A 278,416-nucleotide genomic window follows, 5' to 3' on the forward strand; every position below is an offset into this window, starting at 1 on the left:
CAGGCTGACTCACCTACCTGTCCCAGGACACTCAGGTTCAGAGCCAGAAATGGAGTCCTGCCATTCAGAATGGCACATGGGTCTTAGAGGAGATTCAAGATTGGAATGCAGGGAGCCTCACTAGTAAAGTATGCAAATGTATCAACAGGTCCTTTACTCTGTCTCAAGTCCCCCGGAAAGCAGAAGACCATAGCTCACTGCATTAGGGCTGGGGGCATCTTTCCCAGTGGCAGGCTCCCTTCCCACGTCTGCAAACATAGGTTGATCTGGGGAATTCTGCCTACCTTGAATGACCCATTTCTTATTCTCAGATTTGCTTCTGGGAGTGGGGTGTGTATTTATAAAGCAAAATAGAGAATCTTTTGGAAAAGTAAATCTTTCCCCATTTTGGCTACTTTGAGAATGCAGATATTCCTGGCACGTGGAGCTTTCATACTTACCACATCATGCTATTTTCAATATAATAATGGCTATGAGTTTATTATTAGAGCCAAATTTCAAAACAAAGACTTCAAAACCACTTGCCACTTCACAAATGGGACCTGGGACAAGTGGCTTAGCTCTGGGAGCTTCAACTCAACAGCTGGTAAAACAGAAATAATCAAAATACCTATAGCATAAAGGTTGTTTGGGGGTTAGATGGGGTAATGCATATAGTGCTTAACCCAGGGTCTGGCACATAGATACTGATTAATACATAATATTTGTGTTAATATTATTTTTAGTATTTTATTAATGTTATGCACAACACTGCCATGAGGAGATATCTAGCACATTATAAGCCCTCCTCACTGTGGAAAGGCAGGATAGAAGTAAGGAGCAGGTAAAGAGAGGAGATGTTTGGGTCACATTTCCCAGAAGCAGATCCTGATTTATGTGGCAGTGATATATTAGGGAAGTGTACTTGGGGAGAGTGGTAAGGGAATAAGGGGGAGCAGACAGAGAAAGAAAGAAGCCAGATGAGGCTGTGAGCCCAGCAGAGACCTACCAAGAGGAGTTTCAGGCACCCATACCCACCCCTCACCCTCATCGCCTCCCACCCTCCACCCCATGGGGGACTGAGCCACATCCCAAGTTTCCCAGCCTGGGCTAAGATGCTGGGCTTTCATGCAACCCCACCTGTCAGCCACCAGTTAAGGGCCATCCTGGGGGGAAGGTGACTCTCCAGTTCTCTGCAAGGAGGAACCATATCTCCAGTAGTCTGAAAGCAGCCCTCTAGGGAAGAAATCTCAGGTGCAGAAAGTTGGAAGTCAAAGCACACTCAGGCCGGGGCAGGGTGGAAACACCCTGGGATCAGACTTGGACAAAGCAAGAAGGGGAGTCACAACAGAACAAAGGTGTGTTTCCTGAATTAACAGACAGGAAACTGAGACTTTAACAAATGTGCATGTGTACATTATACTCTGTCCTTGAACATTGCTCTTTTCACTTAATAATTTATCTAGGTGATCATTCCAGATTGAGATGTAAGATGCCTCATTCTTTTTTAATAGCCACAGTGTTCATTGATTGGATATATCATTATGGTGTTTATCATCTTCTATTGATGGGTATTTGTTTCCAAACTTTTGCTATTACAAAAAAAATAAATACTGCAGTAAGTACCCTGTACTAGTGTCATTTATACACATGCAAATGTTCCTGTAGCACAAATTCCTAGGAGTGAGCATTTAGGTCAAAAAGCATGTGCATTTAAACATTTTGATGGCGGCTGTCCCACCAGTAATGTATGTGAGTACTTGTCTCCTAACTCCATACCAACACAGTGTTATCGAAGTTTCGGATCATTGCCAATCTGATAGGTGAAAAATGGCATTGGACTGTAGTTTCCATTTGCATTTCTATTTTGAATAAGATTAAACATTATCTTTCATAAAATTTAGAATCATTTTTATTTCCTTTTCTGTGGACTGTCTGTATTCTTGCTTATTTTTCGATTGCAATTTTATTTCTCTTATTGACTTACAGGTCTTTACATATTAAGGGAATTTGAGACTTGAGCAGAATGTTTCAACTATAGAAGCAGAAGAAGTACATTCATCCCAACGGATGCTTGTGTGTTTTGTTACCTAAATCTCATGGCCAGACCAGTCCTTTCCAACACCTGGTTCTTCACACTGTTTTGCTTCTGTGAGCTAATTTATATTTCCCCAATGTAATCTTGCTTGTTTTGTTTAGGCTTGACATACGAGAGTGGATTTCAGTGGTTTCAGAAAACGATGTGTATGCTCTCCCACCTCAGGTCAAGGTTAGAGGGAGAAGAGTCTGAGTTAGGGTCTTCTCCCCTTTAGCTGGGAGTCTGCTTTCTCCACAGCATCTTCCAGTTCCCTATTCAATGTGACTAGGGACCAAATCGACCCTGCCAAGCATTTGCAGCCTCCTCTGTCCTGTCCTCACATCTAGGCCAGGAGTCCCACTCTTCATTCAGAAGGTAATGACATTAATTGGTCTAAGAGCTTTTTGTGCTTCTAGCTCTGGGACTGTGGACAGCGGGTCTCCCTTGATAATTATGTCCTAGAACCTCAAAGATCAGAGCCAGCAGGACCCTCAGAGAGTGTGGGAACCAGTCACCTCCATGGATGGAGGAGACGCAGTGCAGAAGAAATGCTCACCCAGGTTGTACATCTCACTGGGGGTACCTGTGGGCCTAGAACTCTAGTTCTAGATTGCTGTTGAGTGTTCATTCATTCATTCAGTAAACATTCCTGAATGGCTGGATACCACATGCAGGCAGGGCCACTTGACAAGTGAACATCTGAAATACAACCCTGATAACTTCTGTGCAGAGACAAGGAGGCCACAAGGAGAGTGTCCCAGTGCAGAGGGGTATAGGTCAGGAGACCATTCCTTGACTAAGGCCAGGTAAGAATGGAAACAGGTCAAAGTGTATGGTAGGCAATGGGAATGGCATGAGAAAGACCTTGGAGCTGGAAAGAGCTGCCAAGATTCAGGGAACGGTTGGAAACCAGTCTTGCTGGTACAATGCACAGCATAGAGTCAGACAGGATGAGGCCGAATGCAGATGGGATTCAAGACACACAGGGCTCAGGCCATTGCAGACCATGTTGACTAGAGAGACTGGTTTTATTCTGAATATTCTCGGGAATAACTAGGTGTCCCTCAAAAGTTTTACATGTTCATGTTGTGGTGGTGGTGGTGGTGGTTGGGGAAAGAGGTGTGAACTTACTATGGAAACCATCATTCCTTAGATGGTCTTGGAAAGGTCCTTAAAGGTTGTAGCAGAAGCTGACATAGAACTACTCTAGGCCTTCCCCCAAAAGGGCTTTCTCTGTGATACATTGCACACCAGGGGTAGCTGCCAAATTATCCCCTTTACCCCTAGCCCTGAAACAGCCTGCAGCCAAAGCCTGGTGGGAGTGGGTGGCGTCAGCTGGCTGGTGGCAGGACTGGCTGACTCTGGGGGCAGTTCTGCAGGGAAGGGAGCCCCAGATGCCCACTAATGCACCCCATCTGGGCTCTTTCCCTTTCCTGTCTCACTTCCCCACTCCCTACAGGTGCTTTCGGATGACCTCTACATTAGCCACCTGCACTCAAATCCTTGTCTCAGGCTGAGGGACCCTAATGAAGCTGGAGCTCTTCCAAGACCCTCGTGCTTCCCCACTCCCATGCCCCAGCCATAAAAGGCTGGGATCCCATCCTTCCCACTTAGCTCACTGTGGATCCTCCAGCCCAGACAGAGCTCCTGCATGGGAGGTACCCGGTAGATGTTGTTGGTGTTTGGTTCCTGCAGAGAAGGCCAGGGAGCCTAGGGGATGTCTCTAAGGCTAGGGAGAGGTTCAGCTAGGTCTCCTGAGCCCAGAACTCTCAGGCCTTTCACCAGGTAACCTGGCTACAGGTGTGTACTGTGGGGCTGTACTGCAGGGCTAAGGGCAGTCTGCAGCAATCCTGCCAAACCAGCTGGAAAACCTGTCTGGCTGGCTGCAAGGCCTCTAGGACCCTATCCACCCACTCAGGAGTAGGTAGTGGCAAAATGCCATGGCAGCATTCTCACTCCCAGGCCCTCCCTGGACAGGGCCCACTCCAGGTCCGCCCTGGTGCCACACCCAAGAACAGTCCTCAGCTTTACTAAAAACCCAAGGTGGACTCCAAAATTCATTTGTCATCTCTTAACATTTCCAGTGTGCTCTGTGCTGGTCTAGGGTCAAGAGCACAGAAGAGGGCAGTGGAGATCTCCCACCTGACTTGGTAGAACTTCCAGCACAGTAGGGGAGCCAGGCCTGGAGCAAGTGTTTGAGTCTCTGAGGCCTTGAGTGGGGACCAAAGACGGAGGCACCTGTTTAGAGGGCACGTAGGGAAGATAGCTCAGAGGGTAGCCTGCAAAGATTCATTTGGGTAGTAGGACAGCAGGAGGGAGAGTTGAGGCAGGAAAGAACAGGCATTTTGAGACCCCAAAAGGGAGATCAGCAGAGGAGAGATGAGGCAGAAGAGGGAAGCAGCGTCAGGCCAAGGAACCAGGACGCTTTGGGGGCCAACCAAGTGTAGTTCTGAGTATGTTGAGAAGCCACTGGCAGGAGGTTGAGCAGAAAGGTAACCAGAACCGAACCTGTGTTTTTAATAGATTCCTGTGCAGTTGAGACTTGGAAGCTGAACCAGAGGAAGGTAAACTATTAGCTGGGCTGTGACCATTCTTACCACACAGGACATGGGGAGGGGCATGGGTGTAAATCGAGCCCTCACACAGCTTTCCACTTGTTCACTGCCCACTGCTGCCCTCTATCAACTTTGCATCTGAGGAAACTAAGGCTCAGAGAGGGGAGGGGAATTGCCCAGGTTCCTCCAATAGTACCTGGATGAGTTCAGCTGATGCCATGACTGCTCTTCCCACCATCCCACATACCTCGGGGCAGTTGCTGGGGCACCGTTCATTTGAGTGAGAGCATTTAAGTCTGGTGGGAAGACATATTGAGAGAAAAGAGAGAGGGGAAAATGGGAGGGAAAGGGGATTTACCCAAGTCCTGCCTAGCGGTTGTGCGTTTCTGTCACACATGTGGGCACAGCAGGTGCACCAGGCTAGTAGCCCTGCCTTGCCTGTGCTCTCACAGCTTGGGTTTGTTTGGCATTCACCTTTCTGGCCAGGAAGCAAGAACATGCAAGGACAGCAAACCAATGACTGGGCTGATATAGAATTAACGGGCAAATGGAGAAACGAAGTCCACTGTGCCCTCCTCTGCCTATCATCTCTTCACGTCCCTGACTCCACCCCAAGCCCAGTATGATCTGACCTCAAATCTGACACCACTGCGCTGACCTGACCTCCTCCTGCTTTTTGTCACATGTCTCATTCCATGGCTGCCAGGAAGCCTGTTTAACCCCTCTGGCCTCCAGGCTCCTAAACTAGAACAAGATGATCCTTAGAGATCCTTTCTGCAAGTCTGGGCGAGCAGGGGCTAAAGCCCAGCCTGCTGGCTGCTTGCCCAGCACTCTGCCAATTCCATCTGGTGCCTCAACTGAAACCCTATCACCACGAGCCTCTGCTGTGGTGACTAGTCTTCCAAGGGGCTGGCCCCAAGTGGTCTTTTCTAAGGAGAGGTTGAGAGCAAGGGTCCCTTGCACTGGTAAAACTATCATGCCTTCGGGCAAGTCCCTGTTTCCTCTGGGCCACAGTTTCCCTTCAGTGAGGAGGTAAAAAAAGGTCCCTTTCAGCTCTGAGAGCCAGCAATATGTGTGTGGGCGGGGGGTAGGGGGGTGTGGAAGGAGGGTGGTTGGCAAAGACTCATTCCCAGAATCCCTAGGAGTCCTAAAATTGCCCACACCCTTTGTCCAGCAATCCTGAGAAAGACTGAGCTGATAAGGCTGTGGGTGGCCAAATGACAACATTCCTGGGACTCAAATTAAGTGGGAGGGGCCCACCTGCTAAGCTGCACATGGTGCAGGGCAATGAGGGCTGAGACCATTTGGGCCACAGACAGCCAAGTGCCTGGCCTTCCCAGCATTTCAGCAATGCCATGGAATGCCAGGCCATAGGAGGCCACACAGTTTTAGTTTGCAAGGTTTCAAGGAAAGAGTGCCAGTCTTGTAGGAGGCAGACTAGGTCTGCCCTTTCTCCCATCCCTGTCTTGGATCCCTCTGAAGCTCATTCCAGAAAAACACTATTTCACCTTCTGCCTGAAGGATGGGACCACTGACATCCTTTCTGGGCTTAGTCAGTCTTGGGGTGTGGTGGAACGTGGCATTTCATTAGAGTGGGGTGAGCACAACCACCCCGTTCTCCACCTCCAATCTGCAGGAGGGTCTGAGCTCCTCTCTGCTAGGCCTAGGGCTGTATTTCAGCCACTATGACAAAAATTCCACCATCACAGTACAATTCTTGACAGTTAAGTCATCACCTTGGGTGAAAAATGTAGATTTCCCTCCTGTGAAATACAAGCAGGATGAAATTCAAACAGGCTCAGGGAAACATAGACAGCTTTGTTTCAGTGCTTGGCCACAAATGCCAAGAAAAAGCATCTGTGAAGCAGCAGGGCCTGGGAGACTCAGGTGGCACAGACCTGGGAGGCCCAGAGCTGCACTGCCCAAGATGTACCCTGAAAGCTGCGCCCATGAATTAGGGGAGCTGGGACTCCATGATCAGCTAAGTTGGGGAGTTCCAGGAACTTTGATCTGCTGCTGGTGAGTTAACAAGGAGGGTGTGGGATGTAGAATAAACTTGAGTCCTGACCGTGTCCCTCCCCAGCAATGGGACCTCTGGTCAGTATTTTGCCCCCCTCAGCCTCATCTTTCAAATAAGAGTAATTATGGTTTTCCTCTCAGGGCTGCCAAGAGGATAAAATGCAACATAAAGCCCAGAGCTGGTGCCTGGCACACATTCAGTGTTCAGTGAATGGCAGCAATACGTTAGTTCATGCCATTGCCTCCAAACATGTTTGACTTCTGAGCCCTTCTATGCTGGGCCATGCCACTGGACCACTTCTCCAATGGGAGGAGATCCTGGGGGCACTCATTCCTGCTGGTTGGCAGAGAGATGACCACCCCATAAGAGAGGGAGTTCCCCAGCAGTGCATGAGGCAGGTTTCCAAAGTCTGGCTAGAATGAGCCTTCTGATAGGAAGAAGAGAAATCTGTAGTAGCTGGGGACCTTAGCCCAGGCAAGGCCAAGAGAGCCTGGCTGGCCCCTTCCCACAGTGGCCAAGCCCACTACTCTCAGGAAATAGTCCACATTTTCTCTGAGCACTGACCCTGGGCTGGGCCTCATTAGGAAGGCAGCTGAGAATACAGTAGATGTGGTTCCTGTCCTTGCAATACTTACATCCAAGGCTGTGAAGTAGCATCCCTGTCCCTGAGACATTAGGGTCACAGGGAAATAAGAAGTTGAAAAAGAATGTTCTGGAATCCCTTTTCTTTTTCATTAGTATTAGACCTATTTTTCCTTTTATCATAGGAAAAGATAGTCAGCAACTATTATCTTCCTTCAACGGCTGGAGACTCATTCTGCAATATGTATTTTAAAAATATATTTATTAGCATGTTGAAACCAGGGGTGGCACCATAGTGTAGTGGTTAGCATGTCTGGTTTGCACGTACAAGGTCCTAGGTTCATGCTCCAAGTGGAGCCACGGACCATACCCCGGGTGCACCAGGCCCCTGAGTGTGTGGGGGGTGCCTGGCCCCAGGTGTACACCACATGCATGTGGGAGTGGACACCCCGCCTTTAGAGATCCAGTTCTTAAGGGGAAATGGCAATATCCATAGATCAGGGTTGGAATGGGGGGAGGCAGAATTAAAGAAGGGGGAAAAAATGATAAAACCTTTCAAATATCCAAAAATATAAAGAAACATAACAAATAGCTATCTTTCTCACCTCTGATTTAATAAATGTGAACATTTTGCCATACTTTAGATCCTCTTGCTAAAACAAAATTAAATTACACATCAACAAATAAATGGATAAATAAAATATGGTATATCCATGCAATGGAATATTATTCAGCCTTAAAAAGGAATGAAGTACCAAAACATGTTTCAACATGGATGAACTTTGAACACATTATATTCAATAAAATAGTCAGTCACAGAAGACCACAGTTGTATGAAATGAAATGTATATATATGAAATGTCCAGAATAGGCAAAGTAGTAGAGACAGAAAATAGATTGAGTAGTTGTCACAGGCTGGGGTTAGAGAGGGTAAGGTTTCACTGTTTAATGGGTACAGGGTTTCCTTTTGGAGCAAAGAAAATGCTCTAAATTTAGATCATGATGTGAGTTGCACAACTCCGTGAACAGAATAAAAAGCACTGAATTGTACGCTTTAAATGAGTGAATTTTGTGATACATGAATTACAGTTGATCCTTGAACAGCATAGGGTTTAAGGGCCCTGATATGCAACCCCCATATAGTCGAAAATCCAGTATAACTTTTGACTCCCCAGAAACTTACTTACTAATAGCCTACAATTGACTGGAAGACTTACCAATAACATAAACAGTCTATTAATATGTATTTTATATGTTATATGCATTAGATACTGTAGCCTTACAATAAAGTAAGATAGAGAAAGAAAATGTTATTAAGAAAATCATAAGGAAGAGAAAATGAGTTTATAGTACCGTATGTATTTATCGATACCGTAAGTTCACATCATCTGTTAACAAAATAAATTGTATCTGTCAGTACTTACATCGCCATTGTCTTATATAATACAAAATGCTGTAAATGTTATACATATTACTAACACTAGACATCAAAAATGAAAAGATAATGTGAAAAAGAAATTCATATTTATTTACAGGCATTAACGATTCATACTTTGATAATAAAGAAGTAGCAAATATGATTGGTTTATGGTAGCCTAGTGTAATTGATACAATTGTTTCACAATAGCCTAGCCTACACACTAATGAATAAATTGATATGAAATTTTATGGCATAAAGTATTAGTCATATTCATAAAACCTTGCTATATTTAAAAAAAAAACACCTGTGATGATAGGCTGTTATACAGTTTCTACAATTACTAGAGAGAAAGGCATACTACATAGTAATGTAATTCTTTGAAAGCAAAGTTATAAAACAGTAAGAAAATTCACACATTATTATTTCTATATTAACTATCACTCACCCTATGCATATGTAAGAATAGGCTCTCCACTTCATGCAAGTCTTCTACACATAATGAATCCTTAGGCAATGATGATAGTGATGACACAAAAAGGTCTCATATGGTTCTTGCCATACAGCTATTAGATTTTTCACACATAAACACACGTGCACAACATACAAGTTCACTAATTGTATGGCATGATGATTATTTACTATTCATTAAGTGTAAGTAGATGATCATAAAGGTCTTCATCTTTGTCATCTTCATGTGTAGTAGGCTGAGGAGGAGGAGGTGGAGGAGGAATTGGTCTTGCTGTCTCAGAGGCGGCACGGGAGGTGGAAGGGGAGGCAGGGGAGGCAGGCACTCTCAGTGTAACTTTACAGGAATACATCATAATTTCTGTCTGACTTCTTTGCTTTTTCATTTCTCTAAAAATGTTTCCATACAGTACCAATCCTCTTCCACCATTTGCTTTAGTTTTAGTAGCCATATCAAAGAAGGGTCCATGTCATAAAAGAAGTCAAAAGCAGCCTTGAATAACCAGAACCCTTCTGCCATTAGATTGGCTAATGTGTCAGTTTGTTTTCTGGCACTGCTTCTTCTATATCCTCATTCTCATCATCTGGCACTGGTTCGGAAGCACTTATGTCCGCCAAACCATCTTCTATTAATTCCTCTGATGTAGTATCTATTAGCACTTGTATTTTTCCAAGATCCATATCTTGAAGCCTTTCACTCCCCACCTTTTTGCCATATCCACAGTCTCTTTCATAATTTCCTTGACTGTTGTAAATCCTGTGAAGTCATGCACAACATCTGGGCACAGCTCTCTCCAACAGAAATTTATTGTTTTGGGCTTGATGGATTTCACAGTTTTGTTTTTTTTTTCTATGACAATGACGGCATCTTCAATGGTGCAGTCCTTCCAGACTTTCATGTTATTCTCTCTATCTGGATTCTCTTCCACAGCACTGACAATCCTTTCCATAGAGCGCTATGTGTAATGAGCCTTAAAGGTTCTATGCATTCCTGATCTAGTTGCTGAATTAGAGATGTTGTGTTTGGGGCCAAGCGGACCACTTCCATGCCTTCAGTGTTGAACTCATGGGGTTCTGGGTGGCCAAAGGCATTGTCCAATATCAAAAGAACTTTACTGGCAAAATAATTTCTGACTTCAGGGACAAAGCATCGATGGAACAAATCCAGAAAAAGGATTCTCATTGTTCTGGCCTTCTTGTTGTACAACCAAAAAACTGGCAGCTGGTGTTTGTCATTTCCCTGAGGGTTCGAGGGTTAGCAGCTTTATGGATAAGGGCAGTCCTGATCATAAACCTGACTGCATTTGCACAGGACAGTAGACTTAGCCTATCCCTTCCTGCCTTAGGTGCTCACTTCTAGAAAGGTGTTCACTTCTCTGCCTTAGTAATAAATGTGACTTTTTTTTTTTCTAGAATAGGGCACTTCCATTAAAAACCTGTTCAGGCAGTTACTTTTTCTCCTTAATGATTTTCTTAATGGTGTCTGGGAACTTGTTTCGGTCAGCAGATGCTGCTTCTCCTATTATCTTGACATTCTTTAAACCAAACCTCTTTCCAAGATTATCAAACCATCCTTTGCTGACATTAAATTCTCCAGCATTAGCTCCTTCCCCTTCCTTTTGCTTTAAGTTGTAAGTTGTCATACCTATCATGATTTCACTTTTTCTCAAATTATATTAGTCTGTAAGTATGCCTTCCTTATAGCAATCTTGCACCAACATAAATGTTGCATTTTCAATATGAGATAAAAATGTATTTCATGAAAAGTACAAGGTTTTCATGGCTGCTGGTGTAGCTACTGCCACAGCTTCATGAATTTCCTTTTCTTTTTTTTATAATGGTCCTTACACCTAACTCATTTATCTTGAAATGGTGGGCAACCACAGCTACAGACCTCAATCTGTGATACATTTCAAGCAATACAATTTCTTCTTGTAATGTTATGAATTTTCTCTGCTTCTTGGGAGAATTTCCTGCATAACTTGGGAGTACTCCCGTCACTTCAAATGGGTCCCATGATGTTAGTCAAGGTTTACCGTACTGCACCAAACGTGATGAAAAATACACAAGAACCATGAGAGATCACTTTGTACTGTGATATGCAGTTTACTGGAGATTAGGGGCATCTGGCATTTTAAGGGGATACTCTTAATACAAACCCACTGCAATAGCAACAGGAGGTGGCTACAAAATTATTACTGTAGTACAGTGTGTACTATAGTTAATTTTATGCAGTCATGATTTAATACTGCATCTTTATGTTTGTTTACATTTATCTTGATTGTAAATGGTTCCATGTATGGTCTGTGTTTTTGTATGTAAATTTTGATAAATTTTAACTTTTTATAATAGATTCGTATGTATTTTATGGTAGCAAATGATAAAATAGACTAGTATCTACATATATTTTATGCATTGATGACATACCTAACTTTTTCTTAATTGTTTTGAATTTTTTTCAGTTCATCTGTGAGTTTTTCAAATTGCCACAAATTTCCAAAAACTTTTCCAATATATTTACTGGAAAAAAAATCTGTGTATACATAGACCTATGCAATTCAAACCCATGTTGCTTGACAGTCAACTGTGTATCTCAGTAAAGATGTGTATTAGTTTGCTAGGGCTGCTGTTACAAAGCACCATAGACTGGGGAGCTTAAAAGACACAGTCCTACCGTCTCACACAGTTCTGGAGACTAGAAGTCCAAGATCAAGGTGTCAGCAAGGCTAGTTACTTCTGAGGGCCCTGAGGGAAGTATTCGTTCCAGGCTTCTCTCCTTTACTGGCCATCTTCTCCCTGTATCTCTTTGAATAATCTTCTCTCTTTGTGTGTCTGTCTGTCTCCAAATTTCCCCTTCTTATATGGGACATCAGTCATACCAAATTAAGCCCACCCTAAGGACCTCATTATGACTTGATCACTTCTGTAAAGACCCACCCCCAAATAAGGAGATGTTATCTTGCCCGTTGCTCTGGTTATTGAAGTAGAGTCTGGGAGGATTCACAACAAGAATGGACTTGAAGTATTCATGGTCATTGGAATCCAATTTGGCAGCATTTCTTGACTCTATGATGGAGCTCTGCCACCTGCACCCCAGTCATCTCCTCTGACACTGCCCTGGGCCCTATGGTCCCAGCACCAAATTCCAGAGCAGCCTAACCAGCCCTGAAAAGGTCACAAAGCCTCAGAGTACAGGCATGCAGTGTGGGGGAAGAGGAAGAAAATAAAAGCCCAGCCTCAGAGACCTTCAGGGAAGGCCACCAGCCTCAGGACTTGTTGGCTGGCCAGGAGCAGGGTCCAGAGCCTTGTGTGTCCAGACCTGGGTTTTTGGGGTGCCCAGGACAAAGAGGGGCAGCAGGGGCACATAAGGGGTGCTCTTGATGAGCCCTGATCTGGGGGTTACCTGACTCCATCCCCCAAGTGGGTAGGTCCCCTCTCCTTGGGGCCAGGACCAATATTTGGTCCTACCAAAATTTAGCCCTCCTTCTCTAGGTGGCTATGGCCACCTGAGGGACTTAAGACTGGGAGGGCAGCCAGATCATGGCTGTGGCCACAGCAAGGCTCCCTGATCCCTGCAGAAGCTTTCTAAATGGGAGTAGGCTTCCTGGCTAGCTGGGCCCATACCCCTAGAAGCCATCTTTACTCCCTCTGGCTCCCCGTCATGCGGCCAACGGCCAGCTCACTCAGGTGAGTTTCCTTAAAAGCAGACTCTGAGACAGGATTTGGGGACAAGTGATTTTGTGGGGAGATGGTCCCAGGAAGCACCAGTAGGAGAGTAAGGAAGTAGATCGGGGAAGGAGGGAGGCCAATGCAAGCATTAGTGAGTAGGTTGGGAAACAAGGGGTGACCCACTCCACCTGGGGGCCCTAAAAAGATAGTGGACATGCCTCAGTTCTACCACTGTGAGGCAAGAAAGCTTAGGATTCACTCACTAAGTCACTTCCCTTTTGGAACTAACTCCCAGCACTTCCCTCTGCCCCTCTCGTGGCACTGTGCAGGGACATCTGGAATAGCCAGAAGAGCCACCGTGGGTCCCAGCCAAAGCATTTATCAGCTGTGCAACCTGGAGCAAAGGAACCAGAATGTCAACTCATGGAGAGAAAGAGCTAGGTCTGCATTGTTCTCTACTCTCCACAGAGCCCAGCCCAGCCCAGTGTCTGGCACACAGAGAGCTTAGTAAATATTTGTGGAATAAATGTCTCATGGCTTATGGTATAAATCTTTTATTATTGATAATAGCTACTAACTATCGAATACTTCCTCTGGGCCAGGCACTGTGCTAAGTATCCCATTTCACTGTGCTCATATCCCATTTCATCCCTGGAGAGTCCCTTTCTTACTGTAGTGGCATTATCCCCTTGCTGAGAGATGATGGCCCTAAGAGGCAGCAAAGGTGCCTTACCAAAGTTGTCTAGCATGGAAGTAACAGCAAGATCTAAGTCAGGCTCTTGTGTTTCTTTTTTCAGGCATAGTCATTTAAAAAACAGAAACAAACAAAACCCCCACCAACTATGTATAACTTTCATACCACAGAATGTACAAATCTGAAGGATATAACTTGATGGACACATGCACACATGTGTGTGACCATTTTCTGGGTCAAGACCCTGAGCATGTCCAGCAGCTCGGCAGGCTGCCTTGTGCCCCTTCCCATGCAACACCTTCCTCCACCAGTGGCAGCTGTTAGTCTGACTTTTAGCACCATAGATTCATTTGTCTCTTCTTGAATTCTCGTTATGGGATTCAGATAGCATGTTCTCTTTTGTGTTCAGCTTCTTGAACTCAACATTCTGTCTCCGAGCTTCACCCCTGTGACTGCATTTATCATCAGTTTATTTTCCAATGTTGAGAGTTAATGTGTGTAAATATACTATGGTGTGAATATACAACATTCCCCTGTTTCCAGTTCTTGGTTATTGCAAATAAAGCCACTACGAACACTTTAGTATGTCTCTCTTGGTGGATACAAGTAGCCATGTCTATTGGGCTGATGCCCAGGAATGGAATGACTCAGTTATTGGGTCGAGTGCACATCTGTTTAGTGTTAGTGGGTTCTATCAAATGGTTTTCTAAAGTGCATCAGTCAGAGCCTGCACTTTTAGCCATTATGGTACATTGCATCATGTGATTGATAAAGATTTTTTTTGAGCAAATGCTGGACCAGGCCCTGTAGAATGACAGGTGACTTTGATGTGATCTCTTTTGTGCAAGGAACATAGTCAAGAAGGAAAGATGAAGATCATACACTAATGAACACCATGCAAATTAGACTCTAAGGGTCAAAGGTGCTCTTCACATGTACACAGTACTTTGCAGTTTGCATTCAGGACTTTATTTCACTCTCACAACAAATAGCCCATGGGGATGTTGTTGGGGGTGGCATCACCCCCCTCCCCTCCCCAAAGATGGAGAAACTGAGACCTAGTAAGGAGAGGTGATTTACCCAAGGTCATGAGCAAGAATGGAACAGAGCTAGGATTCAGCCTTCAAATCCCATATTCTCTGGGCCCTACCATACGGTTCCAGAGTGCTGTCTAGTGTCCACCATGGCTGTAATTGCTGTTTGATATACTGTTTAAAAGCAATAAGGATCTGGGGCAATGCTGGGTGTGAGTCTTGGCTCCCCTGCTCACTACCTCTGTGAACTTGGGCAAGTCACCCAGCCTTCAGACTTCCCATCTGCAAAATAGAGGTCATGATCACACTGCCTCTTCAGAGAGTTGTGAGGATTAAATGAGCTAGCATCTAGAATTGTCCTGCCATTGGGTAAGTGCTATAGATGATATTTTTATAACATGTATTATTCTTTCGCTCTTTCATTTTAAAAGTCATATGTGTACGTGCTTGAAAGGTTATAGTAATGGGGACTCTGGTCTTTATTCCTGAAGCTACTCAGCCCATCTCAGGGAGGAGGGGATCAACTTTCCTCCAACACCTCCCCCAGCCACCCTCTCAACCTGGATAGACACGCCTCCAGGTGGGGTTGTTCTGGAATGAATCCTGGCTAATTGCTAACAATAAACTGCATTCTTCAAAGAGGCCGCCCAAGTCCACCCAACCATGTAAACCCAGGGCATGACCAAGTGCACCCAGGAGGACAGGTCTGCCTGCCCCGTGACCAGTGGAGTTACCAAGTACCCAAGGCAGAGCCAGGCTGAGGCCACGATGAGCATGACTTTCAGCTGTGACTCTTTCATTTGCTCTGTAATTCTGGGCTGCAGGGCCCACCAGTGTGCACTCCAGGCAAGTGTCCTTAAGCAGCAATCATACTTAAGCATGCTTGGTGGGTGAGAGTGTTCATGTGGAGCTTGGTAGGAAGTAGAGAGCTGTCATGTAGAAAAGCAGTGTGCTGTCAGCCTCGCCCAACCTCTGTCCCTCCCGCATCCTCACCAGGCCTCAGAGGCCAGGCCCACCACTTACTGCCCATGCAACCTTGGATGAATTACTTCACTTCTCCCAGCCTCGGTTTCAGGATCCAACCAACAGGAATGTGGGCCCCTTCCTCAGGAGCATGCAATAAGATGTGCAGCCCCCCAACAAGCTCACCTGAAATTCACATTCATTCCAGAAAACTCATGGAGCCTTCCCCACATGTCAAAGCACAGTTTTAGACATAGGGGTGCAGAAGGAAACAAGATAAACAGTTCCGTCCTCAGGCAGCTGACGTTCTTGTATGGGAGGCAAATAGATAAGACTCAGAGTAAGAAGTGCCAATTGGAATGGAGAAGGAGCCATCCTCAGGGTCCTGGGAGAAGAACATTCCAGGCAGAAAGAAGGACAAGTGCAAAGGTCCTGAGAAAGAATGAGCTTTGAGCATTTGAGGAACAAACATCAGGTCTCTGCAGTGCTACTCCAGGGATTAGGTTACTTGTCCCATTCTTAGGGCTTTTGAGGGTTCTCTCCACTGACAATGCATGGCTATGCTATCAGCTTTTTTTTAGAGAGGAAGTTCCTCTCAAGATCAAACCAAAGTCTCTGTGGTTGTTGCAACTAAAGCCTGAGCCTTTTCTTCTAGTGCCCCCTGGACCCAGTTTAAACTGGTTCCTCCTGCCTCCTCATCATTAGCTCTGAGATAATTATTGTGGTGGGGAGAGTTAATGAAACACCAAATGACTTAAAGCACCTTCCCATAAACCCAAGGCAACCAGATGGGCCTATCTTAGCAGTCTGTGGGTGTGGTGAGAGAGGCAAAGCCCTGGAAAAGTAACTGGACCCGGAGAACTTAGAGAAGCCTGGGGAACTGGTCTGAGTGCTCCTTACAGGGACTGGAGGATTTTCAGGCAGCCTGTGGGAAAAAGAGAAAACAGGGGGGTGGTACTAATGAGGGAGTAACCAAGAGGAGGGAAGGAGGGAGCTTGGGGATCAAGAGAAACTTAGCTTCAGGTCCTTGATCCAGGACCCTGAGGTTTGGGACATTCTGGTGGCTCTTCCTCATTCCCACAGCTCACCTGAATCACAGTCACCTTCTTCTCTGTGACACAATGGCATTCTCACTAGGTCTCCCTACTTCCACTCTTGTCTCCCATGAATCCATTCTCCATATATTTTAAAAACTTTGTCACTCTCCTTGCTTAAACCCCCCACAGCTTGCTGATGGCCTTAAAATAAAGCAGAAACTCCTTATCAAGGCCCCAGAGGCCGCTGTTGACCTCCCCAACACCATCTCACTCTCCTCTCCCCTCACTCTGTCCCTTCTGTGCCTTGAACGCAGCATGTTCATTCCCGCTCACAGACTTTGCACCTGCTATTCCCTCCTGATACATCATTGTGTGAATAGCTCCCTTTCATCAGTACAGCTCAGATGTCATCAGCGTCGGTCATCTAACACCCCAGGCCCTCTCCGGGCCAGCGGTATCCAGTAGGGCTTTCTGTGATAATGGAAATATTGCCTCTCTGTGCTGCCCAGCACAGTACTCACCAGCCCCATATGCACCTAATTAGCACCTTATATGTGGCTACTGAATTGAAATTTAAATGTGACTAGAGCCTCTGTATTGGACAGAACAACTCTAATTGACCACAGGGTGTACTTTTATTTTCAAGCCCTTAGCACGACTTGACATTATCTTATTTCTTTGTTTATTGTCTATCTGTCTAAATAGAGTATAAGCTCCATGAGGGCAAGGACTGTGTCTGTCTTGTCCATTGCTGTATCCTCGGGGTTTAGAACTAGGCCTGTCATGTAGTAGATACTCAATACCTATTTGCTGAATGAATGAAGAATGAATAACTCCTATAGACAATGAACTCTGGAGCTACCCAACTCTCTGAAGAGAATGTTTCTTTTCCAGGGACTTACTGTGTGACCAGGTCAGGATCTTGCCGTCTCTGGGATCAGTGTCTTCCTCTTAAAACAAGGGACTGGACCAGAGGTTGTCCAAGTGTGTGAGCCTTCCTGAATCTCTTACTCTGCCCAAGATGCTCCCTATTTACCCATCTCCTTGATTCTCTGCACATCCCCCCAGCCTTCTCAGCTACATCATAGAAATGTCACTAGACAGGCTTCCTATACCCAAAGCCTGTTTGGAGAGTGATCAGATCAGGCTGGGCTATGTTCACCCCCTATAAACAAATGCTCCATGCAGTATTGTGGGAGATGATGAAGGGCAGCATGCCCTGGAGGGTGTGTCCTGGATCAAAGACTCTTTGGCTAGCCAAGGGTAAGAGGCCTCCCAGGAGTTAGGACAAGAAAGGCTGGCAGATGTAATGTGCATGTATACCATGCACTCCAAGCCCAAACCCTGTAGCCAGCCCACTCTTGCCTTTCTTACCTTGTGGTTAGTTAGGGCTCAAAGGCTAGCAGGGGGAGATTGGACCCCATGTGCTCCTTATGAGGACTTGCAGGAACCAGGCATAAAGAATCAAGAAGCTGGTACTAAGTATGAGTGATTTGAACCCTGAACTCCTGACCCCTGGTATCCAACATTCACACACACTCACAGACACATGCACACATATATACACTCAGCCAGACATGACACACAACTACAGACACTAACAGATAATCACAGAGAGGCATGAATGCCACTAAAATGCCCATACATACAACAGGCATGCAAGCAAACACAATACAACAGATACACAGATGGATGTATATGTACAACTCACACAGTCACAGACCCATAGATAAATACTCCAATACACATGTAAGACTCATAATGTGATCATGCCTACATATACCCCTGAAGACAGCCAGACCCCATGTAGACATGCATGGATATAGATGCCCAAATAGATGCTATATCTATAAAATACACACACACACCCCATACACAGTTACAGCTCCTGAAGTGATCTGGTGAAACAGAGGGACAGAACCCTGGCATTAAGTCTCCAAGCAAACCCTGTCCCTCAGCCTGGTGGCATGCGGGGCTGCAGGCCAGGAGAGAAGCAGCTTCAGCTGGCCCTGTGGCAGATGATAAGGCCAAGGCAGGGGTGGTCCAGCTAGCTGGTGTCGCCTACCTCTTGCAGTCCCAGCCCATTTCTCTTTGGCCATGTGACCCTGAAGGCCCTCCTCTTCCAGCTGCGTGGGCCCTGGAAATTTGTATAATAACATGGATTTTTGGTTTCTTTTGAAAAAAGAGATCTGTCAGGACTGGTTCCAAGTCCTACAGGATAACAACTGACTAGGGCCACAGAGCTGCTGCCCATTTTAGAAGAATCATAAACACTCCAGCTCACCAAAGTCACTGAGGTCCTCACTTGCCTGGCCCCTGAAGGTTTCTGAGTCTGCAGCCCTGGAAGTATAATGCTTCCAGACTTTTGTTATATGTGCATGTATATCTATTCACATATGTACGTAGAAATGTCACCAGACAGGTTTCCCATACCCAAAGCCTGTGTTTGGGGAGTGATCAAATCAAGCTGGGCTATGTTCATCTCCTATAAATCGTTTGTAATGTTTTTACAAAGATGGGCTTGTTCAGCAAAAACCATATGAGACCATACACAGATTTTCCCTTAATATATCATGAGTGTATTTTTATACTAATAAATATATTTTTTTGATAATACTAAATTCTTAAATGATTTTAGATTTTGACAAGAGCACAGCATCCCCATAATACTCTTCATCCAGCTTATGTCTTATCTGACATAATCATGATACTTTTGCCAAAACTAAAAAATTAACATTAGTAAAATACTATTAACTAAATTATGAACTGTATTAAGTTTTTGCCAGTTCTTCCTCAAATGTTCTTTTCCTGTTCCAGGACTGCATCCAGGATCCCACATGCATTCAGTCTAACCAGTTTTCTTTGGCTCCTGCGGTCTGTGAAGTTTCTGAGTATTTCCTTGTTTTTCATGACCTTGACAGTTTTCAAGAGCAGTGCTTGGGTATTTTGTAGAATGCCCCTCAATTTGAGTTTGTCTGGTGTTTTTCTTATGATGAGACTAGTGTTATAGTTTAGAGGGAAGACCACAGTGGTGAGGTGCCCTTCTCACTGCATTATATTGGGGGGCACCTGATCTCTAATGATTTACCACTGCTGATGTTAAAGTAAGGATATGCTTGCTGGGTTTCACCAATGTAAAAGTACTATTCACCCCTTTTTGTTCTACATTCTTTGGGCACCAATCATGAAGTCCATGCTGCACTAAGACTAAGCTCCATCTCTTGGAGGGGGAGTATCTACATGCGATATTGCAACCTGATTTTAAATGACAGAACAACATTCTATTTTATGGATCTGCTCTCATTTATTTCACCGATACCCTAATGTCATACAGTTATGTTGCTTTAGTGTTTTCTTTTACAAAGCTGCAAAGAATCTCAACTTCAGATTCGACAAATATTTTTCAAGCAACTTCTCTGGAATAGGCACTGAACACTGGTGAACTGTGTCTGTGTACCTCTTTCATTTTGTTTTCTTAAAATAAATTCATGGGTTGGCATTGCTGGGTCAAAAGATAAGCACATTTTTAAGGCTTTCGATAAGCATAACTAAACAAACCTCCAGGAAAGCTGTACCAACCTACCCTATGGATTGACATTTTTTCTTTTTCAACTTTTTTTTCTTATTACAAAAATAATTCCTGCTTTTATGAGATAACTGGAAGTTACCAGACATTTGATAATATTAAAGAATTATTGTTGCTTTTTAAGGTGTGATCATTGTATTGTGGCTACTTTTTTAAAATAGTCCTTATCTTTTAGAGACACACAGTGAAATATTTACGGAAGAAATGATATGAGTTGGAGATTTAATATGCTTCAATATAATTTGGGAGGAGATAGGTGATCAGGAGTATGCCTGAAACAAGGCTTGTCGTAAGTTGATGACTATGGAAGCCAGGTAATGGGTACACCAACCTTCATCATATGACTCTCCCTATGTTAGTAAAAAAAAAAAAAGTCTATTTAAAATTTTTAAACACAATATAAATCTATAGCTGAGGTGAGAGTCCCCATTCTTTTACTTCCCAGGGTTAATTACAACAGTTATGTACCTCCAGACCTTTTCTATGCAAATGCTAATTGTGTATATTGCAGACACATATATACTTACAACAGGAATAAGCTACCACCATATACACCATTTTCTCACTAGCTTTTAAACCTCACCATGTTTTGCAGATGGTTGGCCACTTCAACACTCTCTCCTCTTTAATAGCTTTTGTGGCACTCCCCTGTATCAAAGAATGATAATTAATTTATCTTCTCTTCTAATGGTAGACAGCTGGCATGTCTCCAATTTTCTGCTCTTAAGAACAATGATGCAGTGAACATCCTTGTACATAATATACTTTTGTGTACCTATGTGAGCAATTTTACAACTTATTTTTCTAGAAGTAAAATCACTAGTTCAAAGGGTGTGCATATTTAAAATTTTAATAAAATGGCTAAATTGTCCTTTTGGTGGACTTTATACATCCAATGCACGATATTTTCTTCTGGTACAAATCTGAGAACTATCGTCTTCACAGAGTCAGAGCTGGGAGGGTCCTCTGAGATCTTCTGATGTTGCTTCCAGCTTCTAAGGCAGCCACCTGAGCCTCAGGAAAAGGCAGGGCTCAGGCTTCCCATACTCCCAGCAGGACAAGCGGCATCCTTGACTGGAGGTTGTATAGAACGGTGGTTATAACATGCTGCCCACATCTGAATTCAGGCTTACCATTTACTGGTTGTATGACCTTGAATAAGGTACTTGACCTTTCTGTGCCTCAGTTTCCCCATCTGTACACTGAGAGTAATACTAATGCCAAGTGGCAATCAGGGAGGGCTTTTCTGGAAGCTGTACTTGTATGCTTTTAATTAAAGTATATGTTCATTTAGGGTGGCTTTTGGGAGACTGAAAGAACATTGGGGTAGGACCACTATCAGGCACTACTTGGTACTGTCAGAGCTGACTTCAAATGGTGATAGTTGGGTTTAGCTGGATTATATATGACAGATACCCAGCACCCAGTACAGAGCCTGGCACACTGTCAATGCTCAGGGCTATGGAATTCCCTGAGAGCTAATACAACAGCTGGCAGAGGATAGACCATGACCAAGAAGACTGACTTTTCTGAGACTGGCCAGGACAGGAAGGCCCAAACAACAAGAAAAGAGGGGATCCGAGAAAAATGGCCAAGTCTGGCCCACTACTTATTGTTGTAAGCAAAGTCTTATCAGAACATAGCCACTTTTATTCATTTATGTATTGTCTATGAATGTTTCCATGTGACGATGGAAGAGTTGAGTAGTTCCAACAGATACCACATGGCCTGCAAAGTCTAAAATATTTACTGCCTGGCTCTTTACAAAAAAAAATTGCCAACCCCAGCATAAGGATTATAGGCATAATAATAAATGGTTTTTGAGCACTACTATGTTGAAGGTACCATTACAAAAATGTCAGATATGTTAATTTATTTAGTCCTCACAATAACTCTATGAAGTAGACATGATTTGTGGTAGGTAGCTAGTCTCAAAGACGGCCCCAGTGAACACTGTCTCCTGGGATTCACATCCCGTGTAGTCTCCCCCCACCTAAAGGTGCTGACAAATAGAATGTAGAAGAAGTGATGCTGCACCAGTGCCAGATCTAGCCTCTAAGACAACAGGTAGGTTCTGCTTCCTCTCTCTTGGAACACTTTGGGGACCCTAATGTGCCACTTAAGAGACTCAGGGAGAGGCCATGGGGAAAGAAGAGACCCTGAGACTGTAAGGAGAAGGAAGCAGCCAGCCTGGTCACCATCTGATTACATTTGTATGAAAGAACCTCAAGCAAGACAGAAGTGCTCAGTTGAGCCCAGTCAATTCACAGAAACATGAGAGGCAATACAACAATGGTTTAATGGGTAAGGTTGGGGTGGTTTTATGTGGCAATAGCTACCTGAGACATGACCTCCACTGAGACTATCCCAGGTCTGTTTGACCTCAAAGCCTTTTCTTCTCCACTCTCCCTCAATTACTGGACATCAAAATCCTTGAAGGAGCTTTTCCAGATGCCAATTAAATCAGAATATCTGGGAATGGGGGCAGGAGTAGGTATTTTTTAAATCCCCCAGGATTTGAGAATCTTGGCTCCATCCACTGTTTCTAAAACTTACCTAAAGATAAGAGCTCCTGACTGGCACATTTATTTAGAAAACAGATTTCTGAGCTCCAGCAGATATACTGATTCAGAATTTCCATGGGAGGGCCCTGGTAATCTGTAGAGTTTGCACGTCTCTCCGGTAGATCTTATTAATTATTAGAAGAGAAACGGTGAGAGGAAAGCCAGTTCTCAGGTTGGAAGAACTGTTTGGCAGTTTCCAATTAAGTTAAACATATGCTTATATTGACCTCAAGAATGAATATACCTGTTAAGAAGGGCTCCTGGTGGCTGGCTGGGCTCAAATTTAAAAACAGATCTTAGCAGCCATTGCTAAACAGGAGCCTCTCACTTAAGCTGCATTTATGGAAGAAGCCTTTACTGAACTGCCTGCCTGCACTGTGTTCTTACTGTCTGAGCTCTTATAAAGGAGTTCCTAGAATTGTCTTTTAACCAATAGGACTGAGACTTTCCCTGTCCAATGGAAGCTGCACTGCTATATACTCATTAGCAACTTCACTGACTAATCAGAGCAACTCTATTCTGACCAATCAGGACAGTACTTTTTTTATCCATCAAACTGTCCTCATTTGCATGAGAACAGACCAATTAGAGACCAGGAATGGGGACTTCTCACTATATAAGTCAGCTCCCCCTCTAACTCAGGGAATACAGTTTCAGTTCATATTGTGGACTGCTTTTTCCCAGTGGAAGCTGCAACACCAGGGCCTCTTTGCCTTTGCCGTTTTACTGTTGGGCTATATCAGGGCCATGCTGTCCCATAACCAAGCTGCATCACAACTAAGCTGTCTGCACTGAATAAAGTCTCTCCTCACTTCGCTGCACCCAAAATTGGGACTCCTATTAGTATTGAATTGGCAACTGTGACCTTCTAGACACCAAACAACCCAGCAAGTCTCCCTTGGGTTTTCCCAACAGAAATAGGTACTTACGTCCACCAAAAGACATGCACAAAGATGGATGTCCCTAAGACCTTTATTCACAATGGCCCAAACTGGAAACACCCCAAATGGCCATTCATGGGAGCTTAGCCAGATAAACTGTAGAACAGTACATCCACACAATGACTACCAGACAGCAATGAAAAAGCATGAAGTGCTGATATACACAATACAGATGAATCTCACAGACCTACTGTTGAGTGAGAAAAGCCAGACATGAAGAATACAGATTCTATTTACATAAAATTCGAGGACAGATCAATCTGTGGTGACAGAATTCAAATAGTGGCTACCTCTGTGGGTGTGTGCATATTTGTGTTTGTGTGTGCATAGGGGGGCAGGGGTTCTATAGCTTAATGTCAGGGGATACGCGTGTGTGCATGTGTGTGCATGTGCATGTGTGTGTGCAGGTTTTGCTCCTTTACAGGATGCCAGGACAATTCCCAGGGCAGCCGTCAGGTGCACAGAGCAGAACTTACTTGCATTTTAGGCCCACTTGAGAGGACTTTGAATGCTTGCTTCGTTTATTGTTTCTTTGAGGTGTATGTTATACATTGAGATATATACAATAAAGTGAGCACACCTTGGGTGTACAGTCCAGTGAATGCTTATGTGTTACCCTGAGTATTTGCCCTTGTGCATAGTGCTGTCCTAGGGTACTGGAAATGGACCCCACGGTTATTAGACACAGACCCTGTAATACACAGACCCTGTTTGCATGGATTTTATAATCTAGAGTGGGAAATATAACAATAAAAGACAGGCAGTAGTCAGTTTTCATTCATTCAGTTATCATGTGCTTTTTGAACACTTAGCCTGGGCCAGACATTTGACTAGGCACTAGAACTGTAGCAGGGACCCAGATATAGTGTTGCCCTTAAGGTGCTTGTAGTTTTGGAGAGCAGCACAGTGAAAAGTTAAATATATTTATTCCACCTCCGATATTTCCCAAATTCATTCCCTTCTCCTCCCGCTGACCCTGACCTCATTTTAGGTCCCCACCTTCTCTACTCTCTGGGCTGTTGTAGTAGTTTCCCATTCAATCATAGTTCCAGTCTTCTTTTCTAATTTATTCTCCAGACCAACAGACCTTATTTTTGTCTAAAAAATTCAGTTAATGTTTCTCCATTGCCCAGGCAACTCGGTGTCACCCTGTGCAGGTTAGAATCCTCACTTAGAGGGTCTATTTTCTGACCACAGGGAAGTTTTTTAAATGCCCTGAGCCTCATGTGTGTTTTCTGTAAAATTGAGATAAAATAATAATGATAATGATAACAAAATAAACAACAACACCTGTATCCCTGAAGAGGCTGAGCTCTAATCTATCCTAATAGGTATTCATTCTTATAGCATATGCTAACCCTCCACATGCACCATCTATTTAATTCTCCTAATCACTCTCATTGCTTGTCACTCCCATCTCTCTGCACTACCTAGTAATATCGAGGTCCTTGTATTCATGGACACACCCTTTGCTTTCCAGGCTCTCAGCCTCTACCCTGAGCTCTTTCTGTCTGGAATGCCTTTCCTCTACCTTCCCCTGGCTGGGTCTTACTCAGCTCAGCACTCAGCCCAAGCATGGCCTCTTCCAGGGAGCCATCCATGAAGCTATACATGCAGCTGGTGCTCTTGTTGGATCCCCACAATGCTAAGACTGAATTTATCTGTCTGCTTCCTATTTGTCTCTACTTGCTTGAGTGTGAGCTTCCAGGCAGGCTTAGATCAACTACTTTTGTACACCCCCAGCTGTAGACCCCTCCTGTTCAGGGTAGGTGCTGAACGTGTCCACTTACTTGAGCAGGATATGCCGAGCAATTTCTTAAGAGAGTAGCCATTGAGTTTGCCTTGAGTCATGGTTAGGACTTTAAAAAAATTATTTTAAAACAAGTTGTGCATGCATATAATGTCAAATCCAAAGCAAACAAAAGAGCTTATAGTGAACATTAAAAGTAGGTCACCTCCCAACCACCCAGCTCTCCACCCCCAGAGGCCGCCATTGGTATTAGATTCTGTATATTTTATGCAGGCAAAAATTGTCTTTCTTTCCTGCTACACACACACACACACACACACACACACACACACACACACGCTTTTATTTTGCATAAATTTAAACCAACAGAAAAGTTGCAATAATAGTACAATAAACACCCTTTGCCTAGATTCACAAATGAACATTTTGTCACATTATACTAAATATTTTACAAGCATTATATCATGTAATGCTCACAACAACCAAACAATCATGCCAATAATATAGATGAGGTACCCAAGATAGCAGACAGGTAGAGGGACTTACCCAAGGCCATAGAGCTAGAGAGGAGTAGAGCTGGGCATTCTCCCTCAGGTTGCCCAGGACTTTGATTCACCTCCCTTCAGCTCCCTTTGGAAGAAAGTATTTTCGTACACTAAGTTGAAATCTACCTCCCTGGGATATTCACCAGATGATCAGTTGAAAAGTACACAGCTCTGGAAGTATTTGCTATTTCTCCTAGAACCTTACCATTCTCTCAGCAACAGCTGCTGTCCCCACCTCTAACTCACGCTTCAATGTCACCTTCTCTTTGTGGGCTGAGTTAGCTTAGCCCCCTGTTTAAATACTCCTGTGATCGACTTCTGACTGCCATCAGGATGATATTTGCATCCCTAAGCTTGGACTCCAAGGCCCTCAGTTATCTGGCCCTCATGAATCCTTTTAGCCTTATCTGTTCTGCTCCTTCCTCTACCTCTATCTGCAGCCACACTCAACCTCTCACCAACTACTCAAATTTCCCCACCTCCTTAAAGCCGACTATCTTTTCCCAAAGAGCACATTTCCCCCTTTCTGGGCTCCTGAATATTCTACATTTTTCTTCAGGTGGTCTTTTGTCCAGGAGACTGGACAGCGGAGGATTTGAGTGACAGCCCTGGTCCTCCTAGCCAAGCACCCTGCTCAAATTAAATCAGGTGTCTGAACCTTAATTTCCTCAAGCACATAATGAGAGAAAGAATGCCTAGCTTAGTGTCTAGAATAGAATCAGCCCTCACTAATTTCCCATAACAGAAATGACAGCTCTTAGAGCTATCTTCTCATAGTCGTCCCTTGAAACTCTACCTCTTATTTCTTAACTTCTCTGCACCTCAGTTTCCTCATATGTGAAATGAGGACTATAATGGCGAGGCTGCGAAACTTTAATGAGCTTATTTATATCAAGTACTTGAAACACCACGTGTCCCTTAATAATGCTGACTTTTACGATGGTGGGGGACGGGGCTGGCACATAGTAGATGTTAAATTAATCCACTCCACAGTGTCCAGATGCGAGCGGGAATACGAGGTTGCAAGTGAGAGGTTTACAGACAGCCCGCGCAGAGGTCGACTCCGCCCCTTCCTTTGCAGGCCTCCGCCCCAGCCCCAGCCCCTGCAGCTGTCAGGAGGACCAGGCTGGCCTCTGCGCCAGTCCACCAAACCTGAATGTCCCATCCCCACCTTCCTTAGCCTAGACAACTTACCTTACGCCCGGCCGCTCTTTGTCCCCGCCCCCAGTTTCCATTGGCCAAGTGGTTTCTTTGTTAGCTGGGGTGCGCCTCTGCCATTGGTCGACAGAGCCGCCGATCGCGTCGTGGGCGCGGCCCCACCCCGCGCGCGGCCCTTCTCCCACCCTCCTCCCGCGCGCCGCTGGGGCACTCGCCCTCCCGCCCCGCCCCGGGAGTGTATGAGGCGTTCTGCTACCATTTGCTGCGGCCGCGGGGCGCAGAGGGCACCGGCGGCAGGGACCAACTGCGGGGACCGGCAGTGACTCGGCGCCTAAGAGGCGGGCCCGAACGCGGGGAGCTAGCGGGCCCGGGAGGCCGCGTCCATGGGCCCGCGGCGGCCGTGCGGCGGCTGTGCGGGTGGGCGGCAGGAACCGTGCGTGTTCTGAGGGCCGGGGACGCGGGGCCCGGCGCTGAGGTGCCTGGGCGCGTCGTGCAGCGCCGTCGTACGAGGAAAGGCCCGGGCCGCATCCCAGCGCCTGCGAGGCCGCCCTCACCGCCGGGGACGCGCTCCGGCCTGTGTCTACGGCCCGGCTGTGAGGCGGCGGCCGGCCGGGGCATGCCGCGGCGCCCGCGCTGAGCCCGGCCTGAACCTCTCGAGCCCACCGTGCATGGTGCTGTCGCCCCGCCAGCCACTGTCCGTCGCGGAGCGCGCGCCGGGCCGGGGCTCTGGGCCTCGCCGCCGCCCTGCTGATCATGTCGGCAGCCAAGGAGAATCCGTGCAGGAAATTCCAGGCCAATATTTTCAACAAGAGTAAGTGTCAGAACTGTTTCAAGCCCCGCGAGTCGCATCTGCTCAACGACGAGGACTTGACGCAGGTGAGCGGGTTGGGTCAGGGGTCCCAGAGCTTCCTCGAATACAGAGACCCGGGCCCCGCTCAGCGCTGCTGCAGACCCTGGCGTCCTCATCGGGCTGGAAGTTCCCGTGCGCGCGGATGCCCCATTAGGTGTTGCAAGGAGTCGACCAAGATGGGCGAGCGTGCCTCACTTGGGGGCTCCGGCTTCCTCCCCCTAGTTCTGACGTCCGTGAGACCACAGTCTTGCTATGGGAAAGAGAGCGGACGTTGCTTGGTTCCCAAGGCAGGAGGGGGTGGAGGCATATCTGCAGATTGCTGGGAAAAATAAAAATGGAGCAGAAAAAAATGTGCGTGAGACCTGGGGGGTGAGGATAGAGGAGGGGGTGGAATTGTATTGATCGACTCGGGACAAAGGGAAAATTGTCAAGTATGCCGAAAAATAACATCCTTTCCCGTTCCCATAGCCCTGCCGTGTGATTCATGCTTTTGGGGTGACTCAATGCCTAGATTTTCTTAGTAGGAACAAAGCACTTGGGGATTGCTTGCCGCTTCACAGCAACCCCCTGTGGTCTGTCTTAGGACCGGACTTGGACTTGTCCATCCAGAGTGGTCAAGGAAGTAGGTAGGACTGGCTGGGTGGACTGTGGGCTTTCCTCTTGTCAGACTCAGCCTGCCCTTTATCGAAATAATTGTCACTGGAGAGAGGTGAGGGGTCCTGAAATCTGGGTAGGAAGGTCTTGTTCTTAAACCTAAACTGGAGGAGGACCTTTTGTTGATGAGAGAACTGGGGGCTCCTCTCCGCACCCTTCCCACATAGCATTGCAGTCCGTTGGTAATGAATGAGGAGACCTGTGGGTCCTGGGGAAAGTTGGTTCACTTCTCCCTGCCTTATCTGTCAAATGAAGGCTTTAGAATAGTTGAGTATCTCCCAAAAACCTGCATCAGAGTCACAGTCTTTAAAAACACAGAGTTCTGGGGCCCCATCCCTGGAGTGATTTAGGAGATGAGGGAATTTGTGTTGGTAACAGCTCCCTAAAAAATTGGACTACAGTCCCACTGGTACTTTGGGAACCTTGCAGTGGTTGCTCTCTGAGCTCCCAGTGTTCTTGGATTTTCTGGAACACTGGGAGGGCTTTGGGACATGCAGATTCCTTGGACTTCCTGACCAAGCCTTGTCTACATCCCCTTGGGACATGTCTGTGGCCCCTCCTTGCCCTCTTCCCCAGTCTCAGCCTTCTTCAGAGTTTTCTCTCAACCCTCTGAATGAGGCCAGGGGAGCTCCCTTCACATTCCGGTCCAGGGTGACATAGTTGTGGCCACTCCTTTTTCAGAAGAACCCCTTAGATGGAAAACATTACTTTGAAGCCTATCAGCTTGGCTGTTTTTAATGCTATTTAAGTGCTGACAGAGTTTGACTTGTTTACATGGCAGACAGGACAGTGGAGTGGCAGGACAGAGGTTATGGCCTGGGATATGGTACCTTCTTCTGAGATCAGGTTCCCCACAGCCAGGAAAGTCTCCTTCGAAATAAAACCAAAAGCTTAACCAAACACTCAAGGCTGCAAAGTCATAGATTGTTAGGTCAGAAGAGCCAGGTCAACTTGGGAAGGGTAGAATTCAGTTTCCTGGTAAGGTGTTCTAAGGTGTGGAGTGGGCTTTTTCGGGAAGATTCTCTTTTCTCTACTGGATGCCTTTTTCTGAGCAATTTATATGTTGATGAGGGTCTTAGACCAGTAGTCAGGAGACCCTGTTTCTAGTCTTGGCTGTCACTTTCAGCTATGTGATCTTGAATAAATATCTTTCTATATCATTTCATTTCCTTTTCTATAAATTGGGAGTAGGGATCCCTGGCTTGCTTCCCTCACTAGGATGTTGCAAAAAGCAAGAAATGATATCTTATTAAACCGTTCTTAAACCAGTGACTTCTATTTCTTTTAGGACATAATATACTTATTAGACTCATGGTCAATACTGAGCTAAATATCCATAGGGTATTTTATCTTTGCAAAGATAGGTTCTAAAAATCATAAAACCAGATATATTAATACACATATCAAAATTAGATTAAAAATGTAGGTCACGGCTCTCATTCAGTCTGTCTGGCATTAAGGACGTTACAAAGATACATAGAATACCAACAAGTATCCCAGCATTTACAGACGTATTGTCAGAAAGGTCTTTCTCTGATTTTAGCAAAGAGAAAGCATTCAAAATTTATTCTTTATACTACTGACATGATTTAACTTTGGTACATTATTACTGTTTCTCCTACTATATAGTAAGTTCTAGTTTTCTCAAGGCCTTTTTCCAACTTTTATGGAAGTCAAATATATTTCCAACCTTCAAATAAAAATGCTATCTTCATATGTACCAGGTTGGTATATTCACATATATATATTTTACAATTTTGGGCTAAGCAAAGATGTGCATTTAGAGCTATATTAACATTATTAACGCAAAAAGACAATCCAACGTAATATCAAGAGAAATTGTGACCTTCCATGCAGTGTTTGATATAGAAAACTGATTTTGACATATTTTATTCAATATGGCCACACATAGTCCAAGAACATTCAAATAATAAACCAAAATGAAACATGTTAAAAGACTGATCTTCAGACATTATAGCCAGTGATGCCACGCTTGTCTGTGATCTGTCAACATAAAACCACATCCATTTCTCAGTGTCCACCAAATCATTTAGCAAAGCTTCTTTAACTGTGAGCTGTTTGAAACTACCAGTTCGATCACTATGGTATATTTTTTTCAAGCTCTGAATAGCAACTGTAGGGATCTCAGCAGGCATTGGAGGAACCAGCTCAACCTTGGCATAGTGCCAAAATGTGGCCACTGGGCTTGGAGTAAGTCTCGACAGTGTTTACTACCAAGTCTGGGGGCTTCTCTGCAAGGTTATGGACAAATTGGGCTGTGTTTCTAAGATGGATAGTCTATGGCCTCGAACCTAAACTTTTTTCTTACAACTTAAAAAAAACAAACAGAAACCATCTCTCTAGAATAGTAAACTTGGATTTAGGAAGTTCCTGAACTTGGCAAGGGTTGTTCTGAGAGTATCCTGGTTATTCCAGGCAACTGCCAAAATTGGTAGATTGGGTACTTACACTTCATAGGGCTTGTTTTCTGGTTCTTAAGCTTAGATAAACTAGAATGGGATGTGCATATTTGAGCTGAATCTGTTAAAATTTTTATTTAAAATCCTGTTGATTATTAATTTGATTCAAAGGGGTGGGGTCACAAGTTTAAAGCACTTTTCTCTTTCACTGTATTGATATTTGAATTGTGGGTTTTGAAACAGGCCTGAGTCCTCTAGGGCACAACTGGAATGGTAGTTTCTGAAATAATGAGCGGGGCTATTTGTGCTGGGAGAGATTAGGCCAGTTTTCTACCTCCTGGGATCTTTCAGGAAGAAACTGCTCTTGAAATGAGGAGGGAAGGTCAGGGCTGTTGCCAACAGCCTTAGCTGCTGCTCTCTGCATCCGGCCCTCCCCCAGGCTCTTACTCTCATCCTCCCGGCTCCTTTAGAAAACCTCAGCTGATCGTTCCCATCAGTCTACCCCAAGTCCCTGTTTCCTGCTGCCCTTCCCCCACCCTGAGTTTATTTTAGATTATCAAGGCTGGAAGATAGATCAGAGATTATTGAGGCAACCACCTCTTTAAGAGGTGAGGACACTGAGACCGGGGAAGCAGTGAGACTGGCTTTTGCTCTGGGATGTTATAGTTCTGGGAGCAGGCAATAATTTCTCTGAGCTTCCTGATTTGAGCTGCTTTCCTCAGCTGTGGACTTTGTTTTTGCCCCTAGAGAGATACAGAAACCTCTTGAAGGGACTGCATTGTAGCATCAGACCTGGAAGGGACCGAAGATCCCTTCTCAAGGGTAAACTACTTTTACTCATGAGAAGACTGAACCCCAGAGAAGGGAGAGCTTGCCCATTGCAGGGACACAGAATTCTTCATCCACTATTCTTTCCCCTACTCATATTAAGAGTCTACAGTGGCCATTCCATAAACACACAGTGAGGAGAATAATGTCAAGAATGATTATGTTGCAGAAGGTGCCTTGGAGGGCAGGCTTTGGGTATCCCATCAGGGACCTTGAGTTTGTTGGCTCAAAGCAGAGGAGTTCTTTACTCTCTCCTCACCACTGGAATTCAGAGTGATTCAGTATAAGAAAAAGCAACAGTCCTTTATCATGACCACCCTCCAGTGCCAGCCCCTGTTCACAGGGTGGCGTTCAATTCTACCATGCATTTCTCTACATAATATGAACTTAAATACACAGTTAAAACCTTTTTTAACCTAAACTGTATGTATATATTTGCTCTGCAACATGGTTTTTTTTTCTGGTTAGTAGCACATCTTACAGCTCTTTTCATGGAATTACACAATATGTACCAAAATCGTTGTGTATACTGTACCATCAGGGACGAACCATAGTTTAACCATTCCCTTATTGATGGACAGCAAGGTTACTTTTGGGTTTTACCGTTATAAACAGTGAATGCTTCAGTGTACAGCTTTCTTAATGCTTTAAGATGTATGTGTGCCTACATGAATGCAAGTATTGCTTTGGGGCAAATACCTAAAAAGAACGACTAGGTTGGCATCAAGCACGCACATTTTTTTACTGGTATCACCAAATTGTCTTCCTAAAATGACTATCATATTATTTTCAGGATTGGATATTGTCAAATGATTTAATTCTTTAATAATTTCCATAATTACCTGTGAGGTTAAGCCTCTATTTATAATATTTATTGAATGTTCTATTTCTTTTGTGAATTGTCTGTTTGCTCACTTTTTTATCCACACACCCCCGCCTTATTTATTTGTAGGGACTTTCTCTGTACACTCTAGGTCAGGGGGGTTCCACAAACCTTTTTTTTATAAAAGGCCAGGTAGTAAATATTTTGGCCTCGTACACCCCTATGATATTTGTGGCAACTATGCAACTTTGCTGTTATAGTGCAAAAGCTGCTGTGCAAAGCTGCTGTAGACAGTACATAAACTAATGGAAAATGACTATTTCCAATAAAACTTTATAAAGGCAGGTAGCTGGCAGTATTTGGCCTGTGGCCATAGTTTGCCAACTCCTGCTCTAGATATTAATCTGACACCTGTCATTATTGCAGGTGTTTTCTCTCAAGGTGTCACTTGTTTTTTAATTTAATGTAAGGACATTTATGATAAGGTGGTTTTAAATATGAACAATTAAATCTTCATGTTTTCCTTTATACTTTGTAGTTTTAATATCATGCTTACGAAGGTCTTCTTTCCAAGATTATAAAATAGTCTCTAATATTTTCTTAGTTCTTTTATACTTATTTTTATGCTTAGCTTCTTAATCCATCAGATCGTATTTTAGGAATATAATCTGGCTGAAGGTAGAAGCTCTAATAGAGGCACTTGAAGTACTCCAGATAAATTATAGTAAAGGTCTTCTCCAGGTCAGTGCTGGCCAGGAGGGAAGGTGTTGTCAGGCATTAGGGACAGCATATTGGCATTTGGTCAGAGATGGGGGTTTGGTAAGAGGTGAGGAAACCTGGGTGGATAAAACTAATACATTAAGAATAACAGATTTGGAGTCGATATAGGGGGTGAGGAAGAGTCAAAAATAATATGGTAAGATTGACATTGTGGAGCTGGAGGTCCATTTTGGCCCATAGGTGAATCACCTACTGAGGGAGTTGGTGGTCAGAGCTGGAGAACAGGTGGGGGCCAGGGTAGGATTTCTGAAGTTGCAGGAGTGAATGCAGTTACTCAGGAGGCTGTATAGAGTAAAATGAGAACAGGGGGAGTAGAAGCAGGTGGGAGGTGAATTGAAGTGGTTGGTGGTTAGTGGGAGCAGCAGGTCTGGAACCCAGGATTCTTGGCTTCTAGGCCCTCTTCCCAGCTTCAGTGTGGGTTTCCAGGAATCCGGATGGGTATTGACCTAATGTTGTGTCTCGTTCTCCTGCTGACTTGTGTAACTTTAGGCATTGCCTTTTGTTACTGCATCTGGACTTGAGTTCTAGTCCCTGGTCTACTGCTGTTTTGCTGTGGGAGTTTAGCTGGTTGTTTTCCTTCTCAGGCCTCAATTTTCCCAGGTGGGGGATGAGGAGTTTGGTCTCGATCTCTCCAGGGTTCTTCTAGTCCTCCCCATCTCCTCTCAGACCTCCTGGTATAATTCTGTACCCCACTGTCCACATACCCCACTGCCAGGGCTGCTGGGGTCTTGGTAGGAATCCCAGACATAAAGTTGGATAGGCCAGGACTTGGTCTCTACGAATTATTACATTGACTTTCCTTTTATGCATATGACAGTCTTAGATTCCAAGATATAGAACTTCTTTATTTGGTTTAACATTTATCTCAAAGCAATGGGGAGATTTCATGCGCACCCTCTTTAGAAGATTTATAATTTATGCTTAGATTGGTAGATTATTTGGCAGGGAGTATGTCAAAAATCCCAGACCTTGCAAGTGGCCAAGAAGCATGTGAAAAGATGTTCGACATCATTAGTCATTAGGGAAATGAATCTCATTTCTCATCACCAGGATGATTATAATTTAAAAAAGAGAAAATAATAAGTGTTGGTGAGGATGTGGCAAAATTAGAACCCTCTTGCATTGCTCATGGGAATATAAAATAGTGCAGGTATTATGAAAAATAGTTTGTCAGGTCCTCAAAAGAATTACTGTATGACCCACTAATTCCACTTCTAGCATATACCCAAAAGAATTGAAAGCAGGTATTCAAACAAATACTTTTATGCATATGATCATAATAACATTACTAATAGCCAAAAGATAACAATAATCCAAGTGTCTATCAATGGATGAATGCATAAACAAATTGTGGTACATCCATACACTGGAATATTATTCAGTTATAAAAAGGAATGAAATATTGAGACATGCTGCAATACGATAGAACCTCAAAAACATGTTAAGTGAAAGAATTGTACACAAGGTCACATATTGTTTGGTTCTGTTTATATGAAATGTCCAGTATAAGTAAATTCATGGAAACAGAAAGCAATCAGTGGATGTCAGGATTCTGGAGGAGAGTGGAACTAGGAGTGCCTTTTAATGGAATCAGGTTTCTATTTCAGAGGTGATGAAATGTTCTAGAACTAGCGATCCTGATTGCATAACATTGCGAATGTACTAAATGCCGCTGAATTGTTTATTTGAAAATGGTTGATTTTGTTATGTGAATTTTACCTCAATTAAAAAAAAAATGTGCAAGAATCATTCATTCTCTCTACCTCTCTCTCTCCCCCCCCCCCACACACACAAATAAATCCCAAACTTGCCCTCTGTTCCTTGTGGCATTTGGACTGAATATCTGATTGTTTCTAGAGCCTATATCAGGGATTGGCTTTTTTTCTTTTTTTAAAGTGCTAAATAGTAAATACTCTAGGCTTTGGAGGCCAACAGGCTAAATCAGGGAGTTTATATAGGTTCTTATATAACCATTTAGAAATGTAAAAGCCATTCTTGGTTTTGGGCCTTAAAAAATAGCCAGTGGGCTAGATTTGGCCTACCAGGCATAGTTTGCCAGCCCCTGGGTTAGACCAGCCCTGTTTAACAGAACTGTAATGTAAGCCACATATGTTGTTTAAAAATTTCTAGTTGCCACATTTAAAGATTAAAAAGAAACAGGTAAAGTTAATTTTAACTGTATTTTACTTAACCTAACATATCCAAAATATTTTCATTTCAATATGTAAAGAAGTTATGTGCAGTTTTACCTTTGCAGCACCTATTAGTTCAGACTAGCTACTTTCCAGGGGCTCCATATCCATGTGTGGCTAATGCCTACTATGTTAGCTGGAGGAGGGTAGGGTGCAGCTCTGGCTGCAGCAGCCCAGGCCACAGCTGGGCCCTTGAGACCCTAGTACAGGGTAGGAAGGATGTACTTCCAGGTTTTTCTCTATGGGGGTATCACGTAGACAGCCTGCATTAGGAAGATTCCTGGAACGCTGGCGCTCTCGGTACCCCTGTTTGTGTGGTGTTTTTTTTTGCCAACTTTTAGGTGAATGTTACATCTTCGTTGGTGATACTTTTTAGTGTGGTTGAGAGCTTTTGGGCTCTGATGCTTATACCCTGTCCAGGGGCAGAAGGGAGAAGAGTGCTGGCCAGGGCTAGGCTGTCCTGTCCTGTGAGGAATAAGAGCTTAAGGGATAGGCTGGCATACCCCTTTAGGCTCATTGCTGGACATGGTGACTGCATTTTGACACTGCCCTTTGTCTTTGCCGAGTGTTTTGCAGCTGTATCCTAGCTGCTTTTTTCCTTGTGTTCTAGCCTGCTACTTGACCTTTCTCTCTAAATTCTTTTTCCCTGCTACACAGAAGGACTACAATGGAAGACCTGTGTTCTATTCTTGGCACAAACTGTGCAGGGTGACCCAGGAAGGTCACTTACGTTCTATGCGCCTTGGTTTCCCGCCCATAAAGCGGGTGACCATATTCTATTTACAGGGAGTGGTGTGCTAATGGAATGGGGGGAGGGTGCAGGCCAGGCCTGAGTAGGTTACTGAACCCCCTTTATGGTAATATTCCAGGAAGCATGCTGAGGACCTCTCCTGTGGGAAATAGCCTTTGTTTAGGCTATTCCCAGATTACTAGGACCCTGATGCTATTTAGCTACAATAAAGAAATTTGACTTAGAATGTTTATCTTTAAATTGTTCCCAAGCTGTCATTTAGTTTTGAAAGAGAGAGGAGAATATTGCAATCAGGAAAAAGAGACATAGGGAAGTAAATTCTACTGTGACATCTTTGTGCTGTGAGGGAGAAAGGGTGGGGAACAGTGTGAAGATCACTGGATGCTAATTTGGAAGCATTCAACCTGAGAAAACAGGCTTTTATTTTATCCTCGGAAACTCACTATCCAATTCTTACTTTCCCATCTGAAATGATATAGTTGGACCAGGTCAGTGATTTTCAAACTTTCATAAAATCTTGGAGCCTTTTACTGACAGGAATATCATATGAAAATGCCATGTATGAAACAGAAAAAGCGACACAGTTCTTGGTGACGTGGGATTGGAGCCTGGATCTTGGCCTCTTGGTCACTTCTCTTTCCCACCCCTGGGGCCTCTGGTCACCTCCCTAGATTTTGTGGTTGTTCCAGTTTTAGCAGTTGTGGTTTGTGTGAAATCATCCAAGGTGGTTTCACAGCTGCCCTGGGGTGGAACCCCGGAATGCCCAGCCTCACTGCTCCTATCATATTATCACTTCTTTGGGGGACAAGAGAAGCAGTGAGTTGATTGCTGGCATTTTGTCTCTGTAGACGGGAACTGGAATCTTCCAAACCACTAACTGGTTTTCTCAGTCACGGTCACCCTAGTTCTCATGAAACCACAGCCTGGTTTTTGCCTCGAGTTTGCAACCTTTTACCTTCTTCCTCCCCTTAAGCGCAGATTGGCATTTGCATGTTGTGCTGGATGGTGGCCTACCCTCATCTTTGGGGCAGCTTGCAGTGAGAGTGAGTAGATGGGCCTATCAAACTCTCCTCAGCCTCCACTGCACTGAATCAAATGTTATATATCATGGTCTCATTACTTCCTGGGCAGCTGGGGAGGAGAACAGGGCTGGTAGCAGCATGGCCACTGTTGGAGGAGGGAATGTGGAGTTTTAGAGAGGTTTGGTGGCTTGCCCAAGGTCACCGAGCTCTCTAGCAATGCACTGTGATACTGAACTCTGTTCAACAAGGCTTCCATGCAAGTCTTCCTGAGGCCAGGAGGCCACTTTGGCTTATAAACTTAGTACTGTTTCTGTAGGAGGCTGGGGTTTTGCAAAATAAATCAAAGCTGTTTAATGAACTTCTAATTCCTAGCCATGGGAGGAAGGGCCTGCAGGGCCTGGGTGATCCCTCTCCGTTAAGCAGATGGAGAGATTGCCTCCAATTTGCAAATGGAGCCGGTGAGGCCCAGAGAGATTCAATAACCTGCCTAGGTCACAGGAAGGCCAGCGTGGGTTTTTCCGAAGTCCTGTTTGGCCTCCCTGTCTGATAACAGGTATTAACCTTGGATATCAAAAACAGGGCCTTACTCTGACTTGGATTCCTTAGTGTGTAGGAGTACATGTGGGGAGGGCAGCAGTGCAGGACATTTTGCAGGTCCTTGTGCAGGTCCTAAAATCTTTTCAGCCTCAGGATATCCCGCATCTTCCAGACAGGCTGCTGGCCTATGGTGATGACCAAATCTTTGACATAGCCCTGAATAGGAAGCATTGTTTCCCCCTGAAGAGGAATTCAGAATCAGGAAATATTTATGTCCTTGATCTCTGTAGGGGCACAGGTTTTAACAAGCAGACCAGCAAGGTTCCACAGTGCACCTTCCGACCTGGCCTTTTACCTCCTAGTCTAGCCCGTAGCTAAAGGAGCCAGGAGCAGGAGGAAGTGGTTGCTGGGAATCGCAGTTGAACTAGAGAAAAAACATGTAACTCCTGGGTCTCTGGGTGCCACACCTAGGGCCTTGCTGCTTAGGCTGGTGAGCAGCCTAGGTGCAGGGAGCCTCAGGCTCAGTGGGGTTGTAGTATTCATTTGTCTTCCACTTGGGGACCTGCTCTGACCTAGAAATGTGACACAGTCCATTTTTTTTTTTTCATCTAAATATGCTCAGTTAAGAGATTGAAATAATGGCGGGTGGGGGGGGGAAGGGGGGAACTTTCAGCTCAGATTTGAGTTTACATCCTGGCTCAATTTTAATGCTGATTGAGCAGTTTATTCAGAATTTAAGTGTCCTTGTCCCTCTTCTGAAAACTGCCTTTGGGTGCCTATGAGGATAGTGGAAGGTGTAAGAAATAGCAAGTGTCAATTTCGTAAATAAATGTTTGGTATATATTAGGTGCTCAGTAAATGGGGTTCATTTTGTAAGCACTGACTCAAAGAGGGCACCTGCCTCTGTGATTCTGTGGGACTAGTGACCCTCAGACTCTGTTCCTTTCTACCCCCACGGCCACAGAACAAAGCCCAGGCTGCCTCCTTTCCACTGAACAGCTTCGCACCACCCAGCAACTTCCTTCAGTTAGCCCTAGGGATTGGAAGGGCCATAGTCATTTTGCTTGTTTGGGTTTGATTTTCAGCCATGTTTAAATATAAAGATTGAACTGATTTCAAGAATTTTTAATGGGCAGAAAGTGAAGAGGCCAAGTACCGGACAATATTAGAGAGCATGGGCAGTTCCAGGGTACTGTGGCCAGCAGCCAATGCAGCAGCTTGAGCCCCTGCCAAGCCCAGGGAAGTACACAGTGCAGGTTTCATGAGTGGCAGCAGCAGATCCCAATTTCAGAAGTCATTGCAAGAAAGTGTCTGAGTCATCGCCATCAGTGAGGTGGGGGCACTAAGAGGAACTTAATTCCACTGGTGTCCCTCAGAGCAGTTGTCTGGGAATCAAAGTCCTTGTACCCTGTGGCCGGAGTGAAGTAGCCAGAGGAGGGTAGAAAGCAGCCAGGTCTAGTCCCAAATTGATGAGCAAAAAATCTGGTGAGAGCATGTCCTGGTCCTTTGGTTACCAGCATTGATTCAGCCGGCAGATGGATCCTTCCGGCCTTCTTCCTTTCTGCATTCATAGCCTTTGCAAGTCACACATTCTTCCAGGGAGTAGAGCCTTCTGCCTACGGGACCCTTCTGTAGGGTCTTAACAAGTAGAAGTGGCTCCTTGCAAAAGCTGCATAGAACTAGCTCTTCTGACAGGCAAAGAACCCTGACTCTCAGTCCCTACATCCCCCTTCCCACCTATAAACCCTGTGAGCTTAGGGATTCTCTTCTTTGGGGGAGCTGGGCCAGCTAGCATGGCCATGCAGCCTTCTATGGTGCAGAGGTTTTCTTATACTAAATCAAAGAAGCAATTGATATGCTTTGGGATTATTTATTGTGGTGGCGGTGGTGGCATTCATAACAAACAGTAATTGCAGTGTGCCGGGCCACTATTAACTCATTTTTATTCACAGCAGCCTTATGAAATAGATAAGAACCGAGAGAGAAAGAGATTGTATAACTTGCCCAAGGGTGATGCAGTAAATGGTAGAGCTGGACACAAACCCAGATGGTCAGACTCACAGGCTCCTCGTTGCACTGTTTCTCACACTAACCAGAGTGGGGTCAGGTGGCCCTTCTGGATGCTAGATCTCTGGCTGTGTGTGGCCCTTGGTCCCTCATGTCTAGGGCCATGGTCAATCCTGCTGGAAGCGCGTGTATGTGCTGGGAAGGGTGTGGTTGGAGGATGAGGCTCTGGCTGAATTTATTTAGATTTTCTGTCTTTTTTTCCCCCTCTTTCCATTGCACTCTCCTGTCCTACCTGTTTTATTGTTTTTGTTTTTGTTTTAATGGGAAGCACTGCCTTTTGAGGGAGAGGACGTGACTCTTTCCGTCAGAGCTGTTGCCTCAGAAATTTGTCCCCATGCATTCTTTAGCATTCCTCTCTTTGCCACAAATAGCATCATATTCCAAAAATCCCACAACCATGGGCCACTTGTCCAGACCAAACAGGGAAAAGTCTTTTTAAAATGTCACTTTCCCCCTTTCCCTCCAGCTGTTGCAGTCCGGTAAGGAGCCCTGAGCATGGGCTGGGCTTGCAGGGCATGTGTGCAGGCAGAGGGTTGAGCAGGCAGATGAGTTGGGGAGCAGGAGAGGAGAATGAAGAGAGGGCCATCAGCCTCATGCCTTTGCCCTATCTGTGCTTGGGATCTAGGAACCTCTGTGTGTGGATTTGTTTGTTTGTTTGTTTTTTTGTTTAGGTGAAATTCACGTAACATAAAATTAACCATTTTAAAGTATGCAATTCAGTTGCATTTAGCACATTTCCAGTGTTGTGCAAATACTACCACTCTGTAGTTTAAAACATTTTCATCACTCAAAAAAACACCCAGTAACTATTAAGTGGTTATTACCCACTCCCCACTCCCAGTCTTCAGCAACCACCAGTCTGCTTTCTATTCCTATGGATTTACTTATTCCAAAACGGAACATAGAATATGTAACCTTTTGTCTGGCGTCTTGCACAGAATGTTTTCAGAGTGTAGTCATGTGGTAGCATGCATGAATCAGTATTTCATTGCTTTTTTTATAGCCGAATAATATTGATGGCTATTTGGGCTATTTTTCTACCTTTTGGGTATTGTGAATAGTGGTGCTAAGAACATGTTTTTTTTTTTTTTGAGCACCTACTGTCAGTTCTGGGTAAGAGACCAAAGGTAGAATTGTTGGGTCCTGTGGTAATTCTGTTAATGTGCTGTGTTTTGAATCAGTGATTCAAGCCAGATGTGAGCACTGCAGACTGTTGGGTGAGAGGACAGTAGAGGTAAAACCGCAAGAGGTGGCAGAACCGGTACGATGCTGGGCAAAGCCCAGTACTCCTCATATGGAGGAATCCAAAATGGAGAACTGGGGGCTCAGGGTAGCCCTCATGCTGCAAGCACTTGTGTACAGCTCTGAGGTGATGGCAGAGGGGGGCAGTAGCTGTTTGCAGGGGTAGCAGAGCCACTTTGAGCTTTATTCCTTCCTTCTTTTTGTCTAACTCGAAGATCAGCTGAGCTGCCAAGAAGGAGCTGAGTTGGGGCTTTAATATTTTGGGGAGGAGCATGGGACTTGGAGGCCAGACAATGTAGGGAAACACTGGTACGCTCCAGAGTTGTGAGGTGCATAGAGAGCTGCTGGTGAGAGGGCCATGGTGCTTGATATTGGGCCTCCAAAGGATCCTGGGGTTGGGTAGTGGGAAAAGACCTTATCTTGACCATTTGCCACTCTATTATTAGTTTTCAAACTTTATTTCTTTAGCTGTAAAACAAGGAGCCCCTTGAAACAGAATGTGGAGCTCACATATGTGAATGCTGGGAGGAGGAATGGTGCCATCTTGAGACCATCTCATCCCAGACCCCTGCTCTAACACAGACTCTACAGTGCCCTGTGAAGCATAACCTTTGGTGTCTACACTGTTTGAAAACCACTGATTTACTCTAACCCTTACATTAATATTTTTTGATATAATGAAATTTTATGCATACGAAAGAGCATAAGTAGCATGTACAATATATGTACAGTATTCCTGAGGAACACTGAAGATACTTGATGTTTCCAGTGTTTCAGCCTCTCTTGGTGACTGGGATCCAGGAAGCAGGTGTTGCCTTTGTAGAGTTCAGGCCCCTCTGGCCCTCCTTTTCATGGCAGAGGTTTGCCTCGCTGAAGGGAAGGTTTCTCTGACCAGCTGTGTGGAGGAATCTCTTCATTTCTAGATTGACAGTAATGCAGCTGCTGGGAGCAACTCTGGTGTGAGAGCAGCTTTTTAAGGTAATGCTGTTGAGAAGAAAAGACTCTGAGTAGAAACCTGGAGATGGACCTGAAGTCTTATTTGTGTTTGGACTGACAGCCAGAGAAGTGTAATCAGTAATCAGGTTGGGGTAACACTGCAAGCAGAGCACTGGGAGAAGCAGGGGTGTTGTGGGGGCAGGACAGGCCAGCTATAATCTGAGGACATGCTACTGTGGGGGTGCTGCGGTGGTTGGCGAGGTCAGTAGGTCTCAAGCGTTTTCTTCTGAAGACCCTTTTATGCTCTTGATTATTGAGGCCCTCAAAGGGCTTTGTTTATGTGCATTACATTCATGATATTTACTGTATTAAAAATTAAAACTGAGAAATTAAAAATATTTCTTAATTTATTGAAAAATAAACCTGTTACATGTTCACATAAATATTCTGAAAAATAACTTTTCAAAAACAAACAAACAAAATTGCTGAGAAGAGCCATATTATTTTACCTTGTTTTACAAATCTCTGTAACATCTGTCATAATGAAAGACAGCTGGATTCTCATATCTTCTGCATTTGATCTGTTGTGTTACCATGTCATGTAGCCTCTGGAAAACACTACTATACATTAGTGAAAGAGTGAGAGTAAAAATGGCAAATGATGATTTAGTATTTTTATAAAAATTGTTTTGGTTCATGGACCCCCAAAAGAGTCTCAGGGACTGCCACACTTTGAGAATCATGAGTCTCCGTCAAGTTGGGCCATTTACATGAAGGCCCCAGAATGCCATCATGGAAGCAGCAGTGAGGACACCTATCATTATGGAGCTGATTTGGGTGCAGAATCTGTGCAGACACCCGAGGCAGCCTGAGGAGTAAGGCATCAGATATGGGATGAACAGAATGACGAAGAAGCCACCAGTAGACACCGGTGGATGACTCCCTGCTTTCTTTGGCAGCCAGCACCCCAGGGACTGACTGGCTCACCCTTACTTCCTGCTGCCAAGGGCTCTCTGAGGAATAGTAAAGTGCTTGTAAGGTATACAGCATGTGGTAGGGACTCCATGTGAAAACAATGGAGTAACTTTTATTCTCCTTACAGCACAGATAAGAGTGAGACTTGGGAAAGGAAGTCGCTTTGCTTTTATGCTTCACCACTGTACTCTGTAGCTCTTGGAGGGGTCAGAGATGACAGTAATTTTTTAGGATGGAGACTGGAGCAGTGACAGGGCCAGCTGGGTCACCCATGTGGGAAGTAAGAGGCAGCTGAGGATTAACAGACTGGGGCAAGCAGTTCTCATTTTAGCTCTGCTGTTGATTTACTATGTGGCCAGAAGGCAAGAGGACCTCGTTCTTTTCATCTATTCAATGAGCAGTGCTTAGACACCAAGCCCCATCCCAATTCCTAACCTGGAGCTTCCTGTTTAGACACATGGGTAAGAGGCATAGAGGTGGCTGGGTGGAGTGCCCCCTCTCCTTGGAGATATGGGACTGAGACTAGGGTCAGAAGTCAAGATGGAGAGGGAGATTCAGAATCCTTGGTCTAGTAGTGATGGTTGAGTCCTTCCTCTAAATATGGACAGGAAAGGTATTCAAGGGAATCTTGGAGAAGTCTTAAGTGACACAATTGGGATTTTTAATTTTGTTTTTTAAGAACTATGGATCAACCCTCAAATTCAGCCTCAGAAAATTGTCTCTTCTCTTTGGGATTAAAACACTTCTCAGGTCCTGGCCCTTAGATTTGGTTACTGGACAGGAATTTTGATATCTTCAATGTTAATGAGAGTTATCCCCATAGACTTGGATTTTTTAGTTATACCACTATTTTTGTTATGACTATATGTTTTATGGCATCTGTTAAAGAAAAAATTTCCCCTGCCCCTTTCTTCTCCTTTCTTCTTTCCCTGCTCACTGCTTCTGCCTTTCCAGCCCTTCCATGTCCTCATTGGTGGGAGGTCTTTGTGGAAAAGCCTGTATAGGTTTCCTTTGACAGGTATTCAGCTTGAGCCTGGTCTATATAGCTGGAGTTGCCTGACTCCCAGTCTGCTTATAAGGAACCCCTCAGGACCCATGCCCCCACCCCCTTTCCAACACCCGCTTCAGCTCTTTTTTCTATTTTGGCTTTTGAGGAACTAATTGTCTAAACTTCACATTGATAGTGGTGTTCACTTCTTTGGTCTCTCTTAAAGGAAGTTTAAAAAGTCACTAAACATGTGCACGAATGTTAACAGTTGCCAAAAAGTGTAAATAAACAAACCCAGTGTCCAGCAAGTGGAGAATGGATAAACAAATTGGTGGCACATTTGTGCAATGGAATATTACTTGACCATAAAAAGGAATGAAATATTGACACATGCTATAACACGGATGAACCTTGAAACCATTCTAAGTGAAAGAAGCCAGTTGTTGCAAAAGACCACAATAGTGTCTGGTTCCATTCATATGAGATGTCTAGAAGAGGCTACTCTAGAGATACAGAAAATAGAGTAGTGGTTGCCAGGGGTTGGGTTGTGGATTGGGACAGAAGGTTTGGGGAAGCGATAGCTAAACAGTACAGATTTCTTTTTGAGGTGGTGAAATGTTCTAAAATTGCTTGTTGTGATGGATATACTTTAAATGGGTGAGTTGTATGATGTGTGAATTGTACCACAAAAAAGTTATTACAAAAATACCCCCAAACAGTTACTACCCTCACCTCGATTTTATTTTTGCTCATAATTCACATTTTGCTAAACCTTTATAGGTATACCTTATTTCATTGTGCTTTGCAGATACTGTATTTTTTACAAATTGAAGATTTGTGGCAAGCCTGCCTTGAGCAAGTCTGTCGGTGCCAATTTTTCCAACAGCATTCGCTCAATGTCTATCACATTTTGGTGATTCTCACATTATTTAAAACTTTATTATTATTATTATTTTATTATTATATTATGGTGATTTGTAATTAGCGATGTTAATTTTGTAATTGCTTTGGGTTGCCACAAAATATGTCTGTATAAGATGGCAAACTTAATTGATATTTTGTTTGTTCTGACTGTCCCACCAACTGGCCATTTTCCCCTCTCCAGGCCTTCCTGTTCTCTGAAACACAACAATATTGAAATTAGGCCGATTAAAAACCCTACAGTGGCCTCTAAGTGTTAAGTGAAAGGAAGAGTCACATATCTCTCACTTTAAATGAAAAGCTAGAAATGATTGAGCTTGGTGAGGAAGGCATGTCGAAGCCAAGGTAGGCCAAACGCTTGGCCTCTTGCCCCATGCAGTTAGCCAGGTTGTAAAAGCAAAGGAAAAGTTCTTGATGGAAATTGAAAGTGCTACTCCAGTGAACACATGAATGATAACATAAGAAAGTGAAACAGCCTCATTGCTGATGTGGAGAAAGTTTTAGTGTCCTGGATATAAGGTCAAACCAGCCACAACATTCCCTTAACCCAAAGCCTAATCCGGAGCAAGGCCCTAGCTCTTTAATTCTTTGAAGGCTGAGAAAGGTGAAGAAGCTGCAGAAGAAAGGCTGGAAGCTAATAGAGGTTGGTTCATGAGGTTTAAGGAAAGAGCTGTGTCCATAACATAAAATTGCAAGTGAAGCAGCAAGTGCTGATGCAGAAGTTGCAGCAAGTTATCCAGAAGATCTAGCTAAGATAATTAATGAAAGTGGCTACACTAAACAACATATTTTCAATGTAGACAAAACAGCCTTATGTTGGAAGAAGATGCCATCTAGCACTTTCATAGCCAGAGAAAAGTCACTGCCTGGTTTCAAAGCTTCAAAGGACAGGCTGACTCTCTTGTTAAGGTCTAATGCAGCTGCTCACTTTTAGTTGAAGCCAGTGCGCATTTACCATTCTGAATATCCTCAAGCCCCTAACAATTATGCTAAATCTACTCTGCTTGTGCTCTGTAGATGGAAAAACAAAGCCTGGATGACAGCACATCTGTTTACAACATAGTTTTCTGAATATTTTAAACTTATTGTTGAGACCTACTACTCAGAAAAAAAAAAAATCCTTTCAAAATATTACTGCTCACTGACAATGCACCTGGTCACCCAAAAGCTCTGATGGAGAAGTACAAGATTAATGTTGTTTTCATGCTTGCCAACAGAACATTCAGCCCATAGATAAGGAGTAATTTTGACTTTCAAGTCTTATTAGTTAAGGAATACATTTTGTAAGGCTATAGACTTACAAGTCATCTCATGAATGACTTCAAGGAGTTCAAGACTTTTGTGGAGGAAGTAACTGCAGATGTGGTGGAAATAGCAAGAGAACTAAAATTAGAAGTGGAGCCTGTAGATGTGACTGGGTTGCTGCAATCTCATGATAAAACTTGAACAGGTGAATTGTTTTTATGTATAAGCAAAGAAAGTGGTTTCTTGAGATGGAATTTACTCCTGGTGAGGATGCAGTGAAGATTGTTGAAATGACAACAAAGGATTTAGAACATTGCATAAACTTAGTTGATACAGCAGCAAAGTTTGAGAGGAATTAACTCCAATTTTGAAAGAAGTTCTGCTATGATTAAAATGCTGTCAAATAGCATCAGATGCTACAGAGAAATCATTCATGAAAGAAGTCAACCAATGCAGCAAACTTCCTTGTTGTCTTATTTTAAGAAATTGCCACAGCTACCTCAAACTTCAGCAACCACCATCCTGAGCAGTCAGCAGCCATCATCATGGAGGGAAGACCCTCCAGCAACAAAAATATTATAACTCACTGAAGGCTCAAATGATGGTCAGCATTTTTTTTTTTTAGCAGTAAAGTATTTTTAAATTAATATAGGTACCATGTTTTTTTTTTTTTAAAGGCATAATGCTATTGCACACTTAGTAGACTACAGTATAGAGTAAGCATAACTTCTTTATTCACTGGGAAACCAGAATATTCTTATGACTGACTTTATTGCAGTGGTCCTGAACCAAACCCACACTATCCCTGAGATGCACCTGTATTTGACATCTTCATTTCTCATCCTGTCCTTTTCTGTTTGACATTTGGTACCCACGCGTAGCTCACACCACAGATGCTACCACCATTCTACTCTCCATTTTGGTTGTCCCAGGTCCCCAGGAGCATGCTATATGGAGGTGGTCTTGGCCTCACCCTCTAATACACATTCATGTGTGCATGCATGTATGCGCATGCACACACAGCTTGAGATTCGAGAGTGGTCAGATGTGTGGCAGCATTGCAGAACATGTTCTGTGCCGAAACCAACAGGCCATCAGATAATATTATTTAAAGCTCCAGTCATTATTTCACCGAATATTTATTGAGTGTTTACCTTTGCCCTGTGTTGCATCTGCTTTGGTCAAGGGGGTAGGACTGTCAACAGATTGTCATGAGGTTTGGGCCTCCAGTAAATCTGGAGGAATGGGCCCCAAGGATACCAGGCCTTGTCTTGGGATGTGCCCATCCATCTTGAACCCTGGCCTCTATAACACACTGCCAGGTTGGGCGGCACCATGTGTAAAACTCTGCTGCCACCTCTGGAGGGAGCTTCATCTGCACACACTGGCCGATGTTACACTGGCTCAGCTGTGTTGCTTTTCCCAGGCTGATGTCCCCTGACTTCCATTTCTGAAGTTGGTCCTTTGCTCATTTTCAGGAAAGTCTCTCCCAGACCTCCTTTGTGTTCCACCCTGTGGAATTCCTTTCCCTTTGCTCCACTTTTTTTGCCTTTGTCTCATTATGAGTATTCTCAATAACTGTCATCTTTGCATTAATAGTTTTGTGTCCTGGCCTTTGGCAGCAAAGGTTGGTAAACTGTGAGTTTCTCCAGAGTTCTGTGGCTGTATGTCCTCGATAATTACTAGGGTCCCTGTTTGTTCCCCAGAGTGTCCCAGTTTAGATGATAATTTACAGGATTACTCTACTTATAAGGCTCTGCTTACTCTGTGGTGGAGTGGAGATGGGAGCCTTTGCTCACACTTACATCTTTACACAGGAAAGACTTCCTTCTGGATGAGTTCCATGATCTCTGTCACTCCTTAACAACCCATGGGGCCTGACCAAGCAGGGTAGGTGGCTCCGTGGGAGGTTTGTTCATTCTGTAGTGATGAATTCCATACAAGTGCTGTGCTTTGGGACCACATGTAGGCCCTAGGTCTTAGCTGCAAGGGTGTCTGGGGAAGCCTCTGAGTAATGTGCTGGTCAGGACTAGACTGCCCAAGAGAATACTCTACTTGGGAATATACTTCCTGCTCGGATAGCACCAGCCTTCACCTTTGGAAGTGGCTCAGTGATGTGGAGAAGCCCTGTTGAGTGGTTAAAGGCCAAATATGGGGCCAAGTGACCTTGGCTCATGCTGCCCTAGCTCTGTGGTCTTAGTCTTAGTCTTTCTGTGCACCTCCATTTCCTCATATATATACAGTGGAGGTAGTAATACTACATACCTTACAGCAGTGGTCTCCAACCTTTTTAGCACCAGAGACCAGTGCTTTGATGAGAAGCTAATGCTTGATGATCTGGGGTAGCACTGAGGTGGTGATGCTAGCGCTGGGAAGAGGCTGCAAATAGAGATGAAGCCTCACTTGCTCGCAAGCTGCTTACCTCCTGCTCTGTAACCTGGTTCCTAACAGGCCATAGACTGGTACTGGTCAATGGCCCAGGAGTTGAGGACCCCTGCCTTACAGGTTTGTTGTGAAGATTGAAGAGTAAGCGATGCAGAGTATCAGGAGCCTCATACGCCATGGATGTTAGTTCTGATAACAGTGGGGAGCAGGACAGATATGACTAAGAGAAAACTGAAGGGCATTTTAAATAGATTCCCCAGCATGCTCACGTAGAGTGAGTGTGTGTCTTCTAGGCCAGCGGTCCCCAACCTTTTTGGCACCAAGGACCAGTGCTCCTATGAGAATCTAATGACTGATGATCTGAGGTAGAGCTGAGTTAGTGATGCTAGTTAGTGCTGGAGAGTGGCTGCAAATACAGAGGAAGCTTCACTCACTCACCTGCTACTCACCTCCTGCTCTGCAGCCCAGTTTCTAAACAGGCCATGAACTGGTACCAGTCAGCAGCCTGGGGTTTTGCAGACCCCTGTTCTAAGCCATATACTTGATGCTTTCTGATAGCTGGTGAGAGGCAGCCTTTCTCACTTGTGAGGCTGGACTTTATGCCCTAGTCACATGGCCCTTGGTCCTTATCATGTTTAGTTACTTGCAGAGGCTGTGGCACAATTATGAATATCTTCTTATTGGCTGTTTGTTCTTTTGCTGACTTTTGGAGGTGGATGTCAGGTCCTGGAAGCTCGTGCTAGCAAATGATACACACTTTGAGGAATGTAGTCTGGATCCAGAATGGAATGGCCAGCAGGATGATATTCTCTGGGACTTGAGAACACGAGATGTGTCTTAGAGAGGAATTTCAGCACAGTTTCATCCATGTGGCATTGTAAGGACAAGTTTGTGTGTGGTCTCTTGAGGGGTCTGTGGTGATGGCCAATGCTGATTGGCCCTGGCAGGTTAATTCTAAAAGAGAAGTCCCAGTTTCTTGGAGCCCATGGGCTTACTGGGCTCAGTCAAGATGTGTGCTCACCCGTGGTGTGGGTCAGGCAGATGGGAATATGGCTCCACTGACAAGTTTCCCTCCATAGTGTGCTTGGACTTAGAGCTGTCTGGTCCTCTTGCTGTCTGTCTGGGTGGCCACAGGACACAGTGAGGTCTTGGCAGGGGTATGACCTTAGACTGGACTTTGACATGTGCTCACATCTCCTTTTGCTGACTTATATTTAAACATCCTAGAAAAGACAGGTGACCTTGAAATCTGTGTTTTATAAGATTATAAAGATGGCCAGATGGCTGCTACTCAGGCATCGTTTCTTCTTTTGTAATTGAAATGTAGAAAAACATTAAACAGCCTGTTTTGCTATGAGTTTGGAAGAGTTTCCACAGAAACTCTTTTGGAAAAAAAAGAAAATGGCAAAGAACCAACTTCGAAACCATAGAAGATATATCAGCTGTGATTTACACACATTCTGCCCATATAGATCTTTCAGTGAACGCTCTACCAAAGGATTTGGTACCCTACTATTTGTCTCCTCCTTAGTGCTTGAGTGCAACTTCCCAACCGCCATCTTTAACCCAGAGAATCTTTACCCCAGGAATCTCCCCAGAGCTGGGATACTGGTCCCTATAGGTATGGATTTTTCTTCAGGACTGTGTGTTACTTTTATGTTTGAAGAACTTTCATGGGGTCAGCAGCCATGCTGCCTGGAATTCAGGCATTCAGCCTCGTTGGAGGTAGCCTGTGTGAGATTTGCATGCTCTGCCCCTACCCTCAGAGTTGGGAGCCCTGGGATCCCTCTGGATTGGCCTCTGCAGTCCCGCTCATCACACTGTTCTAGAAACCGTACTCGCCACCTTCACTATTGGGCTCAATTGCTTGAACACTATCAGTCCCCAATCACTGTCCCCAGTTTGGTTTGAACATGGTCTGTGTGCTTGGCCCTATATAGGTGCTGAGATGTATGTCCCTGACTCTGAGGCATTGTGACCCAGTATGTACTTGTGTATGATGTAATTTAAAAAATGACATGGAAAGGACATGTTGTTTTCTCTATTATTATACATGATTAAACTGAGATTCACAGAGGTAATGTCTCTCTGCACTGGGCAACACAATGACTAAGTCATGGAACCAGGACTTGACCTTGGGCCTCCTGGTTCCCAGACCAGGTCTTAACGCTAATTACTCAGAGCTCATACCACTGGTGGAGAATAGAGTATAGAGTGCTGTATAGCAGCATTACTTTAGAAAAATAGCAGTAAGCATAAACAGTCCTAAGACTTGTTCATGATCCCAACAGTCAACTGTTTTTTTGTCGACTCCTAATCTTCATCATTATGCATTTTATAAGCAGAGATCATGTTTTCACATCCTACCCTGGTTGCTTGTTCTCTCGACTGGTCTTCACTAGACTGAGGGACTGTGTGCACTTCATATTTTTATCTGATACCTTGAGTGATTTCAGCTTCAGAGCAGCTCCTGGGGAGATTCTGCTGAACACCTCCAGAGCGTGCTGGTCACTCAGGAGAATGAAGTCACCCAGCTTTATGCAGGAAGCACTAGCTTGATGGAATCCTGTGGGTTGTACTCTGGAGGATTTCTTGAGTTATTTATAATTAATGGCTGTGTAATATTTTAGTGAGTTGATAAATTAATATTTATTTAGCCATTTTCTTGTTGGACATTTAGTTCCTCCCAAATTATGAATGGAACTTTTTGCTTCTTTCTGTTTTATTTCTTTAGGCTCAATTTCTGGCCATAGGGTTGCTTAGGCAGGAAGACGGAAATATCATTGTTTTTGCTACATGTGGCCACATTGCTGCTCTCTGGGAGTGCCAGTTTTCCTGCAGTACTTCTGCTTTTTGTCTTTGCCAGTGTGGCGCACACAGTGGTGTGATTGGGGATTGCATTAAGAGAAGGAAGAAGTATAGTTGAAGTTCAGCCTGTCTGCTTGCTCCTTAGTGTGTTTCTTGTCTCTCAGTGTTCGATGCTGGCCATCATTGCCTAGGGACCTATGAACTCCATGTGTGGAATTCAGAGGTGTGGTCTGGGCTCACCCAGGTCTTGGCTGGAAAGGCCTTACCAATAGTACTTGGACTAGCTTGAGAGCAGTTCGGTTCTCAGCTATGTCGTGGTGATTAATAAGTGTGTCCATTGACACATTCATGTATTTCCTTTTTCATTCATTTACTGGAGCCTTGCTTTGTACTAGGCACTTCACTAGACAAAGATGAGATTCTTGTCTACAGTGATCTGAGGTGTTGTAAGAGAGAAGGAACATAGATGGCTTGGGGTTGGGAGACAGGACCTGGGAAGGGTGAGCAGGGAGTTGCCAGCAGACTGGGGTAAAGAATCCTCTCTACAGATAACTGCTTATACAGCTCAGAGGCCTGAAACATATTTTTCATTCTCCTGGTAAGTATAAGTGTAATAGGGCCATTCAGAGAAGGGGGAGTCGGGAGTGTCCTAGATGAATGGCAGCAGCAGCCACAGTAAGCTCTCAGTAAACAATTGGCTTTGGGTTAGTTACTATATTTTAAGGGGATGTTGGATTTTGAGGGGATCTGCATAGGGGACAATGAATCACCGTATTCCTTGGAGCAGATGTTTTGTTAGTGGAGGTGAACTTTGGAAAGTGAAGGGGGTACCAGATGGTAAAGGGACTTTAGGGTGATAGGATCTTACCAGCGTGGTGGGAAGGGTGGGACCCTTTCTGCATTGATAGTTTTGAGTTTCTGCTCTTTAGTACCATATTGTATGACATGTTTGCCTGCCTGTCTCAATACCACATGCTCTCTGAGGGCGAGTGAACGCAGGGGACAGGAAAAGTGAGGTTAACCACCTGTTAGAAGTCCATCACTGACTTTCTCCTCCTGCTCTTTGAGCCTCACTCAGACAGGCCACATGAAGCTGAGACCCAAGTGTGTGATGTTCTAGACACCTTGGAGCTGGTTGTGATTAGGTGGCTGAGTCCAAAGGTCTGTATGTTTCTGGGAAGCATCAGTGTGGCAGCTTAACAATGCTGTAAGAAGCAGACCAGGACATCTGCTCCTTCCCTTGCCTGTGGCCTGCCCACTTGGCCTGAGTTGAGATAGTTGAACTCTCCTTGATACAACCCAGATCTGCCCATGAAGGATGCTGAGGGTGGCAAGAGGCAGGAGAACTTCCCTGTGCATGAGCATGCATGTGGTCTCCAAGAGAAGCTGCTGGAAAGGCCAGGGGAGCTCATGTAGCACAGCTGAGGGCCATGGCCAGTAGCCTTGCCTGGGGAAGACCCCTGTGGACTGCAGTGGACAGCTGAGGACTTCGTGGCTTGAGCCTCTGGCTCTGGGGCTGTGGCAGGTCCCCCATTCCAGTTTTCCCTATGTGTGTGAATGGAGTATTCAGGAAGTAACAAAGTTTGATTTTTTTTTTAAGTAAACTTTTTATTTTGAGATAATTGTAGCCAACCATGTGAGTAGTAAGAAATAATACATAGAGATCCCCATGTATTCTTTACCTAGTTTCCCCCAGGAGTAATATCTTGCAAAATTATAGTACAGTGTCACAACCAGGACATTGAAATCAAAGCAGACAAGATACAAGGCACTTTCATCCCTGTAGGAGCCCTCATAGCCACACCACCTTGCCCTCCCACGACTACTGTCTCCTTAACCCCTGGAAGCTGCAAATCTGTTCTTTATTTCTGCAAATTCTACATTTTAAGAATGTTCTGTAGATAGACTCATACAACATGTAACCTTTGGGGATTGGCTTTTTTCAGTCATCATAATTTGCTGGTGATTCATCCAGGTTGCGTGTATCAAGTTTGTTCCTTTTTATTACTGACTAGTATTCCATGGTGTCATGTACCACAGTTTGTTTAACCATTCACCCATTGAAGGACATCTGCTTTGCTTCCAGGTTTTGTTCATTATGATAAAGGTGCTATAACCATTTGTGTACAGTTTTAGTGTGAACATAAGCTTTCATTATTCCTGGAATAAATACCCAGGATTGCAAGTCGCTGGGTTATATAGTAGTTGTATGTTTAGTTTTTTAAGAAACCACGAAACTTTTCCAGGCAGGCTGTTCTGTTTTACATCCCCTCCAGCAATGTATGAATGATATATAGTTGACCCTTGAACAATTCAGGAGTTAGGGGTGCTGACCCCCTGTGCAGTCAAAAATCTGCTTATAACGTTTGACTCCCCCAAAACTCAGCTGTTTCTTAGTATCTGAGGGGAATTGGTTCTAGGAGCCGCCCCCCCCCCCGACACACACGCGCGCGCACGCACACACACACACACACACACACACAGCAAAATCCAGGGATGCTTTGGTAACCTATATAACATGCATATAGTCGACGCTTTGCATACTCAACTACAGATTGAAAATAGCACATGTATTTATTGAAGAAAAATTTTGTAAAAGTGGACCCATGTGGTTGAAACGTGGTATTCAAAGGTCAGCTGTACTTTCTTCACATCCTTGCTAGCTTTTGGTGGTGTTACCGTTTTGTTTTGTTTTTAATTTAAGCATGTTAATGTAGTAACATGTTAATGTAGTAACATGTCCTATGATTTTAATTTGCATTTCCCTAATGGCTAATGACGTTTCATGTGTTTGCCATGTATCTATTTATGTCTTTCACTGGGGTTCTAACTGGATTGTTTGTTTTTGTACTATTGAGTTTTGAGAGGTCTTTATATAGTCTAGATACTAGTCCTCTGTTAGATATTTGGTTTGTAAATATTTTATCCTACTCTGTGGCTTATCTTTTCACCCTCCTAAGAGGGTCTTTTGTAGAGCCAAAGTTTGTGATTTTAACAAAGTCTAATTTGCTAATTCAAATTTGTGTTCCATTTTGAGTTAGTTTTTGTGTAAGATTGAGGCTTATTTATTTATTATTTACTTGTGGATCTTCAGTTGCTCCAGCACCATTTGTTGAATTGCTTTAGCAGTGTTGTCAAAACTTAAGTTGGGCGTGTTCATGTGGGTCTATTTCTGAGTTCTCTATTCTGTTCCGTTGATCTAATATGTCTAGCCTTCCACTAATACTATACGGTCTTGATTACTGTGGATATATAATAAATCTTGTAATTGGGTAGATGGATTCCTCCCTCTTCTTTTTTTTTTAATTTAAAAAAACTTCTAGTTATTTTGCCTTTCCATAGGCATTTTAGAATAATCTTGTCTATAGCTACAAAATGTCTTGCCGAACCTTTGGTAATAATTACCTTAAAGCTGTATACCAATTTGGAGAGGATCAATATCTTAGATCTTTTCATCAGCATTGTATAGTTTTCAGCACGCAAATCCTATACATGCTTTGTTAGATTTACACCTAAGTATATAATTTTCAAAAAGCAATTGTAAATGGTATTACATTTTTAATTTTGGTGTCTACATGTTCATTGCTAGTATATAGAAATATAATAGTTTTTTATATACCAATCTTATATCCGGTGGGCTTGTTGAACTCACTAGTTCTAGGTGTTTTTTTCTATGGATTTCTTGGGGTTTCTACATAGACAGTTTTATCATCTGTAAATATTTTATTTCTTGTTTTGGAGCTGTATGCCTTTTATTTCCTTGCCTCACCTTATTGCACTGACTAGAAATTCTAGTACCATGTTAAATAAGAGTTCAGAGTGGACATCATTGCCTAACTCCTGGCCTGAGAGGAAAAGCATTTAATATTACACTATTCACCATTGTGTACAGTGTTAGTTTAGGTTTTTTGTAGGTGCTCATTATCAGTTGAGGGAGCTCCCTTCTATTTCTACTCTTTGAGGTTTTCTTTTGTTTATTTTTTTAGATCATGAATGGGTGTTGAATTTTGTCAAATGCTTTTGCTGCATTAATTCATATGATCACAGAGTTTTTCTTCTGTAGCCTATTAATATGGTGGATTACACTGATTGATTTAAAAAATATATGTTAAACCAGCCTTGTGTTCCTGAAGTAAACCCCACTTGGTCATGGTATATAATTTCTTAAATATTTTACTGTATTCTATTTTGCTAATATTTTGTTAGTTTTTGCATTTATGTTTGTTGGAAATATTGGTCTATAGTTCTTTTTCTCCTCCCTTTTTTGGTATTGTGTCTGATTTTGGTATCAGAATAATAGTAGCTTGAATTGGAAAGTGTTTTTTCTTTTGTTTTTTTTTGAAAAGACTGTAGAATTGGTGTTAATTCTTTTTTAAACATTTGGTAGAATTTTCCAATACAATCACCTGAGCCTGGAGATTTATTTTGGGGGAATTTTAAAATTACATATTCAATATCCTTAATAATGATGAAGTCATTCAAATTTTCTGGTTTTTTTTTTTTTTTGAGAAATTGGTTCATTTTACCTCAGTTGTCAAATTGTTCATAGAATCGTTCATAATATTTCCTTATTATCCTTTTGATGTCTGCGGGATCTATAGTGATAGCTTCTGTTTCATTCCTGGTTTTAATTTGTCTTCTCTCTTTTTCTTTGTCAGTTTGCTAGAAGTTTGTTGATTTTATTGGTCTTTTCAAAGAATCATCTCTGTTTTATTGATTTTACTTTTTTGTTGCTCTTTTTTCCTTGTTTTGGATATATTTTGTACTTTTTAAATCATGTATTTAGACCATTTACATTTAATATAATTATTGGTATGTTAGGCCATGATCATTTTTATTTTCTGTTTGTTCTCTTATTTTTCTTCCTGCTTGAAAATTTTTTTAAAATTTCATTTTTTATGATAAATTTGATGACTTACAGTGATTTTTTTCAGTATAAGTTTTTTAGTACTTGCTCTATACATTACATTACATCCTTTTATCCTTTCCTATGCAAGTGTCTTAGTATTTTCTCTACATAATTTAGAACTGCAGTAAACAATGTTATAATTTTTGCTTCAGTCGTCAGACATAATCTAGAAAACTCAAGAGAGGGAAAGCCTGATTATATGTATTTTTGTTTACTGTATTCTTGCTTCCCTCATGACGATCCCCGGTTCCTCCTTTATTGTTTCTTTTCTGTTTATAGAACTGCTTTAGCCTTTTTTAGAGGAGGTCTGCTAACAGTCTCTTAGTTTTCCTTTACCTGAAATGTCTTGATTTCCCTTTTATTCCTGAAGGATATTTTCACTGGATATAGGATTTTGGGTTGACAGTCAATTTCTTTCAGCACCTGAATAGTGTTGTGCTGCTTTCTGCAGGCCTTCATGGTTCCTGATGAGAAATTCACTGTTATTATATTTGGTTTTCTGCTATCCATGGCCATTGTTTTTCTCTGGCTGCTCTCAAGATTTCTTTATCTTTAGTTTTCTGACATTTAATTTTGATATGTCTTGGTGTGGATTTCTTCAGATTTATCCTTTGGAGTCACTTAGCTTCTTGAATTTATAGGTTGCCACTCTTGCCAAATTTGGGAAGTTTTCAACATTCTTTCTTGAGTGCTTTTTCTGTTGTACCCTCCTTCCCTTCTTCTGGGACTCTGATGACACAAATGTTAGAGGTGTTGTTATAGTCCCACAGGTCTTTAAGACTCTGTTCTTCCCTTATTTATTTCTTCGGTCTGTTTTCTCTCTGTTGTCTGGGTTGTTTCTAGTGTTTTCTCTTACAGTTCATCATTTGGTTCCATCATTCTGCTGTTTAGTTTTTTACTTCAATGATTATATTTTTTAGCTTCAAAATCCCCATTTGGTTGTTATATCTCCTGTTTCTTTGCTGATGCTCTCTGTTTTAATTTATTCCAAGCATGTTCATAATTTCTTGTTGAAGCATTTTAGCCTGGCTGCTTTAAAATCGTTGCCAGATAATTCCGACATGTCTATCTCGGTGTTGGCATCTATTGAGTGTCTTTGTTCATTCGGTTTGCAACCTTCCTGGTTCTTGATGTGACAGTGATTTTTTTTTATTGAAACCTGTACATTTTGATGTTATGTTAGGTGACTCTGGGTTGTGTTTGACCCTTTTCTTTCAGTTGGCTTTCTTCGGACACTGCTCCAGCAGGGGAAGGGGAGCCACTGGCTTTTACTTTAAGTGGAAGTAGAAGTCCAGGCTCCCTACTTGGCCTCCTGAAACCTCAGGCAGGAGATTCCTTGTTATTGTGTGGGTAGAGGGGGCATTTAGCTCCCTACATGTCCTCCTCTGACACTGCCCTGGCAGGGAGAGGGAGGGGGCCTTGTTACTGCTGGGTGGGAATGAAAGCCCCAGTTCCCTACCCGGCCTCCTGACATGTCCCTGGCAGGGATGCTGGGGCATCTCTTAGCCAGCAAGGTGGAAGTTTGGCCTTTGCTGGTATGATTGGGATGGGGCTGCATTATTTCTATGGTGTCTAGGTGGAGTAGGGTGGTTATTGTCTAGGGATTTTATGTCTTACCAGGTTGTCCATTCCCTGGCTCTTTGGCTAGAGTGAGGCTTTTATTAGGGTATTTTTTTTTTTCTGTGCCCTTTGGCACTTCTAGATTGCCTGCTCCTCCAGTCTCCAGTCTGGGACAGTGAGGCAAAGAGAAAACCCAGGGCATGTATCTCTGTGTCATCTCTTGGTTCTCAAGGTGCCTAGCCTGTCTGCCTCATTCTTTTCACCTTTCAGAGTCTTCTTTGGTTAGTTTTATATATAATGTCCAGGGTTTTATTTGTACTGAGGTGGAATAGGGAAAATTATCTCTACATCATCTTCCAGGGAGCAGAAGTTTCAGAAAACCATTTTTGGAAATTTTGAGTTGAGGAGTCTGCCCAGACCACCAGTAGCCTCTCCTTTATTGGATCTATGAGGGAGGGCTGAGTTTAATTGTAAGGAAAGCAGGTCAGGGGATGCTTTCATGTGGTAGCTTTTACATGGGTTTAGATCAGTGTTTTCTCCAGGGTAGCCAGCTTGAAACAGCACTCAGTCTCATCCTTTGGGTCATTATAGCCCAGCTCAAATCCTCAGTATGGACAACAGCTACCTGCTTCTCCTGCACTGTCCATCCCCTCCCCCCCCCCAAAAAAAAAAAAACAAAAACAAGGAAACAAACAAAAACCCAGCCACCCAGTCAGAACACAACAACAAAAGTAGCATACCACTAACAGTTTCTAGAGTGCACTCCCCAGTGCCAGCTTCCTTGGGTTGTCTGTTTCAAAGTCTCCCTTTCAGGTTGTTATGGGTTCTCAGGAAGAGAATGCTTTGGGGACTCTTGGAGGCCTTGCCCCAGGAAATAACGTAAGGATTGAGAGGAAGGACTGCTGCTTTACAAAAACAATTGTGAGCCTCTGGTATCATGGGGGCAGTGGCTCTGGTGAGTACTCTTGGACTTACCAACACAGCTGGGTCTGATGTTGGCATTTTTAGACAGTCTAAGAAATAATGGGAGAAGCTGCAGCACTTTCAGGGCAGGTTTGCCAGGTCAGGACCACAGGTTATCTAAGGAAGAGGAAGCTCCGAGGGTCAGGTATCTCAGCTTGTGGACTGGGTTACAGAAACTGGATGTTCTCAGTAAGAGATGCTGAAGAATTTTAGGGAGGGAAGCAGCTTGAGCCGCTTTACACTGTTAGAACAGCTCCTTCCTCACTGGTCCCACAAATGCAGTAATTCCAGCTTCTGCACATTGTGACTTTGCTTTAGCTGTGCCAAGAGAGTCCTCTCCGTCCCAGGCCGCCATCGCGTGCGCGCGCATGTGTGTGTGTGTGTGTGTGTGTGCGCGCGCGCGCGGGGGGCTGTCTCTCACCTTCACAATTGTTTCTTTTCTCCCATTTGCTCACTTGGATGGCAATGCAGGGTTCCAGGTACCTTGCTGTCTCCTAGTGACCCTGAAATTACACAGTGGATACCTGGAGGTTCTTATTGACATCCAGCTGTAAGCACCAGGTCAACCCTTTAGGTGCTTACTCTATTCCCTACTCTGTCATACCTTTGCCTGCCACCTCTTGCTTCCCTCTGGCATCTGTCTGGCACATTCCATCTCCCTTCCTATAAACCAATGGACTGGGTTATTGCCCTTTGAAACCTTTGTTCATGTCTCTTTGAATGAAGTTTCCCAAATCTGACTGGGGGAGCAGAGTCACTTGACATAAACTTATATAGTGACCCCCCCCATCCCTCCCCAGATATGGCTTCCTTAGGTATGGGAGAAGGATTCATTAGTTTACATTTCCTTTGGACTGTGAACTCATGAAGATAGGAGCAGTTTCTTATTTATCTCTGCTTCCTCATTGTCTGACACAAGCCTTGGTAAATGATTTTTTTAACAGCTTTATTTATATAACATTCACATACTGTACAGTTGACCCATTTAAAGTATACAATTTGATGATTTTCAGTATATTTCCAGAGGTGTGCAACCATTACCACAATCAATTTTAGAACATTTTCATCATCTCTAAAAGAAATCTTATACCTCTTAGCTGTTACCCCTCTCCCCCATTTCTTCCATTCTCCCAGCCCTAGGCAACCATTAATCTGCCTTCTGTCACTATGGATTTGCTTTGGTAAATGCTCTTGATGGAACATTACCTGCTTCCCAGCCTGTTCCTCCTCCCAGAGCACTAGTTTCTTGTCTTGTGCCCTCCATTGGCCAGTCTTTCCCACCTTTCAGGACAACCTGCACACCTGGAAGGATCCCCTTTGGGGTGATCTGTAGAAGGAAGCTATGACCAAGTGAGGTGGTTTCTGGCAGGCTCCCTGGTGTATAGTACATAGGACCATGCACACAATATGCCTGAACAGACGTTTGTTGAGTGAACAGTGACACCAGTGGTGGGCTGGGGTGAAACTATAGCTGAGTTCTGAGGGAACTTGTGACAGTCCCTCAGGTCTCCCACTGCCTCTTTTAGGGAAAGATCAGGTAGATACAGGTCAGGCTGATAATGTGAAGGTGCCCTAAAACCCTGCAGCTAGAGACTAGGAAGGTGGTGTACAATCAAAGCTAGACAGAAATGGAGATGTGGCCATCGTCTAACCTGATTTCACCGGTCAGGGAACTGTAGGCTGAGAGGTAAGTGAGGATTCACCTGGTCCAGTACACCTGCTCCAATGCTGACCTCTCTGTCCTCTGTACGGGCTTTCACAGGGTATGTCAGGTGTGCTCACCTGCTTGGGGGATGGCTGGGTGCCACTGGTGTTTGCTAAGAAAACAGACAACTCCTCTCTTTGCTTCTGCTTTCCCCGACAGAATTTCATTATGCATACCCAGGACATGGCCCTCCTGAGTCATGTCCCTCTTACCCCTGGTTTCTTGCCAGCACCCACTTCGTGTTTGATCAAAGCCAGCTTCTCACTTCCTTCAGCCTACTCCTTACCCTTTGCCCAAGCCCCTCTTACCTGCTCTGTTTTCATTCATATGGAAAAGCCAGCACTTCCCCTGGGTGCCTTAAGGACCCTGCAGAAGCCAATAAAAAGAGAGTGTTCTTGGCTTACCCAGATGCTGTGTGACCTCTGGCAAGTGAACATATCTCTCTGAGTCACAGATTCCACAGCTGTCAAATAGGGGTGCGGGGATGGGGAGGGTGGGGTGAGTCTCCCAGGTTGGAGAGTGTTACAGAAAAAGCATGTTGGAAAAACCTCTAAGACTTACCCAGAGATTAATCTCTGTGTGTAAACATCAGGCGGAAGGTTGAGTTTTAATTTGTGTTACTGCCCTCCAAAGGGAGTGAAGAAATTGACCTGGTTGTACCTTTTCCAACCCCTTCTAACCAGCCAGGTGTGGCTAAAAAGGGAGGCAGAGCTGAAGTGTCTGTCTAGATCTTTTAGCTCATGTTGAGTTCCTACTCCCAGGGTCTTGGGTGAGGGGGGCTCTTTAAATATAAAAATGTGATAATAGCTAACATCTATTAAGTACTTATAGGCCAAACACTGCTCATTTTTTTCTCATAGTTTTTTTTGAGATATAATTTTTATACCATAGAATCCACCCTTTTAAAGTGTCAGTTCCATAGTTTTTAGCTTTTTCACAAGGTCATGCAACTATTTCCACTAATTCCTGAACATTTTTATCAACCCATAAAGGAACTTTATACCTGTTGGAAGCCACTCCCCATCTCCTACCTCCATCCTCCATGTTCTGGCAATCCCTGATCTGCTTTCCATTTCTATGGATTTATCTATTCTGTACTTTTCATATAAGTGGAATCATACAATATGTGGTCTTTTATGTCTTCTCTTAACATAATGTCTTCAAAGTCCATGCATGTTGTAGTGTGTCAGTAGTTCATGCTTTTTTATTGGCATATAATATTTCATTGTATAGCTGCACCACACTTTGTTTATCCATTCATCTGTTGATGGACATCGAGGCTGTTTCTCCCTTTTGGTGACTGTGAATGGTGCTGTTGTGAACATTCATGTCCAAATTTTTATTTGAGCACCTGCTTTCGGTTTTCTTCGGTATGTAAACCTAGGAGTGAAAGTCTGGGTTGTATGGAATTCTACGTTTAACATTTTGAGGAACTCCTAGACTGATTTCCATAATGGCTGTACTGTTTTACACTACTGTGCTGTGTTTTACTTGCATCCTCTCATCAGTCCTCACATAAGTTTCATGAGAAGTAGTAGATATAATTATTTTCCACCCCCACATTTCAAGTGGGAGAATTGAAACCCAAAAGGTTTTCAGCCCAAGGTCATGGAGCTAGTAATTTGATGATTCTTTGGCAAGCGCTAGCAGTGTCTCTTCTCCTAGACCCTGTTTTGTACTGTCAGATTGAGGGCTTTTGACTGTATTGTTCATGTGGTATACCTAATGCATGGCACACATTGACACTCACATGGTTATTGAAGAAAATGCCGTTTTTTTCCTCATCTTGGTGACTTGATCAGGAACTTAAGGGAGGGATCTGTTTTTTAGGAGTTTCTGTACTCTACAGTTCCTCAGATCTCCACTGGGTTTTGTATTCTACTTTCCATACCAGTTACCACAGAGCTCCCATGAGCTTCTTGCTCTCAAACCTCTTTCCTGGAGATTCGACCCATGGCTAGGAAATGAGATGTGTGGTGTGTGCCAAACAGAGGTGTCTTCTCTTTCCAGCAAGTGCTTGTTTTTAACTTGACTGTTGAACATGTTCTGTCTTTTTGGTCCAAGACCAGTGACGACTTGCCCTTTTCTCCTCCAGGCAAAACCTATTTATGGTGGCTGGCTGCTCCTGGCTCCAGATGGGACCGACTTTGACAACCCAGTGCATCGATCTCGGGTAAGGGAATCAGAGCAAACTCCTGGGGTGGGAGGGACCGGAGAGGGGCCAGTCTAAGGGGAAAATGACAGAGTGGAAGAGGGAGATGAGTTGACAGTGGATCCAGGGATGGCAGTGGATCCAGAGAATGCCTGTTTGGCAAACTTGTAGGTCCCACAAGAGAAGTCTCAATTACACATAGTTAAACCTGGTGCTCCCTTCAAAATTAGAAACTCTCACATGGTGCCGCTTGTTTCATGAGTCAGCTTTAGAAATAGTTAAATGGAAAAGGCAAAAGGGCAGTTCAGCAAATGTTTGCATTATGCTAATTAGCCTTCCAGTTCCTTCAGTGCCAATGTCCTGCCTCCTGCAGCACCCTTTTTCCTTCTTTTCTTCATTTTCCCTCTTCTCTCTAGGTAGGGGCTCAGCAAATAAGTACTAATGAAGGGATGAGGGCTTTGATAGCCATCTTTGCTTTTGCTCCTTCTCTCCTGGGCACCCCAGCCCAGGGCAGGTCCCTGCTGTGCACAGGCTGCTAGAGCAACAAGATGGTCCAACCAGTTGTATCCCTAATGAGTGGTTTATTCCTCTGCCAAGGAGCCCATTTGGATTTGACTCTAATTAAAACACTTTTTTTTCCTTTTCCACATGCTCTTCCAGGTGCTGCTGCCTGCACCCTATGTATTGCTCCAACTCTGCTCCCTCATGTTTCCTGCTTCCCTGGAGAGGCTCTGACATGCCTCTTGGTCTCTGCTGCCCCTGGCCTGAATACTACACTCTGGGATGGGGGTGGTTATGCTCCACAGAGCTCACATTGTATTTCGGTTCTTTGGGATTCTTTCTACAATGGGTTATGTCTTTAAAGACTACAAATTGTAGCCTCGGAAGTGTATTTTGGGGGAGAGTTTCCCCCTGAACACCAAGGGTGGAACCAGTCTTCTACAGGTCCTCTTCGTAAGGCCATTTGAGTGTCTTGTTCCCACCACCCAGGCAGGGGGCATGTGTTCTAGTGCCTGCAGTAACCAGAGAGCAGCTCCCTTTCTCATTTATATTAAGGGCATACAGAATTGCCATTCTAGCTTCTAATGGAAAAATCATTATTATAAATGATGTAATTCTGGCCCAAAGCAAAGAGACATGAAATTTTTGTTCTTGTGCTCTCATCTCCACCAAAACATATGAATTTTGTTGGAGTTTTTGAAATGTTGAAAATAGGTCATGAATCCTCATGAGGAAGGCACATACCCTTGTACATTTTATTCTACTGTCAGTGCTGTTGGGCAACTATTGTCCCCCGTTGCCTGGCCTTTGGGTGGAGAGTAGAAAGAGGACGCTCTGCCAGTCAGACACTCTCTGGAATCAGAGTTGTTCCCACTGATTTTGCTCCTGGTTTTTGTTTTGTTTTGTTTTTAAATTTGTTTGTTTGTTTGTTTTTAGCTCAGTTCTCCTTAATGAATACTAGAGCCTAGCTGTCTTTCCCTGTCCCCTTTTTCCTGTGGATCAAGGTTGTGGAACAACCTTGTATAGCAGTTTCCTAGATTTTTCCTGAAATGAGGAATCAATACTTGGCATGCTCAGGTTATCCCATATCATGTCAGATAATTCATAAGATAGATATTGACACATATTATGTGATAAGCTCTGTGTTGGGTACATAAAGAATACAAAAAGGTGACTAAAGCATCTCTGCTCCTGAGGAGCTTGGAGATTAAAATAAACCAGGCATCTTGTTAAATCTCAGTAACTCATGTGGAAACACACTGGATAGTTTGGGCTTTTCCCCTGACCCAAATGTGGCCATTCTTCTGCCTTGGGTCCCTCTTTTCCTGCCATCTGCCCCAGAAATAGAAGCTGTGGAGCCCTCGTTCTTTAGATACAGGATTGTCAGACACAGGGACTCAGCAAGTGGAGATTGGGGCCAGAACCCTTCTAAACACCCACTCTGTGCTCCTTTGCAGAAATGGCAGCGGCGGTTCTTTATCCTCTACGAGCACGGCCTCCTGCGCTACGCACTGGATGAGATGGTGAGTGTCCTTCTCTGCTTACTCCCTGTCTCCAGCCTTTACCAGGCTCATTCATTGTGACTGCATTTGCGTTGTCTGTGAGCACAGCAGCTGTGTGCTCTTACTTGGGCTTCTATTTTGGAGCCTGGAATTTTTAAGAACTTGGGGTAACTGGTAGAGATTACCCTTAAAACCCAAACCTTCAGTTTGAGGCATCTTCAGTAGTCACGGGTGAGAGTAAGTGGTTGGGGAGGAAGTCACTTCTTTTCAAGGCTGATAGGAGTTTGACTCGTCCAGAGCACTCCCAGTTAGAAGTGGAACAGGCTGTGGACCTACAGGGATAGATTTGGGACTGGTCCTGGGTCTGTGTGAAAGTTGAACACATGCACAGCCACATGCTGTAGTGCCAGGACTGCCCCTAAGTTCCATTGCTGTAATTGGTCTTACTCGTCCAATCAATCTTCAGAAGCTTTCTGGTAATGGGGTCATTGTTCCTCTAGTCACAAAATCAAGGCATACAGGCTCCTTACTGCTGGTTTGCTTTTCCTGGTTTGCTTTCTACTTCTGGACTGGATGAGTGTTAATTGCTCTTAGTCCAGAAGAAACCCAAAAACCAACCAGGTAGAATGTTTTGGCATTTCTTTTTTCACCTATTTCATTTCCTTTTTCTCTAAAGAAAATTGGTCTCTCCTAACTAATCTAAAATATGACTGAATTCCAAGCTTTATAAGGGTTGAAGACGGAGGTTTTGAGCACCTTTTCCTGTTCCATTTGAGAGAGAGAGAGAGCGAGCGCGAGCGCGCGTGTGTGTGTGTGTGTACATACATGCATTCATTTGGGCAGCATTTTTAAATTGGGACTGTCCTAGAAAATCTAATCACATCATGTAACATAGATTGACCCCATCCTAACCAGAGTTCACTCCTTTGCTGCAGCGGTGAGATCAGGTTATGGAAATGTGAGCAGAGATGACTGTCCTCTCCAGGAACCTCATTGACAATGTGGACATTGGATTTTAGAGTGGTTATTACAGCTTATAGGTAAATAGGCCATGGGTCCTAATCTTTGTGATGCTTTCTCTATTTTGTTTCTGGGATGAATGAATGGGTATGATATTTAGATATGGAGTTAATAGGTATGATAGCTAGTTCTATATTGACTGTTGCCTCATTGGTTCCTCCTTAAAAAGCATTTTCTTTTTCCTCCTTAATGAGTATATTTGTACAATGTAGATGGGCCACAGAGAGTTTTTCCCATGAAAACATCGTGGTACAGAGTAGTTTGACATGACCGGATTGTAGGTGAGTGCCAGTGGGGTGGTGGAATTCACTAGAGGTGGGAGCAAGGGAACTGATTCACTTAGATCTTCATTTCCTTTGAGGAAAGGAAGTAGGCCTGGAGGCAGGCCCAGTGCTGCCCCTGTGTGTTCTAATTTGGCTGTCATGCGAGCAATAGCGCTGAGGTGGGAGCTGGGCTGCTATGAACCTTGGGGTTTACTTTGACCTTCCTGCACCTAGCTGACCTATTCTGAAGTCTCGCAAAGACTAACAGTAGAGAAGAGCATCAGAGGTCATGGGATTACACTCAGGCTAGGTTGGGCAGTAAACCATTCTGAAAAACCAAATTCTCTGGACTTTCCTTGGAGACAGATTATTCTGGTTAGGAAATCTTTATTTAGGTCTAACTGGCGTCCAGCACAATTCATTATTCTCTTCAGCTCAGTTGCACAAGCACAAAGAGAGTGGCTACTAGGGATGCCTTTGTGTCGACACAAACACAGAGCACATGCTGTATCCCAAGAGCCACTCCTAAATAATTGAGACTGTTGAGCCATGAAGACTGACACCTTGCAGTACATTTTGGTCTCCCAGCAACCTGGATACTGGTTGGATATTATTTCATGTGCTGCTAGGACGGAGGTGGGACTGTGCCAGCAACATGGGAAAAGAAAGAAGCCCCAGGAAAAACTTGGACTGCAGAGAGAACATTGGGGGGATGCCTAATTTCTCTAAGGTGACCTTGGCGCTGAAGAGACTAACCCTGTGAGCCAGTTAGTACTGATCTGCCAAAACTGGGCAGTGCAGTTACACTGTACCTCCCGGGAATAGAGTTGCATTATTTTTATTTGTGAAAAAAAAAAAGTGGCAATTGTTTTGAAATACTTTTAAAGCAACATTTTGTGCATGTAAGGGTTTTCTCTTATGTATTAGGAAGGTCCTATGGGAAAAGTTGCAAGGAAGCGTCTGGGTTGTATTTGAGAAGAGGCTGGATGAAGAGGGCAATCAGATGTCAGCTGCCTGGTGTTCAACATCAGCAGCCATTTCTATGGTGCTTACAGGTGGACTCTTGCTCCCTAGTGGTTTGCATCAGGCCTTGTTCTTCATGACCACTCACTGGATGAGCACAGTCCAGAACCCTGAAGCGCCAACCAGAGGTCAACTTTCCTTAAACCTAGACTCCTGCCTTGATCTGGCCAGCGGGGCCTTGTGACCTGGAGCTGGAAAACTTTTCAAGCAGGCTTGTGTGTGAACTGAATTCTAGCCATGCTAGAAGTTATCTCCTTCACTGCCTAGAGCTGCGGTCCGCAATTGGGGACCATTGTGCTTCCAAGGCAATATCTGAAGTCATCTTTAATTCTCACAACTGTGTGGGATGGAGGGGGCTGCTACCAGCATCTAGTGAGTGGAGGCCAGGAATGCTGCTAAACATGCTGTGATGCACAGATCAGCCACCCACAAGACTGAGAAACCCTGTGAGATTGGGTCAATAACTTATTTAAGTTTTTTAATTTTTTAAAATGATAAATTTGAGTTGCTTTCAACCCTATTCTTAAACGGTATGGAAGGACTCAGCTATCAGATTTCCTGGGAGTGAGGGGGGTGATAGGGTAGAGTTAGCTTGCTGGCTGGTGTGGTAAGTACCAGGCAGGGAATAAGAGTGGGTCTGTTTCTGGTGTGGAGGGGTTTCTGTGGAGTATCCCTGCATATCAGGTGACCACAGGGCTAGCAGAACTGCTTATGGGTGGCTTTTACCCAGGGAACATATAGGTACCACTTCCTGTGTTATGCTCAGACCACCATGCCTGTATACTGGCCCCATCTTGGTGCTGATCTCCAGGAACAGCATCTCTGAGCAGCTGGTAGCCACCACTGATCCTACCACTCCTGCCAAACTTAACTCTAGCCCTCCATAGCTAATCTACTGCATATAGTAAGTTGTAACATTTTATGGCTAGGCTATTCCTTTAACACTTAGTCACACCTCTTTCAAATTGTTACTTGGCTTTTACACAACATTATTATTTGTATTCATTTGTTTAAATGGTATCTTACTAACTACATTGTGACTTTTTTTCCCTGATGGTTGGGCCCTTCATAATTCTTGCTATCCTTCTGTATTATGTGGCAGGCAGCTTAGATGGCACAGACCTAGTAAACTTCTATTGAGTTGAACTAACCAAGCTTGTACATGCATTATTGCAGAATTTCTGCTTTCAGCTTGAGAAGGTAGGAGCTAGGAGAAGAATTAGGTCTTTTGTGGAGTGTACCTTATAATGGTTCCTCCCCAAAAGGAGTGCCCTCCAGAGGTCTCCAGAGAACCAGTTGGGGGACGAAGTTGTCTGGGCCCCCTTTGCTGGGCCTGAGAAGGGCTTGGCAGCTGCCATGGTTGTCCGGAGTCCCAGGAAGAGGGAAGAAGGGAGGAGCTTCAGTCCCTGGGTCAGTGCCTGCCTCAAGGGCTGCTTCAAAAAGTGTTTCTGCTTGTCTTCCTCGGGGACTGACTGTTGCCTTTTTCTTCTGGGCGGCTCTGTAATTGGACTAACCTTTGGGAATCATTTTTCCTTTTTTGGGAATTTTTTTTCTCCATACACCCACATAACCCTGTAACTGGTGGTGTGGAGGACAGGCAAATTTCCCAAAAAAGGAAAAGAAATTTCCCAAATGCAAACTGAGGTGAGTTGAGCTCAGGGCAGCCTCACAGACAAGTGGGAGCCTGAGCAATTTGGCTGAGCCTCTGGTTTTTCAGGAGTGGATGGAGCGAAGAATCTATAACCCCAGACTGCTGCCTCTCTCCTCTACTTTTGTTTTTACCCGGGTAATCTGCCCATTATTGTATCATATTTTGCCACTTTCCCTCGAACTTTTTGGGACTGATGTAAGGCTAAGGTGCAGGGATCATTAGAGCCCAAAGGTCACTTTAGAAGGCTTTCCCAGAACACCAAATCCAGAAGGGAAGCAGGGCCTGAGTTTTAGCTGGAGTACACTAGATGGTAAAGCTTCAGAGCTCTTGCTTTTGTTTTTAATTATGGTGAAATATAAGTAACAAAATTTACCATTTTAACTATTTTTAATAGGACAAGTCTGTGACATTAAGCATACTCATTATTGTGCAACCATCACCCCCATCCATCTGCAGAACTCTTTTCATCTTGAAAAACTGAAACACTGTCCTCATTAAATACTAACTCCCTAGCCCCTCTCCCCCCAACCCCTGGCAACTCCATTCTTCTTTTTATCACTATAATTTTGACTTTTTTAAAAAAATTGTGTGCGTCTAATGCTCTTGAACCCTGTCTGCTGAAACAAACTGACCCTAGGTTTTACTCATGTAGAAACCATGGTGAGATGGTACCCATGCTTCCATGGCAGGTGTGTGGTATTGAGCACTACCTTTTGCTATGTGAGGCTTCTCTCCCTTCTCTGTCTTAAGAGTCCTCGAGAGTCAGGAGAGACCAGGGCAGCATGATTTTGTAGAGGTCGTGCTGCCAAAGACTTTAGCACAGTTCACATCCCTAAACATATTAAGGAAAACACTTTTAGCTCTGAGTATGTGCTTTTGGGGGGCGGGCAGCTTTAGATTTGTTCATTCCGTGGGGTGTGAAATTACTCTGTGCTCCTGTGTAAAGCTGTAAGCTTGGTCTGAATACTCTTCAGAGGACATGAGCGCTCACAGGTTTGGTTACTGGCTCCTTTATGGTTTGCTTTACAGTTTCTGATAGGATAGAGTCCCTAAGGTTGCTTCGACCTCAGGGGCCTTGCTCACTTTATTCTTGATAAATTTTGGCAACTTCTGGTGGTTAGTCAAATATCTAGGTGCCTAGGGCAATAAGAGAGTAGGGAGGAGGAAGCTCGCCTCTACTGCTTTTGGGACCTGTCTTTTAGATTCCCTTGCAGCCAAGCCCTCTGTTCCCCATCACATCATTTTGCAGACATTCCCCTGAATGAGAATCTTCTGAGGGCAAGGCCCAGGTATCCACAGTTTAACTACTCTCTATGATTTTTAGGAAGTGCTAACTTTTGAGAACCCCTGCTTTAAGCTCTGGTTTTGTTTCCCTCCACTTGAAGCTACCTGGACAGACTGATATGTCTGATTCATTGGTGACGATGGTGGCTGTTGAATCCATAGCAAAGAGCTACAGGGGAAGGTCACATGGCCAAAAGAAGATCTCACTCATGGTGAAACTTGCAGCCTGTTGGGACCCACATGAACACACGTAGATTAAATACTAAGGTAAAACTATGATGCACATGCTATTCAAGGTAGTGTGTGATCTGAAAAGTCAGAGATATCTTCTGGGAGGAAGGAGGAGTGTTGCCACTTTCCTGTTTGTCATGGAGCTTAGGAAGGAGCCGCATGCTCAGCCCAGTGCTCTGTATTGGCTCTTCAGGCACAATCTTTAACATGGTCCTCACAATGACATGGTTTGGTAGTTATGTACATTTCACAGATGAAGAAACTGAGGCCCAGAGAGATCATGGGGTCATTCAACTTATGAGCAACAGAATTGTGGTTTGTAAACAGGTGAGATGCCTTCTGGGAGAATGACAGTGTCTTTTCCCCAGTAGTCCTGTGCTTCGCTATGTCTAGTGATGGCCAGTTCAGCCAGCATCTGCTGCCTGCGTATGGGAGGGGAATGGCTGAGGGCCAAGCTGGGCTCTCAGTATCCTGCCTACCCATCGGGTTTGTCTGTGGCCATAAACTGGCAGCTACAGTAATTTCCCTTGTATCTTCAAGCTTGTTGAGCTTAACTAACTCAGACGTGCAATCCAGATATAGAAACGTAAATCAGAGATGTGTAGAAATCAGAACAATAAAGAATTAGTCCCTGTGCTTGTCTGAGAGACAAAGAAGTTTCCTCAGATGCAGGGAACCTTCATGTTCAAGGAGTAAGGGTGAGATGGAGAACCAGAGAAGATATTTTACAGATTAATCTCATGTTTTGAGATTTATTTTTAATTCTGTCATGTGTTGGGACTTCCTTTGGCCGTCATACTTTTTTCTACATTGTTTTGGCCTCCAGTGGACAGAAGCAAGACTGCTGTGTTAGGTGTTGGGAGCCCAAGGAGTGTAGGAAGAATGTATTCCTCTGTTTCTGGCTGAGCAGCCTTGAGCAGGGTCCTCCTCCCTGCCTGTTTTCTTTCAATAGGAGCTTTGTGGTGTTACTGGGCCTGCAGTGAACCTGAGTTTCCTTCCTTATGTCCTCTACTCAGCTGCTCTTCCTCAGTCCTATGCTTGTTATGATAGTAATAATAGCTTTAAAAAATAACTTGGAACTCAGAAGTGCTTTTTTATCCTTAAGCTAGCCCAGTGAGCAAGATGGGTCTGCCAAAGAGGGAAAGTGACGCCTGAGGCCCTGTGGATGCACCACGTTCCTTTGGAGTCTCTAGGTGCTGCCATACACAGTTTGAGAAACTTCTGTCATTAAGTGGAATTCTGCACAGCAGGGGTCCCCAATCCCCAGGCTGAGGACCAGTTCAAGTCTGTGCCATGTTGGGGGGCGGGGAGTTGGAGCGAAGCTTCATCTGTATATGCAGCCGCTCCCCAGTGTTAGCATCACCACGTCAGCTCCACCTCAGATCATCAGGCATTAGATTCTTGTAGGAGCACCAGTCCCTGGTGCCAAAAAGTTTGGGGAACACTGCTGCACAGAATCTAATACAAGTTTTAAAACCTATCTAATCTATTGCTACTTTAGTTGAAGTTGTATCCCAGCCCTACCTTCACCATTCCTTCCTCAGCCAAAGTGAAGAGTATCCCTTACTTGGACAGATGTCCAGAGTTATTCACATGCCTGCACAGGCAAGACACCTCTTCTTATCTTGACCATTTAATTAACTTCCATTTCCTAAATAATTAACTTGTTCCTTGAACATTTGCAAAAGTAATACTTTGCCAGTGCTGACCGATGTATGAATAACCAATCATCGTTGGGTAAATGCTGAGGCCAATGCAGGAGCTCATGTTTGTAAGGAAAAGTGGAGAGTAGCTGGGAGTTTGGCAGGGGGCCACTGGCAACTCAGTGGGCCAGGGCCCAGAGTGCTAGCCGGAAGTGTGTTCAGGAGTTGTGGACCAGCCAGGGGTTCTTAGGTGAGTCCAGTGTGTTGGTGTGTTTGGACATAGGGGCCTTAGATCGGAGTCCCTTATCCCATCTTTCTTTAATCATAACAACTAAAAATAGTTTTCACCTCTTTAGGAGGGATGTTGTAACAATTAATTGCTAATGACTCTTAAGAATGTTGAAGATAAAATTTAATCTGTAAGTATATATTATGTATGCAAGGGCTTCATTGGCTGGAAGGTACTAGTGCAGTTCTTGAGGTGTTTGTGTGGTAATCTCCTGGTATAGCAGGGAGTGAATAACAGGATGAGGGATGGCTGCTGGGAGGGGCCCCCTGTGCTCTGCCTCTGGGCTTCCTGCAGCCACTTTGCCTTAGAACATCTTTAGGCCAACTTGAAATTTTAAAGTGAGTGGGCAAGCTATAGCATAGATGAACCCAGATGCAATTAGGAACTCTTCCTTGTTGTCAAAAGGTCAAAGGTCAACAGTGATGCTTACAAGTTCCACATACCTTTTTCCTTAAGTTTTTTTCACTACTATGCATGAGACTTCACCCACTAGAATAAACCTCACAGATACAGGACATTTTCTGTGTCTCTTTGGGACTTTCAGTGCAGATGTTCTCTGGAAACTGGGAGCTGAACTTTAAGTCCCTCTCTTTCCTTCTTTTTAATATGAATTGGGGAGGAGCTTGGAGACATAGGCTTGTTATGACATTTGAGCCTGGTATCTTTTGGAAGGTGCACCCTTCGGTCTCTGGTAGCTTTTTCTTGTCATTTACAACTCTTTGTGCTGGCCTGGGTGACATTTTCCACATATGCAACAACTGGGGTTGGAAGCCACCAGCGGTTAATCATGGGGCTCTTTGGATGAAGAACAGAGCAGACTTCTTCTAGGGGTTAGAGTAGAGGGGTGCTAGAGATGACCCTAGTCTGGACCTTCATTTTATGGGTAAGGAGACCCAGTGCAAAGGGTCACAGACTGTCCAATGGGGGCTCAGCCAATAGTGTGGGGTGAGTAGCCATGTTCCTGATTGCCTGGTCCTGGTCAGAGGCCTGTGGATTGCCCTTTGGGGAGTGGAGTAGGTGGAGAGGGAAGAGGTGACTGTTTTACATATAGGGGCTTGAGTCTGGGGTGGTGCAGACATCTGTACTTCCTATTTTTGGGTCTTTTATATGGATGGCCTGAGAAGAAAAAGTTAGAGAAGGAATGAGTGGGTAAAGGGGGTCAGGTGGAAGGGAACAAATAAATATCTGCCAGGTGTGATAGGAAGGCTGTACAGTAATCCTGAATCATTCTCAAGAACCAAGAGACAACCTAGATAAGACATGATCCTCCTTCCCCTGTCCCTTATCCCCAGGACACTTATTTCCATGTGGGCCTCCCTCTACAGCAGGGGTTTCCAAACCCCAGGGCATGGCCTGTTAGGAACCAGGCCACTCAGGTGGCCTGTTAGGAACCCAGCTGTGCAGCACAAGGTTAGCTGTAGATGAGCAAGCAAAGCTCCATCTATATTTGTAGCCACTCCCAGTGCTAGCATCACCACCTCAGCACACTCTTAGCTCTCCCTCAGATCTTCAGGCATTAGATTCTCATAGGAGCACCAGTCCTTGGTGCCAAAAAGGTTGGAGACCGCTTCTCTACAGGACAGTGAACACCTCAAGACATAGTCTGGTATTTGCATAGATAGGATATTGAATAATATGCCCATGTGTGGGAGAAACTTAGTACATGTTGGCTGGCTAAGTGGTGAGTCAATCGATCAACCATTGCCCTTGAGTCTATGTTGTAAACATTTTAAGAAGGCCGCCACCTGAGAATCCACTTTTCTTTGATTTCAGACCACCTTGAGAAGCCTTGGTGACTTCGTGTTGCCCAATGAGTGCCTTTTGTCTCACTGGTACAGTCCAGTGTGCCAGTGTGCTTACTTTTTTTCCCAGTTATATAAGTGGTGAATCAAGGACAGCAAAATAGTAATTAGCTGCCTGCCTGTGTTCAGTGCCCATGAGCCATAATGAGATACTCACGTTCTTTTCGCTATCTCCCCCAGCTGCTGAGTGGGAAGACTTCTGGACACCCATGATTAATTAACAGGGAGGCTGATGATGATTTTATGTCCTGTTGTCCACTTGGGTGCCATCTGTTCAGCCCGTTGAGTGTGCATAGCTTTTTTTAGTGATAGGAAAAGGTGATGGTGCTGTTGGAGCAGTAGTTCTTTTGAGTCGGTGGAGGGATTTCTGTGGCCCTTCCTCTGCCCTGTGATAGCAGCCAAGGGTGGGCTGTGATTGGCACACCTGTTGAAGGTCTTCAGCGCTGTGGGTGGACTTCTCTCTGGCAGCTGTGACTGTGGCCTACGGGGTAAGCATTTGTGATAATGGGCTCCCTCCCTGCAGAGAGAGAAATGACTTCAGGTATTAGGAAACTGCTTAGAATAATTAGTTAGGAAACTAATTAAGTAGCAGCAGGGAAAGAACTGTTGAAAAGAGTCATTTTATGGGAGTTAGCAACAGAAAACATTTGGTTTGAAAAAGAAAGCCAAGTGATTAGTATAGTGTGTCCATGTGTGTGCATGCAATGGTCACATAGTCTCACACATACATGTGTGGGAAACATGAAGCCAGGCTGCAAAATCCCTGCACCCTTCTCAGGCCCCTCACACTCCACCCCCTATATAGGATCCCACTCTTAGTTCAATTCACTCAGCTCTTCCTGCCTGACCATGTCTTTTGCTTTGGAATTTACTGGGAAATGGGCAATACTAATAGTCTTATAAGCCAATCCACTTAGGTATTAATTATGTGTAGGCAGCTTAATGTGTTAGTGTCTTAATCTCTCCTGCCTTCCCTCCACTTCACAAAATACTTTTTCAGAAGAATCTTCCTTGGTAGGGAAAGGATATGGATGTTCTTTATGGTGGGAAAGCTCTCTGAACCCAGGGAATGATTCCACTGGTGGAATCTCAGAAACAGTGGTAAGCAAGTAGGGGTATGTTAATGAAGAGGGTGTCTTGTACATTATATCATGTATTGACCTATCCTGAAGGTCTGGTCTAGCCCACATGCATATGAACATTCATTAATCATTTATTAATAAACATCGATTGAGTGCCTGAAGTGTGTCAGAAGTGGACTTCAAGGTGGCTTCATTTTGAGGAGTAGGGTACTGATAATATACAACATAGTGGGTATATAAGTTTCCTGTGGCTGCTATAACAGAGTGCTATAAACTTTGTCTTAAAACAACACAGATTTGTTCTCTTACAGTTGTGAAGATCAGGAGTTCAAAATCAGTTTCATTGGGCTAAAGTAAAGATGCTGGCAGGGCTGGTTCCTTCTGGAGGCTTCAGCGGGGAGTCTGTGTCCTTGCCTTTTTCAGATTCCAGGGGCTGCCTACATCCTTCAGCTCATGGCCCCTTCTTCACATCACTACAACTTCTTGCTTCTATCATTGCATCTCATTGTATTCTGTGTCAGATCTCCCCCTACCTCTATCTTGTAAGGACACTAGCGATTACATTTAGGGCCCATCCAGATAAGCTGGGATAATCTCCTCATCTCAAGATCCTTACCTTAATCACATCTGCAAAGTCCCTTTTGCCAACTAAGGTCACATTCACAGGTCTCAGGGATGGGGACATGAGGTCTTTGGGGCTGCTATTCAGCTGGCACAGAGGATGTGATCAGAGGGAAGTAATGCAAAGTGCTCTGGGAACAGAGTAGGCCTAGCAGACTCTGCCTGGAAGGTTCCACAGAAGAAATGTGCTGGGCCATATCCTAAGGACTGGAGTAACATTGCCTTAGACCAGGCCGGGAGGTCAGTGAGAAGGGCTGGCCACCTTTGGGAGAACTGTGACTTTGGTGTTAACCAGAGGGCTTGGCTGCCTCCTCTTCACATTATTATCCTCCCTAGTTCTTTCCTCAGCTCTCTTTCCAGCAGAGTTAAATAGTGCTCCTGGATGCCACTACCAGGCAGGAGATAGGCACCATAAACAGGAAAGGCAGTACATAGGAGAGGGAAAGGAAAAAGATGGGGCCACCAAAGGTCCCTCATCACACAGTTCCACCAGATGTCCCATGGCTCTTTCTGTGACTATATTTTCAGAGTGTCAATCACAGAATGTCAGTGTAGGAAAGAACCTGAAAGGACTAGCTCCCTTTGCAGATTCTGGTGGTGAAGAAGTGCTTTAACCCCAATCATGCAGCGTGGATGCTGGCATTATGGAGCTCTGACAGCTACTCTGACTCATATCAGCTCATTGAGACAAGTGCTTCAAAGTGGCAGGTACTGCAAATAGCACAGCCTATTTCTCTTTTCATTGAATGGCGCACAGGGAGGTAATGGAAGGAGTCGCTACACTGTCCTTGAGTCTGTTCTCCTGTTGTCAAGACTGATTTTTTGTTTACTTCTAACAAGTGTGGTGTTGCTTATCAAACCCATGGGGCACTAAGGTACATGAATGGGCAAGTGCAGGTGGAGGCAGACAGAAATTTCCAAAAGCCATGGAGGTTTTGAAGGATTTTGTACAGTCCTGGATGTGACCCACTTCCAGCCACATGGGAGCATCGTCATCCTGGAGCAGAGGAAAAGGGTCTATTCCAAGGCCAAATTCTAGCCCAGTTTCTGCCGCACCTGCTCTCTTTCCCTCCTCAAGTAACCTTCCTTTTGGGCTTCCGTTTGTACTTCTACCTGGATGCTCTTCAAAGTCTAATATGAATGATTTGTTTTTCTTCCTGAACTCACTGGTGGGAGTTGTACCTGTCTCCCCATCAACCAATGAGAATATGGTGGCCCAACAGTGCTTTGAGGTACCCAAGCCCCAGCTGAAAAGTAATGTATGAAGATTCTTATTAGTTGGCAACAGGCTGTCTGTCTAAGGGTGTGGTGGCTATAACAGGCAGGAACCTGAGACTCACTTCCTCCAAGTAGCCATGTACATTGATTGGAACCAGGCTGCCTCTGTGATAAATGTATAGGTAAAAAATGATGCACCAATCACAGTGCTAACTGCTCTCACTGGGTTCACATCTAATCCTTAAAATGGCCTTGTGAGGAGAGCAGTAACATGCCCAAGAGTAAGGTTTTTTCCCTGCAGAGCTGGGGTTCTTGCACTGAGCCATGGGTCGAAGGCCTGGAGGGCAGAGCTGCTCTAGCTCAGTTCCCACACTGTTAGCTGGGGCTCATACACCCTTACTGGCTTAAGGGTTCTGGAGCCAGGTTAATGTTTAAAAGCCCTGGTGTGGCAGGATAAATCATAGTAGGGGTCTATACCTTTGAGGTGTGATTAGTGCTAAATCTGTTAGATTGCCGACACCTGTTGAGTGCAGGAGGCAGCCACAGCATACCTGGCTGTCACAGAGAAATGACAAGGGATAATTAAAGGGCTAGGTCACCTCTTTTTCTCATTCCCCTAAGGCAACTAATGTCTGAAGAATCCACTGGCATGGAGTGAGGTTTGACTTATGAATGGGTATGCAAGATGTGCCCGGCCCTAATTTCCAGTGCATTCTCAGGAGACCCAATCAGCACTGCCACATATTCCAGTCCCAGTGATGTAGGAGGCTGTCCTGGTGTATCTGAAAGGACCAGGGGAATGAAAGATATAGTATGGTGTTGGGAGGGTCCTTGGAGGCATCCTCTAGTCCAGCCCTCATCTTTGACAGATTAGGAAACTGAGACTTAGAGGGGAGAGGGTGTCTCCACAGTCACCTGCCAGTAGATTTAAGAGACACATCTCCACCTTCATGCAGTGGCTTTCACTGCCTGCAGTTGGGATTGTGTGAACAGGGAAGTGTCCTTAATGAGCTGTGAATTTCTCAGAAACAGACACAATTCTGTATCAGCAGATCTTCAGGTCTGTAGTAGGCACTCAGTAATTGTGGGCAGATTTGTAACTGCATTGTCCAGAGTCGTACAGCAGTTGTACCAGGGCTCTCTTCACTGTGCCACATTGCTCATAGCCTTCCTTCCTTTCCCACTTGGCTTAGGAGGGCAGAAGCTGCTGGGGTTCTCACCCTTGGAAAAGCCAAGAGTATAAAGATGGGGAGGAGGAATGCGAGAGGCTGTAGTGGTGGACCTGGACTTGGGATAGGAAAGTGGCAGCATATGTGTCCAGAGAATGTATCTGATTTCTTATCTTTTGGGGACTTCCATTCCAAAACGGAGTAGAGATCACAATTCATGCTCTATGTGAACAGGTTAGGAAAACTGTCAGCCCCGGCCCAAGTGTACCTGGGCATGTTTTCTACATAAACAATGACATTTGGGAGAGTGACGTCAGAGTATTATTATTAATGGAATTTAACAGTGATGCTATAGTGGTCCACACTGGAAGAGGCCAGGTGCTAAGGCTGAGCTTCAGATGAGTTCCCTTAGCAGGAGATAACCCAAATACTTCACCTGCCTTACTTGGTCACAGCTCACATGCTCATGCTTCCTCCTGCCCAACCCCCCCACCCCCCATTTTGAATTGCCCATATGATCTCATTACTTACTTCTAACATACTATCCAAGGCATTCTTTCTCCCTCCTCCAAACATAGGCAGTGTTACAATGCCAAGTGTGACAAACTTACAGTTATCATTTTTAACTAAACATATATCATCCATGTAGCCAGACTCAACTTCCTTCGCTTTATATCCTGAGACTTGTTGTAATAGTGTGGAAAGCTTGTATTAAATGGTCAGAAAAAGTCTAACTGTTGCGTGTCTGTGTCAGATGCACACTGGTTGTCATTTATTTGACACAAACAGTAGCACTGTCTTCAATGGGTTTAGAAAGGCACATATCTCTAATCCTTTCTTTGTCTCCTCTTTTTTCTTACTAGTGAGAGAATGGGAGATCGAGAAGCCAGAACATGGCTTCCTTTGGCCCACTGGACCAGGCCACTGCTGCTGCTGAAGTAAACACAAGTCCTGCCTTTCCAAAGCAGGAAAAGAGTGAAAGTTTTTTCTCTTAGAGTCACTCAGCATTTTTCTTTGTTTTCTACATAGGCCCCTCACATAGGTGACATTAATAGACATCGGGGTATTTTCTTAGATTGGACCCCTTGTCCTATTGCTGTGGACCCCTGTGGAGGCAAGGAGGGCAGTGTCTAGCCAGACAAGAGCATGGCTATTTCTACTGCCCAGAGGGAAAAGGAAGGCCTAGATATATGAAGAAAGGAATGGACGTGGAAACATGCATCTGTTCATTTCATTCATTCATCCATTCATTAACCATTTGAGAGGTCACAGGTGTTTTTAAAGGATACTATGAGGATGGCCTGTGCAGCGAAGAGGAAAGAGGTCTTCTGTGTAGAACTTTTTTAGGCTTTTGGTGTAGTAGCATATATGAACATCTGATAGCCTAGTAGCAATTTTGGTCATGCTGTTTCCTCTGTATATTGTTAGCCTTTTCCTGTCTGGGAGAAAAGCATCTGCCTAATTTTAGAACACATCCAGTAATTTTATATTAAATCCCAGATTCAAGTGTTCAAACTGTAACAACGTTAGAAACATTATTTCCATAACTTCTTCAGGCAACATGTAAACTTTCCTGCAGCGAATGCCCTATATGAGGTCTTTGACTTAGGGGAACAGTTCTTTATTTTTAACCTCACCCAATGAAAAAAAACTAATGCATAAACACACCCTAAAAAGAAGAAGCATCCAGAGCTAACTGCTTATCTCAGAGACCTGTGGAAGTTATTTTATGTTCTCACTGGCATGACAGTTGGGCAGTATTTTGGTGGGTTATATAATATATATCCATTTCTCTTCCTGTAGTTTATTTAGTATTTACCTTAGGATCTTACTGTGCTCCCTGACACAAATGAAAGCCGAACAAGGGCCATGTGGGAATTTAAAGGCATCGTGGGGGCTTTTTCTTTCCAAAATAATATTCGTACAGATGTCACAGTCAAATATGTAATTATGAGGCATATAATATAACAGTCCACTGTCCCATTCTTCCTTATTCCTGAACTTGTTCCCAGAGGAGGCCAGCTCTTGTAGCTAGAGAATTCTTTTACTTACTTCTGTGTTTATAAATCACGTTTACTGCTAATTTTTGAGCTTTTAAAGAGTATTGTACAATATAAGATAGAAATTAGTTCTTTCACTTTCTTGGTTTTGCTACACACAACACACGTATACATATGTGCAGACACATGCATACTCTCCCATCTTCTCTCACTCTTCCTCCATACTACTAATATAGTTAAATTAAATGTGTAGAAAGTGCACATTCAAGCCATGTAATACAGACTATGATTATATTTCTTTTTTCATTTGGTTTGTCTTACAGTTAATAATCGCCTCCTAGCCCTCTTCATTGTTTGTCTATGTAACTAACCTTACTTGAACTCTTAACTTTCTGACAGAACTGTAAATCTCCTCTTAGTGTGGGCAGGTACCTAGTGCAATGACTCCTTTTTCTCATGGTAGCATCCCTCATGGAGGCTTTTATTCTCTTGTTCGAAATGGACTGGCTCTTCTCCAGGCCTGCTGCATAGCTCTTGAACTGGGATTTGCGTTTCATTACCCTGGGAATTCCCTTCCTCCTTCTTCTATATGTCTTAGATTGATCTCTTTTTTTGTGGGGAGGAGGGGTTTATTCTCAGGGGTGAAGCCCCATGACAAAGGCACATGGGAAGAAAAAGTTTTGTCTGAAAACGCATTTCCTACCCACAGTCTTGATTGGTAGCTGGACTGGTTATAGAATGTTAGTTTGGAAATAATTTTCCCTTGGAATTTTGAAGGCATTTTTCTTTGTCTTAACTTCCAACCTGCTGTTGAGAAGTTCATTTAATTTTTAATCCTTTATAAACAAATGGAATTTTCTCTCTGAAAACTTTTAGGACCTTCTTGTTATCCCTTGAGTTCTAAAATTTCATGAAGCTAGCCTTGCCATTGGTCTACTTTCATTGTGCTAGAAGCCTGTGTACCTTTCAATGTGGCAAGTTCTATCTGTCTGGTCCAGAAAGTTTTCTTGTATTATTTTCTTCTGTTAATTTCCTTTGCTTAATTTTCCTAGAACTCCTATTATTTGGCTGTCAGTTCTTTTGGAGAGAGTCTCTAATTTTATTGTCTTGGCACACTGCTTTGTCATGCCTGAGATCTCATTAACCTTGTTTTAAACCCTCTGTTTCTTATTCCAGCTATCATATTTTCATATATTTATTCTAATTCTTATGTCAGTGATCCTATTTTTAGCTTCTTAGAGCTTGTTTTTTATTCTCTGTATGCCCCTTTTTATAACATCTTATACTTGTTTCATGGAGGTAATACTTTCTCTTTTAATTTCAGTAATTTTGAATATTTATTGAGCGGTGACCTTTGGCTGAGAGCTTGTATGTAAGAATGAGGCTACATGTGCTGTGTGTATGTGGGGGTATTGACTGGTTGGCTTCGCCTTAGGACAGTCAGACTGGTGACTTTGAGGGGACCCTCAGCCATCTCCAGAAACAAATCCTCTCCTGTCTTTTCTAGGGAGATCTATGGACTCAGATTTAGGGGAACCTCAACTTTCAGGAAGCAGACTTTCTTGGAACCTTCTACCCTCCCTCCCCATAGCAGTGCTTGCTGCCCCCTAGTCCTAAGCCTTTACAGAGACCCACTCCTCTGGTTGCTGTTGGTGGGAGCCAGGACCCTGGGGTCTGACTGCTCTTTGTACAGTTCTTCTGCTCAGCCTCACTTAATCAGAGATGCCTAGGGCCTCTAGATGCTGAGCTTTCTGGTGTTCCGGGACAGTGTCCGCCTGCTTTTCCTCTGGAAGCTTCCTCTGCTCTACCTAGTCACTTTCTATGTATGTAGCTACATCCTACGTTCCAAATTTTAATTAATATTTCCACATCTGCTGCTTTCTCCTCTCTAGTTTTTTCGATCTTGAGAATTCATACTTTTAAAAATTCCTTTTTATTAGAGTTTTAGCGGGAACTTGAACATGCTGCTGTGTATTTGGCGATGTTTAACTGGAGGTTCCCCTTATGCATTTTAGGAAGTAGTCTGCACATTGAGGACATGTGCCTGTTTTCAGTTGCTGGCAAGTCCTTCCTGCCTTCTGTTTCCTCACCCCTCTGTTTCTGTGCTGTTGTTCCCCTTCTATTCTCTGTCCTTGTTTTGTCCTGTGTGAGTGAGTCATGTTCCTCTGGGTCTGTATAGCAATTTGTGTATACTTTGCAGTGGTGGTAGATTATGCATGTGTGTTTGTGAGAGAATGCATGTGTACCTGCCAGGGGATGTTTATATTTTCACTTCCTGAATTAAATGTACTGTCTATAATTTGTTTCAATACCTTTTATGAGGAAGAGATTCTTTTATAAATAGTTGAAATTATAGATCCTTCCAGTTGGAATCCAAGGGTTAATAATGACTGCTCTTCCAAAAAAGTTAAAGAGAGAGTTTATCTAATCTGCTCTGGTGAATAAGGCCCTTTACTGATCAGGCCCATTCACCTACTTATACCAACAATAAGACCCTTGTTGTCATGGGACAGGCAGGTTCTGCAACTAATACTCTGGCTGTCTTGAGAAATACCATCAAGGAGATCTGTAGCTCAAGCTTATTTTATCCCAGGGCCACATAGCACTGTCATATTTTTCTTCTTCCCACACCAAATGTTTTCTCCGTGACTCTCTCTTGGGGACCTTTGAAAACCATGAGAGAGGTTGAATTCATTCTCTTGCTGCTTACTTACTATGTGCTGTGGACAGCCTGGGAGTTGGAAAAATAAAGATGAAAAAGGGTCCTTGCCCTCCAGGATTTAATAGTCTATAGTCAAGAAAATGTAGGGGTCAGCCATCACAGGACGCATAAGTGCTAAGAGAGAAAGGCAGAGACAGAGAGACACACATACTCTACCGGCCACAGGAGCCAGGCTGGTAAGAGCTCTGGACCTCCCTGAGGAGGAACAAATTAGAATAATCTAGAGATGGAGAGGGAGGAGTTTTTAGGTAGTGGGAGTGTTCGATGCTGAAGGTGGAATCCATTAAAAACACTGAGGTGGTAGTAGAAGATGGGGCTAAAGAAACAGTGATTTTACACCTCTACTGCCAGAAATAAAATATGTTCATGGTAAAAAAAAAAAAAAGAAAAAAAGAAAGAAAGAAAGAAAAAGGAACAAAAGAGCATGCAGAAAACAAAGTTGCTGGTTTATCACTCAGAGATAAAATGTGTTAATATTATTGTTTATATATCCCCTTAGGGTGTTGTATACATATATGAGTGCTGACATTAAGAATTTTAAAAATCTGTTATTTTTAATAGAAATGTTCTATCCAGCAGTTCCCATGTCACTCTTTGAAGCACAGTCTTTAAGAGCTAAACACTCTTCCATCAAGCGACTGCATTTGATTCATTTACTCACTCTATTCCATACGGTTAGACATTCAGGTGGTTTTCAAGTTTTTTCTTTTTCCACAAGTTATCGCCAGATCATGTTCCAGAAATGCTGCACTCCATCATCAGCAGTAGGAGGGTGTCCGGAGTAGCTTACTCTCTTCTCCATCTTTCTTTTCTCCAAGTCCTACAACCTGATTTGTGTAGCTGTTTTGGAGGTTGTGGAGAGATGCTTCTTGAGTGAGGTACCCCACAGAAATTTAAGACCATGTTTGTGGTCTTAAAGAACTGGAGTAGCCTGACTTATTGGAAGCCTGCAGATAATTGAAAAGTTTTATTTTAGGTCATGTTTGATTCTTTCACTGTCAACCAGAATCAGCAGCAAAGGGAGCTGGGGTGACTGACACCTCAGCCTGGCCCCTTGTTACATCCTGTACTTTTGTTGAGAGTTGGGAGGGCTGAGAGCAGGAAGCTTAGGACTGACCCTGCAAGGGGCTGCACCCATGGTCTTGGTCTTACTTGGTGCCACCCAACACTGCTGTGAAGTTGTGGTATTTCTCCAGCTTTTACAAATGTGGAAACTGACCAGACAGAAAAGACAGTGACGTGCCTGCAGTGATCTCAGCTCTTGGATTCTTTCTCCTTTTCCCTGTAGTCTTATCCTGCCCCTTCCACACTCCAGGCCCCTTAACACTCTGAACCACCCATTTGGCCTTTCAGAATTGGGATTGAAACAACGTCGTTTCAGGCCCCAGAAGGTCCCTACTCACTTAATTCCCATGTTGCTAAAAATATCTGTGAATCTCTTCCTTCCCAGTCTCCTCCCTACAGAATCTGCTTCTCTCCCCACCCCTTAACTTGGAGGAAGGAATAATATCTCCCTCTCATTGCTCTCTTCAGGCTCAGACCCTGATAAATAAGAAATGCTGAGTTTCTACAGTTAAGAAGGAGAAACTGCTTTTGTTCCATCTGGAAGGTTGCCATTGTGCTTGAGTCCAGGTCCACAATTGAGGGTTCTGCCTCCTGCTCTGGGAAGGGAATAAGGAGGAAGAAAGAGGTGGACAAGAGCAAGGACCACTCACTGCCTTCTGTGAGTCTTAGTGTGGGAATGAAGCCGGACTCCCAGGCCCTTGGTGGTGCCTGTTCAGCACAGACCGAAAAGGAGTCTGTGGGAAACCACTAATTTCTGAGCTGCTGCCTGAGGCTCCCTGAGCTTTCTCAGGCATTCCTGGATTGGGACAGAGCCTTAGACCCCTGCCCTGCCCCACCCCCAGTCCTTGGATGCCTGCCTAATTGAGGCCTTATTTATTTCCACGTTTTCCCAGCTCTGTATAAAGAGACAAGCAAGTGGATGAGGCCTACAGATACACTAAGAGTGTGGGGGTGAGGCGAAAGGGATGGTTGGGGGAAGAGGAATACTCTAGGATCTGCTTTCTTCATCTGGGAAGGGCTGTGGAGGGGAGAGCAGGGAGGGGGAGCTAAGGCACAGGGGCTGCCAAGCAGAGTGGCTGTGGGAAGAATTCTCCCCGCCCCCACATGCACATTCAGAAACCCAAAAATAGCCATGTCAAAGGCACAAACCTTGCAAATAGGGAGCCAGCTGAAAGCCATTTGCTTCTCAGTCTCTCCTCCCCAATTCCTCTCCAGGCTCCTCCTCTCCAAGCTCTTGCCCAGTCACAGAATGAGCCACCCTGTACTACTTCCTCACTGGTTCCAGCAGAGAACTTCCAGTGTAACTGAGCCACATCTGAGTGCATTGATGGTACCATATCCTAATGTGAAAACCTATCTTTTTATTTGCTTTTCTTATAACTGAATTTTCCTATTCAGATTTCTTAAATTGATACAAATCTGTACCTAAAATGTAGACAATTAAAAACACAAATATTGGGTCGGATCTTGAAACCAAATGGAGCACTAGTATGCAAGAGAGCAAATGCCATGAAAACTGCTGTTTACAATGTTTTTCCCAATTATAAAATTAAAACATTTATTGTAAATATTTTATGAAATCAGGAAAGCATAAAGATGAAAAGAAAAGCCTACTATCCAGAGAAATCCTCTGATGTGAACATTTTGGAGTTTAAATGATGACAGGTCCTTTTTCACTTGTTCAGAGTTACTCCCAAAGGAGAAATCCTTTCAAGCATCACATCTCTGATGTCAGCCTTTCACATAGGCAGTAAGCAGAGGGTGTGCCTGAGTGGCCTGTCCTTCTGGAGGGACATTGTCTGTTGTTTGGGTAGTGCTGGGGTCAGAGGCTGACTCTTGGAAGCTGTCCTAGTTCATTTGGGCTGCTATAATAAGTACCATAGACTGAGTGGCTTGTAAACAATAGCAGTTTATTTCTCACAGTTCTGGAGACTGGAAGTCCCGGATAAGGGTGTAGCATGGTCAAGTTCTGGTGAGGGCCCTCTTCCAGGTTGCAGACTGCCGACTAATGTCTTCACGTGGATAGCAGAGAGCAGAGAGAGGTTGCAAACTCTCTCATGACTCCTAGAAGGGCACTAACCTCATTCATATGGGCTCCACCCTCTTGACCTCATCGAACCTTAATCAGCTTCCCAAAGGTCCCTCTTCTAATACCATCCCATTTGGGGGTAGAGTTTCAACATGAATTTCGGGGAGATGCAAACATTCAGTTCATAACAAAGGCCTTTTGGTGACTCTGGCAAGGCTCTACCTCTGCACAGCAGCTGTTCTGGGCACAGGATTGCATAGATGGACACAGATGTGGGGTAGTGACAAGTTACCCTGAAAATTTACAGCTCACCATCCCAAAGGGATCCCACTTGAGTTCTAGATTTTCCAGGGTGCCTTGCTGCCACTTCTGAAGGTCCCAGGTTAGTCTGGCCAGAGTTGGAACCAGCATGCACAGACTAACAGTACAGATGCTCAGGCAGTCCAGGTGCACAGGTTGTTTCAAGCTGGGCTTTTCCCCTCTGTGGAGCCAGTCAAAATGAAACTAACTGAGATAAATCTGTCCTTAAGCACTCTATAGAAAATACACAGATTGATGTGTGTGAGTTTGATTCCAGCTCCACCATCTGCTAGCTGACCTTGAATACTTTTTGTAACCTTGCCAAACCTAAATTTTCTCATCTGTGGAATGGGGAGAGTAATAACAGCTTTTTAGGATAGTGGATATTAAATGAGAACTCAGGGGAGTTATATTTTCTGTCTTCTCTGCCACCCCCCTGTTCTGTTGGAGAATTCATCTGAAGCACTAGGGAGAGGGGAGGGAATCTTCCGGCCACCTCCTGCTCTGTTCATCTTGACCCTCCAAGCTACAAAGTCATCCTGAAGGTAGACCCTTCCTCTCAGGTCCAGGAATGCCTGCCTACTGGTTAACAAGTAGATGGTGAGATTTTGGTACTATTATATTCAGGTTATATATATATATATATATATATATATATATATATATATATATATATATATACACACATATATATATACATATATATATATGTTTAAAAAAAACATATGTTTAAAAAAAACATTTTTGACAGTAATGTAGATAATAGCAAGGACTCCAATTGTGCATATTTTTGGAATTATTTCTTCAGGGTAGAGTTCTATAAATAGAACTTAAAAGGCCAAAGGCTGTGGATACTTATGAATTTTGTTGCATGTTTGTAAATTGCTAAGGCAGCAGCAGTCCTCGTTCCTCTGGGAGGGCCCTTCCAGGCCATGAGATCCCTATAGCTGTGCCTGGACAGCCTATGGCTGTGTCTCCCCCTGCTTACCCTCAGCAGGTTGGAGGCCTGGCCTAAACAAGGCTTGGCTTACCTGTGATTCTAGTGGCAGTCCTAGAGAGATGAGGGCTGCAAAGGAGGGAACTTCAGGTTGGAGATAATCATCTGAGAGGTATTTCTAGGTTTCTCCTCCCTATTCTTTAGGGCTGTTGCTATTCAAGATGGCCCTTTAGTTGAGGCCAGACCTCAGGGTAGGATAGTGGATGTGCATTAGCTCTGCTGAGATCACCAGGGGCCCCTCTGTCCTTTGGCCTTCATGAGAACCTGCTTTGTGTTTCGTTCTGTGCCAGACATTACAGGGGACCCCAAAGAAAGAAATCTGATGCTTCTCACTGCCTGGCTGCCAAGATACCTGGGTCTCCAGAGGGAGCTATCTGGCCTTGCTTCATTTCTAAGTGTTTATGATGGAACCAGTGATAAGCCCAGGGTTGAGGCCTCACATATCAGTCCCGTGGTGAGAAGAGAAAGGGCTCGTGAGAGGTTGTGAGTGGTTTTCCGAGTCACTCACTCCTCATCTGTGCACTAATGACAGCCACCACCTCAGGGTCTTGAAGAGTCAATGAGACAACTGGGTCAAGTGTCCAACATGCTTTATGGCTGAGGTGGCATTTTCCCTGTCTTCTGCATTTGCATTGGGTGGGGGTGTACCGACCCAGCGGTACACCTAGGTCTTTGTGAGAAGTTTCTCTAGGGTGTAGGCCTGCTGGGCAGCACAGGAGGACATTCTGTGCCCTTTGTTCTAGGCTTACCTCTGTAAAAGCAGTTGGATGGGATTCGTCTTCCGGCCCTTACCCCACTAAACTCCATATCTTTCTGTGGCTTGACCTAATTTATTTATGCCTTTCATAACCATTCTATCTAGAATGGACCCCTAGAGTCGATAACATTTGTGGGATTCACACATTTTAAGCAGCATGTGTCTGTAACATGTGTTTGGATGTCCACAGGGCAATAGCAGCATTGTCTGTATCCAGTTGCCCTGGCTGTTTTGGAAGCAGTAGCATCTATTTTTAGTAAGCTACCTAATTGGAGGCCTTCATGGAGCTTAACCAACTCACCTTGTGCTTTGATCATCTGTCTGGCCTTCTCTTTTTACATGGAAAGAGTTGATGTTCATGCCCTGACCAAAACAAATCTGTTTTTGCTGGAGACAAAGGCTCTCACTGTTGAAACCCTGCCCCTTCTACAGCCCCTGCTGTGGAAGTAATTTCCAGTGGGCTGTCAACATTGATGCTAGTTCCTTCCTGATATGATCCCTGTTGGTGAAGGAACGCCTCCCTCTCTTATCTGCTGTATCAGGACGTCACGGGAGTGAAATGAGTATTGAAAAGGATGGAAGCATAATTCTCTTAAGGAAAACAGATTGATTTCAAATATGCTCTCCTTACATCCTGTCTCAGACAATGGCCCTTTGCACACCATTTCCCTGAGTTCTGATGCCCTCAATTCATTTTAAGCTGAAAGAATCAAATCTTTGAGTAAAGCTTCGTTTCTTTTTAGCAACAGGACATCTCATAGGACGTGAGACAGGGCGTTTTTTTGGAAACAGTCGTCATTTAGCTTTTCTTCCAAAGAAAGGAACTTTTTATGACTCTAGCAGCTATAGTAGCATGTAGCATATATTCACAACCTGAGTGAAGGGTCTCATTGACCCCTAACACCATCCAGAATTGTGGGCCAACATTTCAGAGATAATTGAGATCATTCAGTAAATTCTCTCAGTTTATTGGCTCAATTACAGAAGTCCTGAGACTAAATTTAAGTCAAGGCACTTAATTAGCTTCAGATTGGAGGTAGGTAACACATGTGTCCTGATGTGTAGGCCTAAGAGGGTTGTTAGAGGACAAGTAAGACTTTGGTGGCAGCAAGGTAGGCGAGGGTTCCCTCTGGATGCCTATGAAGATTCAGCCTATCCCAATTGCTTGTTGGACAGCCATTGCTGTATGGACCAGGGGTTTCGAGTAAGACCAGGGCTTTCTAACTTGCTCAACTCCCAGCTTTTTAGTAGGTCTGATGTAGGATTCATGCCTACTTTGGTTTTTGTGAGCAGTGAATTTGAAAAAGCATCTGGGTGTAGCGTCCTCTCACATTGGCAAGGACCTGCTACTTTTTGTGCCAAGGTGTTCTTGAAGATTGAAGCAAATGCCAGCTGAATCCTGTGAGGTGGTGGACCTAACACTCTGACCTGGGTGTCTTAGCTCTTAGCCTTTGTACTAAGGAGCATTTTCTGAAAAGTAATGCTCCTTGTTTATTCCACTAGGTGCCTTGTTTTTTGACAACTGCCTTGATCCACACTCCATAATAGACCCATGAGCTGAGCACTCAGGGCCTTAACTTTTCTGTTGGAAAGGAGCTACTCTGCTGTTTGCTCATTTGTTCTTTTATTCAGTGATCTCTAAGCATCTATTTTGTTTTCTGCTGTTGAGCTAAGAAATTGTAGGGGCCCTTCTTTCCAACCTCAGGGAGCTCAAGGCCTTGCCGGGGGGTGGGAGCAGGCACGTAGACACATTTAGAGGGAAATGCTGCAGCCAACTCACAGATGCCAGGTGGGGGTAGGGGGAGAGCTGGAAACAGCCACTGGGGCTCCTTGGAGTAGGCGAGGTCAGAGAGGCATGCATGGGAGAAGGAATGGCCGGCCATCAGAAGGAGAGGCAGGAGCTTTTACATCCACAGAGCAAATAGAGGACCCTTGAGATCACAGTCTATGTGACGGAGGGAGGAGGTGGAGACTCCTTCTGGTCCCTGCCATCCACATCCCAGGCATTCCTTGTTTAGCTCATTGGGGAGTGAGTAAGGGTGTGTGTTACATCTTCTCTTCTAAAGAGCCTGGTTGTACTTGTATGGAGAGGACGTGGTACAAGGCCTCAGGTGTGGAGAGTGGTTCTGCTGAAGCCTCCATGAGCTTTAAGCAATAAAGTTATAGACGGATTAGTTGAGGTCAGGATAGTAGGTTTAGTTGTTAATATAAAATCTCCCCATGGCAAACATAGCATTTTTTTACTTTCTCTTTGGCATTGGCTGCATGCATTCTTATAAATTCTGATACATGGAGATATCAGAGAAGTGAAGGCCTGTGAAAGTGTGGACAATGCACCCAGGAATGAGGCCTGTGAAAGGCCACAGAGGGGTGGCCAAGGGCCATGAGGTAAGCAGAGAATTTCACCTCTAAACCTGACTTAGCAACTTGCTAATTATATAACTTAAAGTAAAAAATTTCTTTTGGTAACAGTTTTTTTGAGATATAATTTATATACTATACAAGGCACCCATTTAAAGCAAACAAGTCAATGGTTTATAGTGTATTGGCAGTTATGCAACCATCACCACAGTCAATTTTAGAACATTTTCATCACTCCAAAGAGAAACCCCATACCCTTTAATATATATTTTTTTAATTTTTCAATTACAGTTGGCATACAATATTAGTTTCAGGTGCACAACACAGTGATTAGACATTTATATAACTTACAAAGTGATCACACTAATAAATCTAGTGCCCATTTGACATCATACATAGTTATTACATATTATTGATTATTTTCCTTATGCTATACTTTACATCCCCATAACTATTTTATAACTACCAATTATTCTTCTTAATTTCTTCCCCTTTTTCACCCACTCCTTAATCTGGCAACTATTAGTTTGTTCTCTGTATCTATGAGTTTGTTTATGTTTTATTTGTTTATTTTGGTCTTTATATTCCACATATATGTGAAATCATATGGCATTTGTCTTTCTCTGTCTGACTTACTTCACTTAGCACGATACCATCTTTGTTGTTGCAGATGGCAAGATTTCATTCTTTTCTTTATGACTGAGTAATATTCCATTGTATATATGTACCACTTCTATATCCATTCATCCATTGATGGACACCCATGTTGCCTCCATTTCTTGGCTATTGTACATAATGCTGCAATGAACGTATGGATTGACATGTGCCTTCGAAGTAGTGTTTTGGATTTTTTTAGATAAACACCCAGAAGTGGAATTACTGGGTCCTTCTTTGTCTTTTATTATAGGCTTTGTTTTAAAGTCGATTTTATCTGGTATAAGTATTGCTATCCCAGCTTTTTTGTTTGTTTGTTTCCATCTTCATGAAATATCTTTTTCCATCCCTTTACTTTCAGTCTGTGAGCATCTTTTGGTCTGAAGTAAGTCTCTTGTAGGCAGTATACATAAGGGTCTTGTGTTCTTATTCATTCAGCCACCCTATCTTTTGGTTGGAGCACGTAATCCATTTATATTCAGAGTAATTGTTGATAGATATATAGTTATTGCCATTTTATTATTCATATTTTTTATCTTTCTCCTTTTTCTTCTTTAAGACTTACGTCCCTTCAACATTTCCTGTAATACTGGCTTGTTGGTGATGAACTCATTTAGCTTGTTTTTGCCTGGGAAGCTCTTTATCTGTCCTTTGGTTCTAAATGATACCTTTGCTGGGTAGAGTGATCTTAGTTGTGGGTTGTTGCTTTTCATCACTTTGAATATTTCATGCCATTGCCTTCTGGCCTGCAAAGTTTCCATTGAGAAATCAGCTGACAGTCTTATAGAAGCTCCCTTGTAGGTAACTAACTTCTTTTCTCTTGTAGGTAGCTAACTTCTTTTCTCTTGATGCTTTTAAGAGTCTCTCTTTAACCTTTGGTATTTTAATTATTTGTGTCTTGGTGTGGACCTGTTTGGGTTCCTCTTGTTCGGGACTCTCTGTACTTCCTGGACTTGTGCATGTTTCCTTCACCAGGAAGTTTTCCATCATTATTTCTTCAAATTGGTTTTCAATTTCTTGCTCTCTTTCTACTCCTTCTGGTATCCCTATGATATAAGTATTGGTACACTTGATGTTGTCCCAGAAGCTCCTTAATCTGTCTTGGTTTTTTTGTTTTGTTTTTAATTTTTTTTTCTTGTTGCTGTTCTGATTGGGTGTTTTCTGCTCCATTTTCTTCTAAATCACAGATTCAGTCCTCTGTTTCATCTAATCTACTGTTGATTTCTCCTAAGGTACTCTTCATTTAAGTTATTGTAGGAATCTCCTCATCCCCTTTAATAACCACTCCCCATTTTCATTCAGTGCCCTCTAGCCTAAGGTAACTTTCTGCTCTGTAGTTTGCCTATTTTGGACATTTCATATAAATGAAATCTTGTATTATGTTGCCTTTTATGTCTGACTTCTTTCACTAAGCACAGCGTTTTCAAGGTTCACCCATGTTGTAGCATGTATCAGAATTCATTCCTTTTTAAGGCTGAATAGTATTCTGTCGAATGGATTTATCACATTTTGTTTATCCATTCTCCTGTCGATGGGCATCTGAGTTGTTTCCACTTTTGGGCCATTATGAATGGTGCTGCTATGAACTCTTTGTACATTTTATGAGAACATTTGTGTTTGCAGTTCTCTTGGATATGTATCTGAGAGTGGAATTGCTGAATCATATGGTAACTCTGTTTAACATTTTGAGGCACTGCCACACTGTCTTCCAAAGTGGCTACACCATTTTGCATTTCCTCCAGCAATGTATGGTTATAATTTCTCCACATCCTTCCCAAAACTTGTTACTGTCTGTTTTTTACATTATACTCATGTAAAAGTGGGTTTGAAGTGGTATCTTGTGATTTAGATTTGCATTTCCTTGATGGCCGGGCAGATTTTTTAACCTCTCTGAGTATGTTTTTCATGAGTAAAACTACTATGATAATAAAGAATGTTTATTTTATTTATTTGCCTTATAGTCTTATGGCACTTTTGTGTGCCAGATGCTATTACATGCTCTATAAATGTTAATTTTAATCCTTGTAACAGCCTTTATGATATAGGCACCTCCATTTTATAAATGAGAAAAACAGGTCCAGAGAGCTTAAGTAGGTTGCCCAAGGTTACACTGCTGGGCCACCTCCATTTGAAGAATGGGCAGACACAATACCTGACATTTCCTGGCATGTTAATGGTTTTTCTTGAATGTGCATAGTGAGATATTCCAGGTATGATCCTGTTTGGGCCACATCTTCATAGGTTTTGTTGTTGTTTATGTGCCTTTGGCTATATGAACTAGTTGGTAATGAACTGTCAGACTTTATTTTTCCTTATCTAATAGAGAATTACTTCTGTGTCCTGGTAGGGGAGATATACCATGAAGGTTGTTCCCTGCCTGCTGTTGGCTGTGTCTTTCATCCTCCCTTCCTGTTTAAACAGATAGTCCAAGGCTGTAGTCAGGTCTGGCTGGGAAGTCACTATAAGGCAGAACTGTTTCTCCATTCTTCCTTTGTCCCCATCATCTTCCTCTCTGCTGCTGGCATATTATCTGTTCTGCATCACAGAAACAGAGACAGAGACCTGATTGTTTTCTTTCAGCTTTGTCTTCTCTGAGCCTCTCCCCCATGGTCACCCACGGGGTCTCAGTGATGCTGGGCCAGTGAGCTTGCTTCAAGGAGCTGCCCCCTCCATTATGAATGTGGGCTTATCCAGTCTCGCCTTCAATCTTTCTCTCAAAAAAAGAACTTGAGGCCCAGCATCATGGGCCATCAGCTCTGTTCTTAAGCCCCCATTCTCTGTCCTGAGAAACACTCTGGGGCCCTGCTGTGGGGCACTTAGTAAAGTCTTATGTCTCTAGAGAAGCTTGCTCTATTGAGTTTCTGGCTGGTTTGGGGAATATGCAGTTGAGAGGGGACTTGTTACTTTCAAGTACATCTGTGGAATAGCCCCAGATTTCCACTGTGTGTGCTGGTATTTTCTCCTGTATTTCCTCTCATATCATGGTTTCCCCACTTTAGAGTTATATAAGCCTTACACAAAAGCCTAGAAATAGATTTTAGCTGTTTTTCTTCAGTTAGACAGTAATCTTATTCTATGTAACCTGAGATGAGCATAGTTTTCTTCCCAGTGACAGAGTACTGCCTTCTGTCCAGCAGTATGGATTTAACTGCCCTCATGTCAGGAGATGGCTGAGATGGGGGTAGGGTGATATTTTCAAGATATTTCAGCTGCAGACTCCAGGCCAGCTCCCCAGTGGCCTCTGCTCCATTTCCTAGCCAGCCATCTTCTGAGCTCAGGGTTACCCGTTGCTGTCTGTGGCAGATATAGATAGGCGGGGTTACTTTTGAAATTGCATGGGAGCTCCCTGCCCCAGTACTGCTTTTACTGGGGCAGGACTGCCCTCTAAGAACCAGGGCAGAAGGTGGAGGTCCTTATTGAAACAAGAAAGCCTCTACCTCCTGGACTGGCTGGCATATTGTCTCCAAGTCACATCCATTGTGGAAGAGAGGGGTGGGTTGCTTACTTGGTGGTTCTATTGGAGATTCTGGCATGAGAGAGGCTGTTTCTGACTATTTGAAGTCCTATAAGGAGGAGACAGATGCCTTAAAGCCATGTCTTTTCCTCTGGAAACCATGCAACTCCACAGAGGGGGAAATGCTCTGTGACCTGGGCAGGGCCTTTTTAAACACTTTAGTTTTTTGATCTTTAAAACGATGATTCCTGCGCCATACAGGACATCTCCCACTCAAAAGGAAGCTTTTAAAAAACCTTTTAATAAAGTAAACCATGCATGCAGAAACATGTACATCTCACAAAGTACAGCTTGGTGAATTTTCACATACTGAGCGAACCTGTGTAGCTAGTACCTAGATCAGGAAGCACAGCATCTCCTGGTGGGTTTGGAGCGGCTCACCTGAGGTAAATGTCTGTGGAATGCTGTAGTAAGGCAGGGTGCTGTTTGGGGCCACCATGTCTCCTTTAGCCCGACCAGTAGTGCCCAACACAACAGAGTTGCTCAGTATAGTCATCCCTTGGTATCTGTGGGGGATTGGTTTCAGGACCCCTCAGATAACAAAATCTGCAGATGCTCAGGTCCTTTATATAAAATGGTATAGTGGTTGCGTATAATCTGTGCATGTCCTATATACTTTAAATCATCTCTAGGTTACTTATAGTACCTAATACAATGTAAATGCTGTATAAATAGTTGATATACTATATTGTTTTAGGAGAAACCGAACAGAAAAAAGTCTGTACATCTTCAATACAGATGCAACTAACTACATAGTACATGTTAGCAGCAACACAACTTATTTTTCAAATGCTTTCAATGGTGATTGAACCCATGGATAAGAAGGGCCAACTATACATATTAGTCCATAAACTGGCTGGATGAGTGAAAGGAAAGTTGACTCTCAACCTCTGGATCTTTCCCAGTGAGGCTGTGGTTGCTTCTGGGTGGTTCTGTTTCTTGGCCCTTTGTGATTGATTTGCAGAAGTGCCTCTGTTCAGAGGACTTGATAATGGCTAGCAGCATTGGGAACACCGGTGTGAGCAAAGCCTGTGGTCTCAAGAGTTAAGATGTGACCGTTTCTGAGAGAGTATGCCAAGGACACTTTTAGAGACCACTCTCCCAAATATCCCCACAGCCTGGGCCTGTTAGAATGCTCCCCCACCCCCACCTTCTATGTAGTGCATGGTGCTCTGGAGCTGGACATGGCCTACCACAGGATTGATGCTGGTCTAGAGCTGGGTCTTTTTGAGTGCTTCAGCACCTCTGACCCAGTTGAAGGCTCTGGCCAGTCGAGTTGGAGAGATTAGAGGTGGAGAGCTGTTTCAAGGGAGACAGGTCAGCTTCTGCTATGAACAAGACCTCGTTTTATTTCAGAGGCTGGGTTTTTGTTAAGGTGGAGGAGCATCATGAAGAAAGGACCTGTGCACAAAAATTGCTGCTAAGCCTCCGTAACTAACTAATCTGTAGGTTTTTTCATCTGTAGAAGGACACATTGGGAGTGGTAAATTATAAAGATGGATCTCAAAACATCTTTGTGTCAATGCAGAGCCTCAGGAAGTATAAATTTCTGAAGAATTGGGAATTTCCAGTAGGAAAGAGACTTGTGAGATTATCCAAGAAAAGGAGTTCTTTTTAAAATACAGGCCTTCCTGTAATGCTTGCAGAGAACCCTGGATCTGAATAAATCCTTTTATTGGGGTGGTGAAGTCTTTAGAAGCAGTGAAACTCAACATCAAGTTCCCTTCTCTCTGAAGGTTTTATATCTTCCACACATTTTGGTTATTTCTTTGCTCCTGCTCCTGACATTTGGAAGTTTAATGGAGAGGGCATCAAGCTTTGATGTACTCCAGACTCCCTGCCCTGAGAAGGAGGGTGTCAGTGTTTAAGAGTTTTTCTGTGAATTGAGGAGAAGCACTTGGGTCTGGGAAGATTGAGGTGCTTCTTTCGGTTCTGGACTTAAACCAGCCGACGTCAGCTCTTCCCAGTGACAAACCCCGAGGTTTCTCAGGAAGGAATTTAGGAGCCTGTGTAGGACCGGGACTTCGGTCCCGCTGCCAGGTTTGGATAGCATAGTGAGTGGAATCCAGACAATCTGGGCACTGTTTGGGTTGCTCCTGTCTCCCTGGCATTTGGGCACAGAGCCTGTCATTAGAGGAGTTTAAGGGCTCTCAGTCCCAGGCTAGTTTCCTTCTCTAGGCATGCAGCAGGAGTGAGGGCCTAGCAAGTACACCCTTAGCCTGGCACTGCTGGTGAAGACAGATGCCTGAGTCCCTCAGGGCAAGCTTCCTCTCTCTGCCCTTTGTCCAGGTGCTCTAGTTTCTCTGAAGTCAAGTGTCACCAGGGGCAAAGGGAAGGGGTTGAGGGCTACAGCACTAGCCTGGCCTGACTCAATACACAGGCCCTAGGCCCAGGTTATCTGTAGGGTCCCCTGCTGGAGGACTCTCCCTCTCCCCTCTGCCCCACTCAAAGTTCCTAAACCTGAATAGCTGGGAAGCCCAGTGGTTCCTGATACTCGCAAGCTCAGTCTCAAGTTTCTCTCTATCTAGCTTGTTTGGATTCTTAGAATAAATCTGAGTTTCTCTCCAAAGAGCTATTTGAGGTCCTTTGGGAATCCAGCTTGTGTGGGACCATCTAAGCCAAGCCCTGCGTTAGCCCCAGTGAGGCTCATCATGCTTCTCTCTGGGTCTGTACGTGGTTGACAGGAAGGGGGTTTGTGTGTGAGAACCACCGCTATGCCTTGCGGTTCAGCACCGCCCCTATGTTGGCGAGGAGCTCCCCACACAAGCTGTGCTCCATCCACATGCTTGCTTGTACCAAACAGAAGCCAAAGGAGCTGGACCCAGAGTTCAGGGCAAGGGCCGCGAAGGTGGGAGTCTGCTTCCTGTATTTCTAGGGCTTTACCCCTTCTCATCACATAGCAATGCAGCAGCCCTAGCCACAATCCCTCACCTGTCACATATCTCTTATATAAGTGGTACACTTGCCTGACATGGTCTCTATCTTCCTACTTTCCCAAGGTTCTCACAGTGTCACTGGAGGAGAGATGACTGCCTTCCTCTCAGGCTGCCCAAGGGTTTAATTTTCTTCACTTATTGTGGCTGGCAGGACCTTTTGGGGTGCTAGGCCAAGCACTGGGTACCAAGGCACCTTATGAAATCACATCTCTAGTTATATCCACACTCCCTACACCTCCCTTGGCTCCCTCCTCCCTACCCCCATCCCCCTCTAGCAGCAGGCTCTTTACAGATGTGTTTTGTCTCTACTCTCCCTCTTTGTCATTGCTTCCATTGGGTCCTTTTTGGCCCAGCCAAAAGCTGTTAGTGACTTAATACGGCTGGATGGCCAGCCAGGGGTGGACAGTCAGCTATCAGAGATGCCTGTCATGGCATCAAAGATTAGGGTCTCCCTTTGAGGCATTTGTTCCCAACCTTGGCTGGACATTAGAAACACTAGGTGACCTTTTAATAATTCCAGTGTCCAAGCCCCATCCCAGAAAATTTAATCAGAGTCTCTGGGAATGGAACCTCTAGTTAAAAATCTTCCCAAGTGATTCCATTTTTGGCTGAAAATTGAAAATCACTGTTTTAAGCTCTAAAATCTTCTAGTTTAAGACTGCTCACCCTTCAGCTTCTCTGGTGAGGCTCTTATCTCCCTAGAGCCTCTTCTTCCTGCTTCAGACCCCAGTACTGGAGGGTGAGCAGAAGGGTACTGCAGATGGGGCTTGATGAATGTTATGGCTCCCCAGCAACTACATTGCTTTTAGTCTCATTGTGGCAAACAGCAGCTTGTTTTCTCTACATCTACCGACTGGCCTTTGGGCCAAAAAGCAGGAGAACCTTGTGGAACAGCAACACTCCTTACCTCCCAGACTAAGGCAGATTCAGAGGGGTGGCAGCAGCTGAAGGCCTGGTGAGCTGGCTTATGGAAATCTCCATATAAGGCTGAGACTGCTTCAGTCTGCCTGCGTGCCAGCTGCTGCCTCCTCTCCAAAACAGTCCTCCTCCCACCTGCCCTAGTCTCCAAAGAGATAGCTCTGACAAGGCTGGGAGGGCAGCTTCTGCCAAGAAATAGGAGGGCAACTTTTGCCAAGAAATGCCTTGAGCTCCCATCTCTTTCCTTTCCCTGTATTCTCTCCATACTGTCTCTTGTTTTCTCACTTCCCTCCTAACCCAATGTGCCCTGGAAAAGAGGACTAAAAAATTCATGCTGAAAGTATAAAATATTCAGTTAATATCTGCTCCACCTACTTGTGAGCTCTTGGGTATATGGAGAACTGTGACAGCTCCTTCTTCTCTAGAACTTCACTGGAACAGATTCCAGGCAATGGTATGAAAAGGAAGTACGTACCTTTGGAAATGAGTGGAGTCTGCAAGACTAAGGACAAAAGAGACTGTACATAAGCACTGCGTTCTAGTTGATAAAATTCTTTCCCACAGGGCGCTAGTTAACAATTCTGAAACCATTATGCATGTGTATGGCATTGGACAATTAAATAAATGGATGGCACTGGAGTGGGAGTTAATAGGCAAGCAAGAGAGAGGCTAGAATTATCCATGTGGTACTAGATTAGAGTTGGAGACATCAGAATGTTAAGCTTAATAGAGACACATAAAAAGATATAGGTCAAGGGAGATATGTGTATATGTAGGTATATGTGCACCTGTATTTCCTTGTTCTATCAGCTGAGGCATTCTAGAGGCAGCAAACCCCAACTGCAATGAGCCTACTTAGCATCCAGATCTTGGTTTCTAATTCCATTCTCCAATAAAAAGAATGAGGGCACCTTGGAGAAATTGCCTGTTCTAGAACTGGAAAATGAGGTGTTATAGGGTTGCCCTTGAAAGATGGGAAGGACCCAGGAAGCCTGGGCCAGTATCTAGCCACAGGACAAGGGGAACTGGAATCATGGAAGTGAACATAGAAAGTGGATAGACTCAGATCATGATCAGAACATTACCAAGGGATTTCCCTTCATCTCCCCACAATACTGGGCACTCTACTGTTATGACCTGTTATCTTGGAGACGCCGTCTTAAACCTCTACAGTGGGAAGCCTGGTGACAGGCAGCAAGTGAGTGATCGAGCAGGTGAATGACTGTTGAGGCTTAAAACTAGCATTCTTATTAGGACTAGTTGTACTTTAGTTATAAGACTCTCTTTCAGACTTTTCTGTTTTATTAAACCAAGGCAGCAGAACCAAAATGAAAATTGAGAAATAACTCATCCATTGGCAGTTCCATTGGCAGCTCAAGGACTGGCAGCCTTCCCACTCTCTTGATTTCCTATCATGTCCCGAGCAAGCTTGGACAGAGGGTTAGATCTTTGTTCCAGTTTCCCTCTGTCAGGGTTGCCCTTTCCCCTTACCTGTGCCTCACTCCCTTACCTCTGGCTTACCTGGCCTTGGGGCAACCTTTCCCACCTAGCCTAGTCAAAATGATCTCCCACCCCAAACTCTTCCTTTCCCACTCCTGCTTCATTTCTCACTGTGGCCCATAACCACCACCTGACACACTGTATACTTTATTTATTTAACTTGTCTGACCATAGACGGAAAGGTCAGCTTCTCGAAGTCAGAGATTTTTGTCAGTTTTGTTTATTACTATATTCCTATTACCCAGAATAGTGCCTGACACATAGTAGGTGTTCGATAAAGATCTGCTAAATAGATGAATGTCGTTGATAGCAGCTGCTTTGCTTTCCTGAGTGTTTTTCATATATCTACAATGGAAATGATGCCAGCCTGAGATTTATGGAGACAAAATGTTTGTTTATTGAGAAACCCTCAGTAAATGCTCTGCCTTATCTCTCTTGGAATTCAGTCTTCCCATCCAGACCTCACCAGATGAATCTGATCTTTGCGCCACAAGGAACCTTTAAATTACTTGACTTCTCTGTTCCTGGCCTCTGTGCACAATGCTGTTCACAGGCTGTGTTCATACGTGCATTTCAGTGCTGTTCTCATTGAGGCAGGTGCCATGTCTTATTCATCATTGTGTCCCTGGGGCCTGCCATCCAGTGTGTATTTGTTGAATTAATGATTTTTGGATACAGTGGCCCGGTCTTGTGTCCCCAGCCCCTCTTCAGTTAACCTTCATCCTCTAGATTAAACAGCCCCAGCTCTTTTAGTCTACTCCAGCAGGACTCAGTTTGGGACCCTTGTTACCATAGCCCATTGTTCCTCTGAACCAAGTTCTGTTTATTTCTGGCCTGTTGAGTTCCGACTTGTGTGAGTTCTCAAGCCGTGTTCTCTGTGCTCTGATATGGGAAGCCCACCTCTGCTGAAGGAAGGCAGCCTCCTTGGACTGGGGTTGAGGCTGCCTGTAGAGGCATTTCAGAGCAGCAGATAGGGACTGGGAAGAAACAAGGGAGGACAGAGGCAGCCCCTAGGCTGTGTGTAAGCTGCCAATACTCTGCCCCATCCCCACCCAGAGGGACACAGGCACCCCCTAAAAAGCTGGGATTTTCTATCAGCACTAACCTTTTTGCTCCCAACTCACCGTATCCTTACTCCACTGACTCTAGGAAGCTACCTGGTGGCCCTGGACCCATGGATGCTGAAGTCAGCTTTGACTGGTTGCCTATGTACTGGCTGACCCTTCTGGATTCTGTTTCCTTGCTTGCTGGGTCCCTGATAGTATTTCAGGCTCTCCAGCTGTGATGGATATGATTATCTGCCAAAAGGAAGCTGTTTCTGTTGAAAAAGTGATGTAAGACTGTTGATACAAATACACAATTCCATGCTCCTTTGCATCTGAGAAGAAAGCTGAGTTCAAGTCCTTTTTTTGATTTCCATCTTTTTCATCCTACCTCATTCCTCATACCTTATCCTGTGGAACTGCTCCTGTACTGTCCTCTCCTGGACTCTTCCTTTTCCCTTGCCTGCCACAACATTCCCGCAGTGAGTCTGTCCTCCCAGCCCTTAGCCACCTCCAGGAAGCCTTTTTAGCTCCATCAGTCAGGGGGACTTGTCTCTTTAGTTCCTGTGATCCTGGGGATTTCCCAGAGTTGCTGCTGGAACTGTTTTGTGCCCTAGGGGTGGTCGCAGCAAAGACTTGAGGGTGGTGGCTTGCTTTCTTCATAGAGCCAGCTTATGATCTTGCCTACCAGCTGTCCATTGGCTTTTGTCTCTCTGTCCCCTTTCTGCCTTCTCTCTGCCTCTACTTACCTTCTTGTCCTGTCTGAGTCCCATCACTTGTGGCGTCAGCCTAAAAGGGTCTGTTTTCTGTGAAGCCAAGGCATAGAAATGCCAGAGAAAGGTAGCTGGAATATAGCCCGAGTACAGACAAAAAGAAAGGAAGCTTAGTTCTTTAGTTGAACACCTGTTCTGAGTCACTGAGACCCAAATCCTAGGAGTCATCCCTGGCTGCTCTTTTTTCTCACCCACCACCCACCTCAAGTCCATTTAGCTCTACCTTCAATATTTCCCAAATCCAACTACCCTTTACCCCACGTGCTATTAGTATTTCATCCCAACCCAAGTTGCTCTGCCTGCCTCATCTGTCAGGGTCAGAGTACTCTTGTGAGCTACAAATAGGCTGCCTCCCTTTTTCACCTCCACCACAGATCACATCCTCCAGCCCGGCAGGCCTCGGCCACCGAGGACTCCTTTTGTTCCATTTCTACCAGCAGGCCTACAGGTCAGCTTCCTTAGGCCAGACCCAGCTCATCCCTGCCCCAGTGGCCTCAGAGCTTTCTCTTCCACTCAGCCTCTGCTTGGACTCTACATGTTTGTTCCTCCTCAGGCATTTTCTAGTCCTGTGCCTGTTTTCCTTTCATTCCTATCACTTATCGCTACCTGAAATCAGATGGTTCTTTGTTTTCCTCTTATTTCCCTCGTAACCACAAGAATAAAATTATCTTTTCTAAGGGCAGCCCTTTGTTCTGTTTTCGCTTCTATTCCCAGCACCAACCAAGAATAGTGCCTGGCACCAGGTAGATACTCAGTAAATGGCTGTCAATTAACATGAGCCCATGAATGAGTGTATCAGTCTGTACCTAAACATGTGTCTAGTGAGTCTTAAGATGATTACATAATTTTCTGGGCTGCAAAAACTTCTTTTGCTATCAGTGGATGTGATTACAAATGTGAACTGGAACTTGAGTCAGAGCTGAGAACTTAGGTAGGCTCACAGGTTCAGACACGAGTCAGCCAGATACAATATACTTCCTCCACAAGTCTTCTTGGTTGGCTCCCGAACTGTGTGACTCACCAGAAGCAGAGGCTGAGACAAGGGAAATTTGTGCAGGCAGAAGAGCCAGGGAGGAAGAAAGGGCCCTGGTGCCAGGTAGAAACCAGGACAGGGTTTAGTGGTTTGGCTGATAGGGAAAGAGATCTATTTACTTCAGGGACTGAAGCTCAGGAAATAAGCTTCCTGGTTCTGGGGTAAACCAGGCCAGTGTGCTAAACTGGCAGTCCCCAACATTTTTGGTACCAGTGACCAGTTTCATGGAGGACAATTTTTCCATTGACTAGGGGTAAGGAGGGAAGGTTTCAAGATGATTCAAGTACATTACATTTATTGTGCACATTATTATTATTACATTGTAATATATAATGAAATAATTATACAACTTACCATAATGCAGAATCAGTGGGAGCCCTGAGCTAGTTCTCCTGCAACTAGATGGTCCCATCTGGGGATAATGGGAGACAGTGATACCTGAAGTGTGTTGCTTATGTCCAGTTTACTCCATAATCTCGTTTTGGCTGCTGTCACTGAAGAAAACTCTGCTTCACAAAGGTCGGATGTTAGAAATGGAAGCAGGCTTTTCAGTACTTTGGTGGCAATCTCAGGATATTCCGCCTTGACTTTAATACAGAATGTTTGGAGATTTGAAGTTGTCTCAAACATACTTTTAAGGTTCGCATCATTTGTAATCTCAAGCAGTGGATCCTCTTCTAGCATGGACAAAGTCGATTCACCTGACTTATTCACAAACAGGTTACGGATCCATTCCTTCACAGTTTTGGGGCCTTTTGTGGTTGGGAAGTAATGCTCAAACTCTTTTGAAAGCTGAGATAAGTGATCGTGCACCAGCTGGGAGAAAGAAGGCCTGGCTCAGTCTCTTTCAAAATCTCTGCTAATGTTTGAAACATGTCAAAAATAACAATGTTCACTCGTCGCCCCATAATTCCAGTTTAGCTTTGAATGCAGCCACTTTATCTCCGACTTGAACACAGTTGTCGTGCTCCCCTGAAGTAATAGATTGAGTTGGTTAAGCAGGTTGAATATGTCACAATTAAGCAAGTTTTGTAACCCATTCCGCGTCACTGAAATGTGCTGCCACTGGTGACTGTTCATCTAAAAGAAATCTCTGGAGTGGCTCTCATAACACAAAAAGTCTGGCCAGTGATCTTCCTTTAGGAAGCCATCTCACATCTGTGTATAAGAGAAGATGTGTGTGCTCTGTGTCCATCTCCGCATAGAGCTGCACAAACAGATGTGAATTAAGGGCATGTTCTTTAATGTGGTTGATAATACTAATCACACCCTGAAAAATGTGAAGTTCAGGTGACATTTTTCAGCTAGCCAGCATTTATCTATGGATGACATAGGGTATAGACTCACATTCAGAAATGACCTCTTCGACCCGAGTAGTGAAACCAGAAAGTCATCCATCCAGTCATGGCAGCTGCTCCATCCATGCATATACTGACACAAAGTGACCAGTTCAGTTTCCTGATACATAATCATTCAAAGACTTGAATAGTTCTGCAGCTGTGGTGTTGATTGGCAACAAGAGTGTATATAACATATCCTCATGCACATCCTCCTGAAAAATATATCACACAAAAACAAGCCTTGTTGTCAGCATCGGTAGACTTGTCAACCTGGATTGCAACCATTAATGGTAACTCATTAATCCTAACAATTGTGCCTCAGTATCCTGTGCTATTTCATCAGTTCTTCTAATTATGGTGCTAGTTAAAAGAGGAACATGTGCCACCTTTTGAACTGCAGCCTCTCCTAAAAGTTCATGACAAATGTCCTTAGCAGCAGGCAGGATCATCTCTTCACTAATAGTAAAGGGCTTCTTAGCTTTAGCAATGTGGTTAGCCACTGGGAATCATGCTCTCAGTGCATACACATTTAATGAAGTGGTGGCCTTCAATAATTTCTTCTGTTCTTCACGTTCACATTTTTTTTTTCCTTTTGAAAAACTCCAAAGGCTTGCCCTTTAATGCAGGGTGTTTGGTCTCTGTGTGGCAATTTTGACGGTTTCATGGCTTCATTGGCTAGCTAGTCAGCACATATTGTACAAAGCAGGCTTGGAGAATGTGAATCACCTGTTGCAATGAACCCATAATTTAAGTCAAACTCTTGGTATTTTCTTTTAAATGCAGCTTTCTTTTTATTGACAGTCTTAGAGTCTTCTGTCTCATCATGGGTCTTTCCCCTTTTTCAAAGATGCTCTCTAGTGACATTTGTTTTTTACTCCTTTTGGCTAGGGTTAGCTTGTGGGCTTACTAAAACTGTGACTACAACACGTGTGCAGTGTGGGAAAGAGGCACGCAGATAGAAGTGGTAAATAAAATAATGGGTGAGCCACACGTGGATTAAATAAGTGTGGGATTCTGACCTAAAGCCTGCCACCAAATGCAGCTTAATTGTCACTTGCCACACCCACTGATAGGGTTTTGATATTTGTGCAAGCAGTTGATTTATTATGGTCTCTGTGTAGTCAAACCTCTCTGCTAATGTTAATCTGTATTTGCAGCCACTCCCCAGCGCTAGCATAACCACCTCAGCTCCACCTCAGATCATCAGGCATTAGATTCTCATAAAGAGTGTGCAACTTAGATTCCCCGCATCATGGTTCAGAATAGGGTTCACACTTCTATGAGAATCTAATGCCTGATCATCTGAGGTGAAGCTGAGGCAGTGATGCTAGCACTAAGGCACAGCTGCAAATATAGGTAAAGCTTCACTTGCTTGCCTGCTACTCACATCCTGCTGTGTAGCCCATTTCCTAACAGGCCATCGTCTGGTATTGGTCTGTGGCCCGGGACTATACCAGTCCTGTTTAAGGCAAAAGGCTCATTCCTATAATGGATGCCTGTTTATATGCAGCATGTATCTGAGATCATCATACCTTCTAGGAAAATAGTTCATCATCCAGGTATGATTCTGGTGTGAGGTATTGATAGCCGTAGCAGAGGAGAACAGCAGGATTTCAGGGGCCCATACTCTGGGGTCCCATGCATTTAGGGGGTTGTTGCTACCACCTTTGAGCTGAGGATTGGAGATGGGGAGAGGTCAGAGGCTTGGTATGAGAGGTCAAAGTCTACCCACTGAAGCCTCTGTTCTATACCTGCTGCGGAGGACCTCATATGACTCCATGGTCAGTTGGGCCATAGTTGGCCAGGCTCCATCTAGACAGTGACCACTTCCACACAAGGAGCATGTTGGCTTAAATGAAGCACTTCTTTCTGCCTAGATTTCCACCTTGGCCTGGATACTTGTGTGTGTGTGTGTGTGTGTGTGTGTGTGTGTGTGTGTGTTCATGTTCGTTTAAATATACATATCGTAAAATTTACCATCCTGACTAACCATGTAGTTCAGTGGCATTAAGTACATTCACATTGTTTTGTTGCCGTCACAACCATCTATCTTCAGAAATTTTTCATGTTCTCAAACTGAAACTCCATGCCAATTAAACACATATTTGACTTTTTGTCTCTGAAGTATTTTACGTAACACAATGTTTTCAAGGTTCACTCATGTTATAGCATGTGTCAGAATTTCATTACTTTTTATGGCTAATAGTCCATTGTGTATACATGCCACATTTTATTTATCCGTTCATCCATCTATGGACACTTGTGTTGCTTCTGCCTTTTAGCTATTGTGAATAATGCTGTTATGAACATGGTGTACAAATATCTGATTGAGACCCTGATTTCAGTTCTTCTGGATATATACCTAGAAGTAAAATTGCTAAATAATATAGTAATTCTATGTTTAATGTTTTGAGGAATTGCGAAACTGGTTTCCACAGCAGCTATACATTTTGTCTTCCCACCAGCAACACACAAAGGTTCTAATTTCTCCACATCCTCATCAGTACTAATAGCATTTTTATTACAAGCAACCTAGTAGATATCAAGTGGTATCTCCTTGTGGTTTTAGTTTGTATTTCCCTAATAATTAATGACGTTGAGCATCTTTTCATGTATTTATTGGCCATTTGTATGTATATCGTCTTTGGAAAAATGTTTATTGCCATCTTTTGCCCTTTTTTAAATTGCTTGCTTTTTTTTTTTTTTTTTTGGCCGTTGAGTTGTAGGAGTTCTTTATATATTCTGGATATTAATTCTTTATTAGATACATAATTTGCACATGGTTTCTTCCCTTCTGTGGATTCCCTTTCCACTCTCTTGATAATATCCTTGGATGCACAAAAGTTTTTAATTTTTTAAATTAATTTATTTTTTACGGCGACATTGGTTAAAAAGTTTTTAATTTTGATGAAGTCCACTTTACCTATTTTTTCTTTTGTTGCTTGTGCTTTCGGTGTCATAGCCATTGTTAAATACAGTGTTATGAAGCAGTTACCCTTGGTCTTCTAAGAGTTTCATAGTTTTTCTCTTACATGTAGGTCTTTCATCTAGATTGAGTTCATTGTTGTGTATGGTATATTGGGCACTTCCGCTCCTGTGGAGTTCTGCTATGGGGTGGGGTGAGGAGGATGAAAGCTATTCTTCTCTGTGTTCTCTGCCCCCAGGCTTAGGAGCAAGGTGATCCTTGGCTGGGTGGTGATGGCTTCCTAAGGAACGCTCCATCGGCAGAGGGCCCTTGGCTGCTTGGCAGGAGTTTGGACATCTTGCTGCCCAGCTAGCAACCACAGCCAGCAGGTCATTCTCGCACAGCAGGTGCTAGAAGGAACTTCCTGGCCTTGGCTGCAAGTGAAAAGGATTTTTGTTGTGTTCTTTTCCCCTTTAAAAAACTAAGTTTAGCCAACCCTAACAATGCCCCAGGAATTCAGTGAGTTTGGCTGGTCACCAAAGCCCTCAATGGGTCATTTCTGTAACACCCCAACTCCCCCAGAGCACTAAAGTATGTACAACATTGGGTTGACTCATCTCCCTTCTCTTCCCACTACTCTGAGGTTGCACACCGAGTGTGGGCACTGCACTGTTGCTGCTTGGGATTGGCAAATGATCCCCTGTCTTGTAGGCCCCATTCTACACCCATGGAAACCCTGAATGCCTCAGAAAGCTCCCATTGCCCCTGGATGAAGCCAGAGCCAATTTTTGGAAGAGGCACCTCCTAGGAATGGGTGCACATGCTCAGCTTGTATCATCTCCAGCAGGTCTAACTCCCAGTAGGGTGCTCAGCTTTGCCCTCTGTGGAGACACATGTCAGAGCCCAGTAGAGTTAGCTCCTTGGGGATGGTTGGCCTTGCTCCTGTGGTCCCTGCCTTTTGCTGTGGTAGAGGTGGTGTGCTCACATGGGTTAGGAGTTGTCCAGTCCTCATGCTTCTCTGGGCCTCTGTTTCTGTGTCTGGAACATGGGGCAGGAGGAGGGGCACTAAGCACCTTCCAGGCCTGGGTTGGAGGCAGCGGCAGTGAGTGTTCTTATGGCAGGAGCCTGAGTGGAGCTATACAAGCTTCTTAATGAGTCTGGTCTACTGGCTGCCCCACCCACCTGTTTATTTTCTATATCTGTGCAAATTTTGTTTTATTTTTAAGTGTACAAGTCATTGTTTTTTAGTGTATTCGCAGAGTTGTATAGTCATCACCACAATCCATTTTAGACCATTTTCATCCCCTCTCCCCCAAAGAAATCCTGTACTCCTTAGTTATCACCCTCTAATCATTCCTCAGCCTCTGGCAACCACTAATCTACTTTCTGTTTCTATCAGTTTACCCATTCTGAATTTATGCAGTATCACCACACCCACCTCTTGCCTTTCAGCTTTATCATTTACTAGTTGCTGTAGTCCTGGCCCCAAGAGTGGTGGCCGCATCACAGTATCATGGGCCCCTGAAGTGGGATTTCCTTTCTGAGTCCTGAATCTCCTTCAAACCAGCTCCTCCATCTCATGCCCCTGAATTAGTGGAGGACTTGTTAACTACTCTCAGGCTTTTGTACATATATCATCTGCTATTTGCTTAACAAACGTGGGGTTTAATAAGGTTGGATAGTCTTATTTTATAAATAAAACATTTATAAATAAAATACTTATATGTCATATATTATAAAATGTTTACTTAGAAATAAAGCATAAATATGTATTATAAATGAATCTGCATTATAAACTTAGAGGGTCTGGTTGTTCCATTTATCATTCAGAAATATACACCGAAGCTCATTTTGGGTAGTGCCAGCATAGGTATATAGATCTCTCAAGTTGGGGGCTGGCAAGGCATAGAGAATGTATGAAAGCTGCTTGGCTTGCCCTTGGATAAACCCCTCAGTTTGGCCGGTCATTTTTAAGAGGCCACTGCTAGCCATCTTAGGACCAGCAGCTGGCCTCCAGTGTCAACCCAAAGACCTGGCTTTCCCTCCCCTCTCAGGGACAGGGTGGTCAGTTATGTCTAGAGCATCTTCCAGTCCATCTAGGTAAGTTCTTTTCACCCTGCCAGCCTCTTCACTGTCCTGGGGTAAAGGAAAAATATGCCCAAAACTTTCCTCTGATCTTCCTGTGGCAAGCATTCAGCGAAAGTATGTTGAATAAATTGTCTTCTTATCACTACCTGCTTGCCGTGGTGGGAAGTGTGTGTTTGTGCTAAGAAACAGAAGAAGCAGCCTGGGTTGTGTGCCAGCCCTGAGCCCTCATTTCATGTGAGCAGTATCATCTCTGGTCTCGGGACAACTCTATGGAGTAAAGGATTTCTTTTATTGTGGTAAAATACACGTACATAAAAATCGAGTGTCAGAGTAACGAAGGGGCAAATGGGGTGACAATTTTGCCAGCCTCAGAAGGTTGTGGGAGTAGTCAGTGGGAGGAAACATGGGACCAGGTCTTAGCATTCAGTTAGCACACGGCACAGTGTGCTGCTGGTAGACTCAGAAGGTGCTATTTTCATAGTAGTTGTTAGTGTGTACCTGGACTAGTTTTCCCTTCTTTTGTGATCACTGCTTACCCTCTGATCCCTTTTCTGCATATTTAATAGAATTAGATAATGCTTACCTCAATATAATATTTAAGGAGGAATGACAGACATCGTAATTATGAGGTCCTAACACATAGGTAGTAAATAAATGTTCATTTCCTTCAGCTCTTGCTTGTTATGTCTTTGCCTTTTATTGACACTTCTGGAAGGAGGTAGAGGCTTCATTTTGTACACAAAGAAACTTAGACCTGGAGAAGTCTTACAGTGCAGTTGGTGATAGAGTCTTGTGGCCATGTTCAGCTGCAGAGCTGGCTAGGAAATCTTGTTTGTAGCTGGTGACTGTGTGCCCAATGAAAGCAATTACTGTGTAAGAGGAGACAGTGAACAGTTTGGTGACTTTAAGCCCTGGAACACTAGTATCCAAAGAGGAGTATATGCCTCAAGGGGGCCCACTAAGTGGTCCAGGAAGAAAAAAATATTAGAATTTCTGTCGATGTGTTTTAGCGTCCCTACTTAACCTACCTGTATGTGTGTGTGTGTGTTATATACATGTTATAGTTTGTAAGGTGTCAGTGCCATGACACAGATTGATAACTTATCTAGCCTGTGCATCTGTATGTCACAGGCGGCATATGCTGGCAGCATTGTGAGACCATAGACCCAGGGATTGGGGTGGGCATCGAGGCTGAGCAAGGAAAAGTAAACTTGGAAAAGCCCCTCTGCCCATCCCCCCTCTCTCCGCTCTGTGATCCTAGTCCAGGCTCACTCTGGAAACAGGTTGGTTAGGCATGCCCACACTTAACAGCTCATGGCCTTAATCCTCACAGAAGTCCACCTCATTAGTTTTCTCTTTTCACACACAAGAGGACCTGCCTCAAAGAAGCCATGTATTTTGTCAGTGCCAGCAGGGAGTGTGTGCTTCTGCGTGTGTGTGTTGGGGGGGGGGGGGTGCTGAGCTCCCAGAGGGCAGAGATTACCACCTTTAGTTTGCTCAAAGAGGGTTCAGATGGGGCACTGGCATGATGCTAGAAGAAGGCCTGAGATCAAACTTGTGAAGAGTGAAGTGGCTGGGGCTGGAGCTGGAGCAAAGAGGCTGGGAAGGTTGAAAGGACCAGATAGGCCCTGCCTTGAGCTGGAGGGTGTGTTCTTACGGCTGTGGAACAGCTCTTGCCTGGGGAGGGGTACCTAGGCCCTAGGTGCATATGGGTCCTTTCTAGCCAAAAGGCAGGCAGGTGGATCCCAGGCCACCTCCTTTGCCCACTGCTCCTAAGGAACCCCCTCTGTTTGGTTTCAGAACAACCCGCCATGCTCCTTTTCCCAGCTCAAGGATCCTCCAGAAGTGCCTGGGAGAGATACTACAAGGCTGCTTCACTAATGGAGAGCACTAGGCTTATTGTGGTTGTGGCCCACCTTCAGAAAAGACACTCTCACCCCTCCTTGTTTCCCCACGTCGGGGTCAGTTTTGAGGCAGGCCATAATTTGAACACATAGCTGAGGGTGCAGGCTCTTAGCCCACCTAAAGTTGGAGGTCCCGCCATGAGCTCATGGCCAGCCCTCCAGCCCTGCCCCCTCCATTCTGACTTGGGCCCAAGGATGATGGGCTGAGTCCACGGGCCCTATAAGGAAAGGCTTCCTAAAACTGGGAAACTAACTCCTTCTACCTTCTATGGACCAGAGAGCCTGTGGTCATGTTGGAGTAAAGGCTCTGGGAAACCAGCACCCCTCAGGTCTGGCTTCTGTAGTTGGGCCCTCGGGATGAGGAAGAAGGTGGCAGTGGGTCAGAAGAGCTCATAGTTCAGCCTGAAAAGTTACCAGGAAGGGCACATGAGCTCACACTGGAGGGCCTGGGAGCTTCCACCTTCCTTTCATTGGAGACATAAAGAAGATTTTCCAATAGTGGAAAGTAGTTGCTCTGAGCTTGGCACCCACACCAGACCCAGCATTCTGATTACAGCCCAGATCCCTTCCTTCTTCCCCTGGCAGCAGGCAGCTCACGGCCAGGTGGGTATAGGACCTACTCAGAGCTCTAGGAGGGAGGTACCTTATGAGGCAATCCCCAGATGGCTGCTATTGCCTTTTCTCCCACTGCTGCCTCTCCAGGAACAGGACTAAGAATATGCTGGACTCTCAGGGGCAACTCATTGGAGAAGCTGGAGCTGCCCTGGAGCTCCCTACTCCAATAGCTGCCCCTGTTTTAGAGCCATGGCAACCTTTTGCCTTTCCAAAAGCATCCTCATGTTGAGGGGAAGTGAGAAGTCAGAGGGTACAGGGCTAACAAATCATTTTAGGAAGGTCCTCTCAGCTAACCCTTCACCTCAAGTAGGAATTTCTTAAACCTGCCTTTCTTAGTTTCAGTTTTTTATCCCTAATTTCAGTGTCTTTAACAGCTTTGCTGTCAGAATTTGTTGTTCCAGCATGGGCCAGGCAGTCTTGTAGCACTCCTCACAGACAGTACTAGAAGGTGGCAGTAGGTCAATCGCCTCAGGCGGGCTTGGCCTCCCAACCCTACAACCTACCTTCAAGGATATGGCTTCTCGCTAGCCCCATCCTTGCCTCTAAAAATAACCTTGCTATTTTGAAACCACCTCCTCTGGAGCTTTTTCTCACTGATCTCTTGGATCAGTGACCCCTCGAAGACCAGGCTTTTAGCTGCCTCTGTCATCCCAGCTGTTCTCATGGAGCGGTCTCCTTCCTGTCTCTCCCCCTTCCCCCAGTACTAGCTGGGATATTATTTTCCAACGAGAAATGAATATCCAGCTGGGTGTCCTCTGAGAAGAACAGGCCTGTCACCTTCCTCTCTGGGAGGGGGAGGAGGAGGTAGGAGGTGGTAGGAAGCAGGGATGTGAAGGCCAGGGTGAGGCAGAGCAACCCTGTGCCTCTGTTGTAATTGGGGATCCACATAGCTGTGAGAGGTTCAGGTGTCTGTCGAGAAACCACTAGGGTTGGAAAGGGCCTGGGAATGTGGGGATGGTCCATGCTGCCTTACTGTGCCCCTTTAGAGTTGGTCTCTGAGTGACTCCTTGCCTTGTCTTCTTCTTGCAGCCCACAACCCTCCCTCAAGGCACCATTAACATGAACCAGTGTACAGATGTGGTGGATGGGGAGGGCCGGACAGGCCAGAAGTTCTCCCTGTGCATTCTGACCCCTGAGAAGGAGCATTTCATCCGGGCTGAGACCAAGGAGATCATCAGTGGGTGAGTCTGCTCCATGCGTTTTGGGAGTTGGTGCTCCCTGCCCACCAGTAAGGTCCTTGGACAAGGTCCCTTTGGCACAAATTGAGCAGCATTGCCATTGCTTTCTTCCCGAAGTGCATCTGCTCTTTTGAGTCCCCTCTCTCCATTCACAGCACAACTGTGTATTCAGTCTCCACACCAGAAACTAGCCTCATCCTTCAATGCTTTTGCTTTATCCCTGGGTCCACACATTCACCAAGGCTACCCCCACCTCGCATCCTGCTTACTTGGATGCCTTCCTCTTCTGGCACTGCCCTGGTTCTGGGGCTGCTACATGTTCCTTGGGCCTCTCACTGGTCTCCCTACTCTGTTCACACCCAACCACAAGGGGCTCAGTCCCCAAAACACTATGACCTTGCCACCCTTCTACCTAACCCCATTACCTGTGGGTCAAGTCCAAGTTCTCCCTTGCGGGGCCCCTTCCCAGCCCACCAGCCTCACTCCCACCACCCCAAGCACTGAGCTGCTTATCGCCACACATCCCCCAGCTGCCTTTACCTCTCTACCTTCTCTCCCACCCTTCTCTCAGTTTGGAATAAACCCTGGACTTCCGGGCTGTTAGAGTCAGCCTAAGTGTTTACTGTTGCATTAAGCCCTCCCTCATGAGGTGCTTGGCTCCATCTGCTGGCTCTTATAAAAGATTATCTGTGTTCACGTCTGGTTTCCTCAGCCTGTGGAAGGCCCTTGACGGTGGAGGCCATGTCTCATTCATTGTGCCCGCACACAGGAGTCATTCCAGTGCTGCTGCACGCACTGGCTTCATTAGCACACCCTATGCAGAGGCTTAGGAGAAGCCCTGGAAAGTGGAATGCGGGCCCAGGTTTTCAGGTAGCTGGCAGCCCATGCAGCATCTGCCTTCCAGGAGTCCCTGCTCGTGGGGCTTCATCAAGAAAGCTACAGGCCCAGGATGTGACTACCTGCTATGACCTGCTTCGGTTAGAAATTTTTATGTTCAGACCATCCTATGTTGTTTCTTTCGGTCTCTGAATTTGTAGGGCTCCACCATGCCGGCCTCCCCTGAGCTTGTCAGGTTAGTATGTAGCCTTTTTTTTTTTTTTTTTTTTTGGTCCACAAAATCAACAACCAGATATAGAGATGCATAGGACGAGGTCCCAAAGGAGCTTCTGTCCTCTTAGAACTTGGGGCCCAGCATGGTGATATATGGAAATATTCTAGTTTCCCAACCTAGAAGCTTTCTGAACCCTGTCCTTCTGGGTTTTTATAAAGGCTTCATTACATAGGTCTGTTCTAGTTATTGATTCAACCTCGAGACCATCTCCTTTCCCTGGAGGTCAGTGGGTGGGACTGAAACTTCCAACCCTCTAACCACTTGGTTGGTTCTAACAACCAGCCCCCATCCTTAAATGCTTCTAAAAACTACCTCATTAACATAAAGAAAGACCTTTTTTTAGCTCTTAACACTTAGGAAATTCCAAGGGTTTTGGGATCTGTGAGCCAGGAATTACCCAAATATAAGAAATATATTTTGGTCATCCAAATGACTAAATCTCTGTTTCTTACAAATCACAATATTGCACAGTCATTAGGGGGCCTAGGCACCAGGTGCATATGCTCTCAGGGTCCCACATGTAGACTGGACAGTACTGAAAGTGGGAGGCTTGTTAGGCTCAGTGGCATACCCAGAGCCAGAATAAGTCACCTGACTGTTATTCCTGTCCTGGGTCTGGACCTTTCTCCTTCCTGTCCAACAAGCAGGGCTCTCTCAAAGGCAGCCCGCTCCCAGGCCTCTGCAGTTCCTCAGAGACCCTGCAGTTCCTCTTGTGACCAGCAGCTTCCTCATTTTTCCCCACTTGCTTGGACACTCAGGTCTCTTTTAGGGAGTCAGATGGCACAGTATGCCTAAGGACTGACTTCTTACTCTACTCTCCCTCTGCCTCTCTCCTCAGACAGATCCCCTTCCCTTGGCTTCCTCCCTGGCCTCTTCGTTCTCACTTCCTGTCATGGCTTCTTTGCTGGGGAACCTCTTCTGTGGGCTCAGGGGCCCTGCGATTGGTCTCAGCGCTCGGGTCCCCAAGAGGTACAGATACTTTCTCTTTGCTGACTTAAAGCTGGATGGCCCATTCAGTCTTCCCTCCTGGCTCTTCTCTGAAATGGACACCTGAATGACTTTCCCAGGATTGGATAGAAAGAGCTGGCAGTTCTTTCCCAGTTCTCTTCTGCTGGGAGGGGACCTCCAGGATGTTTGGGGTACAGGTCCATGCAGCTGTTTTAGAGGAGGTGGGAGTTGGCAAGGTGAGGAGGCCTCTTCTGTGCCTTCCAGCTGGGCTTGGTCAGGACTTTCTCCAAGTCTCTTATCTTGGCTCTGCCTTGAAAGTTGGGGAGCCTGTTTGACTACATCCCTGGCTCCCACATTCACTACCAATCCCATGTCCACATTCACACCTCACCTCTCTTCCATGAGGGTATTTTAACATTTGTAACACATCTGGATAATGTTAGACACTTCTGAGCTTGCATGAGAAATCTAAGTGTAGAGGACATATTCTATCACTTGTTCCTGAGCTAGGCATCTCTCAATCTCCAACCAGAGCACCACTGAAACAGGTAGGAACCCTGGCTGCCCTTGTTCCATGCTCTGCCCTTGAGTCTCCAGCCTTGTTTAAATTGGCAGGAGCTTCAGAAGCTCCATTTAGTCAGCAGTGCAACTGCAGTGCAGATCTCATCTCTTCCCCCAGGGCCCTGTCCTACAAGGCTCACAGAATTGGCCAGCTCCATAGTGTTGCCAATTGATAACAACTGGGCCAGTGTGCAGGGGCTCAGGGTACCCCAAAGGGTCTGCACCTCCCTGCCACGTTCTCTGTACTCCAGGTGACTTTGCTGAGCAGTCTATTCCCCTCTTCTAGGTATAGCTTTAAGAGGGGCCTTCTTTGGTCATGGTTCCTTAGAGTGCCCAAAAGAAATTTCAGGTCCTATGGCAGGGTAGAAAGCAAGTCTTTCAACCCCACAAGTGTATGAACTTCTCAGATTACAGGAGTAAGGCCCTTGTAGAGTCTGCTCATCTGCTGGCTTTAAAGATACAGTTGTGGCCTCCTTTTTTGCTTTGGGGCCCACAGAGAAGTAACCTATAGGACCTGTGCCTCAGTTCTCTGTGGCACAGGTGACTGTTGATTCTCTCAGCAAGTTGAGTATTACATGCTCTGGGCTGGGCTGAGGGTAGCCCCTCTGCTCAAATGCTGTAATTCCCCATACACAAGCCTACTTCCCTGGCCACCAGCTGTCAAAACTCTACAACCAGCACACCCTCTTGAAGCTGTCCCAGAAGGCCATTGACTGTGACCAGCTTCCCACTCTCACTCTCTCCCCACCCCAAATTAAAGAATCACCTTTGAGTGCTGAAGATACCATTCCTTCTCCTTGTTCCAGTTTTGGGTTGCTGGTGGTCACTGCAGCCTCTAGCCAGGGTGCTGCCAGTGTTGACTCTGCCTCTCATTACAGCTTAGCCACTGCCATCCAGCCCTTGGCACAGGCTGGCAGCAGGCCCAACACAGACCCCAGTGTTCTGGAAAGAAGTAGACCAATGTTTCATGTGGTACCCTCCCCTCCGGAGAGAGCACTGGGGCTACCCTTCACCACCAGGCTCACTCCTAACCTCTGCTCCTCCTAATCCCCTTCCTCCAACCCTCCCAGATGTTTCAAAGTTCCAGTGAGGCAAGCTGTGTCATGTCCTGGCCTAATCTAGCCTCTGGTTTCAGAGATGATAAGACTGAAGTCTAGAGGGGCTGGGACCCATGCAAGGTTTTGGTTAGAGGGTAACAGATCCAGATCTGGATCTGAGTCCTCCGTTCTTCATTATGCTCCCCTGCTGCCTTTCCTGATGCTGATCCGAAGTGGACTTTTCAGCATCCAGGCTGGTGTAGATTCTTGGGCAATGTCCCTGGGCAGCTCTGCCAGACTTCCCCAGAGCCAAGGTACCCAGTGCCTTCACTGTACAGGTGGGGCCCATTGTTGAATGCACGGGTCTGGGAGATCACTCAGCCCCTAAAGTGACCTGCTGGGGGAACTTTGGTAGCATGATTTCTGGTTCTCTGCCTTGAGTGCACTGAATAACCCCCAGTTGCAGCTCATCTGTGTGCTTGTGAGATCCACTCTGGAAGGCAGTTTTAGAGCTGACGGCAGGGACAGTGATAGAAACAGTGATGTGCCTTTCACTCCAGTCTAGTGGTCAGAGTGGAGCCCATGTTATTATCCCTAAGCTGGAGGGCCTCCCCACTTGCACCGTGGTCATTGCGGGGTCAGCATCCAAGCCTGGTCCCAGCAGTCTGTGCTTGTCCTGGACTGCATTGCTGGCACTTCTGCCCTGTCAGTGACAGGCTCTAATCTAGACTGGTGCTAGGCTGCTGGTTGAGTGCCTCCAGGAAGGAAGCATAAGGTTTGGTGCTTGGAGTATTCAACAAGGTGGTGTCCTAATCCTTGAGAGCAAGGGTCTGACCTGCTGTCTCTTCTCTTCCCAGTTGGCTAGAGATGCTCATGGTCTATCCCAGGACTAACAAGCAGAACCAGAAAAAGAAGCGGAAAGTAGAGCCTCCCACGCCACAGGTAGGTAATGGGTTTGGCAAGTGGTCACCCCTCGGTGGAGCTGGGGAGAAGTGAGAGAATTGAGAGTACCCTGGGAGGTTAGAGGGCTTCAGGACCCAGCCTAAAACTGAGAATGGGGTAAGATATCAGTTCAGGGCTCAGACGGTCATCAGCCCTGTGTGTTCCCCCTCCTTCCTTCCAATGGTTCATAAGCTGCAATCTATACACTACTCTCTGAGCTACAGGGGAAGCCCTATTACAGGTACAGGGTGGCCTGCTCATATGCCCTTCAGTGGCCTGCTTGTGTGTTCTGAGGCTTTCTCAGGTGGTTTCCTGCCAGCAGGCAGGTGCTGAGCAGCAATAGCACAGCATGTATCCTTTCTCCTGACTGTCCCGCCTGCTGCTGGGGAGCAGAGAGCATGCTGGGAGGAGCTTCTTGCTACACACACATTCCTCATGTGCCTCAGCTCAGCTCCATTTTCCACACAGATTGAGCTGAGAAAGGGGGCTGGGCAGGGAAGTCCTAGAGTGAGGGGCTCTCAAGGGACCCTACTCCTGCTCTGGGCTTTGACCATAAATGGAAAAAACTGTCACTGGCCTTGAATTTTGTGCCCCTGCCATGACTTCCATGTGACTAGAGTGGGAAGTGGCTGGGGTCATCTCTCCAGGTCCAGTCCTTCTCCAAAGGCCACTTTCCTCCTCTTTCTCTCCCCTACCATTGTGCAGGGGCTCAAGGCACCCAAAGAGGTTCTACAACTCCTCGCTATGCTCCTCACACTCCTGGGGCCCTGGTGCAGCTAGTTAATTTTTCTGAGCTTCAGGGAACTTATTTGCAAAGTGGATCTGTTGAAATCTAGTTAGACAATTTTTGTAAGCATGAAAGGAAGTACTGAACTCAATATAGGTGCTCAGTAAATGTTATTTTTCCTCCCTCTGCTCCAGACTTGATTGTTAGCAGGTATTCTTGCCTTGTCTAGTCAGGTCTTACAGTGACCCTGAGAGTGAGAAGGATGGAAATTGGGTCCCTGAGGCATCTTGCAAGGCCCAGAGCCTGACAGAGAGCCAGCCTATGGCAGAACCTGGTTACCCTGGAGGCTCAGCAGTCCTCACTAGCTGTTCTCTGCTTCACCAAGTGGCAGAAGTCATCCTGGGCAGGCCTGGGTCCCATATGTGTGCTGGTCTGGGACACTTTCTTCTTCACGTACCCCCATCCCCTATGGCTCCCCTGAGCATGTATACCCTGACTGGCCTCCTGCCGGTGGAGTACAGCTCTGGGCCTGCCCTCTATCCACCCTCCCCAAAAGTCTCAGGCTAGCATCCCCTGGAAGGTAGTGTCCCTGGAAAGAAATTGGCAAAAGACAATCAGAGTCCTTCCTGGAGACTAAAAGTGGAGCTTCCTGTCAGGAGATAGCAGACGGACATTTAAATCCCCCAAAGTTGCTTGATCGGAGAGAAAATATCCCAGGCAGAATAACAGTATTTAGGGTTCTGAGGCATTTCCAAGTTATACTTTGGAAATAATACCAGAGCAGAGCTCCTGCCTCCAAATAAGGCAATTACATATGCAGAAGACATACTCAGCCCAGCCCAGGGAATTTGGTTATGTCCCTACTTCCTGGCTGTCCGCTCCCCTATGATGTCTCTTCCTCCTAAATACTTCCAAGCTTCACCTTCTCATTTGGTAGCAGGAGCCACATGATTGCAGAGTGGGGAGATCAACCACTTTTCTGATAGTCTCTTAGAGCCTGGGTCTCCTGGGATCCCAGCCACCTCCACTCAGCCTCTCCCAAGCACTGGCAGAAGCCAACCTGGACAGGTTTTTCCCTTCCTCCTCTTGCTTTCCAGAGCATCACATTTGAGGCCACTGGTCTCTGGAAGTTGTGAACTTTCACCAGGGACCATGCCCCTGTGAGTCAGTCTCATGTGGTGATGTAGCGCACCTCCAGAGGAGAGTTGAAGGCTCTCTGGGCAGGCTTCCCCTCTGCAGCCTGATGCTGAAGGTGTTCTAGGGTCCCCTGTAGAGACAAGAACCCAAGACCCCGTACCTGACCTCCTTCTCAGTGGCCCAGGAGAGTTTCAGATCAATGAGGAGCGGGAAGCATTATTCTGCTGCACTCTGTCCTCTGGGAACTTAGGTAGGAAAGCCAAGAGTTCCCCTTCAAAAAAGGTGTCTAAAGCAGTTGATAGATGGGGTCATGGAGAATACAGAACACAGTGGTTTGCTGAGGGCATCAGAGAGAAGCCTAAGCCAGGCTCTGAGGGTGGATAAGGATAAGGATTCAGGGAGAGCAGATAGCCTTCTCAGGCAGGACAGGGGGTCCCAGCAAAGACCAAGGCAAGAGGAGGAGACAAGCTTGCCTTGATCAGAGCCTCTGAAGCCTGGAGCCTTAGAGGCATGGGCTCCTGGAAATTGCTTCTTACTTGGCCACTATTTACTCCAAGAGAAAAGATTTTTCCTACTTTTCCTGGTGCTGAGATACCTAGAAAAGGAACAAGTAATTCACTCTGGGTATGATCAGGGCAGAAAGGATGGAGCTCTTACTTCCCTTCCTCCAAATCCCAGAGCTGGGAGGCCAGGGTCTGTGTGTCTTCCCCAGCCAGGTATACAGGCCCAGGGGCCCAGTTCTTCAGGTGGAGCTCTGGGAAGCCAGCTCCTCCAGCCCTCCAGACTCATGGTCTTTGCTTTTGCCTTTCTTCAGCAGGCTTCCATTAGGACATCCCTGCTGGTCCAGTGCTCTGGTCCATCTCAGCCACACATGTGTTGTGAGTGGCCACTTCTGCTTCTTAGGCATCTCATTTTCTATTTTGGTGCCTGCTGCTACGCCCCACCCAGGTCAGAACGCTTCCTCCCATTGGGTCACTGCTTGGTTTCTGTGCCCGGGAAGTAAAAGGAAGGCTTTCTATGAAACCTCCTCCAGAAGGGGAACCTGCTTATTAGCACATGGAAGCTACAGAGGCCCATTGACCAGGGCTAGCCTTCCTCCCCTTTTTCATCTTTCCTCCCTACTATGAAAACTTTCTGAGCAGCTAGATAAACAGCACAGACTGTTATGGTATTGACAGCCCTGAGCAATGAAGCTGTCCCAGCCACACAGGGACTAGCACATAGAAAACCTAATGCTTCCACTCCTTCCTTGTACACAGGCAGCCAGGGCCTGGGTTAGCATGGGTGTCAGCACCCTCTTCACAACAGCAGCTGTGTAGAGCAGAGGTGGTGCCACGTGGTCCTGAACTGGCTCGTACAGAGGTTTATTCTCCATATATCTGCTTTGGAGAAGAGAAGCAACTTTACCCTGAGACCAGGCTTCCCAGCATCACCAATCTAGCCCCCTATTCCAGAAGCTAGTATGGCTTTGTTCCTGCTGTCTCAATGTAAAGGCAGGAGAAAGCAGAGCTACCAAAGGAGAGAAAAAGAACTCCCTGTGGACCTTGACCACTATCCATGCTCTGGGATAGTCCTCTGGAAGTGGGGAACATGGGTAGGGATCTATGATTTCAACCAGCCCTGGGAGGCCCAGGGCCAGGAGGTGGATCTGGAGTTGCTTGGTGCTGGGAAATGTGTATATTCCCCAAGCTCCGAGTCATGACTCCTTGAATCTGGGACCTGAAATTTTTTCTGCCTCTTGGACATCCCTGCCACCCCACCCTCTTCTCAGTGCTAGGGTCCCCCTAGCATCAGAGATCTGTGCATGTGCCATGGGCTTTTCACCCACAGGGTCGGGCTGAGGGCACTGGCAGCCAAAGCCACTCCACTCATGGGCACAATCAGCCATTCCTTCCTCTTTGGCCCTTTTTGGCAATCTCTGCCTACCCTGGTCCAATCTTCTCCACAGAGGGGACCAATTCACCAAGGATGGTCTTTATGTCACCCCCACCTAGCTCTGCAAGAGGATTCCAACTCCTCCCTGAGCCCACCAGAGGAGATGTGCACGGCCTCTGGCCTTTGAGCAAAAGGCCCTGAGTTGTTGGGACGGGGCATAGCAGGGGGACTTAGAGTGGCTTCTACTTTAGAGAAGCATTGCTGCTGGGACACAGAGTGAGGGTACTATGCTGACTGGAAGGATAGGTTGCCCTGGTGCTGGATCTCCTTGGGTCAGTTATTCTGTTGGAGCCCTCAGGAAACTGTCAGAAACCATCATTGTTTTCTTCTGAGAAGTCCACTTCATCCGAGGGGGTCAAAGTTCTTGGGACTCTCCACCCTTGGAATTGGGTCAGCTGAAGGTTCTAACACAGTAGTAGGCTATATGTGTCTTGAGTCTGTGGGAAGAACCATACTGGTTTTACCCTTTGCATGAGGCCTAGAATCCTTAGAAAGCTAAGGAAACCTTTGGACGCAGACAAATGCCCATTTTCTCACGTTAGTATCTGGGCTTATCTTGGAGGCTCATCTAAGACAAAGCCTACTCCCACCCTATCCTGGGCCTTTCTCCTGCTCATAGGGGTGCCTAGGGGTGGAGAATACTTGGAGCCCTACTTTTTTCCTTTCTGGCTATGCAAGTGTGACGCCTCTCTCTTCCCTGCAAAGGGGGTTGATGAGGACTAGATGGTATGGTGCCCAGCCAGAGCCCAGCATATAGCTGACACCAGTGGCTGTAATAAATAACCCACTGGTGGTTATACTGGGTCTGCATTGTGCACACATACACATAACCTGTGTCGTCTGTAACCCTTGCAAGGGCCCAAGTCACAGATGGATTAAGGTAGGTTTCTAAAAATAAAGCTTGGCCACCGGGATGGGAGTGGGAGGGTGAGCATTTGTACATTATTACTCATGTTTTAGAGAAAACAGATGAGATGTACCTCACTTTCGAAAAGACCTAAAGCCATGTAGCACCCTCAGCAACTGGCATCTAAGACCTTGGGCTGGACAGGAGACTGACTTGTGCCCAGGGTGTAAGCTGGTGCTGCAGAGCAGCCGGGTTTCCCAGCCCCACCCTTGTCTGGGCTCTAGTTTGTAGTTTTGAGTGAAGGTTCGCTACATACCCTGGAATTGGACTCCCCATGTCTGACTAAGCACTTCTTGCATGACTGTTTCTCCCACAGAGAAGCCCCAGTTCTGACCTGATGGGGAGTTGGAATTGAGACTGTTCCCTTCTTAGCTACAGACAGGCAGGAGGGTAGGTGCAGATTTGAGTGGTGTTTGCTTTGTATCTGATGACTCTTTACATAGTATCCCAGGTATCCTCTTTTAGCATTCTAGGATAAAAACGGGAGAGTAGATGAGGCCAACAGCTGGCCCTGGCATGGATGCTGAGTGAACACATGCGTATCATTCATCCCAGTGGGCCCATCTTGATGTGTTCTTTTCTCACCATGTACTCATGTCCTAAACACCCAGAAGTCTAGGAATGACAAACTGAGCCAACCACTTTTGGTCTCACCTGTAATACCAATTCACTGCTCTGGACTCTGTCTGGTTTTGTGGGCAGGGAGAACTTGCATGTATTTGGTGTTGGGACTCCATGCATTTGCCAAACATGGCCTGAGGCCCATTGAACCAGGTACTCTGGGGGTGCTGGCTGGAGCTATAAAAGAGAGAAGGCCACAGTGCCATCCAGAAGGAGCTTCTACTCTGACCAAGATGTCTCTATTCTGAGTCTTATCTCCTGGGAATTCTGGGCCCCTAATACTGCATAGTTGATCTTGCTGGTCTCCAATAGCCAAACATCCAGGCACCCAAAACCAGTACACCAGCTTGGGCTATGTCCTCTTGTGCCTACATCTCAGACACCACTCTCTTCCCCAGGAGCCCGGGCCAGCAAAAATGGCCGTCACCACCACCAGCAGCAGCAGCATCCCCAGTGCTGAGAAAGTCCCCACCACCAAATCTACACTCTGGCAGGAAGAAATGAGGGCCAAGGACCAGCCAGATGGCAGCAGCCTGAGTCCAGCTCAAAGCCCCAGCCAGAGCCAGCCTCCTACTGCCAGCACCCTGAGGGAACCTGGGCTCGAGAGCAAAGATGGTAAGTGGTGGCCAGATTGGCTCAAGTGCCCACCTATCCTGATGCCCCTCCTCATAATGCTAGAACAGGCCTCTATCCCTCCAGAGCTTGCATTGGGGGTTCACTCGGGACCCAGTACAGTCCAGTTGTGAGCTCCAGGCCTCAGGTCTCCTCACCTTCTGTGTTCATCAGCCCTAGGTAGAGCATGGCCTGGTGTGGGACTGGGATCCCTGGGCTCCAGCCTTTGCCTTGCCCTTCCTGCTCTTGAGTCTTATCTATAAAGAAGGATAGCACCTGGTCTGTTAGCCCCAGGCAAGTGTTGTGAGAGCCAAAGTGCTCTGTAAAGAGGTCTGTGTTTAAGGAAGCCTCTGCTTCCTATCCTTGTGGCCACTTTGTGTTTGTGGCTTAGTTAACCCTGGAAGTCCACTGAGGACAGCAGTAGTTAGAGTGGTCTTGTCTTTCTCCTCACAGTCCCATCCTGCAGGTCCCTGGGTGAAGTAAGGAAAGAGGGTGCCAGAGGAAACAGCTAGCATCACCATGCTTTCTCCACTTAGCACTTGGGAGTTATTTGAGCAGAAAAAGGGCAATCGTCTCTGCCTCCCTCATCCAAGCCCTTGAAGGCTCTGCAAAACACAGGCTGGTTTTTCCCATTTATACTTTGTCTAGATTGTTAACGATGAGTGGACCATTGAGACTGACCCAGCTCATTCAGGCCAAAGTGCATTTGGCATTAGCTCTGGGCATAAGTTGCCTTAATCCTCATTTGGTAGCACATACCCATCCATATCTAAAGTCTGTTCACTCCTGGTTTCTATACAAGTCCTCTGCCCTTTTCTCCTCAAAAATGTACTGAAAGACTGAATGGCTAGTTGACTGTTGGTTCCTCCTCGATGTATGGTAAGAAGTAGTTGTTGGGATATCTTTTGTTGTGGTATATGGGTAGATCCTGTTCTCCCAACTGAGCCTCCAGACTAGAAGTGTAGGCCCCTCTGACAGTCTGACCAAGAGGCAGCCAGGGTAAAGGAGAGATAGATGAGGCACAGTGGAAAGGAAATTTTTTTCCCCATCCTGTGTCTGCCCTTGGGGAAGCACATTGGCCTTTAAAGATGAAGGTAGAGAGAAAGCCCCCCATTTGCATCTGCATGAGCTTTTAAAAGCATCCTCAGAAAGCAAAGATGGCTAATTGTGTCTCTTGCCTCCCACTCTCTCTTCCAGAGGAGAGCACCATGAGCGGCGACCGCATGGACTGTGGCAGAAAAGTCCGGGTGGAGAGCGGCTACTTCTCCCTGGAGAAGACCAAACAGGACTTGAAGGCTGAGGAGCAGCAGCTGCCCCCGCCAGCCTCCCCTCCCAGTCCCAGCACCCCCAACAACAGGTATAGTGGTCCCGGACCGCCCTCCCAGGAGCTTGGTCATCCCCTTCCTTCCCCAGGTCCTCGACCCCCCAGCCGAATGGTCTGCAGCAGCTACCTCGGCTCCCTGGATGTCGCCAGCCAGCCCCCCACCCATATGGACTCCAGCAGCGATGGGGGGCGGGAAGCAGAGAGACTGGGGCGCACCTTTGCCTTTAAAGCCAGCAGGCAGTATGCCACCCTGGCCGACATCCCTAAGGCCATCAGGATCAGCCACCGAGAAGCCTTCCAGGTGGAGAAAAGGCGGCTGGAGCATAGGACTCGGGCCCGGAGTCCTGGCAGGGAAGAGGTGGCCCGTCTGTTTGGCAACGAGCGGAGGTAAGGAAGAAATTAGAGGGCTGAACACATGTGCACACACGTGTACACAGGCTCTCTCCCCACACCCTTAACACAGTCTCTTCTGCTTATACTCTCAGTTTCTCTCTTACACGTGTACTCACACATAGTCTCACACACTCATACATTCTGTTACATACCCCTACATGCTCTTCTCATATATTTTCTTATGCACATATTCCCTCTCCCCACCCCTCCACACACACACACGTGTCCTCTAAGCCTTCCTTGGGGAGCATGTTCATTCTCCCTGTCTGTTAAGAGCATGTGGGGAACCTTTCTCTCTTGACCCTGGACTCTGGTTCCAGAACTCAGCTCCTGGTGGTTAGAATATAGGATCTCTGGGTACTCAGAAGCCTAGGCAAGGAGCCAGCTGCTCCCTATGAGTGCCTCCTAATACCAGGACCCTGGGTGGGTTCTCAGCTGCCTGGGCCATGTGTGACTGGATCTTTTCCTTCCTGGCTCAGTTCCGTTCTCCAAGGAGACAGCAGAGGCAGTAAGACCCCCAGAGATGCAAGTGGTGGCAGAAGCTCTGTTTGCCCTTACCAGTCTCATGTATGGGTGAAGGACATGGAAGGAGATATAGGGAAGGTGGCCATGCCTGGGAAGGCAAGGTGGCAACATAGTTCCTCCCTTGAGCACTCTCTCCCACAGAAAGCCACAGGGTAGCCATAGCAGCCAGTGAAGCTGCCAGGTACCCGGCAGAATCACTCTTTGTCCAGGCTTTGCTGAAATGTGAAATGGGGAGGTTTCCTGGGGAGAGATGGGGTTTGGACAATGGGCAAAGGCCTAGGACAAAGGTCAGGGGCAGAGGTGTAGAACTTGACTATGGTCTGAGGAGAGGAGGGCTCTGCCCTTCCCTTCTCTTGTTCCACTATCCCTGTGCTTCTCAGAGAGCTGAGGAAAGATCTCGGTTCCATCTCAGGCCTCTAAGCCCAGGTCTGGACCAGAGAACCTGAGCACCTCCTCTATTAGAAGCTTGCGCCCTGAGTCTGTAAACAGAGCCTTTGTCTTTCTTTATTTATATGCCTGACAACAGGGTTCTTACCCAGATGACCTCTAGGCTGCTGGAGGCTCACAGACCCCTCTGAACCACTTGAGAGTCTATGTGTACATTTTGCTGGGGGAAGAATATTCATAGTTTAATTAAGTTCCCAATGAAAAAGAAGTTCAGGCCTAAGTTCCAGAAGTATTTGCAGAGTGTTCTTGTCGCTCCACCAAAGCCTAAGTAAAGCTCATAGTTGGGACATGTTGTGAAGACAGGCCAGGGTGGCAATGGATTCCTCTAAAGGTGCTCCCTTCTCTTATTAATACTCACCCACTCTCCCACATGTCCCAGATAGAAAGGACCTGTGGACCTGTGGGTTAACCACCAGGATAAAGAAAAGACACGTAGAGTGTTTGGTCTTAAAAAGAGAAGACAACAGAATATACCTAATTCTGAGGAAGAGGAAAGCTAGCCTCTTGCCAAGCAGTTAGCAGGTGCCCTGCCAAGCAGTTAGCTGGCTTCTTGTTTCATTAGTACTCTCATGAGATGCCTGCATCATCATCCCTCGTGTGTAGATACAGACATAGGGGCCCAGAATCAAGGTAGCTCGTCGCAGAAACAGCCTAGAGCAGTGGAACCAGAACACACATCTAGCTGGGCCCTTAACTGAGAAGGCCCTGCTCCCATGATGTGACCCAGGACTGGGCTAAGGCTGTCCTTTAAGCAATTAAGGAAATATATAAATAAAGGGACTTGCCAGAGATTTAGGAAGCCAGCAGCTGAGATTGGGGAGGCTTCGCACTGGCTTGTGGGCAGGCTGCATGTCGTGAAGGCTTCTGTGTAGGCAGCCATGCCCTGGTTTAGCAGCAGATCAGAGAATTAACATTTAGCACACCTGCTTGGCTTTGAACTTGTCCTTGTCTGGTGGTAGATGGCATTTCTGGGGCTTTGCTCTCTGCATGCATGCTCTTTGCCACCATGGGGATGGGTTTTCACCTGGTATTGGCACCCCTGGGACCCACTAGTTCTGCATCCTAACACTGTAATGTCACTTTCTTACTGCCCTTGATAACATCTGGCTGGCTGCTGTCACTTTGTGAGGTCTGCTTTCTGGTCCCGAGTAGCTGTGCTTGATTGGATTCCTGTCTCTGGGTTGAATAGAGCAGAACCCTGCATTGACATGTTTTTGGCCACAGCTACCCAGAACAAATCAGGCCTTCCCAGGAGCCAGGCTGGGGGATGACAGGGCTTAGTTTATTGAGAAGCCATTGCCCTGAAGCAGTCCTTTGTGGACCAATAAGCTCTGCTTTTAAGACTTGCTCCAGAGCCTTTAAAACATTTCTTAGATGGTGAGTTGCTGCTGAGCAAGCATGGGAAGGACATGGCCCTGGTTGAACTGTGGGTGACGATACCAGGGCCAGCTCCTGTGTGGGCCTACCTGCCCCTGGGCTAGGAACCTGGAAAGGTCAGCCAAGCAGAAGTACAGTGCCTCCTTTCTGTGCTGTCAGCCAGCCCAGGGAGACATTTGTGGCCATACCTATAGTACTGGAAGGGAACCAAGTTAAAAACTTCCCACTTTGCAAAGTAAATGTGGCTGACTTCACTGGAGCCCTCTCTGTGTGTAGAGGCTGCCGCAAGTGTCGCTTTCCTCTTGTCTGACTCCTCTCTTCACAGCCCTGGCAGTCCTGCAGCATGCAATTCGCATGTGACTTGGCCAGGAACTGTTCCTCACAGCTTTCCTGGGGCTTTCTAGGCCCTGGACTCAGTTGGAGGGGCTCTCATTCAGCAAGTCGTGACACCGAGACTTGTGAGTAGGCCTGGAATTTTATCCAGACCTCACCAGGACAGTTGGGCATGGGGGATGCCTCCTTGCCCAACCAGGCTGAGCACTTGCAAGAGCTTCCTGTGCTTCCAGGAACTCCTGCCTCTGCCTTAGCTTCCTGCACTCAGACACATGCCCTCTCTCCTGCTGCCCTCCCTCAGTCACCCTGCACTGCTGGTTCTGGCAGGCTGGCCTGGGAACAAGTTCTGTTCCTGGGGAGAAGGCTCCATAGAAGCTTAGTGCAGTGGGATGCCCACATTTCTTGTGGAAGCACAGGGAGAAGCAGAGAGCTCAGGTGCCCCGAGAGTTCTGCCCCTGGTATTAAGCCTTCCTTGAAGAAGAATCCCTAGATCAATTTTTATTGGTAATCCTCCTAAAAAAAAAACTAGCCTCTGAGGGAGAGGTGTTTCAGGTTTCGAGCTCATTTCCTCTTTTTTTTTTAGAGTTAGATTTTAGTTAGTTTTCTAGGCTCAGAGGCCCTTCAGTCGCTTCCCCTCAATTATCCACCACTTGTCCAAAATGCAAGTAAACCCCTCCCTGAGAGGTGACTTTAGGACACTTGCCTGGGTGTCCCTGTGGGAGGACAGGCCTCTGGTCCTGCAACGTGTCATTGTTCAAGACCCAAGCACCCAGTGTGCCCCAGCTGGCCTCCCATGCTCACGCCCACCTCATCGACTCCTCGTGACTCAGACAAGGATGGTCTTTCCACCTCAGTGATCACCTCGGGGTTTTTTTTTTTCTTTAATTCTTTGGATAATTTTGATGTACCATTATTTGATTTTAAAAAGCCATCTTTTTCTGTTTATTCATTTTCCAGCCTTATTTTCTTTCAGGTCTTGCCCCTCTCCACCTTCTCCTGCTGTGTCGCTGTGTGACGTTACTCGCCCTTCCTCCGCCTGCTTCGCTCCCATCTCAGCTCCGTCTCCAGCCATAGATGGCCTGATGATACCACCAGCCCTTTCACACGAAATCAACTTGCTTTGTTTTTGTTTTAATTTATTTTTTGATTCTTTTTACTATTGGCAGAAACAATGTTAATTCATGGCCCTTTTTCTTGCTAAATTTTGACTGCCTTGGGATGGGGGCTGCATCATTATCTGCTAGGAATTCAATGAGGATGGGGTCATCCCCCTCCAAGGTGGCGGTTGCCTTATGATCATGTCTGTGGCTCAGGAGAGGATGCTTGGTGATGACCTATGTGATTTCAAGTGTGTCAACACAACAGACCATGCAGGGACCGCCAGTATTAGGTTTGGAAGGGCAGAAGGCAAGGACAGGCTCGGCAGAATGGAAGGCCCTTGCACATGAGCTGCTGCTCACCCCTGCACAGCTCTGCCTTCCACGGTAGGGGGAAAGAGAGATCCGGGAGGGGTGTCAAAGGTGAACTAGTCAAGTGCTGTATGCACAGCCTATACGCCCTGTGGAAGGGAGGTCCAGGGATGGCTGGGATGGGCCAGGTGTGGGGGTTTGGCTGAATGAATCCCTCTGCAATGGGAGCAAGCCCGTCTCGGGCTGTGGGGGAACCCTGTCTCTCCCAGCAGGGTTCATGTCCTCTCTTGTAGGAGGTCTCAAGTAATTGAGAAATTTGAGTCCTTGGACATTGAGAAGGCAACAGAACACATGGAGACCAACTTGTCAGCTGGACCTTCACCGTCAAGCGACACTCGCCAGGGCCGCAGTGAGAAGAGGGCATTCCCCAGGAAGCGGGTGAGCACTGAGGCCTGAACAGTGCCTCGTGGGCCCTACGTGGCCCCACACTTCCCTTAGAGGCCCCCAGCACACACTTGGTTGTACTTTTGCTAGGCTTTCCACTCTCCTTTCATGGTCGTTTGCTTGGGTCTCTCATCTCCTTCTCCAATTAGTGAACTTCTTAAGGACAAGTCTTGTCCTCTGCATCTTTCTTTCAGAATTTCATCTCTGCTAAAGGCTGTTCTGACAAGCCTTAGATCCTAGGTACTAACTAGAGGCTCTCTCTTCCTCTCTGAGGTAGCCCAGCCACAAGCCTGAACAACTTCCTTCCTCTTTCTTCCAAGTGGTGACCACAGCCCTCATTTCTCTACTTAGTCCACAAAGTAGACACCGCTTCCCATCCTCCTCCTCCCAGGCAGCCTGCCCACCTCTTGTGGCCCTGCTGTGTCCAATCTTCATCTTCCTCCCCTGTTTCTCTGTGAGCTTCTGAGGTGCCCTCCTGCTCTGCTCACAGCCACAGAACTAAGGGCTCTTCCTTCTGTGACCCCAAGAAGCAAGGGGCAGGATTAGGAGAGTAACAGTGACTGTGCAGGTACATCTGAAAGATAGGGCTGCTCTTTCAGCCAGAGTAGCTCAGAACCCACATTGTGAAGCAAAGCGGAAGGCACTAGTTGGGGAATCAGGGATGCAGGCCCCTGTCCCCGCCCCAGCAAAGACAGAGCACTCCTGTCACTTAAGAACAAGGTTCCTACAGTCCCGATCCTCCCACAGCTCTGGCTGCTGGACTCCCTATTCCCTGCCTGAGATGACGCTTGTACTGACTGGCGGCTACTCTCTGCCACAGGACCTCCCCAGCGAAGCCCCCACAGCTCCTCTCCCGGATGCCTCAGCTTCCCCCCTGTCTCCACACCGAAGAGCCAAGTCACTGGACAGGAGGTCCACGGAGTCCTCCCTGACGGTGAGCCCAGGCGCCCGTGCACCAAGGCCTGGAGATACTGCTCCTGCTGCTTGTATCACTTGAGGTTGATGTCTGCTTCTGTCCGTGCATCTGCACTGGCTGTCCCTTCTGTGCACAGGCCCTCATGTCTGTGCATGGGAAGCAGCTGCTCTCTTTCTTACCCTTTTCTGGGATACATGAGCATCCTGAGCTCTGAGGTCCCCAGTGGAAGAGGCCACCTGGCCAGACTTCAGAAGATCAGGGCCATAGCAGAGAACCTCATCTTATTTTGGGTATTTGTTTCTGTGACATTTTGTTGACAGGAGGGCCCTCCTTTACTGGGAGCACTTGCCTTGTTCATAGGGTTTTCACTGCAGAGGGAAAACAGGCAGTTTCTCCAAATCACTTGAACTGCAGCAGGGAGGATACAGGTAGGGAGTGGTTGGAGAGAGTTCAGGCAGCACCATCACCCCTGCCAGCAGCGACACACCAGAGGCCCTGGGATTGAAAGACAGCTGCTCACATGGTGACCTGGGGCTCCTTTATACTTTTGTTCTTAGATTCCTAAGGAGCCCAGGGCTGATGCCACCTCTTCCCCAAAGGGGCAGTGAGCCACCAACCAAATTGACACAAAACTGGAGCAAGGACAGGAGGTTTCTGACCTAGAGGAAGTTTAATTTTTCCTTGAGTTCTGGGTTTTGCTCAAGGGTTTGGAGCAGAAGCTGGTAATTGTCTTGCCACTTCACACCTATTTTAACTCCCTCCCAGTCTCTGGAATACAAAAAGATGTCACAGCCCATTTCTGGTCAAGATGGCTGTAGGAAAGTAGAGGGCAGATGGGGTAAGGAGAAGAATTATCCATGTCTCTTTGAGGCACCAGCCTTACAGGTATCCAGATGTAAAATGCAAGCAGGATCCAGGTGGGCTGCAGGTGGTCTTAACAAGTCGGAATGGCACAGGTACAGGAGGGACCAGCAGGGAAAGCACCTTGTTCAAGCCCTGCTGGCAGGCCTGCACCCCTGCTTTTCTGTCTGTTGGCCTGGTTTTTCTCATTGTAGAGATACAGAGACTGAGATTCATCCTGGTACAGATAAGTGGCCTGAGGGTTTTGGCAAAGTTGCTCCCACGTCTGACTCAATACCAGACATGGTCTCTGCTTCTTGGTCTTTTGCTCTATCTTTCTCTCTTAGACTTCCTGTAGCTTCTGCAAGAATTTCTGAATTCTCTCTTTAGCCATCACTGCAGACCTTCCCCTACACATAAAACATTCAGTGACTCTCCATCTGGATCCTTCTTCCCTGCCTCCCAGGCAGATGGAACAAGAGCTTGTCTCAGAGCACCAGGCAGCCCAGCTGCTGCTGCTCACAGTGCAATGAATCTAAGCCCTCCCCTTCCCAATGCCTACGTAGCCCAGCATCTCCTTCCTCAAAGATGTGCATGCCTGTGTAGAGGCTGTGTGCAGCACTCACTAGGACAAAGAGGGCCCATACGGGCTTTTCTGGCAGGTGAAGAAACCCCTTTTCCTGGTGCCCACTTCATCTGGACAAAAATGTCTGCTCCATCAGTCACCCTTTGCCCACTACTGGAATACCATAGCACTTTCCTCTGAACTGTTCCTTTTTTTCCCTTTCTCAGCCTGACCTGCTGAATTTCAAGAAAGGCTGGCTGACCAAGCAGTACGAGGATGGCCAGGTTAGTGTACAGAGCTGTTGTGGCTTCTGAGAGGCTGGGGAACAGATGTGAGGCTGAGCTGGCCTTATCCCCTGCAGGTCTGTGAGCACTGGCTCCATCCCCCACCTCTGGCACACCCCCTGATCTCATGGACAAGAACTGTGGCCAAGACCCCCATCTCCTTAAAGAAATGGAGTTCACAGCCCCACCCTCATTTCTGCATTGGGTGCAGGGGCTTCTGGAAAGGCACCAGCTAAGCCTGGCTACTGCCAATACTATAGATTACTCTCCTACATCTAGAGCAGTCTTGGCCTCAGGCTGTAGGGATATTCTCCAATATCAGCCCCCTACCTGCTGATCTTTCCTAAAAGTTTCCTGAGCGCCCAGGCTTCCCAGGGACAAGAAAAGCCTCTGATTTGTAGAGCTGGCTTGTGTTTGCATACAAGGCAGCCAAGTAGATAGCAGCTGAGGGCAGCAAGACTGTCCAGACACCAACTCAGCTGCAGTCCTGGGAGGGCCAGAGTGATACATTCTTGCCATCAGATTCAAGCAGGAAGAGTCATTTGCAGGAGGACCTGCCAGCCCCACCTTGATCCTGGTTGGGGCTGGAAGTCCAGACCTCCAAAGAGGTATGAAGAGGAGCCTGCTAGATCATATGTAGAGACCCCCTAAACCCAACCCCCCCCCCCATGCTCCCCCGCCAGCTTCCTGAGCAGCTGTACTGAAACACCCTCTTTTTCTCTCTCCTCTGTATCAATCTTCTTGGCCTTGCCTGAAGACTCAAGTCTCCCTCCTTGCTATTCACAGTGAAGACTTGGGAATCTGGCTGGTTGGTTTGTTCCTGCTAGCTGCAGGTGGGCGTGCCCCTCTGGTTAACCAGCCAGTGGCTACAGTTCACAGGTGGCCTCCTTAGGATTGAGATGCTGTTTTTATAGCCACCTTTCAGCTCTGAGGGCCCAGCCCCCTGTCTGCAACCTTTGGAGTTGAGATTGAGGACTTCAGAGTGCTATTCACCAGCCACACCACTGTGGGTTACAGAATGCCCACAGCCCATGGCCCACCCCAGCTCTCCCTGCTGCCTTGTCACTGGGGAGCCAAGGCTTAGCAAGCACCCTGAGATCATGTATGCATGGCTGCCTACAGCCTGAGCAGAAATCCTCTGTGTTTGTCTGCCACTTGTGGGAGGGACTGCCTGCCCTCTGCTTTACCTGTGCTCTGGGAGGTGCCCACAGAAGTCTGGTTTGCTGCATGGTAGTTGAGTCTCTTTTCCCTTCCATTTTAGTGGAAGAAACACTGGTTTGTCCTTGCTGATCAAAGCCTGAGATACTACAGGGACTCAGTGGCTGAGGAGGTGAGTGTCTTGGCTTTGGTCCCATTGTGGAGACAGCTGAAGGTGTTCAAGTGTCATCTGGCAGCCTGAGGCTCCCTAACATTGCTGCTTCTCCTGAGCTGAAGTTCCCTCTATCTGTTGATAGGTATCCACATTGCCATCATGGGTGGTTACCCGTCCAAATCTCGAGGGAAGTCTGAGCGCATTGCGATCAGCTTTTGATGATCTCTTGACTGGTTCCTGCCTTGAATGTTGGGGTCTTTTGAGGCCCTGCTTTAGCCATCTAGGTTCAGTGGGTTCGAGTGACTTCTTTTTTTTTTCATCTGTTCTTTAAAAAACACTGAAAGATGTCTTATTTTAAAACTCAGGATGAGCAATTTTGTTTTTCTACAGAGATTTTGTGGTGAATTGAGTTTTTTGAACTAAATCTTGTCCCTTATCTCCTGGGTAAGGATGGGATGTGGCAGATGAACTTGATTGGCCCAGCTGACAGTTTTGATTCCATGATGAAAGACCAACCAGAAGGGGCTTTTTTTCCCTCATCAACAAAAAATCATCTCTTTTGAGCAATTTAACAAGTCTTTGTTCCTAACCTTTCCCTTGCAACTCCAGGAATCCTTCAGATATATCCATATATAGAAAAAGATGTATATATCCCAGGTTAATCATTCTGTACTTTTGTAATAGCAGGAGATGGAGAAGAACCTAAATATCTATCATTAAGGGGTCTTGTTAAATTTACATACCCCGAACCTAAAAAATACTAAGTTCTTTGTGGGCTGCAGTGGAAAGGTATTAGTGATACAGGTAAGTATAGACTAGTGTGGATGGCAGGCCTCTGGTGGTGCCTAATATCAGGGATTAGAGGAGCATGTGTAAGTGTTTGACTGTATATGCATAGACCAGCATTTCTTAGGGTTTGGGCTACAGACCCCTGAAGACACTTTCAGGGAGGCTGGGATACTCAAAACTGTTGTTATAAAACTAAGATGCTGTTTGCTTTTTTCAGTGTATTCACATTTGCACTAATGACAAAAGCAGTAGTAAGTGAAACTGTTGGTACTTTAGCCCAGTCACAGACTGCAACAGCAGGTGGCTAGCAGTGACATGTTCTTCACTACCACACACTCAAACAAATGTTAAAGAAAATGCCTCTCTATAACAGTAAAAGTTACCTAATTTTATTAAGTCTCAATCCTTGAATATCCATCTTTTTAATATTCTGTGATTCAAAATGGGAAGTAAGCTGTCTTGTGGGGAAACATTTGTGCCCTCTCTGCACTGCAGGTTAACTAGCAGTTTCTCCTTGTAGAACAGTCTTTACTTGAAAGAACAAGTGACAATTCTCATTTAGTTTGGGTATTTCTTGACATTTTCTTGAAAATGAATCAAGTGAGCCTATTTCTTTTAGGAAAACAACTGACAGGATATGTTGCCAATGATGATAGGATGAGCTTTTATGCAAAACTTAGAACTTTGTAAAACTTGTATTCACTATCATGAACGTAACAGCTTCCCTTTACTTACAGACTCTCCTGACAAAATAGGTGGTGATACTAACAGATAGGATAGTTGATCTTGTTTAATGAGATGTATCAACATTTGGAAGACATGTATAAGTCACTGTCTTCCAAATGATCAATACATAATGTTACACGATTGTGCATAGGTAAAAGACCCATTCAAACAGAAAGTTCCTTTTTGTAATTCAGGTTGCATTTTGCAGTTAACCTTTAAGAAACTACCACTTATCAGAGAAAAATCGCCACAATTATCTGAAAAGATTATTACAATACATCTGCCTTTTCTTTCCACTTCCATATTCTTATATGGCCAGACTATCTTCATGTGCTTCAACCAAAACAACATATTTATTGACCGAATGCAGAAACAGATATGAGAAACCAGACATTAAAGAGATTTGTATAAGTTTGAACAATACTCTTATTGCTAATTTTTTAAATAATATTTTTATTAAAAAATGAAATGGGCTTATTCGTTTAATGTTTTTCAACTTAATTTATAGTATAGTAAATAGATAAAGCTCACATGAAACTCTTTGGGGTCCTGAGTTTTTAAGTGTAATGAAGTTCCTGTATCAGCATATTCGAGAACTACCCGCACGAGGTTATATTTAGCAGGATATGCATTGGAAAATGGTGGCATCAGTGTTTCCAGGTAGTGTAGGCAGTGTACTCACTTGTGAGAGTATATGCCCATTAAAAATAAGGCCAACACACAAAGTAATGGTTATTTGTTCATCTGGTATTTTATTTCTAAATCTCTAAGGTCTTCTCATTTCTCTCTGCAGGCAGCCGACTTGGATGGGGAAATTGACTTGTCTACGTGTTGTAATGTCACGGAATATCCAGTCCAGAGAAATTATGGCTTTCAGATACATGTGAGCACAGGGGTGGAGTTTGGAGACAGGCTTGATACAGAGGTGGGGGACACAGGCTTAAATGGCTGGGATGTTTTTCTGAGAACCTGACGACGTAGTCCAGGGACACTTGTGGGCAGACCTGACTTCCTGTGCTTGGCTCTTTCTCATCAGTGTTGGTGCCTTGTCATTTCCCTTCCTGTCCTGTGGCACCAGACCCCTACCCCCAATGTGTGATCTGAGCAAAAATTTAGACATTAGCGTCTTTCAAGACTATTTAGAAGCTTTTTGTTACTGAAGATTCTTTTTCTGTTTTAAAAAATACTGAAGTTGAAAGGATGTGTGGGATATGAGGAATAAGATTGAAAGTGTTAATTATTTAAGTCTCATAGTACTAGGTTTTTATTTACTTAATTCTTTCATTTGTTCATTCAATTGTGAATTTGCAAATTCATGAAAGTCTTTTACCCCCCCCCCCATAATCTTAGGGGCTTACACAAGCCCTCCAAAAAAAAAATATGATTAGATAAATAAGCCAGTTTTCATTGGCCATTTAATTAAAGTTGGAGGCTTGAGGCTACCCAGAGTTAACCAGGCTCAAGGTTAGGGCACATCTGCCCTCTCACATCAACTGCAAATTCTGGGGTACCTAAAACCATCCTCAGGTTCAAGAATCAGAACAACTCACAGAGCACAGGAAAGCACTGTACTTACCCACTGCGGTTTATTATAGCAGAAAGATATAAATCAAAACCAGCCAAAGGAACAGATAGATGCCTGGAGAATTGACTGGGAGGACCTTAAACATAAGCTTCCATGTCCTCAGGGATATGTTACTGTCCGGTGTTGCTGTGTGGTGATACACAGAGCTTCCAACCCAGGAAGCTTCCCCAAGCCCAGTGTTCAGAATTTTTATTGAGATTTCATAACTGTCCTGATGGATTGAGTCATGTTCATACGGTCAGACTTAATCTCCAGCCCTCCCCTGAGAGGTCAGCTGATTTCACATGGCCCAAAGCCCCAGCCATTCCACATCATGGCTGGTCTTTTTGCGTGGCCAGCCCCTATCCAGAATAACAAGAGTTCAGAGGTTACTTCCCAGGAGTCAGGACAAAGACCAGAACTTGCTTTGAGCAAAGCTAATTATTTGCTCCCAAGAGCCTTATGAATGTGTGATAGGTAGAAAACCACCTGAAAGAGCTGCGTCTACAGAGGCTGGCCACTGGGGGCCAGAAACTCCAGTGGTGAGTTTGACAGGGTCTTACCCTCAGATCTTTGGACCCAAAAACTCAGTTGTGTCATAGGACTCAGAGTAGATCAGGCACATTGAGACTGACTCATATTAACCAAACTTAGAGGAGACTGAAGTTCATACCTAAAAGCCAGTATGTTCATTATAAAGAAAAATTCAGCCACCAGCCCACTAGGTTGCTAGTCATGGCATTTTCTCCATGTGGGGTACATGGCCCTGGCATCAGGGCCAGGGTACGAGTTTATGGATCTTAGGGCCCCACCTACCCTGCTGTCATGCTCTTCTGCCCCTGGTCCCTCCAGTAGGAACAAGCATTCAGTGAGCTAGGTCTGAGCCTCCTCTCTCTGGACAGCACTGGAGACAGAAGCGAGTTCTGGCTTTCTGGGCCCCACACTGAATCCCCCTCCCTTACCCTCACTTCCCCATCTTAAAGACCAGGTTTCCCTGGGCAGGGCATCCTAAAGTAAGAGGTGGCTTGTCACTTAAGTCAGCTCCCATCACTTAGCAAATTAAACTCGCACCCTGGCCCTGATGCCAGGGCCATGTACCCCACATGGAGAAAATGCCATGACTAGCAACCTAGTGGCCTGGTGGCTGAGTTTTTCTTTATAATGAACATACTGGCTTTTAGTATCTGAACCATGCAGTTTGTTCTCCTTGTCATCTCACCCATTAGTCTGCCCTTCTTCACTTTACCCTGGGGCAGGGAGCTTATCCCAACTTCTGATGCTTTTTCATGAGCCCCATGGACCAAGAAGTCTAGGGCAGGAGAGATTGCTCTCGGTGTGTGTGTGGGAGTGGGGTTTGAGCCCGGGTCACTAGGGAGCTTTAGTATCTTGAGAAGCAAGGCTGGAAGAATGAGTGTGCCATGTCCCCAGCCCAGCCACAAGACCTAGTGACACCTATGAGGGAGCTTAGTGCTGGGTCAGAAGTCAGTCTTGTCCTGAGGTTGTGGAAAGCACTGGAATGTGTTGGAAGACAGAAGGAGGTTGTATGTTAGTAAGATACATCCAGCAGCTCATTTGGGCTGTTAGAAAGGAGGTGAAAGCGGAGGCAGGAGGCCAAGCAGGCTGGCACAGTGGTGGTAGGCAGAACAAAAAAGGGACATCTGAGAGGCACTGTGGAGGAAGTACACACGGGCCATGGCTCTGGTCAGGTCAGAGCGGAGGCGGGTATGAGATCTTGTACCCCAGAGCATGGTGAGCCTTGTGCAGAATTTGGACAGCAGAGGTGACTTCACAGATGGGGTAGAGCTTCTGGAATTCTGGCTAGTGGTATGTTTCAGGCCATGGTAAGCTCTCTAGAACATGACAGACAGCAATGGAGTGTGGACCTACAGTTGGGAAAGAGCCTGCTAGAGGTGAGAGATGAGGTCATGGGAGAGAGATCAGACTGCAGTAACACCCACATCTGGGAGTGGGAGGAGGCAGAGGACTCCAAGATGAGTGCGAGCAGATCTTGGGGACACAGGGAGGGCTGGGGCATTACAAGCCAGCAGTTCAGAAAGCTCGAAGTCCATGCCCCCACCCTTGGTGTACAGCGAGGAAAAACAAAAGGAGAGATGAACCATGGGCTGTGGGCTGTCTCTCTGACTGGGGCATGCTGGTGGGGGCCCAAGGTGGGATGTGGGCTGTCTCTCTGACTGGGGCATGCTGGTGGGGGCCCAAGGTGGGAGATGAGGTCAAGTCCAAGTTGTGGTTTGCAGCATTCAAGTCTAATACGTGGTCTCTTGTGTTTTGGTCCCTGGCCATGCCGATACCTATCCCAAAACTTTCTTGGTAATTTCATTTCTCGAAAGCCAATTTCCTGACATGTCTCGGGTTCATTTCTGAGTAGCCTAAGCAGCTTAAAGCAAGGATTCCCAACCCCAAAGCCAGGGACCAGTACCAGGCCATGGCCTGTTAGAAACCGGGCCTCACAGCAGGAGGTGAGCAGCGGGCAAGCGAGCAAAGCTACATCTGTATTTGCAGCCCCTCCCTAGCCTCAACTCTACCTCAGACCATGAGGCCTTTGATTCTCATAGGAGCATCGATCCCTTGTGCCAAAAAGGTTGGGAACTGCTGGCTTAAAGAACTTGATTTACACCCTCACTTCTGTGAGATGGGATCCTATAGGTTCAGAAGCAAGGAGATGTACTCCATGCATACTGCCACCTGTGTTTTCCGCTCCTCCTCTTTTCAGATGGTATGGGGCAGGGGCCCTTAGAGATGCAGGAATCTTGTCCCAGAGGCCACTCTTCTTTACTCCATACCCTTGCTGGCCATGCTGCCTCCTCCCTCTGGCTCCCCTCCCCTCCTGTGTATGCACTGGCCCCCACTGCAAAGTGCTCTTGTCCGATGTCCCACCAGCTCATCCAAGTTAAGGGATCTAGAAATTGTCCTGCAGTGCTCCCCTCCCTCTTCTCTATCACCACCACTACCTTAATTCTCATCACCTGGATGCCTGCCCTAGCTGCACAGCAGGTCTCCCTGCTTCCTCTCAGCCCAACAGACAGGCCTCCATCAGGCCCCAGCTTCATGCTTGTCACTTTCTTCTCCCTGGTCTCCATGAGCATTGCTGCATGGTACTGGGCCTAAGCTTGTACTGTTCCCCACTCCCAGGTTGTGCACCCCTTCTCCACCCACTTGCCAACCCTCCTCACCTCATAAGGCCCAGCTATGGGCACTCCCTTTCCCACTGTTCCCCACATGCTGTCACTCTCTCCTTCCCTTCAATCTGTGAGGTCCTTAAAGAGCAGATAAAATCTCCTCGGTGCCCAGAGGTTGTAGGTACTTAATAAATGCCTGCTAGATCTGACAGGGAGGGAGATACCTAAGTTAGCCATTTCCATGAAAGCAAATTAGTGTCCACAGCTTGGCTATTTCTTTTGCTCTCCAGGTCTTGTTTATCACAAGAGGGGGCACACATAGGGCTTCTAAGATGGCCACTTGGTTACAGTCTTCCTTACAGGATTTCCTTTGAGGGTGAAGAAGTGACAGTGGTCACTGATAACACCTTGTCTTTTGTGTAGACGAAGGAGGGCGAGTTCACCCTCTCTGCTATGACGTCTGGAATCCGGCGGAATTGGATACAGACAATCATGAAGCATGTCCACCCAACCTCTGCCCCAGATGTGACGAGGTAAGGCATTTGGGGTAACCAAAAGAACTACCTTCCCCAGTGGTCACTGCCTCACTCTTTTTTAGATTAGTGCTTCTTCTGGGACCTGAGCTCTGTGCCTAGCCCAGCACAGCCTTCCTTCCCTCCTTTGTTCCACTGCTGGCTGGCCCCTGCTCATTCGTCTTTTAACTTTCTTGTTTTTCTGCCCCCAGTTACCTTTCCTCCTTTAAGCCTGGTCAGTGTAGCCACAAAAGTAACATTTGTGCCACTGTTAGAACTGAACTTAATGGGAGAATCTCTCTCTGGTATGGGAGCCTCCCTGGCGGCTATGCTCTGGTTGGGTGAAGGCAACCCTGGAGGCTGCATTCATAGGCCATCGTAGCATTTCTTTTTCTTGGTTTTTTCACCTCACTCCTACATCTGTTGGATTTCTGTGCAATTGGGAAAAACCGAAACTCAGTGCTGGAGCCTAAGTTGGAAAACTGTTCTCCCCAACATTCACATTCTTTGGTTCATACATCTTGTGTTTCACTCACTGCATACCTTCCTTCTCTGATCCTGAAGGTTAGAAACCTGTTGGTTTTCGTTTTAAAAGACACGCTTTCAGTGTGTGGAGCCGATCCCACAATGCCCAGAATTTTGCTGCCCTCACCTCCAGGCTTTAGACCCTTCACCTAGTCTGAGAACCTCTCATTGACGCCTTTCAGGATGTGTAGTTTGACTTCTCAAGTATATTTCTTGCATTGGAGGTCACGTTCAGGGTGACCCTGGTGCTCACCAGATGCCCTTTGGCACCCTGGGGCAGCCGTGGCCCTACCAAATTTTCGTCATGTCCTTGCCTTCTTCCTAGTGATTCTGCACCTCTTTGAATAAGAAGGAAGGAAAGGAACCCAAAATAACTTTTCTTTAGTTCTTTCCTGTGTTTATTGACATTGTTTGTTCATTGCTTTATTTATAAAAAGAATAGACTTTTTAGTCCTGAGTTAGTAAGACCAGGAGGTGGTGACTGGGACATGCTTTTGCGTGTCCCGTTAGCAGAGATGGCTTGTTTGTTGCTAGAGAGCCTCCTATATATGGTGATACAGGAAGAGCTCCCACCCTTTTGTGGCTGTGTCCCACTGCATCCTCAGCACTGCCCCCCATGTGTTCCCCATGCAGGAGTAGAGTCCAAAGCCTTATAAGCCCAACACTTTCTGAGCACGTGAGGAATCCCTCACAGCAAAGCAAGAAAGGTAGCTCAGGCTTCTCTGCCAAAGGCTACTGCGTGCCCTCCAGAGGCAGGGTAGCACTAGACATGGGAGAGCCAGGTGGCCTCAGGGCTTCTCCTGGCTACTGGTACCCATCTGGCTGTTGTGTCCCAGCCGACCCTGGCTGCTCAACTGAGGCCTGGCCCTGTGCATCAGAATAAGGATCCAAAGCTGGGGGAAGTCAGCTTTGGGATGTCTCAGGGCAGGCTTGTGGCTTTGGCCTCAGAACAGGTGTACAGGATGCACTCTAGTACACTTGAGTGTCCACATGGATCAGGAGTGGCACCTCCCAGGCTGGTGTGTACGCTTCCCCTGCACTCAGGTGTCAGCTCCATGCAGGGACTGTGGGTTCATAGGAACCAGGCATTTTGTTTCTATAGGAAGGTTGATATGACAGTTGTTTTTTTTGTGTTTGTTTTTGTTTTTGACTAGAATGTACTTTGGAATTAGTGGAGTCATTTGTTTCCCAAGTTCATTTTTAGCCTTTGTGCTTATTCAATGTGGGCTTTTATAATTTGAGAAAAATATGGATTTTTTTTTTTTTTAGTTCTACAAGGCTAAGTCCCAAGAACATATTAGAAACACGTATAAACATCAGAGGTGCCAGGTCAAGCTGGGTACTTTAGACCTCCTGAGCCTGGTGGGGAGTTGCAGGGGCTTCCTATCTAGGAGCTGGAGGGGCCCCAGGAGGAGCTTCCTCCCCTGGAGATACCAATGGGTCCTGGCATGGCTGCCAATTCCAGCTTTCCATGTCATCCTAATTTCCTACATGGCTGTAACCCTAATCTTGCTCTCAGTTCAGCAGCACTGAAAGGTCCATTCTGGAGAATTTTTATTCAAATGCACATGTGATCTTAAATTGGAAACTTGTAGGTCCCACTGTTATGAATCACTTTGTTTTTTATTAGTTAGCTGCCAGGATAGGTGGCCCCATGGGGTGCTGGTGACCCTATTCTCTTTTCCTTAGGTGCCTCATTCTCTGGCTCCTTTATCTTTGGCTCCCATTTAAATGCAGATGCTACCTGGAGTCCCATGCCAAGCCCTTGCAATCCCAGATGGTTTCCTATTCTGTGCTGAGGACTCTGTACTTGGGTGGGACCAGAGGTCACTCTGCTCAGGCTGAGGGTCCCAAAGAGCCTGGAGACCCCTGCCTAACACTGCTAAAACTGCCATGATTGCTGCCCCCTACTGTACCCCTGCCAGGCTGGGTCCTCTTCAGGAATCTTTGCTTTGGGACAAATTACAAAAAGGCATGGACCACTGCTGGGTAAGCAGAAGTGCCCTTGAGTGTCCTGCTCTCTACCTGTCAAGTAGGCCACTGCATGGGGCAGGCTCATGGATGCCACCCTGGCCGTTCGTCTCACTTGTCCACAGGTGGTCTTTGGCCTGTCACTCTGATTCATATGTCAAACCAGCCACCAGGATAGTTTTCTTAAAATACAGACCATATTTGTTCTCTGCTTATTAAAAACCCTTGATCCCTTCAAGGGATGTGGTTCATCTCATTCATTCTGTCATTACTGCCCAGTACATGCATGCCACAGGTTTGGCCTCCCTCAAGAAGGGTTTGGACAGTGGCTGTTTCCATTGCAGTCTCACAGGGCTCTTGGCCTTGGCTCTAAGTTGGGCAGGGCTCCCTGTGCTCCATCATCCTGGTGACAGGGCCATTGTGACACTCCACTACAGCATCTTTGCAAGGGGACCCTCCTAGTATCTTCCTGCTGGAAACTTCTAGGCCATCTGTGGCTCTTGCCCACCCACTTCCACTCAAAACCCAGTTTGGGTTCCCTCCAAGGAAATGACAGCAGAGTGTCCTTTCTTCCCTGCCCTGAGGGAGCTGCAGCAGAGGTAGAAGACTTTGGGGAAAGTAGTAGGGCTGCGGCCCTCTACAGGGGTGGGTGCTTGTCATCAGAGCCATACCTGACAGGCTGTTTGCCTCCTGCCCTCAGCTCATTGCCAGAGGAGAAGAACCGGAGCAGCTCCTCTTTCGAATCTTACCAGAGGCCAAGTGAGAAGCAAGAGGTGGAACCCGGGGAGCCAGACCCTGAGCAGAAGAGGAGCCGGGCTCGGGAGCGGAGGCGGGAGGGGCGCTCCAAGACCTTTGACTGGGCTGAGTTCCGCCCCCTGCAGCAGGCCCTGGCACAAGAGAGGGCCAGCACCACAGGGCCCTCCGACGCCCGCCCCGAGGTGGAGCCAGGTGAGCTGGAGCGAGAGCGTGCGCGGAGGCGGGAAGAACGCCGCAAGCGCTTTGGGATGCTCGACACTGTGGACGGGCCAGGCACTGACGACATGGCCCTTCGGATGGAGGTCGACCGGAGCCCGGGGCTGCCCATGACCCCTGACCTCAAGACACAGAACGTCCATGTTGAAATCGAGCAGCGATGGCATCAGGTGGAGACCACCCCTCTCCGAGAAGAAAAGCAGGTGCCTATTGCCCCTCTGCACCTGTCCTCCTCTGAGGACGGAAGTGACCGGCTCTCCACTCATGAGCTGACCTCTCTGCTGGAGAAGGAGGTAACAGCCAGGGTTGGCCATGGGCAGACGGGTGAGTGGGTTCCATGCAGCAACCTTCCCTGAGTGCCCCCTGTGCCCAGCAGTGGCCTGAGTGGTTCAGCTGTATAGCACTCAGGGAGATGTGGTCCCTCCCCTCAGGGACTTGCGTACCACTCAGGGAGATAACACAGCCAACAGATAAATCCTTAGAGTACAGTGTAGGCACTGAGAGATAAATGGAATGCCAACTTATGCAGGGTGGCAGTGAGGAGGCACCAGGCCTTTCCAAAAGGACAGAGGAGTTTGTTATATGGCAAGGGCACTGTCATTAGAACCAGGGGTGACCAGAGAAGAGGTTAGTAGGGTTGCACATGGGGGCTTTGTCTACCCTGTTTCTGGCGTGAACTAGATATTTTAGGTGGGAGAGGCAGAGTTAGGTTTCAATATGTACTAGGCAGCTCTGGGTCAAACAGGCCAAAGCTGGAGGCAGAGATGAGCCCCAGTGCTTTCACAGCAGCCTGATGACTGTTGATGAGATCTAAGGGGAAATAGGACAGGTGGAAGGTAGACTCTAGGTATTTGTAATGTAAAACAGGCCCTTGGTGAGTGAGCAAGTGAAAGGTGCCCTATAACTCATTCAGCCCAGGCTGAGCTACAGAGGCATGTCCCTCAGGGCATCCAGATACAGAGATAAGTAAGCCAGCCCCTGTGTTTGTAGCATACATAATATGTGAATATGTTCCTTCATGAAAATATATCCAGAAATCAAATCTGGGGAAATTCAACAGTGGACTTATTAGTCTGAACAGGGAGTTCTGTGGCCAAAGAGGTACAGCGTTATAGTTTCATGTTTCAAATATTTTCCTTTATAAAAGTAGCTGATTAAAGTTAGATGTGTCATTTTGGTCTGCCTTCACTTCTCCTTTTTCCTAGTTAATAAATTAACGAGACTGATGTTTATTATTAGCATGAACACTTGGATTTTTTTCATTTTCTTTGTCTATTAATAAGATAATGAAGGCAAGATGTAAAAAAAATAACAATTTAAACTCACATTGCCCTAAGCTGCCTAAATGGGCCTGCTAGCCAGCAGGCCAAATACTGAACCATAAATTTGTTTGAAACAGCAATGTCTGAAAATCAAGGGTCTCTATACCTTTTACAGCACAGCCTAGCAATGCCCTGCCCATTGGTTGCACTTTAGTTCCCCTCATACCACAACCTCTATACAATGGATTCCACATAAAATTGTCTGCACAAATGGCTCCACAAGATGTGGATAGCAAGCAAGCTATTTCACACTCTTCTCGTTTTCAATGGCTCTGAATTCGGTTATTCATCCACTCACTCTTCTTCAAACATTCCCTACATGCCTATTGGATGCTGGGCCATGTGGGCCACGTTGCCCTGCCCCCAGAGGTTGTGGTATGAGGGGAGCTAAAGTGCAACCAATGGGCAGGGCATTGCTAGGCTATGCTGTAAAAGGTATAGAGACCCTTGATTTTCAGACATTGCTGTTTCAAACAAATTTATGGTTCAGTATTTGGCCTGCTAGCCAGCAGGCCCATTTAGGCAGCTTAGGGCAATGTGAGTTTAAATTGTTATTTTTTTTTACATCTTGCCTTTATTATCTTATTAATAGACAAAGAAAATGAAAAAAATCCAAGTCTAGGTAAGGCCTGGAATGAGGCCCGCCCAGGGCAGCACTGACCTATTTAACCATTATGAGGAAACTGAAAGGACCCAGCAGAGTGATCTTCCTGGTGCAGGCACAACACCTCATTTCCTGGTAGGATCTGTGTGTCGGAACCTTGAATAGGTGTGGAAATTACGTGGGTATCCTTGTCTGCCTTGTTATTTATGACTTAAGCTGGAGCCTTTAGTTCCAGATGCTACAGATAAGAGCAGACCAGTTCATCCCTGACCTGTGGGTATGTAGAAGGCCAAGGACCCCATGTGTTCAGCCCAGCTAATATCAGAAATCTATCTTGGGTCACTGCTGTGCTTTGCTTCTGTTTTTTTACACAATTTTGCTTAAAAATGTATGTCTTTTTGCCAACAGTTGGAGCAGAGCCAGAAGGAAGCCTCGGACCTTCTGGAGCAGAACCGTCTCCTGCAGGACCAGCTGAGGGTGGCTCTGGGCCGGGAGCAGAGTGCCCGAGAGGGCTATGTGCTGCAGGTAGGGCTGCCTCGGCCCTCAAGATGCACTCAGAGGTTTCAGTGTAAAGGGCCCAGGCAGGCTAGAAATGTGCAAAACCTGCCTGAGCGGGGACAACTTCTCCCAAATGCCGCACCTCTGGGCTCCTCCACCACAAGATCAAAGGTCTCAGTGCAGTGGGCCAAGTGTATTTTCCCTCCTAGTATTATATTTTGGGGAACCGTAACTTGTACATCTAAGAGGTTTTTTGTGTGTGTGTTTTTTAATAAAATAATTTTGATAGTCCATCCTTTTGGCTCTCAAAGTAACCCAATATATTTTTATTATAAATACCTTATATTAGCATGTTATTTCTAATTGTTTTCAGAAAAGCAGGATTAGGCCTGTTTTACATGAGGAAACTGAATAACATAGCCAGCCAAGTACCTCCTTAACAACCAAGTTATTGGCAGAGCTAGCGCTGGATCCCCTGTTCCCTGTCTGTGTCTGTACCATACCTATAAGGCAGACCTAGCTATTACCACTAGTCTAGCGACCCCATTTCTTTCTACCTAGACTGAAGTTTCAGGGGGAAAACGTGGCAACCCACCCAGCAAGCCCAGAAGGGGGGATGAGAGGGCCATAGCCTTGGTCTTTATCTGAAAGTCCAAAACCAGTGTCCACCAGAGAGATCTTCATTTCAGAGTCCTGGCCAGCAAGCAGATTCACAGGGAGCAGTGGGCACTGCCAAGGGTGTCTCACCAGCTGGACAACTTTCCAGTTCTGGGGTACAGAATAACACGCTGCTGCTCCATGGAGCTGACATGCTAATGGGGAGAGGCAACTGATGAATGAGTACTGGGGAAAAGCAAAATGGGATGATGGAACAGAGCTCTGCCAAGGCTGAGAACCCAGCATTTGAGTCAGGGACCCAGGTTCAAGTGCAGACGCTACCACTAACCTGAAAACCCGGAACCTTCTCCCTCAGTTTCGGCCACTCCTTGCCTATGTAGACTTAGATTTTGTCCTAAGGGCCCTTCTAGCTCTCAGTGACCCTGAGTCTCTGTGAAGAGTTGCTGTATCAGCATTCCCAGACCACCATACCTTGGCCGCCTCAATCCAAATCGGCACATAAACCCTCTGGGCAGTCTGCCTGCCTGCCTCTCTCCATACCCTCCATACCGTTTTTGTTGCATGTTCCCTCTGCCTTCTCTTTCTTTCTCCCATTTCTGTTTTCACCCCAGCTTTGACTAGTCCTGGGCACCCCTGGACCCTTCTCAGCCCCTTCAGCTGTAGTTACTGCTTTTCAAACTCTCAGGTACTGGGAACTGGTGATGGTGGGCACCCCTCTTTCCTACACATCTCATTCTGGGCTTTTTGTGTCGTTCGTGCAAACCATCCAGGTTTGTGGAGCATCTTTTTAAACCTTGGTTGGTCCCACATACTACACAAATTTACTTCACATTAAGTGGTAAAGGTACTAGCAGGAGATTTTGCACATTGCTAACCTAAGAACCTATCTCAACTGTGTCTAACGGGATGATTGCATGAGCCTGCACCTAAGCCCCTGTTGGTTGATACTGGGAAGAACTGGCCTCTGAACACCTTACCACTAGGTCTAATAACAGATTGCTTTTAATCTCCCTTTGCACTTTCAGAATGCTTGTAATCAAAAGTCCAAGTGAGCAAGGGCAGTTGGGATTAAGGGTCAGAAGGATTCGGCCACTTGGGGTGGGTACTACGCTAACCATGCTGGGAGGAGGAGCTTGCATGGTTTGGACGTGCCTGTGGAGTATAACTTAATAACAGTGTAACTGAGTGTCACATCTGTGGCCTCCCCACCAGCAGACTAAGAGGGGGCCACAGGCAGGCCAAATTCTTAGGCTGGGCTGTTCTCATTCTTGTTCATGTTTTTGTTTTTTTCCTACATTATTAGTTCTGTCTATTCTGCATGTCTTTCTGTTTGGGGAGTTTTGTTTCATTTGTATTTTGTTTGCATGCTTTACTTTCTTATTTTAAATCTCTTGAAGGGTTTGTTTGTTTTGTTGATTATCATATTTTACTCTATGGTTTCCGTTTTTCCCTTGTTTTGTCTTCTTAAAGGTAGAGATAGTTCTTTCTGTTACTGTAGAAGATAGGCTCCACGTCCCAGAGGAAAATGTTTGGATGTCACCTTGCTGATATCCCTTAGCAGTTGCCTCCCTTCCTTCTTTCCCTAGCCTAGAAGGAAGTGACATCATCACGCACACCCTGTGTCCTATTTTAGGATTTATTGTTTAGACCTGTGTACCTTTTGTTTTCTAAAACAGATGCCTATGCTCTGCTGCCCTCCCTGTCCTTCCTGCAGGTTTCTTGTCCTTCAGTCTTCGTTTTGCTTACCCGTATGTTCCATTATTCAGTTTCATTTGGTTTATTTCTCCTAGAAGCTGTTTTGATGTTATTGTCCATGTTCTGTTTACCCGGATGCAGCACTTACCAAAAAAATTAAGATGATTTGTTTGATTTTTTTTTAATGAAAAAAAATTGTGCAAAGGATAAAAGGCAAACTCACCAAGGAACTTTTCTATGGTTGACCCTGGCCAGAGGTGTGACACTCAGAACTGGGAAGCCCGAGTGTTACTAACCAGTGTTTAATCGGTTTTTTTAAGACTGAAGTGGCCACCTCCCCATCCGGTGCCTGGCAGAGGCTCCACAGAGTCAGCCAAGATCTGCAAAAGGAGCTGGAGGCCCAGTGCCGGCGCCAGGGGCTGACCACGCAGCAGACCCAGGCCCTGAAGCGCAGCTATGGGGAGGCCAAGGATGTGGTCCGGCATCATGAGGCCGAGATCCATAGCCTCCAGGCAAGGCTCAGCAACGCTGCTGCTGAGCTCACCATCAAGGAGCAGGCTCTGGCCAAGCTCAAAGGTGACCTGAAACTGGAAAAGGACAAGGTTCGTGAGCAGCTAGAGGAGTGGCAGCACAGTGAGGCCACACTGAGCGGTCAGCTGCAGGCCAGTGAGCAGAAGCTCAAGAGTGCAGAGGCCCTGCTGCTGGAGAAGACACAGGAGCTGCGGGACCTGGGGATGCAGCAGGCACTGCAGAAGGACCGGCAGAAGGAGGTGCAGAGGCTTCAGGAGCGCATTTCTGACCTCAGCCAGCAGCTCAGTGCCAGTGAGCAGTCTCAAAGGCTGATGGAGGAGAAACTGCAGAGGAACTATGAGCTGCTGCTAGAAAGCTGTGAGAAGGAGAAGCAGGTATTGTTGCAGAACCTAAAGGAGGTGGAAGACAAAGCCAGTGCCTATGAGGACCAGCTCCAGGACCATGAACAACAGATGGAGGTCCTCCAGAAGGAGAAGCTGAGTGCCAAGTTTGAGGGCAGCGAGATAGTGCACCAGCTGGAGGAGCAGCTGGAGATGAAAGAGGCCAGCATCCAGAAGCTGGCCAAGCATGTCCAAAGCCTCAGAGATGAACGGGACCTGATCAAGCAACGGTTCCAGGAGCTGATGGAGCGCATCACTGTATCTGATGGGGACATTGCTGAGCTTCAAGAGAAGCTGAGGGGAAGAGAGGCAGACTACCAGAGCCTAGAGCACTCCTATAGAAGGGTGGCCAGCCAGCTCCAGGATATGCATACTCTGCTGAAAGAGAAGGAGGAAGAGCTGAAGCACATCAAGGAAATGCATGAGAAAGTTCTGGTAAAGAAAGATCAGGACCTCAATGAGGCTTTGGTTAAAATGGTTGTCTTGGGAAGCAGCTTAGAGGAAACAGAAATGAAGCTCCAAGCAAAGGAAGACATTTTAAGAAAATTTGCAAAGGCGTCTTCAGAGGAGGTGGAGGAGCCGCGGAGCTCCCTGGAAGAAGCAGAAGAAGATGGCATTGTGCTCTCAGGCCCGCAGCTCCAAGTCACTGGCGTTCCTCTAGGCTTCCCACACTTGAGACTCGAAGATGAGGACCCAGGAGCTACCCTTGGGGAGGAATGTGGGGACAGCAGCCCCAGAAAGGAAGCAAGTATAGTGCTCCCGAAGTCAGAAATGCCTGACAGGGAGCGGCACCTGCAGAGCGCAGCAAAACCTGAGCAGGGGGTACCCGTCATTAAAAGGCAAAGAATCCGGTTTTCCACGATCCAATGCCAGAAATACACCCACCCTGATGGGTCCGAGAAGACCTGGACCAGCAGCACGTCTTCAGACACCAGTCAGGACCAGTCACCCTCAGAGGAAAGTATGTCCTCAGAGGCCACCCCCAGCTCACTTCCTGCAACTAGTGACTCTGACACCTACCTTTCCATCATACACTCCCTGGAGACCAAGCTCTACATCACAGAAGAGAAGCTTAAAGATGTGACACTGAAGCTGGAGAGCCAGCAGGGTCAGAGCCAGGAAGCCCTGCTCACACTGCACCAGCAATGGGCCAGCACTGAGGCACGGCTCCATGAGCAACTCCGCGCCAGCCTGTTCCAGGTCAGAGCGCTGGCCTCCCAGCTAGATCAGGAAAGACAAGCCAGGGTGAAGATAGTCGAAAATCACGTCGGGGAGCTTGGCAACTTCCAAGTTAAAAACAGTCAGGCCCTGGCTTGCTTAGAAAACTGCCAAGAACAGCTAAGATCTCTGCCGCGGGTCAGCCAGGAGGAAGCACAGGATGCAGGAGCGGGTCCTCTGGCCAGTGTGGAAAGCGCGCTAGTCAGCGCCATCCAGGCCCTGCACCACTGGCCAGCCCTCGCAGATAATGGGGCCCAAGCTCAACTAGAGGAAGGGAGTTTCTTGGAGAAAGGGAATGCAACTTTGCAGCAGCCAACTCATCGGCCTGAACTGACTGAGCAGGAACAGCTAAAGCTCCTTTCTGATCAAATAGCTCTGGAAGCCTCACTGATAAACCAAATAGCAGACTCTTTAAAAAACACAACATCAGATATCTCACGTGTTCTCCACGAGATTTCTCAGTCAGAAAAGTTGCCCCTGGATTCTGGAAGTGCTGCAGTCTGTCCTGGGACCCCAGCAGACACCTGGGCTAGGAAGGTGCTGGTAGATGTTGAATTTTGGAGCCAGGTTGAGTCTCTGAGTGAGCACCTAGGGACACTAGGAAGAGAGGCAACTGTCACATCAGGAGCTGGGCAGCAGACTGTCCCACAAGCCCTGGTCCCTGCCCTGGCAAATGCTACATGGGTCAGGGCAGAGCTCAGCTTTGCTGTGCAGTCAGTAAGGGAGTCATTCCACCGTCGATTGCAGAGTATCCAGGAGACACTCCGGGGGACCCAGACAGCCCTGCAGCAGCATAAGCATGTGCTGGGGGAGATCTTGGGAGCCTACCAAACCCCCAACTTTGAGAGAGTGATGCAGCAAGTCTCAGAAGCCCTCAAGTTTCCAGCAGGCTTTGCAGAGGGTGTACAGGCATCCTGGAACTTGAGCCCATTAGGAGAAGAACTTAGCCATCAAGAAGTAGCTGGCTCCCAGGAGCCCTTTCACTTATCCAATGAGAGCTCTGGGGCCCTTGTTGCTATTCAGGAAGAACTTGCCCTACAGCTTAAAGATAAGGCCAGCCTCTTAGGGGAGATATCTGCTGCTTTAATATCTCTTCCCCCTGTGGAATCAGTAAGAGATTGTCAGAAGCTACTTCAAGCGTCTCAAAATCTCTCCTATAACACTTGTTTGGGAGGCCTCGGTCAGTATTCATCATTATTAGTTAAAGATGCAATTATTCAGGCTCAGGTGTGTTATGCGGCCTGCAAAATTCGACTGGAGTATGAAAAGGAGCTCCAGTGCTACAAGGAGTCCTGGCAGAGCAGGGGGGCCTCCTGCCAAGAACACAGGCAAGCTGTTGGAGCATTAAGTGAGGAGTACGAGGAACTTCTCCGGAAGCAGAAAAGGGAGTACCTAGAAGTGATTGCCATTATTGAAAGGGAAAACGCAGAGCTCAAGGCCAAGGTCACCCAGCTAGACCATCAACAGAGGTATTTGGAAGAAGTAGAAAGCAAGCACAGCGAGAACATGTTTGCCCTGCAAGGGAGGTACGAGGAGGAGATCAGGTGTGTGGTGGAACAGTTGAACAGAGCAGAAAACACACTGCAAGCTGAGCACAGCAGAGTCCTGAGTCAGCTGGATGCCTCAGTCAGAGACAGGCAGGACATGGAGAGGCACCATGTGGAGCAGATGCAGACCCTGGAGGACAAGTTCCAGCTCAAGGTCAAAGAGCTGCAGACAATTCACGAGGAGGAGCTGAGGACCTTGCAGGAGCACTACTCCCAGAACCTACAGTGCCTGCAGGAGACACTCCGCCACTTTGAGGGACAGCACCCTGAAGCCTTGCTCGTGCCCAGCCCCCTAAGCAGCCCCCACCAGCCCCCCTCATCTAGCTGGCCAGCCGACCAGCCTAGGGATGCTCTGCCGGAAGCCACAGGGGAGGCTGACTCCATGACAGGGCTGAGAGAACGTATCCAGGAGCTGGAGGCCCAGATGGACATCATGCGGGAGGAGCTGGAGCACAAGGACCTTGAGGGCAATGCAGCCACACTGCGGGAGAAGTACCAGAAAGACTTTGAGAACCTTAAGGTTTTGAAGCATCATTTAATTTGCAAAGCAGTCAAGGAGCAGGCATTTTCCTGCTCGTTGGGGGCAGGGGTGGTATCTGGTGCATCAGACTCTCAGGGCGGAGCTGGGAGATGGTTCTTGGCTCTGAGTTACTATAAACAGAATCGGGTCAACCTTCTGTTCCTCCCTTGACTCCTCACTAGCCATGGTGTGGCCTTATAGCAGGGCTTAGGCAATGGTCCTATTCAACAATCCCCAATGGGAAAGAGGACTAGCAGAAGAACATGGTCACTGGTGAGAGAGGGAGTGTAGTCTCCCCATTGCTTTTCTACCTGCTTCTAGTAGCCTCTGCATTCCCTCAGCAAGTGAAGCCCCTGCCCTCCAGCTCCTAGCCTCGCCCTTTCTCCTGCCCCCATATTGCACACCTTCAGGCTGGTGCAGACCCAAACTTGAGTCCAGGAAAGGCAGGCACCCTTGGAGGGTCAGCTCCTAACTGTCCTAAGAGAGCAGTTGGGGTATTCAAAAGATAAGAATATTTGCAAGACAGTGTCAAGGATCACGCTCCCGTTTCAACTCTGGGGAACTGGCATTTAATGGATATTCTATGTAAGAAAGGGCTTTTCTACTGAACACAGCTTTCAGCTGCTGGTATTCCTTCTCAGGAGCTTTGAGAAATTACCTTTTCCTTTCACTAGCCCCCATTCCCCCACTCCATTTCACACTCTGCCTCATTAGGCAGAGTACCCAGGCCCTGGCACAAAAAGGTAACATTCCCAGGCCCATGGGCATTGTTCAGTTTCTCATCTACCTCCTTCATAACCAGAGACACCTGTGTGCATGCCTGGGGCTGCCCAGAATTTCCTCTAAGCTTCTCTGCATTATCCTCTTGAGCTCCTTGGCATCCCTTAGAGCTACAGCCAGTTAATACCCAGGCCCCTTGCAAGCCCTCAGTCCTCAGTCAGGCTTCTGGTGAGATGCCTCAGTACAGCACAGAGCTGGTTCTCAGGCTGCAGTGGTTGCTTTGCTGCCAAATGTCCTATTCCCAGCAGCTCATTCCTCTAGCTCTGAAAAAGAAAAGAAAAAAAAAGAAATGTTCTGTGTTAGCAGTGTAGTCTTTACCTTTGTATGACAACACAGTCCACTGACCAAAAATGAACACGTATGGTTGTCAACAAGCACTCAGGTGACTGAGAAGCCAACTTCACTGTTCTAGTTCCAAGTCAGTCAAAACCTTTTGAAAACTTAGGAATTATGAGAAAGCTTCAAGGGCTATTTTGTGAAAGTACTCAAATGATCCCCCCGTGACAGTACATGTGAGCACAACATTCAGGTGGGCCATGTGTACCTTTAAAAGTAACAAACACTGTTTTCCAGTGCCTGCCCTACCCACAGGGCACCCAGCAGCTTTCCATGACACTGAGCAGGTCTGCATGAGCAGTTGCCTGGGCTCATACACACCCATCATTCACAGGGGCCTGAGTGTTCCCTCCCCACTACAGTGAACTGCCACCTGTTGACTCTACCAAAGCCTCCTGTACAGTGAGATAATTTCAGCCCCACCCACATCAGTCAGCTGGTTATTTGTCAGGTTTGGCCAGAGTGGTGACGACATACCACCAGTTCACAAGACATCAGAAAGGAGACAAACTAGCCACGGATGGTGCTGGGACCCAGTGTCCCCCAATGGTGACATAGGTCCATGATGTTCTCATTGACTGCCTTGAGACACTCACAAACTAAAACCAAATAGCACTCTCAAGGGGGCCCAGCTATGCTGTTAATTTGTACAGATTTTTGCCTGGGTTGAGGAGACTGAGCTATGGGTCTGATGGCCCCTCTGTTACAGTCCCAGGCTGATGCCTTCCCTCATGACTCTGCTCATTAGTCATTGAGGAACTTTTTTTGGTCCCAAGGATTATTGGCTTAAAAATTAAAATTTATTTACAGATTATTTTTAACACATATGCTCTCCAGGGAAGCAGCTAGTTTTTAAAGATATCTCAGAGTTTCTGTAGGAAGATTTTTGACCCTTTAAGTATTCTAAAGCACTCAAATCAAACTAATACTTATAAGAGCTACTAGCTTTGTGTTAACCAAGAAGCCGTAGGTGAACCAAAGCATGAGGAAGGGAAGATAAGAGGCTCAGAGGTGGCCAGAGGCCAGGAGCCAAAGCGCTAGCCTCCAGCTGTCCTTTGGTGTGATGGTAGTGAAAGGAGACCACTGGCTTCCAGATAGAGTCCGAGAGAAGGAATGCCCAATTAGTGGTGGACAGCAATTAAGACCATTTTCCCACTGCAGCCTATCAGTTGCAGTGAAGTCCAGACTATGGCCATGAGTTTAAAAATACTAAATAGAAGACCTCAGAAAGGCCTCACAATTACTGTGGGGGCTCAAAGACACCCAAGCACAATGATCTCATTTCTTGGTATTCTTACTCAAATCCATTTGCAAGATTGACTCAATAGTATAGGATTGGAAAAGGGGAGCCTCTGCTATACTTGCATCTATAATGTAACATAACGACATTCTTTCAGTTCTTAAAATCTGAAAGGCCCTATCCTTATTTAGAAGCATAAGGGATTTAGACAGAGTGTGCCTCTGAGCACAAAATAACTGTATGCCACCCTCTTGCATCTGAGTGGCACACTCACATACCCTGTTCATAAGAGCAATTGCAATAAGCCAGTCTTGGGCTTCCCAGGTTTGATCCCTTCTTAAGGCATTCCTGTCCTTCCCCTGCACTCATATCCAGGTAATAAACCAAACCAGCTTGTATATAAGTTTGGAGAGCAGTCCTGTTACATATCTCTATACAGTTACTGTAGTCACTAATTAATTAGTTCCCCTCTTTGTACTTCAAAAGAAAAAAGAAGACGCAGGCTAGAAAGGAAGAGATCACATAGCCTAATGTAATTCCTTCAGTGAGCAGTGGAAAGGTTAAATGACCAGATAAGGGTGGCTAGCTGATTAGGGGCAGGGCCAGGGCCCTTGGCTTCCTCCAGCTGATAAAGAGCCATGACTGTTTAGGACTGTGAAATGCCAAATTTATGACTGCCACTGAGAGCTGCTCACTGGGTAACTCAAACCAGACATGGCCAGGCTCTGCGTGTGCGCTCTCTTCTCCCTCCCTCTTATCAGTACTACCTGTCAGTAAGTCTATCAAGGTACAAGATTGGCTATTTTAAATTCCACTGCAACTATTTCCCAGCTGCAATGCCAACTCCTTCCACAGGATTTAGAACAATCACGAAACAGGACAATTTATAAATAAAAGCACCTTTTTCTAAATTCCCTAATAGCATAAAATGCCCTGTAGCATCAGTGAGTCTCCAGACAGCCATCAGATAGCCCCACTGGCTCAGTGCTCACCTTCAGAGAGCGTATCCTCTATACCATGGAGCCTGGAGCAGGCAGGGCCACTGGCATATTAAACAGGACACCCAACTTAAGGTAAAGAAACAAATTGATAAGTTCCCTTTTGCATCTTGCAGGCCACATGTGAGCGAGGTTTTGCAGCAATGGAAGAAACACACCAGAAAAAGATTGAAGATCTGCAGAGGCAGCATCAGCGGGAACTGGAGAAGCTGAGGGAGGAGAAAGACCGCCTTCTGGCCGAGGAGACTGCAGCCACCATCTCAGGTGGGAGCTGGGCATGGTGGCTGGATTAGCATGGAGGGCAGAACAGGTAGCAAACTTTACCTGAGCTGAATGTACCGCTCAGAGTAATGACTGGCCTTTGTGCTGCCTTTTGGCTGAGATTTAAGCTTTATTATTCAAGAGAATTCTGTGACAATTCTGAGGAAAAAGCTGGTTTTCGGAGCCCTTTGAGAGCTTGCGAGCCTAGAGCCAGCACGTCAGCTCCCCACGACCACCAGCATACCCAGCTACACGTGAGGGACCATCCCCAGCCTTGTTAGTCCCATCAGTTGCATTTCCTTGTGACAGATGCCTGTCAGCATAAGACCTCTGTCCAGAGCGCTCCATAACTTCAGAGCACAAAGATTCTGTAGCTTCTACCTGGCACAACTTTGTTACAGAGCCGACAGTGCTTTCCCTGAGAAAGCACAGTGCCGTAGGTTTTGTGTTGCCCTCCCTTTATGTTATTATACTTTATGGTGGTTTATTATTTTAGTACCCAGGAAGAAAATACAGCAGTCTGAAAGCTTTCTCGTTTTATAAACTTATGCTTGAATTTAACGTTGACATTTATTCAATCAATTTGGTTTTCATCTAACATCAAAAGAACAAACACACCTGCATCCCTTTTGTGGGAAGTTACCTGATAATTCTCCTAGCCTGCATCCACCTCAGAGAATGGGTTTGGGAAGGCCAGCCTGACTGCTAATGGATTAAGCATTTAACACTGGGAAGCCGTCACATCATTCTTTCAGTCTGGCTTCCCAGCCTTTTGATGCTGATGGCCATGTCCTTACCTGCAGCCATTGAAGCTATGAAGAACGCTCACCGAGAGGAGATGGAACGTGAGTTGGAGAAGAGCCAGCGGTCCCAGATCAGCAGCATCAACTCAGACATCGAGGCCCTACGGCGACAGTATCTGTGAGTCAGCTTCCTGCTCTCAGGAGGAGCTGGAGGGTGGCCCTTTGGTTGGGAGCAGTGCCTTTGTAGGAACCTTTCCTGTGTCTTTGAGGGAGCCACACAGATACAGGTCCTGAGGATGGCACTGGGTGGAGACCAGTGCACTGAGGGCAGCTCAGATAACTACTGGTCATTCTTTGGGGCTGATCTCAGGCCATCCCTGAAATTTGTTCTCTCCATCAGCTGCCACTGCCTCAGTAGCTTGCAAGAGGAAATCTGGTCTAGGGCCCGATGCCTAGTGCTTTATGGCTGTGCATGGCAGAGGTGACCATAAACCCTACATTTTTTAAAAAATATGCTGATTTTCCTTTGCACAGGCAAAAGACTGAAAGGCATACAGCAGCACAGCGACTCGTTTTTTTCCTTTAGTAGAGCTAACACCACTGGGAGCTCTTGATTGGCTACTGCAAGAGCCATGCAAAGCTAGCCTTTATCAGGGTCTTTGCAACATAAAAGAATGCAGGTCTGTGTCTCTTCTAGGGCTCCCATTCAGTGCCATCAGGGCCAGAGCCAGACATTTCTTTGAACTGCAATCATATTCATCTCGGCTGGAAGGGGTGCAGATGCATAGGGCATGGTCAGTTTGCCTTAAAGCCCTTCATCTTTAGCTCCACCAGTGAGAGAAACAGCCCTTCTCCAGGAGTCAAGGGTAACAGAGAACAATGTTGCAAGGCTTTGATTTTTCTGTATGTAAATAGGTCCTGGTACTGGGTTATCAAACACAGATCGCCTCAAAAGTTGATGCTGAAAACAATTTGCAAATCTAATTTCTCTCAGAAACAGGACATTTGTTTCAACACAAGTGAATGAATTTTCCCCTGACTTGAAGAGAAGTTTTGTCCATGGGTCTATTAAGCTACTTGAGAGAGGACCAGGGAAGGACACAGAATAGATTTCTATAAACCTGTAGTATAGTACTTTTTAAGTTTTCCCTTATTTAGTTGGGTACAAACTGTTTAAGACAATAAAATCCATAGGGATTCCTCTCTTGCTCAGTTCTTTCTGTTGTCTCATTGCCCTTCAAGTTACACAGTGGGGACATAGAACCTTTTGGAGGCCTTGGCCCTGGGGGAAGGGCAAAGGAGTAAGCAGTGCCCTCTTCCCAGGGAGGAGCTGCAGTCAGTGCAGCGGGAGCTGGAGGTCCTCTCAGAGCAGTACTCACAGAAGTGCCTGGAAAACGCCCACCTGGCCCAGGCACTGGAGGCAGAGCGGCAAGCCCTGCGGCAGTGTCAGCGTGAGAACCAGGAGCTCAACGCCCACAATCAGGTAAGTCCTCAGCCAGGTGAGCTAGAAGTCAGGTGACCCCATGCTGGAGTTGGAAACCAGTCCTCACCTTCAAGGTATCCCTTAGAGCCCTTGAGCCACAGAGTGGCCACCTGATCTGCAGGTACCTCCCTAACATCCAGCATCTCCCAGTGTGTTGACAGAAACTTACTACAGATGGTAGAGCTGTGGCCATCCTGCTACATGAAGCAGCTATTTACATTTGGAGTCACTTTGGCTTCAGCCCTTTTTGAGACTCTAAGATGTCTAAATTTCCGTCCAGAACATCTGAATTTCCACTTCGCCGTTGCTGGGCAGTGTCATCGCACCTGGTCTGGGTCTCCATTCGCCAGGGCTAGGACCATGTATAAATGTCTCCCAGTCAAGACCATATACAACTCGCATTTATTTTTGTCAGAGTAGTCTCAAGATTTGTCCACTCCGTAGAAAATTGGGGTACATTTATAATCCTGGCTAATGGACAGGCTCAAGATAGGTTTAGTTCAATAAAAGCTTCTCTGTGGGCACCAAATTGGACAACTGTCCTCGTGATCCACCTGCTCATCCTTCCCAGGCACTGAGCAGGTAGATCCATTCGATTGGTTCAAGCTCAAGGCCTTCAGTGTGTTGACAGAAACTCACTGCAGATGGTGAAGCTGTGGCGATCCTGCTACATGAGGATGAGGCTGCCTCATATGAGGGCACTCCAGCAGGACTGGTTCTGCTTAGTCACTGCAGTAGCCTAAGATGACCATTTGTCATTTGGAAAGAAGATACAGAACGTGAGTGGGGAGGGCAGCAAGAGGGCCTAAACCTACAGAGACTCAAATGAGAAAACCATGAAACAGAGTAACACTAGTTATGGCGACAAAAGGTATTAAGGATTATGTATTCCTGCGTGCACAACTCTACAAATACTTACAGAACCCACATAAATGGCTTTACAAGAGATATAAATTGCAGGCAGTGACACCTGCACACATTAAATCTAAAGTGCTGTGGTGTACATAAGTGCTGTGGTGTACATAAGTACTTCTCAGGGCCACCTATTCCTGCTCATCTCTGCCTCATGATGTGAAAAAACAACCTTGTGTGGTTACAGCCCCCAGGCAGCTCTGTTGAGCGTCCCTATTTTGTTGTTGCTGTCCCCCAGGAGCTGAACAACCGCCTGGCTGCGGAGATTGCACGGTTACGGACACTGCTGACCGGGGACGCCGGTGGGGAGGCCACTAGCTCGCCTCTCACGCAGGGCAAGGATGCCTATGAGTTAGAGGTACTGCTCAGAGCCAGGCCCCTTCTTCACCCAGCTCTGCACCTCACAAGCCCCAAGTGGGGACCAAGGGTGGCCATTAGATTACAGTGATCATTATAGACGAAACCTGGAGACAGCAAGAGGGAAAGAACATGGAAAGATCCTAATCACCCCAGGACAGCAAAGAGCACCGTTACCTGCCAGGCATGGGACCCATGGCAGAAGTATGGATCCCTCAAGAGGCCGCAGGGACCTTTAACTCAATCCTCGCTTGCCTACCCTCTTCCCCACTATTTCTGCCCTGCCACAAATACTGACCACCTAAAATAAACATGTAAAAACTAGTTAGACACTACAGCTACTTGAGATTCTGTAATACCCTATTATTACTCAGGATCAGGGAGGTTCATCTTAAGTCAGAATAATTGATTTTTATGTATAAGATATCCTCTTATGAAAGCTTTTAGATTTCTTCCCATTCAATTAAAATTTCATCATGAAAATATCTCCTGATGTGGGAATGGCAGAGTGAGTTCAAAAGTTTCAACAGGACACCTTTATGGACACGGTCCTGGGCTTAGTCCCAGGAACTTGCTGTGGCCCCCAGACTGAGGAAAAGGGTACTCAGGTGTAGGAGAAATTGCAAAAATTCCTTTCTTCTATTTCTATATGCAGTGTTTAAGCTGTGCTCCAATTTTCATTGCTGGTACTTTCAATTACACATTGGTAAGGATGAGAAGAAAGTTGTCTGCTCATCATTGTGTGGATGGGAGTTCTCTGCTAAACTCTGTCTGTCTTTGCTTTCAAAACTCTGGAAGTCTCTTTGCACCTGAGTATCAATCCCTAATTGCTCTCTCATTCTAGGTCTTATTGCGAGTCAAGGAATCAGAAATACAGTACTTAAAACAGGAGATCAGCTCTCTAAAGGATGAGCTACAGACGGCATTGCGGGTAAGGGCATGTCACTACAGGTGGATCTTCAGATTGAGCTCAGGGTGGAGTAGGGACACGTGTCTCCAGAACATAACAGAGGTCCCTGTGTGCAGCAAGTATCATAGGCTGTTTAGAGTAGATTTCATTTTCATGAGAAATGTGGTTTCAAAATCAAGTTCTCTTAAAACACCAGCCTGTAAGCAGGTATAGTAAAAATGAGCCCACTTGGTCTTACATGTCTTTTTTGTTCTCTATGACTCCTGTGTGCTTCATCAGGATGATGAGGCCCTAGAGAAATGTCATCCTGGGAAGTGAGAGCTCAGTCAGCTGCGAGTCTCCTCCAGGACATTCTTGGAATCAGAGAGGAAATGCCAGGATCCCTTAGGAAATCCAAGACAGAAAGGGGTTTTTCCAGGCTGAAGCCACAGGGAAGTCCTCAGGGGTCAGGACTGTGCTATGCCTGTACTTGCTGGAGCTCCCAGGGATCCTGTACCATGTCCAGATGGAGACTCTCGGCTCTGCCTTACTTTGTGCCCAGTTTCTGCCTTTGAAAGACCAGCGTCAGCCTGCCTCCACTGCTGCCGATGGCACATCCCAGTCATTCCCCAGGAAGACAGACCAGACCACCTAGCCTGGCTATAACCACTGTTTATTCTATCCTTTTATCCCCAAGGACAAAAAGTATGCTAGTGACAAGTACAAAGACATCTACACAGAACTCAGCATCGTGAAGGCAAAGGCTGACTGCGATATCAGCAGATTGAAAGAGCAGCTGAAAGCAGCTACAGAAGCACTGGGTGAAAAATCTCCCGAAAACACCCCTGTGTCCGGATATGGTGAGCTCTTCAGGCTCTGGCTTGTGACTCAGTAACTCTTGGTGATTTGGTCATAGAGTTATTTGGGCTTGAGTCAAAGGAGAGGAATTACTTTTCTATTTTTTAGACATCTATTTCCATGCAGAGAACAGCCAGCAAGTCATTGGGCCACAAGGCAGGCAGGCACCATGGGGTGGAAATCTGTTCCCCTGTAGCTGGTGGCAGACATTGTGCTGATTGCTTTGAAGAGAAATCACATCATCAACTATATTTTCATAGTAATGACAAGTTGTGGTTTTACATTTTCCAAAAGAAGTCAATAGTTTGGTAGAAACAGCTTTCATTAGTTGCTTGACCCTTGAGTTCTACCATGAAATCTGCAGAAGGTCATTGGTGGGCGGGGGAGCAGGGGAGGATGCTCCTTACTGAAAAGATGTCCTAGCTCACCGATATCCAGATTTACAACTTTTTTGTCCACTAGCCAAGGATTAGTGATAACGACAGTACTGATGGATGGGTGGAATGGAGAGAAAATCATTTGCATTGCTGCTGGGAAGATAAGGTAGCAGTCTCTCTGGAAGGCAGTGAGGCAATATAGAGCAAAATTTAAAATCAAACTGTAGTCTAACTCTGGGTAGCAAAGAAGTGATAACAGTGGCTGCTTATGAGGGGAGCCCAACGTAACCAGGAGACAGAGAGAAAGACTTAGAATTAGGGGGAGAATGCATATATCCTGTGACCAACCTGTTTAACTTCTGGAAAAAAAACAAGTGCATAGGAATATGCAAACAAGGATATTTAGCACTGTACACAGGATCAAGACTGATTCCCCCCAAATAGTTCTCTCTTTGCATCATACAGAGAGAAGATTGTTTAAACTAAGACATTGCTACACAGTGAAATATTATGCAGTTCTTAAGAGATCAGATAGATATTTTTGTTTTGACATAGACAAAGATAAATAAATATATTAAGTTGTTTTAAAAAAAAAAAAAAAGACAAAAATCCACACATAGGACAGATGATATGACCCAATGTATATTTGTTTAGTCATTTTCAAGAAGTCTGAAGGAATGAATACACACCAAACTATGAATGGTTGTTGTCTCAGTAAGGGTGGATTCTGAGGACTTGGTCTTATTCTTTTGTTTTTTAACAGTCTTGGAGGAAGGATGGGATAAATGAATAATGGGGACAGTTGGTCTGCTCAGCAAATGAGATGCAGCTCCAGAGTAAGGTGCCGCAGGCCCTCCTCGCAGAGAACTTGGCTTCACCTGTGGTCAGTCCTGGGCTGGGAGAGCATGGCCAAGTGCCTCACACACAAATGTCTTCCAGTTCCTCCTTGCTTTGAGTTGTTCTGAATAAGATTTAGTATGTTTTATGGTTATTGGCTTTGAATTCTCTTAACATTATTTAAGGAAATGTCAGTAAGTATGTGGCGATGACAGTCAGCTTAAGAAATTTTAAAAACTCAGTCTGGTTCCAGAGGGTTTTAGAAATGGGTCTCTTTGTTCCTTCAGATATAATGAAATCTAAAAGCAACCCTGACTTCTTGAAGAAAGATAGGACCTGTGTCAGCCGGCAACTCAGAAACATCAGGTCCAAGGTGATTCTGGGTCCAATCCTGGGTGTGGGGTGCTGGCACACATTGGAGAAAGGAGCAGATATCAAAGCCCACTACAGGCAGCAGCATGGGGTCCCCAGGGTCTCAGAACTCGCCCACCCCCACACACTTATCCTGCTGGTGGCTTCGTGTCCCCTTCATGCAACAGTGGAACCACCTCCTGACAATGACAGTTGAAGGGCCAGCCCTATGAGAAGCAGGGCTTGGAGTGAATTCTACTTTGGACCTCCAAGGCCAGATTTCACCTCAGTTCCCCGCTGGGTCAGCCCCATTCTGTTTGTACTGTTTCTTGCACATCCTTAGTTTAATACTGATGCTGTCTGCCATCAAGAGAGGAACTACCTGCACCCCTTCCCGCCAACCTCATAGTAGCAAATTCCTAGCATGCATCCCCTGTCCCTTGTGTGCCTCTTCATGGGAAAGACGGGATGAGGGTGGGCAATGACAGGCATGTTGCATTTAGGATTTATTGTGTGTGTGTCTTATTTTTTGCTCTTTCCTCTGACAGTCCGTAATTGAGCAGGTCTCATGGGATAACTGAAACCAGCCCGCTTCCAGGTCCCCTGTCATGTAGGTAAACCACCTCTCACCACCCACCCACCTGCCACCCTCAAAGGGGTGCTATCTTGCATGCACCTCTCACACCTCCATAGCAAGCTCCTTGTTTAATTCATGCTACTCCAGCAAGCACATACACAATCCAAGTGGTTTCTTTAACCTGTTCTGGGGAGTTAACTGGCAGTATAACCTCTTAACAGAGTTGACCCCTGGCAGAGGGGAGCTCCCCTCGCACCTTGGCAGGCCAACCCACAGAACCAGTATCTCAGGTGGGCACACGCCCTGGCCAGCATGCATGTCGAATGCTCTGCACACGTGTTCTCTTGGGGAAAACCCTCTTGCCCTCTGTCAAAATGCAGGCTTGATTTGACAAACACCTAGCAGTCTCCCATGGCTATAGAACCACCCCCACACACACCAAGTTCACAAGCAGGGTTGAGCTGAGATATTCAGGGAACTTATCCCTTATGGACTTACTTAGCTTGAGAGGAAGACTTCACAAGAGAAGCCTTGTCTATGGGAGCAAATGTAGAAAAAGAAAATGGTCAGGTACACCCAGGGAAGGTCTGAGTCCACATTTGGCTTGGCCATGTTTCCAGTGTAAGAAAAAAGCCCTGGTATTTGGGGACAGTCCTGCGAGCCCAAGTAGAAAGACGGGGAACTTGCAGATATCCTTAGGAACACCTGCTGTGATGCAGAACAGATGAACAGACAGTCCCTCAAGGGTGTATATATATTGTCCTTGTCCCTGATTATATTTGGAGACAACCCCACCCTCCATGGGAAGACAGGGTAATGAAGCTGACTAGACACTGAACCTGTTGTTGGTACTTTTTGATATGGGATCTGATATGTAAGGATTTATATCTTTCTTTATGTTCTGTTTCTACATCATCTCCCACTCAAAAGGATAGAGTCTCAGCACCATAAAGTCAAAGCAAATTCATTGCTTAAGAGCAATGCAGCAACCAGAGAGTGTTACCCCCAGAGGCCCCTGTTAGTATGAGTGTGGGATCATGGAGGTACTTGATGGAGAGACTGGCCCTGTGGGAGAAATGAACCCCAAGGGAGCTGCTATACCAAAGGCTCTTCTCCAGGTGCCTAAAATAGGGTAGGGGTGGGGCAGGGGTTTGGAGTGTGGCAGCACGTGGCACCAAGCACACAGGCTTAGGCCTGCTGTAGCCTTGAGCTGCCCCCTCATTTGCCCTGTTCCCTGGCTGTCTGTCCCTAAGCACAATAGGTACTGTCACTCAGGGGTGTATGACATTGCACAGAGGGTGCACACTCAAAGACAAGACATTCGCTGTCCCTCAGGTCTCAGGTGCGGTGATTCACTGCTATCATGGGAAAGTCTCCAGCTAGACTAGAACAGTGTGGCATGTGACAGGGCCTGCCTATGAGCCAGGCACTTAGGTTCAGGGCCTTCTGCAGCATGGCCACATGTGTGCCAGCACCTGTACGAAACTGACTACTATTTAGACAGCAGCCCTTGACATGAAGCACTTCAGAGAAGTGACCCAAAAGCATGTGAGACCATTGAGTGCATTAAGAGAAGTTCAGGTTTGGACTGGGATGTGGATTTGCCCCCATCCTCTGATCAGGTCAGAAGGAAGCAGGTGCTGCCAGGGCAAGCTTCAAAAGTGACCCTAACCAACTGCTTGCATGGAGATACAGATGAGTTTCAAAAAAGTTAACAATAGAACCCTTTATTTAAAAAAAAAAAAAAAAGTGACTTCATTTATTCATTTATACAGTATAAAAAGCAAGCAGAACTATTCTGGAGGAATAGCTCACAGACTCACAAATGCCCGCTCTGAAGCGTCAGGCTGGGCTCTCTGCCCCCAGGATTAGCATGCTCTGATTTTAGGCTGAAACTGATGTAATCATCTGGAACCTGCACTGGGGCCAGCCTTGAGTTTCATGTGTCTTAGTGAAGCCTGTACCTTTGTCACCTCTAGCATGTGCAAGCTGGGGAAACTGGCAACTCTGAGTCTGATGTTAAGAGTTGCCATGAAGATCAGATGGCAACTAAAGAGCCAGGCCCATCCCAGCCAGTGCTGAAATTCCGTTCATCCCAGTTATGCTTTGAAGTGTTCCTTTTCTCATCCAGAAATTAAATCTTTGGGAAAAGCCTCCAAGAGTGAAGCAGGAAATAATCTGTCCCCAAATTAGTAAAGTGTCACTCGTCTCAAGACACAAGTAAAACTTTCTCAGGGTCCCATGAGAACAGAGTACTGGTTTTAAATTCTGAAAATCTTAGGAGGTATGTTGACATGTTCCCATAACAATAAAATCCAAAAGGATTACTCATCAGGGAAGGCCAAGATCAGGTCAGAAGGAAGCAGGTGCTGCCAGGTCACATCTGAAGAGCTGGGAGGCTGGTCCCTGGCCCACAATCTGCCAGCAGTGCCCTGGGAGCTCTCGGGTCCTCACACGAGGCCTCAGGGTAACAATTGCAAGGGAACCGGGCACGGACCAGTCCACATTTGGAAGAAGGACAAAAATGGGTGATTTACTAGTTCTCAGCACAATCTTTCGCTGGCTGGGTCAGTCTGATTCCTGCTTGTCTAAAGAACCCTAAGCTCAGAATTCAGAATTCACATGGTCTCATTTCTCTGATTTTTTCCTTTTTCATCCAGATAACACCATTTCACAGGACATGGCTCTCTCCTTAGCATGCCCAACTAATATCTGAGGATCCCTTCCCATCCTCACCCTCCACCCTTCCTGCCTCTGACTGCAGCCTTTGCCTCTGCGTTAGGCCTGATCCTTAACCGTTTGTTTTTCTCCTGCTCTTCATCCAGAGTCTGAAGGAAGGCCTGACAGTGCAAGAACGCTTGAAGCTCTTTGAATGCAGGGACTTGAAGAAAGACTAGCTGTGTCCCATTCAACTTGAACATACCCTTTCCGGCTTGGAGCAGCACAACCCAGACGCTGCTTTTTGTCTGTACCCTTTTTTTTTGTATTATTATTATTGTTATTATCATCATTAACTGTGGGTATGGATGCATGAGAGACTGGTTTATGGATTGTTCACACCATTCCCTGCAATGTTGATTCCAACTTCCTAGTGTCTTTTTCCAAGCTTTTTTCCCATGGTATTCTAAAACAAGCCAAGCAGTGGGGGCTGAGAGGGCCATCTGCTCCCTCTGGGTCTATGTTGGAATCCCCACTGGAGTCCACCGCACTCACTCACTCACTGTCAGTATTAAGGCTCTGTAGCCTGTCGATAAGCTAGCTCTGCACTGTGTGGAATCAGGCCCGGGTGGCTGTAGCTCTGTTGCACATTGCTTCATTAGGAGAGAGAACAAACCAATGGGGATGTGGTTTTGCCTGGATCACAGCAGCGATAACTCACTAGCCTGTAGTAGGAGGTAGGGAAGCAGGTCAGGCTTATAACCTTTTGACTTTGGAGAAGGTCAACATTTTGTATATATTCCACTAATGCATCTTAGAACCACACCCCAGGTAATCGTGGTAAACTTTTCACAACCTGAAGAATTTTTAAAACAGCCATTCCTATTTTTTGTTTGTTTTTTATTAAATCTTGCACAAAATCCCGCCCCTCTCATTCCTTCCTACGCTCGCTCTTTTCTTGGCCACCAGTAACCCTGGTCTTTTCATAACTACTTGGTTTGTTGACCTGTGGCCTGGAGTTTCAGACTGTAACTTCAAATAATGATTAATTCCCTTGGGATATCATTCAAGGGGAAAAATGATTCATTTCTGTAACCTCGTATTGAAAAGAAACCACATTACTTTTGAAAAGGTTGAGAGAAGGCCCCTATGGTAAGTCAAGAAGAAAGTACAGAGGATGTCAGAATCAGACAAAAAGTGCCCATTATTTTGTATTCTTAACCTAATTTAATCTGAGATCTGAAGAGTTCTCGCAGCATTTGGAGAACCTAAAGTAACCCTATACTAACAATTTTGCTTTTCTATCAGTTTAAGACTTTTTCAACTGCCACAAAACACTCTACAGGATTTCTTGAAAATATCTCAAATCAGACTTTTTCCTATTATGGCTCATGAAAACTATTAATCTTTTTAAGACAAGGAGTATAAACAAACCCTAGCCAAGTATGAGAACCACCTCTGCTACCTTGGGAGCAGGGTGGGGACATTGAAGTAAAACATTTGGAGGAATTCATTCTGGTCCTGCTGCATCTATTGGTCCATTGATATTGCCAAGAGCATACTTTCACTCTGTATTAATGCTTGAGTTAGTTGATGGTCTCTGGATGCTTGGATACTTTGGGGGTAAAAATGTACAAATCTCTTGCTCATTTTCTAGGTTAAGTTAGTAAACAGGTCATCTGGGAAGAGTCCTGGAAGGCCAAACAGAAGGCCCTGGGGTTGTGTTTAAGACTTACACCCGTGTGCTGTCTTCTCACTGGAATAAACTCAGAGCTCTCCACTGACATGAGCCTTCCCTGTTCATAAGCCTGCCACTCCCTTGCTACTATTCTTTCATGTTTTTAAAAACAAGAGAATATTAGCTCTTTCTTAAATCCAACTAACCATATACTCTCTTCCGCAACTTAGATCGACAGCATTCTTATAAGGGACCATGACCTTTTTTTGGTGTCATGCTCAGAATGGAAATATTCAAAAGAACACTCGGGACCCTTTGGTCCATGGTTTCCCCAGAACACTGTTTCAGTACGTGTCCTCTAGGGCAAAGTGATCTGATATTCAGCAGGATCTGACTGGACAGGGGTCTTGTTGTCCGGTCTCTGTGCAGGCTGCCTGGGCACTATGATTTCATGTCATGCCTTTAAAGAACTTGCCTTATCTACCACAGTTTCCTTTGTGACTGTACCTGCTGCCTCTGGGGACTCTCCTCCAAACAGCTACCTGCTTCCAACTCTGCCAGAGGTTTCCGTGCAGTCAGGCTCCATCTGCCTTTAGACTGTGCTATGAGGGTTTGAAATCTGCATTGCTTTTGAATAGGCCAAGAGAGCAGTCATTTTATTCACTTCTCCCTTGAGGTTAGACCTCAGGAATCCTGGGAAATAAATGTGTTGAACACAGCATTTGGAGGTTGAAGGCAGAGACTAGGGAAGACCTCCAGTCACCACAGCCTCTGTAAAGTGCCCTCCACCGCACTCACCCCAGAAACAACAGGACTCACTCTCCTGGTACTGGCTCAGCCTGGGGATTACCAGGAAGTGGACTGTGAATGCTAGGCCAGCTGAGAAATGGCACTCTGGCTCTTCTCTGACAAAAGGCCGTTCCTGCCACAGCCTCCTACAGGGTGCACCAAGCCTGCCTTGGCCTTGTTAAGTGTCATCCCATAGTGACAGCTACTGTGAAGCTTGGAACCAGGTCTGAACTCCCTGCTCCTGAGTCCCATCCTCCAGCTGGAGTGAGCAGGCAGAACAGAACAAAGAGGGTCTTCACTTACCACCTGTGTGTCCTACTACAGTTCCAGTATACACAGTGTCCTATGCACCCTGCAGGCCCCAACCCCCCAGGGAGGAATTTAGCCAGTTCACTACTGAGAAAAGAGTGTGGAGGTAGAGTTAGCTTCTGTGTTGGTACGGGGCTGGGCTGCCAGTGTGGACTGTGGAAGGAGTAGTGGAGAACTGGGAGCCCACGGTGCCCCAGGCTCACTGCTCCCAGCACAAAGCAAGCAGTGGGAGCACCTCTACTTCGCAGAGAGGACTGGCCCTTCACACTTGTAATTATTTTCATGTTTATTAATTCATTTGTAATCTAGCACCTGCGAACAGGCTGTGACAAACATTAATGGGAAAACTAAACAGTTTGACTTCGTTTGACAGTTTTTGTGAACATACGCATTAATTACAGTCTGCACATACCAACACATGCAGCAAATAGCCACATTCTGTTGGTCAAGTTCTTTTATCATGTGCGATGCTAGCAACTGAGCAGATCGGAAAGCTAGTATACCAGATGACCATGGCTGTCTGCAGCCTCCTTGGGAAAGGTATGACAGCAGGGTGGGGTGAGGTGGCTTTGCTGCTAGAAATTGAAGCTTGTACAATAAGGCATCAAAGTGAGTCTGAACTTGTGGAAGTAATGGCCATCCTGGGTTGACTTGTGGAGGCTATGGTGGGAATGTGTGGTTTTGTCAGGAGCTAAGATCAGAGACCTCTTCCTACAAGGCCAACAAGTAGAAAGGCAGAGAACGGGAAGGCCCCAAAGTGACTTGCTCACTGAACCAACAGCTAGGCATTGGGGGCCTTGCATGGGCCAGACTCGGAAAGAAAGGAAATTGCAGTCTTAAAAAAATACAGTGGTGACTCTTAGAGGTCTACCTGAAAGGAATTCTGACAAATAGTGCCAGGAAACAGAATTGATGGCCTAAAAACCATTTTTGTAGAGAAGTATTTATTATACTATTTCACCACAGAGGTAGGTAGAACTTCTGGCCTGAGAATGGAACATAATCCTTTTTATCACTACTGCCTGGTTGCCCCTGTATCAAGTCTATGATTTTAAACTTATCTTGGGAATGCCCGTCCTATGCCTGTGGAGCCTAGAAGCTGAGCACCAACCCTGTGACCGCTTTTCTCCAAGTATAAAATTTAGGGGGTGTGCTGGGGTCCCTGCCAGCTCTAGCTAATAAAACACCACAGGCACTCCAAAGTGTGTTCCCTACATGGATGAGGTGCCAGGCAGTGTATTTTTCCTTTAAAAAGTTTTCTTCCCTCCCACACTTGGTGGTAACTTCCCTGGCTCCTGAGGCCCAGGGCTGTAATGAGCAGCCCAAGTCCCTTTGGCCTATGCAACTTATAGTGGGGCCTGTGGCCTGATTTCAGAAGGTGAGGGGCTTTTCCACTCCCTACTTCCCGATGTCTTCATGAAGTCATCATGGCTAACCACATACCAGTTCTCTCTCCGCTATTCACTCACTAACCTGTCTAAGACTAAGACAGTTATTCTCCAGGGATTCGATGCTTTTTTCCAGTTAAGAGTGAAAAGAATGCAACCTATTAATATTTATTTTTCCTGAAAATAAAGATTTGTGCATCATTGTCCTAAGGAAGCTTGGAATTTAACATCTTCCCTTATAGACACAAACCAAAAACTAAATACAGAGTTCAGTGACCCCTTTATCACCAAAAAAGGCGGGATATTTAAGTATTTTCAAAGTTTTACAAAGAACAGGGAAGTATATAGCATTACACTTAAAAGGAATTAAATGTTTTTTAAAATTGGGCACATGGTTAGCTTCACTTCTCTGGAAACGTCAATCACTCGGAATATTTCACACCCTGCAAATCCTGGATAATTGAGCTACTGGTGTTTTATGTTGAATAGAAATTCGCTTTTTAAATAAATTTTAACTCTTTCTCTAATATTTTCTCCACTCAGTTGAGATTAGCAAACAGTTCTTAGTGCCCTGGTACAATAGCCTCCACTAGCCCTTCGTGAAAGGACTTGGGAAGAATGCTGCTGAAAACTTATTTTATTTAGTTATTTGCATACCATTTTGGTTATTTTTCATCTTTCATTATAGGCTCTTCCACCTTCTGTCATTCTTGAGAAAGAAATTACTGCTTAGCTAAAGCATTACTTTCTCAATCAGTGAATACTGAGGAACCTCCAGTGAGTTTTCCACAAATGTCATGCTTAGAAGTTTACCAGTATACGAACTCCTCTCCTCTGGCTTTCCCATGCCACCAAAATCTCTAAAAAGTTTGAACACGAAACTTAGATTTCCAGTCCTAGGAAAGGTCTTTTTACTCACATGAGGTCAAGTCAAAAGGTCAAGTCCTTCACCGTTTTCAACACCAGGTAGCAGGATGCTGGGACTTTTTTTCCACTACAGGCCAAGTCCAATCAGTCCTCAAACTTGCTCTTAGGAGATGGGGACCATTGTACTTACATATAGTTTTGTATATTCTCACACACACAAAAACATTTTGGTATGATAATTTCCACAGATGAAAACTTAAATAAGGATTAGCCTAAAGGTCTAGTGAACCTGAGGTCTAGTAAAACCACTTGTTTTGGGTTCTTTGAAGATTTAACATAAACCCAATATGGAAATGCACGTTGTCAATTTCTCTCAAGTTTTGTCTGCTGTAAAAGACCTGGCCTCATTCTTTTGCCCTTTAGAGAACAATAAGTTTCAAGTATCGTTGCTCTGTAAAGGGCAGAGGTCTACCTTCTCTGAAGTCTTTTGAAGACTCACAGAGTAGAAGTAATAGCTCAACACTACACCACCACCGTGTATGCCGCAAGTGACTAGCTGCTTAAACCATCTCTGGTCCCATTCCTCTAGGTGTTCATACAAGACTGTGTGGCAACTTAAGCTACAACATACCCAGTGCGGCTTCCAATTTCTCTTATTTAAAAGCAGCTGTGTTTCTCAAAATAACCTGTATATTATTCAGAGCAAGTAGTGTAAATATTATTCAGAAGTTACTATAGGGATTTTTGTGACAAAGTGTGTGGGTTTTTTTAATTGTATAAAGACATCCCTTTTTAAGGTAGGAAGAACAGCTTTGAGTACAACATTGAACCCCACCCAACATAAGGAAATGTTTTTAATGACTTTCGAAAAGCTTTGGTCATTGAACAGATGGTTTTAGAGACTGTAGACAGTCTCCGTAACAATAACCCATACATTGTTTTCCATTGAAAGAACTCTATCATACTGTTCTTGGTAGAGCCATTTAAATTCCTGGAGAAAAGTCAAAAGAGTGAAGAACATGGTAGTGACATCTTAACCAAATCCTTTGCAAAGTAATTTAAGACTAGTAGAGAGACTTTAGAAGTTCTGTCATCAGGGGTCTACGTCCTGGGCAGGGCTACATGCCGAGTCCAGCCAATTATCTGTGTTCCCCAGCTCTTGGGTTATGTTGTGTGACAGGATAAAGGTCACAAAACTCATAATGCTGTTACTTTATAATACGTGTCTATGTCAAATAGGTAAGGAAACATATAGTCACAAAATACTTAAGAATTGGATGGTTCAATACAGGAGGGCACTGAAGTCTTGGGTAAAACACGACAGTTGGTCTCAAGTTGCAGCATTGTAGGGTGGCCTTCCCAGGATGGAGTTCAAATTCACAGTGAAAGAATCATCAGATATGGACAGTCCACCTGCTGTCTTCTCATTTCCCATGCCCTTTGCTCTTTTCCCCACCTTAACTCGTTATCACATTTTTCAGTGTTTTTATAGAAAGGTAGAAATAGATTATGAAGAACACTAAATTAATTATTGTATTATGTTTATTCACAAAACTTCAATTAAAATGAATTTTAGGATTTATCTTTAGTATTAATGACATATCTACTGACTTATTTTTAGGATTCAAACCAGTTAAATGATAAGAGTTAATTCATGTGGTTTTCCTAAATAATATTTATAAAATGTAAAGTTTTTAAGTGGTTCCTCAACAACTATAATTCTTAGTGATTTTTCTCACAGATACTCTTCTGTCAGGGTTAATATCTCAATCAGTACTAAAGACAAAAACATACTATGCCAAACTGCTGAGAGAGCTGATATACGAACAACGTGAAAAATGTAGACAATTTTTCTGCTGAAACGAGTTTGGAAACAATTCACAGCAGCCACTTCTGCCACAGCTAATTATTTCAACAGGTGATACATGTTAAAAGAATAAGCTTGTATTATTTTAGTATTTAGTTTCTGTATTAACGCTAAATGATAATGTTCATCAAAAAGTCACATGCAAAAGAAAGCAGAGGCCTAAGGAGAACAGGTGACTCAGTACACCCCTCCCAGTCTCCACCAAAGGATTCTGAGCTGAGGCAACTCCCAGAAGCAGAGGTCACCAGGGCAGGCCATCTTTTGTCAGGACACCAGGGCCCACCTGATAAGAAGAGGCTGGTCAATGAAGCTACTCTGTTTTTGGCAATTCAAGAATTTTATGTTTTAATTAGAGGCTTTTTTAAAATACAGTTTCTGATCAACTGTTCACTACAACTGAAGTATTACTTTGTCAAAATATTTATTCCTTTGTGTAACATGCTAGATTCCCATGGATGTAGCTGATCATTTCTATTTTGTAAATATTACCTAACTTTACATAAAACTAAATCATAATAAACTATTTTTGCATCACCCTTTGCAGGCTGTGAATGAGGTTTTGTTTAATGGAGATACATTTGTATTTAGGTCAAAGGTCATAAACGTGTGTAGCCTAGGGATTTATAACAGATTTTGTTTGTTTTTACTTTTATTATTTGCCCTTTTTTTAACAGTGTTTTTAAAGTTTGGGTTGTAAGCATTTTAAAATCAGATTTCATATAAAAATTGACTTTCACATGTTCACCTGCAAGGCATAGTTAGAGTAGATTTATTTACGATAGTTTTGTTTAAAAAAGAAAATGCATCTTACATTATGACCTAATACACACACACACGCCCCAACCACAACCCAAAAAACCACAAAATAATGCTACTTTACTAGGGTATATACTTGGATGTCTCCATTCTATTTCATTTTTTTTAATTCTAGTTGTAGCCTACTAAATAAATTTAAAAGTAAAAACTGCATTTCTTTTTTCAATATTGCCACAACTTTTGGAATGAAATTTTTGAAAATGACTGTGGGAATCCAAACTTTTATTCAGATAAACAGAAGGGAAAAAAAAAGGCTACCTGTTAGAAATCAACTTATAGAATTTATAAAACTTAGAAAAAACAAAGTTGAGTACAGACATATAAAGGATACATATTTTCAGTGTGCTATTCAAGTTGTTTAAATATGTTACAATTTTCTGCCCATTAAAATTATTCTAGTCAAATGTACACAGAGTTTTTGGACACTGGTCTAATATGGTGTTCTAATAGCTTTAACACAGTTTTTAAGTCTACATTAAGTGCCATTTAAATCAGTTGGATTTGGAAAATCCAACCCCCTTTCATGATAAAAATACGTAACAAGTTAGGAATAGAAGGGAACCTCCTCGAAACAATAAAGGCCTTTTATAAAAACCTACAGCAACATGCTCAGTGATGAAAGACTGACAGGCCTCTCATCCCCACTCCTTCCAAGATTAGGAACAAGATGAAGATGTCTGTACTTACCATATCGATTCAACACTATTGGAGATTCTTAACCAGAATATTTGGCAAGAAAACAGGGATCCATATTGAAAAGGAAGAAGTAAAACTATCTATTTGCAGATGACATGATCTTGTATATGAGAAATCCTAAGAAATCCACCAAAAAGCCATTCAAACTAATAAATGAGTTTAGCGAGCTTCCAAGATGATTCATATACAAATATCAGTTGTATTTGTATACACTAGTAATGAATAAACTGAAGAAAGCAATTCTATTTGCAATAACATTAAAAATTTTTTTTAAAATGTAAGACTTGTACACTGAAAACTAAAAAACATCATGTACAGAAATTATTTAAATAAATGCGAAGTCATCCCGTGTTAATGGATTGGGAGACATTTCTAGAATGGCACTACTCCCTAATTTGATCTATAGATTCAACAGAATCCCTAACAAAATCCCTACTGCTTTTACAGAAGTTAAACAGAAGTTATCCTAAGATATGGAAATGTAAGGGGACCCATAACAGTCAAAACAATGTTGGAAAAGAACAAACAGGATTCATGCTACTGGGTTTCAAAACTTACTACAAAGCTTCAGTAATTGAGATAGTGTGGTGCTGGCACATGGATTGGCATATTGATCAATGGAGAAGGATTTAGAATCCAGAAATACATTTACATTTATGATCAATTGATTTCCAACAAGGGTTGAAAAGACCATTCTTTCCCAAGACCATTCAGTTGAAAGAATTTTTTCAACAAATGGTACTGGGACAACTAACAATCTACATTCAAAAGAAGCAAGTTGGACCCCCTACCTCACATTATACACAAAAATTAGCTCAAAATGGTTGGTAGACCTAAATATAAGAGATGAGCATGTAAGACTCTTAGGGAAAAAAAGAGGAGCAAATTTTTATGATCTTGGCTTGGGCAATGGTTTCTTAGATGTGACACCAAAGCACAAGCAGCAAAAGTAAAAACATGAATTATCACAAAATAACATGCTGCAAATGATACCACCAAAAAGTGAAAAGACTACCCAAATAATGGGAGAAAACATTTGCAAATCACATTTCTGATAAGGGACTTGTATCCAGAATATACAAAGTACTCTTATAACTCAACAATAACCCAGTAGAAAAATGGGCAAAGGATACGAACAGACATTTCTCCCAAGACGATATATAAATGACCAGCAAGTATGGGAAAAGATGTTCAATATCATTGGTCATCAGGAAATGCAAGTCAAAACCACAATGAGACACCACCCAATAGGTTGGCTATAATTAAAAACTCAGGTAACTTTTTGTTGGTGAGGATGTGGAGAAAAAGGAACCCTCATACAGTGTAGACAGAAATGTAAAGTAGTACAGTCACTATGGAAAACAGTCTGTCAGTTTCTCAAGTGGTTAAACAGACTCATATGACGCAATTCCACTCCTAGGCATTTACTCAACAGAAATGAAAATGATGTCCGCAAAAACACATGTATATGAATGTTCGTAGCATCAGTATTTATAATAGCCAAAAGGTGGAAACAACCCAAATGTCCATCTACTGACAAATAGGCAAACAAAATGCAGTACAAAATTCAGCTATAAAAAGAAGTGTAATACTCATATATGCTACATGAATGCCCTTTAAAACATGCTAAGTGAAGGTACAAAATGCTACATATTGTTGTATTCCATTTATATGAAATTTCCACAGCAGGTAAATCCATACAGACAGGAAACAGATCAGTGGTTATCAGGGGCTAGGGTTGGAAGAAATAGGGAGCAGCCACTAATGGGACAGGGTTTTTTTCTGGGGTGATGAAAATGCTCTGGAATCAGTGGTAATGGCTATACAACTCTGCTAATACACTGAAAACCATTGAACTGCATACTTTAAAAGGGTGAATTTTGTGGTATATGAACCTCAATGAAGTGTTACTTTAAAAATAATCAGTTGCTTTAAAAACCAGTTAAATAGAACCAATATAGTGCTTTAAAATACAAAGTAGTCACATCGGTTTATTCAGACACTCTTAGTATGATAGTTGTTGGCAGACCATTAAGGCCACATGCTATGACCATAACAATTTGTTTTTTAATCAAGTGTTACAAGAGTTTACAATATTTTGAACTTAATTGTGCCAATGTTTAATTCACTTTGCACAACATCAGGTTTGTTGTTAAGCTGTGTCACTGCCCCATAGTTCAAATGACAACCTTGAACTGAAACCACAAGGCAGACTGAGCCTGTAGGGGGAAGAAGGTGGGGAGTGGAGATCCTGGACTCATGAAGTAACTGCCCAGCCTCACCCTCACTACTTTTAAAGTTTCCCTAGGGAGAGCCATGACAGAACCTTGTACACAAAAAAAAGCTTCAGAGGACACATACTACACAAGCCCCCTCCCAGCCTTCTTTCATTCTGTGCTCAAGCCATTCCTAAGGGTCAAACAGACCCACAGTTCTAGAGGTCTCTTCAGTGTAACTGCTCATCACTGGACTAGGCCCCCCACCCCAAAATAACTGTCACTCAATACAAAGCCACTTACTCAGCCTGAAGTATCTTCTGAATCAACTGAAGATCAACTGTTTAGTTCATTAGCTTTTACGGACTCTGAAACCTGGGACTTAACCACAGCCTCTGATGTGAACAGCATGGCTCACCCAGCAGACGAAACATACCAGCTAGTTCCAGCGCCTTGGTTCTAGCCTGGCTACCCGTCCCTACACCTTTCCTGTCAGATTCGGGTGCTGCCAGTCTGAAGGTCAGGGGCTCCAGTCGCTTTATGCAAATGCCTAATCTAAATGGGTACAAAACAGCATCCAGAGCATCCAGTTTGAAGGTAGATTTTAGCACTGTCCTTCCTCAGCAAGTTCATTGCAAGTTCTTTTCAGAAAAATTAACTATAATCTGAAACTTTCCCCACTTCTGCTAAGGTGATGAAAACACCAAGATAACCAATACAAAGTTATATCAAAAATTATGAGATCATTTCACAGTTCTTAAAACATATAGACAACTTGGCTGTATTACTTTATATGCACACCGTTATTGATGCATTTGATGCCATGCTCTACGTGCCGCCCTGCCTCTGAAAGAAAGGGATGTAGCCACAGCTGAGACCCAGGCACTACAGGAGGAGTGGGCTGCACGTATGTCCATCTTCACAGGTCAGGCAGATAGGCTGGAAATCTCACCAGAAGCACTTTGGGACATCCCCAAGTAACACCTTCAGGTCTTACTCTCTTTAAGAGACTCCTATGTTCACCAACAGTTTCTAAATAGCTGTATGTTGCCCCAACCCTCCCCCCAAAAGTTGTACTTGTTTAATAAAGAGGAGCCACAATTCAAATAACTAAGCAAATGGCAAAGACACGCAGTACTACCATTCCAGAATAAGAACATGTTTATTCAGATGTGTGGGAGGTCCAGAAAGCATGGTTTCATCACTCAGGAGACATGCTACTTCTCCCATCCTTTTCAGAACATAAACTGCTGCAGAACAGACTCAGGTGAAAAACATGTTTAATGTAAAACCATTTCTTGTGATTTCTGATGCATGTTATACTTTATAGCTTCAATTAAATAAGAAAAATTAACTTTGAGTTTACTTGCCTAACATCATAAGTCAAAGGTAACTTTAAAAAGGGAAAACATATAACACTGAATGGTCTCTCCAGGTGACTATGTGAGCGTGATGGGAAAGAAGAAATGCACATATGCACCAGACAGACCTCAAGACAGGTCACATAGTATATTACATATGGAAATATGACAGGATGGCAAAATAATCATTTAGATGTTATTTGAGCTATCTATATATAAAGAGACATGTTCAGAAGAAAATAATTTGAAACATTTCACAAATATATGTAAGATACCTGTTGTCCTAATTACCTATGGATGCAAAACCCTGAGCTGAGAATAAAAATAGATCTGTAAGGTACCACAACGTGAAATCAGTCTCTCCTCAAGTTTATTCCTCCAGAAGGTCAGTCGGGTAACTCATGACTGATTACAAAGTCCGCAGCAAAGTCCGCAGTTGTTAAAGTGAAGGCTACTTCTAAACACACAACAAAACTACCTTGGATGTGATAATGTTAAAAATTAAAAGCATAACATACGGAAACAGAAGCAGCTTCTGTCTGCTTCCAGTCTTTCCTGACAGACCACACACTTGACCACATGAAAATAGAAGGGAAGCTGCCACAGATGAACAATTTCATGTGTACTTGTTTTAAAGAGTAATTTTGCATGGAAACTTGGGTAAGAAAATGACCTGCCTGCTGCTGTGCCCAGCACTCCTCTTTCCTTTCCATCTTCTGACTCAGACCTGCCAATAAACCACCAAGGAGCTGGTGACAACAGGGGTGAAGAGACTGTCAACCTCTAGCCAAACCCAGGGTTCAGCTGTGCCGAATGGGGACTGGGCCAACCCAAAGAAAGAAGAGGGAATATTTCAGGAGAAAACTGAAGGCTGAACTGATGGGGGTCAGCGAGATCAGGAGATTCCCTAGAATCAGGAAAGAAGATCAGATTTTCAATTCTGAAAGAGGCAATGCACCTTTTCCATGCAGCAGTAGAAACCCTTCCATTCTGAATGAGGTACTAGGCAAAGGCAAGGCTCCTAAAGCTATAACTGCTTTCGCTTTTGGTGGAAGGGGAAAAAAATACCCAAAGGTGCGATCCATAACAACTGACCTGACATTTCAAAAGTCTTTCCTTTTTACCACTAAACAGTCTTTAGTTTACTTTAGTATTTAATGAACAAGAATTTGAATGATTTTTTTTCTAATGTTGAGATTTCTCTCAAGCAGAATGCAGACTCTGGCACCATTAACTCACAGTGGCTCTGGGGAGGACACAGGCGGGTCTTCGGTCCCATTCTTTGAAGGTTTGAAGGTTTGGCCTCGTTTCAACAACATTGAACACCTCTCTCCCCTCCAACTTGAAGACAGAGGTGAAAGCACAGCTTCAGTGACTTCTCTTCTTTTGTGGGAAGAAAGTATACTTTGTAGGGTTAAACTCTTCCCAAATACGCTCAAATTCTTCCAGAAAAAGCCTCACATAGTCTTCATCCTCCATAATCAAAACATTTTCTCTATTGTTTTGAATGGCTTGTGTGGTCCAGTTGAGGGATCCAGTGATCAGCACCTTCTTGTCCACTATTGCAAACTTGTGGTGCATGTAACCCAGGTCCTGATCATGTCGAACCTGAATACCTGCAAAAAGGGCAAGTCAGCCTTTACCACCACCTCTACAGCATTCATTCACTCAAACATCTCAGCTCTTCCTCAAGCAGGGGACCATTTGCTAGCAGCTACTAACTTTGCTGTTTGTCTCTGATTTAGTGGGAAAGGGGAAACTTGTCACTTGGGCAGGTGGTGGTGGCTGAGGCGTACGGTGACCAACCACAACCAGCTCACAGAAAGGAATAAGGAGCATTCTGGCACAGGAAGGGACACAGACAGTCCTAAGGGCAGAACCATGGCAGATACTCAGATACTGCTCTCTTAATATTACTCAGTTTCCTCTGGGAACAACCTACCTTGCACCCACCCACACCTCTGGAGTCCATACCAATCAGGATAACCTTCAGAGTTCGTTCATCCTGCCAGAAGTGATCAGAACAAACATCATTTGTTGGGGTTTCCTTGTCTTTGAGCTCTCACTTCTATCCAGCACTGGACGCTCCAGTAAACATGCCAGGCCAGGAGCTACACCCCACTCTGCAAGGACAGGGGCCAAGCCTGAGGAGGAAGGAGCGTAGGAGAAACCAGGCCGAGGGTGAGTAGCAGTAAGGGAATTAAAGATCAAAGAAAGTCAAGTGGCTCTGGCTCAGTGAAGCCCCCAGCTTACACCCAGCCTTTCTGACTGCTGAAGCAGAAAGCACCCTAACTGATACAGAAACAAATTATTCTCCGTCAGGTTGCCTGTTTCCTTGACCAAAGGGCATGTAATTGTACCTTTTCATTTCACTGTTTCTCTCTCTCCCACTGTTTTCAAACTCCTAGGGGAGGACTCTGTCTGTCCTGTCCACTCTTCATCAACTCTGGAATAATGCCTAATTATCCACTCAGTGAATGAGACCATTACAAATGTGATTTAAAATAACTGTTTAAAATAGGCTGCTTTGCAATAGGGTTATCAGACTTAGCAAATAAATACAGTTTGTCCAAATTAAGTTGGGATTTCAGATAAACAACAAATAATTTTTTAAGGTATGTCCTATGCAACATTGGGACACACACTAAAAATCATTCGTTGCTTACCTGAAGTTTACCGCTTACCCGGGCACCTGTATTTTGCCTAGCAACACCACCTTCAAAGTGGTGACCTCCTTACCCCAGGGGATGCCACCACCGCTGCGCCACACTCTGTTGTCAGCCCATCAGCAAATCCTGTCAGCTCCACCTTCAAAACAGATCTTAAATCCAACCATTTCTGACCCCTCCAACACTGCCACAAAGCTCTCCCATCTGCCACCCACCCCTGCCCAAAGCCCATTCTCCTCAGAGCAGCCTGGACAACCTCTGTGAGGCCTTCTGTCCCTTTTGTCCTGCGGACTATCCTAGAAAGGCTTCCCGTCTCACAGAATGGGATCCAAATGCCCCCTGCATGAAACAAGCCCTCTGCATCTATGTGCCTTCCACACCTGTGTGCCCCCCACAACTAAGTGTCTTACACACCTGTGTGGCCTCCAGCCTCACCTCATTACTACTTCTACCTTTGGCCACAGGGAATTTCTTGCTATGAAGTTAGCATTTGTACTTGCTGTTCCTCAAGCCACAAGGCTCTCCCTCAGATATCCCCTCTGCTGGCATGTCACACCTCTCATATTTCTTGACCCTTCTCACTACCTTAAATATTCATGCTTCAATCAGTTTCTCCACTGGGTCTTTATCTTGTTCATCGCTGTGTCCCTGGGGCCTGGAATTAATCAAGGCAAATACTGGCACACAGATATATTTGTTGAACAGATGAATGATGAATGTTGGCTGGGACGCCATCAGAGTGGAATCAATCTTAGAGTCTAGTTGCAGTGCCCTTTTCAAACTTGATATTTTACCATTCTCTCAAAGCTCATTAAATAAATAGCCCATGCCTAAAGATATCCAAGTTTCCCCATTAAAAGGACCAACAGATTTAGGGCAACTCATGATTGTTCCAGGAAGAGTGGAAGTGAACATCCTCGTTATTTGAACTAAGTTTCTGACTCTGCCCACATAGGATGCAACAAGCACCAAAGCATTAAAGTGCTTTGCCATCTGGAGAGCCACAAGCAGAGACAGGAAGTAGAACCTGACTCCTGGAAAGGCTTCTTTGCCTCTCTGGTCAGCAAATGGCCATGCTTGTGCTTGTGTAACTCAGAACAGCGCAAGACCACTGCGCAACCAGTTCTCAAGAGTCCTTGCATCTTTCTGTCACTGGGGCTACTAGAATTGACAGGTGATAGGATTTTGGTGCAGGAATGACTTCTCTGGGTGCCTGAGTGACTGAGAGACACATTCTGACTCCATGCAGCCAATGAACAAAACACAAGGACCAGAGCTTGCTTGCAGAACACGCCATTACACTAAGGTGGAAGGATAAAACAAGTAATTCACAGGTAAGACCAGGATCTGAATTTAGAACAAAATGATTCATACCTCCTGTTTATCTGTTCCCCATCCCAGTAAAACAGGTAGGCTGGCCAGAGACATCTATCTGCCTTCCCAGGCATTCTTTGCAGCTGGAGAAACTAACCACTCACCAACTAAACATTTTAGGGCCACTTTCCTTCTTTTGCTCTTCAGTCTTGAACCCTTACGCTTGCAATCTTTGCACACCTGCTCCTATGAGCACAGTCACTTATAGCCTGCTGGTTGGGTAGACTTGCAGCTTTGTTCTTAGACTTCCCCTTCCTTTACTGAGTGCTGGCAGGCCAAGCCATCCTCACTTCAGGCTGCCACTGCTCCAAGGCCAACGCGGATCATGGGAATGTGGGGGATGAGGCAAACTGCAGGGGCTCTGACTACTTCCTGGGTGTCCGCGGGCAGACCGTCGCCTTTGGGAGTCCCCTAGCCCTTCCTCCACTAGGTGAGAACACACAAGCCAGCTCACACTCATAATGGGCATGAAACCCCTCTGCATAAAACCTCAACAGCCGCGTGAGCACAGGGGCCCCTTACAGAAGGGCGGGGAGTTTCTCCAGGATAAAATTGTCCTGACCTTACAAGGCCACCATGGGAAATAAATGGGGTCTCACCTGTACTCAGACTCCCGACCCAAGTATCCGCCCTTGACATTCTCCCTTCTGTCTACAGTCTCGGAGGGTTAGAGCGATCTCCGGGCCTGGCCCTCTCTATCCCGCTCCTCGGACTCGTGCCCCTGGCCTGGGAATCCCGGCCTACCTACCTGCCTTGCGGAGCAGGCCGATCTGCGAGCCGTTGAGGGCCATGTAGTCGCAGTCGGTGATGACGCGGACGCGTACCCCGCGCTGGTGCAGCAGCTGCACTGCCCGGCCCAGCTGCGGGCTGGAGAAGGCGAAGAGGCAGAGCTCGAGGCTGGCTCGGGCGGCAAGCAAGGCGCGCAACAGGCGGCTCAACGAGCTTTCGCCGTGGGGCAGGCTGCACCCGCAGCCCGAGGACGGGGCCAACGGCGCAGCGTCCGGGGCCTGCAGCAGGACCTCGGTGCAAGTCACCTGCGACGGGAAAAAAAGCACCTCGTGCCGCGGCCGCCCCCGCCGCCGTCTGGCCTGCAACCAGCGCAGCGCGGAAGGCAGCGCTTCCAGGGCCAGCGCGAGGCCCACCGCCGCCACCGCCACCACCTGCCAACGTAACCGCCCCATGCTGCCGATCCCGCCCGCCAGGGCCCCACCACGCCCACCGCGCCTGCGCACTCGTCGGTTGCCGCACCGCTTGCCGCCCCACCGCGCCTGCGTTCCCAGCCCGCCACCTGCCTCAGGCTGAACCGCCGCCCCCCAACTCCACCCCCACTCGGTCCAAGTGCACCGACCCACCAACCGCCATGGCCAGAGACTGCCCTCCGTGCCCACCACTCGCGGCCGTCCATGAACCGTTCAATAGCCCAGCTCCTCCTCGGGCAACAGAGTAGTGGCTATCTCTCGGTTCATATCTTCCCTTTTGCCTTTGGGGAGGCGCTGGGCAGGGCTGGGAGAAGGGTATGGAAACACAGAATATCAAGTAACACTTAGCTGGAAGCAATAGCGTGATATGGGGACAGGCCCCACGTCCGGCGTTAGAGCCTTGTGTTTCTTCCAACCCTCCCAATGTAATCTTCCGTTATTTGAAGATAACTATTCTGCTTTAAGCATAAACAGAGTGGAGAACAAGAAGTCTATGGTCCTGACTTATCAAGCACTGGGCCCGCTGTACCACTTGGGAGGGGCTGTTACTTTCACAGCGAGGAAAAAGAGAAGAAAGGGTAAGCATTTTTCCTATTTCATCTTTACTGAATCCTGTCAGGAAAATTTCACGGCTAAATCAAAATATCTCTGGGGTCGGTTGTCAGGTAGGGTAGTCACATAGCAGAAATCTGCAGCTGGGAAAAACAAACTTGAACCACATTCCCCAGCTAATAAGAAATAATGAGTGGACAGAACAATAATCGTAACAGAGATAAGCGGGGCCAGGAAAAGTTTCTCAGGTCTCACATGCAGTGTTAGTTAAAAGAGCTGTCCTGTAGTTAACATTTCCTCATTATCATAGTAAAAAACTTTCCACTAGTTGGAGATTTAAAATGCTAACGAGACATGAAGTAGCAAGTAGGTACACTACACTACACAGGTGTAGTATAGGACCAGCCTCAACATATGCTGGGAAGGGAGAAAAGGGGAAAGGGTGACCCCCAATCCCAAGAGCCTATAAAAAGGCTGTACCTGTAAACCTCGGGAGCTACATCTTTCTCCTTCCTTGGTGCATCAAGCTTTCACTTTAATAAACCTTTTTCTCTGCAAAACTGTTTCACCCACTCTCTTGATTTCTGTCCTGAGTGCAGGGCAATGACCCCTGCACTAGTAACATCTCTATGGTCTGTTCTTAAATGGAAATGGCGGCTCCTCTACAATCTCCTTGTTACCAGCTGACTTTCCATGACTTTCACCTGTTAAAAAACAGACCCCTGGATGGAGGAAAAGAAGAAGCTGACCTAAGTAACTTTGGAAAATATGTTTTGACTGGAAATTCTAAGGAACTACAAAAGGAACACAAAAGAAACTACATATGAACACTGTACTCTAGTTGGTACATTCATTTCCCAAGGAGGGGAACTGGTTAACAATTCTAAACCACTGTACATTTGCACTGGGGTTAACTGGATTAGTAAATTCCTGCAGATAGTAGGAGCAAGGTTCTCTCTGTTGAATGGGGAAAGTTAGAACTAAGTATGGGGGAAGGCTAGAATGATCCCTATGGTACTGGGATGGAGTCAAAGACACTAGTGCGAACTCCTGTTTAGCTTAGTACGTATATTAATATATATAATATGTCACTTTTGACATACATATATCACTGGCTTCAGTCCCCTAGGAGGCCCAAAGGGAATTAATTACATCCCAGGAGCACTGTGCATACCTAGCTCTCAGATCTTTGTTTCTAAATACCACTTTCCAATTAAAATAATAATTTAAAAAAAACTCTTTGGAGAAATGACCGATTTTAGAAATAGGGGAAATATAAGATGAATTTGAAGTACCTTGTACTTGTAGAAAGTAAGGAGGTGCTCCAAAAACATAAAGGATAGTGGTATGTCCCAGGAGAGAACTGAAAAGAACCCCAAAAAGCCAAAACTGGTACAAGTTGAGGAGCAAAATGAATAATGCAGCATTGGATTATAACCCAAGTATAAAATAAGTATACATTAGTCTATACAGATATAAATAAATGAGTAAAGAAATGAAAGGGAAGACAAAAGTGTTGCTTACAGAAGAATTTCAAATAATCTATGTAGATATTACCCCATTCCCTACAAAAGGTAGAATTAAATCTCCCTGCCCCTTTGAGTGTGGGCAAGACTTAGAGACTAGAGTAGGGAAAGCAGAAAAATAAACTTTACATGAAGAAAACTGGTAAACACCACTTTAACCAATTGATAGATAACATCAACAGAGATATCTTCTAGATGTCATGTACCCTGATACAATATGATTAAAAGTGCACTTTACTTCTACAGTAGTCTTTCTCATAGCCCATAACCCCAGTTTAGTCATCAGGAGAAAACATCAGAAATCCAGATTGGAGGACATGCTATCACATTCCACAGAATACCTGCCCAGTATTTTCCAAGACTGCCAATGTCACGAAAAAAAGAACAACTTAGAAACTGTCACGGACCAGAGGAGACTGGGGATATATAACAGCTAAATACAATGTGGTGCCCTGGACTGGATTCTGGAATAGAAAGATGACACTAGTGGTAAAACTGGTGAAATCCAAATAAAGTCTGGAGTTTAATTAATTGTATTGTACCGATATCAGTTTCTTCACTCTAACAAATGTATGATAGTAATGTAAGATGCTAACATGAGGGAAACTGGGAGACAGGTAAGTGGGAACACTCTGTGCTATCTTTGAAACTTTTGGATAAATCTAAAATTATTCCAAATTAAAAGTTGATTTAAAATGTTAAACACGCACCTTCCATATGATCTAGCTATCCCACTTCACAGTATAATCCAAGAGAAATGAAAACATATGTCCACACAAAAATCTGTACACCAATGTTCACAGCACTTTTATTTGTAATAACCCAAACCTAGAAACAAAACAAATGTCCATCAGACAAGTATATATACAAACTTTTGCATATCTATACAATGGAATACTATTTAAACTATGAATAGATACTATATGGAAAATTTCGATTACATTGAGTGTAAAAAGCCAGAAAAAAAAGAGTACTGTGTGATTCCATTTATATAAAATTCTAAAAAATGTAAACTATAGTGACAGAAATTAGATCAGTGGTTGCTAAGGAATGGGAAAAATGGAAGGAGAGATAAAAAGAGAGGTGAAGTGATAGATATTTTTTTTTTTCTAAAAGAAAGGGTTTACTGAGCCACATGCTAGCCAGCAGTCTGAGACACCAGCAGCAGGGATAGGTGGAAAAGGCAACTTGTCTACATCCTGGAGTTGATGGGGCTCTAGTATACAACAAGTTTGGGGGAAGAAAAGTGAAACTTGTTTTAAAAGAATTAACATTGGCTATAGGAGGAGAAAGAGGATGAGGCAGAGCTAGTTCTGGGATAGGTGCAGAGTCCATAAGGGAGAAGTGTTTTCTCCTTTAGATTGGTTGTGGGCAACAGTCTGGAAAGTTTGTGTTTAAGCAAGACGTAGAGGCTTCTGGTGATGGTGACACCTGGCTATTCTCTTAGATAATTGTGGAAATAGCCACTTGGAAATTAATTCAAAGTTCCTACATGCACTCAGGAATGTAAGCAGTCTCTTGTTAGTTTGTCCTGCAGTTATTGACTGGTTTACCTCTCTTGTCTCTTCTTTCCACACTCTGATGGCCTGAGGCAACGCCTTTTGGAGGCCTCCTTTTCCAAGCATGCTCCCTAAGTCAAGAACCTTGGGGCTCCATCATGACAAAACCCAGATGGAATAGGGAACATCAATGTTAGCATTGCCCTCGCTAAGAAGTGGCAGGCAGCTTTGGTGGAGGTGGCTTCTGGAGGGTAAGAGGTGGCTCAGAGACCAGTGGATAGCATGAGGTCATAGGGACTGGGGAGAAGAAATTTGTCTCAGTAGGGGGCCAAACAATGAGCCAAGGGAGAGTCTAGTAAATAGCAGTTATTTCTATGTGTCAATGAGTATCTTTTCTTTTAGTTTGTTCGTTTCTTTTGTTCCTTATTCCTCATATAAGTGAAATCATATGGTACTTATCTTTCTCTGTCTTATTTCAATCAGCATAATACCCTCTAGGTTCATACATGTCGTTGCAAATGGTAAGATTTCATTTTTTTTAATGGCTGAGTAATATGCCATTGTATATAGGTACCATAACTTCTTTATCCAATCGTCTGTTGATGTGCATGTAGGTTGCTTCCATATCATGGCTATTGAGAACAACACTGCCGTGAACATAAGGGTGCACAGATCTTTACAAACTAGTGTTTTGGTTTCCTTTGGATAAATACCCAGAAGTGCAATTGCTGGGTCAAAAGGTAGTTCTAGTTTTAATTTTTTGAGGAACCTCCAAACTAGTTTCCACAGTGGCTGCACCAATTTGCAAACCCACCAAGAGTGCACGAGGGTCCCCTTTTCTCCATGCCCTTGCCGACCTTTGTTGTTTTTTAATTTATTGATGACAGCCCATCTAACAGGCGTGAGGTGATAGCTCATTGTGCTTTTAATTTGCGTTTCTCTGATGATTAGTGACCTTGAGCATCTTTTCATATGTCTGTTGGCCATCTGTATGTCCTCTGGAGAAATGCCTATTCAGATCTTCTGCCCATTTTTAATTGGACTGTGTTTTCCTGTTGTTGAGTTGTATGAGTTCTTTATAAATTTTGAATATTAACCCCTTGTTGGATGTATCGTAGGCAAATATCTTCTCCCGTTAGTAGGTTGTCTTTTCGTTTATTTTTTCTTTTGTTTCCCATGTCCGAGGAGATATATCAGGAAAAAAGTTACTAATAACAATTCATTTCTGGGCTCTATTCTGTTCCATTGATCTGTATGTCTGTTTTTAATGCCAGTATCATGCTGTTTTGATTACTTTAGGCTTATAGTATAGTTCGATATCAGGTACCTCAGATTTTGTTGTTCTTTCTCTAAATTGCCATGGCTCTTTGGGGTCTTTTATAGTTCCATATACATTTTAGGATTATTCGTTCTAGTTCTCTAAAAAATGCCATTGGTACTTTGATAGAGATTGCACTGAATCTACAGATGCTTTGGGTGGTATGGCCATTTTAATGATGTTGATTCTTCCTACCCATGAGCACAGTGTGTGCTTCTATTTATTTGTATCTTCTTCTTTTTCTTTTTCCAATGACTTATAATTTTCTGAGAACAGGTTTTTTTTTTTTTTACCTCCTTGGCTAATTTGATTCCTAGGTATTTTATTGTTTTTAATGCAATTATAGATGGGATTGCGTTCCTAATTACTCTTTCCGATAGCTCATCATTGGTGTATAAAAATGCAACCTACTTCTGAATATTAATTTTGTATCGTGCTACTTTACCGATTTCACTTACCAGTTCTAATGGCTTTTTTGGTGGAATCTTTAGGGTTCTCTCTACATAATATCATCTCTACGTAATGTCATCTGCAAATAATGACAGTTTTACTTCTTCCTTTTCAAATTGGATGTCTTTTATTTCTCTTTCTTGTCTGACTGCTGTGGCTAGGGCTTCCAATACTCTGTCGAACAGAAGTGGTGAAAGCGAGCATCCTTGTCTTGTTCCTGATCGTAAGGGAAACACTTTAGCCTTTCCCCATTGAGGATGACGTGAGCTGTAGTTTTGTCATATGTGCCATTTACTACGTTGAGGTATGTTCCCTCTATTCCCACTTTGCTGGGAGTTTTTATCATAAATGGATGTTGGATTTTGTCGAACATGTTTTCTGCATCTATTGATATGATCATATATTTGTCTTTCAATTTGTTAATGTGGTGTATCATATTACTAGATGTGTGGGAATTAAACCAACCTTGCATCCCAGGAAGAAATCCAAGTTGATCATGATGTATGATATTTTTAATGTGTTGCCGAATTCGGTTTGCTAATATTTGTTGAAGATTTTTACATCAGTGTTCATCAGGGATATCAGCCTATAGTTTTCTTTTTTTGTACTGTCTTTGAATGGTTTTGTAATCAGGATAACAGGAGCCTCGTAAAAACAGTTAGGAAGGCTTCCCTCCTCTTGAATTTTTTTGGAATAGTTTGAGAAGAATAGGTGTTAATTCTTTTTAGAATGTTTGATAAAATTCACCTATGAAGCCATCTGGTCCAGGACTTTTCTTTTTAGGAAGTTTTTTGATTACCGATTCTATTTCATGGTGGTAACCAGTCAGTTCAGATTTTCTGTTTTTTTTTTCTTGACTCAGTCTTGGGAGATTGTATGTTTCTATGAATGTGTCCATTTCTTCCAGATTGCCCAGTTGGTTGACGTATAACTGCTCGTAGTATTTTCTTGTGATCCTTTGTATTTCTGAAGAGTCCGCAGTTATTTCTCTTTCATTTCTGATTTTACTTATTTGAGACCTCTCTTTCTTTCTTGATGAGTCTGGTTAAAGGTTTGTCAATTTTGTTTACCCTTTCAAAGAACCAGCTCTTGGTTTCATGGCTCTTTTGTATTGTTGTCTAGATTTTATTTTGTTTATTTCTGCTCTCATCTTCCTTATTTCCTTCCTTCTACTCATTTTGGGTTTTGTTTGCTGTTCCTTTTCTAGTCCTTTTAAGTGTAAGGTTAGATTATATGAGCTCTTGTGACTTGAGGTAGGCCTGAATTGCTATGGATTTCCCTTTTAGGACTGCTTTCGCTATGTCCCATAGAATTTGAGTCATTGTGTTTTCATTTTCATTTGTCTCTAGGTATCTTTCGATTTCTTCCTTGATCCCCGGTTAACCCATTCATTGTTTAGTATCATGTTGTTTAGCCTCCATGCATTTGTGTATTTCCCAGTTTTTTTTCTTGTAGTTGAGTTTTAATTTCATACCATTGTGATCATAGAAGACGGTTGATGTAATTTCAGTTTCCTCAAATTTATTGACACTGGTTTTGTGGCCTAACGTGTGGTCTGTCCTGGATAATGTACCATGTACACTTGAGGAGAATGTATATTTTGCTACTTTGGGGTGAAATGCTCTGAAAATATCTATTAAATCCATCTGGTCTCATGTGTCTTTTAAGTCTGCTGTTTCCTTATTGATTTTCCATCTGGAAGGTCTGTCCAATGGGGTGTAAAAGTCTCCTACTCTGAGTCTCTCCCCTTATGTTGGTCAATAACTGCTTTACATGTGTAGGTGCTCTTATGTTGGGTGCATATATGTTTACTAGGCTTATGTCCTTTTGTATTGATCCCTTTATCATTATGTAATGTCCTTCTTTGTCTCTTATTATTGCCTTTGTTTTAAAGTCAATTTTTCTGATATAAGTATTGCTACCCCAGCTTTTTTTTCATTTTCATTTGCATGAAATATCCTTTTTACCCCTTTCAGTCTGTGCGTGTCATTTGATCTAAAGTAGACACATATATATGGGTCTTGTTTTCTTTTCCATTCAGCTACCCTATGTCTTTTGATTGGAGCATTTAATCCACTTACATTTAAAATGATTACTGATAGATACATAGTAATTGCCACTTCATTATTCATAATTATGGTTTCCCTCCACCCCCCACCCCTTGTTTTTACAGAAGTCTCCTTAACATTTGTAATTCTGTATTGTCAGTGATGAATTCCTTTAGCTTTTTTCTGTCTGGAAAGCTCTTTATCTCACCTTCCATTACATTGATGGCCTTGCTGAGTAGAGTAGTCTTGGTCAGAAGTTTTTGTTTTTCATCACTTTGAATGTTTCATGCCAATCCCTTCTTGTCTGCAAAATCTATTGAAAAGCCAGCTGACATTCTTATGAGAGAGAGTATCCTTATAAGTAAGTAGCTACCCTTCTCTTGCTGTTTTTAGGATTCTCTGTTTCCAACCGTTGGCATTTTAATAATGGTGTGTCTTCGTGTGAGTCTATTTGGGTTCCTCTTTTTTAGAACTCTGCACTTTCTGGACTTGTATGTCTAATTCTTTTGCCAAGTTAGGGAAGTGTTCTGTCATTTTTTCAAATTGGTTCTCAATCCCTTGCTTTCTCTCTTCTCCTTTTGGTATCCCTGTGATGCAGATGTTGGTACATTTGATGTTATCCCAGAGGTCTCTTAAACTTTCTTCATTAAAAAATTTTTTTTCTAGTTGCGTGTTCTCTTCTACTTTGTCTTACAACTCGCCGATTCGGTCCTCCACTTCCTCTAATCTACTGTTGAATCCTTCTAATGTATGCTTCATTTCAGTTATTGTATTCTTCATTTCTGACTGGTTGTCTTTTATGTTTTCTATGTCGTTTTTCTACTTACTCTCTCTGTTGAAGTCCTCACTGAGATCATTTATTCTCCCCATGTTCATTCAGCATCCTTACAACCAGTGTTTTGAACTCTGTCTATGGTAGGTTGCTTGCCTCCATTTCATTCATTTTTTTTTCCCTAGGGTTTTCTCTTGTTTCATTTGCAGTATGTTACTTTGTTTCCTCATTTTAGTTGCCTCTCTGTGTTCATTTCTATGTATCAGGAAGATTTGTTATGTCTCCTAGCCTTGTGTGGGCAGCCTCATGTAGTGGGTGTCCTGTGTGGCCCAGTGTCCCTGATAACTTGTGCCAAGAGCTCCGGGTGTGTTCCTTGTGTGGTCGTATGTGTTCTCCTGTTGTAGCTAAGCCTTGATTGCCGTTGGCACATCAGTGGATGGATTGACTCAGCCTGACTGGCTGTGAGGACAGGCCATGCCCACAGGGTATGAGCTGCTATGCGGGGGCTGACCCCATGGAGTGGGGTCTCCCCAGCAGTCTCATGTTCCTGTCGAGACCACCCTTTGGTTGTGCTGATGTGGAGTTAGTCAGGTGGTGGTCTGTTGTGGTGTGACGCCGGCCTTTGGGTGTGTTGATTCTGCGGCCCCTTGGGAGGGACTCCTGTGTAAGCCAAGGTCGGCCACTGCCTTTAATTGACCGAGGCTCCCTGGTAGGGGCAACAGAGAGATCTGCAGCTGGTTGCTGCCTATGCTGGATCTAGAGGCAAGTGGGAGAGACCACACTGCTAGCTGAGGTCAGTTACTCCCAGTACCGGGCCTGGGATGGCTCAGCTGAAGGACCAGTCTACCTCAAGGCCTGAGGCTGCCTGCCAGCTGCCCGTATGACTCCACAGCTGGAAGAGCCTTTGAGTGGTATGCAAGTTGGGTGTTATGTGGACCCAGGGAGTCACCAGGGTAACACAAAGGAATTTCACCCAGCCAGTGCAGAATCAGGTTTCATGTCAGTGCTGAATGTGTGACTTCCTGCAAATGTCTCAGATCACAGCAAAGCCAGATGCTGTCCTCCTCAGGCCCTCAGATCTTCATGATTCACCCAAAAGATATTGCAGCTCGGGGTGGCACCAGTGGTTCGCCACCAAAATCTCCCCCAAAATATGTGGACCATGTGCAGGCCATGTGAATTGAGGGTTGCTACCTGCCAATAACAAAGTGGCCTAGGGAAGCAGAAGGCTAGGGCTGGTTGCCTGTGACAGGCCTGCCTTGGGCAATTGTGGGCTGGGTGGGGCGGGGTCCCAGGGAGAAACAGGGTATAGTGGGCCCATCTCACTGGGCCCATGCAGCTTTTCAATTGGCCGTGCAGGGCGTAGGGTTCAACAAAAGCAAGATGACACCCACTGGTAGACTGCCCAAGATGAGAGCCCTGACAAAGATGTAATAGCCTATGTCCCTTCAGCCTTCATCCTTGAGGCACGCAACTCAGTCTTTACCTATGTCTTTGTACCTCTTTAGCTGCTGACCCTCTGTTGGAGCCAAGGGTGAGTGTCTATGAGTGAATGAGTCAATGCAGTGACCCCTTAAGGGGAGGTTGAGTTTTCAGGTTCCTTTTGTCTTACCCAGATGTCCAGAATCCCTAGTAATTTTTACAGTTAGATTTTGTTGGCAGTCTTCCTCCTAAGACTGGAACTTTGGTCTGAGAGCCCCTGTGTGTGGTAAGGGCCCTCTCATTCCTTCAGGGTGGCCTCTGCAGCCTCATTCTCTCTCCAGTTCTTAACTGTCATGCATGGGTATAGGACCAGCCTGCTTTGTGTCTCCACCCCTCCTCCTGGTTTCAATGTGGCTTTTTCTTTATATCATCAAATGTATGTGTTGTGATCAGCTAGACTTCAGGTTGTTCTCTAATTTGTTTTATAATTTGGTTGTACCTTTAATGCAGTTACAGAAGTAGGTGAACTCTGATTTTACCGAGCCTGCTAATCTTGCCCTAAAACCTCGGTGTTTTTCTTAAAGGCCCAGTGCATAGAATTACTCAGTGACAGACTCACTTGCTCGGAGCTCCTGCACTCAGGCAGACATATAGAGAGCGGGAGGAAACTTAATTGTCTGCCTTCAGGGAGGTCCAGCTTTTTCCCAGACAGAAATTCGAGCAAAGTACATTGTTCCTTTGTTGAGCCCTCTAGCTCCCCACTTGCAGACACAAGTGACTGCAATATCTGGGTCTCCTTCAACCTGGCTAACACTGTTTGTCCTGTTCAGGTACTTTTCTGAAACCCTGCTCACCCAAATTTTAGGCCCACCCAAGCAGTTCCAGCGGCTTTACCATACAAGCAGCCTATCTTGGCTCATGCTGCAGGCTTTCCTAAAATCTCTCAAAGGTTCAAAAAACCTAAACAAGCTGCATCTGGCCTTGGCGTGCCCTGTACTTACTGAGCAGCCCCAAGTATGGCACTAGGGGCAGCTGGTTTCAGTTCACAGCTTGGTCTCTTGAGGTACCCAGCTGCAGACTGGTGGCTCATGCTAGGTGGCTCTGGGTAGGGTACGAGTTATGGCTGAAATCTGCCTGCCACAGAGCCCCTCCCAGGACATCCTAGGGCTTGCATGCCCAGGAGCAGGCTTTGGAATACATGAGGCTGCATCTGAGAACAACACTGCCAATGAGCAGATTAAAAAGGCACCAGAGCCCCACTAAAGCGAATCCTGCTCTGTAGGGTCTGCCCCTGCACAACAGTTGCTTCACTGTCAATCAGCCTGAGTCAGTTCCTCCCTTAGATGTATAAATAGCAATAAAGGCTCAACTACAACAGGAGAGCACACACAACCAATACAAGGGACACACCTGGAACACCTGGCTCGGGTTACCAGGGAGGTGACACCACTGGGCCTCACAAGGAACCTACTACATCAACCCACTGTACTAAGACCAGAAGACATAGCAGCCCTACAAACATGGGGAAGCAGCCAAAATGGGGAGACAAAGAAATGTGTCCCAAATGAAAGAGCAGAATAAAAACTAAAAAAATAAATAGAGACAAGCAATCTACCAGATGCAGAGTTCAAAACACTGATTATAAGGATGCTCATTGAACTTAGGGGAAAGGTAGATGAACTCATGAAAACTCTAACAGAGGAAGAAAACAAAAATGGAGATAGAAATCATATAAAAGAACCAGTCAGAAGTGAAGAATACAATAACTCAAATGAATAACATATTAGAGGGAATAAACAGTAGACTGGATGAAGCAGAGGACTCAATCAGCTATTTAAAAGATGAGATAGCAGAAAACACCCAATGAGAATAGCAACAAGAAAAAAGAATTCAAAAAAACGAGGGTATTTTTAGGGGCTTCTGGGACATCAAGCATACCAATGTTTGAATCATAGGGTTCCCGGAAGGAGAAGTAAGAGAGCAAGGAATTGAAAACCTATTTGAAGAAATAATGACTGAAAACTTTCCTATCCTGGACATAGAAATAGATATACAAGCCCAGAAAGCACAAAGAGCCCAAAGAAGATGAACCCAAAGAAGCCCATGCCAAGGCACATCATAATTAAAATGCCAAAGATTAAAGACAAAGGGAGAATCTTAAATGCATCAGAAGAGCTCCCATAAGACTGTAAACTGATTTCTCAACAGAAACTTTGCAGGGCAGAAGGGATTGGCACGAAATGTTCAAAGTTATGAAAAGCAATGACCTACAGCAAAGATTACTCCACCCAGCAAAGCTATCATTTAGAATCGAAGTACAGATAGAGCTTCCCAGATAAGAAAAAGCTAAAGAAGTTCATAATCCCCAAACCAATATTAAATGTTATACTTCTTGAAGAAAGAAAAAGAGAAAAAAAAATATGAACAATAAAATGGCAATAATTACATACCTATCAATTACTTTAAATACAAATTGATTAAATGTTCTAATCATATGCTGCCTACAAAAGACTCACTTCAGGTCAAAAGGTACACACAGACTTAAAGAGGTAGAAAAAGATATTTCATGCAAATAGAGACAATCAAAAAGCTAAGGTAACTACTAATACCAGACAAAATAGACTTCAAAACAAAGGCTCTAACAAGAGGCAAGGAAGGACCCAGTAATTCAATTCCTGGGTATTTACCCAAAGAAACCCAAAACACTACTTGAAGGGACCTGTGAATTCATATGTTTAAGTCAGCATTATTTACAATAGCCAAGAAATGGAGGCATCAATGGAAGAGGTGGTACATATATGCAGTGGAATATTACTCAGCCATAAAAAATAATAAAATCTTGGCATCTGCAACAACATAGATGGACCTAAAGGGTATTGTGCTGAATATAAGAGAGAAAGGTAAATGCCATGTGATTTCACTTACATGTGGAATCTAAAGACAAAACAGAAACTCATGATGTGGAGGACATTTTGATGGTTGCCAAATGGTAAGGGGGTTGGGGGATTTAGTGAAAAAGGGAAAGGGATTAAGAAGTTCAAATTGATAGTTACAAAATAGTCATGGGGATGTAAAGTGAAGAATAAGTCAATATAGTTAATAATATTGTAAAAATATAGTGCCAGTTGGGTAGATTTATTGCAGTGATTCATAAATTATATAAATGTCTAATCACTATATTACACCTGCAACTAATATAATATTGTATGCCAACTGTAAGTGAAAAGTAAATATATTTTTTAAAAGTCTATGGTAAACAATGCTAAATTAAATCTAGTGTATTTTTAGAAGAGAAAGTATTGTATTACTACTAATAGTCCTTGTCCTGCAACTGGCTGTCGTGGTTGCTGGAAGAAAGGAAAGCCTTAGGTTATTAATTATTTTTATAACAGGGAGTCTACTATAGTTAACCTCTAAAATAATGAGATGTGACTAAAAATATTAGATCCAATTGTTTACAAATGAAACATACTTCTTCATGAAACTACAAACTACCCAGGAACATGATGATTTGAATCAAAGATACAGTCTAGCTATTCTGTAGCTACATGAGACCATAACATAGGTAAGTGTACTCCAAAAACCTGAGAAATTTCACAGTAAGACTTTACTTCACTTTGCTCTATAGCCTTGGCAACTGGTATCCCTGAAGCACTCCATCAGCCTGGATCCTCAGCTAGCAAAAGCTATTATTCAATTAAGCCTCTTGGTTTAGTTGTGGGAAGGCAGAAAAGCATCAGGAAATCTCTCATTCTGATTGAGCCCATTTCAGCGGTGGAAAAACATTCCAGACTGTGAATGCCCCTCAGTATGCTTTTGGTAACATTTTATAAAATTCCTATTGTGCAATAGAAACTTTGGGTTTTGCATGGTATTTCATTTGGTTGAGTGTTTAGCATTGCTGCCACCTTTCACTTTCTCACTGATAATGTGGTACATTTTCTGACTTCGAATATGTCTTCTTGTTGAATGTCCTTGGAAGTTTGTACTCTGAGAGCCCAGTTTAATTCAGCCCTTGGTACAATTCACTGAGGTAAGGAATTGGCATGTAGTTGTTACTTTTAAGCTGATTTATAAATTTTCGATAAAGTATCTCCAAAAGAGATAGGTGGCTGAAGTCAGTGGTGCTGGGAAAGATATTAATGGCATAAATGGAGTCCACCTGTAGTCCAGCACACACTGAATATGGCAGTGGTTGAATAAACCTTCCTCAAACACTTGGGACCTTCATTAGTTTATCATCATGGAAATAAGGATAATCTGAGTAAGGTGGTGCCCTCCACTAATAAACTGAGGATGTTAATTCCTTGAATTAAAGTTTTAAGATAAGAAAAAAATTTTCTTAAAACCTAATGTTAGTTTCAAGAATACTTAACACTAAGCAAAAATGGGGAGAAAAAAGGAAAAGAGAAAGAAAAAAAGTACTTTCCTGTCTTTCTGATTGGAACAATATACAGTTGCATTTGTTTTGTTTTGTTTTTTAATGGTATTAACCTCTTTGTTAAATAAGAATAGTCATATTAACTAATTGAAAATTTTGGAAAGTTTGGCTAATTACTTTATTAGTATGAAAGTCAATCAGATTTGTATTCAGAATTGCTGCTCTGGCCATTTTCATGATGAATCTTGTCCACTTTGACAAATGTTGCAAATGTTTTCCTTTAGAAATTGAAAGGCACAGCCATATGAGAGGAGGCTGCAAATATTTCTTTCGCCTTTTCACTAAGGCTTTCAAAGCACTTTGCAAACTCAACAAAATTCAAATATTTGAATTGTTGATAGCAAGAGTAAAAGTAGAATTTCAAATCAGTATATTCTTGTGGGTTTTGTTGCTTCAGAAATTATCCTGTAACTTACTTGAAAATACATGAAGTCTGTGCTGTCCAATTATCAAGAGGAATTGGATTGGTAAGAATTAAACATATAAAGGTGATAGCTAACCTCATAATTCCATATCATACTCCTTAATCTTTTACCACAGCGGTAAAAGATGGAAAACAAATTGCAATTTTGTTCTTTTCTCATGCCCTCCCTTCAGCATAACACAGAAATTCAAAGAGAAAGAAGTGCTCTCGGCGATTAAAAAATCCCACCCACCCATTTCTACTTTAGAATGGCTAATGTTTCTTCCTAACACTCCAGAAAAACTACCTTTTAGACACTAGGCGGGAGCCACAGGATTTGGCTTGTCAAACGCCCATAAATGAGGCTAGTGGTCTTTGGATCTGCGCAGACACAAGGTGGAAGCACCGCCTCACAGGCCAAGCCAAATTTCCTGCTGTGCGGGATCTGATTCTCATCTCTCTACCTCTTAACTCTAAAGACACGCATCACATCATGCCCCGTTGGCTTTAAAATTAACTTTTAAGTAGACAGACTGAATAACTGGCGCCCGGATTTAAAAAAAAAACATATTACTTAATTGATTTATATATTCTAAAAACTTGAACACATTACTCAAGGAGGCGAGGAGTACGAGTCATCCACTTGCGCACTACCTCGGGTAACCTACCTTAGACGTTGAGCTCTTCCGCATGCCATGTGGTGACCGCCTCTCTGCCACCTGACCTCACATTCCATCGAAGACCGGGTTCATTGTCAATTTAGTAAAATGCAATGGTTTAGAAACCAACTTTTAAAAGAAAGCACAGCGCTCTTTGTAATTTTGAGGCCTTCCCTTTTGTCTTAGGGAATCCTAGGATGGTTATATTTTTCCTCAAATCTCTTAAATTTTTTAAATATAAGCGTTTCCCCCTCCCTCGAAATGGTTTCCTCCAATAGGCCCTGCGGTGCGGATTGAACCATTCGGTACTTCTCAGTGGGGGGGCGCGGACCAGCGGGGGCGGAAGAAGGTGTTGGACAGCTGCTTCAGGTTTCTTGTTAGAGTTGCCAATCTCACGCGATCTTCTTGGATGTGCGGAACCTGGCGAGGAACCGCTTGCCTCGTGGCGTAGGGTCACGTTTGCACGGGCCGTGCGACCCCTCCTCGGGCTGGGAGGATGGTACGGCCTGGCCGAGTCACGCGCCTCCGGCTCGGCGCTGCGGCTTTTGAGTGACCAGGGTAAGGGTAGTTATTAGTACTGTGAGGAGCTGGGCGGCGGTTCGCGTCGTTGAGGCTTCCCAGCAGAGAGTGGGAAACCGGGACTCGCGAGGAGCAAGCCGGTGTTCATCTGGGCTGGGCGCGGGGCGGGCCGCAGGAGGAAGACGCGTCGTCAGGTGCGCAGCAGCCCCGACTGCCAGACCTGGGCTGGGTGCTTTCTCCGCTCGACCGAATTCAGCTTTGCATGCGCCCCGCTTTGCTCGGTGTTAGTGCAGGCCGCACTTGGTCCTTGCGGGACAGAGGCCCAGAGCGGCGAACTGGCTTGTTCGGTTAGACCGAAGCGGGTCTGGAACCAGAACCGGGCCTATCTGCTTTGTGGAGGTGTTAAAGGCGCCTGGGTTCGGGCGAAGGGCCGAGAGAGGGACGGGTGGTGGAGGCTGGAGAAAATCGCTTGAGGCATGTCTGAGGCGGGGAAGGGGATTGGGCTCCGGTGGCGAGCTCGGGACCTGATAGCCGTCGGGTTAGCTGAGCGGGTACAACTTAGTTTTGAGTTGGTTAATAATAGGCCAGAGAGGAGGGGGACACTGAGAACCTGAGATGTGGAGAGAGGGTGGTGTGAGGGGCACGTTTGTAAACTCTAAAGGGATAAAAAATGTGACCTGGGTTCAAACTCGTCAGCATTGTTGATTTGTTCTCCTTTGACGTTGCTGTGAGACTACTCTTTGCCTCTTCACTCCCTTCCCGTTTTTGCCTCACTTCTGGTTTAGGGGAGAGGGTGCGTGTCGTAATTCCTTCTTTCCCAGGCGGCATTCCGAGGGGCGCCCTCTGATGAGCATGTGGGCCTAGATCTCTGTACTCCAGGGAAGTTGAAGACATTTCTCTGCAATTTGGTGTGTATTGTCAGACACGTCCTATTACGTGGAAAGATTGTTTAGCTCAGAGATTGGTTCATTGTGGATTGAGGTCCACGGAGGTCAGCAGCCATGCGAGGCAGAGGGCAAGGAGATATTGCTGAAAGGAGGTACTGGGTCTCCAGCTCTTGGACACTTGGCATCAGCTATGGTGTCCATCTAGGTTACCAGTATCATCAAATAACAGGAATAGTGCCTTGTGACACTGTTTGCCCTTCCAGTGTTATACATCAGGGAGCGCTATAAAGAAATCTAGGTGAAATGAATAGAAATAGTAGAGCCACCATGTGAATGGGTCTGAGCAGGAAGTAATGCCCTGTGGAACTTTTCACCTTGCACTTGGTGAGATCCCAACACTTGATTTAATGAGGCTCCCCTGTGGGAGACTAGTTAAGCTGTGGGGGATTCAGATGCTGACCACTTGTTAAAAGCTATTCTGATACCATATTTATTTACAAAGTGTTCATACTTAGCAACCTCTCAAGTTCTATGAGAAGACCACAAGAAGTGGAGATGAAATAGACTCAGGGCCAGGGCACACCACAGGAGTGGGAGGATAAATCCGAAGTCACTGTCCAGGTCAGGCTCAGCCACTGTAGAAAGGAGATGTGGACAAGAACCCTACCCCTGCGATGTACTTGACTACTTGCTTTGAGTATAATGTTGAAGAGACTGTTGGGTGGGGGAAGATACCAGCTCTTCCTTGGATTCTGGAAAGCTTGTTGGAAAGGAAGAAACTGTTAGGCATATTCAAATCAGATTATTTTTTCAGCAAACGTCTGGCAGAGATTGGAATAAGAGAGAATAAAGAACTGACCTCATGCTGTCCCACATTCTGATTCCACATGTAGTGGTTAACTGAGAGAGAGGTAGGGTTTGGCCTTCTGTTTCTCAGCTTTAAGGTGGTGCTTAGAGAAGTTAAGTAACCTATTTGACACAACATGGCTAGTAAGGACTGGAGACAGACTTTTTTCCAACCGAGGTCTGTGTGACTCTGGAGCTAAGTGTTGTTTAGGGTACCTCACTGCTTTCCAATGGCTACCAGCCTTATAACCAACAGTATAACAGATAGGGACTTTTACGTTTATATTTTACAAAGATCTTTAAATATTTCTGTTTCAAGAGATTCTTTATGAAATACTGCTGTAGAGGTGTAAACTTCAGCCAAGGCTTTGTCTGCAATGTCAATTTGCTGTTAGCTACTGCTCAAAAGGCAAAGGCCTGCTAAGCCATTCAGAACCACTCAAGTCCCCAAGTCTCTCTTTTGTGTTCTAATTTGAGCTTGGCTATAAGCTACTTGAACTTTTTTAGTGCCACAAAGTCCATTGCTCTTAGAATTAGCTCTGATTTTTTTTTCTTTACCCAGAACACATCAGGTTTTAGAGCTAAAGTATGACTGCCATTGTCCTACCTTACTCATTTGGAAATGGCCTTGCATGCTCTTGTGTAGGCAGGATGGTGGATATGTGATTCTGCTAAGTGCTCTACAGACGGAGTAGATGTGGAATCTTAGTCACGTGTGCTTTCATGTGTGTGTCTTGCTGAAAGGAATCTTTATTTCTCTTTTATTCTTCTCGAAGGAAGACGTGGCTTCCTTTTCCAGGGTTAACTCCTCTGCCTTTAATTTGGGTCCCAATACATCTTTCTCCAAAGTTCTTATTCCATTTTCCAGTGCATTTTCAAACCATTATTTTCCTTGACCTCACTGTGGTGAGCCCTGTGGAACCTTTATTTAAATTCAGTTTATTTGGTTCCCATGACACTAGGCTCTTGGATCTGGCATTCACCATGGTTGTGCTCTTGAACCTTTCCTGGCCATAGGAGCCTTTGATGAACTCCTCACTTTCTCTGGCAATAACTCTCATCTCTCTGTGGGCAGCTTCTAAATTCACTCATTTATTCAACACTTATTAATGTGGTGCTTACCATGTGTCAGGAACTACCGTAGACCAAAAAAAAAGCCTCCCCCTTAGGGAATGTTCATTCCAGTAAAATAAAACGGGATGGGAGAGAATAATGGGATTGGAGGTGAGAGGTGAGCAGCTGTTCTTGTTGGCCTGATTAGCTGAGGCCTCTCCTAGTAGGGGACAGAAAAAGAGAAGCCGAATGAGGAGGAGTGAACCAGGCAAAGGTTGTGGGAAGTGTTGGGGACCTTTCTCTTCAGTCCTGCCTTCTCTGATGCTGTAGTCCAGAATTTCCATGGAACTCTCAAGGCTTTGCACCTAATGTCCTCCTATTTCTTGAACTATCTCCTTTCCCACTGCCATTTTCCCTCCAGGATCAGCTTTTATCTTGGTGCTTCATACTTTTCTAGCCACCCTAGTGTCGCCGTGTCTGATCTCCAGGCCTGACTTGGTGTCAGCTCATCTGACTTTCTCTTTAGATGTCTGTTTTGTGTTGGTCCCTACCACTCCCACTGTAACAACTTGAACTCCAGACCCTGCCTCGGGTACAAGGATGGGTGCAGTGGCAGCCCACATAAGCTGAGGGGTTGATTGTGAAGCAATCACAATCAACCCCTGAGTGGCAGACATAGGCAGACTAGAGAAGCAGGCCCTGAGCAGGGAACACCAGCAGGGAGGCTACTTGAAGGGCACATTCAGGGACACATTACAAGTGGGTTTTTGAGGATGTGGCTTCTCAGGATGCACTCCCTCAGAGGACTCCCACCCCCACGGTGCATATTCACAGTCTGCTGCTTTGACTCCCTCCTCTAGGTTAAGTGTCCCAGGCAGGGCCTCTGACTGGCCAAGCTATTGTCATGCTCATGCCTACTTACTAGAGGATGTCTGACATGCGGCTCCATGATGGGGGATGGGATCCCCACAAGAGAAGAGGGTTTAGAACCTGGCCAGTGTTCACAACTCAAACATTCAAAAACTTAAATGGTTTCTCATTGTTTTGAGCAAGGCTGTCTGACAGAACTTTCTATGATGATGGAAATGCTCCATGATCTACACTGTCCTTTCAAAATGGTGGCTGTGAGCCACATGTGCCTAGTGAACACTTGAAAAGTGGCTAGTGAGAGGAACAGGGCTTTAACAGGGCTTTTCATTTTAATTAAATCTAAATTGCCACATTTGCCTCATGGCTACTGTATTGGACAGCGCGGGTCTGGAGAATGCTTTTTCCTTCTTTAGCCTGGCTTCCAGGCCTTCCTGTGTCACATGAGTCTGGTAAGCTGAGCCACCACTATCCAACCTCCATGGCTTTCCTCCTGTGTTCTCGTTTCCAGACCTCTTCTGCTTGTCAGTCCAGTGGACATGCTCCCACATTTAAAGCCTTGCCCAATTTTCCCAACCAGAGGGCATTTGTGTCTGCATTCACATCCCTTACTCTCCCTTACAATGGACAATCTGCCAGACTTGCTGCTCAAACCCAACTCTCAGCTTGGGAGGGCTGCCTCCTCCAGCACTCTGCTTTTCTTATGATTCATATTTTGTTCACCTGGTCTCTGGAGTAACTCTGGAGTTCACCTTACTGCCTGTCATTCTGTTATCCTGACCAGCTCTTCCTCCCCTTCATATTTAAGCTCTGGGGGCCCCTACCAGAGGGGCCACCCCACTCAGCTACTGCCATATTCTGTCATCTTCACTCTAAGACTTAACAGGCATTGGGCTCTCAGCCTCCTTCTCACTTGTTCCTTCTCCTATCTTCCACATTCCTTCCTTACTGGTCCAGACAGCTTTGCTCCCTTCTTCATACTCCATAGTCCACCCATGTGCAGAGTCTGCTGGCCCTGCCTTGGGAATATAGTCACAATCTAACTATCCTTACCACCTTCCACTGCTCACCTAGCTGTGTCCACCATCTCATCTCACATGAAATAGTGGGAATGTTACAACTAGTCTCCTTGCTTCTGTCCTAGCTCTGGAAGTCTGTTTTCTGCACAGCAGCCAAAACAATGCTTTGAAAATAAGTTTCAAATTTATCATGTTTCTCAAATTGGAACCCACCAAAGACTTTCTAATCTCTGAAAAAAAATCAGGGTCTTACCATGGCTGAGACGGGTCTGCTTCCTCCTTGTTTCCTGCCCTTATTCCCCAATTATCTTAACACTCAGATCCCCAATTGTGCCCTCTCCTTGGCCCCCCATGGCTCCCTCTGTTCCTTCAGTTCTTGATTGGGGAGCCTTTCTGTCTAAAATCACATCCCACCCCCTCTGGTGATTCTCTGCCCTGGACTCTCTATACTTTTATTTCTAATGCCATCACCACATAAGAGTAAGCAGTTTGTCATGTGTTCCTCCCCACCCAGAAGGTAAGCACCATGCAGGCAGCATCACATTGCCTAAAATATTGTCCAGCTCATGGGAGGTGCTCAACAGCTAGTGGTGGCATTTGCTGCATCATCACTCGTGCGTGTCTTCCCCTGTGTCTACCCTGTAGCCCTCTCACAGTTCTAACAGAAGAGTTTTCTGTGTAATCATTGAATTACATTTTTTTCTTTTGCTGTCATTCCTCATAGGCAGGGATCATGTCTGTCTGTCTGTTTTATTTCTCCTGCATTCAATGCAGTGCTGGCACATAGTCAGTTCTCAGCCAGGTTTGCCTGGTGGGTGACCCACCTCTGCTGGATGGGAAACCCACTGACAACACCTACCTAGTCCCTATGCTCCAGAGTTGCTGACAGGTTCTATAGTGTGAACATGCATTGGCCAATTGATGGTATCCCCCCTCCCCCACAGGCCTCGTGCTATCTCCAAGGCACCATGAATGCCATCGTTGCTCTCTGTCACTTCTGTGAGCTCCATGGCCCCCGCACTCTCTTTTGCACTGAAGTTCTGCATGCCCCTCTTCCAAAAGGGGCTGGGAATGGGGACAGCCCTGGCCAGGGGGAACAGGCCGAGGAGGAGGAAGGTGGTATTCAGATGAGCAGTCGGATCCGTACTCACAGCCCAGCAGAAGGAGCCAGCGCAGAATCCAGCAGCCCAGGACCTAAAAAGTCAGACATGTGTGAGGCAAGTGTTTCTCAGGTGTGGGGATGTTTCTTCAGGGGCTTGTGTTTGTGCTTGTGTGTGGGACCTCCAGGGGATAGACATCATGGGTGGTGTTGGATTCTTGTTCATACGAATGCTGACATCTGAGGCCTCCTCCTGAGGCCCACTTGGAAGCTCCCACAAAGTGGTTATGTCCAGACCAAACAAGAACAGATGCCAGCACAGAGCACTATGTGAGCCACTTAACAGCTGTGAGCCTCAGTTTGCCTTCTGTATGATGGGGATTTGCACTATAATTATCTCATAGGGCTGAGCTTTGTATTAAATGAGATGATGTATGCCAAGCTTTCCGTAATGTCTGCTACACAAATGCTCAGTAGAGCAGTTTTCATGCCCTCTGACAACCTTTGTGATCTCTGCATCCTGGTTATCCTATTCAGGAAACATTGAAATCCTCAGATAAGTATAACTCTACAAGTCATTTATTTTTATATGAAAACAGATTGAGTTTTCTATTTCAGATTTGCATAAGAATAAGATAGTATGTTGCCTGCTTCCTGACTAACTGGTTTTCTTTTCCTTCTTGTGGGCAGGGCTGCCGGTCACTTGCTGCAGGGCACCCTGGGTATATCAGCCATGATAAAGAGACCTCAATTAAATATGTCAGTCACCAGCACCCCAACCACCCCCAGCTCTTCAGCATTGTCCGTCAGGCTTGTGTGCGGAGCCTGAGCTGTGAGGTGAGCGCCAATGATGTGGGCAGGGAGGCTGCTGTCTCTGTAAGGATCTCACACACTCCACAGTGCCCCGAACAGGTTCAGTGTTGGCTATGGAAAGGAAGACAGAAGTCAGTCCTGTTGTGAGGAGGGTAGGCAGATCAGTGAGCAGGGAGCACAGGGTAACCTCTATTCTCCAGAACTCCAAAACACATTGTTAGACTCGAATTTTCTAAATGGTTGCTAGCTTATCACTTTAAGCACCAAACCTTTGTTATTTGTCTATTTTTCATGGACATGTTTCTAAGAGAATAAAATAAAGTATGCAGATTTTATTACATGGATGCTGCATTGACCGTTTTGACCTGCCAGCTCTCTATTATATTCTGGGTGAGTGATAGTGGCAAATTTGAGTCAGAGAGAGCTAATGTTTGTACAGGAATTACTTATGGCTCAAGGTAGAAAAAGTAGTGAACCTACTTTACTGGTTCTTATATTCCTTAATAACGTTATCTTTAGAAAGTTTGACCCCAGGAGCAGATGAAAGTGAAGTTTTCCTTTCTCATCCCTACCCTTCCCACTCTCCCTATAATTAATGGCAGGGGAAAAAAAAAAAAAAAAAAAACCCGAAACAGGAGGATTTGATTTTATATTACTGAAGCAAGGAGAGGACTATGTCCTGGAGTGGTTGTTGTTTTGTTCCAGGTCTGCCCTGGCCGTGAAGGCCCTATCTTCTTTGGGGATGAGCAGCATGGGTTCGTGTTTAGCCACACTTTCTTCATCAAAGACAGCCTGGCCAGGGGCTTTCAGCGCTGGTACAGCATCATTGCCATCATGATGGACCGGATTTACCTCATCAACTCCTGGCCCTTTCTGCTTGGGAAGATCCGAGGGATCATTGATGAACTCCAGGGCAAGGCACTCAAGGTGACCCCAGATAAAGGGAGAGTGGGTGGTGGTGGGAGAGATGTGCACTGAAAGAGGATAAGAGCACATGGTCCTGTGGCCACTGCTCTGTCTAAATTGTAGTGTCCTTGCTTCACAGTCGGGGTTGTGGCCATAAGCCTTGCAGTCAGTCCTGCTTGCGTTGCTGGTCTCTTCTGAGTCTTGTGCTGGTTATCATTCAGCTCTGGCTTCTTCACTGCAGTCAGGTGCCCTGGTATGATCCCTAGTGTCTTTGCTGCCTCTGACCATCATTTCAAAAGCCCGTTCATTAATTGTGTTGCAGACCCACCACCTAATATAGACCTCCAGCTTTGGCATTGCATCTCTCGGGATAGGCCAGGTTATACTCTGTCAACAAACAGCCCTCAAACATCCAGTGGCTTAAAACCACAATTTTTTTTCTTGTTCACGTTCTGTGTCCATTGCAGGGAAGTTAGGGATCATTTTGTAGGCGTCTTGGCAGATGGAGTAGTAGCCATATTGAATGTTGCTCGTTTGCCTGCTAGAGGATATAAAGGGTCACATGTCCCACCCACAGGCTCTGGGTAGTGAATGCCTCCATGTCCCTGGAATGGGGAGGACTAGAAATACTTGGAGAATATCAGTAACGACTGCCTCAAGCACATGTTACCTGAATATCTGTCAAGTGCCTAATGAGTTGGTTGTAAGAGAGGGTACAGGAGAAATCCTTAACCAGTTCATCTTCTCAGGTGGCTTCTAATCTAGTTAGGGAAGCAGACCATTCTGTCTAGAATTATGAGACGGCATTTTCTGTACTTTGCATCAAGGGAGCAGAATTGGACAGTCTTCAGGAGTAGCATTGATGAAGTTGGCTGTGAATGAACTGGGCTGCTCAGCCGGTTTTGTTTTATTAAAGGGTTACCCCTTCCCTTTGCATTTCAGGTATTTGAAGCAGAGCAGTTTGGATGCCCACAGCGTGCCCAGCGAATGAACACAGCTTTTACACCATTTCTGCACCAAAGGAATGGTAACGCTGCCCGTTCACTGACATCTTTGACAAGTGATGACAACTTGTGGGCTTGCCTCCATACCTCCTTTGCTTGGTAATGAGATTCTCAGATCTTTTGGCAACTGTTAGAATAAGAGCAGTCACAGTATGTTGGTTGGATTATGCATGAATTTGGGGAGAACAGTCATTGGATGAGTTCCTTGGGTGCCTCTGTGAGGTGTACTTGTGAGTGAGCACTGAACTAGGTTCAGTCTTCTCAAATATGTGCAAGATGTGTTTATGTGGAACTCACTCCAGTGATATTTTTTAAATGATGTTCCCATTTCAGGAATTGGAGAGTGGCTCAGCTGGGTGATTCTGGCTCAGATTCTAAGGAGTTTTTGGTCAGCTGGGGCTGCATCATCTGCAGGTTTGGCCGGCAGGTTGGTGCTGGCTGTGGGCAGGAGGTCTCAGCTTCTTGCCCTATGGCCATATGAGCTGACTTCCCTCAGAGTGAGCAATCCAAAAGAGAATGAGGTCACATCTATCTACAAGGTGTCATGACCTGGTCTCAGCCGTCACACATGGTCACTTGCAGCACATACTGTTTGTTAGAAGTGTGCTATGTCGCTAAGGTCAGCCTAGTCAGGAGGAAAGAATTAGTCTCCATCTTTGGAAGGGAGGAGTGTCAATGAATTTGTGGACATATTTGAAACCATCACAGTTTGTCATCTGGCCACAAATGGTTTCTGTTCTCCCATTGCAAGATATACTCTTTCCAAAGACTCCCCTAAATTCTCATTCCTATGCAATGTCAGCTTGAAATCTAGGGTCTCGTCTGTGTGAGATCCTGGTGTGGATGAGTCTCCTTAGATGTAGATCCTTGAGTACAGTCCCGACAGCTTGTGAACTAAAGAGAAATTATCTGTATCCCCTTCCAACATACATTCATTCCTCTCTTAAAAATCACTTTTATTAGAAAAATTTTTACAGCCCAAAGTAGAATAAATAGTACAGGGAACTATGCACCCTATCATCCTGCTTTAGCAGTTACCAACATTTTACTACTTTTTCATATGTCTCCTCACTTTTTTTCTAGAATTTTTTAAAGCAAATATTATCTGTATCATTTCAGCCATGAAACTATTATAACCAACAAAATGGATTTATTCCTTAATGTTATCCAGCCCAGTTTGTGTTCACTTTTCCTATTTTGTTTCAGAATTGACTTTTGAATTGGGTTCAGAGCACAATACACAGACTGTGCTAAATTTCTCAGTCTAGAGCAGTTAGTCCTGCACTCCCTCCGGGTTTTCCCATGTCTTTTGTTAGAGGACCTGGATTGTTTTTTTTGTAGAATTCCCCTTTTAGGTTTGGTTGATTGTATCGTCATGATTTTGCTCAACATATTTTTTTACGCTATTTTCTATATTTTCTATAAACTGGTAGTTAGGTCAAGAGGCTTGATTGACTTCAGGTTTAGTTTTTCTTTTGGCAAGAACACATTATGACTTTGTTCTCCAGGCTCCTGAAAGCGTGCGGTAGCCGGCTGACTGAGAAGCTCCTAGAGGGTGCGCCCACTGAGGACACCTTGGTTCAGATGGAAAAGCTTGCAGGTAAGCTGGGAGGTGCTTGTGCTCGAAGCCTTTGCCTGCAGTGGCTTCTGGGGACCGTGGTAGCCACCTGGCCCCTCCACTGTGCTGGCAGAAAGAGCTGACAAAGGGGATGAATAACCCTAGGAGGAGCATCTGTAAAAGCTTGCCCTTTAATCTTGGTGTTTTTATTGTGATTTCTTGTCTCATTTTCTTTGACAGTTACATGAAGAGTCTATGACCCCAGGCAGGTTAGAAAAACCCATTATGAAGGCTATCAGTCTGTGGAGAGGATTGATTGATTAGAGGTTTTCTAGAAAGTCTCTTAGTCTTTGTTCTTTAACAATACAATGTTATACTTCAGTTGGACTTAAGGTTCTTATCAGGGCAGTGGTTCCCATACCTCACTGGTATCTGGAACCCCTCCCCAGGCTCAGGATCAGATCTCCATTTCTGGGGCTCAGGGACCTCTGTGTTTTGAATAACTTCCCAGGGAGTTCTGGTGCTGCGTATACCAGCCCAGGAACTTCTGGTCGTGATCCTGGCTGTGCTTTTCCTTTAGAGATGATTCGATTTTGGGTGATCTAGGTCCATAGTCTCAACTGAAGGTTTGAGTTAAGACAGACTTATGGTGTGTGCTATGTGTAGTTTGTTACTAATAATACTTTATGTGCTTCAATTTGCAAATGATTGACCTTCTAAATAAGTTGTAATTTTCAGGATCCATGTCCTTATGGATCAGTTGACCCTATAACTCTTTGTTATTGTAGTGATTACAAATTTCTAGGCTAGTGAAGATGGCAAAAGTGGTCTATTGGTGAGGTTTATTTATACAGAGAGCCAAGTATATCAGGAGATAAACTTTTTGGAGAGAGAGAATGTAGGCATGCAGGCTTGCTGTCATGTCTTGGATTATATTCTGGTAACAAAAGAAGATGAGCATAGGGGTTTCAGATAATGTCTGTGTGCTCTGTGCGCGTGGGTACAGCCCCTTCCTTATGGGTCTCACCATTTGTGAGGATTGGTGTATGAAGATTAATTAAAATAACAAATATTTCTTTGTCTTTCAAATGGGGAGACTAGTAATGATCTCAGGACATTCGAAAGGATTAAATGAAATGTGTGGAAGCCTGATTGAGGATATGCTCACTAAATATTAGCTATTGTCATTCTTACCATTTGTTTGAATTTTCCCACTGCAGTGAACAGTTCAGTATTGCAGATGTGTGCTTTACAATGTAGAGCGAGGCTCTGGGCTAAGTATACAGCAGACTGAACCTTCCTGGCCCACCACAAGGCTCCTAGGGCAACAAGTAGTATAGACAGCTGGCCAAAACCAGAAATCAGTAACTTTCTCTGGTCAGCATGAAATGCCTTGGGCTGAAATGGTCACGTAATGAGGCTATTGCATCAAGGGAATAAAGGAATCCGAGGGAAGTACATTCCCTAATTCTCTTGGTCATCTGTCTTGCAGACTTAGAAGAGGAATCAGAAAGCTGGGACAACTCTGAGGCTGAAGAGGAGGAAAAAGCCCCCGTCTTGCCAGAGGGTGCAGAAGGGCAGGAGCTGACCAAATGCCCAACAGATTTTTCCTTGCACTTAGACTGTGGAAACTGGCAGCCCCGAAAGTTGTCCGTATTTAAGTCCCTTCGGCACATGAGGCAGGTAGGCGGTGGAGGGATAGAGCCGTAATCAGAAGATCCGGAGAAGAGCCCAGTCCTCTTGTTCTAGCTCATCTCCATCTAACATACTTTGTTCTTTGGGCCCATCCTGTTCAGGACCCAACAGGGACTGGATGGTTAGGAGTAACCGAACCTTCTTGGTGAGTGGCTGAAGATGGCACTGGGTATTGAGGTATCTTAGCCACGGGATCAGTTCTCCCCTTTTAGTGATGATATAGGTGATTTCTTTAAAGAAAAGCCTGGATGTTTGGCTTTTTTCATTGTTTGCTAATCTTGTTATTCTAGAAACTTCTAAAAGAACTGATGAGCACTTTTATTTTTTTTGCATGCAGTCTAGATAGTTTGCAAATTGAAAATGATGGCTCTTGTTACAAAAATTCGGAAACGATCTGAATTATCCAACCATAAGAATTGCACCCAAACAATGGAATATCATTAAGCACAAGCAAGCAAGCATGTAATATGTTGTATAGGGCGGTGCATGTATATTTACAGTCATGCACTGCTTAACGGTGGGGTTACGTTCTGAGAAGTGTGGTAGTAGATGATTTCATCATGTGAACATCGTGGAGTGCACTTACCAAACTTAGATGGTGTAACCTACTACTGTAATTGTATGTGCTATACTTTTATATAACTGGCAGCCCAGTAGGTTTGTTTATACCAGCATCACATAAACACATGAGTAATGAATGTGTTGTGTTACTATGTTACAATGACTGCCAAGTCACTAAGTGATAAGAATTTTTCAGCTCTATTATAATTTTACAGGACCACCACTGTGGTGTACATAGTCTGTTGTTGACCAAAAAGTCATTATGTGGCACATGACTATATATATGTATTTAAGGACAAAACAGAAGTCTCACAGGTGACAATATTGATCATGGTTTTATTTGATCAAGCGGGAGGGACACTAGATTATGAGGGCAGGTTGTCCCTTTTTATAACATTTTCTTATATTTTAATAGTAACCTTAAATTTTATCAGAAGATAGTTATTTGTTTTGGAAAATGCAGTAAAGCCCAATTTAACGGCAGGTGCTCTATAGGATTTCTGGATGAAAAACAGTTACCCATCGAAATCATGTATTTGGCTGAAAATGCCCTTGTTGATTATTTATGTGGATTAAAGTTTGAAGGATTCTTGAATTCCACTGGGGGTAGGAGTACTTTGAGGCAATTGGGTTTAGTAAAAGGTAGTTTTGTAGCCTTTATTTATTGATTTATTTTGCCATGTTTATAAGCCATAAGACAACCGACTGAACTCTTTCAAAATGGAAATGTCATGGATGTTAATAGAAGGTGAGATGGACCCAGAGCTGAACCTGGGAATAAGCATTTCCCAGTGAGCCTTCCTGTCAGCCCTGGGATGGGTGTCTGGGATCCAGTGGTGACTCAGACAGACACAGCCCCACTCACCTGGGGTTAATACCTTGTTTATTCTGGATGCCCTGCTTTCATTAATGGGATCTAGATTAGATATTCTAAGAAGTCACACTATACTCTTTTGGCCCATAGTGAGTTTTCAGGCAACTAAAACCCAACAGTCTTCTTTTTTCTTTTTTGAATTTCTAGAATAAAATTTGTTTTCATCCCCCTCTCAAAAAATGGAGTGGAGAGAAGGGTTGATCTAAGTTAAAGCAGAATACGGAGAGGACAAATAAAGCAATCATAATCCTTTAATGACTCTTAGATTGAGAGAATAGTAGCTAGAAAGGACACTCTTAGAGATTTAGAGCTCTGGACAGTGAGTTTATTACATCAGTGTGGCATTTCTGGGTGTGGTAAGTATTGGGTTTGTGTAAGAGAAGCCTTTATTCTTCCTGGGTGCTGAAATGTCATGGTGCCCACCACTTAACTTTCAAATGGTTCAACAAAATAAAGTGTATATAGAGAGAAGGGAAATGTTGCAAAAAGCTAAGTAGAGACGCAGACCTTGTCCAGTCAGCTTATTTCTCCTTCAAGGTTTTGAAAATAAAATTGGGAAAAAGATTTTATAAAATATGCCAAGAGTTTTGGGATCAGGCTTTTAATTGCAAATCTGATGACTTCTATCTGCCTCTTTCTGACTTTGAACAAGTTACTCAGCTATCCTGAGAAGATAAGTGGTTTTCTTTCTCCTGACGCATCTTCCTTTACTATACCAAGAAAGTTTCTAGATAGACACACAGGTAATGTCAATTGGACAGAAAGAAAATTCAAGACAGAAAGCACTGAACTCTTTTTCAGGTCCTGGGTGCCCCATCTTTTCGCATGTTGGCCTGGCATGTTCTCATGGGGAACCAAGTAATCTGGAAAAGTAGAGATGCAGACCTTGTCCAGTCAGCTTTTGAAATTCTTCGGGTAAGAGTATTTTTTATTGTGTTTTGTAACAGGACAGTATTTGCCTAGTGGGTTTTTTAAAAATCTTGAATTTAGGTGTGAATGTTAGGATGCATCGATGGCCCAAGTTCTTGCCTGAATCTAAGATCTGTGTTTTTTCTCAACTATTAAAAATGGTAGTCATTGAGTTTTATTTCCAGTGGAAGAAGTCTGTGCTATCCTGATAGACTGATAAATTACCCTATCTTCTTCCCAATCCCCTAATCTCAATAGCCATCAGAGTGGTTCAGAGCTGCTGTAGAAGCAGGCCTGTGTCACCACACTTCCTTCTGCACAAGCAGTCTCGATGTCAGGTGGGATGCAGAGGTAACATGCTGTCTCCATCCCGGAGGTGTAGTAGGTGCCAAGGCCCAAGTTTTGCTCTGATGTATTTAGGTAATCAGAAAATGTGTATCCACTTTGCTGTCTGCCTAGGTCTGTGAAGGCACAAAATGAATATGACACAGTCTCTCAAAACTTATAATCTCTGTGGGGGATGAGGGAAGAGACAAACTTCTGAGAAAATAATCACGTAAGAACACTATTAAGCAAGAGGCAGCATGAGTCGCACAGACCAATGGCCAGGAGACACCCAGTGGGGTTGAGTGACCAGGGACACCTTCTGGGAGGAGAGAGGCTTTGGATTGAGCTACAGAGAGCCCATGGGGATGATAAAGACAGGCAGGGGTTGGGGATGTTCCAGCTGGTGTTGGTCCTGAGTGTCTCTCTCCTGTCTAGACCATGCTGCCAGTGGGCTGTGTCCGCATTATCCCTTACAGCAACCAGTATGAGGAGGCCTACCGATGTAACTTCCTGGGGCTCAGCCCACATGTGCAGATCCCCTCCCACGTGCTGTCCTCAGGTACGTGCCTTTCCTGTCTAATCTGAGTCCCTGAACCTCAGGGCTCCGAAGCGAAACTAGATCTTAGCTGTACGTTTGAGGAAGACGCCTTCTGGCCTTGGAGTCAGGAGGACCCACATTGTAGGACCAGCTTTCCAAATACCATTGGGCCTCTGTTTTCTCTTTAAAATTGGTGGGGATTTGATGGGACATCCTCATAAGAATCATGGCTTGCTGGGGCGTGGTTTTTAGTCAGGGGCAGGCTATAGTCTGGGGGGTGGGATCAACATTAGTTGGTGTTAGGATTGGAGTACCATCCTGATGAGTGTGAGTTGGAGATGCCATTGAGTCCCTGAGGCTTGCTGGACCCTGATAGCATGCCTTCATATTCCATGAGTCTCGTGGTCTTCCTTTCCTCTCTCACTGATCTGTCATACTTCTTGGTTATCTCCAAGTTTTTCCTTCCATTTGTATGCCTTAAATCCATCCTAGACATTCATAGTAGAGTGGGGCTTGCCCAGCCCGGCTTTGCCCTCAGTGCTGATGAACTTCTCTAGGCAGAGAACAGGAAACTAATTAGTATCCCTCACTTTTGGTTTGAGAAGTTCAGGAGTAAGCATGGGGTACAAATCCTGGCCTCCTCAAGCAGTCAGAACTTCTCTGAGTTCATCTGTGAGGGGCAGTCAGTGTGCTCACAGGTACAGGAGGGCAGTTGGCAGAGCATTTGCATTTAGCAGCCTCTCCATTCAGCGCCCAGACTTGGTCCTGAGTCTCCGAGAAGCAGTGCTTTTTTTTCTGGGTTGAGTTTGGAACATGGGCTCTGAGTCCATATATAAGCTTGAAATTCTTACCACTACTAGCTCTGTGACTCAGTGAGTCACTTAGCTTTTAAGTCTGTTTCCCTATCTATAAAATGGGGGCAACATTGATACCACGGTCATTGGGCCTGTTCAGTAGTGAGTAAATTGAGGTATATAAATTAGTAAAATTTATGTTAGTTTAATTGAGGCAAAAGTTACCTATAACTATTCACAAATAAACTATAGGTTTTAAATGCCAGAGCATTAATCTTAGGAGGCTGTAGTTTTTCCCCAGTTGGTCTGAGATAATTTGGAGTGGCAGATTGAGGTCGGCTTGTTACAGGGATGAAGAGGAGCACTCAACAGAGCAGTGCTTTTTGTGTTGCCACAGAATTTGCTGTTGTAGTGGAGGTCCATACGGCCACTCGCTCCAGCCTCCACCCAGTCGGGTGTGAGGATGACCAGTCTCTCAGCAAGTATGAGTTTGTGGTGACCAGTGGAAGTCCTGTAGCTGCAGATCGAGGTGGGTGCTGCTGAGCTATCTTTCACCAGAACCAGAGTGGGAGTAAGGTCACTGAGGCCTCTCACTTATCCTGTGCTGACACCTACCCTCTACTTTGTCCCCACCCTTATTCCCAGTTGGCCCAACCATTCTGAATAAGATGGAAGCTGCTTTGACCAACCAGAATCTGTCTGTGGATGTGGTTGACCAGTGCCTCGTCTGCCTCAAGGAAGAGTGGATGAAGTAAGCACACACCACCTTGCCTCCTAGAGTCTTTGCTTTCTGACTGGGGAGGGCTGGATTGCTGACAGCATTGTGTCTACTGAGGAAAACCAGAAGCTATTTCCAGAAAAAGGTGAGATCGTGGCCACCAGGAGAGGAGATCTAGAGTAGAAGAGCATGAGTTCAAATACCAGCTCTGTCACAATGTATTGGCTAGGTGACATTGAGCAAGTGACTCACTGCCCCCAGGCTCAGTCTGTGAGATGGAGGTAACATCTACCTCCAAGGGAAGCAGTTATTTTTGCTGCTTAATTAACTTTAAAAATCCGAAAGTCAGATGATAGATGTTCCTTTTTACCAAAGCAAGTTACTTTATTTCTTCTTACCTTCTTAGTAATTTTTTGTCAAATTTAATGAGTGAAACAGTGTCCTGATTTCAAATAATACAGTGACACTTAGGAGCAACCAGTTCCTTTCACGAATTTAGCATTTTTTTTTTCCTCTTTTTCTCTCCTGTTTTGATGTGCCAGCCATATTACCCAGGGTTATAACTGATGAGAAAATTAGAGATCCTAAGGTGTGCAGGTATAGGCGGCCTCTTTGCTGCATTCTTTCTTCTGAATGTTTGAATTCCAGCTCCATTTGCAGAGCCGTTGTTGGTATCGAAGCCCTTTAGCCTCAAGACCAGAGCGCTAGTGATTATGTTGTGGTATCTGAGTGTTTTGTTTTTGGTTTTCTACAGCAAAGTGAAGGTCCTTTTCAAATTCACCAAGGTGGACAGTCGACCCAAAGAAGACACTCAGAAGCTCCTAAGTATCCTTGGAGCATCTGAGGAGGACAATGTCAAACTGCTCAAGTTTTGGATGACAGGCCTGAGCAAAACTTACAAGTCACACCTCATGTCCACAGTCCGTAGCCCCACAGCCTCAGCCTCATAATTGATCCCACCATGGAAGTCTGTGTCTTTGTAAGCCTTCTGGGAAGTGGTAATGGCCATTGTTGTCATTGAGCTGAGAGACAGGTCTCTCTGGTGGCAGTCACAGGCTGTCCTCCCATTTCTGAATGCTGGCATAGAGCCGTTGCCTAGCAAGGAATAGAAACTGCTGGGGCTGAACTTTGCCTATGTGTGGGGTTTGGGCCCAGTGTAGTCCTTGGTACTATCCCACAAGCTTTCAATTTCTCCAGCCTGAAGAAGACAATGGGAGCTTTGTGACAGCAATGGGTCCCCAGCATTTGTGCACCCCTATGAGAGAAGACTATAAAGAAAATGTGCGTCTCATGCCTAGACCTCAAAATTTATGGAGAAAACAGGTTAGTCTTGACTTGGGTAGTTTAGCCATAATAATAGCCTCTCAAAATTCAGCAAGAGTTGTCCAGGTTTTATATGCATGCATATATGGTTTGGGACAGTTGTGAATTTTCAGGACAAGTGCTGATCCTTAGTCATTTTCAGTAATCTGGTTTTGAGTTAGGGCTCTGTAGAGTAAATGTGTTCCTCATCTTTCGATTCTCTGGATTTCATGTTTTGAATTCATTTGACTACCAGGTCTTCCAGCTATGCTCTCCTGAGGTTGCTTTGAAATTATCCTGTAGCTTGAGGACAAACCTCTGATCTTTGTCACACAAAGATGATATTTTGCTTAAATGTACAGTGGAGCCATTTGACTTGCTTAACTCACTGTGTATAGAGTTCAGAAACCCACCATAGTTTTATTCCACATCATTTGCCCTTTATTTTTTCTTTAAACATTTATACTTAGCTGCAGCTAATTTTCAGAGTATGGTGATTTATGATAAGATAGTTTCATCAGCCCAAAGTGCATTTTTGATAAGGGTTAATGGTTTGGAGGAATTTTCCAACAGTTTTGCTGGTTGGTTTAGTTTTTTCTGTGTTTGTTTATATTTAACATGAAGACTAAGTTTATGTAACTGGCTAACTGTATCATTCAAGAATATTGAAACAGTAAATATGTATTTTTATAAATGGTTGACTACATGGTTTTATTGGTTTGATAACTAAAGTTTTCCTAGGATCAGTCACAAAAATTATTATGGTTAAAATAACACCAATGATGATATAACTATTTTGGAACTCTGGAGTCTGTTAAAGGCTTACAACTTCCAGAGAAAGACTTGGTAAATTGTGGTTGATTTTGGTCAATTTCAGCACTTGGCACAGTAGCAGCTACTCATTTCCCACCTCCCAGCCACATGGCAGACTGTGTTCACATGTTCCTGCAGCAGCTTGAGCACAGCATGTGGGAGCTGGGATAGGTAAAAAGGACCCTTTGCTCCCAGCTGTTGGAGATCTATGTTCTAATCACTGATTGCTGCTTCTGATCATCGATGCAAAGACATTGGCAGCCATTGTTGCATCTCCCCCCATTGTTACAGGCCCCTCCTCTAACTGAAATGACTGCCAGGATACTTAAAGTGCTGGTACAGTCTTCCACCTTCATTTTTTTGTTTTTCCCATTTCTGGAACTAGACATTAAAGACGAGGACATTCAAAAATAACTGCATATATATGGAGAAAATTAGAAAGGAAAGGCTCAGAAAAGACCTGAGAAAAGCTTATACTGCAGGCCTATCCTTGGCAAAGAGCCTAGAACAATAAAAATAAAAATAAGAAAAGGCCTGGGAAAGGGGGGTATTTGATTTCCAGAGCTGACACATTATTAGATTTAAATGTCCAGTGTTCAACAACAACAAAATTAAGGCATACAAGGAAATAGAAACATAAAGCCTATTCAAAGGAAAAAGTCAACGAACTCCCTGAAACAAACTAAATGGCAAATCTATTAGACAAAGATTCTGAAACAACTGTCTTAAACATGCTCAAAGAACTAAAGTGAGATGTGGAGAAAGTCAAGAAAATGTGTGAACTTTTGAAAATATCAATAAAACAGAAAGCCTAAAAAGGAACTAAGAATTCCTGATCTGAACACTACAATGACTGCAATGAAAAATACCATTAGAGGGATTAAAAGGCAGGTATGAGCAGGCAGAAGAAAGAATCAGTGAATCTGAAGTTAAAACAATGGAAATAGGCTGTGTTAAGAATCATTCTGGGTTTTGGGCGGAAGATGGCGGTCTAGGTAAAAGCAAGATTCGCCGCCTCCCAGGTCCGCGTTGAAATTACAACCAAATTATAAAATAACATGGAGAATCATCTGAAGTCCAGCTAATCATAACACCTACCTCTGATGATATATAAAGGAGCCACATCAAAGCCGATAGAGCATAGGTAACAACCATCTGCGGATCGCTTTTCTAGTTCACCAGATAGCCCTGAGCAATCAAAAGCAGCATCTGTCCTTGGCCTACTGGGGAGCCCTTCTCAAGAGACCACAAAACCAACACATCCAGAGGCTGGCACCAGACCACAACAGAGCAACTCTTGACTAGCCTCATTAGCAATACACACACACTGGTTGCAGCAAGTACACAAGTCTGCTAGGGCAAATCCCATTCACTGGGGTCTGCCCCTACAAAGCAACTCTTACCCTGAGGGTGCAGCCAGTTCCCACAATTAGCCTGAGTGTTAATTCTATCCACTGATGTACTAACAACAATAAAGGCTTGGTGACGACAGAAGGTCACACACAACCCACACAAAGATCATGTCCAAAGCCCTTGGCATAGGGGATCAGGGAGAGTGCTCCAATGGGCCACAAAGGATACCTTCCACATTAGGCCATCAGGCCAAGGTTAAGAGACAAAAGAAATATTCCTGACACGCAGAAACGAACACAGACTAATAAAATGAGAAACATGCCACAAATGAAACAACAGGAGAAAACTCCAAAAAATAAGCTAAATGAAATGGGAGCAACCAACCAACCAGAGAGAGAGTTCAAAATAATGGTTCTAAGGATGATCGACAAACAGGGAGAGAATGGATGAGCAAAATTAGAACCTCAACAGAGAGTAAGCATAAAAAAGGACAAGCTATAAAAAAGAACCAGACAAATGAAGAATACAATAACAAATGAACACACTAAAAGGATTCGACATTAGCTTGGATGAAGCAGAAGATCAAATCAGCGAACTGGTAGCAGAATACATCTAATCAGAACAACGAAAAGAAAAAATAATTTTTAAAAGCTAGGATAGTTGAAAAGACCTCTGGGACAATATGAAGTGTAACACTATCTGCATCATAGGAGTACCCGAAAGAGAAGAGAGAACAAGGAATTGAGAATCTATTGGAAGAAATAATGACAGAAAACTTACCTAACTTGGCAAAGGGATTAGACATACAAGTTCAGGAAGCACAAAGAGTCCCAAATAAGAGGAATACGAACAGACCCACACCAAGACACATCATAATTAAAATGCCAAAGGTGAAAGACAGAACCTTAAAAGCAGCAGGAGAAAGGCAGCTAAACATAAGAATGTCTGCTGATTTTTCAATGGAAACTTTGCAGGCCAGAAGAGACTGGCAAGAAATATTCAAAGTTATGAAAAATCAGAATCTATAGCCACAAATACTCTGCCCAGCAAGGCTTTCGATTAAAATGGAAGGTGAGATAAAGAGCTTCCCAGGCAGGATAAAAGCTTAAGGGATTCATCACCAACAAGCCAGCATTAAAAGAAATGTTAAAGAGACTTCTGTTAAAAGGGGGGGGGGTAAAAAATAAAAAAACATGAATAATAAAATGGCAGTAACTATGTACCTATCAGTAATCACTTTAAATGTAAATGGATTAAATGCTTCATTCAAAAGATATAGGGTAGTCGAATGGATAAGAAAATAAGACCCATGCATATACTGTCTACAAGAGACCCACTTCAGATCAAATGATGCTCAGACCAAAAGTAAAGGGATGGAAAAGATATTTCATGCAAATGGAAATGAAAAAAAAGCTGGGGTAGCGATACTTATATCAGATAAAATAGACTTTAAAACAAAAGCTATAATAAGAGACAAAAAAGGGCATTACGTAATGATAAAGGGATCAATACAACAAGAGGACATAACCCTAGTAAACATATGCACCCAACCTAGGATCACCTACATACATAAAGCAATTATTGATTGACATAAAAGGAGCGATCAACAATAATACACTCATAGTAGGACGCTGTAACATCCGGTTGACACCAACAGACAGATCTTCTAGGCAAAGAATTAACAAGTGAACAATAGGACTAAAAGACACACTAGACCAGATGGATTTGATAGATATTCTCAGTGCATTTTACCCCAAAGCAGCAAAATACACATTCATCTCAAGTGCATAGGGAACATTTTCCAGGATAGACCACATTAGGCCACAAAAAATTTCAATAAATTTAAGAAGACTTAAATCATATTAACCATCTTCTCCGATCTCAATGGTATGAAATTAGAAATCTACTACAAGAAGGAAATTGGAAAATAAACACATGGAGGCTAAGTAACATGCTACTAAACAATGAAAGGGTTGACCAGGAGATCAAGGAAGAAATCAAAAGATACCGAGAGGCAAATGAAAATGAAAACATAACTACTCTTAATCTATGGGACAAAGTGAAAGCAGTCCTAAGAGGGAAATTCGTAGCAATACAGGCCTACCTCAAGAAACTAGGAAAAGCTCAAATAAACAATCTAACCTTACACTTAAAATAATTAGAGAAAGAACAGCAAACAAAACCAAAAGTGAATAGAAGGAAGGAAATAATAAAGATCAGAATGGAAATGAAATACAGTCTAGAAAAACAATACAAAAGAGCAATGAAACCAAGAGCTGGTTCTGAAAGGATAAACAAAATTGACAGACTGTTAAGTTCATCAAGGAAAAAAGAGAGAGGACTCATATAAATAAAATCAGAAATGAAAGAGGAAAAATAACTACGGACTCCACAAAAATACAAAGGAGCATAATACTACGAGCAATTATATGCCAACAGATTGGACAATCCGGAAGAAATGGACATATTAATAGAAACATAAAATTTCTCAAGACTGAGTCAAGAAAAAATAAAATCTGAAATGACTGATTGCCACCAATGAAATAGAATCAGTAATCAAAAACTACCCAAAAAACAAAAGTCCTGGACCAGATGGCTTCATAGGTGAATTTTACCAAACAGTCAAAGAAGAATTAACACCTATTCTCAAATTATTCCAAAAAATTCAAGAAGAGGGAAGGCTCTCTAACTCCTTTTATGAAGCCACCATTACCTGGATTCCAAAACCAGACAAGGACATTATTTAAAAAAAAAAAAAAAAAAAAGACTACAATGAAAACTATATGCCGATGTCTCTTATGAACATTGATGTAAATATCCTCAACAAAAAAAATATTAGCAAACTTAATTTAGCAATATATTAAAAATATACACCATGATCAAGTTGGATTTAGTCCTAGGATGCAAGGTTTGTGCAATATTCACAATTCAATTAATGTGATACAGCACATTAACAAATCGAAAGATAAAAACCATATGATCATATCGATAGATGCAGAAAGTGTTCAACAAAATCCAGCATCCATTTATGATAAAACCTCTCAGCAAAGTGGGAATAGAGGGAATATATCTCAACATAATAAAGGCCACATATGACAAACTTACAGCTAACATAGTACTCAATGTTAAGTACTAAAAATATTTTAGTACTTAAAAATATTTTCTTTAAGATCAGGAACAAGACAAGGATGCCCACTTTCACCACTCCTCTTCAACATTGTATTGGAAGTCTTACCCACAGCAATCGGAAAAAGAAATAAAAAACATCTAAATTGAAAAGAAGGAAATCTCACTATTTGCCGATGACATATAGAGAGAATCCTAGAGATTACACACACACACACACACACACACACACACACACACACACACACACACACACTGTTAGAATGGATCAATGAATTCAGTAAAGTAGCAGGTTACAAAATAAAATATTCAGAAGTCAGTGGCACTTTTAAGCACCAATGATGGACTTCTGAAAAGAAATTAAGAAAACAATCCCATTTACAATTGCATAAAAAATTATAAAATACCTGGGAATCAAATTAACCAAGGAGGTAAAAGACCTGTTCTCAGAAAATTATAAGTCATTGAAAAAAGAAATAGAAGAAAATACAAATAAATGAAAGCACGTACCGTGCTGCTCACGGGTAGAAAGAATCAGCATCATTAAAATAGCCATACTACCCAAAGCAATCTATAGATTCAGTGCAATCCCTATCCAAATACCAATGGCATTTTTCAGACAGCTAAAACAAATAATCCTAAAATGTATATGGAACCATAAAAGACCCCTGAATAGCCATGGCAATCTTGAGAAAGAACAAAATTGGAGGTGTCACACTACCTGATATCAAGATATACTACAAGGCTACAGTAATCAAACCATCATGGTACTGGCATAAAAAACAGATACACTGACCAATGGAACAGAATAGGGAGCCCAGGAATAAATCCATGCCTATATGCTCACTTAATATATAATATAGTAGGCAAGAATATACATTGAGGTAAAGACAGTTTCTTTAATAAATGGTGTTGGGAAAATTATACATATACATGCAAAAAAAGAAACTGCAGCACCTTCTTACACCATCTATAAGAATAGACTCAAAATGGATTAAAGACTTAAATACAAGACCCCAAACCATAAAACTCCTAGAAGAAAAAATAGGTAGTAAACTCTCTGATATTACTAACAGTAATTTCTTTTTGGATATATCTTCCTGGGTAAGGAAAACAAAAGAAAAAATAAACAAATGGGACTACATCAAACTAAAAAGTTTTTGTATAGCAAAGGAAACCATCAACAAAACAAAAAGACAACAGACTGGGAGAAGATACTCGCTAGTGATATATCTGGTAAGAGGTTAATATCCAAAATATATAAAGAACTCATACAACTCAACAACAAAAAAACAATCCAATTAAAAAATGGGCAGAAGACCTGAACAGATACTTCTCCAAAGAGGAAATACGGATAGCCAATAGACATTTGAAAAGATGCTCAAGGTCACTAATCATCAGAGAAATCCAAATTAAAACCATAATAAAAATAAATAAAACCACAATGAGATATCACCTCACACCTGTCAGAATGGCTATCATCAATAAATCAAAGAATAAGCGTTGGCAAAGTTGTAGGGAAAAGGGAACTCTCATACATTGTTGATGAGATTGCAAATTGGTACAGCTGCTATGGAGAACAGTATGGAGGTTTCTCAAAAAATTAAAAATGGATATACCTTTTGGCCTAGTAATTGCACTTCAGGGTGTTTATACAAAGAAAACCAAAACAATAATTCATAAAGATCTATGCACCCCAATGTTCATGGCAGCACAGTTTACAATAGCCAATATACTGAAGTAACCTAAATGCCCATCAACAGACGATTGGATAAAGAAGTTATGGTACATATATACAATGGGAATCCTACCATTTGCAACGACATGAATGGACCTAGAGGTTATTATGCTGATGAAATAAGTCAGAGAAAGATAAATACCATATGATTTCATTTATATGCGGATTCTAAGGAGCAAAAAGAACAAACCAATCAAAAACTGACTCACAATTATAGAGGATAATTTGGTGATGGACAGAGGAAGTGGAGGTTGAGGGGTTGGGAGAATGGGGTGAAGGGTTAAAGAAGTACAAATGAGTAGTTGATAGATGGTACACTTTCTGACTCATTCTCAGAGGCTGACCTAACCCTGACCAAAGCTAATTTTCCTTATGAACACTGATTTTTTAAAAAATCTTCAACAAAATACTAGCAAACAGAATTTGGCAGCATATGAAAAGAACAATTCACCATGACCAGATGGAATTTATTCCTGGAATGTAAGGGTGGTCCAACATGAAAATTGATCAGTGTAATACACCACATCAACAAAATGAAGGGAAAAAACACATGGTCATCTCAATTGATGTAGAGAAAGCATTTGACAATTAACACCTTTTTATGATAAAAACTACTCAACTAAGTCTTAATAGAATGAAATTACATCCACATAATATATGAAAAACCTGCAGCAAAGATAATACTCAATGGTTAAAGACTGAAATCTTTTCCTCTAAGATCAAAAGGCACAGATGCCCACTTCACTGTGTCTGGTCAATAAAATACTGGAATTTCTAATCAGCAATTAGGCAAGAAAAATAAAAAGGCATCTAAATTGGAAAGGGAGGGAGAAGTAAAATTATTTGTGTGCAGATAATATGCTCTTATACAAAGAAAATGATAAAGACTTCACAAAAAAAAGCTGTTAGATCTAATAAGTGAATTTACCAAAGTAGTCGGATACAAAGTCAACACACACATATACACATACGAAACCCAGTTGCATTTCTATATACAAACAATTTACAATCTTAAAAGGGAATTACAAAAGCAATTCTACTCACAATAGCATCAAAAAGAATAAAATAAGAATTAAGCAAAGATGTGAAGACTTGTATAATAAAAACTGTAAAACATTGATAAAAGAAATTAAGACATGTTTATGGGTTGGAAAATGTAATGTTAAAATGTCAGTGTTATCCAAAGATAGCTACAGATTCATGTACTCCCTATCAAAAAACCAATAATTTTTTTTCACAGAAATAGAAAAACCCATCCTAAGATTAATATGAAATCTCAAAGGACTCCAGATGCCCGCCCCCCGACACACACACACACACAAAACCTTGGGAAAAAAAAGGGACTCACAATTCCTAATTTCGAAACTTACTATAAAGCTACAGTAATAAAAATAAACAAGTGTGGTGTTGGCATGAAAACAGACATATAGATCAGTGAGGTAGACTAGAGCCCTAAAATAAACCCTCACAAATACAGTCAAATGATTTCTGACAAAAACGCCAAGGCCATTCCATGACGAAAGCATGGTCTTTTCAAAAAAGAGTACCAGGAAAACTGGGTATACACATGCAAAAAAGTTGGACCCTTCCTAACACCATATACAAAAATTAGCTTAAAATGAATCAAAGACCTAAATTAAGACTTACAACAATAAAATTTTTAGAATAAAACATAGAGTAACAGCTTCTTGACATTAGATTTGGCAATGATTTCTTGGCACAGATAACGAACAAATTGGCTTTATGAAAAATTTAAAATTTTGTATATCAAAAGGCACTATCTGCAAAGAAAAAGGCAGCCCACATTATAAGAGAAAATATATGCAAATCATATATCTGATAAGAAATTAATATTTAGATTAACTAGAGAACTTTTAAATCTCAATAACAAAACAATCTGATTCAAAGGATTTAAATAGACATTTTTTCAAAGATGTACAAATGGGCAAAAAGCACATGGAAAGACACCAACATCACTAATCATTAGAGAAATGCAACACTACCATGACATACCATCTCATATCTGTTAAAATGGCTGCCATTAAAAAAATAGAAAACAAGGCTTTTTAGTAAACATGGAAGAACAGGTCAATGCTGTGCTCACCTCCCACAACCACATCGAAATTGCACACAAATTATAAAACAATCACGCTTGAGAACCACTTGAAGAATGGTTGAACAGAACTACAGCTAAAGATATAGAGCAGAATGGTAGGAGGGGCAGAGATGTGAAACAGGTTGGTCCCACATTCCCTGTTTGGTGGTTAAGGAGCAGCAGGGATATCTTGGCTGTGGAGGTCCTCCCCCACACCCCCTGAGGTGTGAGGGGTCTGGCCCAACACCAGTGCTGGGAAGAGGAGTTCCCATAGTATCTGGCTGTGAAAATCATTGGGATTCCATCCAAATGAGACAGAATACTGTAGTAGACCCAGAAGATAATCACCAATGGTACATCCCTTAAGCTTTAAGGGTTTAAATCTAAAATATATAAAGAGCTCATATAACTTAACACTAAGAAAACAAAACAAAACAATATGATTTGAAAATGGGCATTGATAGTCGATTGAATAAAGAAGTGGTTGTACATATAATGCTTTCAACAATATTAACAGGCCTAGAGAGTATTATACTAAGAGTAATAAGTCAAAGAAAAACAAATACGATATGATTTTACCTATATGTGGAATCTAAAGAACAAAATAAATGAACAAACCAAACAGAAACAAACTAATAATAGATACAGAGAAGAAACTGATGGTTGCCAGATGGGAAGGAGTTTGGGGGAGGGGGCAAAGTGAAAAAGATAAAGAGATTAAGAAGTACAAATTGGTAGTTATAAAGTAGTCACAAGGATGTAAAGTATAGCAGAGGAAATATAGTAAATAATATTGTAATAACTATGTATGCTTTCGGGTGAGTACCAGACTTACCAAGGGGATCACTTTGTAAACTGTATAAACATCTAACACTATGGTGTACACCTGAAACTAATATTGAATGTCAACTGTAATTCAAAAATAAAAAAAAATTTTTTTAAAGCAGTATTAAACATCATGATACAAAATAGTGAACTTCCTAGCATAAAGCAGCTGGGTTCAATAATGACCTGCCCCAACAAAGGAGAGGCAAGAAGAAGATCCCAAACTGGACCAGAATAGACATCATTCTCTTGTTAATTGCTTAAGGATTATCACCAGTGTCTCAGTAAAGAAATGAATTACAGGATCACATGGCTCATCAATAATTCCACTGCCTGTTCAGCACAGTCATTTAGATCGTTAGGTCACTGCCCTGACTGCACTTAGAAACACTGGGGAAGGAAGATTTTTAAAAATAACTTTTTTGATAAATTTATTTTTAAATTTTGTTTGTTGTTGTTGTTATGGTAAATACACATGACATGTAATTTACCATATTCACCAGAACAAATAATAACAAAACAAAAAACAGAAAACAAGTGTTGGCAAGAATGTGGATAAATGGAAACCCTTGTGCACCGTTGGTGAAAATGAAAAATGGTATAGCTACTGTGGAAAACAGTAAGAAGGTTTCTCAAAAAGTTAAAAATAGAATTACCATATTATCCAGTAATTCCACTTCTGGAAGTATACCCAAAAGATCTGAAAGCAGAGTCTCAAAGAGATATTTGTACACTGATGTTAATAGCATTATTCACAAGAGCTAAAATGTGGAAGCAACCCAAGTGTTCATCAACTGATGACTGGATAACCAAAAAGTGGTATATACATATAAAGGAATACTATTCAGCCTTAAAAAGGAAGAAAATTCTGTAATATGCTATAGCACCAATGAACCTTGAGCATATCATGCTAAGTGACATGTCACAAAAAGACAAATACATATAATTTCACTTATATAAGATACTTAGTCAAACTCAGAATCAGAGAGTAGAATGGTGGTTACTAAGGACTTGGGGGAAAGGGAGAATGGGAATTTATTCTTTAATAGATATACAATTTGTTTCACAAGATAAGTGTTAGTGGATGCATGGTAGAGATGGCTGCACAACAATATGAATGTATTCAATGCCACTGAATTTTTTATTTACAAATGGTTAAGATGGCAAATTTGATGGTACATGTATTTTAACACAATTTTTAAAAATAATGATGCCAGGGAGAGGCCAGTTCTCTGTGGTGTGTAAATTTAAGCTGATTTAGTGATCATGGACAGTCTTGTCAAAGTAAATGTTTAGAGTTGATGGTGAAGAGATGGCACTAATTTATTCCAAAGATATCTACTGTGTGTTTATAATTGTGTACTTAGATTTTGGATCTTCACCTTTGGAAATAGCTCATCCCTTATAGACATTTGAAAGTACATTCATCTGAGAGAAAGATGGCTGGAATCCTTAGGCGGGCAGCTACGTTTTTCCATCATCTACTTGGTGTAGGAGGGGGACCCCCACCCCAGGTCAAGGGTAAATGAAGAGAAGATTGCTCACTGTGCCCCTCATCTTTGGGTACAGACGTTTCTATTTTTCTAGGGCATTAAATCCCCTGAGAAACTGTTATGTTCAAAAGAGAATCTTGCCGGGTGTCTTCCAGGTTAGTGACTGACTCCACTTGATAAGTAGGAGTACAGTATAAAGTGTTATCCATTTCATTACATAGAAATGTGTGATCTAAATTTCTAATGTATAACAAAACTTTTATTGACAAGAATGGGCAGGCAAGGCCATAAACTTAAGTAGGTTTTATGGGCAGCTGTGGACTCCCCACCACCACCCCTGGAATGGTGCAGTTCTTGAAGATGGATTCCCATCAAATGTGAGGGCACAGACAAGAGGCAGCTGACCCTATACTGATCCCAGACCTCACTAGACTGCTGCCTTGGTGACTGAATCTGGTTTTATGCTTTTGTAGCTTTTCATATTGAATGGGAAGGAGAAAATACTCAGGGTCTTGAGCTTGTCCAAAAATTTCCTGTTACTACATTAAAGGTATTTACCCTCTTCCAAGAATAAACAATATGGACCATTTGTTTAGATTACTTGGGAATTACCTAAGCATCTTTCTTGAATTTCTCCATTTGTAATTCTTAAGAACATACCATTAAACACTAGTGACATTTAACATTTTTGTAACTCCTGCCTAACTTAATTTCTTAATTTTTAAATTTTGAATATTTTGTTCTAAAGTATATTATCTGATATCAGTGTGGCAAGTCCATCTCTCTTTATGGTTGCTGTTTGCAACATGGTATATCTTTTTCCATCCTCTTATTGTCTTTGAGTCTAAAGTGTCTCTTTTGTAGATAGCATGTTTCATCTTGCATTTGTAACTTGTCTGACAATGTCTGCCTTTTAATTTGGATTTCTTAGTCTGCCTGCACTTAATTATAGATGTGACTAGATTTATACCTGCCATCTTGCTATTTTCTATATGTCTCATGTCCATTTTCTATGTCTATATATTTCTATATGACATATAGAAAACAATGTATTTAAACAACATATTTATTGTGGTAACATATAACATAAAATTTGCCATTTAAACTATTTTAAGTATATAATTCAGTGAATATTTAATTATATTCACAGTGTGCCTCATGTCTTTTGGTTCTTGTTTCTTTTTTTATGTCTTCATTTTTTGTTGAATAAATATTTTTAACACATTTTAATTTCAGATTTTTAAAGCTAACTTTTAAAGTGGTTTTACTGGTCATCCAGGGATTAAAATATGCCTCTTTAATTTATCACAATCTACTTCAGGTTAATGCTTGTATAGCAACTTCCCTCAAATATAGCTCCATTTCTTCCTCACTGCTTTGTGCTATTACTACATATATTACATCCATATATGTTAATACAATAAGTGGCATAATTATTGCTTAAATTATTTTATGTATTATAAAGAAATTAGAAGATACACAAGTCGCAATTTTTATGTTTATCCATATGTTTATCATTTCAGGTTCTATCATTTCTTCCTATAGATCTCAACACCTATCTGGTGCCCTTCTCTTTTAGCCTGAAAGAGCTCTTTTGCTATTTTTGGTAGGGCAGGTATGCTATCAACAAATTCTCTGTTTTTATATAGGAATGTCTTTATTTCACCTTCATTTTTGAAGAATAGTTTCGCTGGTTTAGAATTCTTGGTTTGCACAATTTTTCTTTCAGCACTTTGAATTCCGTCTTCTACTGTTTCTGATTACTCAAATGTGAATTGCTTTGTATTATTACTGTTATTATTGTTCTTCCCCTGTACATGAGTTGCTTTTCTCTTGAGCTTTCAATATTTTCTCTTTGTCTCTGCCTCTCATCATTTGATTTTGATGAACATTCGACCCTTGAACAACGTGAGAGTTAGAGGTGCAGTTGAAAATCTGTGTATAACTTTGACTCCTCACAAACTTACTAATTCCATTGGTATCCACAGAGGATTGGTTCCAGGACCACCACAGATACCAAAATCTGCGGATATTCAAGCCCCTCATATTAAATGAATTAGGACAATGCATTCAGGCAGCCTTCCACTTCCATGGATTCCCAATCATGAATTGAAAATACTATTTTTGATCTATGGTTGGCTGAATCCATGGAAGTGAAACTTAGGGCTACGGAGGGCCAACTGTATATTTATTGAAAAAAATCTGCATATAAGTGGATCCGCGCAGTTAAAACCTGCCTCTTAAAGGTTCAACTGTATCAAGTGTTACTCTGAGTTTTTATCACTCATAGCTTGTTGAGCTTCTTGAATCTGTAGTTTAATATTTTTAAATCAAATTTGGCATCTTTCAACCATTATTTCTTCAGATACTTTTTCTTCTCATTTCAATCCTCTTTCTGAGACTCCCATGCCATGTGTGTTTAAATGTTTGACATTATCCTACAGATCTCTGATCTGTTTATCTTTCTTTTCTGGGTAATTTCTATCTTCAAGATCACTGATTCTTTCTTCTACCATCTCAAACTACTGTAGAATCCCTTTAGTGATTCCGGTTCTATAATGGTCCTTTTTAACTCCAGAATTTCTATTTTGACTTTTTCAATTTTTATTTTATTGTCACCCTGAATCTGGTAGAGGGTCAGCAGCTTCGGACTGACAAGAGACTATGTGGAAAGATTGAGCTGTATGGCTCCAGGGCAAGGTCTGGAGGGAGAGCTGCTGTTGCTCCTTTGTCAGGCCCAGCTCCCAGGCAGTCTATAGATTGGCACCTTCTACTTGTATTAATTCTGAAGCTGCATTAGCCCAGTGAGATGGGCCCACTATACCCTGTTTCTCCCTGGGACCCCGCCCCACCCAGCCCACAATTGCCCAAGGCAGGCCTGTCACAGGCAACCAGCCCTAGCCTTCTGCTTCCATAGGCCACTTTGTTATTGGCAGGTAGCAACCCTCAATTCCCATGGCCTGCACATGGTCCACATATTTTGGGGGAGATTTTGGTGGCGAACCACTGGTGCCACCCCGAGCTGCAATATCTTTTGGGTGAATCATGAGGATCTGAGGGCCTGAGGAGGACAGCATCTGGCTTTGCTGTGATCTGAGACATTTGCAGGAAGTCACACATTCAGCACTGACATGAAACCTGATTCTGCACTGGCTGGGTGAAATTCCTTTGTGTTACCCTGGTGACTCCCTGGGTCCACATAACACCCAACTTGCATACCACTCAAAGGCTCTTCCAGCTGTGGAGTCATACGGGCAGCTGGCAGGCAGCCTCAGGCCTTGAGGTAGACTGGTCCTTCAGCTGAGCCATCCCAGGCCCGGTACTGGGAGTAACTGACCTCAGCTAGCAGTGTGGTCTCTCCCACTTGCCTCTAGATCCAGCATAGGCAGCAACCAGCTGCAGATCTCTCTGTTGCCCCTACCAGGGAGCCTCGGTCAATTAAAGGCAGTGGCCGACCTTGGCTTACACAGGAGTCCCTCCCAAGGGGCCGCAGAATCAACACACCCAAAGGCCGGCGTCACACCACAACAGACCACCACCTGACTAACTCCACATCAGCACAACCAAAGGGTGGTCTCGACAGGAACATGAGACTGCTGGGGAGACCCCACTCCATGGGGTCAGCCCCCGCATAGCAGCTCATACCCTGTGGGCATGGCCTGTCCTCACAGCCAGTCAGGCTGAGTCAATCCATCCACTGATGTGCCAACGGCAATCAAGGCTTAGCTACAACAGGAGAACACATACGACCACACAAGGAACACACCCGGAGCTCTTGGCACAAGTTATCAGGGACACTGGGCCACACAGGACACCCACTACATGAGGCTGCCCACACAAGGCTAGGAGACATAACAAAGCTTCCTAATCCATAGAAATGAACACAGAGAGGCAACTAAAATGAGAAAACAAAGAAACATGATGCAAATGAAACAACAGGAGAAAACTCCAGAAAAAAATAAACTCAACAAAATGGAGGCAAGCAACCTACCAGAGACAGAGTTCAAAACACTAGTTATAAGGATGCTCAATGAACTTAGGGGGAGAATAGATGATCTCAGTGAGGACTTCAACAGAGAGATAATAAGTATAAAAAAGGACACAGAAACCATAAAAAGAACCAGTCAGAAATGAAGAATACAATAACCGAAATGAAGCATACATTAGAAGGATTCAACAGTAGATTAGAGGAAGTGGAGGACCGAATCGGCGAGTTGTAAGACAAAGTAGAAGAGAACACGCAACTAGAAAAAAAATTTTTTAATGAAGAAAGATTAAAAGACCTTGGGACAACATCAAACATACCAACATCTGCATGAAAGGGGTACCAGAAGGAGAAGAGAAAGAGCAAGGAATTGAGAACCTATTTGAAGAAATAATGACAGAACACTTCCCTAACCTGGCAAAGGAAATAGGCATACAAGTCCAGAAAGTGCAGAGTTCTAAAAAAGAGGAACCCAAATAGACTCACACGAAGACACACCATTATTAAAATGCCAACGGTTGGAAACAGAGAATCCTAAAAACAGCAAGAGAAGGGTAGCTACTTACTTATAAGGATACTCTCTCTCATAAGAATGTCAGCTGGCTTTTCAATAGATTTTGCAGACAAGAAGGGATTGGCATGAAACATTCAAAGTGATGAAAAACAAAAACTTCTGACCAAGACTACTCTACTCAGCAAGGCCATCAATGTAATGGAAGGTGAGATAAAGAGCTTTCCAGACAGAAAAAAGCTAAAGGAATTCATCACTGACAATACAGAATTACAAATGTTAAGGAGACTTCTGTAAAAACAAGGGGTGGGGGGTGGAGGGGAAACCATAATTATGAATAATGAAGTGGCAATTACTATGTATCTATCAGTAATCATTTTAAATGTAAGTGGATTAAATGCTCCAATCAAAAGACATAGGGTAGCTGAATGGAAAAGAAAACAAGACCCATATATATGTGTCTACTTTAGATCAAATGACACGCACAGACTGAAAGGGGTAAAAAGGATATTTCATGCAAATGAAAATGAAAAAAAAGCTGGGGTAGCAATACTTATATCAGAAAAATTGACTTTAAAACAAAGGCAATAATAAGAGACAAAGAAGGACATTACATAATGATAAAGGGATCAATACAAAAGGACATAAGCCTAGTAAACATATATGCACCCAACATAAGAGCACCTACACATGTAAAGCAGTTATTGACCAACATAAGGGGAGAGACTCAGAGTAGGAGACTTTTACACCCCATTGGACAGACCTTCCAGATGGAAAATCAATAAGGAAACAGCAGACTTAAAAGACACATGAGACCAGATGGATTTAATAGATATTTTCAGAGCATTTCACCCCAAAGTAGCAAAATATACATTCTCCTCAAGTGTACATGGTACATTATCCAGGACAGACCACACGTTAGGCCACAAAACCAGTGTCAATAAATTTGAGGAAACTGAAATTACATCAACCGTCTTCTATGATCACAATGGTATGAAATTAAAACTCAACTACAAGAAAAAAAACTGGGAAATACACAAATGCATGGAGGCTAAACAACATGATACTAAACAATGAATGGGTTAACCGGGGATCAAGGAAGAAATCGAAAGATACCTAGAGACAAATGAAAATGAAAACACAATGACTCAAATTCTATGGGACATAGCGAAAGCAGTCCTAAAAGGGAAATCCATAGCAATTCAGGCCTACCTCAAGTCACAAGAGCTCATATAATCTAACCTTACACTTAAAAGGACTAGAAAAGGAACAGCAAACAAAACCCAAAATGAGTAGAAGGAAGGAAATAAGGAAGATGAGAGCAGAAATAAACAAAATAAAATCTAGACAACAATACAAAAGAGCCATGAAACCAAGAGCTGGTTCTTTGAAAGGGTAAACAAAATTGACAAACCTTTAACCAGACTCATCAAGAAAGAAAGAGAGGTCTCAAATAAGTAAAATCAGAAATGAAAGAGAAATAACTGCGGACTCTTCAGAAATACAAAGGATCACAAGAAAATACTACGAGCAGTTATACGTCAACCAACTGGGCAATCTGGAAGAAATGGACACATTCATAGAAACATACAATCTCCCAAGACTGAGTCAAGAAAAAAAAACAGAAAATCTGAACTGACTGGTTACCACCATGAAATAGAATCGGTAATCAAAAAACTTCCTAAAAAGAAAAGTCCTGGACCAGATGGCTTCATAGGTGAATTTTATCAAACATTCTAAAAAGAATTAACACCTATTCTTCTCAAACTATTCCAAAAAAATTCAAGAGGAGGGAAGCCTTCCTAACTGTTTTTACGAGGCTCCTGTTATCCTGATTACAAAACCATTCAAAGACAGTACAAAAAAAGAAAACTATAGGCTGATATCCCTGATGAACACTGATGTAAAAATCTTCAACAAATATTAGCAAACCGAATTCGGCAACACATTAAAAATATCATACATCATGATCAACTTGGATTTCTTCCTGGGATGCAAGGTTGGTTTAATTCCCACACATCTAGTAATATGATACACCACATTAACAAATTGAAAGACAAATATATGATCATATCAATAGATGCAGAAAACATGTTCGACAAAATCCAACATCCATTTATGATAAAAACTCCCAGCAAAGTGGGAATAGAGGGAACATACCTCAACGTAGTAAATGGCACATATGACAAAACTACAGCTCACGTCATCCTCAATGGGGAAAGGCTAAAGTGTTTCCCTTACGATCAGGAACAAGACAAGGATGCCCACTTTCACCACTTCTGTTCGACAGAGTATTGGAAGCCCTAGCCACAGCAGTCAGACAAGAAAGAGAAATAAAAGACATCCAATTTGAAAAGGAAGAAGTAAAACTGTCATTATTTGCAGATGACATTACGTAGAGATGATATTATGTAGAGAGAACCCTAAAGATTCCACCAAAAAAGCCATTAGAACTGGTAAGTGAAATCGGTAAAGTAGCACGATACAAAATTAATATTCAGAAGTAGGTTGCATTTTTATACACCAATGATGAGCTATCGGAAAGAGTAATTAGGAACGCAATCCCATCTATAATTGCATTAAAAACAATAAAATACCTAGGAATCAAATTAGCCAAGGAGGTAAAAAAAAAAAAAACCTGTTCTCAGAAAATTATAAGTCATTGGAAAAAGAAAAAGAAGAAGATACAAATAAATAGAAGCACACACTGTGCTCATGGGTAGGAAGAATCAACATCATTAAAATGGCCATACCACCCAAAGCATCTGTAGATTCAGTGCAATCTCTATCAAAGTACCAATGGCATTTTTTAGAGAACTAGAACGAATAATCCTAAAATGTATATGGAACTATAAAAGACCCGAAAGAGCCATGGCAATTTAGAGAAAGAACAACAAAATCTGAGGTACCTGATATCGAACTATACTATAAGCCTAAAGTAATCAAAACAGCATGATACTGGCATTAAAAACAGACATACAGATCAATGGAACAGAATAGAGCCCAGAAATGAATTGTTATTAGTAACTTTTTTCCTGATATATCTCCTCGGACATGGGAAACAAAAGAAAAAATAAACGAAAAGACAACCTACTAACGGGAGAAGATATTTGCCTACGATACATCCAACAAGGGGTTAATATTCAAAATTTATAAAGAACTCATACAACTCAACAACAGGAAAACACAGTCCAATTAAAAATGGGCAGAAGACCTGAATAGGCATTTCTCCAGAGGACATACAGATGGCCAACAGACATATGAAAAGATGCTCAAGGTCACTAATCATCAGAGAAATGCAAATTAAAAGCACAATGAGCTATCACCTCGCTCCTGTTAGATGGGCTGTCATCAATAAATTAAAAAACAACAAAGGTTGGCAAGGGCATGGAGAAAGGGGGACCCTCGTGCACTCTTGGTGGGTTTGCAAATTGGTGCAGCCACTGTGGAAACTAGTTTGGAGGTTCCTCAAAAAATTAAAACTAGAACTACCTTTTGACCCAGCAATTGCACTTCTGGGTATTTATTCAAAGGAAACCAAAACACTAGTTTGTAAAGATCTATGCACCCTTATGTTCACGGCAGTGTTGTTCTCAATAGCCATGATATGGAAGCAACCTACATGCACATCAACAGACGATTGGATAAAGAAGTTATGGTACCTATACACAATGGAATATTACTCAGCCATTAAAAAAAATGAAATCTTACCATTTGTAACGACATGTATGAACCTAGAGGGTATTATGCTGATTGAAACAGAGAAAGATAAATACCATATGATTTCACTTATATGAGGAATCTAAGGAACAAAAGAAATGAACAAACTAAATGAAAGTAGATTCTCGGATACAGAAAACAATAAGGTTAATGCCATAGGGGTGGGGGCTTTGGGATTGAGTGAATAAGGTAAAGGAAATAAGAAGCACAAATTAGTAGTTACAAAACAGTCATGGGAATTTAGAGACTAGCATAGGGAATATAGTTAATATTACTATAATGGCTGTGTATAATGCCAGATGGGTGCCAAAGTAATTGGGAGTATTGCTTTATAAATTACATAATTATCTATCTACTGTACTGTATACCTGAAACTAATTTAAAAAACAAACAAATAAAAAACACCTGAAGCTCCTCCAGCTTTCCTCTCAGCCACAATCTCTGCTGGCTTCACGGGCAGACATTATGGGGATTTCTCTTCCTGGTAAAGGCTGGAACCACTCACTCCTCCCAGGGGGACCTCCCCAGCTAAGATATCCCTCCCAATTTTTATCCGTCACACAGATTTGTTGTTCCCAACTCCTCTCCTAGCAGTTCAAGGTGGCGAGGTGACCTCTTCTGTATGTCGTTAGCTGTGGGACTTCTGTTCAGGTAGACTTCAGGTGATTCTCAATGATGACTGTTCTTTAGTGGTAATTTTGATGTAGTCTTGAGGCATGCAGGTACCTACTATGCCATCTTGACTGGAAATTTTCCTACCATAGCACTTTTATAATGCTTTCAAAAATTAACCTCCTCCCCCAATTAGAATTCAACTAATTGGCTTTTTGCATTTTGTGCTTGTCAATTACCAAGTGGTTTCTTTTTAATCTAATAATAAACTTTAACAGTTCATTAGGAATTCAGGCTTATCAAATGCTTTTTACAACTATCTAAAGTTCTCTGATCTCAACTTTTGATTTTTAGAAGAGAATGGAATTTTGTCTTTATCTACTATCATTAAGTAATTCAACTGCCTAATCAAGGTAGCCATCTCATTTTCCCATTCACAAATACCATATCTGATTTATCCAGTCATTTTTCTTCTCTGAGGTCTTTTCGACTGCTCAGACTTACGTGCAAATATTTTCTTCTACAGATTGGTTACCATTTCAAGTTGTAACACAGAAATTTGGAACTTACAAACCCAAAACTGCATTTTGAATAGCAATTAATGGGAGAGAACTAGAACACAATTTGACCATTAGCATAGGAAGAGGAGGAAACTTGAACAAGGTAGATTCACCAATAAATTTAATAGTTCAGCATACCATTAAACCTAAGATTTAACTTTCCCCTCTGCCAAATTGTTGGCAGAGGATAGCTGGTATCTTTCACAGTGTAAAAACCAACATAAACGGAGCTACTTTAAAATGGAACTAAAGCTGCCATCCCAGAGGAGCTGCCTTGCATGCCTTATGCCCCAAACTTTTGGAATGTTAAAACAGGACAAAATAACCTTTGGACTGGGACAAAAAGAACTGTTTGCAAAGAACAAGAAAGCAGATATTATAAGACTGATGGCTACCAGACCAAAAATTAAAAATCTATACAATTAGTGTCATTCCTTCTATTGATGTAATTGTTCTCCTTCCCTTTCTCATACTCGTTGTCTTTGTCTTTTAATCAGTACATGTGGACCTCGGCCTGAATCAGTGCTTCCCAAGTAGCTATTCATTTTTGATCTCAAATATTTTTTGCCTCTCATTTTGGCCGTTTATTTCTCATTTAACAGCAGTAATGTTCTACTACCTAGCTTTGTTTGGGGTTTTGATTTACTAAACAAAGAAGGTTGCCATTCAAACATGGCATAAAAATCTGCTTTACTGCTCATTAATACCATTCTTTATCTCAGAAAACATGTGCCGTTTTAAAACTTGCAACCAGATATTTCTTTAAAGAATACTGTATAGCAGTATATCCCAAACTGGCGATCTCCAAAAATGAATAGAAATATAATGCAAGTTCAGGTATCCTCTGCTTTTCCATTTCGCTTTTACGAAATACCTACATTTGTACCTGTTTTCGCTAACTGAAAGAAATTTGAAGATTTTCGCTTTTTCGAAAAAGTGAAGTGAAAAGTATTCAGCATTTGTTTTGCAGCAGGTTGTTGTAGAGGCAGCATGTATCCCAAGCAGCAGTGAGAATGGCCCCGCCAAGCTCACTCTACTTCATACAGGCTGTGTATTTACATATCATTCCTGCTTTTACTATATGTTAGTGTTATTTTAGGTTTTATGTATTGTTTTGTATGATTTGGTAGATTATTTTGGGGGTCTGGGAACATTGAAAAAAATTTCCATATAAATTAATGGCAATTGTTTCTTTGCTTTACAAAAGTTTTCATAGGAACATTCTACTTTCGCTAGTGGGGGAAACCTGTATTCTGAGGGCAAGTGTTCTCATTAATTCAGAGTATTTATTAATATTTCAAATTACCATGAAAAGGGAATAGGTTGGAATTAATAGAATTTAAAAATTTGGAGGAGATGTCCAATGGAACTGGGTCCCAAACCTGTATGGGGTGTTAGGGAAAGCATGCCTCCTAGGGCCAGTATCTCTAAGGGGGTATGATGAGGCTGATTCTAAGAGCATAGGAAACAACCTGGGGCTCACTGCTGCTGTTGGAACCATCCTTACCAGGGTGAAGAGTTGTTACTAGGGTCCTGCTATTAGATAGGACGCACAGCAAAGAGCCTGTCCCTGTTTCCTCCCTAGCTTTCTATTCTGCCTCCTACTGGCAAAAATAAAGAGAGAGAGAGAGACAGAGAGAGAGAGACAGAGAGAGAGAGAGAGAGAAGTGGTTTGCAGAGTTCTATACCTAAAATCAGAAAGAATAAAGGTAGGTGTAAAGCTGAGAGACAATCACAACCAGCACTCCCCTTTCACTGACACAGGAGGGACATAGACGAGGCCTTAAATACCATACCCATTTTCAGTTCATGTTTCAAAATAATGTGGTGTTCTAATGAATCCATTTTGGGAAAAAAATTAATAGCACCCACTTCATTAAAAATCCACAAGAGAGTTACTCTTTACTTAAAAAGTCATAACTTGCAGCTTCTAGAATTTTCAAACACTTTTTAGGTGATTTTAATTCATTTCCAGGTAAATCAGTTGTGTGAAAGCAAAACAGTATGTTATTCACTACACTAATAAAAGATTTCCATTAAATATTTTCTTTTTCATAAGTACAGGTATGCATAAGCCTAAGTAGAAATGATGCGGCCCATAAGCAGTACTAATTTGAGCCGGACAACTGGAGAGTTTAGATGAGGGGTCAAACCCAGTCCTCTGCCTATATTTAAATCAGTTTTATAAGCACACAGTAACTCATTCATCTACATCAGGGCTTCTGTGGCTGCTTTCCTGCAGCTAAACAGAGTAGTTATCACAATAGACCACAAGAACCTGGGCCCAAAGCCTCTCTGTTAAGGGCAACTTTTACATGCTTCATGAAGTTTCAGAGTTTCTTTTTGTAAACAATAAAAATGTGATTGACTATACAAATTGACACTTTTAAAAATGTGAATGCTGCTAGCAAGAGAGAAATGGTTTTTAAGGACCAAATTCTAGTTTAATCTGATCACACTTTACAAAGGCTTCACCCCATTGCAGGGTTAAATTAGTAAACTCTAGTCAGATATATCAGAGTTCTATAGAGAAGGACCCTGAACATAATCAAAATGCAGCTGACAGTTTAACTGAAATTGCTTCGAGAAGAAAAAGAAGGGAAGTCTGGCACCTATCTCATAAAAACGCCATTCAAGACTATAAGAGTGTACAGTACACACCAAAGAGTGCAATCGCCTCTCTTTAATTCACAATTCATACTGCCACTAAAATGCATGCTAAATTATAAAAAATTAGCTTCTGCCTTATGGGCTCTCCCAGCCTTTTTAAAAGGCAACTGATATACCTTTAGATCCAAATCTTCCGAAAATGTCTAAAATCTAACTATTTCTGTTCAAAATGAATGTGCTTTTAAAAAAACTTTTTAGAGGGGGGAAAAAGTGATAAAGACACATCAATGTTCAAGTAATTAAAACAAAAAGGTAGATTTAATACTATAACAACATTGATCAGAGGATAAATAAATCCACAACAGATTTTAAAGTTTGATTTTTTTTTTTTTCCTTTGCAGAGAGAATGGTTTTCTGAAAGCACATAGGACTGAAAAAGTCAAAACAAAATGTAATTTCTTAATGTCCAGGTGAAACAGGTTTGGTTCTCCCTGCTGCCCTCTTAACAGCTTACCAAGGTGACAGTTTCTCTCATTTTAAATTAAGATGGCCATTTGTTTCAAGAGTAACTGGATGGTTTGTTTCCAGAATCATCTTCTTGTGATCCCATGCTCTGTAAAAGAGAGAGTGAAGGAGTGTATTTATGTTTGCTCTTGTCAAGGGTTCTCGCCAGCCCTCAACAAGCACACTAGGGCCTCCTAGAGGACAGTCAACCTATATCTTTGTGTACAATAATATCTTTGTGTACAACAGAGAGGAGGCAATTCCGGGTACCACCCAACACATCCACCTAAGCACAGTTCCAGGTAGTAGTGTGAAAATGCTCTCAACAAGCTCTCTGAACTTAGTAATAATAAACGTTTTCGGGAGCTGGCAATTAAACATTTAACCTGAAATCAACTTCATGTTCCTCATGTAGGAACACCCTTCCTTCTCCATCCAGCCCACTTTGAGCTAACGAGGGGAATCCTAATCACCTTTTGCACAAATTGGGGGTTCACTGTGATCTCCTGGTCCATAGCCTTCAGCCGCTCATCCAGCTCTATGCACTTCAGCATCTGTGTGACAGAATGTTTAAAGGTGGTTAGTAAGCGGGTTTAGGTCAATTACATTCTTTCGAACTTAAACTTTTAATATGGGTGCTACAAGTTCACAATCCCTTGAGCCAAAACCCTTGGAGCTACTAGACAGGTTGTGGAGTCCGAATTTTCTGAATTCAGGAAGTTAACATAAGTAACATGTTACTTCAGAAAGTAACATACAAGTACTGTATATTATCTAATATACCAGTAGGAACCAGGGTAGCATCCCATAATCAAACACATTAATATCTTTTATAGTGAAACCTCAAAATATTCACACTAACTGAGATAAAAAAAAAAAAAGACTAAATCAATTCAGGTGATATTTACTATCAAATGAATTACAAAAAAAACCCCTGCTTTTCAGAATGTTTTGATTTTGAATTGCAAAAAAGCGATTGTGGAAGTATACTATATGTTGTTTTGAGGTTTTTGAGATTTACTATTTGGTTCAATCCACTTCTTTAATCAGAGTAAAAAACACAGACCACCTACACAATCACAACTCATGTCCAAAACCCAGAGTGGTACTCAGAGCAACATGACCTCAGAAGATGCAGGGGTGACTGCTCTATGGCCCATGGCAGTTGTCCAGTGGGGAACTGTAAGATGGCTTTCCTCCTCCAGTTACCCCACTTACCCCTACTCCTGACACAAAGATGTCTTCTTACCTTCAGACCTGGAACTCTAAATATATTTTACCACAGAAACTAGGCTCTACATTATAGTGGGCAATTGGATGTGGATAAAATTATATTAATTGTAAGACCCTTCATGTCTTTTAGGAGTTAAAGTAGGCTTTGGTGAGCTAGATGGGAACTCTAACCCACCATTTACTTATAACCAACAATCTAGAAGAGTTTTCAGCAGCCCATTTTGAAATTAAGTTTCTAGAAACTAAGATGTAGTATTTAAAACTAAAATTATCCTGTAGCACAGGGGCGGTATTGCAAATACATCTTTAACACCAATCAAAAAATAAATAAATAAAAATGTGGCATTCATACTCACCTCCTGGTCAATGTTATGAAGCATGGCTGGGTTATTATATTTTTCAGGGTTATCATGGAAACTGACCATACCATCCTTCTGATTAATACTTGCAAAAATTTCACCATCTTCTATCTATAAAAGAAATCAGGAAAGCAGTTTAGATCTGAACTTTATGCGACTATATAGTGATTTGATATAATCAGTATAATCAGGGCAGAGAGCAGAGAAGCAGACGAGAGAGAAACAACAGTTGATTTTTACAGACCACAGCTGTAAAACCGAGGCTGAGCCAGCAACTCTCATCCCCCAACCCAAAGGGCCCCTCCCCACATAATCTCTTCTATTAATGGCCAGGTGGAGAAATAGTCCATTAAACACCATGAACAATCAAGGTGACAAGGCATCTCAGAAAGAAAGAAAGAAAAATCGCCAGAAAACAAGCCTGCAGATATAGAAATATGTGACTGAAATGACAGAGAACTAGGATGGTAATTCTAAAAAAGCCTCAGTTAGATCCAAAACGAGTCTTATCAACAATTTCAGGTTTTGAAAGAACTAGATGAGCAGAGCAATGAGAATGAAATTCTCAAAAAGAAGAGAATAAATCTCCTGGAGATAAAAAAAAAAAAAACCACTGCAAAAGTTGAAAAATGAAATAGTAGTAAGACCAAATGGAGGAAAGGATTAATGAAATCAAAGACAGAAATCTAGAAATAAGAAGAGAAACTAAAGAATGAAAAATAATGAAAGAAATACAAGAACTAGCTGATACCATCAGGAGAGGAAAAATAAGAATAATGGGCATTATCAAAGGTGAGGAAAAGGAGAAGGAACTAGAAAGCATTTTCACACAAATAGTTGACGAGAATTTCTCAAATCTATAATGCATTGGAGCTTGGAATTCAAGAAGTCAACAGAACACCAAATTATCTCAACCCCAAAAGGCCTTCGCCAAGACACATTGTATTAAAATTATCAAAAATCGACGACAAAGACAAAATTCTCAGGGCAGCCAGAGAGAAGACGACAGCAACTTATAAAAGAAAACCCAATAGATTATCCTCAGACTTCTCAGCACAGACCTTACAAGCCAGAAAGGAGTGCAATCAAATATTTAAACTATTAAGTGAAAAAAACTACCAGTCTAGAATAATGTGCCCAGCAAGCTCTCCCTTAGATATGAAGGAGAAATAAAGACCTTTACAGACACACAAAAATCGAGGGAATTCTCCACTACGAGGCCTGTACTACAGGAAATACTGAAAGGGGTCAGCTCACCTAAAACAAAATGACAAAAAAAAAAAAAAATACGTAAGTAGGAGTAAAGTGACTATCAGGCAATAGAAGCAGAGGAGTGCAACCCTTACTAAGAACAGGGCATTATAAACTTAAATAATAAGAAAAGAATTGTTATAACAAGATAGTAATGAACGTTCAGCATACATAGGGACAAAGTGAGACAATAACTCAAAAGGGAGGACTCAAAGATCTAAATTCGCAAAGGAAAATTGAGATAAGTCACAAGTAGAAAAAAAGGGACGACTATATATATATATATATCTATAACTATCCTTTACATATTTGTAATGGTAACCACACACAGAAGATTCAGAACTGAAGTATATAACATAAAACAAGAAGGACCAGAGGGAAAACCCACAAAAGCCAACCAAAATAAAGAAAGCAGAAACACAAGGACAAGGAAGCAATGGAAACACTGAGCTACCAGAAAGCAAAAAAGATGGCTATAAGAAGACCTCATATTTCAATAATCACGCTAAATGTAAATGGACTGAACTCACCAATAAAAAGGCACAGAGTTGCAGAATGGATCGAAACACAAAACCCAACCATATACTGCCTCCAGAAGACACGTCTCAGCTCCAAAGACAAATAGAGACTCAAAATGAAAGGGTAGAAAATCATATTTCAAGCAAATGGCATTCAGAGAAAAGCGAGAGCAGTGATTCTAATATCGGATGAAATAGCCTTCAAAATAAAAAAGGTAAAGAAAGATACTGAGGGACACTTCATAATGATAAAGTTATCATGCACCAAGAAGACATAACAATTATTAATGTCTATGCTCTCAATCAAGGGGCCCCAAAATATATAAAGCAATTACTAACAAAACTAAAGGGAGAAACACTATCATAGTAGGAGACCAAAATATCCCAGATATGGACAGATCATCCAAACAGAAAATCAATAAGGAAATAACATCCTTAAATGACATTAGACCAACTAGACATAATTGACATTTACAGAGCCTTCCAATCCGAAAGAGCTGCTTATACATTTTTCTGTACTGCACATGGAACACTGTCAAGGATTGAACACATACTGGGACACAGAGATAGCCTCAACAAATATAAGAGGGTTGAAATCATACCAACAATATTCATATTCTTTGATCATAATGCTTTGACACGAGATCAACTGCAAAAAGAAAGCAGGAAGAACCACAAATACATGGAGATTATATAACATACTACTGAAGAATAACTGGGTCAGAGAATAAAAAGAGAGATCAAAAAATTCATAGACATGAATGATAATGATAGTACAACATATCAAAACTTTTGGGACACGGCAAAAGCGGTCATAAGAGGATAGTTCATATCATTACAAGCCTACCTCCAAAAAGAAAAATGAGCCCAAATAAACAACCTAATGCTTCATCTTTGAAAACTAGAAAAGGAAGAACAGATGAAGCTTAAAGTAAGCAGAAGGGAAAAAAAAATCATAAAATTTCGAGCGGACATGAAATTGAAAACAAAAAAATAGAAAAAATAAATGCAACAAAGAGCTGGTTCTTTGAGAAGGTTAATAAAGTTGCCAAACCCCTGGCTAGACTAAACAAAAAAGAGAAAGGACACAAACAAAATTAGGAATGAAAGAGGGAAAATTACAACAGACACCACAGAAATACAAAGAATCATACAAGAATACTATGAAAAAGTATATAACACCAAATTTAATAACCTAGAAGAAATGGATCAGTACTTAGAAAAATACAACCTTCCTAGACTGAATAAAAAGAACTGGAAAATTTAAATAGGCCGATCAACAGTATGGAAATTGAAACAATCATCAAAAAACTACCAAAAAGTAAATGTCCAGGACCAGATGGCTTCACCAGTGAATTCTACCAAACGTTCAAAGAAAATTTAATACCTATTCTCCTCAAACTCTTCCAAAAAATCAAAGAGGAGGCAATACTTCCCAACTCGTTTTTGAGGCCAATAATACTTTGATACCAAAGCCTGGTAGAGATAACACAAAAAAAGAAAACTGCCGACCAATATCTCTCATAAACACAGATGCTAAAATCCTAAATAAGATACCAGGGAACTGAGTACAGCAATATATTAAAAGAATTATACACCACAATCGAGTGGGCTTCATCCCAGAGGCACAGGGATGGTTCAACATACCCAAATCGATTAATGTGATATACCACAGAAACAAATTTAAAAAATAAGAATCATATGATATCAAGAGATGCAGAAAAAGTCTCCGACAAGATACATCATCCATTTATGATCAAAACACTTAATAAAATCAGTATAGAAGGAAAGTACCTTAACATAATAAAGGCCATCTATGACAAACCCTCAGTCAACATTACACCTAATGGTGAAAAACTATCTCTCTAAGATCAGGAACAAGGCAAGGCTGCCCAATATCGCCACTGTTATTCAGTGTAACGTTGGAAGTCCTAGTGAGTGCAATTGGGTATGACAAAGATATAAAAGGCATCCAAATAGGAAATAAACAAGTCAAACTGTCACTATTTGTGGATGACATGATTCTCTATATAGAAAACCCTAAAGACTCCACAAGAACACTACTAGAAACAATAAGCAAATTCAGTTAAGTTTTTGGATACAAAACCAGCATTCAAAAATCCCTAGTGTTTCTATACTCTAATAATGAAGTGTCAGAAAAAGAAGTGGAAAAAATAACTCCTTTTGCAATTGCAACAAAAAGAATAAAATACCTACAAATAAATCTAAAGAAACATGTGAAGGGCCTATATCATAAAAACTATAAAACCCTATTAAAAGAAATCAAAGAGGATACAAAGAAATGGAGAAATATTCCATGTTCTTGGATTGAAAGAATCAACATAGTTAAAATGACCATATTACTTAAAGCATTATACAGATTTAATGCAATTGCCATCAAAATCCCATTCACATTTTTTAAAGAAATAGAACAGAAAATCATCAGATTTGTATGGAAGCACAAAAGACCCCAAATTGCCAAAGCCATCCTGAGAAAAAAGAACAAGGCTGGAGGTATCACTCTGCCTGACTTCAAATTATACTACAAAGCGACAGTGATCAAAACGGCATGGTAGTGGCAGAAAAACAGACACACGGATCAGTGGAAGAGAATCAAGAGTCCAAAGTAAACCCATATTTATAAGGGCAAATAATTTTTGACAAAAAAGCCAAAAACGTACAGTGGAGAAAGGCAAGCCTCTTCAATAAATGGTGCAAGAAAACTGGAAAGCCACCTGCAAAAGAATAAAACTAGACAGTTATCTATCACCATACGCCAAAATTAACTCAAAATGGTTTAAGGACCTGAATATAAGACCTGAAACAATAAAATGCAGAGAAGAAAACACAGAAACTAAATTCAAGGACCTTGGATTTAAAGAGGATTTTATGAATTTGATCTCAAAGTCAAGGGTAGTAAAAGCTAAAATAAAAGCATGGGACTACAACAAACTAAAAAGCTTCTGCTCAGCAAAAAAAAAAAAAAAAAAAAAAAAAAAAACCATCGATAAGGTAAACAGACAACCATCTCAGTGGAAAAATATATTTGTATGTAATGCCTCCGATAAGGGCCTTAATATCCAAAATATATAAAGAACTCATACAACTCGATAACAAAAAAAACAAATGATCAATCAAAAAATGGGCAGAGGATCTGAATAGACACTTCTCCCTAGAGGACATACAAATGGCCAACAAATATATGAAAAGATGTTCAACAGTGGTAGCTATTAGAGAAATGCAAAACAAAACCACAATGAGATACCATCTCACACCTGTTAGAATGGCTATAATCAACAGAACAAGTAATAACAAATGTTGGAGAGGATGTAGAGAAATAGGAACACTCATACTTTGCTGGTGGGACTGAAAATTGGTATAGCCACTATGGAAAACAGTATGGAAGTTCCTCAAAAAACTAAGAATTGATCTACCATATGATCCAGCAATCCTTCAACTAGGTATTTACCCCAAAGACTTGAAAACCCACATCCAAAAAGATCTTTGCACAGTGATGTTTACAGCAGCATTATTCACAGTGGCCAGGACATGGAAGCAACTGCAGTGTCCTATGATAGATGATTGGATAAAGAAGTTGTGGTACATATATACCAGGGACTATTATGCAGTCATAAGAAGAAATGAAATACTCCCATTTGTGACAACATGGATGGAACTTGAGATGATCATGCTAAGGGAAATAAGCCAGATAGAAAAAGTTGAAAATCACATGGTATGCGGATAAAAACCTAAAAGCAAAAAATGAACAGGGCAAAGAAACAGAGACTCATGGAGATGGACAATAGACTAGTGGTTACCAGAGGGTAAGGAGTGGAGGGAGGTAGACGGGGTAAAGGGAGTCAAATATGTGGTGACATAAATCTAAGTGTAGGTAGTGAACATACAGTGTAAATATATATTTCTTCCTGTTAAAGTGTACAGCTGAAACTTATTGGATTTTGTTAACCAATGCCACCATTAAAAAATTAAATAAATAAATAAAAACAAATAAATAAGGGGGTGGGAAGGTATATATGCCAAAACGAAGTGGGATTTATCCCAGGTGTGCAAGGTTGAATATTCTGAAAATCAATGTAATTCATCACATCAGCAGGCTGAACACAGATTATGATCATAACGACAGATAACAGAAAAAGTATTTCATAAAATTCAATACCCATTCATGATAAAAAATATCTACAAAAAACCGTCAGCTAACATCATAGTTAATAGAGAGAAACTTGAAGCCTCCCCACAAAGATCAGCAACAAGGCAAGGATATGCCACCACACCACTCCTTTTCAGCATTGTACTGGAAGTTCTAGCTAATATAATAAGGAAATAAAAGGTATATAGACTGTGAAAGGAGAAATAAAGCTGTCTTTGTTCACAAATGACATCATCATCTATGTAGAAAATCTGGAAGTATCAACAACAAAAAAGTTCCTGGAACTAATAAGCAATTATAGCAAGGTTGGCAGAATACATAGCTAATATACAAAGGTCAGTTGCTTTCCAATATACCAGCAAGTGGAATTTGAAATTAAGAACAATACCATTTACATGTAACATCCCCCACTCAATGAAATACTTAGGAATAAATAAAACAAAATATATCCAAGATGCATCAAGAAAACTACAAGTCTCATGAAAGAAATGGAAGAACTGAATAAATAGAGAGGTATTTCATGTTCATGAATAGGCAGACTCAATATTATCAAGATGTCAGTTCTTCCCAACTTAATCTATAGAATTAACACAGTATCAGTTAAAATCCCAGCAAGTTATTTTATGAATGTTGACAAATTAATTCTAAAGTTTATGTGGAGAGACAAAAGACAGAAAAGCCAACACAATATTAAAGAGAAGAAAAAAGTTGAAAGACCAATACTGACTTTAAGACTTATTATAAAGCTACAGTAATCAAGACAGTGCGGTACTGACCAAAAAAAAAAAAAAGAGAGAGAGACAAATAGATCAATGGAACAGACTTGGGAGCCTAGAAATAGATCCACATAAATATAGTCAACAGATCTTTAACAAAGGAGCAAAGGCAATACAATGAAGCAAAGACAGTCTTTTCAACAAATGGTTCTGGAACAAATGTACATCCACATGGAAAAAAATGAATCTAAACAAAGACATTATACCTTTAGCAAAAATTACCTTAAATGGATCACAAACCTAAATGTAAAATGAAAAAGTCCTAGAAGATAACACAGGAGAAAACCTAGATGACCTTGAGTATGGTGATAACTTTTGAGTACAACACCAAAGGCATGATCCATGAGAAAAATGAGCTGGACTTCATTAAAATTAACAACTTCTGCTCTGTGAAAGAAAATGTCAAGAGAATGAGAAGCCATAGATTGAGAGAAGATATTTGGAAGACACATCTGATAAAGGCTGTTATCCAAAATGTATAAAGAACTCTTACAGCTCAACAATAAAAAAACAAAAAACAAAAAAAAAAAAACATTAAAAAATGGGCCAAAGACCCAAAAATACGCTTCACTGAAGATCTACAGATGGTAAACAAGCAAATGAAAGGATACTCTACATCATATATTGTCAAGGAAATGCAAAACAAAATGAGATAACACTACACACCTATTAGAATGGCCAAAATCGAGACACTGACATCAAATACTCATGAGGATGTGGAACAACAGGACCTCTCATTTACTGTGGGAATGCAAAACGATACACAGCCACTTTGGAAGATAGTTTGTCAGTTTCTGACGAAACTAAACATATTCTTACCATATGACCCAGCAATCACACTCCCTGGTATTTAGCCAAGGGAACTGAAAACTTATGTTCACACAAAAACCTGCACAAGGATGTTTATAGCAGCTATGTTTATAATCGCCAAAGTTTGGAAGCAATCAAGATATCCTTCAGTAGGTGCATAAATTGTGCTATATCCAGACAATGGAATATCAGTCAGTGCTAAAAAGAAATGAACTATCAAGCTATGAAAAGACACTGAGGAACCTTAAATGCAGATTACTAAATAAAAGAAGCCAAACTTAAAAGGCTGCATACTGTATGATTCCAAGTATATGACATTCTGCAAAAGGCAAAACTATTGAGACAGTAAAAAGATCAGTGGTTGCCAGGGGTGGGATAAAGAGGCAGAGCACAGAAGATATTCAGGGCAGTGAAAATACTGTGTATCAGACCATAATGATGGATACACATCATTATACATTTGTCCAAATTCAGAGGATGTACAACACCAAGAGTGAATCCTAAGGGAAACTATGGACTTTGAGTAATAATGATGTTTCCCCATGGATTCATTGATTGTAACAAATGTATTACGCCGGTGAGGAATGTTGATAATGGGGGAGGTTATGTATGTGCAGAGGGCATGGGGTAAATGGGAAATCTCTGTACCTTCCCCTCTATTTTGCTGCGAATCTCAAAGTGCTCTAAAAAAATAAAGTCTTAAAAAAAAAAAAATCCAACCTTCATGGATCTTACACTCTAGGGAAGAATTTTTCAAGCTTGGCAGTACTGACATATTGCGCCAGATAATTATTTGTTGTGTGGGTGCTCCTTTGCATTTTAAGATGCTTAAAAGCATTTCTGACCTCTACCCCCTGGATGCAAGTAGTACCCCTAGCTGTGACAACCAAAGATGTCTTCAGACAATGCCAAATGCCCCTTGCAGACAAAACACCTCCAGATGATCCAGAGCCTATTAGGGTTTGTCTGGGTTGGTCATGTAGTGTTCAAAATCCATCCCCCTCTTCTTTGACCCCTCAAAGCATTTTGCTAAAAGCATTTTGCTAGCTCATGTGTTCTGGCTGGTGTCATAACCACTTATGTATTTCTTCTTACCCAACACTAAAGAGTGAGTCCCATGGAGACTCTAGCTTACTCATTCCCTGTTACCCCTGTAGGGTTAGCAAGACGCTCTTAGCAGGCACTCTAAGGTTGGTTACGTCATAAAGGTTTTGTCTGTTTGGGGGATGCATGTGTGTGTTTTGAGGGTTATGCTGAAAGAGAAAAACCTCAAAACATTTGTAAATTGAACTATGGAAATAAAATACTCCATTATCACAATGGAAAATAGTTTTATTACTCCTAATCCTGATATAGCAGTGCTTCTGAAATCACAGGGGAGATCACTAGCAGAAAAATGTAGAATGTTGACTTTCTACACATAAGATTTGCCTGACTTGAGCTGAGTACATAGGTTTGTTCTGGTGGATCAGAGCCATGTACTTATATATAACTGAATAGGTAGGTAGATTAGAATCTCAACTTGGTTGGTTTACCATGTAGTCAACTAAATGATGCTTATCCAAATACAGGGGAGTGGGAGATGCAACTAGGAAGTGATCAGGGGTGTCAGGTATATACTGGTAATATCTGATTTCTGAAGCAGGGTCCTGAGCACATGGGTGCCTGCTCTAGCATCCTTTACATCAACACCACTCTGAGTTTAGAAGGGGCTTGAGTAAGACTGCAATCAGTGACATCACTAAGTGCACTGCCTAGCTGAACAGAACTTTGTTGGTGATGGTAATGGTACCCTGATCTACATAATGATAAAGGCACAAGCGAGTGACCTTATCATGGACCAGCATGCCAAGTACCATTGCTTTATGCCTCTTTAAATAACTAAAATATCTCAAGTGTTTTAAATGTTTACAAAAAACTCCTGACAATGAAAATGTAAATAAGGAGTGCAAATAGGGTACACCATGTAAATCATATGAGTACACATGACTGGAAAACCCCATAGATCATAAGGTAATAAACCAAAATGTCCACAGGGGTTGACTGTGGATGTCTCTCCTGTCTTCCTTTTTCATGTTTTCCATACAAACACCTCTTACTTTTACAAGGACAAAAATTCACTAATAAACTTCTTAAAAATGAAAACATACTTACCATGTGTAGGACATATTTTTCTGCTTCCTGAGGTCCAGATAACTGCACACGACTTGCCATATCTTGTAATGATAGTGTTAAAAAGGTCTGAAGTTCAAAAACAGAATCACAGGTAAAAACGACCAAGAAAATTTATTAAATGTGTATACAGAGTTCTACTAAATCATTGAAAATTTGCTTTCCATTATTGTACAAAACACCTTTTTGTTGTGAAGATGACTGAGAATTGACAAACCCAGTGGTTTTAGTCATTAATTTTCTAGAGTAATGGCTTCTAGAACTGTATCCTACACATACTTTCCTATGTCTGAAATGACATATATGCAAGATTATTAACTGTAGCATTGTATGCAATAGCAAAAGATTGGAACCACCTATATGTCTATCAACAGAGGACTGGTTAAATATATAGCACAGTACAATTATATAAATGTACTACTATGCAGTTGTAAAAAAAAAATAAAAAGTGAGGACCTTTTATGAACTGAAAAGGAATCTAAGACATGTACATCATTAAATATAAAAGAGAAGGATGCATAACAGTGTATATGGCATGCTAATATCTATGTAAAAAAGAATGCATGCATATGTATGAAAGTACACACATGTATGTGTGACCTTATATGTGCACAGACAATCTCTAGATGAAATCCCAAGAAACTGGTGACACTGGGTTGCCTCTGGGTAAAGAAAAAGGGTGGCTGGAGATTTCTGTATCTTTTGAATTTTGTAGTATAAATATATTACCAATTAAATAAAAGAAAAATGAAACTATCACATTCACCCTTCAAAATTCAAAGCTAAAATGTATAAACAAATGGAGAGTTAGAAGGAAACCGGTGTTTACCATTTCTCTACTTAGGACTTAATGAAAATGTCTCTTTCAGCGACAAATTAAAAGAGCTCTTCTATTTTATTTTACATTATTTTTTTGAGAAAAGCTGGCAATATTTATAACAATGGCATTTTCGGAGCAGGGCACATTAAAACTGATTTTGAAAATTCCCAATAAGCTAATGACCAAAAAACTCTACATATAGTTTAGTTCAGAGAGCAATACCCAAGAAAATAAAATTATTGTTAATTTTAAGAAGTATCTAGTAGTTTAACGTAAAAGTGGACATTTCTAAGTACATATAAAAGTATCATTTGTCCTATTTCAAAATAAACAGAAACTGCGACCTGAATGTCCATCAGTAGAGGACTGGTTGCATAAATTATGAACTATCTATACAACAGACTACCAGGTAGGGTATTTGTGATACAGGGTTATGTTGCTGGGAAAAGGTTTAAGATATATAACAAAAAAAAAGCAGAGTACAAAACAGCATATAGAATATGATCCAAATTACATTTATTTGGAATGTCTACATATGCACATAGAGAAGAGACAGAAACAAGAGGAATCTAGAAAAATGTCCACCAAAATGTTAACATAGAGTAAGGGATTTAGGCTCCATGTGATGTCCCCTTGTCCATACTTGCCTTCCAGACAGCAATACTATGGGACACAGTTCTTGTTACCAACATTGACACAATCTACCTGTTGAGACTTCTTAAAAAGCTTTTGATTTTCTGAATTCTGAATAAGACTAATGTGTCTAGAAAATCCCTTCTATTATTACATACGAATATGATGTCAAAAAGTATAACAACAACTATCAAAGATTTAACCTTCTGACTAAAGATATCATTTTATGACACTGTCCCTGCCCACTAGTAGCCATGCTTTTCCTCTCTTATATCCCCAGGGCAGTGCTTATGAGCTCAGTGGACCCCAATTAACCATGAGTCTGCACATGCAAGACCCAGCCAGCACCCTAGCCCTGGACTGACGACTTTGAGGTCTTTCCTGTTCACATGGTCAAAATCATGTTCTAGATTTATCTGATCCAAATCAAAACTGTACTTTCCTACATAGACTTCTCAAAGGATAAACTATCAACTTATTCTAAGTGAGAAACTGTGGTTGATTACTTCACAAGATAGTTAATTGATGATTTTTGCAGTGATGCCTACTTATTAGATTATGTAAGTTCTAATTCTTTAACTTTGCCATTTTGAAATTTAACATTTTTCTGAAATATACCATCGTTAAACCTTGGTAATATTTTGATCTTTTTATCAAATCCTCAAGTACTAGTAACAAACAGCTCTTTTTCGATGGCTCTCTTGAAAGTGAGACAGGAAATTAGAATGCTTCTGTTGGCACCTGGACCAAACAGAAAATTTTATGGGGAGAATAAGGCAGCTTGTTACCTTGAGTCCCTTAGATCCTTTTTTGCCTGTGGTCAAATCAGTTTTTCTCTGACAGGTTACATTTGCTTTTTTATTTTCTTAAGTTGCTTTCTCTTTGAGTCTTCATTTTCCTCTTACAAATTAACTTTTTACAAAGTTAACATTTCCTATTGCTAGTGAGGAAGCTATAGTTACCCTCTCTAGCATATTTAGGAGTTTCCTTTTCTTTTTCAGTGACCACCTTCCTTCCTCTTCTTGCATGGTCAACTGCCTCCATGACTATCCCCTACTCACCACTTTCCCTTCTGGAGAAACTCCAGGCCCTCCAGTGTAAGATCCATCATTCTTTCCTATGCTCCAATGGAAACTCAGCAGCCCTCCCATTGCTAGGTCACCTAGCAACAGACACATCCTATTCTTGCTCCTCTGTTCCTTCACCCATTATCTCACTGCTGACATAGGGCAGAAGGTATGCATAGGAAGAGCTTTACCATGTTCTCACCAGCTGTGAACTGCTGCAGCTGACCAGACTACTTCTCAAGTGAAAAAAAAAAAATCTTCTATTTGTTTAAGCTGCTCCTAGTCAGTTTGCTATTCCTTGCAGTATATGCCTTCCTAGCTCACATAGGATTTTTCTTTTATACTTTTATATAATCAAAAAATATCAGATTACTTTCACTTTAGAAATAAAAATGATAGAATTGGCTTACTTTCTACAGTTCAACGGCACATAGCTCATTCAACTCTGGCTTAAACGGTAATTAACGTCAGAGTACTACTGTGTTCAAATAGAAACACAGCCTCAAAAGTTCCAAGGCTGGTCACAAGGGACTTAATCTGCTTTGTTAGCATCACCCCATCTGCCCATGAAACTGTTTACCTCTCTCAGGCTACCTTTCCTTGCCTCCCAAAGTAGCCATTATCTCCTACCCATCTTCCTCTTCACCTATTCCTCTTCTCAAATACCCTGTTCTAGCCCTAAAAAGACCAAAAAGTATAAATCAAACTCTAAGAAATTGGTTGCAATTATTTCTTAGTATAGAACTCTTGCCATACTTTATTCCTGTACCTGCTAGCTCAGCACTGAGAGGGAAAAGAGATGAGGGGAGGTCCCAGGGTGTCAGGAAATGCTGAGGGTAGTATTTGACTCACCTTGGTTAGCCTTTGAATATTCTTCTTATAGAGAGAGGACAAGCATTGCTTCACCAGTCCCATGTTGTTATCACGAGTAAAAGTTTCACTGTGCTTATGTACCAGGTTGCGGAGCTCTGAGGGATTATTGGTTGAATAAACTTGTGCTAACTCATGGTACGCATTGCTAAGAGGCTAAAGGTTTGAAGGTGAGGAAAAATATCAGATTACCATTAGAGGAATAAAATCTGTATAGGAAGTAAAAGAAAACATAGTACTGTATTTTGAGCAAGTACATTCAATATCCTTTGTTACCCAACAAATGCCTAATTTTTAAGACCAAGGAGAGAAATTCATCATAATTTATTTTCGAAAAAGCTGTATAGTACAGAGCAAATAAGTGCATAGCAGGTGAAAGGGCACTGCATTTAGTAAAGGCATGCACATCTTTTTTTCTCTATCAGTGGCTTTTTTTTTCTATTGAAGTTACATTGGGAACAAAGAAGGCAGAACTTCCATCTTTCTCAACTCTCTTGCACTCTCAGACACACATAAACAACTCCCCAGATATAAAGGGACAATCTGCTACTTTTAATGAGGAGGAGGAAAACAGAACTAACAGTAGCTGGGGGCCTACTAAGAGCTTGAGCTGCCCTTTGGTATTTTACTTTACACACATTATCCTTTATTTTAAATATTAAGAAGTTGAGGCAGAACTCCAAAAGAATGTGGAATGCTCATGAGAAGCACAGGTATAAACTGGATTCAAACCTATATCTCTACTCTGAGGTCTGTGTTCTTTTCACCATTTCTATCTCATACATAAACTATAATGCTTGTGAATGACATTTTATAAAAACGTTCCTTCGGTAACTGGCCAGCTCAAGGGCCACTTGAAGGAACCATGGGAGTTCTCCAAAATGATCTGAGAATGGCTATCCTAAACCTGTCCTGCCTGTCACTTTTCCATGGGATCTCTCTTAGCCACCTTCCCTCCCCTACTCCACCCCTAGTCTGTGACAAGGCAGCCTAGAAGCCTGAGAACCACCATAGGGCTCTTAGATGAAGGACACTGGCTATCTTTGACAAAACATAAAAATCTTCTCATTAGGAATATTTTCAAATTAATATCTTGTAATTTTGAGTTTTGTACAAGAACATGGTAAAATTGTTATTAAAATTATTGTGGCCTCATGGTCTTCTAAATTGCTCAATGTTTTTTTTAAATTATGAGCATGTACTTCAAAAAAATTTTTTTAAATAGTTATTTTTTGATGTGGTCCCAAAGCTGGGTTGTCAGTGGAAACAAAAGTTCAGTGAGCAGAACTTGCAGTCTTCACATAGAAGCTCTAGTATGATTTCCCAACACTTGGGCAAATTGAGTTCAATAAAATCAGCATTGCTTTTTCAGTATTTTCACTATATAATAATGAAGAATTTAAAAAAAAAAAAATCAACCCTTATTGAAGCTTAAACATCTACAGCTGTAAATGCTCAGAGCTAAAGTCTGAAAGTAGATTCCTGAGGAACATTCTGTCTCAGTCAGATGAACAGAAGGTGTATGAACTGGAATGGAATGGAGTCAGAGAGAGATTCTGCCAGAACTGCTACTCCCAGACTCTTAGCAAACATTTAAATGTCTGCTAATTTGAAGCTGTTGGGAGAGCTAAATCACTATAAAATAAAATTATAGAACTATGTGTCTTTACAATTTCCTATGGATTTAACATGTCACCTAAGAAGTCAGTTTTATTTTAAAAACTCACCTTAATGAATCTACCCACAATTTGAGATGTATATTTTGGCAGCTGTTGTACTTTTCCAAGTAATATCAAAGAAACTAGAATATACTTTTTATATGATTCCAACATGATATGACTGACCGCCATGGCAGGGGTAGTTATGGCCTGAGCAAGAGAAGAATATTTAGTGTGAAGATAGCACATTGTAGCAGGAATCAACCATATATAATGCTTTAATTAAAAAACAATATTTACATTAAAAGTCATATTCTTTTTTTAAAAACATCTTTATTGAGATACGGTTCACATACTATGAAATTTATCCTTTTAAAATATACGATTCAGTGGTTTTGGTATGTTCACCATGTTGTACAACTATCGCTACTACTTAATTTCAGAACACTTTCATCCCCCCACAAAAGAAAGCCCATGTCCATTACCAGTCATTCTCTCCTCTCCTCAGCCCCAGGCAACCATTATTCTACTTTGTCTCTATAGATTTGCCTAGTCTGGACATTTAACATAAATAGCATCATAAATATGTGGTCTTTTGTGACTGACTTCTTTAACTTAACATGTTCTACTCTGTATTAGTCCTTTATTCCACTTTATAGCTGAATAGTATTCTGTTGTATAGATGTACAACATTTTGTTCATTCATTCCGCTGATGGACATTTGGGCTGTCTCTACCTTTGGTCACTATTAATAATAATGCTATGAACATCTGTGTACATGTTTTTGTGTGAACATTTGCCTTCATTTCTCTTCGGTATATTTCTAGGAGTGGAACTGCGAGGTTACATTTTGAGGAAATCCTAACTCTTTTCCAAAGTGACTGTACTATTTTATAATCCCACTGGCAATTATGAGGGTTCCAAATTCTCCATATCCACAGCAACACTTATTATTGGCTGACTCTTTTTAATTTTAGCCATCCCAGTGGAAATGGTATCTCATTATGGGTTTGACTTGCATTTCCTTAATGACTAATGATGATGAGTATCTTTTCATGTGTGTATTAGCCATTTGTTTATCTTCTTTGGAGAAATGTCTGTTCAAATCCATTGCCCATTTTTAAATTTTAGTATTTTTATTGCTGAGTTGTAATATGTCTTTGTATAGTCTGGATGCAAGTTCTTTATGAGAAATATGATTTGCAAATATTTTTTCCCATTCTGTGTCTGCCTTTTTGCTTTTTTCACCTGGATTTATGAAGGCTCAGAAGAACTGAAAACTATCATACTCAAATTAGCCCAATGTTACAAATCAAAACCCAAACCACTGAGCCCATAAGGCATTTGAGATTATTCTGCAAAAACACTCATTAAGTGCATCAGGATACATGTATAACAATCTCCAGTGCAACACTGCTTTTATAGTGGAATATCAGAATCAACTTACAGTTCCATGAACTGAGGACTAGGAAACTAGGTCATTCTGTGGCATAATATATAGATGAAAAGATAAAGATGCTTTCGCTTTATTTATACAATGCTATACTGAATTTTTTTCAGTAAGCACATTCTTCTTTTGGAATTTTCTTTTAAAATCAGTAAAAAAGTATGTATCATCTTCTGAAATTAAGGTACTAATACATTCTACAACTGTATGCATAGTATTAAAACATAGTGGCATGAAACAGAATAACACTAGACAATGCTTGTCATTAGGGCAAAATCAGGGAATAAGTATATTTACAGGTAAAAGGCTTCTATCCATAAATATAAAAAGATGTTTTGTTTTTAACATTTTAACTACTTATGATAGAAATATTTCCTAAGTACATTGCATATTTTCCTGCCTTTTAAATGCCCATATCATCTTCATATTTCTAGATCAGTATGCGAATCATCAGTTATATTGGGCTGTAAAATAATAATGCATTCAGTGGCTATGAAGTGTATGTTTATAATTTTCTGAAGAAATGAAAAATTTGACTCTGTACTCTTGAATATTTTACCTGATTAGACAAATCCTTTAATGACACCAGTACCTTCTGGTGACCCTTCCCTAAGTGCCATCGGCAGTGCCTGTCAACCCCCACTCACTGAGACAATGCTCAGTCACTGATGTATACGTGGGTATGTATGTGTAAGCATTTCGACTAAATTGTGATCTTGAAGGCTTAGAATATACTTTATTACCTTATATGTGCTATGAATAAAATAAGAACTTATGAACAGCTGACAAACTTATCTTAAAACACTAGTATCAGCCAATATTGTATCTTTTCCAGACTGAGAAAACCTCCATAATATTCTACCAAATTGTGTAATATGTCTCATTACACAGACACAGACAAAAGTGGGAGGGATTTTTTCACTATGTACTACTTAATACTCTTCGAATTTGAACCACAAGAATGTTTTACTTATTAAAATAAATAAATAAAACTTAACACCACACATGGTTTTAGGACAAGACATTTAAATGATCATTCAGTTCAATCTCTTCGCTATATGCAAAGGAAGCTATAAATGTCAAGAGATATACAGAACTTAACCCAAATCAGAGAGAGTGTAAGTGGCAAAGCCTAAATTAGATCCCACTCACTAGTGCTCTTCCCTCAACTGCTACTGCCCTTCAATATAAGGAACAGATTACCACCATTTACATGATTATAGAGAAACAGTCTTTGAAAGGACCCAACTCAGAGGCTAGGGGTCACTGCTCCAGCTATGCACTTCTTTGATCATAAATATTCAAAACAACCTCAGGGGCATTGAGAGAGACGATTGATTACCTGTTCATAAAAGTAGAGTGCTCTTTCAAAGTTCTTCAGCCCAGTGTAGATCATCCCTCCGTAATAATAGTAACATAAAAAGTGCTTTGCATCGTAGGCTCCATTCTCTTTACAGATATCCATCATGTCCACATCAAGATATGGAAGGGCAGGCTTAAAGCATTTTGCCAGCAAACAAAGCTGTGAAAAAATTTATATTAAATCGTAATTTTAATTGTACATTAGCAGGAGCAAATTCATAGATTTTAGAAAGTATGAGAAAATGATATTTTGTTTTACATTTTTACTTATTACTTATAACTCATTATAACATTATAATAATCTAAATGTTAACATATAAAATAGCATTTCTTCATAAAAGACTAACCAGCCATGAGATAAAATACTCCACAGATGAATTAAAACTCACCTATCACTTAACTCACTTAGAGATGTGCAAACAAGTAAGTCCTTTTAAATCTCTTTGCTGAACTAGTAGAATAGAAATAGATCAGCATGGTGTAATAAAAATCAAAGTTTTTTCTTCAGTTATACTTTTTCAATTTCTGAATCCTTTAGGTAAGTGTAGGGAATTGTGCAACTCAATGAAGCAAGCACAGGCAACGTTCCATATGTGGGTGATGGTAGCACGGGTGTAGACATAGGTACAAACTTAATATCAGAGCATTTAACTGTATGTATGTTATACCTCAATCATGAAAGTTTTTTAAAAGAAAGAAAGCATATCTTCATATAAAACTAGAACATGTGCTTGAAATAATCTACACACTATGTTATTCATTAAGGAAACAATCTAAATACCTTGTAGGGACTGGTTAAACTCATATTATGGAATGCAGCTATAAAGTACTAATATGGAATCATCTCTAAGATATATTAAGTAGAAAAAAGCAAGGTATATAAGTTTGTGGAGATTACTACTTGTGTTAAAAAAGAGAGAGAGAGAGAATATCCACATATTTGTTTGTATGTGCATAAGATATCTTTGGAAAGATAAATATACTGCTAACACTGGTTTCCTTTGGGGAGAAGAGATGTGGCTAGTGATTACGGTAGTAGGGACACTTCATTATATACCCCTCCCTTTGCCTGCTGGATTTTGAACCATGTACAATAAATAAATAAATAACATTTTAAGGTATAACAAGTTACCCGTGTTTATTCTCAGGTTCCACGACTCCTTAAAAATAAAGTGATTTGGGATTTTTTTTACTATCACAAGCATTATTCTATCTGTTCTACTCACATCATAAGCCTGCTAGCTGAGCACCAACCATTCTGCAGTTTGTATCCAGCAGCCTGCTGAAAATTCCCTTACTAGAAACATACCTTTATATTTCAACTTCTGGAACATATTACAGTCTCCACTAAATTGCCTATATTTATCTAATCTGATGTCAAGCAAACCTACAAGCAACCTTCTACCTCTGACTCAGTATGACTCACACTCTCTGGCGGCTTACCTGGCAGAGATCAGCATGTATTGAGGTCAGCTGGTTTGTATTCATCTGCATCTTGTCTATGGCTTGTTTAAGGATGCCAATTCCTCGCAGGGGCTGTCAGAAATGACATCTCTTTCAGATAAGTTCTCAAAGATGGCAGCACATTGGATCTTATGTTGTCACTTACAAATAAAAAATAACACTAATTGATAGGTTCCTTTAAAGAGCAACATGAGGTTTCCACACTCTTTCAGGATTGTCCCTATTCAGTCAGAAAATGTTTTCTTAAGTTGTTTCTTGTGGTATTTAGAGTAATTTGGGACTTTTTTTAAAGCATAAATCTTTTTTTACAATGAAGACAAATAATCAAAAGCAATATTACTTTCTCAACAGTTCATTATATTTACATCTAAATAAAAATTTTCCAATTTATAATAGATGAAAGCCTATGCTTAGTAAATTTAATTTTGGATAAGGATGCTGGCATTTTGCCATTGAACCAGCATCCTTATCCAAAATTAAGCAGGGCAGTCTAGATATCTATAAGTTCTCTTCAACAACATCTCTCACCTGACAATTACTATAGAAACTGATACCACAAGTTATAAATGGACCGTTTCCTCCGCTGATTAAAAATAACATGACTGAGTTTCAAGTGAGGTACAGTTTCTGGATAGGAGATGTGACTCTAAAAATAGCTGAATAATTTACATGGTTTATTTAGTAAATATATATATATATTTTTTAATCATCTCTTTCAAGCCACAACTTATTCAGTACTCCTTTAAGATAATAACTGGTTCTTTGTTTTCAGTGTCCTTCAAACCACTAGTCTTAAAGTTCAATTTCAAATATAAAAGAAACACCCAAATTATAACTTGTGTCAATATCACAAGAATTAAAGACCAAAGAACAGTTTTAGATTAAAAGAAACAGAGGAGACATTACAATATAATGCAAACCATGAAATGAGATTTTTGTGATACAGGAAATTAGCAAAGCAACTGGCAAATCTGAAGACTGTCAGTAAATTTGTTAAAGATTATATTATGTTTATCTCCTGATGTTGATCACTGTATTGTAGTTATATAAGAGAATGTCTTATATTTTTAAGAAACACTCATTGAAGTATTTAAGATAAGGGGCATCATATCTACAATTCAATTTCCAATGGCTCAGGAATAAAAGAGAGAAGGATAAGCAAGTGTGATAAAATGTTAACATCTGGAGAATCTGGGTGAAAGGTACATGGGAATTATATTATTCTTGCAACTCTCTGTAAAGCAAACAATTAAAAATTAAAAAAAAATTTTTTAAACCCCAGCATATTACAAAGTAAGGACATAGAATGGTAGTTCCAAAAACGACCACCACTAGCAGCAGCCTCCCTGAGGCAACCCTTCTCCCTGCATCTCGAAGTCCTAACTCGTGATAGAGATTAGCTGTCTTTATAGCAAATGCTTTGACTACTATGAAGTGACCACATATATTTAAGTGTTAGGCTATCTAGTACTAAACTAGAATCATAAGTTAGTTCACTGTGCAATTTAGATATATAGCAGAACTATAAATACTTGAATAACATTGCTTACCTGTTTTCTTTCCACAAGGGCATTTGTTAGCTGATGGCAAAGCCCAGCAACTAGATATAATAACAAAATATTGAAAATATAAATCACTAGATAGGCAAAATACATCCAGTGGAAAATAACAAAATGCTATTTTGCTTACAAGTGTCTGTTGCATATCGAATGTGCTCCCCATTACAAGTACTGATGAAAAGCTGAACCTGTGAGAACAATGTTTCGAAGTCAGGAACACTGGGCATAGAAAACTTCACAAATCTGGAATAAAAAGAAAAGAATCAATTTATCCTGATATTTCATGGGGTAAAAATGTAGAAATAACTGAGGCCAGAAGTCTATCTTGCCTCCAATGCTACGTGAGTTAAAAGAGTCATAGTATTCTTCAAAATTAAGAAACAGAGTCGATGATATTCTCCTGGCCTGGCTCTTTGCATAATCAAGACATAGGACACAGACACAAAAGAGATTAAGAAAAATATGTTTAAACAAGAACGACTTTCAAAAAAGAAAACTCCATTAAATAAGACCAAATATCAGGTCATCCTAACACTTGTGAAAAAACTGAATTAAACTTTTAACCAAAAATTTTTAAAATATTTTTCTTTTGAGCTCGAATGTAGTCAGAACTATTTACTCATTTCAAAACCAGTTGTTGCTTTTCCTGCTCTAAAAACAATAGACTGAAGGGAACAAGGAACTAGAGCTATGGAGGCTGTGGCAGTTTTCAAGTTAAAGATGCTGCTGCCAGGACTCAGGTGATGCTGTGGTCCATCTAGGAAAAAGAAATATCTGATGGGCAGGACAAGAAGGATTGCAGGTGCTGAGAAGGCAGAGGACCCAGATTATCCATCTTGAGTTACCTGGCAGATAGGTGGTGTTTCAATTCCATATGATAAACACTCTGAGAAGGGGTCAAAGATAGGTTTGGGAAAAGAAATCATATAACCACTCAGGCATTGCTTACAAGTAAACTTCGAACTTTTTTTTTAATGACCTGTTAAAACTAATTTCAAGAAAAATGAAATGGATATTATTGCCTAATCACAATTTCTCCTACATCTTTCAAGTTGTACTTCCATCTGTATAGTATTATTCGACTTAAAAATGTCACCTTACACCTTTAATTACACCTTGTAATTATCAAGTGTGCCTGAAACAATCTCATTTGGGCTTTATAAAAGGTCAGTAAGGCACTATAATTTCCACATTATAAATAAAAATAGGAGGCTCAGGGTCCCATGCCTCATAACTAGAAGAACATAATTCAAATCCAGGGTACTCAGAGACAAGTTCGGGGTTCTTTCCAAGTTTTCTTTTACTGATATACAATGGTAAAACACCTTATAGCTTCAAAATGCTTTCATGTATGTTATACCTTACTTGATGTACATATACACGTAAGTTCATATGTGCATAAAACATGCTATCCATTCTTTTAATCAGCAAATACAAACAATAGAAATTTTTACTAGCTAGCACCATCCCATACAACTTTCTGTAATGGTAGAAATAGTCTACATCTGTGCTGTGCAATACAGTAGCTACATGTAGCTACTGAGTACTTGAAATGTGACTAGTGAAACTTAGGAACTGAATCTTTAACTTTTAAAAATTAATTTACTTTTAAATAGCCTTATATAGCTAGTGGCTACTGTATTGCAGAGCACAGCTCTACACTCTTTCATTCTGACAAAGTTTCTTCTCTAAACTCTATTCTTGACCCATATTTTAGTCTCAGGAATCCCAACATGAGTAAAGCCAGACCCTTGCCTTTAAGTCTTCTTGGTTTATTTGTATTATTTCAACTTTCATGACAACCACAACATCCAAGTTTATACTAAAACATTGAGAAAAATAATTCTATTGTCAGGTACACTGAGTTACGAGGAACTCCAAATGAAATAAGGTCTATTTAATTTGGTCTTAAACAGTTTACTCTTTTGAACAGAATTCAAAGTAATGTTGCTTTTGAGCATTGGTAACCTCACTCAATATATTCCACCATTCCCTGTCTCACTCTTCTCTATTTTCTTTGAGTTACAAAATGTGACAATTTGATGTATTACATGAATAAAAGTATTCAGATAAATGAAAGCTATAGTGCCCACAACTGAGACGGCCATTCATATTTTTAGAATAAATTTCAAAACACATACAAGAGTTAAAAAATAATAAAACTTAACAAAATATAGCAAGTACTGATTAGCTGGAATGAGTAAAACGTTAACTACTATGACATGACTTTAGTTGTGCAAAAGACCTCAATGTTGTTTACATGGCTTACTTCCCACACCAAAAAAATAAAGTCAGAAAGTGAATAGTGTTCAGTTGTAGCAAGCACAAAACTATAAAAAATGTCCCTTACAAAACAGCAAGGACGCCCAAGGAGTGCTCTTGTACATCCAGAGCCCCAAGCACAGTGTCCAGATGGGATAAGTTCTTTGCAAGGAGTTCTCCACTCTTGTTGATCAGTTCACAAAGCTGAGTCATTTGCCCTGGAAAACAGGAATAACACTATATCATTCAGTTATAGCACTAACCAAACTAAAAGTAGTATATTATAGCCGGACTTCATACCTCAAAGTAAAAAATACTAAAGATAATTTTTTGTATGTTCTTTATTTCAGATAAGGACCCAGAAGGGCCAGAGAAATGAAATGACTCTGATCACAGCCTCAAACTAGACGTTCCATTTCCCTCTGGTCCCCAAAAGTTTCTCTTTTTCTTCCATTCCCTCCTCTGGTCCCCCAATCCAGAAGTGTATACATTACTATTACTACCACTCTTGGCTCCCTCTCTGTATTCAAAATGTCCAGATATGATTTAATTTTACTTAAGTCTCTCAGCACCACTCCTTTTTCTCTCCACTGCCTTAATTCATTTCTTGTCTTAAACTACATCAAAAATCTCCTAAATAGTCTGCTTACTCCACTCTTTCCTCCAACCCATACTCCACACTGGTACCTGTGTGATCTTTCTAAAATGCAAAATTTAATCAAATTACTCCAATGACTTTAAGAAGTCTAGTAACCAGTCCCTACGCCTTCCTAGCTTTACTTCCTGTTAATTCCTTCCACACACTCTTTGGTCACACCAAGCTCAGAAAATTCCATCAACATTCCACATTCTCTCATCTTTATGCCTCTACGTGTGTTCTCCATGTTGAATGTCCCTTCACTCTTCTCCCCCATGTCTTCCACTACCTGACTCATATTCTGTGCTCATCTGCCTGGGACTTCCCTGGACCCTCATCTCCCTTCCCATGGCTAACTTGGATATTTGTCCTCTCTGTGCCCTCTCTGCATCACCTGTGATTAGGTAATTCAACATAAACTCAGGTGGAGAGACTCATTTCTCTAGCTTCAGAATACACTGCTTGCTTAGCAGCTAATCAATCAATAAGCAGCTTGTTGAATCTCCTAATTAATCCATTCATCTTTCCTTATTACCAGTGTTGTTTTAACAACTGAAGTACTGAATCTAATTAGGCCCAAATCGCTACTTTGAAGAAGACTCACCAATTTTAATAGGTTATTCCGATAAGAGACGTCATGGCCACGCTCTATACTCTTAAATCCCACTAGCTGTCTTTCTGGTAGTGGTGATGGGGGCAGGGGTATATATGTGCCCATGGGCATCAACCTTTTAAACTTCCTCCCTCAATGTTCTCTTTTACATTCTGAACTTCAAGCTACCTACACCAGTCATTTCTATTTAGTAGGTGGGTGATTGTTTCCTTATTAAAAAACATTTAACTAATACAATGCTTAAAATCCAAGTGACTATAGCTAGGAACGTTGATAATTTAATTTCTGGGGCTCTTATACTAGAATACTTTTATATTTAATAACTTTACCAAAAATAAAGGAAATATTCCATTATTATTACATGCATTGCAAAACAAGAGTGAAAAAATCCATAATCTTATTAGGTATCATTTTATAAGATAACACAAGTTGAACTGGGAAATATAACTCAGCATCATTTTATTAAAAATCTGGTAGGTATAAAATACGCAGCTTCTTCCATTTAAATAATCTGACCCCCCTTAACTCACTATTCTAAATGCATTTACAATGATTTGAAACACCCATAAATAAGCATTTCAGTACATCATTTTTTCCTCAACTAAGTATTAATGCTGAGTTGAGACTTAAAAGCTGGGTCACTATGAAAACGTAAGAGTTAACTAGTGCAGGGCCAAGGGGAGAGTCAAAAGTAAGATTAAGTGTCACAGAGCACATGTAAAATGAGCCCAACCAGAGGTCTGGCCAATGAAATTTCCTCTAATCAGAGCTAGCTGAAGATCACATTCCCTTCACTTAAGGTCCATGGTAAAAAAATCTGAATAAGCAGAGAAAACAGACACTAATAAACATTTACTATGCTGTAAACATGAGTTACTGATGCCGAGGTCAGTAAAAGTATATTTATCTCTGCGTGGCAGACTGTTACTAAAGCAGTGTCTTGTACAGAGCACATATGCAAAGCTTTCAGATAAGCGATCCTGCTCTTGAGGCTCAACAGACCAAGTTCCCTTTTGTAAATGAGAAAACTGGCCCAGGGAAATTACACAGCTTGCACATGAAATGACAAGCGTCCAACCCGAATCTTCTAACCACTCTACAACCTGGAAAGTAGAAACTGTCATAATGGTTTCTTCATTCATAGAGTCTGCAAGTCAATGTCTTACCTGTGAACCTAATTTCTATCAATAATAAAGGAAAATAGGTATTTCATTAAACATGTCTACATATATCAGTTAAGCCTTATATCTCCTCTCCATTTTAAAAAATGGAGATAAAGAGACTCAGGAGACTAAAGGTGACTTGTCCAAGGTCACGCAGCTCCGAGAACTTTACAATGGTCAGAACTTTACAAAGTACAGCTAACAATAATTTGTGACTACTTATTGCACCCCATATTATAGGCACTGTTCCAAGTACTTTTACATGGTTTCTCTCACTCAATCCTAACAACTCCTTGAAGTACGGACTTATTTTTATTTTACAGATGAAGAAACAGGGCGGTTAAAAGGCTCTTCACAGCCGGCAGCTAATTAATTGAGTCGAGTTTGGTGAGGTGAATGAACCAAACAGCAAAATTAAGTATGAAGTTATAATGGTCACAATTCTACCCCTAGAAATGGAGTCATACAGCGATAGCTCCCTCGACATTCTGCAGGGCTAAAATAGGCGTGGAGGCTTCCCGAGGGCGAGCCGGGAGGCAGCTGAGGGGCCGGTCAAGGTGAGCTTCTGAGCCAAGGCACCCAGAAAAGATTCTCCTCGCTCCCTCTACCGCGGCCTAGCCAAGAGACGGCTGCCGCGACAGATGGGCCCGTGCACCAATCATCGCGGGCAGGGGAGGCCAAAGGGACCAACGGGAGCTCAGGAAGGCGCCCAGCGGAAGTCACCGCCCCTAAACTGTCAAGCGAGGTGCCTGGGTGGAAGAGGCCTGGGCCAGGGGTAGGAGGTTCCAGGCGGCCCCATGGAGGGGAGGCAGCTAGGCTGCCGAGGGCACGGGCCAGCGGAAGAGTATAACGGAACCCGAGAACGCTAGGGGGCTGCTCCAATTCAGCCGCGCTTGATCCCGCCCTGGTCTAAGCGCCGCAACCGCGAGTCCACCCTCGGAGACGAGGCTCAGTACTAACAGGGCGGTCACAGCCGCCCCTGCTGGCGGCTGGGGATGCAGGCCCATCCCGTGGCCCGGCGGGTCGGCTCAGGGCCTCACCTTGAGCTGAGAGCTGCCGGACACTGTTCACAAATTGCTCCAGAGCAGACGCCATGTTTCCCTTGGCCGGCCGGAGCAGTAGAGGTAGCTCGCGCGGGAAAAGGCGGCCGCTCTGGGAGGTGGGGCCGGGCGGATCCAACGGAGGGCCTCAAGAGCGGCAACGTCACTTCCGTCAGCTCAAGCACCGCGAGATCACCTACCTGGGCACCAGTTACTATTTCCATGGAAACAGTTCCGCTGCTCACTGTATCGCGAAATTAGCTTTCTTTTCCTTCATTCTTTATTCTGCGCACCTGTGAAATCCTTCTATTTAATGCGAACGGTGGAAAAAGGAAGAAACTAAACTCATAATTAGGCACATATATACAGGATTTTGCTAGGAGTGGCCGTCCAGATATCCAGCTGGCCAAATTCTGCCAGCTCGCCTTAGTTGGCACTTCTTTCATGAATCTTCCTATGAGGTAATAGAACATCGACAACTGGAGCCAGGCAGGCAGCCTGGGTTCATATCCTTTCCCTATCACTTAGTATTCATGTGACTTTGGGCAAGTTATTTGGCCATCCTCTGCCTTCTTTTTCCCATCTGTAAAATCCTTAAAATGACCTCAATAGCATAAAACACCTAGAATAGTGCCTAGCACATAGAACTATTTTTTCATTCAAGATATATGTTGAATGAATTGATTTCTCCACCTGGAATTAATCTGTCCTCCACTTGACTCCTAAAACACTTTGTTCCTCTAATATAGCCACTTCTTCGCTACAGAAATTTGTCTCCATAATCCCTACCATATCTATTGTTCTCAACTGTCATGGCGTTCCTTGAGGTCAGGCATCTGTCTTACCTCTGTACCATCATAGGGCCTAGCACAGGATTTGGTGCATAGTAAGGACTGAAAAACATACATATAAAAATTTCATTCAACATATTTAACATCCACAATATGCTGTGCTAGGCACGAGCAATACGCTGGTGAGTAAAAATAGTCATGATCATTCTCCCCTGCAAATAATGAACAAAATAAAGACCGTAGGGGGGAAAAGGGGGAGTTGTGTTCTGGATTGGAACAAGGTTTTATGAGACCATGTAGCAGAGGAAATCGATCTAGCCTGGGAACAACAAGAAAGCCTTTCTTGATGAGATGACACAAAACTGAACTCTGAAGAAAGAATGGGTTAATAGGGGAGGAAGAAATTATCCTAAGTGAGAGGATAGCATGCTCTAATGAAGAGGAATTTTCATTCAAAAGGCTACTCAGCTCTGTTCTGCTTCTGTAAATATGCTTGCTGCTGGACTATACTGGAAATTGACTAAAGACTCACCCTCCCTTTTTGTTTTATCTAAGCTACAAATGTAATTGTATGTACCCTCTTAGCAACTCCCCTGCTTTGTAACACTTTGTAACTTCTAATAACCCATAGCAACTCCCACCCTTGTAACATCATGTAACTATCTGCAACCATAACAAACCCCACTGCTTTGTAGCAGCCTGAGTTCAAATTACCCTATCAGGCCATGCCAAAAAGGGTCTATTCAAGGAATGTTGCAACTGAGCTCCCGCCCAGATATTCGGAGCATTAACATTACCACCAGCATAATGAACCTGAGTTCTCCAACTCTCTGGGTGTTGCTTGGTTTCTCGCCAGTCTGATTTTGGATCTTTTCCACAACACTAAGACCCTGAGTTAGGAGGGAGCATGCTATCTGAGATTGAGGAACTGAAAGGAGGTAGTTGGAGGGGAGTGGTATGAGATGGAGCTGCAAGGTAGACAGGGACTACATCAAGGAAGCTGTGTTAAAGATATTGGCTTTTCCCTGAGAAGATTAGGAAACCACTGAGAGTTTAATGCAAGGAAGTAGGATGATCAGGTTTGCATTTAGACAAGTTTGTCTAACTTCACCTAGATAACTTCAGAGAACCACTTAAGAAGCTATTGCAGTAGTTGACGTGAAATATAATAGAAATATAAATATAATAGAAATAATTGTACTTTAAAAGTAGAAATGGAAATAATTGGTGAATTTTGGACATGTTTAGATGAATGACTTTAACATTTGTACTCTATGATAGAACTGCCCCCGAATGCTCTATGGCAGCATTTGGTCCTCAATCTTCAATCTTTTGCAATGTATAAGACAGATATCTTGACTTAGGACATACATATTTCCATGATTTTTGAAAATATCCATTTGTGTGTGGATTTTAATGAAAGCCAAATATGTTGCAGAGAAATAAAGCACAACAATAATTTAAAATAGCCACAGCTACTAATGATACTTTAAAATGGGTCGCCTATTTAGATTATGGCAGCTTTTCTCAAATTGTGGCTCTCAAATCAGCAGCAATAGCAGTGTCTGGGAACTTAGAAATGCGAAGTGTTACACTCTACTCTAGACTTTCTGCATCAGAAACTCTGAGAGTGGTGCCCTGCAATCCAACTTTAACAAATCTTGCAGTAATTTGATGCATACTAAAGTTTAAGAAAGTCTTGATTGTGGCATAGAGGGGCCAAGATACGAATTACACTCATTTTAAAACAGCTAAGAGTCATTCCACCCTTCTCTCTTCCTCTCAGGAGTGAAATGACTGTAAGAGATATGGTTAAATGGATAACCTTAAATATACTCTAGCTTGTATTTTTTTAAGGTAGTCATTTGTAAAATTTGCCAATTACTTGAGACACACTTTACAACGAAGCACAGCAGTAGGTGGAGATATTACATTTAATCACCTGTCCTTTCATTTCTTAAACACACATTTACTTTGTGTCTAATATGTTTCAAGCCCTATGCCTGACACTGTGAACAAGACAGGAAGTCTTTGCTTACATGAAGTTATGATTTGGGGAGTAAGACAATAAACAAGGAAATACATAAAATAAGATAGTAATATTTGTTATAAAGAAAATAAAATATTGTGATGGGGTTTAGGAAGGTGAGGAAATGCTTCTGAGAATTGTAGGATAAGAAGGAGCAGAGAATTCCAGAGAAAGGAACAAATGTGGTGTGCAAAGATCTTAAGGCCCAAACAAGCTTGATGTGTTTTGGGAAAGAAGAAAAAATGACAGTTTAAATATGATATAGTGAGTAAGTAAGATTCTGGTGTGTCTCAGTTAAGTACTGCTTGTTCATAACAATAGTAATGGTCTTTTACATTTGTCCAACTTTTTCCATTTGCAAAGCATTTTCAGATTCAGTAGATGTTCTTCTGAATATCTTCACCAAATGCAGTGACTTGGAAGACACTATTAGATATTAGATAATCCTGGGCGGCAAGCGACGTGGCCGGGGGCGGGAGGGGGGACAGTGTCAGGCACTGGTATAAATATTTCCCATACACTCCATTTCTCTCTTGAGATTCATATGTTTCCAGGGAACGTGACTTGGAGATCTGAGTAAGTGACATAAAGAAACCATCCTCACATTCCATTACCATCCTCCTCAGGCCACCTTTAATATAAGACTTAGGCTGATCTAATTAAAGGTAAGCTCAAGACTTCAGGGAACCCTATTCTCTCCTGGGTTGAACAAGGAAGCCCAATCCCCAGGGGCTTCTGGCAGCTACCTTGGAATCCTGAGGGAAACAAGGCTTAGGATGAAGCTAATATCTCAAAATACAGAAAAGAGAGACAGAAATAAACCAGTCCTGTCCATCATTGAGTTACTGGATCCAGTCTTACCTGAAGCTATCCTGCCTCCAATAAACTTTTAGCCCCAAAATATGAGCAAACAATTTCCCTTTACTCTTTAAGCTTTTATTGTTTGAGTTCATATGGTGTTTTCTTTTACTTGTAGCTGTAAGCATCCTGATAAAGCACTTTAACTGCGTTGTCCCCACAACAATTCTTCAAGGCAGATTTTATTGTGGAAGTCATAGGGCTGTTCATAAATATTCCATTTCTTTCCGCCATCTTTTAAGGCGGGTGTGTCTGTATGACTTCATATGGCCACTGAAACACATGTAGCAGTGGCACGTGTCACTTTTGAGTGAGAGTTTTAAGTGCCAGTGTGCAATTCCTCCCCTGTCAGGGTTATCGTAAAGGCAGGTGTTGAGATGAAGCCTCTGTCAGCATAGGTCCTTAACTAGAATGGGCTAAGTATCCCCTCCTAACCCACGTTGCACATGTAATTATGTAACAAATAACCCCAAAACTTAGAAGCATAGCCTTTAGTATTTCAAAAACATTTACTATTTCATAATTTCTGTGGATCAGGAGTTCTGTCCTGGCTTAGCTGAGTGCCTTTACCTCAAGGTCTCTCACAAGGCTGCAATTAAGTTGTTGTCCAGGAATGTGGTCTCATCTGAAGATTTGGCCGTAGACTTCCAAGTTCATTCACATGGTCTTTGGATGAATTCAGTGACTTGCAGGCTGTTGGCTGGCTGTTAGCTGGGATCCACCTCAGTTCCTTGCCAGCTGGGCCTCTCCATAAGGCAGCTTACACATGGCAGGTAGATTCCCAGAGTGGAGGGAGAATTAGGAGGGAAGAAGAGAGAGAAGCAATACTAAAGTCACAGTCTTTTTGTAATCTAGACTCAAGACCAAGGATTTTTCAAAAGCGTGACTACCAGGAGGGAGTGCTCATGGAGAGTTATTTTAGAGGCTGACTACCACAATAAGAGAGAAGCAAACTTTTGCTAAGCCACTGAAATTTGGGGGTTGGTTATTACTGTAGCATAAGCTAGCCTATCTTTATTTGATACAATTTTTATTCCCCATTGTTCAGAGAGGAAACTAATGCTCAGAGAGATTTAGGGGCTTGATCAAAGACACAGCTAATTACTGGCAGAACTAGGATTCAAACCTCTATCTGTCTGACTCCAGAATCTGAACTTTTATTCACTACATAGATTGGGTGCATGAGAAATGTAGGGGTAGGAAAAGTCTTCAATTTCAGTAGTGGGACAGCAGTGACTCACCATAGCAACTAGAGTCTACAGATCATGTGGGGTGGGAGAGTGAGAAAAAAAGAACCCAGACAAAAACATGCCCTATCATCTCATAACCTTATTTCTAACAATTTTGCAGTTCCTACAGTATAGTGATTTAAATTGCTATCGTCAAAGTGCCTCATATTCCTAGATTAATGATCTTTTTTCTATCGGCAACTCCAAGTTTCTATCCAAAGCTACGTGCAGAATTTGTTTCTTAGGAAGATGGACAAAATCAAGGACAATTTAAGAGAATTTTTTCAATATTACTGGTGAGTTAATGAAGGTTGGAGGGGAGCTGTAACTTGCCCAAGGTCATACAACACACTAGTGACAGAGGTAGGGCTATCACCTACATTGCCAGAATCTCTCAGTCCAAGCTTTTCATGACAACACATGGCAACTTCACAGAGATCCCATATAGCAGATATTAATGTCTTTTATATGCTCATCCAAACAAGCTGTACATTGTACAGAGTTGGAAGGCCAGTCAAGATCTTTCCCACCTATCTTCTGGACGATTTACTCTCCTTTGCTTCCACTTCTACTTTTAAAATTTCAAAAAATATCTGATGCCTCTAATTCCTAGCACCCACACCCTACTTCCATTGTAAACTCCATTCTAATTATTCAGAGATCAGGATTCTACTGCTCAGGACTCTGTCGCAAGTGACAGAGAGCAAATTTAAATTGGTTTAATTTAAAAGGGAATTTACTGGCTCGTGTCACTGGAAAGTTCAAGGGAAGAACTGATTGTGATTCAGGAAAAGTTGGATTTAGCAATGTAGCAATCTGAATATTTCCTTTATTTCATTTATTTTCTTTCTTTCCATTTCTTGGATAAAACTTTTGTTTTTAAATCGATGTGTAATTAATATACAAAAAATCCACACATTTAAAATTTGATACAAAGCTTGATAAATTTTTTATAAAATTTGAAACATTTTGACTTATGTACACACCTGTGAAACCATCTCCTCAATCACAATAGTGAACATATCCATCTTGCCTGCCCCAAATTCCTTTGCGTTCTTTTGTAATCTCTCTCCTGCCTGCATTCCCCAATTCCCTAGCAACTACTGATAGACTTCAGTCACTATAGAATAGTTTGAATTTTCTATAATTTTACACAAATAATATAAAATATATAAATATGGCTTATTTTACTCATCATTAATTACTTTAGAATTCATCCATGTTCTGCATTTGTCATTAGTTTGTTCCTGTTGTACTGCTAAATAATAGTCTATTATACAGACGTACAACAATTTGTTTATCTAGACATGTGTTAATTAACACATTTGGGTTGTTTCCACCTTTTGACTATCGCAAAGCTGCTATGAACATTCCTATACAAGTCTTCACATGAACAAATACTTTCTTTCCTATTGGTTATATAGCCAGGAGTGAAATAGCAGGATAATATGGTAGGAATACATTTAACTTTTTAAGAAACTGCCATAATGTTTTCTAAAGTGTTTGTACAATTTTTTTCATCTCCACCAGCAGTTTATGACAGTTTCAGTTCTTCCACATCTTTGTCAACATTTTCTATGGTCTTTCTAACTTTAGCCTTTTTAGCGGGTATGAAGTGTTATCCAACTGTGGCTTTAATTTTCACTTCCCTGATGACTAACGATGTTGAGCATCTTTTCATGTGTTTATTGGCCACCTGTATATCTTCTCTGGTGAGTGGCTGTTTTAATAAATGACACTGCTTTAATGGCACCCTGAGAATTTTGCTATGTTATATTTCCATTTTCATTGAGGTCAAAATATTTTCTAAGTTTAATGTTGATTTATTCTTTGATCCATGGGTCATTTGGAACTGTGTTTTTAGTTTACAAACATTTGGGGATTTTTCAGGCATTGATTTCTAATTTAATTCCATATGGTCAGAGGATGTACTTTGTATGACTTGGATCTTTTAAATGTATTGAGGTTTGTTTTATGGCCTAGAATATGGTATATCTTAGAAATATTCCACGTGCATGGGGCAAGAATGCATATGTTGCTGTTGTTATGTGGAGTATTATATGAATGTCAGGTAGGTCAAATTGGTTGACAGTGTTGTTCAAGTCTTCCACATCCTTACTGGTTTTCTGTGCAGGATCTGCAGACTGAAAAGTATACATGCCAATGTAGAAATCAAAGAAAAATTATGAGAAGAAATTATAAATTCTGTGTTCATGAACTGGGATATTCAATATAGTTAAGAATTCAAATCATCCCAAATTGATCTACTGATTTAGTGAGATTCCAATTGAACACAGCAGAATTTTTTTGTATTTATAGACAATTTCATTTTAATATTTATATGGAAAGACAATGGAACTAGATAGCCAAAACATTCATGTCATTAGAATTCCAGGTAGAAAAAAAGTAAAGTGTAGAAAAAATATTCGAAGAAATAATAAAGTTGTAGTACTCATACTACCTAATTTTATGGCTTATTGCAAAGCAGGAGTGGCCATAATGACTTGATATGGGCATTGAAATGAGGAAACAAAATAATGGAACAGAATAAAGAATCTAAAATAGATTCACACAAATTTGGCTAATTATTTTTTCTTTTACACAAGGGTGCAAGGACAACCCAACAGAGAAAGTCCTTTCAACAAATAATGTTGGAAAAGTAGACATCTATATATGAAAAAAAATAGTTTCACACCCATTACTATGGCTATTATTTCTTAAAAAACAGAAAATAATAAATGGTGGTGAATATGTGATAAAATTAGAATCTTTTTTCATTGCTAAGTGAAACAAGCCAGTCACAAAAGGACAAATATTATAGGTTTCTTCTCATATGGGGTACCTGGAGTAGTCAGATTCATAAAGACAAAAAGTAGAATGGTGGTTTCCAGGGGCCAGGAGAGAGAAAGGATGGAAAGTTAATGTTTAATGGATACTGAGTTTTAGTTTGGGAAGATGAAAAAATTTTGGAGATGAATGATACCCTTAAAAATAGTTAAGATGGTAAATTTTATGTTATGTCTATTTTATCAAAGTTTTTAAAAATGAACTTAACCTAAACCTCAAGCCTTATAAAAAATTAAATAAACTTTTCAAAAGATTTAAGCAGAGACCTCACTAAAGAAGATATAGGGATGACAAATAAGTACCTGTAATGATGCTCAATATCATTACCCATTAGGGAAATGCAATATTAAAACCAGTACTTATTAGAAAGGCTAACAAACAAACAACAACAATGACAAAAAAACAAATAACCAAACAAACATAAAACTGACAATACCAAGTACTGGAGAGGATTCAGACAACAGGAACTTTCATACATTGCTGGTTAGAATAAAAAGTGATACAACCACTCTGCAAAAACAGTTTTAACTGCATTTTCTTCTATAGTTAAACATATACTTTCCATTTGGCTAAGCAATCTCACTCCTAGATATTTACCCAAACATAAGCTCACTTAAAAACCTGTACATAAATATTTATAATAGCTCTACTCATAAGCACCAATATCTGAAAACAGTTCAAATTTCCCTTCAGTGGGTGAATGAATAAACTAACTGTGGTATACTATGCCATGGAATATTGCTCAGTGATAAAAAGAAATGAACCACAAATATAGGCAACTACTAGATGCATCTCAAAGGCATTAAGCTGGGTGAAATAAGCTAGTTTTGAAACATTACATACTGTGAAATTCCATTTTTATGACATTCTATAAAATGCAAATCTTTAGGAATATAAAACCTATCAATGATTGTGAAGGGTAATAGTTTGGGGAGTGTTTGACTACAAGGGCGTTTAGGGGGAACCATTTTATATTCTGGATGTGGTGGTGGTTACATGAATGCATACACGTGTTAAAACTCATTAAACTTTATTCCATAAAAAGGCCATAACATTGTATTTGCATTTATAAAAGAATTTTTAGAATAAAAAATTACGGCTAATAAATCTTCAAACATATCAGTATTTTAAAACTTTGAACTTTTAATTTTTATATAAGAACTAATTGGTTTAAATGTTTGTATCCTCTACCCACTTCATATCAAAAAAGGTTATGAAACATACATACTCAGTGCATAGTATATTTTTTCTTTTCTGTTTTATTTTTTTATTTTTCAATTACAATTGACATACAATATTATATGAGTATCGGGTATACAACATAATGATTAGACTAGACATTTATATAATTTACAAAGTGTTCAATTGATAAGTCTACACCATACAGAGTTATTACAACACTATTGACTATATTCCCTATGCTGTACTTTATATCCCCATGACTATTTTTATAGCTGCCAATTTGTATTTTTTAATCTCTTCACCTTTCTCACCCATACCCTTGGCTACCCCCTATCTGGCAACCATCAATTGTTCTCTGTATCTATGTGTTTGTTTCTGTTCTGTTTGTTTATTTTGTTTTTTAGATTGCATATATAAGTGATTGTACATTATTTGTCTTTGTCTGACTTATTTCACTTAGTATAATACCCTCTAGGTCTATTCATGTTGTCACAGATGGCAAGATTTTATTCATTTTTATGGCTAATATTTCATTGTATATATGCACCACTTCTTTTTTATCCATTCATCTATCAATGGACACTTAGGTTGCTTCCATGTCTTGGCTATTGTAAGTAATGCTGCATATATCTTTTTGAATTAGTGTTTCAGATTTCTTCCGATAAATACCCAGAAGTAGGATTGCTTGGTTCTATTTTTAATTTTTTGAGGAAGTTTAATCCTGTTTCCATAATGACTGCACCAATTTACAATGCCACCAACCATGTGCTAGGGTTCCATTTTCTCCACATTTTGGCCAGCACTTGTTATTTCTTGTATTTTTGATAATAACCATTTTGACAGGTGTGAGGTGAAATCTGATTGTGGTT

The 278,416-nt window shown here is 43.2% G+C and overlaps 4 protein-coding genes and 1 pseudogene across 26 annotated transcripts; 2 read left to right on the forward strand and 3 right to left on the reverse strand.

Moving 5' to 3' along the window:
- Positions 1-27,234: 27,234 nt before the first annotated feature.
- On the forward strand, positions 27,235-173,613 carry LOC107506746 (myosin phosphatase Rho interacting protein). 11 transcript variants are annotated; one of them, XM_036222459.1, is made up of 26 exons: positions 27,236-27,915; positions 62,696-62,773; positions 64,711-64,776; positions 112,535-112,686; positions 117,198-117,282; positions 123,008-123,224; positions 124,419-124,578; positions 124,780-124,932; positions 129,323-129,467; positions 130,294-130,407; positions 132,022-132,078; positions 133,340-133,408; positions 135,699-135,788; positions 140,030-140,139; positions 143,315-143,879; positions 145,921-146,037; positions 148,644-152,519; positions 155,990-156,137; positions 156,938-157,055; positions 158,201-158,360; positions 159,511-159,630; positions 160,474-160,560; positions 161,216-161,378; positions 162,878-162,963; positions 163,490-163,555; positions 166,344-173,613. In XM_036222459.1, exons 1-25 carry the CDS (start codon positions 27,793-27,795, stop codon positions 163,520-163,522), a joined length of 7,092 nt encoding a protein of 2,363 aa, XP_036078352.1. In that variant the 5' UTR covers positions 27,236-27,792; the 3' UTR covers positions 163,523-163,555; positions 166,344-173,613. The 11 variants fall into 11 exon arrangements, with proteins under 11 accessions (XP_036078355.1, XP_036078352.1, XP_036078351.1 ...); XM_036222458.1 differs by having other exon boundaries at positions 163,490-163,551; XM_036222457.1 differs by lacking the exon at positions 163,490-163,555.
- On the reverse strand, positions 30,509-31,019 carry LOC107506731 (annotated as a pseudogene).
- Positions 173,614-177,940: 4,327 nt separating the features above from the next.
- On the reverse strand, positions 177,941-198,733 carry PLD6 (phospholipase D family member 6). 11 transcript variants are annotated; one of them, XM_036222475.1, is made up of 4 exons: positions 198,505-198,732; positions 183,555-183,709; positions 182,955-183,240; positions 177,941-179,779 (listed from the first exon to the last, which is right to left on the reverse strand). In XM_036222475.1, the coding sequence occupies exons 2-4, from the start codon at positions 183,609-183,611 to the stop codon at positions 179,532-179,534; spliced, it is 591 nt and encodes a 196-aa protein (XP_036078368.1). In that variant the 5' UTR covers positions 183,612-183,709; positions 198,505-198,732; the 3' UTR covers positions 177,941-179,531. The 11 variants fall into 11 exon arrangements, 10 of the variants coding, with proteins under 10 accessions (XP_036078368.1, XP_036078367.1, XP_036078366.1 ...); XM_036222474.1 differs by lacking the exon at positions 198,505-198,732 and adding an exon at positions 186,194-187,461; XM_036222473.1 differs by having other exon boundaries at positions 182,955-183,709; positions 198,505-198,733.
- A 124-nt stretch (positions 198,734-198,857) lies between these two features.
- FLCN (folliculin) lies at positions 198,858-217,478 on the forward strand. Of its 3 annotated transcripts, none has more exons than XM_036222466.1 (12): positions 198,858-199,053; positions 204,631-204,918; positions 205,476-205,622; positions 206,304-206,525; positions 207,447-207,607; positions 209,017-209,108; positions 210,559-210,749; positions 212,998-213,111; positions 213,868-213,991; positions 215,162-215,293; positions 215,410-215,515; positions 216,237-216,432. In XM_036222466.1, the coding sequence occupies exons 2-12, from the start codon at positions 204,655-204,657 to the stop codon at positions 216,430-216,432; spliced, it is 1,749 nt and encodes a 582-aa protein (XP_036078359.1). In that variant the 5' UTR covers positions 198,858-199,053; positions 204,631-204,654. The 3 variants fall into 3 exon arrangements, with proteins under 3 accessions (XP_036078359.1, XP_036078358.1, XP_036078360.1); XM_036222465.1 differs by lacking the exon at positions 198,858-199,053 and adding an exon at positions 199,060-199,208 and having other exon boundaries at positions 216,237-217,478; XM_036222467.1 differs by lacking the exon at positions 198,858-199,053 and adding an exon at positions 199,060-199,208 and having other exon boundaries at positions 204,631-204,903; positions 216,237-216,439.
- A 22,081-nt stretch (positions 217,479-239,559) lies between these two features.
- Positions 239,560-268,774, reverse strand: COPS3 (COP9 signalosome subunit 3). Its single transcript, XM_016136217.2, has 12 exons — positions 268,612-268,774; positions 265,247-265,376; positions 263,027-263,139; positions 262,888-262,937; positions 261,317-261,409; positions 259,854-260,033; positions 257,134-257,274; positions 255,389-255,562; positions 251,999-252,085; positions 242,319-242,432; positions 241,203-241,283; positions 239,560-240,838 (listed from the first exon to the last, which is right to left on the reverse strand). Exons 1-12 carry the CDS (start codon positions 268,664-268,666, stop codon positions 240,785-240,787), a joined length of 1,272 nt encoding a protein of 423 aa, XP_015991703.1. The 5' UTR covers positions 268,667-268,774; the 3' UTR covers positions 239,560-240,784.
- Positions 268,775-278,416: the final 9,642 nt, after the last annotated feature.

Source organism: Rousettus aegyptiacus, unplaced genomic scaffold, assembly GCF_014176215.1.
Source record: "Rousettus aegyptiacus isolate mRouAeg1 unplaced genomic scaffold, mRouAeg1.p scaffold_m13_p_6, whole genome shotgun sequence".
Taxonomy (NCBI): Eukaryota; Metazoa; Chordata; class Mammalia; order Chiroptera; family Pteropodidae; genus Rousettus; species Rousettus aegyptiacus.

Bases quoted from the DNA above. Each gene is read 5' to 3' on its own strand.
- LOC107506746 (XM_016137568.2), top strand. From the start codon at position 27,793: ATGTCGGCAGCCAAGGAGAATCCGTGCAGGAAATTCCAGGCCAATATT. The intron at 112,687-117,197 runs GTGAGTCTGCTC...TTCTCTTCCCAG, and splicing joins ACCAAGGAGATCATCAGTGG to TTGGCTAGAGATGCTCATGG. The intron at 124,933-129,322 runs GTAAGGAAGAAA...CCTCTCTTGTAG, and splicing joins CTGTTTGGCAACGAGCGGAG to GAGGTCTCAAGTAATTGAGA.
- COPS3 (XM_016136217.2), bottom strand. From the start codon at position 268,666: ATGGCGTCTGCTCTGGAGCAATTTGTGAACAGTGTCCGGCAGCTCTCA. The intron at 257,275-259,853 runs GTAATCAATCGT...TCTCTTGCTCAG, and splicing joins CACTCTACTTTTATGAACAG to GCCATAACTACCCCTGCCAT. The intron at 242,433-251,998 runs GTAAGTATGTTT...TTTCTTTTATAG, and splicing joins AAAAATATGTCCTACACATG to ATAGAAGATGGTGAAATTTT.
- FLCN (XM_036222466.1), top strand. From the start codon at position 204,655: ATGAATGCCATCGTTGCTCTCTGTCACTTCTGTGAGCTCCATGGCCCC. The intron at 215,294-215,409 runs GTGGGTGCTGCT...CCTTATTCCCAG, and splicing joins TCCTGTAGCTGCAGATCGAG to TTGGCCCAACCATTCTGAAT. The intron at 215,516-216,236 runs GTAAGCACACAC...GGTTTTCTACAG, and splicing joins CTCAAGGAAGAGTGGATGAA to CAAAGTGAAGGTCCTTTTCA.
- PLD6 (XM_036222473.1), bottom strand. From the start codon at position 183,387: ATGGGGCGGTTACGTTGGCAGGTGGTGGCGGTGGCGGCGGTGGGCCTC. The intron at 179,780-182,954 runs GTAGGTAGGCCG...CCCTTTTTGCAG, and splicing joins CGGCCTGCTCCGCAAGGCAG to GTATTCAGGTTCGACATGAT.